This window comes from Liolophura sinensis, chromosome 6 (genome assembly GCF_032854445.1).
Source record: "Liolophura sinensis isolate JHLJ2023 chromosome 6, CUHK_Ljap_v2, whole genome shotgun sequence".
Taxonomy (NCBI): domain Eukaryota; kingdom Metazoa; phylum Mollusca; class Polyplacophora; order Chitonida; family Chitonidae; genus Liolophura; species Liolophura sinensis.
The window spans coordinates 57,543,474-57,786,536 of record NC_088300.1 but is presented as its reverse complement, the minus strand read 5'-3'; the positions used below and the strand labels follow the sequence as shown (position 1 = coordinate 57,786,536).

Here is a 243,063-nt window from a genome sequence, read left to right as displayed (position 1 = left end):
ATTGTCAAGTAGATTCTGTCAGGAACCTGCAGATGATCCTGGGTATACCCCTGGCTCTGCCTGGTTTCCTCCCACCATAATGCTGGCCACTATCTTATAAGTGAAATATTCTTCAGCACGGTGTAAAACACCAAATAAATACATTAAATTGTGAACAACTGATAAGTGTTTTGTGTAAACAAATCTGTCAGACATTGACATTTTGACTCAAATGTATATTTAATATGTAGAATGAGTTTGAACTTTATATTTAACTTTAATATTTTTTTGACAACAACCATATTGTTAGATTTGAGCCAGGTTGCAGTCAATTATTTCCTGCATTTATACCATGTTTAGAGTTAACATTATAATGTTGAAAGGGTCTATACTTTGTGTTAATATATTTACTCATTTGATTTTTGCTTGATAATTTTTCACGTATTACCTCAGACTTGTATCTTGAAAATTTGAATTTGTCAGTTTTTAATCTATGTTCCTTGTCTGTTTTCAGACTTCAACTCTAGCCGAGAGTTTTCTGTATTTCCTGCAAGGTGTTGGAGCAAGTAAGTCTTCTTGGCAGTGGCTGGCTGTGTGAATAATGAATAATGCATCCTATAGCTATGGCTCCTTACAGGCTAGGCGGGTACCTCACTCACCCATTCACTCACAAATGTGACTAATGTTACTCAAGGTTTGATCTCACTTAAGTTGTGTTTGTACGGCGCGATTGTCGAGTCGACCAATCTGATTCGACTAGCCCATTGAAAAAAGAACGTGGGCTATTTTATGTTATTGTAACATTCAACAGATTGTGTTGTCTAAACACGGCTTATCAGATGGACATCGTATTTTATTGCACTTATTGAATGTTGTAAATCAACACAACAAATCTCACTGATGCTATGCTGCAACTCCAGATAACATTTGAACACACTGACCGTGAAATGTTTTCTGCATCTTCAACCTACTATAAATTTTAAACCTTCTGAATTAAAGTCATATGTTCCTCAAAAAATGCAAAACAAATTTAATATTGTATAAATACACTGTATTTCTTACAATATAAATGTAAGAAATTTTGGTCCATCACCTGTCAGTGAGTAAGAAAAGTCAGTAAGATAAGGCAGGAAAGTCCTTTTTGTTCAGTAATTATATTTGTGATGGTCATCCGGCCATTTTGTTGTTCATTTAATGATAATATTGCTGATGTCATATAACTGAAATATGGCATAAAACAATTAAATAAATAAATAAATATATGTAAACTTTGTTGACTATTGGTTACAGTTGGAGGTGTACCCATGCCACGCATGGTACGACAATCTTCATTGGATGGAGTTGGTCGCTCACGCAGCAAATCGATGGAGGAGGCCGACCAACCGAGGGGGATTTACTCAACAAGTCCAACAAAGGGCGGTTTCCTGTCTAGCAGCCTGCCCAAAACTGTCCCGCAAGAGGATCAGGAGACCAATAACATGGAGACCTCAGAGACCGAGAAGACAGGAGAGGAAGGCAAAGAACCCATGGACGTGAAAAACTGAACTGGAGCTCTGACATGGTGGTAGAAGATGTTGACATAAGAATCAGAAAATAACTATTACAAAAGGAAAATAATAATGTGACAAAAGTTCAATAATGAATTCATATTGTTTGTGGGAGTTGACTGCAGATTTTTAACTACAAATGAAATTCTGTTGTGTAGAAATCAGGGTTTACTCAGGCGGTTTTCTTCAGTTGTACCATGCCAGCAGTAGAGTTGTTGTTCTTGTTAATGGTGAAGGATGTACATGTACTTTGTTTATACAGAGATAACTGTAAGGATGGAAGTAGGCTGTGATCAATGACTCAAGATAAACCATGGCATATTGTCTAAATTTTCACATTTCAGGTTGTTAAAACTCTCACGGTTTCCTATCCAGGAAAAATAAAATGAAATAGAAAATACATGTGTTTTAAACTTCTATACATGTATATACTTGGAGTGAATTACTACTTTATTAGTGTTTTTGTTATTGAAATAAGAGACTTGTATGTTTATTTTGAGCCTGAAGAGTTCACACCCTGGTACTGACCAAACAAAACCCTTTATATCATACCCATTTTATGATAAATATTTACATTTACTTGGATCACATAACATTTTATGTATTTGTTTTAATTTTTTTGGTTTTTTCTTAACCCATTTCAAATAGATAACCACAGTAAATGTAGTGCACATATACTCAGCACATATAGTGCTGAGTATGTCATACTAGAGGTAGAAATGGTGTGTTGACATTAAGATGTTTAATTTTGTTTTTGATTTTTTTAGCTTTTATGCTAAGGGTTATTTGCTGGCCCCAAACATTTCATGATAAGCTCAAAATACCTACTTTGACCTATACGCAGTATTGGTATGTGTGCATGTATTGCTCTTTTTGTATTTTTGAGCGAAGGCAGTTAGTCACCTTTAGTCAGGTGTTCACCGTATATCTGTTGGACAGCTCTCCAGATACGCACCAGGATTCCCAATTTGGAACCATTCCCAACATCTACATTCATAAAGTAAGAAAATGTAGAATTCTTGTTTTTATTGTAAAAAAAAAAAAAAAATACAGCTGATAAGATTAATAATATATGTGACTTTTGCTTTGAAACTACAGTTTCACTATGATGTGAGGTTTTTGAACCTCAGTTTCACGCCAAGTTTCAACTTTGCCAATCCATAGATTAGTTTGGTTGATAAAACTTGTAACTGTATTAAATCTGTTAGTGTTGATCGCTAGTTTCCTCAGTAGGAATCTAAAGTTTCCTTGTTGAATTTTCACCTACTAGAGTTGGCTGCATTTTATTCCTCCATCATTTGGAATGTGGAAATGAAGTTGCATTTATTGGGTTGGCTCACCAGAAAGCGAACATGTGGGTTTTGTTTTTTAAAGAATGTAAGGGCGAATTTGTAAAGATAGAATTCTGTCTGAAGAAAACTATATTGTGTGAACTAGCACCTCCAGTGAAAAAGTTCTTAATATCAAACTAGTCTTGTCAGAATATGAACTGACCATATTGCATAGTGATACATGTACTTCTGAAAATGTCTGCCACTTTTTGGACATTTAAATTTTCCTGCGCACAGCCCCACCCACAAAAAGATTGCATTGCTAGAACACGGTGCAGTGTATTATTATTATATATACTGTCAAAACAGATTTTATTGCTTTTCTATAACATAGTTCATAATTTTTTTTTTAAATATTAGAGTATTTTTCCACAGTTTGTGTATTAACTGGCCATTTCAAAAGCTCGTAGTTGTTTGTGTGTTACTGATGTATATGTTTGGAAGAGGATGTATAGATATATATATTCAGTGCTGCACTGTACACCTCAATTATGCAGCAAGAAATTTTTGCTTTATGGATTATTGTAATACCGCCAAGCTTTTTATTAATGGTTAGTCACATGTGTTAACAACATCATGTACATGTTAATTGGTTTGTGACCACAGGTACTCATAAAGGTAGCCAAGATGGTGTTTATAGCTGGAGCTATGTGTGTGCAAATTTTTAAATTCCCTAATTAAGTCACAGTTATGTTTTGTTTTGTTTTTGTTTTTACTTTGTTTAAGGGTTTAACTACTATGCAAGTCAGATTCCAAATAAAAGACCAAGTGAGTATATCATAAATCGACAGCCTGTGGGGGAACTGCATACTGTGATGGGTGGGGATTCCCCCCGGTCAGCCACTAGGTTCATTCAAGTTAGCAATTAACCGCTCTCTAGAGATCCGTCAAGTTCTACTCAAGTCAGCGTTATACAATAGTTCTTACTTATTTGTCCATGTTTTGGTTTAGGCACTCAGTTGAGGCCAGCTAACTAGCTGACCAGGTGTGTACATAGTTAATAGGTGTCTTTGTACAATGGATGAATGATCACACAAGCTGTTCCCACAGCTTACTCACATATACATGAAGATTGTGTCAGTTGACAAAAACCAGTTTTACCAGCAATGCTATTTCCCAATTTACAGAAATAAAGAGACATTTTTCATGGTAATTCTGTTGTTTTTATTGTTGTGTTGGTTTTCTGCCTTAATTTTTATGTCAGTTGATTTAAGAGTTTCCCCGGCTAGATGCAGCCTTTCACCTATGAAGTAGCAGGTTCAAATCTAGCTGTCGTGTTCATCAGATAAAGAGTTTCCACCTTGGCCAAGCACAGTCTTTGGCGAATTGGGTGGCATGTTGAAATCAAGCTCTCATATTCTGCAGATAAATGGTCTTTGTGTCTCAGCACAGCCGTTGTGCAATAACATTATCGGCTTAAATCCAACTTCCCAAATGAGGGGTGTCCTCCCTGGCAAAGTACAAATATGGGGGTGTCAAGTTATGACATTACAACATCATGGTAGCATGCCAAGGTGTTGTGACATGATTGCTTTACGGTTCAGTGGGGTAAACCATAGCTCTGAAATCGGTTGGCCATGTTCCCAGCTTAGCTTCAACATTAACCTATTGCTGAAAGTGAAGCTGGGAAGAATGAAACAGATCTGAGATCTAGGTAAACCACTGCATTTTAACATGGGAAAGTATACACAATAATGACTATTATCCACAAAACATGACTGTAATTATAGTATACATGCAGCCATGTTAAAATGCACTGATTGGCCTAACCATGCTGCAAAGTGACGAGGTTAAGCACAAAGTGATGTCACATCACTCCTCAAAAGCTCCATATTAGGTACCAGGATCAAATCCTCCTCTCGTTTTCCTCAGATGAAGGGGCAAGGCCTTTCACTTACAATGTAGCATGTTCAAATCCAACTCTCATTGGTTCAGCTACAGTTTTAGATCATGGGGTTCGTTTGTTAAAGCAGTTCTCCTGCTATTAAGCATTTGGTGTCAAAAAGCCTGTCATTGTTACAAGAAGTCTGCCTCTAATCTGGTGACTGCATCACCTACATGGCTGAACATTCCTGCTGAAACAAACACACTATTCAACTGCATGGCTATAAAATTAAAATTGACTTTGAATAAGAAAACTTAAGGCCTGTGAATACAAGAATGTGTCACAACCATTTGTTTTATATGAATAGGTCTGCCAGCTGGGAAGAAGCACATAATGTTAGTATAGAATCTCACCGGCCCGGATAGCACAGTTGGTAGAGCGTCCGCTTCGGGATCGGTAGATCCAGGATCAATCCTTGATCGAGTCACACCTAAGACTTTAAAAGAGGACGTTGTAACTTCCTCGCTTGGCGTTCAGCATGAAGGGGATAGTGCAACGACTGGTTGACCCGTATCAGTATAATGGCTCGGGCGGGGAGGCTTACTTGCCTTCGGTAAGTCATCTCAGTGAAGCAGCACTAAATAAAAGAGCAGTGGAAATCCGTCCTGCAACAAGGAGGCACATTACACGTACATGCACCCTAATGATTCCTTCGTCGTCATATGACTGAAAAATTGTTGAGTACGACGTTAAATCCCAAGCACTCACTCACTCACTCTCAAATAATCTCTGAGTTGATGTCAATAAAATGGCTATGGTTTAGGAAGGACTGAGAGCAAGACTGTTAAATATTATTTTTTATTCCATTATGTTACATATAATCAAGTACATTTATACAGTCATGTAAATATTACAAGGTTCAATTTTATATAAAACAGATTTGAAACAAATACACTATTTTATCAACATTGTTCACAATTCTAAATAGAGCTGTAGGAAGAAATATTTATTGCCTCCTGCGATTACCTCCCTTAAGTTACACAGCTAGGAGGATGCTCACAGGGTTGATTTTCATAAATCTGTACATAAGACTTACATCAGCTCAAAAAATACAACAGTATAAACAGCAATGGCACATGGAAATCGCAACTATTCTGTACTGCAGCAATCAATATTTGAAACTAAACCATGGGCTCTCTGCAACAGAAAAAACTGTTTTCAGACATGTACAAACTTGCTGGGCCTCAAATAGGCTGAACTATCAGTCCAGATTCTTGCATACTTCGACACAGCAGAATCAAGTTTATGTGTGAAGGACTCTAGGCTAGAAGAGACCTGTACTAGATAAGGAATCTTCCACAGTGAAAAATCTGCCCAAAACATTTTTACAAAAGTTTTGGCTACATGTATCAATTATGTTGAAACTAAATAACTTCTTGAATATGACAGTGTGTGTGTGTTTATTCCATGTGCTTACCTAAACACACAAACATGACTATGAAAGTCTGTCCCACTTCCATTTACAACAGCACCAAGTCCAATCCATGTCAAAAAGCTGTTACAGCCAACAAAAAAAGCACTGGTAACGCACAAACAAGTTGCTACATTCTCAATTCTCAATGATAAAACATTTATGTACACAGATGAGCACAGTAAGAACACCTTTGTTTCTGCCATACAAGCAAGAGTTACATCCCTTGGTAAAAGAGTACGCATAGTAGAAAAAAAAAAAAAACAGTAGGCCTACATATGGTTTGAGCTAAGTAATTTACGTTTGTCACTGAATGTGTGATACATGGACCGAACCAGGAAAACTCTGCCTGTTGCATCATAAAATATAGCCACTATGCTTATTTCCAGGACTAGTCAATTATAATATTGAGATGTGATTATTTCAGAAGTATTATACATGTACAGTGACTAACAATACTGAGATGTAATAATTTCACATGCAATACCCATGTGTCCCAAACAATGTTCTTCAAGACTGAGATCTTCCATTCCTTCGACTGTTTCAATTAACTACATCACTCAAATAAGCTTGAGAAAGATAAATAAGGTTCAGTTTACATCAAACTCCACCACCAGAGTGTATAAATATCAAAATCTTATTTTACACAATTGCCATGTACATGTAACTATGAAACCTTCAATTTCATATTAAATATTAACAGTCCTGTGTTTCTCACTTACTGTTGGGTCTGTTAATTTAATACTGAGCTACCCTGTGATTATATCTGCTGTCACAACAAATATGGATTTTAAAAAACAACCCAAAGATGACTAACAAAATGAACAGACATCAAACTTATCAAAATAATCGCTTCTGGCACCATAGTGTTACGTGTAATATTCGTTTTGTCACAGTGACAAAACTATAAAGCCAAACATCACAGTAGTTATGAATAAATGATACATGTTAAATGTAGCATCACAACATAATTTATGATAGAATAAATCATAATGCCTGGCCTTACCACTAGCTGGTGATGATGCCAATGTCCGAGGAGAATTCAAGAAGAAACGTCATCTAACCTGCTGACATGTTCTGCTTTGCTAAAGAGGCCAAATTGGGTGTTTTTACACGTGGGATGTACTGCAGCGTGTCTTTACACGTGGGATGTACTGCAGTGTGTCTTTACACGTGGGATGTACTGCAGCGTGTCTTTACATGTGGGATGTACTGCAGTGCATGTTTACATATGGACGTACTTCAGTGTGTCTTTACATGTGGGACATACTGCAGTGCCCGTTACATGTGGGACGTACTTCAGTGTGTCTTTACATGTGGGACGTTCTGCAGTGTGTCTTTGCATGTGGGACATACTGCAGTATCTTACCAAAAGTGACATACTGCAGTGTGTGTTTTTACACGTGGGCCGTACTGCAGTGTGTCTTAACATGTGCTACATACTGCAGTGTCTTTTACATGTGAGACATACTGCAGTATCTTTACAAGTGACATACTGCAGTGTGTGTCTTACATCTGAGACGTACTGCAGCGTGTCCTTATTTGTGGGACATACTGTAGCGTGTCTTTACATGTAAGACCTACTGCAGTGAGTCTTTACATGTGGGATGTACTGTAGTGTGTCTTTGCATGTGGACATACTGCAGTGTCTTTTACAAATGGGACAAACTGCAGTGTCTTTTACATGCGGGACAAACTTCAGTGTCTTTTACATGTGGGACGTACTGCAGTGTGTATTTACGTGGGACATACTGCAGTGTGTCTTTACATGTGTGACATACTGCTGTCTCTCTTTACATGTGGGACACACTGCAGTGTGTCTTTACATGTGGGACGTACCGCAGTATGTCTACTGTGGGGTGTACTGCAGTGCATCTTTACATGTGGGACATACTGCAGTGTCTTTTACAAATGGGACAAACTGCAGTGTCTTTTACATGTGGGACAAACTTCAGTGTCTTTTACATGTGGGACGTACTGCAGTGTGTATTTACGTGGGACATACTGCAGTGTGTCTTTACATGTGGGACGTACCACAGTATGTCTACTGTAGGGTGTACTGCAGTGCATCTTTACATGTGGGACGTACTGCAGTGTGTCTCAAACATGTAGAACGTACTGCAGAATGTCTTTTACATGTGGGACATACCGCTGTGTGTCTTTACGTGGTACACACCATATGTGTCTTTACATGTAGTTCGTACTGCAGTGTCTTTACATGTGGTACGTACTGCAGTGTCTTTACATGTGGGACATACTGCAGTGTCTTTTACAAATGGGACAAACTGCAGTGTCTTTTACATGTGGGACAAACTTCAGTGTCTTTTACATGTGGGACGTACTGCCGTGTGTATTTACGTGGGACATACTGCAGTGTGTCTTTACATGTGTGACATACTGCTGTCTCTCTTTACATGTGGGACACACTGCAGTGTGTCTTTACATGTGGGACGTACCACAGTATGTCTACTGTGGGGTGTACTGCAGTGCATCTTTACATGTGGGACGTACTGCAGTGTGTCTCACATGTAGAACGTACTGCAGAATGTCTTTTACATGTGGGACATACCTCTGTGTGTCTTTACGTGGTACACACCATTATGTGTCTTTACATGTAGTTCGTACTGCAGTGTCTTTATATGTGTTACGTACTGCAGTGTCTTTACATGTGGGACAGACTGCTTTGTGTCTTACATGTGGGACATACTGATGTGTGTCTTACATGTGGGACATACTGCAGTGTCTTTACATGTGAAACATACTGCACTTTTGTTTTTTCATGTGAGACGAACTGCAGTGTGTCTTTTACCTGTGGGACATGCTGTGTCTTCACAAAAAACTACAATACACTCAAGGGTAAACACTGGTACTCTGTGAAAGGATGTTATGTGTACATCAGTAGTGACAGTGTCCAACACTGGTGACATCTGCACAGTTCAGTGTCATGTAGCTGCCATTATGGTGATAGCATAGGTAACTGTAAACATGTACACAAAAGGGTTTTGTGTATAAACTCTAAACAACTGTACAGTTGTGAAGGTGTGTGGGTGAGGGAATGGTGAGTGCTCAGCTCAGTGTCATGTCTATATTGTCAGGTGAGAAATCATGATGTGTAGGTGTGAATGTATGCTTAGGACTTTATGTTGTACTTAATTGTTTTTCAGTCATATGACACCAAGAGTCATTAGGTGCGTGTACTGTGTCTTCTTGTGGCAGGGCGATTCCAGACCGTGAGGTGAAGACTGTCTTATGTATGTATATCCATGCTACAATGTATATCCATGAACAGTCCTTATAGCTACAGTTGAAGGTATGTAGATGATAAAGATGATTTTATGTTACAGTCAGCGGCAAAATTTAAGAGGCGTACATACATACACATATACATGTACGTACATACTTACACAGGCTAAAGCAGAAACTGTTCATACAGTTACTAAAGAGAGGCATACTGAAGTATAGATCACACAATGAAAGACATGTCTTAATCATACTGGTGTAAAAAAAAACAAAAGACTATTTACTATTTTATTTCATTGGTGTTTTACGCCATACTCCAAAATATTTCACTTATGCAATGGCGGCCAGCATTATGGTGGGAGAAAAACGGCCAGAGCCAAGGGGAAACCCACGACCATCCACAGGCTGCTGACAAGCCTTCCCATGTACGGCTGGAGAGGAAGCCAGCCTGAGCTGGACTTAAACTGAGCCACGGAGGCCCCAAAGGATTCTTTAACCCTGGAGGTGTGCTTGTATTACAGCATATCCTTCACCGTTTTGCCTCACAAAAATTACTCATAAATTAGCTGATCACAAAATGCAGAGAAAACTGCCAAGAAAAATACCTTACCACCCCAAAAACAACTAATTCTCAGAATTACTGTTTCCATCAACAAAACTTGACTCAGCCTTGGAACACACTCAGTAATAGAAATTCCTTAGTCATAAAAGCACTATCCACCTTACAAGAGTTAGAATCATCCCGGCCACAGAAACACTACAGCCTTAGAACTGTCCAGCCACAGAAACACTCCCAGCCTTAGAACTGCCCTAGGCACAGAAACCCTCCCAGCAGAAACCTTTTAGCCACAGAATAGTTCCAGCCATAGAAACACTCAGCGCTGAAAATGTCCCAGTCTGAGAAACTCAGTCTTAGACCGCTCAGCTTTAGAAAGGTTCCAGTCATAGAGACACACTTAACAAATACATGTATCATACCCACCGAACCCATCTTCCCATCAGCAAGGTTGATACTTGCTATAGGCTTCATAATTACCCTTGCTGTACATATCCAAGTCTTCAGAAACCTACTCTTTCAACAGCCAGTGGCATTGCTGCTTGTGCAATTCCCCTACGACATTTTCAGCCAATCAATATAAGTGTGTATTTCTTTGTTTCAAAGCAAATGCATGTATGTTCGGATTCAATATATTCCTTGGCACAACATTATACAAAGCAATAAGCAGTGCTTTGAATGTTGCTTTTATTGACACGAACAGACACGGAAAGTTACTGTGCTATCAGGTAATATTGGTGATAGCGAAAGAGGTCAAACAGAGGAATGACGTAGCCTATGATGTGGTTGTTTCGTCACTAATTTCTATCATCCCCACCAATAACTCTTAACACATTGATGTGCAGGGAGTTATTTTTTGCGCTAGCACTTCTATTTATTCAAAGTACCCCATACTTTTCACATCAGCCACAACCCATGTTGTTTTGAACTCCTGTCAGTGTCAATAAATAAAGGAATCTGATTGGACCATGAAACGTGCATATTTATGAAGGAAAGTTCAGGGCTTTGAAGAGTTAATATGGCTCAGTAAATCATGGCCAATGATGTCGGACATCACTAGCTTGGTTAAATGAAAATAAAAGAACCACATTCAGCTACAGTTAAAAGTGGGCTGTGTTGTTGCATGCATGGAGATAAGGGTTGTACTACAGGGTGGTTTTAGATGTGGGATGTACCACAGTGTGTCTTCAGGTGTGGGCTCCACTGCAGTGTAGCATTACATGCGGGATGCATAGCAGTGTGCCGTAAGGCCTGGACTGCACTGTAGTCTGCATTTATATGTGAGATGTACTGCCTTGTGACTTTACATGTGAAGATGTACTGCAGTGTGCCTTTAGAAGTTGGATCTATTGGAGTTTTCTTTAAATGTGGGATGTCCTACAGTGTACCTTTAGATCTGGGCGGTACTACAGTGTACCTACAGATCTCAGCTGTACTGCAGTGTGCCTTTAGATCTGGGCTAGGCTGCTGTTTGCCTTTACATGTTGGCTGTACTACAATGTGCCTATAGATGTGGCCTGTATTGCAGTGTGCCTTTAGATGTGGCCTGTACTGCAGTGTGTCTTTATCTGGGCTGCACTGCAGGTTACATGTAAATGTGGGCTGTGTGTAATGCAATGTGCATGGAGATGTGAAATGTGTAGCTGGATGAATAAGGGATGGACAACAGTGTGGATGTGAAACCCATAATAAAGTAGGCATCCCTCCTGTGAGTCTGTTCTGGCCATCACTCTGTTCCAGTGGACATGTTCTCCAGGATCCATTTCTCAATGATCAGATGACATGATCAGAAACAAATCCGCTTGACCAGATGACACGATCAGAAACAAATCCGCTTGACCAGATGACATGATCAGAAACAAATCCGCTTGACCAGATGACATGATCAGAAACAAATCCGTTTGGCCTCCTCGGGATTCTGTTCCACCGGGCAATAAGGACATTTTACCCTGAGTAAAGCAGAAACAAAAAAACAAAAATCCGGATCACACTGGACAAAATCAAATTACATGCACATGAGGTTGAAAAATTTATCCTCTTTGTGTTGAGGCCACTTTTCTGACAGAGTGAAAAGAACAAAAACTAATCATTTACAATGACCACTTGGCCTTCATAAGTACTGTAACACTGCTGGCTTTTTTAATTAACCACATTTTTTTCTCCTTAATATCTTGAGTTCTCAATATATATCAAATTACTCAACAGATCAAAACAGAGCAAAAAGCATCTCTATGTATTCATAAAAGTCATGGAAATGTTACATGACAAAACAAATGAGGAAGTCTGGAACACCTTAAGGGTATCAAGGCACATTTCACAGCAAAAGTAACAAAGTAAACATGGTGCTGCACAAAATCAATTTTCATATGTCAATACTTCCAGATCATCTTATCCAGAATAATTCATCTGCTTATGAATTAAGATGTAATATTTACCCACAAATGCACAAATTCTACAAGTTATTCATACTGATTCAATCTTTGGTTGTGTAAATATTTTAAAGTGTAAGTCTTCAACAATGCATGGAGAAACTGTCCAAAACAAAAGAAAACGTCCAACTGGGATAGTGTGTATTTACAGATAAGCAAAAAATGACTTTCTACATGCACAAACATAGCAAGTTAGCTTTACTTTCAAGAGAAAATGATAATGAAAAAAGCAAACAATCCACTGATTGCCAAACAACGTACACATACTTGCTGCCATTGGCCAGCTTAGTGAGGGCATCCTGAGAAATGACATGACCACACATGAGGCGCACAGGTGGGTTGTTCTCACTGCTCTGTTGACGGAGGATCGGACAGGCAAATATAGAGTGGAAGCGGTACTCAGAGCCTAGGTCTATCTCCACCTGGTCAACACAAATCAAATCAGGATTACAGATCACTGTTGATACGTTGGGTAGGTCAAGGTTTTGGATACATCTAAGCTAAGGTTTTGGATATGCCGAGGAGTTGAGCAAGATTGAGAGTTTGGGTATGCTGAAGTGTTGAGCATTTTGAAGTGTTGGGTATGTTGAGGTGCTGAGCATTCTGAAGTGTTGGATATGCTGTGGAGTTGAGCATTCTGAAGTGTTGGATATGCTGAGGTGTTGAGCATTTTGAAGTGTTGGATATGCTGTGGAGTTGAGCATTCTGAGGTGTTGGATATGCTGAAGTGTTGAGCATGCTGAAGTGTAGGATATGCTGAGGTGTTGAGCATTCTGAAGTGTTGGATATGCTGTGGAGTTGAGCATTCTGAAGTGTTGAATATGCTGAGGTGTTGACCATGTTGAAGTGTTCGATATGCTGAAGTGTTGAGCATTCTGAAGTGTTTGATATGCTGAGGTGTTGAGCATTCTGAAGTGTTGGATATGCTGAAGTGTTGAGCATGTTGAAGTGTTGGATGTGCTGTGGAGTTGAGCATTCTGAAGTGTTGAATATGCTGAGGTGTTCGATATGCTGAAGTGTTGAGCATGTTGAAGTGTTGGATATGCTGTGGAGTTGAGCATGTTGAAGTGTTGAGCATTCTGAAGTGTTGGATATGCTGTGGAATTGAGCATTCTGAAGTGTTGAATATGCTGAGGTGTTGACCATGTTGAAGTGTTCGATATGCTGAAGTGTTGAGCATTCTGAAGTGTTGGATATGCTGAGGTTTGAGCATCCTGAATTGTTGGATATGCTGTGGAGTTGAGCATCCTGAATTGTTGGATATGCTGTGGAGTTGAGCATCCTGAATAGTTGGATATGCTGTGGAGTTGAGCATTCTGAAGTGTTGGATATGCTGTGGAGTTGAGCATTCTGAAGTGTTGAATATGCTGAGGTGTTGAGCATGATTGAGATTTTGGGTATGCTGAGGTGTGCTTTATGTACTAGTGTTGGATATGCTGAAGTGTGGGGGTATGCAGGGGTATGGGGTATGGTGAGGTATAGGGTATGCTGGAACGTTGATATATTGAAGTGTTGGGTATGCCGAGGTGCATGGTTTGCCCTGGTATTTTGGCATTCTAAGTGTTCGGTAATGTTTAGTAACATTAATATGATGGAAAGTAGACATTAGAGGTCTGAAATAGTTAGAGGTATTTGCATGGTACATGTAATACATGGTATAGACATTCTGAGAACATTACAGCATGATGGCTATCCACTATACAATCTTACATCAAGAAACAACCTATTAGGAATTAAAGAAAAGAGTAAGTTACTGGGATGCTTGACATATGTGACTGTGTTTAATAATCCTATAAATAATAATAATAATAATAATACTATAAATATAACAGCGGTCAAGTTTATTGGTGGAGGAAACCAGTTTGTGAAATTAGGTGCCTTACCAACATCCTGACTGCAGTAGAACGTATCCCAAACTGGTCAAAGGTGCATGTAAGAACACTTTTAAAGCCCCCTCAGCCATTTGTCTTCAGGGTGTTAGGACATGTAACCAGCTGTCAGTACTTACAGGTAATTCATCCTTAGCTGACCACACATTCGAGCACTGGCGAGCCTGCATCACTTGACGAATATTTAATAAAGGAGGAAGAGCTATACAACCAGCCCGTATACTGGAAAAGTAGAGACACAAACCTATGATTACTACATTGTTACATTAGAAAAAATAAAAATAAATATTTACAATTGGTATATATTATACATGTATTTATTTTTTATGAATTGCTCACATAAGTTAGTGACCAAGCTTCCTGTCCAATATAAAGGAGATTGGATGAGCATTCATCACTTTCCTCAACCAAAGAAATATTTATGGAGGAGATGGTTTCACTTGTTTCTTCAAGAGTGGTATCCAAACAGATGCGGGGCACAAACAGTTACATCGTGAAAATTAGCTAAATCTTGATGCAGCTTGCTACAAAAATATAAACAATGACACCCATTTGTAACAGCTGTCCAGTATGACAGCCCTGATTCCCAAATAGCAGGTCCATTTCTCTATGCAGAGGTACTAAATATAAGAAAACAGATGCAGTCAGGTACAGAGGTGCTTCAAACTCTATTCATTTGATTTGGGTTTTACGATGCAATCAAGAATTTTTCACTTAAACCGCAGCAGCCAGAATTATAGTACGAGAAAACCGAGCAGAGCCCTGGGTGAAACCCATGACGGTCTGCCAGCTGCTGGTAGACCTCTCATACAGATGTCAATATACACGTAATACGTATACTGATAGAGTTGAGAAGCAAAAGGGATACTAGAAAACCTTTAGTGATGCAAAAAAATTATTTTAGCGTAATAATAATTGTATGCATAAATTCCACTAAAAAAAGTGCATGCAAGGTCAAAAGGGTTGAAGATTTACAGTAGTCGCAGACTAGATAACTAAGACATTTCTGTACTGTGCAAGTAAAATTTAAGTGTTAGATTAAGGCAATAAATATAGATGTCTGGAGTGATAAGACTTTCCATGGGTAGTCACAAGGTGTATACCTGACACTAAGGGGACTCTCTACAGACAGACCCATAAGGGCACAGGCATCACGAGTAAACACGTCACAGATCTCATCCCAGTACAGCGGGTCCAAGAGGTATGCATAGGGAGAGTTCTGTATCCCCTGTCTCAGGTACAGAAGGCTGCCCATCAATGCCTGCAGGTCTAATGGACAACAATATTTATAATATATAAGCATTACAAAAATGAACAGATGAACACATCAAAAGAGTCAACAAAATGCGTTTACTTTCATCACACAGCTCATTTTAAATGGCTATTCTTTCACCGTTTTACTCATAAATGTAACAGGTTATTTAAGCTTTTCTTTTATAACATTTCAATCTATCATCAACTGGGAGAATATGCATCATGTTTATCTTGAAATTCAATTTATATCCAATTAGAGATATTATTAATACCAAATACTGGCATTTGTGGACGGAAAGGATAACAGACACAGGTAACAGTAACAGTTGTTCATGCTGGCCATTGTAATATGCTGCTATGGATGCAAAGATAAAACTACACAGGCATTAACATGGGCGGTTGTATGATGAGAAATACTACTTAACTGGACAAAGTTATGATAATTCACAAATGATTTGAAACTGACCTTTGTCATGGCTGGTAAAGAGGGAAAAATTGCGGGCATACATAAGGGCTTCTCTCTGCCTACTTGGGCCTTGTTTGATCAGATCAATGAAGTATAACCTGTGAAGTTTGAACTCTAAAGAGCTTCCATGAGCCAGAAGCTGATTGCGATTCAACTGTGCCCATCTGCAAACACAGAAATTTGTGTGAATAAAAATTGTATCATACTGCATAGGCACAGTACTAAGAGCATCACACATTCTTTCATGTATGGTATTTAGTGTGATAATAAAATATCAAGTATATTAGTAACATGACAGCACATTTATGTCAAACTTACTTTTTACCATGTCAGGTTATAACCAGGCGACCTATTTGTACTCATAAACAAAACACAGTGCCTCTCCAAGATGATCGATATATCCTTATCAACACATACCTTAATGCTGGTTGCATGTCCCGCTGCTTTAAAGCCCCTAATATACGATGAAGCTCTAAGAACGGCTCTTTCTGATCTCCAGACATATTCAACTGGGCTTCCTGAAAGATAAACAGGATAAAAGCAAATTATTGTAGGAAAAATTCTTGAAACCAGCTGTTAGAAAGATGCACACAAATTTATGCATTGCTAACAATGTGCTTGTGAAACATCATCACTAAAAAGGTCAAGACAGCTCATTTGCTCAGCAGCCTAACCAATAAATAAGCCCAATGTTAATTCTGGCTCTTTGCATTAGTTTTACCATTCAAAAGTTTAAAGTTAAAGTTCTCACTTATTTTATAGAGTTAAACAAAGTTAAGTGGGCATTTCAAGGCACAGATTTCTGACACAACACCTATAATGCTATTTAAAAGCACATCCCACTTCACGATATACAATACATGTATGTTATCCTATGTATTTCCTTTGTGAACCTCATTAAGCTGGTCAGCAATGTCCAACATTCCCTGCCTCACTTTACCATACACAGTACATGTAAGTTATCTGCATGTATTTACTTTCGTACCTCGTTAAGTTGCTCAGCAATGTCCAACATTCCCTGTCGTAGAAAGTGCTCACAAACCACTTCATTTAACTGTCGGCTTTTATCTTCTCCCTCAAACACCCCAGCTGTTGTCACTGAATGGAACTCTGCCACAAAATTCTGAAAACACAAACACAACAACACACATGTAAATTCCCTAGAAACCTCAGCTACCTCATGTCTGTTTATGTAAATTATTTGATTGTGGTTTGACATCAAACTCATACATGTTTCCCGTAAGCGATGATCATATTAGGTTTTACAGATGAAGGATGCCAAAGAGGGAAAAGGGCAGGAATCATTCTTTAATAGGTATTTGACAATTTATCTCTTTTAGCAAAGTTGATTACTTGCCTTTAATTGATATCTTCAGTAAATCATTGTCATGCTGGCTTGCTTACACCTTTCTTACATGAACACATCAAAAAAAAAAAAAAAAAAGGTATTCCTCTGGATTGCTGTGCCCATACAACTGCTGTCATGTAAAAGAAATTTTACTGAATATGTCTTTAAATATATGTGAACAAATATATCAGGATGTTAAATTCAATTCTATAAATGACTTTATTCAGCATGCTGAATGATTTAAGTAAATCAACGGGGTACATGAAAAAAACTGATGCACTGTGTCTAGTATACTGAATAGTATCCTGTCTGACACCAGTATCACATGAAGAACTATCTGAAAGCTACACTAACCCTGTCAATGGCCTTGCCCACTTTGGAGACGGAGCTGTGGAGGTCACGGTGTTCTGATCCCACTCTGGTTATCGTGTCCCTGACCTTTCTTAGACATTGTGTCAGGATGAGCTTGTGAGGGGCAGACAGCTCCTGGTCACTTGGCACTGTAAAATATATACCTATTGCAGCGGTAACAACAACATGTGGTGGGTTAGTACATGTTCTGGTGTTAGAAATATTAATGTGTTCAAACAGCAAGATGAGGAAAACATGTGGAATTGTGGATGTTGGTAGATTACACACATCTTGTAACTGACTTTATCCTTATAACAAAATAGTTTACAAAAGAACATTCTATCCTTTTGTGTGTTTTATAAGCCTTCAATATGTTACAATGATGGACTGAATATGTTATTGTCACATCAGACAGAAATTTAGTGTGGCAAGATGAGTGTGGTAAAATTATTCAAAACACTATTGAGAAGCAAACGTTACTGTACCTTAATTACTAAAGATACTGTATGAAATCAAAATCATCTGTACAAAAGGACTAAAACCATGAAGGTCAGCGGAACGATAATTTTAATGGAAGGTACCTCAATGTGAGGATTTAACTCACTGGAGAGGTACATGGCTCTCAGGCTTGATCAGTGACTAACATCTGCCGCCCACCCCTCTCATCCCACTACCAATTAATGTATATCTGTGAGACAAAGGTTCACACCACCAGTCTGCCTATTACATAACATTACCTGTGTGACCCAGGTTTCATGCAGATTAGTCCACAATACTTTTTTGATGATGGCGGGCATTATTAATGTCTGAAAGCATTCCTACATAAAAAAAGTCTGTTGGGTGCAACTTCGTGAGATAGTGATGGGCCTTCCCCTTTGAACGATGAAAGTCCAAATGTACACGTACATCTAATTATGGTATCACAATAAAACACAAAACATTACAGCCATGAACAATTTTCCTTCAAGTTTGTACCAGTGCCCACACGTCAACTGTTCACCAGATCAATCCTTACTATCATGTGAATTTATGAAGGTCCCTTGTGGCAGAGATAAGATTCCACAAAGATATTACTAAACAATAATGACTGTTCAAGTGGATGCCTGACTTTGGAAAGAGCATTTCCTGATAAAGAAATTATCAACAGATGTAACATGTTTTATGTTTTAAATTAGCCAAAGGATATCCCATATTGAGTGTTTTTTATCCTTCGAAGAAGACTATCCAACTGCTACATACAAGAGACAGTTCCTTGTATTTATAGTTTCAAGCATTGGGTTTCTTGCAACAAGCAGGTGGTGATAAATAACATGGAACTAATGATCGAAATGCAGATTTTTGCGACTGCTAAAATTTGAAGAACTAAAGGGCATTCAAACTATCATACCTGAAGGAAAGATACATCTTGATTACTTTTCCAAAAACAAATTCTCACCTAAAAGCTATATTTGTCAATTTTTATGCGAAAATCTCCTTTAGTACCTATCTCACTTGGGTTTCACCTCCAGTACCCTAGTCAAGTGACCAAAGATTGTGCTGCTGATTGGCTCAGAGCAGCCATGACATCACTGCAAAACCACAAATCGGAGTGTATTTTGCTGCTAATGACATCTTTCATCAAAAGAGTTGCCTTGGCATCTCTATTTCGGACTAGACGCAAATAACCTTTATATCAACCAACACTTCCATAGCATAAGGTAAAGGATGTCACTGGATGTAGTACCTCATTGTACTACAATTTGGTTCAACAAGACAATTAGCCAGTAAAACAATTTCTTTGAAATCATCACTGATTTACTGTATATGTAATGGAGCAAGCTAAGTGGTCTCCCTCCTTATTCAACATTCGGACATTTACTTTGTCAGTCAACAAACCGAAAGAATGTAAATATAAAATATGGAAATACAGTAGTACATTTCATGCTGTTGAATAACTGTATAATGTATATAGGTTTCTGTTTTTGTGAATTAGAATGAATAATAATATATTCCCAACATGGTCCAGTTGTCAAATCATCTGCTAAAAACTCCTGATAGACGCGGGTCATACCTCTTACTTAGGCCTACTTTCATAAACTGACAGAATTTAGAATTTGGAAATGTTTCGAGATGTTTGGTTTGTTTGTTTTTTTGTGAAAGAGTCAAATTTCACAGTAAACTTTATAATAACCACTCAAACGCGAATGTCAAAGTTACATCTATTAACACATCTAAATGTTATCTATTACGTTTACTTGGTAGTAACCAGTAGTGGCACCTCACAAAAGTATAGATTGAGGTACTCTAGAGCGAGGTTCGAATACCTACCATCAACCAATTCTCTCGGATGTTTTGTACATACTGTGCGATATCATCTAGGGTTTTTCGATCGTGTTCCTGTAAACCAGAGAACTTTGACAAAACTCTGTCCAGTTCTCTTTCAACTGCGATACACGCATCCATCTTTGTTTGATACAATCCCTGCACGAGCGCCCTCTCATAACATGTTCAAAGGGCTGGTAACTCTGTGTGGAGAATTAACGTCAAATGTGACTTGGGTAATTTTGTGCCACTTCCCACCTTGGTTACATGCTGCATAATGAACCTGTGGTTCATTACTATTCAAGCGGCTATTAATGACTCAGAAAAGCTAAACAATAAAATTTTTATTTCCGTTATGGAGAACACGCACAGAAGTGTAAAACAAAATATTCAGTGTTACTATTCCCCTGGGGCTCTGCCGGTTTCCTCCTTCAATATTGCTTGCTGCCGTCATATAGGCCTATGCGAAATATTCCTGAGTACGGCGTAAATCATCAATGAAACAAACAAACAAATAAATAAATAAGTGTTTTGGACCTCATTTTGTTTATTTTGAGGATATTCAACCACTACATGCAGGGCTTCCACTGAACAAATTCCCTTTGACCCATTTTATTATTTATCTGTTTATTTCGTGAAGTTCACCTTATACGTATTATATATACGTATTTGTCCTTGGGGCTTTTGAGAAACATATACAGATACATTACATACATATGTATATATAATTATATACTTGAGTATTGTACGTTATTCATAACCGAGTATAATAGAGTTTCAGTGTGTAATGTCATTGAAAACATACAATACTTATAAAGATATAATAAAAAGATGTCTTGAAATGGTGTATACCAGTCTGCCACAGTTTGCTCAGCTGAGGGCTTCTTTTTCGTTTATTTTAATGTATATTACGGATTTGTCAACCTGTAAGGCCTGAAGTCTGAAATGTTAAAATATAAGAAAGCAACTTTCTTATATGCTGATACCATAATGCATGCATATACGATATATATACTACACCCTTTCAATGACTATTCCTGGCACATAACGCTGGAAGAGGAGAGGAAACTACGTGTATAGGCCTTATACATGCATTGATGATCAAAGGGTTTACAATGGTTAAATTGTAAATATAAGCTTAATGGGGGGCCTGAATTAATCTAAGAGCCATATATGCTTCATTGTACTTCTATACAGTTATACTTGTATCAGGATGTAGGATTTTTGCTTCAAATATTTCCATCGATGTGCTGATACAATGCTATATCCCTATTTAGCATGCATATAGCATGTTATAAAATATTCTTGCACACGCCGACTTATAATGTAGTCTGTATGGTTTTACTACATGAAATGAATATAGCAATCATATTGTTGTTCACAAAATTACTATACAAATTATTTCCCAAAGTACATATATGTGCATATTTCATTTTATTGCAAATTGGTTTTAGCCTATACAAGGTTGCCGCATGCGACAAGTGCGACCAATAAAATGTTGTATATGCTTTTTGCCCAGGTCTGCATTGACATCGATTTCTTCCATATATACACACCGTGGCGACAAAACGCAAGTTATATTCTAAATCGTAGTTATATATACATAGTATAATGTCTAATACAGACGTGACAAATTTCACTTTCTGCTTTCGTATAACACACGAAGAAGCAGTACGCTTTCCAGTTTCGCTCTATATACACTATAGATATTCGTTATTTACTGACCTCTTCCAGTGCAGTATATATGGTTTGCATCCGAGGTGAAATTACACATACAAGCGTTGCAGTGCGAAACCCATATAATTCTTTTAGCTATGCATTTCGTACGGGTGAAAGTCTTTCAGCAACATGCGGGTGATCGTGGGTTTTCTTTTCACCATAATTCTCTCCGTCCTCGAATATATAAGTGAAATATTCTTGAGTATACGGCGTAAAACATCAACAAAATAAATAAATAAATAATCAAATATTCTTTTGATGCGTTTTCCTTACATAAAAACGTTGACTGTACGAAAAACTCCATGAACACCCATGAACTGCGTTTGATCTATCCCTATAAGTGTCAATACAAACACACGTAGCGCCATCGCAACTGCTTGGCATATATAGACAGCAGGGCCAGTGTCGAGTTTGATAAACAGAAAAGTTAACCTTCTACTTTTCAAAAGAAACGCTTAATAACTCTGCAGTATTGTTAGGTGTGGTTTCTTGAAGTAACACATGCGGCCGGAAGTAAACCACGTTAATTTACAGTATGAGATCTATTCAAAGCACTGGCTATGCCTGGCTTCTCTCCCTACAATTTTCGATCGTCGTGGTGTCACAGCAATCTTGTTTCATTCGCCGTAGCAGATGATGTAGCATAAACCATCACATTTTATTTCACTTTATGAAGTCTTTGATAAAAACGTTTTTCGTGGAATGAATTTGTCGTGCTCAAATAAGAGTGTTGTTGGTACTGGGTGAGTCAGGGATATTCTTACACAACGAAATATTTACACAGTTACTCTTTAAAAGTGACTTTTCAGTGAAGGCCGCGTTTTTCCTTTTGGAGAAGGCGAAAAACGTTGCTGTTGGCCTATGTATGCCTGATACCAACCCTAGAAACTTTAATGTCGGCGGACCCTTCTTGTTCTGAGTTCTTGGATATTAAAGTTTATAAAATCCGAGCACGTGTTTTAAACTGAAACAAGGAGGTATGTTTTAATGCGCTTAACTGAGTGTTTCATATGGATGAAAAAGAATGGTTTCTATACGCTATATCTTTTGATAAACATGACAAATTTCACCCTTATATTTGCGTTTAATTGAACAAAAAGAGAAATGTTACCTTTATTATAAGCAACATTGTTGAATTTCAAAGTCAATTACCAAAACAAATTTGTTCAAAGCGGCCCTCGTACTGGCAAAAATGAGTAAATTCCCAGCAAAACAGACTGTGTAACACATTTGGGCCTAGCCTATACTGATAGCACTGCGTGCATTCTTGCAGGAACTGTATGTCTTGTCTGTCTCCGATTCCACATTGTATAGGCTTTTACGGTATATTTCTTGCATGTTAGTATATACTATATGACGAACCATTGAACATAGGTGATAACCGAAAGACCAATTTATTTACCTTTCAATTGCAGTAGATATCAGAACAGGCTATACACCTGTATATGCCGGGAAGACATATAGTGTCGGCCACATGCCGGCCGATGACTCGGCTGATTCTGTACTGCCTCAGTCATGTAAATTTGCATGCAAGATCTACACTTGATTTTCCAAGCAAGTAAACAAACGCAAAAGACGAATGTATTTTAAGTTATCTGCGTGTTGAGAAGGGTATATGGGTATTTAAACCCTGGGTGTGAAATTTTAACCCAGTACCCGCCTATACCATATACTGGCTTCGTCTCTGGCCGTAGGTGAGAAGGTCTGCAGCAAGCTGCGGTTGGTCGTGTGTTTCCTTTTCACCGAAATCGTACAGCGGAAAACAATAATAAAATAAACAAATAAAATAAATGAACCGCTTGGCTAAGAGCTCATTCATCGCTGGAAGGGCCGCAACTCTTACTGTACTTAGCTCTGGCATATATATATATATATATATGTATATGTTTGCCAGAGCTGAGTATGTATATGTAACATGGATAGTGTGAGGGTTACAAATGTAAAATCGCGTTCAATAGCCGAATAAATGAACAGTGGCATGTCTAGGACTAAACAAAAAATATAATACAAAAAAAATGTATATATGTAAAACAAAGACCAAAAGCGATATTATGTTTTTCCTATGTCTCATATACTTCACTCCAAGATATTTAGCGCATCGGTTTGTGTTGAACCCGTCTGTGTTATGTTTGAACTGGGACTACTTTAGCATATAAGTCCTAGGTATGAAGCTGCAGCGAATTCAGTCTCGTGTGGGGTGAGTGAGATGATCATTCAGCTGGCTTCCGATTCAAGATAGAATGGGATGCCAGCCTGTGTACCAATGACCCGAGAATGACCTACATTACCCATAATTCATTACGCTGGTCGAGAATTTCTGAGCTGAATGTTACTAGTTGCGAACCGCTATTTTTTGTTTGTTTATTTCTTGTTTTTAGCGTAAAGTTGGCATCAAATTAAGACGAAAGCTGATCAGATATCACACTGACCGGTAAGTAAATCGAAAGTAAGAGTGAATATTTGTTTTGTTTGTTTGTATCGAGAAAACGAGATGGTCGACCTCGGATGGTCAGTTGACTGAGTGGCCGGAGAGAATGCTGGCCACACTAGGGTCAGCTTGACCGTATGACCGAGTATGGCCGTGGTGTATCAGTAGGTCGTTACAGACTGTAGGCACTATACAACAGTATCCGATTTACTCGCTCGTGACAGTATATTTGTCCCTAGAGTTAAAGAGAAACTGGACACATGTTGCCGTCAGAAGACAGGGATTCGAATCTCGCAACTGTCACACTTTTATAAATTCAGTAATCTATGGGAAATATTTTACTGTTGAAAGAATTTGTCAGCCTTACGCTGTATAAAAATCTGTCAAAATAAAGTTTCAAAAAACCTTTCAGATATCTTTGATCGAACATCAAATTTAAGTGACTAAATAATTCCTCCGTCTAAATAATCTCCGTCTTTATTTAAGATTGACATTTAATTACCTAATCAGTCGACAGACTGAATGAATGTCAGAAATATAAAATATGGAGGTAGTACATTTAACGTTGTTGAATTAGTAACTAAAGGAGACACAAACTATAAATCTATAAAATAAGCTAGTCTCATGAATAATTAACAAAAAAAGATGGACGAGATATGGACAAGAATGAGAAATTTGTGGATAAAAAGTTGTGTTTTACTATTAATTGTGACCAGTAAGATGAATACAGCCAGTTAACTCATACGTAAATACCATGAGGGCCATGGTTAAGTTGCATGCTTTTCGGTCACAAGGCACATGAATGTGATGAGGAGCGAGTTCATTCACAGCCTTGGACATTGAATTTGTGGATTCCCCAGTCTCAATGTTTCTGGGGTTTTCATGACAGGATGTAGTGCATATGGTGTGCATACTTGTTTGTCACACATTAGAAAGTTTGACAGTAATTTATCAATGGCCTGCGGTACTCTGGTTTCCTCCACTTACAAGATGATTGCATGACCACCACTGTATTAATGAAAAATGAGTGTTATGTTAAACAACTATGAAACAAATACATGAAGAAACCAGAATTGTTCACTCACTGTAATTGGGGAAAATGGAGAAATAGTGAGTATTTGGAGCATAGTTCGTAGACGGAGGAAAATAGAACAGATAGCCCAATGTTGCCATTAAAATAAGTGGCTGAGACAATGGTCTATATTTGTAACTTTGACTTGAGATTAACATATACATATCAGAAGTCAGCTTTTTATTTTATGTCTTTTTTTATTAATATTAGACACTGTCACACTCATACATTTTCAGCAAAAGGGTTCGAATTCAGCTGTATGACTTTTGAAGGTTACATGAAAATGTGCTTAAATTTGGAGAGAGATATATTGGCAGTAAACAAAAATACTACATACACTTAAAAGCATATGTTACTTGAAACAAAATTATCATTTAAAGATAATTTTTGTTGTTTTGAAGTCAGTGTATAGTTGCTTGTCTGTTCTTTCTACTATGATAGAATTCTTTAAAACAAGAAGATTAAAATTAGAATAAACACCTACTTAACTGCATACTTAATAACTTCAAGGTCTTTAAAATATATTATTCTTTCACTGTATTTCCTGATACACCTCACAGCTTTGTTATCGCTCCTCATTACCGTTCAGTTTAATTAAGAATATCCTTTTTAAAGGTGAACTGCAAAGGCCTATCAGTGTGTGTATGTATTAATCCTCAGGTAGTGGGCAGATGTATGTGTGTGTTCTCAAATACCATATACAGTAAATGCCCTAAAATTTTCCTCACTAAAGTGCATTTTTAAAGGCATATAAAAAGTAAATTTATATTATGTTTGGTTCTGAAACCTATGTTTTCAGAGTAAGATGGCATTCTACTTTCCAAGCCAACTTCAAAGAGCTTTCTACTTAAGATGATTAGATTTAAGATGATCGGAATCCTGTAAAATGTGCAAATTATTCATGGGTGAAATTTTAGCTCATTTAATGTAATTACATATGTACATGTACCATTTGACTACTCCCACGAAGGTATATGTTTGAGACCACGGACCGCTGCTCACTTCACTCTTATGAGGCAGCAGCAAGCAGACTATTGGGAAATGGGAAATGAACAACATTGGACGATACTCAGAGAAGTAAATAACCGGAAATTATAGTATAGAAGGCAACAAAAGAATGTGCACAGCATGTGTAAATTGCAAATGTCAGCAGAACCTGATTTTGAACCTATAAGGTACCTATAAGGAACCTTACGCCGTACTCAAGAATGTTTCACTCATACGACGGCGGCCAGCATTATGGCCGGACAGAGCCCGGGGGAAACCCATGACCATCGGCAGGTTGCTGACAGACCTTCCCACATACGGCCGGAGAGGAAGCCAGCATGAGCTGGACTTGAACTCACAGCGACCGCATTGGTGAGAGACTCCTGGGTCATTACGCTGCGCTAGCGCGCTAACCAACTGAGCCACGGAGTCCCCCATACCCTAAGAATGAACAGTACCTGTATGTTTCACACATGTACAGGTAGATGTTTCACACATGTACAGGTAGATGTACACACATGTACAGGTAGATGTGCAGACATGTACAGGTAGATGTGCAGACATGTACAGGTAGATGTACACGCGTGTACAGGTAAATGTACAGACATGTACAGGTAGATATACAGACATATACAGTAAATGTGCAGACATGTACAGGTAGATGTACACACATGTACAGGTAGATGTACAGACGTACAGGTAAATGTGCAGACATGTACAGGTAGATGTACACACATATACAAGTAGATGTGCAAATATGTACAGGTAGATGTACAGACAGGTTCAGGTAGATGTACAGACATGTACAGGTAGATGTGCAGGACATGTACAGATAGATGTACACACATGTACAGGTAGATGTGCAAACATGCACAGGTAGATGTACATACATTTTTTTGCCCTATAAACAAATTACATGTACCACATGTACAAGTACCAGAAAATGCTATAATTATGTGCATAGCACTAGTAAGACAGTCCAGGTATCATGTATTGTCCAGGGCTGTCTGCTATCTACGATAAGATAAGAGCACAGTATGTGCATGTTTGACCCAGCTATTTTACCTAGTTTGCTAGTCACATTTAATAGGCCAGCCAATCAGAATCTGTCCTGGACCCAGATTATTTTGTCGTGATCAGCTTATGTGTGTTCTGTAGAGTCCTGCAAATTTGTGGGGAACTTGAGGCTTCAATTGTAACCTTTTTTTTGTTCGCTTTTGGAATATATCCACCTGGCAGAGTTAAAGTGTTACTAATATACAAGCACAAGTCCCTCATTGCATTTAGGACTGGCACATGTATATGAATTTTTGATGATGAATACCCATTATCATATTTCTGAGGAAGAATGTTCATGTAAGAAAAAAAAACCCTTTCAATAACACTCCATATAAAATTTGTAGAAGCATGCCACTGAAAAAATATATTTTACATGTGTGTGTATACATGTACTTTGATTTTAATTTTAATCGAAGTCATTCATCCTGTTAAAACCAAAATATTCAGAATTCTTTGTTAAACTAAAGTTTTTTGATTTTTGCAATGATTAATATTGTCAACTTTATGACACATACATAAGAAAATTGTGTATATTGTGTAAGTGAAATTATTTTGTGAAAACACTTCATTCTAAGATTTTGTGAAATTGTGGTAAAATTATCTCGGTGTGTATTTAATTACATGGAGATAATTTATATCTGGAATAAAATGGAAAAATTATTATTAATATTTGAACTACTTCTTCTCTAAAAGAACATCTCACCCATATTGAACCAGCACACTGCTTTAGTGACACATCAGTAAATGATTCTGAGATGTATTGAGGGATCCAATTGTCAGTATTGATTACTTTATAATTAAAGTCTGGGAAATGTTTGTACACCTGCAGTTCTGGGACTGTGCATGTCATTAGTTCCAGTGAAACAGTTATCTTTTTGCGGTGAATGGAAAGATAAATATCAAATCTACATCAGCTCATCAACTAACATGTATAGAGATTATTATGAACAAAATGGAATTGATTGATATCAAAAAAATAGGTATACATGCAACATTTTTTGTTTCATTTTTTTTCTTCCAGATAATGTAGTTAACACCTGGAGAATAGCTTGGTGTTATATACTCATACAATCAGATCATGTAGACTTTTTTGTCTCCGAAATACTTCAAATTTTATCTACAATGTAGCCGGCAGAAGGCAATTGTTTACTCCATGCTGTCTGCTTCCTTTAACCTTTCCATTATAAAGCGTGACCAACCAAATAAATAAAAAAAACAGTCTCTAGATGTGTAGAGCTTTATTATCCGATGCTGCTTTTGGCCTACTTGATGGCTCCACTACACAACATGTAAACTTGGTGAAGTTTCAATCAACATTCAGCAACTTATAACTACACATGTACAAGGGGGTGGGGTGCGTGTGTGTGTATGTATATTTATATATATATATATATATATATATATATATATATATATATATATATATATATATATATATATATATATACTGTATGTGACAGCCCCATAGTTATTCTGGTCAGTTAAATGTACATATAGCTCATGAGAATTGTTAACCTCCCAAAAATGAGATAAAACAATTAATCTTGACACATACATGTATTCCATCATTTATTTTGCCATCAGCAGAAGAGTGAGGAACAGATAACAAATATACATGTAAACATACAGTGGTGAAATATCATATATCACTGGTTACACACATGTGTGAAGATTATTAAAAGAGCTATTGAATGAATTAAACAACGTAAATCTGTACGTCTAATTAATGATTCAATTAACTCAGGCTAACACCTACATACACTGTATGCATACTACGTACATGTATGTTTGTGTTTTTGAGCTAATACTACTTGTGTAATGTCAACAGGTTCATTGCATGTTTGGCTACCAAGGTTTACTGGTTTCAGAAATCTTATCATTATTAATAAAAATAAAGTTTCGGCTGTATATCTATCAGTGTTGAAAATTTGTGATATACAGGTATCAGTACAGTATTTTATTTGTGACAAGCTTCAAAGTCCCCAAACATGCTGATATAAATGAACATCATGTATACTAATACCAAGGGCCAGCGCCTGATTTCTCTTGTTTGAATCAAAGCATTTCTCAGTGCTCTCAGCAGGACATCAATTACCATCTTTGAGATCAATTTGTTTTGTTAGGGTCGTCAAACATTCTTTTGATATTTATTTTGTACTACTATGGATCTGTTCTCTATCTTTGTGTACAGATCAATACTTTGTTGGACATCTTCTGCTAATGGTTGCTAACCCACTTGATGGGGTTTACTGGAACTCTGCCATTTTTCTCCACGGAGCAATGATGTCAGCTGTATTTGAAACTCTCCCATGGCTGCTCTCCGTCCATTGGTTGTCAAAGGCGACAGAAGATACTGTTCATCTCCAATCGTTGAGGATGTAAAGATTTTTCTTGAGGTACGTGTGTTTATGCATACAATCTCCAGCTTGCTCTCAGATCATCGTCTTTAACATGGGCCACCTTTGTGCACCTGTTTCAACATTACAAGGAAGTGGTGGCCATTTTTCATTAAGGTTTCTTTACTAGCTCCTTGAGAACGGAGAACTTCCTTCAACCTTGGCACCACACCCTGTTTCCTGGAAATATTGAATGTAGCTTCATTTACGTAAGCTTTTAGCTCAAAACTACACATTTTTAGAACTATACCTTTGTTATCTGTATCGTATGGATTACAAGTAATATTGTAAAGACATATTGTAAAGTTGTAACAGAAAGAAGTCGAAAGACACCTAAACTGACGGACATCTAAACCACTGAGTACATGTACATTTCGTGAAAAAAAATGGGTCATTTGTGGTAAAGTACTACACGTTTTTTTTTTTTAATGTTATTTATTTTATGTATATATTATATTTTATGTATTTATTATATTAAGTTGTGTCATGTTACGGAGATCAACACTAATGGCAGTCTCATCCTAATACAAAACTATTGGGACTAAAGACCAAAATGGATGTAGGTGATTAAATGCTTAAATAGTGAAAATGTGATCTTCCTGATTTATCCAGCTATAGATCTGACTGCTACGGTGGCCCATATACGAATTTTCCTTTTTCCTTAAATTTTGGAACTTTTTCTTAGGTTTCCACCTGGATGAAAACGTTTTCACCCAGGTGGAAACTCAGGTGAAACCAAATGCCTTGTTCTGGTCCAAGAATGGGGGAAAATGGAAGATGAAATCATTTTGACTAGAGATAAAAGTTTCGGGACACTCTACAGGGAGGTCATGTGGAATTCAGTGTGACTTGCCTCATCCACGCCTTTCTTCGTCATGCTGAAGTTTTTACATGTTGTAGTTCATCGTCATTCTGCTGTCGGAAACAAGAATGAGGCTTCTTGCATCACGTAAGTTTTCACCCAAGTGAGAACGGTTTCCACCTAGGTGAAAACGTTTCCATCCAGGTGGAAACCTAAGAAAAAGTTACAAAAGTTAAGGAAAAAAGGAAAATGTTGTATATGGGCCACTGTAGACTGCTCCTTTAGCTGCATGAGTGAAGCTGACAGCAGATTTAACAATGTACAACTGTACCGACTGTATTACCACAACAGCCTCCTTAAATCTTAAGTTTTAAACCCTGACCTTGTAGATTTATGCATCGATGAACAGATAAATCATGTCAGAACATGACCAACACATCGAAGTGGAGGCAACTTGTGCACTGAAATCATTTGATTTTGTCGTACATATTGAAGTAGGGGCCGTGCCTGTTTATTTTTGAAGCATCCCTCTATGTGTTGTGTCTTTACAGAAACCAATTTTATGCACGTTAGGACAAAATAACATCGTTAAAAACCTAATGTTCTGCTGCCAATGCTCACAGATCTGTTGGACATCCTGTGTGATACAAGAAGTCATTGTGGCTCTGTCTACTGGGCACATCAGTGCATCGTTAGATCAGTTGAGCCACATTCGTGCGGTTATCTGCTCCTTAACTTACTTGTACGTGTGAACATGAAAATATTCTTTAAGTGCAATATCAAACACCAATCAGATGAATAGATTAAATAAAGACGAACTCTGTATAAGTACATGTAAGTGCATGCACTTCTTTACAAGTTGTTCTTTTCTGTAAGCAGGAGTCAGTAACACCATTAAAAACTCACTAGATTGAATGAGCCTAGTTACCTAGTGGGAAATCTAAATTTGAACAACGCAACTCACCAGAATATACTCACTTCCTCATTCAAGCTGAATTCTGAATCTGTTTCGAGTTTTATTTTAGACTGCCTTTCATGTCCTGCATACATGCATGTATACACTGTGACACGCTTTGTTAGTATGTACTGAATTTCTTACAAATTACGACCAGGTATGAAGGGGGAAAATTATCATCAATGGAGTTCTACACAGGCGCACTTCCTACAAATTTAGCATTCTCCTTGAAAAGGAAAAAGAAATATTAAAGGAAACAAGGTTAATTTTCTGGAGTGGAGAGGATGTATATGTATGATGAGTTGTTAATTACAGCTATCTGATTCAAACCCTCTTCAGAGTGCAAGCGGGTGTGTAGCCCTTAACGTATGGATAATCATTGCTTCTGGTAATGAAGTTGGTCAAAGACATCAAAGAATCTTCCTGACCCAAGTTTATTGATTGGAATAAGTTTGCAGAATGAAGATCAAATCACGAATGCGGTTGACCAGAAAGAGTGACCTAATGGCAGACAGTAGAGCATGTGTCTTTGCAGAGACACATGTACTTATATTCACAGAAAAATGGAAACTGGAATAACCCATACAAAGTTTATGATCTGCTCTTGAGGAATGCTTCTGAATCTTTTGGCTTCATCCTCCAGCTGGAATTTTCCAGGATATTAAGAGAGTTGCTTATTTTCAAAGTCAAATTGTTTGAGTTTAGGTAACACCAAATGGGTGTGTTTTATTCTTGCTGAATTTGTATGGAACTAAATCTTATTCTGATGAAGTTGATGAATATTTTGGCCTGAAGTTCCTTTGATCTTGTTTCAGCTTGATATTGATGGTTTTCACTAAACTGCTGTTTATGAGACTGACATACATGTATATTGTACGTTGGATAAAATGATGCGCTGTAGCAAAGGGAGCAGTGTGTCAACTAAATCTGACCGCATTGTGTAATCTCTTTTGATCTTGAACTTACCTGCCATGATCCTGAGCATGGCCTATCAGTAAATCTCAAAATATGGTCGAAGCAAAATTTTACAGTAGGCTATATTCTGTTAATCCTTAACTGATGGTGATTACATGTAAATGCAAGGAAGCTCTCCTGATGAAACTGTATACATGTACGGGTATGTGATGCAGGGTTTGGGAACGGAATGTGTATTTTGTATAATTCAGGAAAAGCTTTTCCTTTGAACCTTGCGTCATTCATGATCTCAGTGTGAGTGTGCATGTGGAGTGTTAGTTTTCAGGCTTCTTACCTGGGATCATTCTTCGGTAAAGGCAGCAGTAGAAATACATAAGTGTTCAGACAATCTGCTTTTGGGGTAATTACTCTGTATCTACATGTTATTTGTGTAGAAAGGTACCTGTAACCAGCCATGTACATGAACATATCTATTTTTGAAACATTTCCATTATCTTGATTCTCTTTTGTTTAGCCTTGAGGGTGTGTAAAAATATGTGAACAAGTCGTATAAATTTATACATATAGTTAGACAAAACAAGAGGATAGAATAGATTTCTCTTGGGTCGTCCTGATAATTGTGCCAGTCTAGCAGAGAATATAATGGCCGTCTTTGTAATTGGCCACGTGGAATTACAGGGCATAGCTGCAGACTGTCCAGAATTTATTTGAAGTGTTATACCACAGCTACGCCTCTCTTTTTACGCCTCTGGCAAAATGTATTATGAATCAGCTTCTTTGTTCTGGAACAGTATTGCCAAAGATTTACTAACCTATGTGCTGCATTGGTTTGTGTGTGAATTTTCTGGATTCTTTAATGTCAGATTCTTCTACAGGTACTTGTACATGTATGTACCTCTGGAGTTAATGATACCTTTGCTGGAATATTTTTATTATTATTATTATTATTAAAGTGTGAGTAGTGTTGAGTCTAGGTATTAAAATGCTTCAAGGCGTACTGCAAGGGCTGTGTACATCCTGTGTATAAACATGTATCTGACCTTAGTCATACTAGCCCCTACCTGTCTCTAACTTTACAACAAGCAGAGGTCAGCCTTTTATTGGTCAGCAAAGGGTCAGACTAGGGTCAATTTGCCCAGTGCACCTACACGATGCAGGTCAGAGCACAGAGCCTGTTTTATACTGTAGACCAAACCTGGTCTTACTGGTCAGTCTGCATGACCTGGCCTTGACCGATGGCTCGCTAAGCATAAAGGTGTAGTGTGCGTTCGGTTATATATAATATATCGTGTATTTGCCAGCCTGTGGGGAAATATAGGACCATTTGATCTCCACATGTAATTTTATGTTTGACACTAATATGATACATCTGCTAGTGAAGTGAATGTGAAATTGAATGGGGAGAAGGAAACAAGAGACTGGAGAATAAAGATGATACATTAAATAGACCTGAATGTTGTGTTTAATGTGGTGAATCTTGAATTATAAAGGGGTGATGAAGATAGATAGGATATATTATTAGAGGAAGTTGAGCGTGATTAGTTTAATCTTTACAGGACGCTTCAATGTTCTGTTGACCTTTTAGACTATGAAAGGGACAGAGGAGACTGTCGACCATGTACAAAGAGTTAAATATGTACAGTGTTGTCATTTTAAAGGCTGTACATAAGGACGGGCATTTGTAATCTAGCTGGCTTCTATGCCAGCAGTAGCCTTTTCATATCTTGTAACCTACGAAAGAAGAAGGAAGCAAGTCTTGTATAAAATAAGGCAGTTCACTTTCATCAGATTGTGTCAGGATTCTATTTCAAAAAACAGATTAGTGGGAGCCTGGCACACTGACCTGTGACCATTTCCCTGTATTGTCAGTTATTTTAGTTACATGAGGTTCATTGGTATTATTTGATCACGTCTGTATTCTGTGTGTGTACATGTCCCATACTAGCCTACCTCTTAACCTCTAGCTGTATACACTGATGTACATGTATATGTATGTACTTGTAAGCCTTGATCCAGTGTTAACCTTCTCTTTATCTGCAGTCTTGTACATCATTTAGGGGTTAATCCATCTATAATATGCTGTTTATTCCATAATCTGCCTGTGTCAGTGATATAACAACAGTGATGTAAATTTTCATTATTCCGCACGCTATATAAATAAATGGCAATTTTGATTGGTCACCTGAACTTTCATTGACAAGCTTATCCAATCAAAAAATACAAACAAAAAATGCCAGACTGCCGATCACTTACTACACTGTTTCCACTGGTTTCTTGGTACCAAACCATTTTTGGACACTGGATATTCATAAAAATTTATCTTCATGAAATGTGAAAAACACCAAAGGTTGATGAAAGATAACGAAGTGCTTGACGCTGTACACCTAAACAAGGTACTCACAAACATGAGTTCAACCGTCAAGGACAGCAGCATGCCTGAGTATCAGATTTTCACGACATTAAAGACCTACAAACTTGCCTTACTATATTTTGAAGAGCACCAAAGAGTTGTCTCGTGTGTATGAACTGGTCTGGAACTGATGTACCTGAAGATTATTCTTAAATCTAGTCCATTGTATTTGCCATATGACTGGTCCCACTGTGACCTTTAACATCCCATCTATCATCACACGGAAGGTCCAATACAGAACCAAAATCAAGCCCTTTGAAACATCGTAGACACTGTTTGTTGCATTCTCCAAGTTCCACGATGGTTAGTAAGACCAGCAAATAAATTTTGAGCTGAATTATGCACGTTAAAAGCCTAAATCTGAATTTCGTTCAGACTGATGTTCAAAATCACCGCTCCTCGCAATCTGTAAGTCATCGTGTGACGTCAGTTGTCATAGAGATACAATCTAGATTTAGGTCACAATTTTAGAGCCAAATGTTTCAATAAGTGAAAAGTTTTGAATGCTGATATTTTGTGATGTACTAATGAACGGCGTTTTGTTTCCTGATCGCAGATTTCCTTAATATTTTCTGGAACCATATTTAGTGAAATGTGTGGTCAGTTCGAACCATTTCACATATATCGAAAACTAACAGACATTGTTCTCACTATTAACCACCTAAAACCGTTCAAAATATATTACGGGATAAATAGGATATGCAATTCATGACCCATTATACCAAATTTATTAAACTCGTGATGTAATTTTCATTTGAGGGTCCTCCGTGGCTCAGTTGGTTAGCATGCTAACGCAGCGTAATAACCCAGGAGCCTCTCATCAATGCGGTCGCTCAGCTTATGCTGGCTTCCTCTCTTGCCATTGAATAAACTTATAATAGCTTCCCCAAAGTCTAACACATTAGTGTTGCCAAAAAGGCGGGAAGCCAAATCCTAACTACAGCCTTACTACAATAAGTCATCTGGGAGTGACTCTTGATCTTAGAGACATCTGTGTAAAGCTTAGCTTAAGATACATCTGTGTCTGTTATTCAGGCAGATAATACAAAAATCTGTTAGAGAGACAGAGTGGGGTGGGGCAGTGTTTAACATACAGGAGTTATGTACTATCAGACTAATACTAAGAAATACCTACAGGTGTACAACCCATGACAGCAGACTTCCAGTTAAAACAGGTGAAGTGTAACCTGACTTACCAAAACATGTTCAACTTCGTAAAAGACAGGAAATTGATATATTGATTGATCGCCTGAGGGTTAATTTGCATGTACAGTGTGTACATCCCAGCAAACTTCAGCAGCATGATTTTACTTGGAATTCTGTCCTCATTTCATTTCTGGAGGGAATCAAATAAATGTGCATTTGCCAGTGACTATTTTATTATCAGATGTTCCTGTTGCTTCCTTTAGTCGACAAAAAAAAAATGCAAAAATGGTATACCATAATTCTTCAACCTTTTTTAATATGAAACAGCAACTTTCAGTGCAATTTATGCACAGTTTAATTTGATTTTGGAGACTAAACAATACTGGTTGGATTGGCCCTTTTCAGGGATACACAAAAAATGTAATTTTATCAGTTAACACAGAATAATGCGTTCAGATTATGTTTACAGATATGCAGAAAGGTTGAAGAATTACAGAACATTTTATTTGCAATCTTGCCACCCTGAAGTGTCAGTAGAAAATCAAGTAAATGTACCTGGATCAGTTGCCAGGATAACGACAATGCCAATTCCCCTATATCTACTATACAAATACATGTGGGTATTTCTCCTATTCCTGTATTATATGTGTCACAGGCTAACAAACTTCATCCAACACATCTAACATACTAGTAATAGGCAGATTTATACTTCAACAACAGTGTTGTAATGAGGGAAATGTGTGTTGGACAAACTGCCTGCCTTATTGTATTAAAGCCAGTTACATGCAAAGCCAAAGTTGAATCAGAGCTAGATATACATGTAGGGGTTGTATCATAAGCTACATGCACATGTAGGGCATCACCATCTAAAGTGTACATGTGAGAGTAGTGGTCAATTAACTTGACCATACATAATGCATGTATTCCAATAGCCACAACTACTGTATCTACTGTTGGATGTTCACATGCTTTCATTCTTGTGTGGAGAAAAGTTGATCTTGTGAAAGATACCAATAACTATAGTGTAGTCCCCAAATAAACCTGAAAACCTAAAGGTCTCGTACCCCCCCCCCCCCCCCCCCCCCCCGCCCGCCGCAACCTCGCTACCACCTAATCCCCCAGATACCATTTAGTACGACAGGGTGTTAATGGAATTTATGTCGTCTTTCTCTCTTTTGTTCTGGATTGTGAGTGTGGGTAACAGAAGTGATATACTGACCCAAGCTGGACGAGAGGTCATCTACTACGCCTCATTGGTTTTTCTCATAGTACTCCCTGTTAATGCATGTGCTTTTTTCTCCATCAGTTAAGGTTTGAACATATTCTGTTTCTTAATTGTGTACTCTCCATTATTTATTGAAACTGATCTGTTTTTGTTTATACACTCTGTGAATTCCATTATTATAGACTTCATTTATAAAGTGGAAAAGAAATTGCACTTTATATTATTTATTTATTTATTTGCATTGTATAATGAGCTCACATCTATCCAATGCATGTATGACACCTAACACAATGTGACTTGTCAGTCTTGATCATTGAGGTGCAAAAAACATAATGTTAACTTAATTTAGTCTTGCACTGTTGGTAACTTGATCCGGTATGCCTGTACAACAAAGATAGGCAATGTGGTATGCTCTAAGGCAACAAGCCTTAGGGCAACTTAGCAAGGTAAGTAAAGTATGTCATGCTATTCTTGCTATTAGTTGATGTCATAATGCTGACTGTGGTCAGAGCGATGGAGGGGGAGGACGGGGTGCAACGGATTGGTGGGGTGGGGTACTTGTGCTTTTCCTGAGGTCCTATTTAGCTCTGCTCCTTTAATCTTCTCTCCTATGCATGTACTAGGTCAGGCTAGTACATAGCAGCCCCAAAAGTGGATCAGGCTAGAGAGTTACTTGTACTAGCTAAATCCAGCATGGCTTGCCTGCCATGTACATGTGTGTATCTTACTAGGCTCTACAACTGAATTGAGAGTTCTGGAGTCCATGTCTTTTGTGCTACCTGTACCTGGAAGATTGTCTTAAGGTAAGCATCAGTCTCAAACCTTGGTGTAATTTGTGGTATTACTCGATGGGATCTGCAGCAATAATTATCATCTGTCACTAAATTTAAGGCACAGTTTTTCCAGTGCAGGGCAGCCTTACCAGACTTCATCCTTCAGTTTCACTCAAATGTGGACATCTTATGCTATAATAAGCATAATCCATACTTGGGGCTGGCCTGCCTAGAAAGGAATATTTATTGAATATCTCAGAGGCACAGTTATACAGTAGCTGCTCATATTGAACAGTTAGAAAAGTAGACTAGAGTTACGTGTTATTCCAGGTCAAGGTCGTGTGTTGTTGGCCCGGCATGTGTGTAAATCTGAGGACAGGCCCACTGTGTCAGTCTCCCTGAGGAGAGGTCAGTGGGGCTGGACATGGGTGCAGAGTGCAGACCAATGGTCAGGCAACATAGTGTACACCCTGAGATAAAATATTAACTGCTCATTTTTTGCGGTGTCATGTCAGTTCAGGTGTAAAGGTCACCAAATTGGGCTGCACAGTTGTGGTGTAGGTGTACACCAAATACTTTGCTCCCGTCGTGCACTACATTTGGTCACAGGTAAATACAGCCAGGTAAGATTAGACGTACACTCTTTCTTACCCCACATACATTTACATTAATTTGTAGGAGTGCATGCTCATCTGTATTGATGATGGATGTTATATAAATTCATACTTATGATCCAAGTGTAGATAGAACTGTGTCTGTAGGTAGCAAACTGCTCCGTGCCCCCCACAAACTAGCTTATGACAGGGGATAACCATGTTGCAGGGTGGTCTTTCACTCGAGAAACTGGTTAAAACTGGTGTGCTCACCCATTGTTGGCAAAGCATTAGGCAAATGTATGATATTAGAATAAGGTTTTGTCACTGTAAGCCTGATACACCTTGTATATAATACCATATCAAGATACAGTGTACTTATGCACTGGTTTTCTGCCTTTACCATGTTGTCGTAGGATACATTTGAACAACATGTGTATTTGTATTTTAAATTTTATACTGTTATTACATGAGTTCACGCATTAAGAATAAATATATACATGTACTGATATTTTTACTTATCACCAATTTGCTGAATTTCCCATCACTACAAAATTATTACACTATTTTGATTTAAAAAATATATTGCATTACTGTAATCGGGATAATTTGCAGTTTACAGATACATGTACATGTATATATTTTCAAAATTGCAGAAAAAATAGAGTAACTTGATATGGTTGATATCTCCTTGTTAAGGCCAAGGGGTTTAAGGCCAACTACTGACCTACTTCTGCACGTGACTCTGATACCCTAGCTCAGTCATTCTATGTCACAAGTGCATGAACATTGGATCAAACATAACTGGTACTACCAAAGATAAGAATTATATACTTAGGATAATACTGTTAGTTGACAGATACATTTGTACATGTATGTGGGTAAAAACTTTTTTGGTCGTGCTCATTTGAGAAATGGAAATGAACATTTAATACCAGTAGTACATAAAGTTTGTCATAAAGATCTGATAATAGTGTAGTCTGTCAGGGACAATGTAGCCAGTCTTCAGAGTTCCCATTTGGTGTACTCAAGTATTTTTCAAATCTAACATTTAATTTGACATATGGAGGTGTCACACATATGTATGCTGACTTTGCCTTACTTCTTCATGGATTGTCTTTCCTATCTCTGTAGGTTTAACAGATAATGTAGTATTGCTAACAGTAAGAGTATTCTGCTGTCTATAGTACTACTATTGTGACAGATTGTGTTGGTGATGTAAAATACGCAGTGTGCATTTGTTAAGAACATAGTGCCCATGTGCACCTTTGTTACGGTGAACTATTGTATTTGACCTATAAATTACATGCAAATAAATGTACATGCATAAATAATGTTGATTTTAGCATCAAAACTTACATTTACAGTACGTCATTTAGTGTAGCAGGTATCTTCAATGCTGGTATGGGTATGTACAAGCTTTCAAAGTGCATTAAAGGTTGCACTGGATTTCAGTAAATATGTGCATTTACATATTTTACATAAGCACATTTTTTGTTAATGTTATAGCACTGTGACGAAATTACCTGTCAGGTTTATAGCTATAAAAAGTAATGATCCCTTAGCAGTCAGAGGACTCTGATATAATTGTTCTGCTATTCAGTGGCACAGGCTGCTGATTGACAATAAGAACAGCATAATTTAGACAGTGGGTTAAATTATGAAAAAATCCTAATATCGGAGAGAAACTCATTTGCAGATGTGTGTAAATAAACCTAGATCCATGCAGGTGTGTGGACTGAATTTACATGAGAATGTAATTTACACCTCTGCATATGATTTAACACTTTCGCAGTAATATAATGTACACATATTTATTTCAAAAGCATAAAGTGGCCTTTAATCGGATACTTTCGGTGTGAAACACGAATCAAGTACGTAAGTCAAGTAATCAGTCACTGAAAAAGTAGTTCATGCATGTTGTTAAGACATACATGTGCAGCTGAACTAACCAGAGTTCCAACCATCTCCTAGGCTATGCAAGATAAGAAAGCTTGATACAAGTAGCTCAGAGCATCATGGTGTCTGTAAGGAGCACTGAGGTGAGAGGGGCAGGGTGTGTGGGGCAGATATGTTAAATGTACCGGGTTGTATACCTATATGTGTAGTTCCAGGATAGAGGTCTGTGGTGTCTTACATATAAGTTGCCAATGAAAGACCAAGAGACTAAGCTTTCTCTCAGTGTATCCAACCTTATAACAACTGACCACTGTGACTCAGGTAGATTTCACAGTGACAAATATTTAACTGTTATAAATAAGTGTTGTAGGACCACCTGAATAGCTGGGTGGAGTAACAGCATCATAGGGCCTCTATGTACCTTTCAGGTACAGGCACATTTAAGGGTCAGAGTGTTCACCTGGCAAGTGTTTGATCACAGTGTTTGGTTTTAACTGCCACACGAAAGAATAAACAAATCTAATGACATCCAAGCATGTGAGAATACGGCAATGTTTCCTGCTACGTTCTCTGTCGTTTTTGTCGTTGTATTTGAATACACTGCTAATGCTTAAAAATGTTGTAGAAGGAGGTCCTGTGTTAATGTATATGTATTTAAACGAGTTAATCTCTCACACCATAAGTAGATCATGGGCATTTGTGCCCGGGTGTCCCAGGTACAATAATTCTAAGCTTGACCAAGAATCATGGGCATTGTTAGCCTTTGTTGTCTTAGCATGGGTTGTATATTCTCCGTACAGTCGATGTTTTCCGGAGAGACTCACTAGTTAGGCATACTGTACACATGTACTGTACCAGACTGTGGGTGAGGTACATGTAGAGATCACAAGACCTCCCAGCACCCATTTGTGTACCATGCAGTTTATTAGGATTCAGAATCAATTCACGTGTTTATTTTAGTGTAGTATTTCATGAGAAGAACACAGAAGGCCTGTATGTACATGTATATATAGATTACTTGTGAGTGTAAAATCGGCTACGTTGAGATTTTTGTTGTACACAAGGATTGCTCATTAAACAAATGTCCATTTCCAATTTTGTTGCAATTCACAATGTACCTGTAAATTGACTTGTGAATGAAAATTCATGAGAAATATTACTATATTGTAGTAGCTTTGTACATCGTTTTTTTATGTATATTATACACCTCTAAATCCAATGTTCATTGTGGAGATACTTTAAAAAAAAAAAGGGTATAAAGAGTATAATGTAAATTAATTTAACCTTGTTCAACTTATTTTTAAATTGATCTGGGAAAACATTTGAAACATTTATAGACCATTCAGCCTTATTTTGTAAGTAGACTAAAAAACTAAAAAACTGAAAAAGAAGGAAATTAACATTTAGATTATTATGATGTAAGTGCTTACAGTGATTTACACTGACCTGTCTGTTTGCTTGAACCATAACATGTAGAGCATATGTTATCTGGGATGAAGGATGCAGTACTCTAATGCATCAGACCTTTCAAGGCCTAACAGTTGACAGTATCGGATAGACTTCACAGACTGACTTTGGATGTTTTATAATCCTCTAGAAATCTATTTTAATTATGTGGCACATGTTGAAAAAGGTCAGTGGTTTCGGCATTGACAGAGAAATATGTTGAATATGTTGAGTTGAATTCAGGCTAACAAGCAATAAAATCACATGTTGTTTTGTGAATGCACGGTAGCAAAGAAGGACAATTATTTCACCCCACCCACACATACAATCTGCAATTTCTAGCAGAAAAGTCGGTTTTGGTTGACTTTCTGTGAGGTCATTGAAGCACCTCATGTTTCCCAGCTCTTATTCCTGGAACGTGAAAGAGTTCACCAGTGTATGGTAAAGAATCTAATTGAATTGGTTTGCTTGATTGTGTTGGTGAGGGGAATGATGAGCCTAACATTACAGGCTACCTTACCTGGCTTCCTGGACTGGCCAGAAGACTGCAGAGAAGTTGAAATCACATCCTAATTGTGTGCAGATTCGTTCAGCAGACTATGACTTTGTCTATACTCACCTACATTGAGTGCCTACTCTATTCAGAAGATACTACACTACGTGCACATAATCTACTCACCTACATGTACATGCACCCATGGGTTTGACAATCACAGTGTATAGCAATGTCTGACCCCTCTTCCATCTATCTTCCAGTAGATGAGGTTATCACTGTCAGACCTCTCACAGAGGTACCATACAATTACTGTCTGATTTCTCACACAGTAATCTTCCAGTAAATCAGGTTATCACTGTCTGACCTCTCACACAATTGTCCTCCAGTAGATCAGATTATCACTGTCTGGCCTCTCACACAGTTACCCTTCAGTAGATCAGGTTATCACTGTTTGACTTCTCACACAGTTACCCTCCAGTAGATAAGGTTATCACTGTCTGGCCTCTCACACAGTTACCCTCCAGTAAATGAGGTTATCACTGTCCTGGCCTCTCACACAGTTACCCTCCAGTAGATCAGGTTATCACTGTCTGGCCTCTCACACAGTTACCCTCCAGTAAATGAGGTTATCACTGTCTGGCCTCTCACACAGTTATCCTCCAGTAGATCAGGTTATGACTGTTTGACTTCTCACACAGTTACCCTCCAGTAGATAAGGTTATCACTGTCTGACCTCTTGCACAGTTACCCTCCAGTAAATGAGGTTATCACTGTCTGATCTCTCACACAGTTATCCTCCAGTAGACGAGGCTATCACTGTCTGACCTCTCACACAATTACCCTCCAGTAGATGAGGTTGTCACTATCTGACCTTGCGCATAGTTATCTTTCAGTAGGTAACATTATCACTGACCTGCCATACAGTTACCCTCCACTAGATGAGGGCTATCTCTCTCTGACCTCGCACACTGTTACCAGTAGATTACATTATGACTGATTTCTCATGCATGCAGTAACCCTCCAGTAGATGAGGTTGTCACTGTCTGACCTCACACACAGTTACAAGTAGATTACACTATAACTGTCTGATTTCTCATGCATACAGTAACCCTCAAGTAGATGAGGTTGTCACTGTCTGACCTCGCACACAGTTACCAGTAGATTACATTATAACTGTCTGATTTCTCATGCATACAGTAACCCTCCAGTAGATGAGGTTGTCACTGTCTGACCTCGCACACAGTTATAAGTAGATTACATTATAACTCTCTGCTTTCTCATGCATCCAATAACCTGGAAGTAAATGACATATTTATACTCCTTGAAATGAGATTTTTGCTGCCTTGCCTCTCATAGCTATTATCATCATATTAACTCTTTCTTATAATTTGAATAATTGCTAAATCTGTTCTTTGTTACAGTTTCCCTTGATGTAGGAGTGTAGACTTCACTTCACGCCCAGCTAACAACGCCCAGTCAGGATGCCAGCGGGGGCCATACCCTTCCCATTTGGAGAGTGTCGCATCTGTAATGACAAGGCTACAGGAGTGCATTATGGGGTAGCCACATGTGAGGGATGCAAGGTTGGAAAAAACTTGGTTTTGTCAAAATTATGTTATTGTTAAATCTTATTCTTTCAATCCATTATGCTGTTATATTGAAATCATTAACATAATTTACACATGGAGGGTTTGACATGACTGTATCAATCCAGCAGAACAATGGCTTGTTGTTGGCTATTTCGGGCTGAGGTTGCAGCTGCACTCTGGTGGCTCTGAAATACTGGTCATGCAAACCTGTTATTGCTAAGCAATACAGAACAGTGCTGTAACTGAAGATGGTTAAAGCCAAGTTTATTTGGTCTAATTAATAAATTTTTTGCGCACTGTAAATCTTGCACCTTTTCAACCTCTAAAGCAGTTTTTTCCAGTGGAATTTATGCATTCAAGTATTATGAAAATGAGGCTAAAATGATTCATTTTTGCCAGTGAAGATGCAAGCTTGTTAAAATAATGCAAATTGATACAATATTTATAGATATACACTAAATATTATTTATTTGTTTATTTATTTATTTATTTGGTGTTTGGTGTTTTATGCTGCACTCAACAGTATTTCAAGTATATGACAGAAGCCAGCATTATGGTGGAAGGAAATTGGGAAGAGTCCGGTGGAATGCCACAACCAATTGAATGTTTTTTTTGTATAAGATGTGTTCATATCTTCCTTAATGATATTCAGGTGATAAACTGGACTTATGTTATCTTATGACATTAATGATATTTTAGTTTGGTTACTGTATCACCAAAATAAATTTATTTCATTGTTTTTTTCCCAGGGTTTCTTCAAACGAAGCACAACGAAAGCTGAAAAATACAAATGCTTCTTTGGCAGCCAGTGTGTAATAACACCACAAAACCGTAATCGTTGCAAATATTGTAGATACAAACGATGTCTTGAAAAAGGAATGGCCATAGATGCGTAAGGATTGGATGAAAAAAAATATTCCAGTTTTGTTTATTGCTCTCTTAATCTCTTACTCCACCTGCAATGGATACAAATCTACTGTGTGTACATACATGTATATACCCTAGTCAAGAAGCCGCTTAGAGAGCTCCTCCAGTGTCAAAACTTATGTTTTAAAAGTAAGGTGAAATGATAAACTGATATTTTCTGAATTGCCTTCCGAAATTGTAAACAAAATACAGTGCATTAAAACCACTCTTGTACGTTGCGTGAGCGTGAGCACAATGCATCACTCATCGCTAACGTTAAGTCACAAATGACGCTGTGCCTTCAAATGCTCTTGATGTCATTCCAGCACAGTTAACATATTCCATGTCCTACCTAATTCAATGTCACGAAAGGAATATGATCAAGTCAGACCAATATTTTATGGAAATTGTCGAAGATTCTGTTTTGAAGACTATTCAGTTATAGGGGGTTTAAATTGTGTCATTCGTCTTAAATTTTGTTTAACCCTTATGTTAGCTCTGTTCTTTAAGAATTCCTTCATACAAAGTTTCTCTTGGTAACTGGAGTAGCACTTTGAAATTATGGGGAAACATTGAAGCCAGGTTTTATCTTCATTGGATTGTTCCTGTGACGTGATTTGAGGTTTACTCTGAACATGTTGTTTAAGGTGTAAAATAAGTTCTTACATTTCAATGAAAAAATGTTTTTCATAATATTGTTTTTACTTTTAGTGTAACAAAGTGAAAAAATGTTTGAAAAGTCTATTAATGTCTTTCAGCTGTCAAGATGGGTCGCATCCCTAAGATTGACAAGGAGCGTGCATTGGAAGCAGCACGGTCAACTCAGAGTGCTGGCCCTCAGGGTAATGTGGACGAGGGGCACCTGTCCTCATCCGACAGTGGCATCAGCGACAGTACTTGTCAGCAGATTGCAGAGAGAATCTTTCCCATCCTGCCAAACGGGGACTGTCCCCTGCCAGGACTAACACCCTCCTCAGATTGTGGCTCCATGGATCTGCCCATGAGGAACAGTGGAACACCTTGCAGCGTCACCAGTGCCACCAGTGATACCTTTACAGTGCAGAGCTCTTCTGGGAAACGCTGGCACTACAGCAGTGAGATGATCAAGGAATTACTTAACCAAGTGATGGGGTCTGGGAGTAGCATGGACCCCCAACATACTCAGGAAGTTCATGCGTAGTCTGGGACAGCAACAGGACAGCACAGACAAAAAGGCAGCTCTGCATGACTCTGGTCTCGATTCGCCAAACAGTGTAGACTTTCAGAGTATATGTAAAAAACTAGTTAGATCCAGCCATACATATGATAAACATTCTAGGATAAAGTCTGCATTGACTCACAGTGGCCAACATAAGTTGGGTGATGTTAAAGTGGAAAAGTCCAGTATACCAAATGTAGGTCAGATTCTGCCCATTGTGCCTTTCCAAGAACCCACGCATTTCCCTGGGCAGAACGGAAGCTCCATACAGTTTCACCCTCCAAACTCGTCCCTAAAAAGACCTGGGGACAATGATATGGAAGGGCAACCAGCCCCCAAGGTTAGTACCCTTGAGACATTATTACGCAACCAGTTTCTGCCCCCGTCTAAGATGGAGGACATTGATAGGTTTTTGAGTGACGCTTTGCGACACAGCGGCAATCAGGGTGAAGAGAACTATGAAGATTTATTGGAGAGTTCCATAGTGGTCACGACACAGACAACTGATGCTTTGTCTCCAGACATTCTGCAGAGCAGCTTAGCCTCTCAAGTAGAGCCATTTTTAGTGCCTTCTGATGGCAGCACAAATCCGCGTAACCCTGGTCAGCTGCCTAACCTCGGGTGCGGTAATCCTGCGATCACTTTCAGTCAAGTGCCCAACACCTTCCACATGTCCCCCCATAGTCCCTTGTCATCCCCTGTGAATCCCCATTATTATCCAAATCACAGCGTGGTCAGTCCATCCATCCCCCCCTCAATGGCTGCAACCAGCACGCACACAACCTACCCCAATTTCATGTCCACAGGACATGCCTGTAACTCTATGCCCCACTCAGAGATACCAGGTATATCACCCAAATCGGAGTTCCCCTGTAGCAATATGCCCTTTGACGGGTCAACAGAGACGTTTGATTATCTCAGTGACAATAAGACTGAAACTCAATCCTTCGGAATGGACGATAATTTCCACGAGCACTCTGTGAGACTACACTCCAGTTTCCACTCTTCCAACGCAAGTAAGCAGTTTGGAGAGCAGCATAACCAGTACTCCTTGGATAGCAGGTACCCGCCCATGACGTCACCCGCAGTCACTTCCCCTCCCCCTAACCTGTATCAGCCTGGCGTACCTCACGGAACTGTTAGCGGGACCACTGAGGCTAAGGCCAAGCTGACCCCCATGACCGATCCCAACTCAGGCCTGTGTCCATACGGCACAAAAACAGAGGACTACCTGTGTTATGATAAAGACTTAATGTTTGATGACATTGAACCTCCATCCAGCTCCTTGATCCCCACACCCTCAGAAGACCTGTTCCTGTCCCCAGCAGAGCTAGGGAAAGAGGGGCAGGGGAAGAATGAGGCACTAATGGAGAGGACTTTACAGAGTTGGCTGAGGCATGTCACAAACACAACAAGCCCCTAAGAGACAACAAAGAGTGGATGAGAATGTGTATTTCTCAGGTAAGCCCTGACTGTTTGTATTTCAGTGTTTCATCACTTCATCAAACAGTATACAGAGATATGCATATCTGAAAAGTGTATAGTTTGGGAAGCCCATTCCCCAATGGGGACATTTGTGACTGCAAATCGGTAATCTCCTCCTGGAGCATGGGTTCATCGAATAAACTGAATGCTGTGCAGATGATCAAAAGTGAAAATGTAGCATCGTTTGAAAACAAAGTGGGAAAAAAAACTGTTAGCTTTTTACATGTATGTCATAAGCAGACATGTATACTAGCATGTGCATTATAACCTTTCTTGCTTGGAAAATGAAATGTGACCAGATTTTTACACGTATAGTTTTTTTTCTCTGTAAGATGGTGGTACAAAATCTTTGGCTCGATCATGATTTATTAAAAATGACTGTTTAAAACTCGGTGATAAAGCCGCTTATTTTGCTTTGTAAGGCTTTCAAAATCTGGGAAACAAAGAGAAAAGGACGGATACATGTACATACCTATGAGATGAACTACTGTAAATCTTCAACCTTTTCCAGCTCTGTTTAAAGCAATTTTTTTGAGTGAAATTTATGCATACAATTATTATAAAAATGACACCAAAAATGATTTGTTTGTCACTAATGTGCAAGTTATCCTTCAAAAACTGTGCAAAATTATTTCTCTCCACCCCACAGTTATCTCAGAATGTTTCAAATATTGTCGCAGTCGTCATTGAAGCATATGCAATGAAAAAGTGATCAAATAACATAGATCGACAGTAGGTGCATAGATCAGAATGAACTTGATCTTAGTATTAAATGTAATAAGGAATTAACCAATAACTATCTTATGGTATTGTGTTGTCATTCTTCATGACTGGTGTGCAAGATTTGGATTTGGAGAAGTCTGTGACATATTCACACAAACAGCTGGCATGGCTGTTTTGGTTTTGGGTCTCTGATGCCTCATTAGTGGCTATACTCATCCAATGTTTTCTGGATTACATGAACCTGATATGGATTACTGTAATTCTTCCATCTTTTCGCATGTTTTGGCAAGGATGCTTCAAGCATATTCTGAAGGCATTATTCTGTGTAGACTGTAAATATTATATGTTTTATGTAGCCCTGAAATTGACCAATCCAACCAGTGTAGTTTTGTCACCAGAAACAAATCATAAATGTGCATAAATTGCACTGAAAGTTGCTCTTTCATACGCGAAAAGGTTGAGGCATAAGGGCACACACACACGGAAAATGTGATGAGTTGCTAAGATACATGTAGATAACCTTATATTCTGTTTGTTGTATGATTTAATATGAGAAGCTGTGAAACATCAGTCCTCCACTGATGACAGAGAGGTTTTGTTAATGTATACCTGTACATTAATCATTAGAGCTCCTCCCTATCCTAATTAAGATCATTGTACACACAAAGCCTGGTTTCTAGTTACTCAGCAGCCTTGGCTACTTGCTTAAGTACCCTAGTTCTTCTGATTTTGGGGAGCAAATATTAGGAGTGTTGAAAGTAGAATATTACATTTCTTTACCAGCCTTTTGGAAAAGTAAAGATATGAGCATGTTGTTCATCAGATGGTCTAACCTTTTGAGAAAAAAAACGACATGCCAACATTTCTGCTATAATTACATATATATTGGCTAAAATGAGCAGACCAGAAAATTAGAAGAACTAGGGTACTTTACATTTATCAGTACATGTTTAATATGATGCTGTGTGTAATACATGTACCAGTGAAAATGTCTTGGAATTCTTTAGTAAATAAGCAACAAATGCATCTGCTCTAAACTCAATCCTTTAGATGTAATCGTTGAAACACATTGTGGTTAGTGTGCAGTACACCAGTTTCCTCTACTATTTTTATTAGCAAGAAAAACAAATACAGGGGTGAACAACCTCTAATAGTTTCTGTCACACAGGAAGCATTGTCATCAAGTACACGTCTTTGGCTAGTTGGGGAATAATCTGCACATATATTTGGCTAAGTGTCATAGCTGGGGAATAATCTGCACATATATTTGGCTAGGTGTCATAGTTGGGGAATAATCTGCACATATATTTGGCTAGGTGTCATAGCTGGGGAATAATCTGCACATATATTTGGCTAAGTGTCATAGCTGGGAATAATCTGCACATACATTTGGCTAAGTGTCATAGCTGGGAATAATCTGCACGTATATTTGGCTAGGTGTCATAGTTGGGGAATAATCTGCACGTATATTTGGCTAAGTGTCATAGCTGGGGAATAATCTGCACGTATATTTGGCTAGGTGTCATAGCTGGGGAATAATCTGCACGTATATTTGGCTAAGTGTCATAGCTGGGGAATAATCTGCACATACATTTGGCTAAGTGTCATAGCTGGGGAATAATCTGCACATACATTTGGCTAAGTGTCATAGCTGGGGAATAATCTGCACATACATTTGGCTAAGTGTCATAGCTGGGGAATAATCTGCACATACATTTGGCTAAGTGTCATAGCTGGGGAATAATCTGCACGTATATTTGGTTAGGTGTCATAGCTGGGGAATAATCTGCACGTATATTTGGCTAAGTGTCATAGCTGGGGAATAATCTGCACATACATTTGGCTAAGTGTCATAGCTGGGGAATAATCTGCACGTATATTTGGTTAGGTGTCATAGCTGGGGAATAATCTGCACATATATGTGGCTAGATGTCATAGGTACCAAGTATTTAACTCTTTCCTACTCTTTCCTAGGTGGGAATAATATGTACATACATTTATGTATTAGTATTTATTTATAAATGGTGCAAGTGTGGATTAATGTGTACCCATGTTCAGCTAATGTTAAAGGTGTGGAGTAATATGTGTATATATGTCTTGAGCTAAGCTGCAAGTGTGGATTAATGTGTACCCATGTTCAGCTAATGTTAAAGGTGTGGAGTAATATGTGTTTATATGTCTTGAGCTAAAGCTGCAAGTGTGGATTAATGTGTACCCTTGTTCAGCTAATGTTAAAGGTGGGTAATAATTTGTACCTACATTTTCATATTCAACTAATGTTGAAGGTAAGGCATTATAACAGTGTACATGAATTCAAAACAGTTGCTGCAGTACTAAAGGAATAATATGTACATGTACATGTATAATATATTTACTGTACTGGGGCCACTTTCACAAAGCGGTGTGCGACTTTTATTTGTCGTACAATTGTCGTACGACATTTTATATGTCACTATTAAACGTACCATTGTCCTATATGTGCGATATCTTACAAGTACGACATCTTTGTGAAAGTGGCCCCTGGTCACATGGAGAATAATACGTTCATAGCTTGATACATGCATTTGTATAAGTGGAAGTTCAGCAATTAGTGCTTAAAATCTGATAACAGTTTAACTCTTTGGTTGCCATTTGTTACTCACTGAAACTAGGTGTAGTTGTTTGGTTGAATTCTTCCAAATGTGGTAGAAGTACATGTACATGTAGTTATGGTACAAATTAAGCTGATAAAGAACACAATGTGACTCTCAGCATCTCTAAGAAATGTGAAATGTATTGAGTTTGAATTTTTAAGAAATAGAGGTATATGTATGCACCTGTATGATATTGAAACTATCAATCAGTCTTATTTATATTGAGGTAAATTTCTCTGAACTTTCACTGATGAAACCAAGTCAGGCAGGAAGGAAAGTCCTGAGACTTGACTGACTGCTACTGAATTGTGATGATTATGAACAGGTCTGTGATTATCAGGATTCAGAAATATCACTGAAGCATGTAGGCCATGTTTTCTTTCTATCCTACGTCCATTTTTTAGCTCACCTGTTTATAGTACAGACGTAGCTACATGTATGTCATATCATGAGCGTCTGCAATAATAGAGAAAGTAATGTTAAACAAAGTGTTAGGGATGGTAACTCAAAAAGTACTCCATGTACTGATCAGAATAGATCAGAATAGCATGGGGTGTATTCCTTCGTTGATTCGATGTGTACATACTAAGTACTGTAAATTACTGAATTCCTCGCTTGGTGTATAATGTTGTGGAATCAATGATAAACAAAATGTTAGGTGTGGTATCTCAAGTACTGTGTATATTGAGCTCAGGGTTTGCTCATATGTAGAGGCACAACAGCATGAAGGGGATATTCCTTTGATTGGGTGTGTGTATACTAAATACCATAAATTATGGAATTCCTTCCTTAGTGTATTGTGTATAAGTGTATTGTGTATTAGAATCACAGTTAATCAAAATGTTAGGGTTGGTGTCTTAAAAAGGTATTGTATATATTGACCTGGAGGTTAACATGTATATAAAGCACAATGGCACAAGGGAGATGTTCCATTGCTGATGCTCTGTGAGCATACTAATTACCGTAAATTACCAAATTCACGACTTGAATTCTTGATGTATTGAGCTAAAGTTTTGCATTCATGTTTCTCATACAGGAGAGCTCTTTGGTAGCCTTGCAACCAATTCTAATTTCCGGCCATTTTGGTGATAATTACTGTTAGGGTGTTTATACACTTGTCCTTGTAGCCAAGGACGAAAGGTTAGTTGCTTTTACATGTATATATATCTCAAACTTTTCAAAATAAATGTTGATTATATTTTCAGGGATTACATCGACATCCACCTGGGGACAAAAGCCAGTCAGGTATTGAGAGAACGTGGAACCAGCTGATTGGCTCAGTGGAACCGATTAATGCCAGAATAATAGGTAAGCTGGTCAGCTGTCATACTGCCTTTTTGTGGGAAGTGAGTGAGTGCTTGGGGTTTAACGTCGTACTCAACAATTTTTCAGTCATATGACGACGAAGGAATCATTAGGGTGCATGCACGTGTAATGTGCCTCCTTGTTGCAGGATGGATTTCCACCGCTCTTTTATTTAGTGCTGCATCACTGAGACGACTTACCGAAGGCAAGTAAGCCGCCCCGCCCGAGTCATTATACTGATACGGGTCAACCAGTCGTTGCACTATCCCCTTCATGCTGAACGCCAAGCGAGGAAGTTACAACTTCCTCTTTTAAAGTCTTAGGTGTGACTCGACCAAGGATTGATCCTGGATCTACCGGTCCCGAAGCGGACGCTCTACCAACTGTGCTATCCGGGCCGGTCCTGTGGGAAGTGAAAAGGGAGAGCTATTTTTGCTAGTAATATGTGTGTGGAACTGAAAATGTATATGTTGTAATTTTCGAGTGTTTAGTATGTACATGTGTCTGCAGAGAAAAGAAGGACTTGAGGAGTACGTGAACATAGTTCTATAGTTTGTTGTCATTTACAACACATGGAGATGGAGCTGTATTTACACAAGGTTTCTTTCACAAGTAATGCATCTTTTAAGAAGGAATACATCATTATGTCCCAAGATACAATATGAGTGAAATAGAAAGCGCCTTTTGTATTCAGACAACACACTTCTGGAAACTTGTACTTTCCATATTGTTCTTGCTAGAACATTGAAAACTCAGTCAGACATATCATTATTGATTATGTAGAAACTGATAATTGATTCCTTATTACCCTGTCTGCAAATTTACATGCAGCATGTTGATCTGAGCTTTCAGAAGCATCTGTTCTCTGGCTTTGAAATTTTTATATTTAATAAACAGCATCATATGTAAATTTGTCCATAATTTTGGCAAGAAACATATTTTGTATCCTTACTGAAGGACTTCTGTAACATAAATGGATGTACACACAATGTTGTTCACTTTGTCTGCAGGATTTTGTAATGATGTACCAGGTTTTAACAAACTTGAGGAGGATGACAGGAAACTGATGACTGAAAAAGCATATTACGACATTTGGATGGTAATTTTACATTTTTTGCTAAAAATGTCTAAGTATGGCTTATAATCACTAATAATATCATTTAAAAAAAAAAAACAAAAAAAAAACATAACATGCATAGGATATATATATATATATATATATATATATATATATAGATATAGATATATATATATATTTTTTTTTTGCAAGTTGCCAGTGGTTTTGAAAGTCTTGAATTGATAATATGCTGTTCTAGTTTTCCTGCCTTAACCTAATCTTGGCTTTGTCTTAGGTGACTGCTGCTCCCTTTTTTATTGGTGGAGAGAGCTATCTTCAGTTCCCTAGCGGCGAGCCGTACACCAGAGAATGGATGACGCATTTTCTCAAGGAAGGTTTTGTGGATATGATGTTTGACTTTGCTGACAGACTCAATTCCTGCAAACTGACAGATCTGGAAATGTCAATACTGTGTGCTATACAACTTACCTACCCAGGTAAAAACAACTGTAGTTTCAGTTGACCTGAAATATTACCAAGGCAACATCATTTTGTTACCTCGCCAGCACAATGCACAGGTGCAGCTTGTGTGTATTGCAGTCATGTATTGGTTGGTAGCTCAATAGCACTGCATGTAATTACCTGTTTTGCATGTGTATAAAGCACAATAATAATTGGGGGATATTCCATCGGTCTGTGTGCATGTTAGTTACCATAAATTACCAAATTCATGACTATACAACTTTATGTATTCTGCTGAAGTTTTGCATTCATCTGGAGCCTACAAGCTTGCAAGGTACCTTTTCATGTCAACAGATTGGTTGTCATGGTATCTTTTCATGTCAGCAAATTGGTTGTCAGGGTACTTCTTCATGTCAACAGATTGGTTGTCAGGGTACCTTTTCGTGTCAGCAGATTGGTTGTCAGGGTACCTTTTCATGTCAACAAATTGGTTGTCAGGGTACCTTTTCATGTCAACAGATTGGTTTTCAGGTACCTTTTCATGTCAACAGATTGGTTGTCAGGGTACCTTTTCATGTCAGCAGATTGGTTGTCAGGGTACCTTTTCATGTCAACAGATTGGTTGTCAGGGTACCTTCTCTTGTCAGCAGATTGGTTGTCAGGGTACCTTTTCATGTCAGCAGATTGGTGTCAGGGTACCTCTTCTTGTCAGCAGATTGGTTGTCAGGGTACCTTTTCATGTCAGCAGATTGGTTGTCAGGGTACCCTTTCATGTCAACATATTGGTTGTCAGAGTACCTTTTCATGTCAACATATTGGTTGTCAGAGTACCTTTTCATGTCAACATATTGGTTGTCAGTGTACCTTTTCATGTATCCTTCTCAAGATTAATGCGCCATTAAATGTGTTAATGAGAAGCGTTAAGCCTAGGTTAAGTGTACCTTTTTCTGAAAAGCAAGGGATATTAATTATGTCAGTCTGTCTGTCTACCCATCATGATTGGGAGTGAAATAACTCCTCTAAACTTTGTCGAGTTTAGATCAGATTTTGTGTGCAGATTCATTTTGTGGCCCAGCTTTATCTGTGGATAAATGTATTACATTAGCACTGGATATAAATTTGCTTGTTTTCTGTGATTTTCAGATCGAGAAGGGATAAAAAGGCTGGAGGAGGCGAGAAGCCTACACAATCACTCCTAGATGTGCTGGACTACTCCATGTCTAAATCCCACCCAAACAACCACAGCCGTCTGCTCATTGACATTTCAAGTTGCTTCCACAGCTGACGAAAATCAACCAACTGCAGCAAGAAATCATTGCCAACTTTTCCATCGATGGCCCTCCAGGTATTGGCAAGAAGACTGGGACGACTGTTTCTGTAATAGAGACGTCAGCCCCAGTGTGTTGTTAGCTGGCACCATATCCCCCTCTCATTTCGCACACCTGCTCCTGTCAGTGCTGTTTGTATCAATCTCATGATAATTGCACTCTACTGTCAGACCATAACAACATTGATGCAACACCATAGCCCACCAGGGGCAGTTTTTTTCAGCCATTTCTGGTTTTGTTTTTTACAGGAATGTCAAAAATCACAAATGACCGTGAACAAGTTGCTACAATCAATGATTTACAAAACCGATTCGGGAAGAGATGAGCCTTAATGGCAAAGGCAATGAAGCGGTTATAGGAGATGGATCAGTGTCCAGCACTCAGACCTGACCAGTGCATCAGTCATCTCTGCGCTGACCTCTGAAGACATCACAAAACTGTTGGATTTCTGGCTCTCACAAAGACTGAACAGAGTGCTCTCCCTTTTTGCACTCTTCAGTATGATAATGTGAATTATCAGGGGACCATGTCACAAAGTAGAGGGTAGTATTGGAGTTGAAGCTCCACTCGAACCATTCAGTGCTTTTCTTGCTTAAAGCTGCAAACTAGGACTAGCTTGCATCTGCCAATTCTGTAGTGCTGTTCTTTTTTTTTGTTTTGTATTTTTTTTGTTACAAGTGCTTTAGCCATGCTGTGACATACGGGAAAGATTCTGGTGCATTTCTTGGCTAGTGTGATGTGTTGCCATGGTGACAGTTTATGAATGTCTCTGTTAACTCCTCACCTTATACTGTCTAATGTCCCATACTCTCTTTCTGCTTTGCGCTGCTTTCTATTGCATGGAACATCATTACATTGGGCAGGTCTCAAGATGTTGTGTTATATAAGAAAAATGATTATCATGTTTATGTTTTATGTTCACCAGATATGAATTCTTAATATGGGTGGTGATTCACACTGCACATGCACAAACATTTATAGTATGGTTCTAAAGGCATTTTAATTGCTATTGGTGCTTGTCATAGTTTACTATTATCAGACTTTTTACACAGCTATTCACCTGTGCTAGGTTAGCATCTAGTATGTTGCACAACATTTTGTTGTGGGTATATTTTATGTTAGTTTGTTTTTTAAACCACTTGATTTTTTATCAGATGTTAAGACTATACATGCACATGTATATTCAGATATACACAGAGTTATTATAATTATGGCATAAAACTTTTTAAACGTTAAACCTTTTTAAAAATGATCTCTATAGTTATTTGAACTAATTGCTTTTACTTTGTGTTAATGAAGAACCTAAGATTTCATAATAATTAGTGCTAATTTATTACAGGACTTTCATTGTGCTGCCTGTATGTTGATAAGAATTATGATTGCATGATTCAGTTCATCCATACACCAACTGCTCAGATTGATATAGTGATTCTCATGCTGTAGCGTGTGATTCCCATGCTGTAACACGTGATTCTCATGCTGTACTATGTGATTCCCATGCTGTAACACGTGATTCGCATACTGTAGCCTGTAATTCTCATGCTGTAGCATGTGATTCTCATGCTGTAGCGTGAGATTCTCATGCTGTACTATGTGATTCCCATGTTATAACACGTGATTCGCGTACTGTAGCCTGTAATTCTCATGCTGTAACATGTGATTCTCATGCTGTAGCGTGAGATTCTCATGCTGTACTGTGTGATTCCCATGCTGTAGCCTGTAATTCTCATGCTGTAACACATGATTCGCGTACTGTAGCCGGTAATTCTCATGCTGTTGCATGTGATTCTCATGCTGTAGCATGAGATTCTCATGTTGTTGCACATGGTTCTCATGTGGTAGCTTGCGATTCTCATGTTGTACTTGTGATTCTCATGGTGTAGCATGTGACTTTCATGTTGTTGCACATGGTTCTCATGTGGTAGCCTGTGATTCTCATGGTGTAGTATGTGATTCTCATGCTGTTGTGCACGATTCTCATGCTGTAGCCTCATGCTGGAGCATGAGATCTTGTGCTGTAGCATGGGATTCTCATATTGGAGCGTGAGATTCTCATGCTGCAAGTTTGTGTGCTCTAGCATGGGATTCCCATGGTGTAGTCACAGTAGTGTCCAGATTTCAAACTGTACATGTAGCATACATTAATGGCTGGATCCATTCAGCACTGCTAAGTTCCCTTGTCTCCATTGCTGCTTCATTACAGCCACAGGTCACAGTGTAGTTCATGTTTTGTGGTACATTTTTATGCATTGTAGTGGTACATTATTTTTGTCCTTTTAATTAGTTCATGTATATGCGGTATAATTGCTCAAATTAAGTTATCTAGTAGAGAAAACATTTGTGTGCTCAGGGCAACATAATGGGTGTAATTTAAGAGTAATAAATACTATAGACTTGTGGGTATCACAATAAGCCCATTACCGTGCTCCAGAAAGAATACTATTTTTCCTGAAAGGTAATGGTTATGAAATAATAATGAACAGTAAACCACATCTGAATGTCTGAATTTTTGTCAGTTCCCTACTCAGTCATTCAAATACCTGTATGACACGAGGTAACCAGTCTAAAGCCTGGGTCTTATGGCTGTATTACTGCTGATTATAATCATTATCTGAGTTTGATGTTAATCTTCAGGGAAACACAGGGATAGTGCATCATATAGCCTTTATATATTACCAGTTTGCCTTGTATTCACATCTTAAGCCTAACAAAAACAAAAGAAAATTTTTGATTCCACCACGGTTCCCTGTAGTTGTTATTAAAACGTTTTTACTTAAGTCTGTATTAAAATGAACTAAAATGACTGGTCTTGGTCATTTTCTCATTTGACACGTTAAGCTCTGACTAGCAGCTCCCTAAGTCGTTCTGTCTGTTGGGCAAATTTTTACTTAACACGGTGCCTGGGTGCCAAGCAAAATAAAAACATATACACTCCTCTAAGAGAGCTTGTTAAACAATGTTTTGCTAGGCCCATATTTCAGGTGTTAAATTTTTCATGGATGTAACATTTGTGAATTTGTACTTGCTTCTTCTTGTAAAGCCAGTGTCTATAAAATCAAAATATTTGATGGAATACATTGCAAGTTCTGTTAGCCAAAAGATTCAGGAGTTCAGACACTATTTAACTGTACTCATGAACCATCTTTATCTGGTACGTATTTTACTTAGTTAAGATAGAGATCAGTTTTTTACACCATGACACCATGATTAAATTCTAATTGAAACATATTACATGTATCTAAGTTTTGTATGGATGATAGTTGAATGTTTGACTTCATGTACATGTGAAAAAGTCTGCTGGCAGTTGTATATTATCTTAGTTTATTAGTCATGTAAAGTTCCACTGGGTGTTAAATGTTTAATTATGAAATGTGCTCAATCTGTGTATGTGTTGCTCTGTGTAGGCTTTTCATGGTCTCAGACATACAGATGAACTCATTGTACAATGTATGAAAACAGTAAAACACCATTTCACAGCATAAGCAGAATCTGCAAACTTCATTCTACATGTACGTACGTATGGATGACCTTGTGACCTGTGATGTATTTTTCTATTTGCCACTGTCTGATACTAGTGTTGCCAGGGTTTAGGCGCAAGTGAACCATGGTTCACAAAGCACATGTAGCACTAAGTTCACGTAACTGCCATGCCGACGTAATACCTATAATACTGGTCGCCAAGGAAGTTACATGCGCTTTGTGAAACGAGCCCCAGAATGCAATAGCTCCTTCAAGTGCTCATAGCTCATTCGACATCACTTCTGGAACAGTAAGTCCTCCAGTAACCACAGAAATCGCCTACAAAAGGGGCCGTTTGACTACCCTGAGAGATAATGGATCATATGGAGATTGGACCAGAATGTCCTATATATATTGTATCATTTCATGTTATAGTATGTATGGACAGACCCATCCACATAGTTTTAATCAAGACAACATCTGTTCCTATCATCATCTCAGTCAGTTATTAAACTCCAGCATGTATATGTGATAAAGTACATGTTCTGAATAAATTGTTATTTAAAATAAAATACATGTACAAAGTAGTTTGTATGTGAAAGTCTCAGGCAACCCATAATGTTTTTACCTTATATCTAACGGTGATGTGTGATTGTGAAATGTAAGAAGAAAGAGAGAAAAAATCCACTGATGTTATACTGTTGATTGTGTACTGCTGGTGTATTGTGATACCAAGGCCTTGGATACAGACGTGCTGTAACCAGCACACAGCTGCGTACAGAGTTAGCTCAGGGGAATTGATCTGTCTACCCACTATGGTGTGAAGGAGGTCTGGGGCTCAGTACATTGCTTGCCTCTCACCAGTTATACTTGGCAGCAACATGGTGTAAGACTGTCATCATCATTCACTAATGTGATAAGTGATTTTCCAGACGAAGCCAACCAAGAAGGCAATAAACCAATTATCCATTGTACTTATATGTTCATATCCATTGAGATTGCAAAATTCAGTATTATGTCTTATAAAAAGACCCATGTGGATCACATTCAGGAGAGATGAATACTGGACTGTTGTGTGTCTGATATTTCGTAAGGTATTCCTGAATATCTAATTTCACTATTACATAGTCACTTGTGGACACAGGTTTCTCATCCAAGTTGTTAGCTATTGACGAACGTTAGAAAATGTTGTTTATTCTTAGTTTATCATGATCCTGCTTATGAAAGCAGAGATATGAAGTGTGATAATTTAAAACCAAAGTATGAGAATTTTTCTGTTTTGAAAATACCAAACCCATATTATTTTGCCAGAAATCATGAGGGTCATGAGAAACAAACAATTAATTAAATGACATTAACTTATCATTTCCTTGTGGTAAATGCTGAGTTTATCTCAGGGGTTACTGCACACGTGAGAACTGTGCCTTACATCCATGTACCAGTTGTAGGACGTAACATGACAGCTATTGCCATAAAAACTTGAGATGAAGACTGTGTCTGCTGTAATGGAACAGGTAGATGTATGTAGAAATCTGCCTGTTGTACTGGTGACTTTTCAGTGTATTCAGTTTTGTTTTGTCATTGTTTTCTTAGAAGGCCTCATAATGTATAGTAATGATTTGAATGAGAAATTTATAATTGTTCTTGGCCAGTGTGTATGTCTGTCCCTCGATATATATATATATATATATGTATGTGTACATTTTGAGAAAGCTGTATATTTCGAATTAAGCCTGCATATATGTAGATAACATCCAGATGTAAATAGCTAATGTTTATCCAGAGAGTGTTTATGAGATCTATAAATTAAAACAGTCAGGAGTTACATGTGGTTTAATTTCTCATCGATGTCCAAAATCACCTGTAGCAAGTTGACAAATATATGGCATTATCTTGAACTGTTCTGTTTTTTAATTCTTTGCTTTCAGCCATATTCACACAGTGCGACTGTCCAGTCGACCCATTGAAATGACCAGTGGAATGAAATTAGAACACACAGTATTTCAAGTGATTGTCGCATTTGACAAAACACCTCCCCTGAATGAGGCTTATGAAATAGACCTGTCCAAATTGCATTCGACATATCGCACCATGTGAATGTGGCTTTACCAATTTACATTTTGTAGTCATCGTATACATACATTTATCAAGAAGGCAACTCCTATGCTTATAGGATTGGAGAACTTCAACCCATCATTGTGAAATTCACGTACAACAAATTCGCACTTAGAGAGACTTTCAGGTTATCAGAAAGGACTGACAGTGGCAGTGAAAAGTGTGATTTCTCATTGCATGGAACTATATCACTTATTTGGTTGGTGTTTTACGCCTTATTCAAGAATATTTCACTTTACGACACTGACCAACATTATGGTAGGAGATCCGGCAGAGCCCGGGTGGAAACCCACAACCAACAGCAGGTTGCAGTAGACCTTCCCACATACTCCCGAACAGGATGAGCATGAGGAACTGCATCATATCCCACCCTTCCAAAGATGGCCTTGAATGGATTGTCTCCCCTTAAAGAGTAAATGACCTAAAATTCCACACTTTACCCGATTCCAAAAGTTCACGATCTTAGATAGGTGTTTGAGAAATTTGTTTTGAAGAATGCTATCCTTCCAGGAAAGTCAGTTTCAGCATCAAAATTGGTAATTTACTGGTCTAAAAAGGCCATTTTTAAGAATAAATTTTAGGTCATTTAATGTAGATCTGTTTTGCAATCCTTTCCTGTCCACCCAGTGCCACGGCCGTAAACCTAATCCTTGTACTAATTCTTATTACATGTGCTATCGGCATAGGAAAGCGTGACAATGGAAGCAATAAACGTGCTTGCACAGCAAACTCATTTCCAAGAGTTTTCGAGCCGTATGTAAGAACCGACCCAATAGTTCAGGAGGTTATATCCTACATTCTTCAAGTGTATCAGAAGACTCCTAGAAACCAAACAGTAGTTTCTATTGTATTTGCCTACTACTACATAACATTTTTGACACCACATTCAAGTTGACAGACATGACGTCCTGTAAGGCACTTTTTTGACACCAACAAAGTGTCAAAAATGTTTGAGAGTACAAGGTCATTTGAGGCTGTGCGTCACGGATTGGTGATGCGATGTATTCTTGTGAAACATAACTTCTGGCAAAAGTGGAAGGGATATTTTTTGTCTGCAACGCCTTCGAAACTTGAAAACAAAAGAGATACGGTACATGTACATGATACCCCTGACCAAGTTGGTCATCATGAAGGATTTTGACAGCTCAACAGATCTTAGAAAGATTGACGTTTGAAGTTCTTTTGGAAGATGGGAAGGTATCCTACTGGACAATGCAAGTTTTAGTACCAAAAGTAATCCTTTAAGACATTTATTTACCTCTAAAATGCGCTTTTGCAGTGAAACATTAGGTCCTATACAGTAGGCCCATTGATACTGTGCCAATCGATTACATGTATTATTTAGGGAAACAATCCAGATTATCTTGGACTCTTTCATTTAACATTGATGGTTTCAACTTCCTTGTGAGTGAGTGAGTGCTTGGGGTTTAACGTCGTACTCAACAATTTTTCAGTCATATAACGACGAAGGAATCATTAGGGTGCATGCACGTGTAATGTGCCTCCTTGTTGCAGGACGGATTTCCACCGCTCTTTTATTTAGTGCTGCATCACTGAGACAACTTACCGAAGGCAAGTAAGCCGCCCCGCCCGAGCCATTATACTGATACGGGTCAACCAGTCGTTGCACTATCCCCTTCATGCTGAACGCCAAGCGAGGAAGTTACAACTTCCTCTTTTAAAGTCTTAGGTGTGACTCGACCAAGGATTGATCCTGGATCTACCGGTCCCGAAGCGGACGCTCTACAACTTCCTTGTGGGTTAGCTCTGTAAACCTTTTTAACTACCAAGGGCACCAATATTTTGAAACATTCTGAGAGAAATGTGGGATGTAGATAAATAATCTGCACAGTTCTGTGAAGTTTGTATCACAAACAAATCACTTTTGGTGTCATTTTCATAAAATTGTATGTATAAATGGTTCTGAAGAAAGTGTTGTAGAGGTCGAAAAGGTTGACGATTTAATGTTTCCCAGTGCAATGAGAAAAGAAGAAAACCAACAGACATTTTAAAACATTTTATTCATTGCTCTGTTATGTCAGATGCTTTGTAATTTTGAGTCAGGATATGTTGATATACTATCAACTAATACCAGTCTGTAATGGTTTATATGATGTAGCAGAAATTCAGTCAATTTTCCCCTTTTTGAATCTTATTGTACCCATAAAAACTCAGACCACCTCCTCGCCACGGAATGTGCAGACATGGATCACTCAAGGGTAGGCAACCTTTGTTTAAAATTCATTGTTACATGGGTTATGTCCCTTCTATTCATAATGTTATTGACACTCGTTTTACAACAGACCCATCTATTGCTTATAACAATATATTTCTAATACACTTTCCTGTGACCTAACTACACAATTGTACTTGCCATGTGGTAAGCATTTGCACAGTAGTTAGTGGTATTAACCATTGTGTAAAAATTACCTGCATGGCTACTGTAATCCAAATACAAAATCAACATCAAGTTTATCTCTTTCGGCAGACTGCAAATCGTGACACCAGAAAAATCACAGGTGGCCACATAAAATGATCAGTAACAGAACAAAAAAAAAAAAAAAAAATAGGTTCATAACAGTGAATAAAGCACTTCTATCAAACAAATGTTGCGCAGGTACATTTTACACACTGACTCGGCACTGCAAGCTGACTGAAGTGAAGAGTGTCAAGACATTCACCTACGAACAAACCTAGTCAGTCGCCACAACTCCATGCGTTAGGCAATCACTATATGTACATTCATAATACATGTGTGTATATATATATATATATATATATACGTCTTATATATAGAACCTATTACTACATAATTTCTTAAAGTGAATTACAATACACAAAATGTACAGAGAGAATTATATTTGGCAATGCCTTGATGAGTATAAGCTAGTATTATGTCACCTGGGGTTACCTCCAGCTCATTTCCTGTTTCTACCTGTAGATATATTTCTCAACACACGGAAGAGGACTGTTATCCATGTAGGTGTATTTATAGCTATCTACACCTGTAAACACGGCCATGGACTCCACAGTGGTAAGGCTGAACAAGCAGTGTCTATAGTCAAGCTTACCACAAATGCTACTTGGTGTAGTCTCTAATCTGATAATATCCCTTACTTTCTGAGGCCTTCACCTGTCATTTACACCACGTCATTATCTCCCTTTATCTCCACCTCTTGAAGAGCTATTCAAATACTCTAATTGTCTGTGCTGATAATTACTGCTATTTCCTTGTACTGAACAGAATCAAGTGTTACAGATGCAGACAAAATACCAGCATTCATCGTTTTGACAGTGTGTTGTGAGGTTATAGTCAATTATGTTTGATAGCCATCTTCAGGTGAAATCAATAAACAATGAAAACCGAAAAATGAACAAAGGAAAAGTAATGGAGGCGACATGAAGACATTGTACACAAAATGATATGATGTCTATTCTCATTATAACGAATGACATTTGGAATAGTAACAGAAAGTGTTTATGATGTAATGTTTGGTGATACTATTAAATTTGTTACCAAAACCATAAGATGAAGTAATAATAAAAATGTGCTATCATATGCCATCACTCAATTTCCCAACCCGTTAAGGGATCATATGGTTATCTCCCCTTTGCATTGTACGGGATGTGTTGACACCTGAACACAGTAGACAAAGGTTACAGTTATATGTGTAGTCTAACATGTGTTTGATGAGCTTTCCCAATATGTTCTGTTGCCTACATTAAAAGATCTACCTGATTTTTTATCATCTGCTCTTCTTCTCCATAACTACCTTCACTATTCACACAGGAATCACAACAGATTGTTTAGGCTTTTGATATCATTCAAGTGATATATACTTGTATCATATCTGATCTAGACAATAACACAAAAAAGTAATCTCTATATAACCCTTTTCACTGTACAGAACATAATGCTGCATGATCAACAAGATCAAACACAAAATTCTTTTTCCTATAGCTGTATATATAAAGTGTCATTATGTGAGTAATCCCCAAAAACAGAATATGTTTACTGGCTGCCTGAAGGTCAACCAGCTTAAAAGACTATATGTACAAAATACAGTATGTACAGTATACCTTAACACAAGCAGTAAATCAAACGGGTTTCTACTATACCACAGCTTTACCCTCCTTAATTACCATCCTCCCCCACCCTCTCCCTCCCTCTCTCCATCTCTACCATCATCTCTATCCCCAACTAATCAGAGTTACTAAGGTAGACAGCTCCAGATTTCTTCATGATTGACGTGTGTCAGTTCTAAGGCCTGTAGCTTCACAATGCCTGCATGCAGGATCAGCTTTTCCCCAGGGCAATGTGAGCTTGCTAAATACTGTCAGAACTGGGGGTGGGGTCCACATCAGAACTGAGTGGCCAGTAATTCACACAGAATCCTAGACAGGTCTTCCTTGTTGGTTCGTATCGTAAGTCTGTACATCTGCAGAATTAAGAAAATTTGGTCAAATGTGGAACACATACTTGTAGTATTTATTTATTTATTTGTTTGATTGGTGTTTTATGTCATACTCAAGAATATTTCACTTATACCACGGCAGCCAGCATTAAAAACCATCACCATTCGCAGGTTGCGGACAGGCCTTCCCACATACGCACAGAGAGGAAGCCAGCATGAGCTGGACTTGAACTCATAGCGACCGCATTGATGAGAGGTTTCTGGGTCATTACGCTGCGCAAGCGCGCTAACCAACTAAGCCACGGAGACCCCCATACATGTAGTAATAAGAGAATCAATGGGATGCATATTTGAATTTGAACACCACTGATGCAATTAAGGCCAGCTCTTATATAATAGATCTATTTCTGTTTTAATTTTGCAAAAAATCAGTGAGTCATGCAGTTCTCTTTCAACCTGTTGGAAAATCATTCTATGCGGAATGAACAACTTCGGCCCAATTTATACATATTATACTGAAATGATGTCACCCTTAAGGCAACATCCTTCAACATTTTCTTCGCCACTAATTCACTTTGCTCAAGGCATTACATTGATTTGGAAAGGCTGGTCTTGCTGGCACTGATAAACAAATCATGACAGGAAAATGCAGAACTCTTCTGATCAGGCTGACTGGCAATCTTTCCAAATTATCGTAAACAGCTAAGCTCACTTCCATATCACACTTGTGTTGCAATGTAAAAGGACAGTACCAATGACGATCTCCAGTTCTAGTACTGAAGTATCATGCTGAAGGGTGGAAGAAACAGGGGAAACTTGTAAACCACGTGTAGCATAAAATGGTTCAAGGCAAGCAGTCTCCAGCCAATAAACATGTTCATTTATTCATTTGGTTGGTGTCACAAGCCATACTCAAGAAAATGTCACTAATCTGATGGTACTCAGGCTTGTACAGAGCAACAGATTGTATTCTGACAGGTACCTGAGCAGGGATATTTGGCTCCAATCTCAAGAGACAGCCCACTTGTTGATTGCGCATATGAAGAATTCCAGCTGACACAAAGTTGTTGGGGTTGGGATCAATCCCTTCCAATGCACTCATTCCGAATCCTAGAATCTGCTCAGAAGGGGGAAAATAAACGGATACTTCATTAGAAATTCAGTAGTGAAAGGGCTTAAAGTCTCTGGGTAAACAGATTATTTCTTACGGTTATAGGACTTGGGTCACTTGCATGAAGGGATCATAAACATAACTTGATTGTAAATCATTATGATCACAATTATAACCCACACATGCCTACCCCTAGTGAATGTAATGTGTACAATCACTTATGTTTTATATAAACACTCAGGCATATATTTTTAACCCTTCTAAAAATTACTTCAAATAAAAAGACCAATGCACAAAAGTTTTAATTACGGTAACCTTTAGCTGTGTCACTATGGCTAAAATACAGATGTCAGGAATTTCCAAAAAAGGTTAAGGTGCCCCAGGGGGGAACAAAAGACATGTTTGGTGCGTTGGTTTGGGTCATTATGAGGAAAAAAATGTTTAGCTGGTATACAATCTTTGATATGTTGTATTTATTTTCTGTGATCAACCTTTTTTTTTTTTTATGATTTTTTGGGCTGTAATCGCTGTAATGTGAATACTAAAATAATGGATCTGATACTAAAAATGGACTTGTATAAAAATAAAAAACGAAAGCAGACTTTGGATCATAATTTCTTCCGTGCATGGCGTCTAAGAGTATTTTATACTTCTTTGGCGTATGGTCATATTTTCTACATGTTTGGAGTACAAAATACGCCAAAATCGTACAAGTAGGCTGGTCTGACTTACAATGGAAACCCTTTTGATTGAAGGGACTGTAAGCTACGATCATCATAACTTGCAGTTCAAAATTAAAATTTGCAAGACCCTGTTGTAAATATTTACTTCCCATAAGTTGACTAATACATGGTAATTTTCCACACAATTTGCAAAGACATGCAGTTTAATTGTCTCAAAAAGTTGTTGAAAATTTTTCCCTAACTCATTGTTATTAGTTGCTCAATCATTATGATGTAGAACTCTTTTGAATAAACAAATGAATGAGGTTTTAACATTGTATTTAACAATGTTTCAGTCATATGGGTACAAAGGGTCATTAGGTGTGTGTACATATACTGTGTGTATAACTCTTTTGAAAATGAACATGAGAAATAGTGATTCACTAGTACACTTTACCTAAGATCGCAATTGTAACTTCAAAATATCACTATCACCAGACAAACCCTTTGTACAAGCAGCTTAACATATTTTTACAATCAATTACAAAGTCAACTTACTTTAGCTTTGCTCTGTTCAGTTTCCATTCCAAATTTAGCCTTGAAGATTTTCTGACATTCTTGAGCTGGACTGTTAAACAGAGCGAAAAAAAAAAAAGAGTCCAGATTATAACAATACAAGATCACACTTGTAAAGGATGCTGGACTCCAAGATTTGTGGAAGGAGATAAAAAACATTCCAACAAAACGTCTTAAAGCATAAAGGGAACTTTTGACATGATAATATTTCAAGGCACAAAATTTGAAGTTATCAACGACTTGATTTTCTACAACTTTGTCTTGACTAATTGCATCTGTTTTTTTGTTTTTTTGAGGCCAATAAAACTACAATTCTGGTCGAATGGTTTTTCAGATATATACAAAGTGAAGCAAATCATATGAATGAACAATGGATATGTCAGAAAGGTTTTTTGCAATAAAATTATTCATGGGTGTGTTTTAGCCTTTAATCTTTACCTGGAGAATAATTACTATAGAAAAGAGTATCATTACTTGGTATGATCTGAAACGGATTATAACTGCAGAAAAATCCTTAGTTCAACTGATAATCTACTTATCTTTAATACAAGAGACATTTAATGGTGTTTAATAGTAATAGCTGAACTTTTTAGATACTTACACACTTAAAGCTTTCCATCGTGAGAAGAACTGATTCTCATTCATCTCAATTGGCTCAATAAATTTGTTGATTAGACAGGGAAGTTTTACAGAAATTTTTTGTTGGGCTCCACTATATCTGAAACCAAACAATGGAAATATAATTAAAAGTGATAGAACTATCTGAAGAAGTGATAAGAAAATGAGATCTTCAATTGTTCAATACATGTGTGTATATATACTAATTCAACACAATATCAAGACCATTTCTGTCATCTTAGAACTGGTTTATTCTTTTTTAGCACATACTGTAATTCTTAAACCTTTTAGCATGTTCGCAAAGTTTTTATTCAAGCATATTCTGAAAGCCCATTCTGTGTTGGCTGATAGCAATATATTTTTCTGTAAAGCCCTGAACTGGCCAATCCAACCAATGTAGTTTTTTCTCCAAAATCAATTGAAAATGTGTCTAAATTGCACTGAAAGTTGCTTTTTCATATGCGAAAAGGTTGAGGAATTTTGGTATCTATGAAGTCCTAAGACAAGGTAATCTCTTCTAAGCCAGATTTATAAATTTACAACAAATTTACTGCAGACCAAAACAGCCACTGAGAGGATGAGACCGGGCACAGCAGGCTACTAACTACACACCTTGGGTATAAATACTTGAGCAACATCACCCCACACAAAATGATTACTTACAAGAATTTCACATTAAGCAGTGGTTGCTCTTCAAAGACCTCTGTACACTCTATATTGATGAGTTGTTGAACTTGAGCTCCTCCTTCAATAACAGTGTCCACAGGCTTGGGATGACAGATTACACCTTTTAACCATTAAGGAGGACTAACCACACCATGTGCAAAAACTAATACATGTACTGCAATTAGTAACATGTTGCAATTATCTTAGTTGACAAGCCTTCTTCATTCTCATTTAAATGGCATTTTCAGCCTGTGTGAAAAACATCTCATTTCAATTAAATAAAGATGCGAGATATATGGATGAAGGATAGAAGAGAGAGTCTGAAAGAGATTGCCTAGATCTTCCACCTCCAAATATGCTTTGTTATCAGTCCCCTACCTGAAAAGGGACTGGGGGTGGGGGATGAAGAAAGACACCTCACTGTCAGTCCATCTCAAGAGTTTTCCACACATTTCCCCCCCTATCAACTCAGTGTATCCAAAACTTGTTATGGGCTTACCCATAAGTTACAGATCATGTTAGGTTTAAAGTTATCCACAAAATTATGCCTTGTTTTTGGTTCTGCTTAGGACATAGCTATTATTCTAGCTGCTCAAATCAGTACTGAGCATGTAGACTTCAAGAATGCTTCTTTATTTAATTATTTATGTATTTATTTATTCAACCGTTACATGTAATACATATCGTTCACAAGGATACTGTTACAGAGTTTTCCTGGTAATGACAAATCACAGGAAAAGGCTGTAAACTGGAATGAGGTCTTGTTGCCAAAGAAAACCCCTATCCTGGCCAGATTCTGTAGGTATTCAGACTTGATTCCTATCTGCAGCAGGTCATTCTCAAACACAACACCATTGTTCTTACAAACAAATCTGAAAAGAATGAAATATATATTTCTCTGAAACACAATCACAAAGTTCAGTTCTTCTAAGGCTTTACTTTTCTAAATCGCAGAGCTACGTCATTTAAGATGAGAAAGTGATATACCATTGCAAAATGTTCCACTTTATGGCACAGAGCAACGTCAGTATATTTTAACATAGCTGTATTAATTTTGCAATAGTCATCCAAAAACGTAATTTAGAATATTTCTCTAATCCTGTTTAATTATTTTTATATATTCTATATACCACCCCATGGCAAAAAATGATCAATGGATGTCCGGCACTCATAACATCAGATTTTGAGTCAGGCACATTCAAATAAAGTTGAATTTTGGCAAATAATATCTTCAGTCTTCAGCCCCTACTATAGTAAAGATTATTACTGAAGAATATCCCCCATGCATTGGATCAGACCAAAAACACAGGAGAATTTGACTGCTTAAGCATGGACACGAATGTACTAGAGGCTACCAGCTCTCACCTGCTAAAGTTGTCGTCTGATGTGACATTAAGACCATTTGATTCCACAGGTACTGAGTTACTGGCTGCTGCACTGCCACCACTGCCACCCCCACCTGCTAGACCCTCAAACACATCCACCAACAGTCCGCTAGCCGCACCCCCTGAGGGTGCCGCTGTTTGGGGTGGTGACCCGAGTCCCAGCAGGTCAGCAGATCCACTGCTGCTAGGCGAGGACACAGGCTGCAACACATGCATTGTTTGCTGTCAGTTTTTAATCTATCTAATACATAATGCTGCCTGCTGTCGTATAAGTGAAATATCCTGGAGTATGACATAAAACACCAATTAATTAAATCATACTTACAGGCAGAGTCTGTTTAACTAATACATTATGCCATACTGCAGACTGGTTTATGTGATGGCAGTCACATTTACAGGCAGAGTCAGTTTGACTAATACATTATGCCATGTTTTGGACTGGTTTATGTGATGGCAGTCACATTTACAGGCAGAGTCAGTTTGACTAATACATTATGCCATGTTTTGGACTGGTTTATTGTGATGGCAGTCACATTTACAGGCAGAGTCAGTTTGACTAATACATTATGCCATGCTGTGGACTGGTTTATGTGATGGCAGTCACGTTTACAGGCAAAGTCTGTTTGACTAATACATTATGCCACGCTGTGGACTGGTTTATGTGATGGCAGTCAGTTTTATTGGTAGAACATCTCACTGGAGACTTACATGTATAAACATGCAGACATAACGTCACGGTCAAGCAAATGCAAGCTGGATTCAAACAATCTCACAGAAATCTAAAAATGTTTGGTTAGAAGTGTCAATTCTATACTGAATTTACTCAAGTAATCCATGTCTGCCGATCCTATCTCCCCTATCAAAACTGTTGGAATTATGTGGATGGAATCACAAAAGAATCAGAAAAGCTTTTCTGAAGCATCAGTTATGAATGTATGCTGAACTGCAGAGAGACTGACCTTGTCTCCAATACTGACAGCTGGAGGAATGCTGGTGGGCGTGGTTTGATCCACAGAATTGTTGATCTGAGTCGCTGGCATCCGGTGCTCTTTAGGCTCCACATTCTCTGTTACTCCTGTTGGTTTTTTCTTCTTCAGTTTGGCCAGGATCGAGGATTCTCGTTCAGGGAATGGGGGCATTTCTTCTAGGACAGTCGCCTGTAATTGTTATCAGTGTTAAAATTGAACTTGTTAACATGTGAATTGTTAACAAGTTCAATTACGAAACTTGAAACTGCAAGAATCTCAGAAAGGTGGGCAAAATCTTTTCCTCTCAACAAAACTGTTCTGATTTTACTAAGGTGTTTATCTAAAGTAAAATCACAATTATACATTTCAATTACCAACCACCCACATCATCTCAATGGCCTTTTTAAGTGACAATTAAATGTCAAATGCAAATCACAATAACGAGACAAAACCCACTTATAGATATGTGGAGAAATTGGATCAATTTGTTTATCCATAAGTTAGCTTGTCATGCTATTATGAGCTACTACTAGTCTACATGACAAATTGAACTGTGCTGTAGGCACATTAACAGGCAGTTTCTGTTCCTAATGGTCACACACAGCTTACCAGGACATCTGCTGAGGCCACAGTACTGAGTTGGAGATACTCTATAGCTCTCTGCTGTAACTCCACATCAGAGTTCCTCAGCTGGTTGTCACTGCGGAACACTTGCTGTAAGCAGACACCATAGACAGGGTTAGCTTCATGACAAGAAGGCGAACTCGATGGATGCACAATGTGACCTTACGACCTGCAGGTCTAGCTACCAGGGTCAAAAATGATTGCAGTAGATGCTAGTATGTAATAGTTTCTGCTACTGACAAAAAGACCAGGACGTCAAGATATTATTGACTAAACGTTATCATTTACATTTTTCGGAAAAACAAAGACTGAAACTGTATGCTATTTACATACAAATAAATAAACTGCCCCAAATTCTGCTTGTATTTCAGTGGATCTATCTAAGCCATAATATCTCAAACCACTGGAGCATATTGAACAAATAAAGATGAATGTGCTCAACTTGATGGGCAAAAAGGATAACTTACTTCCTGTATTTGTTGTTTGATCTCTGGGAAAAGATTGATAAACTTAATATAGGTTGACAAGAGTTGGCCTCTAGTTGATGGTCCACACAGGTGAAACTTGGAGTTCAGAAGCTGAAACTGCACTGCTGGGCTGCAAGATAGAATGGATGATGTAAACAGTGCTGACAACAAGATAAAAAAAGATGATCAGCCAACATAAACTTATTACTTATTGAACAGTCACACTAGTGCATTTGCTTACTGCACCCTAGGCTGGAGCCTGGAGAGAGTTCAATGCATCCCTCGTCCCAGACTGGGATTAAACCTGCCAAGTACACTCTGTCCAGCAATAACCCAACTCTTGTGGACTATAATATATAAACACATTTTTGGGACTTTAAAGTAAGAATACATCTCCTTAGCTTGACAGCTCACCTTGACCTGGGGTCTCCTGCTATGAGGTTACCAAACTCCCCCAAGATGTACCCGCCCACTTTCACCATGTTCTCATGACAGGCTGGAGCTTGAAGAGCCTGGAGGCAAGGTACAAAATAAAAATGATACTGTATCATAAACTAATATACCATACACAATCATACATGCCATGTATAAATGAAGTTTATTGGAAATGTGTTGCAGTTGTAGATGTAATCATCTTGTAATGAGAAAGAGGTTTTTTTTTTGGTGGGGTGAGGTGAACTCCTAATGCATTAATAAGAAAGCACAAAGGAAGAAAGGAGAATTACTGAACAGTGAAAAGTTTCTGTAATACTTTGTTTCCTTAAGGCTTGGTGTTACAAGTTCCTGGGTAACAAACCTCAAACACAGTCTTGGCAGCATAACCCTGGACATCGTCTCGGTTGATGACAATCTGGATCACCCTGTACCATACCTGACAAGAATGGAAGTATCAATTATCAGTATGTAAAGGGGGCAGTAATACATACTTTTAGGGAGTCACTTTGATTAAAAGTGACCACTTTAAACTTTACAACAATGGTCACAGGCATTATAATACAGTGTGCTTAATGAGTCTAGCCTTTGACTATTCAGAAAAACTACTTAATTTAGTTCATATACTACATACATGTTAAAATTAAGAAAAACCAAGGCATTACATTACTCCCCTAAACTGAACAGTTATATGTACTCATATGTACTATGACGCATATACAATTCACTGAGATTTGGTTACCCTCATACTGGCAGATTTGCCACTTAATTGTAGAGCCTTGGCTACAGAAAAACGAACAGTTGACAACACTCACATTCAAACTGTCTAACACTTGTTTTTACCACTAGCTTTCCCCCAAAATAATGTGCATACCTGTACGTCACATGTAGGAAAATTTGTCACTAACATGTCAAAGGTCGGTGGTTTACTCTGGGCCCTCTCATTTCACCACCCAGAAAGCTGACAACCATAGTGTAAGTGAAAATTCTAGAATATGGTGGGGTTATGTATCAGTCAAATAAATAAACCTGGCACAGACAAGGCAATCCTCTCTGGTGTGTACTAGTTGGTTGTTCTCACCTCCTCACTGACATAGTCTCCAGCTATCCGAATCAAGTTCAGAATGACATCCACATACCAGGTGTAGTCCACAGCATACTTCTCAGCTAGGATTGCTACCTTCAACACCTTTTAATACAACAGCGAATAAATTATTATTCAGGTAATGTAACAGCATAATCTAAGATTTATCAGTTCCTTAATAACAGACACATGCTATTTAGTAGTGCTTCACAATTCCTCATTGGCGAAAATAAATCCAGAAAAATTCTTGAATGTAGGATCAAAACCAAAATATTGTTTAGTAGGTAGGTTGTTTTTATTTTCCATCAGAAAACAGAAAGAATAATTGTAGAATCCTGTTCAAATGGTTGATCACAGTTAAAGTTCCTCAACATTCATCAGAATGCAGTAGTCAATTATGTCACTCAATATTTGGCAATTCTCAAAATATTCTTTGATCTTTATAATAAAACTAATGACTAACCACTTGTTAAACATGTGTATGAGCACTACAGCACAATTTAAGTCAAGAGCATGTGAAAATATAACCAAACTCCTGTACAGCTGATTCTTTAGATGAAGTCAAGTGGAACCGCATGATCTAGAAAAATAAAGTCTATACTGATAAATTTCCATTTTCCCAAATTTCCTAATTTTAATTAAACTTTGTCAGATTTAGGGGATTCTTCATTCACATGAAGAATGAAATGGGGAAGAGGAGACCAAAATTCTGTTATGTTGCATGAAGGGTAAAGGATGGAACATATCAGCTTTGCCTTTGTATATGGACTTTCCTGCATCTACAATGCCCTTTCTATTGTCACTACAATTGTTTCCACTTCACAACAATGTATCAGTAAGCAGATACAGTTTGTACCCACCCAAGCATCTGGCCCTGGTGACATCAATGACAGTTCAGGAAATTATACCAATACATTCCCTGCTACATACTCCCATCCATACAGTTTTGACAGAGAAAAGCTACCCCCACACCTAGCTAACCGTTTTTTTTTAAATTTTGGGATCTCCCAAAAAAGATATTTTCCCCATGCCAACAGAAGGAGCTCATGTGAGGGCCTCTGATAGGTGTGCAATGGGATTAACACAGTGGTGGATGCAAGTATCAAAGGAGCTATGTAGAGGATTCTTTGATAATGTAGGTTTAAAATGAAAATCTCTGTTTTGATCATGTTATAACAGGAGTTATGATGTAGTAACGTCTTAATCTGTCACCGTGATCATACCAGTCCATGTCTAAATGAATTTAAACCAAAAATAATAAACTGAGGCATCTACGTAACTGGACTACAGGCAGAAGCTCAGCTATAGTTTGAGGGGCTTGTCCTTGGAGGTATAGGCCTGTGTCCATGTTTTGTCAGTGTCTGTAAACATTTCATGCCGGTTATAACCAGATCCACACAATTCTCACAAATTCAATTTTGTGAAATTAAGTGTGTTTTTAAGGCATACTGTGGCGAAAAGAATTGGATCACAGAGAATGCTGTATTTTGCCGACACAAAACGCTGACAGCTGTGATGTTTACAAGATTCCCTTGAACATTTTACAATAATTATCTCACAAAATGAGTAATTAATCTGAAATCTCCACTCCCTATGGAAACACAAGGACATTGGTCATCTATTCATTATTGTATACCTCTCCCAAAAAATATGGAAACGCTATTTTACTGGTATCTAAATGCATAGGGGGGAAAAAACAGGTATCTCGATCTACGGATATCGGATATGATATACCCGCTGAAAGGCTACAAGGCTGGCTTGACTCAACAGCAGGAGAAAAAATTTTATTTCTTGAAAGAGCGACTGTTACTTGTAAACAAGGTGACATTTCAAATGATTGGTGAAAAAAAAAAACCATTAAAAGGCATTAAAAAAAATTTGGCATCTGTAAAAGCATGAAAAAAGAATTTCAGTTGTTGTCTTTTTGAAGGATCGGTTGCATAACATCAAAAATATGTTGCTTTAATTTTCGCCTAATACAATCTTGCTACAAGTGATAAAATGTGCTTCCTATAAAAGTGATCACCACAAACTGACACAGGTATACATGTACTTACCATTTCTTCTCGAATTGAGTAATCTGCTGACTCCAAATATTCCAGCATTTCTCCCACAATCTCCTCAGCATTTGTCCGGTCACACATGGCATACAGCAAGTCCACTGCTCTCTGACGAACGCTCACATCACGCTCCGTCTGCAGAAAACACACAGAGTATAACTTAATGAGTACTTTATATTTCATTGATAAGTTTCAAAAGGCTCAACTGTGCATTGTCTAGATAAAATATTAATAATAAGCATGTAACTTTCCATGTCAATTTCATTCATTTACCCATTCTCTCACTGACAGTTAACGTCCTATGCCTTCTTGTTTAGTTAACAGCCCAACAGGAAAACCTCCAGTCTATACAAAAGGAAAACTTCCTACACATGCACTGTGCAAGAACTTGTACATGTACATAAAACATAGTATACATTACCTTCAGAGCTGTAATAACTGTTTCCTGGTGTTTTTTCACAGCTTCATGTGAGAATTCCGATGTCGCCAATAAGCACATGCTCTCTAGTGCCAAATACCTGAAGTGTAGAAATTACAATAACAATTAACAGTAACTCAATACTTACTCGCACTATGAAGAACTGGTGCCAAGGATTTTGACATTTCTTTTATACATCAATGAAAATATGTCAATTTAGACAATTTATATCCCATGTTAAAGCGCAAAAATGTACAGATGAAGAAACTGGGTTTTGAGGTTGTCAGCCACAAAATTAATCAGCACACAATTTTTTTTTCAAAATTAGATAATATTTGAAATACTTATTGCACGGGCACAATGGGGTTACAGACAGCTATATGGACCTCACATTTTTTTTTCTGGCAAAAGCCTCACATAATAATATAATTACTGAAATTCCAAAACCTGTAAGAAAAGAGCTATGCCATACTCCTTACAGCACATGTGCCACTCTCTGCGCTCGCCTTACACCACTGTCACCACTAGACAAGTTTAAACTTTGGAGCCCATCTGCTTGTTTAGGCTTAGCCTCACTGCTTGTCCTCCCGTGTAACTATTTAACAACAGCTTTCATAAATAAAACTGTTTACAGTCTTGTGTAGAATCATGCTGTACATACTTTGGGTAAAGAGAATGCACCTGTATAAAGTATTATTAGAAATAAAGGTTCAAAGAGGGAGTTCACTTCCTGTCTCATCACAGTGACCCTTCTGACCTCAGCGTTGTTCAAGATTTCTGTACAAAATTTGCTTGTAGTGGCAGTGATGTTAAGCGAACATAGGGAGCAACGCATGTGCTTGTAAGGAGTACGGAGCTATGCCACAACACACAACTGTTTGTGTAGCACAGAAGGTAACTGCCACAACTCACCTAAGATTGGTTTCTCTGTGTTGTAAGAACTGTCCCAACTGATTGCATGCTCTGACTAGAAGGTTTGGATCACTGTCCATGTGAATGATAAGGTTGATAGCTTCAAACAGTACAGCGTTTTTAGCATTGGAATGCTGGACTTTCTTTGATTTGGGTGGCTCTTGAGCCTTGTTCAGGATTGTTTCTAGACATTCCGTGAGCCTAGCACGCACTGCTGGGTCCTCTGTTGGAAAAATTGGTAATTTATTTAGAGCCCTTGAATTGCAGCCATATGAAGACATCAGTTGTTTTTGTTACATGTACGAAGACAGGTGCATGAGCATCACATTCTAATAATTACATCAAAGAAAACCGAAAATTTTATTGTCAAGACTCAAAGCTTGTATCCCTATGGTTACATTAAAACAATCGCTAGAATTAGCACCCCCCCCCCCCCACAAAAACATTCTAACTTATTTATTTGACTGGTGTTTTACGCCGTACTCAAGAATATTTCACTTATACAACAGCTGTCAGCATTATGGTGGCACGAAACCGGGCACAGCCCAGAGAAACCCACAACCATCCGCAGGTTGCTGACAGACCTTCCCACTTACGGCCCGTTCTAACTTATGAATGGTTATTCTAATTTAGTGAGTTCAAATAACTGGCGCGACAATTTACTGTGTGGCAGCTAAATTGACATCATGTTACTCCGAATACAGGCATAAATCTGTTCCAAAGTTTTCGCTAACATATTCTAACTTATTTATTTATTTGACTGGTGTTTTACGCCGTACTCAAGAATATTTCACTTATACGACAGTGGTCAGCATTATGGTGGGAGAAAACCAGGCAAAGCCAAAAGAAACCCACGCCCATCCGCAGGTTGATGACAGATATTCCCACTTACGGCCAGTTCTAACTTATGAATGGTTATTCTAATTTAACGAGTTCAAATAACTGGCGTGACAATTTACTGTATGGCAACCAAACTGACATCAGTTACTCTCAATACAGATGACAAAAACTCCATACCTGGAGGAGGGTAGTTTTGTAAGAGCCTGAGCAACTTGACAGAAAGCCAGGGAGCAGGAACAAAGTAATAAGTGTAGTCCTGCAGGTCTGTGTATGAGGATGTCACAATCTGAAAATAATCAAATTGTCAGAAATTTTAAATCAAATCAAATCAAATGAGTAACTAAGCACAAAGTGTGCGATATCAAAAAGCAAATAAATCACTCAACAATTTGCCCAGAAGCTTTCCAATTCATATCAAAAAATCTATTGGTGCTCTTATCTGGAGATGACCAAAAAAGGATGAATACACCTTAATAGAGGAGTCATAAAAACTTAGTCATGAAAAATAACAACACAAGTAAGCGCTGAATTACAATCACAACTCAGTTTTAAATTTGAAGGAGTGCCTATCCTCTTCCCTTACAATTTTCCTTTGTGTAGTTGTGAAATTTTCGGTAATAACATATTAGAGGGTTTATTTTGCTTAACAAAAACTGCAAGTTGTCCACTAAATCAATGATTATAACACTTTACTGGACACAAGAATTATTCATTTATTAGACACGTATTCATGTTTGTCACTATCAATAGTGTTGAGTTGCTTGGAAAATGAGTTCAAAACCTTGAACATGTCAAGGCCAACTTTACCCTACTGAGTCTGGATACAGCCAGTGACACACAGCCCTTGTACTCTTCTGGGTTCTTCTTCACCAGACTTTCAATTAGACTGGCTGCTGAGGTCACCACGCCCTGAAACATCACATACACACTCTCTTAAACACAAAGCCAACCATGTGATACACAAAATCAATGTCAATTTCACAATAATTACATTTTGCAGGTCCACTTCATCAGGGTGAACACAGATTTGTTAATAAGGGTTAAGATAGATCTGTTGACAAGGAGAGTTAACACAGAGTTGTTGACGAGGACGGTTAAGACAGATTTGTTGATGAATAGAGTGAAGACAGATTTGTTGATGAGGAGGGTGAAGACAGATTTGTTGACAAGGAGGGTTAAGAAAGATCTGTTGATGAGGAGGGTGAAGATAGATTTGTTGACGATGAGGGTTAAGACAGATTTGTTGACAATGAAGGTGAAGACAAGATTTGTTGACAATGAGGGTTAAGACAGATTTGTTGATGAGGAGGGTGAAGACAAAATAATAGACATTTTATTCTGATTTGTTGATGAGGGTCTAGGAAGTACTATTATTGAACTATTTAATATACCCCTTTTTCTGCTGGATTTGCCAGTTCTAGGATTCCTTAATGGTAACTGTTCAACAGTAATAGTGAATATTCAGTATTCAAGCCAATAATATGAAAAACAACAAAGCTGAAACAGTTATGTTTCATTTTAGAGCTTATTTGCTGTTTTGTAATTGGAAAGAATTTGAAATTGCCAGATAGCTGAACTCACCAAGTGTTGGTCATTGAGGAGGTGTATCACCCTTGATGTCCACTCGCCCATAGGCAGTATATCAGGTGAGGTGCGCAGTAGTCGTAAAAGTGTCAGCGCAGAACTCTGCTTCACTGCATCTATCGTATCCCTATCGTACAAAAAAAAAAATCAAAACCATGACCCTTCCACTCTTTGCTAAGTATAAAATGCAAATTGTAGATTAATGAATTCATACTTAAACCAGACAGGACACTTTCACAGAACGGCAGTACTCTTTTTTTATCCTCTGGACCGTACCTGGATAAGTCTGTATTACTCCGTCCCATTAATATATACACAAATCAAGCAAAAAAATTCTTCACTAAATATATATCTTCATTATATTTTAAATTGAATCCTTCTTCAAACTCTGAACAAGTGAGCCACAGAAAGATTTTAGAGGTCCATACATCAAAGGTAAGTGCGAGGGACAAGTTTTTGTTTGCTTTCCCCACCGTTTTAAGGGTGGAGAAAATAAAGAGTAAAACCAGATTTTAGGCAAGTTACTGATCTGTTCTTTGACATAGATATGCTCAACATACTGCTGGAAGATGCGATCTTCATCGAAAGTTAGACTGCACAAATAGCCACATAAGCTTAGTCAACCACTTATTCACACCAAGACCTCATGAAGAGTGACAGAAGTGGAATCTACAAATTTTCTGTCCAAGGCCAAGTCTGAGATACATGAGTTATAGAAAGTTTTACCCAGAGACGAGCAGTTTGGGGATTTCCAGTCCCAGTCCATCTGCCATCTCATGACTGCCAATGTTAGCCACACACTGTAAGGCCAGGTTAACGTGAACTGGGTTACGACTGACCAGGTCATTCTTAATACACTGTATCACCAGCTTCATCAGGTCACTGCTGGCTCCCACAAGTACAGATATGAACAGGTAGCCCTGGAAAAAAAGTGATATACCTCAATACACCTACTGTTTTAAAGCGCTTAGTTTTGGCAGCTTGGTTTTTCAGGTATCAAACTGGGGACTAATACATATAAAATAATCTGAGAGAAATAAAGCTTAACCCCTTTATAGATTCAAGAATGTATTTCGAGGAAATTTTGATAAGCCAAGTTGCAACAAATATAGCTTTATCCACAAATTCACAATACAGAGTATGTACATGTTTTACAAAAAAAAAAACTACAATTTCATTTGAGCATATTCTGCTTCCGAGTTGATTTATGATTTGTAACATAACCACAAATCTCTTACGATTTGCTTCTCCGTGTACTTGTTAGAGCTGAGCAAGTTGACAGCTTCCATATGACCAAAGTCAATGTCGTGTCCCAGGAGGAAGATGAACAGGAGCTTACACACATACTTCTTCTTTTGATAGCCATCAAGTGTCTTATCACCTGGTCAGAAAAATTTTAATTTGATTTGTAAAGTCAATTAAATCACACAGAGAATTATTTTCAATAAGAAACTAAATGAAACTTACCATCCATACAGATTTATTTTTAAGTTTTTTACAGCGTGAAATATCCACATCACATATACCCTTTTGAATTTATTGAAAGACTGATGACTCGACAATAATACTTAAATACCTTTAATACACATACCTTTAAACTTGGATCTTATGTTTGCCAACTCTTTGTTTATCCTCTTGATTTCAGCCTCTTTACTTTTGCCTAAAAAGAGAAGTTTTAATTAAGTCTTTGCATGTACCACATTTTTCTTTTCTGCTGCTGCATTTGTAACAATACATTAGAAGGGTCATATGATCCGTATTCAGCTAAGAGTCCACTTGACAACTTCCTATTCTAGTTACAGTGTATCAAATCAGTTCCCAGATCTAGACATGTCAGCACAGTCAGTGAATACATATACATGTATAAGACACATTCATCACAGTGAGAAGCGAGCTCTTCCCTCGATATGGCTGAAAAACTGCCAATGTGGCATAAAGCTATAATCATTCATTCACACTGACCATTCCATGGTGATGCTCCAAACTGTCAACCTTACATGTAACTGCTATTGATACTTGCTCTGTTTAATAATACAAAGAACTCAAAACCGTTAATACCATAAAGGCCCTGAAATTTTCCCACTGAATAAGTTGCATATTACTGCCTCATAATGAGACATCAGTATATGTTAGAAAGATCTTCTGCTTGTTCAGAATGTAGAATGATATCCTACTGGAAATGTGTCGCTGTGAGTTCAAGTCCAGCTCATGCTGGCTTCCTCTCCGGCAGTAAGTGGGAAGGCCAGCCAGCAGCCTGCGGATGGTCGTGGGTTTCAACCCACCATAATGCTGGCCGCCGTCGTATAAGTGAAATATTCTTGAGTACGGCGTAAAACACCAATCAAATAAAATACTGGAAATGTGTATGATTCAACCCCAAACTAATATTTCATCACATTTATTTTACAACTTAATCTACCCTAATGCATTCTTAACATACATACATGTACAAATTTACTCATAATTACTTGAAAGTAACGACAGCTACACAGCCTATTATCAAGGAATCAGATAGGACACAAAATTAAAATGTAAATCAAAGTTTTATTAGAAGCAAGGTTATTTTTCAAATGGTTATTTAATGTGAAAGTTTCTTCAAATATTATGACATTTCCATGTATATTCTATATTGATTCAACTGAGGAGCAATACTTCCAGACAAGGCATGTAATTACTGAGCTTTCAAGTGGCTAGTGTTAGTCAAGCCACAAAGCTGTAATCACAGTATTGATGTTGCTAATCAGCGCTTTATCGGAAGTACATGTACATGTAAACTCAAATGTGCAGTTTATGAGAGGTTTGCCTGTGGCTTGCTGACTCTTCCAGAGCTGCCTCCTTGTCTGCCTGCCTGCACAGCCCATGGATACCCCAGAAAACTTCCACTTCCACTGTTACTGCCTACTCTCACAGAAATCAATAATTCTGATGCCTAGGACAAGCAGTCCAGTGGGCTACAGATTTCTGACTTAGCCCTGCTGGAGGCAACACCAATGCAACTTGCTGCAGCTTCAAAGCATTACTACAAGATCCACCTCATCAAGAAAGAAGCTTTATATTCACACAGATTTATCAGACATGACTCTTCAGTTTGTGTCTAAACTGACTGCCTGCTAACATGGTTAATCCAATAAACTTGAGATATAACCTAGACCAAGGGTTATTGTGAGTCAGAGTGCTATTTACACCTTTACAACATCCGTCAATAAGAGGCTCTATGAATTGTGTATCTACCATGCTCAGAGACACATGATCCAGCCAAATGTGTGATATATTACAAGCATAGTAGCTTCACCCCCATACAGCCTGCACTAAATGCACGCTTACAAATGCACATCAAATCAGTTGGTGTCCGAGAACAGATTAGCTAGCTGTGAGGCAAACGCTGACAGTGTCAGCACCCCGGCCTCTCCCAGGAGCTAGCAGATCAGTCTCCATGTATGTTTATGTATACAAATCAGCCTATGGAGGATGAGCCAGGTGGTCCAGGACACATTATACGAAGTCATTCCACTGGCATTTGCCACGTGCCAAAACAATCACATCAATATACCATTGTGCATGTACATAATTTCTACTGCTGGTACATAAGCTAGAAAAGGTCAATCATCACTATCTGTGCTATCAGCATCAAGGTTAACACTCCATATGTACACATATGCATGATACCTATTAGTGGTCAGTTCATACCAGCCCATAGCATACTGAATTTAAAAAAAACCCAGATATGATGGGGAAATCTGGTTTTTTACCAAACTCTGAAACCTACATGAATATAACCCTGCTAACGCAGTCTGTCCATGTTTATCATGATACAAAAGCCATCAGTAGAATTTATTTTCCTATCCTATACTTCACCATACAACAGTAGCCAGCACATTACAATGAGAAGAAACCAGACAGAGCCCCTGGAGAAAAGACCATCCGCAGGCTGCTGGCTTCCTCTCCGTTCGTAAATAGGAAGGTCCAGACTTTAAATCACTGTGACCACATTGGTGCCAACATGCTGACTCAGCCACTTAGGTTCATTATTACCTTTAAGTCTGTAAATGTATATCTACCCTGAGAAAATTGTAAATACCCCACATTACTCGCTGATATATGTAAATGAGCTATAGTCGGAGCTTCGCCATTTACTTCAGTGTTTAAAAAGCTACAAGAGTGACAACAGGCATACTGAATAAGTGCATAAGTGCATACTGTATAAGTGCAATATTCTTGAGTACGGCGTAAAACACCAATCAAATAAATAAATAAATAAATCTGAAAGTTACACGAGGAATACAGCTAGCTGGACTTGAAACATTTATCTACTATGGAGCAGCAGTCGACTAAAACCTTAAACTTAACTGAGACTCAGACAGATAGAAAGTGAATCTCTCCAGATTCAGCGAAGGACTGAAAAAACCTTTCAGACTAGCAGATTCGATTCATTGCCAAGTACTGGAAAAAAAAAGTAATAACTAAATCAACGCTGCAGTAAAATGTTTTTATTTTGGTTTATCAGGACACATTTACTACATAATTTTTGATAAAGTATACAAGAATTAATCAAAATGTAAGCAGAAAATTAATATCAGTTTGCGAATATAATAAATGTGAGATTGATGTTAACTTTGTCAGACCGAAGAACAAGATACTCTGGGCAGTCCTTGTCTCAATTCTTACAGAAATGCAGGTCTGAAACAAAATCCCTGACAGAATAGATAAATATCCCAATGGGTACCCAGACTTTTCAGCTAGATCAGCCCCTGGCTTACCAGCCTGTATTACCAGTGCAGTCGGAAATACCCTAACAAACATCAAATCAACGTCTTAAAAACTCAGAATCTGAAGTCTGGACAGAGATGCCAGTGTTATAAATTGAAACTTCAACATCATCCATGATGAGTTCAAATTGATACAGTAGTATATTTGATTCTGTGTAGTTAGAATCCATGTCGAAAATGACACTGTTTTGACAGGAATTCCCAGGTTTTTTATGCCAGCTAAATTTGGTTGGGCCATCTATGACGTCACAAGCTGAGCTGTACTGGGAGGACACCTGGAGATCAGGTAGGGCAGTAAATCTGTTGTTTTTAAAGTCATTATTACGTTTCTCAAATGCCCTATCTGTTTAATCTTTATAAGTAGGACCACTAGCTAAATCTGGACACTACTCCTTTAAGCACAGTTTGATGGTATCTAACAAGGCTGAAGAACACAATTTCATGGTAATATTGTACCTTGTTTACAATTAGTCTACAATTTCTGTTCACATAATACAGTCAAACATTTCAATTCTAAAATCGTATTTATGGGCTAGATTTAAACCGCTCAATCCCAATGACGCTGCACAAAATATTTTCTATTTTTACCTCTCCACAGGATCTTTACTTATGCTTTTGTCAAGGTTTATTTGTCCGTCTGTCTGCAGCTTTAAGGTAAACATTTTGGACAGAACTGAATGAAATTGTGAGAACAGTATGACCTTGGGCTACAGACCAATCTATTAAATTTGGTGGTGATCTGGACTGGTTTTTTCAGCATTTACAGATAGGTCAGAAATACAAGGCAGCATTTTCATTTAGAATTGGAGGAGGTGATCAAGCTGAAAAGTAGGGGGCTGAACTGAAAGTAATTATGTCACAATTACTATTGATTTAAATAGTAAGAATATCCAAAGTAGGCGGCTAAGGACACAGCAGTAGACAGCTCTCTGCAGCCTGTTACTTATCCTTTTAGAAAACCCTGCAAGGTACTGTGTGCAGTTTGGAAATTTGTACATTTTTTGCTATAACAGAGGTCTGTGCTTGCAGATTTTTAATCTTCTAGTAATTGTATTTCTTATTCTTTTAAAGTTTACTCATGTATTTCTTTTTTTACTCACTAAACACCAGGCTCAAAATACAAAACAAGCTTACATGCACATGTGCTGGTACATGTATGATATTATTACATCTTAAGTAGCAGCTATGTATCTTTGCACACTGGATAATACAGTGAAATGTCCACATGAGAGCTAAACGTACACTTCACACGATAAAATTAAATCTAATACATGACCTCCTTGGTCATGGATTAACGTGTCCTTGGAGCACCACTAAGATACATGGAATATTAGCAGAAATAAAGACAAGGCAAGACTCCCCAGAAATTACCCTATGAACTAACCCTTTTAACAATATTGTAGTTTTAATGTTCACAAAGTCATATGACAGCATTATTGATTTATTTATTTATTTATTTCATTGGTGTTTTACGTCGTACTCAAGAATATTTCACTTATACGACGGCGGCCAGCATTATGGTGGGTGGAAACTGGGCACAGCCCGGGGGAAATCCACGACCATCCGCAGGTTGCTAAGAGACCTTCCCACTTACGGCCGGAGAGGAAGCCAGCCTGAGCTGGACTTGAACTCACAGCGACCGCTTTGGTGAAAGGCTTCTGGGTCATTACGCTGCACTAGCGCGCTAACCGACTGAGCCACGGAGGCCCCCAGCATTATCGAAATACACATCTTTATGGCACTGACACACTTAAACCCTAATTTACAGGCTGTCATAGTTGTGAAGCATCTAGCAGAGTTCACCAGTAGACTCAAGTTACTGAGAAAAACCCCACCCACACTGTGGGTCAAAGATCACAATGAACAGCTACTGGCACTGATAGAAGTGAATTCACTTCCACAGTCTAAGTAAAACCGTGTACAGTTTCATTCATCAGCCTGGCCTCAGTTTATGATTATGTACAACTGGAGTTGTTATAGCAGTACCTTGAGTCAACTGTAGCAAACCAAGTTTGAACTTACAGTTTCTGATGTCAGAAATGAAGACAGCCAGACCACGCATCCCATCTCCTTTCACAGCTGGCATCTTGCCTAATTACGTTTCAACCTGAGGAAGATATAAAGATAGGGATGATGCCCAACTTTAACAATGAATCAAGAAATGGATCTACACATACATTACTTCTATCTTCATGTATTTAATACTAAGTATTTATAGCACTTTTCCCTAAACTAAGTTTGTAGCCAATTTTTGTTATGTGCAACATATACACTGTTTTCTGGTCTGCCATAGTTCAATTTTATTCCTTCTTAAGACAAAATCTTGTGATTACTTAGTCTTTATTATATTTCTACCAGATTTATTTTACTCCATATGTATTCATGTACCAGTCTTGGTTATGTTTTTTTTCTTCTAATTTAATATAGCCCACACATTCTGAGATTTAGATGCAACACGTGTACAATATTTGATTTCAAACATTTCAGATGGCAGATGTTCACTTTATAAATCAATAATCACTGTTAATAGGCAGAGACACCAAGGCCAATAATCAATAGCTCTGAAAGACATGTATCCGTAGTAAATCCATTATCGTAACATAAACTTGTTAAAAGAACGAGTGATAAAATACCTAACACTGCATATACATTTATTTTTATCTCAGCCACTGACAATTTATATGGGTGTTTTCTATGACCATGTAAAGTCTATAAAATATGGCTAAGATGTAGCTTTTCATCAAACATACTGGAAGGTAAGTATGGTTTCCTCTCATTAAACTTCTTCACTCTCTGTGTGCCTGTGTTCGTGTGCAGGGAAAAATAGTACAACTCATAAAGCCTGCTTACAATTCTGTCAACGAGAATTCATATAGAATCTTGCAGGGAAGAGAATCTTTTCCTTCAAAATTTGCTGAAATATTTTCTACTGACTGACCTCCATTAGCGAAACGATATGTTTTGGACATTTTGGTCAAAGGTCAGACAAATGAAAATCCGAATTTCCCTTGAAATCAGCTGAAATTCTCATTCCTGACTTTCAAAATTTAGATATATATATGAATCTTTCTTCATTATGATTTACATGGGTGGATTTCAAGGATTTCTTCTCACACCATCTTTAAAATCAGCCCCACCCCACCCAACCTACACAAAAAAAAATACACACTGACTGCATCTATGTATCAAAAACCTCTCAATAAACTTTCTCAGCAAACTTTAACTATCAAACCTAACTCTTATCCTGTGACATTCCCTTTTTCTTGCAATGATGTACATGTATATAACTGAATGTATTAATTTATTAATATTAACACATAAAACACATTAATCCAGTTAATTTACTTGCATGAAACGGTCTTTCTTGTTTATGATAATGACTATATTTATGATACGTTTATACAGTAAAAGTTTCGTTTACACTGAGAAAATACTGTAATTTGGATTTGAAATTCCACACAAAGACAAAGTGACGTGATGTCCTTTTCAGCACTATCAATCTGCCAAATTTAAGATGGGGCGGTATACAGAATATAGAAAACTGATCACACTGGACCTGATTCTTCGTAAGAATAAAGCACTTTGGTGGGTTTGGCTGTCACACATTGCAAAAATAATATTCTACCAGCAGTTTGATCTGAACACGATTACTACCATCTTAGAAGACAGACAAGCAGCCATACCATGTGTAAAGTGACAACATCATTTAGCAGTGGGATGTCACTCATCATGACGTAAATCGAAAATTGTGTATTCCACACACATCTTGAGCGGGAAACAACTTGATTCAGCATCTTGTGAACTTGTAACATAAAATATCTGTGAATGATTGTTGAAATGGAATGATTTTCAATGCACTGCTGTTCAAACCACATGAAACTTAAAGTACCATCTAAATTCAACAAGTTAAAAGTGCGTGCATGCTTTAAACCTAAGTTGTGAGAAGGAAGTGGTGTGACAGTCACTGTGTGACCTTGAGAACATTGGGCATTAAAGTAACTTAAAGTGTGCAGAGTTCAGTATCACGGATCAGCCATAATGAGTTCAAAGAAACGGCTCCTTTTCAGTACTTAATCACTGGATTCCCATGACCAGCTTGCATGTCATTTCTTCCCCCACTGACACACACATTCCACCTAGAAGCCATTATTTCATTTTTCTTTCCAGAAACTGCGATGTTTAGCATAAATTGTTCAGTCGCCGAAATATGGCACACAAGGAATCAAATGTCATTTAGCCATATCCATTTGGCTTCACTCTTCGATCATTTCACTGAAGTGGGAGGGATACTCTGGGCATGTGGAGAGTCACAGAAATGAGAAAACCTTTGATTGGCTGTAGATGCTTTGGGGTGTAATTGTGACAATCTTGAACTGTATTCAAATTATTTCTCTCTCTGTATTGCATCACACATTATTTCTGATAGTTTAGATCGAAACTTACAAGACAGTAACTCTACATGCACAGTAACATTCTTTTATTTTATTGGCACATAATTATGACAGTGGTTAAGTACATGATATACAAAGAGCTTTGAAATTATTATCTTCATGTCTAAATTCCACACGCAGCAGCCCTGTGCCTAAGAGAACATAACTAAGACAGTATGACTAAGTTATGGTATCAGAACCAGACGACTGAAAGTGACTACCAGTATCCGTCATGAAGTAATGTCTGAAACATAGCCTTGATCCCTCCTCGTGAATCTACATTCTGAAGTCACTCTGACAGATCTAGCCGTTCCATTTTCACGGCAAGAAAAACTGTTGGGGGCAAAAACAGCCAGCACTGCCATGTAGAGTGCATTGTAAGATGACACTTGACTAATACATTTGACATAAAAATTATGCTTGCGTTCAATCAAGATGATTTTCATGGACGAGACCGGCGAATGGTTCGTGCGGATGCATACGACCAAGGCAAAATAATATCCCTCTTAATCTTCACATATTATCTGTTAAAGTTTGGCGTAACTGCTCACCTTTCTCCAGAAGTAAATACTCGAGTAACAGCTGCTTAAATGACCTCCGAGGCGCTTTCAAAGCAGGGAGGTGTTTCCCACACCGAACATATCCGCCATTTGCACGGCAAAGCGACACCCACTTGTTGGTCACGTGACCATAATTATGTTTCTAAAAATTATTTTCTGATCGACACTCCATAAATATTTATCATTTAATTATACCCAAAAATTTATGAATGAATTATACACTTTAGAAATATTTAGCCCGTACCATGTGACGTCATCTCCAAGGTGATCCATCAAAATATTTCAAAATGGAGGAAATGTCTGCAGACGTCAAGACAGCCTAAGTTCACGGTTTTAATCAGTATTTATCAGTTTATGTGTTTTTAATTCAGTTTTAAGGTGAGTACGATAGCACACAAATGTCTGTGAGGTGTATGTTTTGGGTTTTTTTTTTTGCTTAGATCACTTATTTCTGGACGCGAGATTAGTGTTCGTCCGGGAGTGACACACACAGGTGCTCGATTGAGCGGTAGTGAAATTTTGTTGTTCACACTAATGAAGTTACGATCTGCTGTAACAGTTAATGTTTGCTCTCCTGTCCATCGTTTCTTATACGCATTTCTCAGTTTCAGGATAATTACAAAGGTCTATCTGCTTTTGTGCATGTATCCATTGAGTCCTTCAGTCACACAATTACAAAGGCCTATAAACATTCAAAAAAGGCATCCATAATTTTTTTTTTTTTTAGGGACACTGACGAATGTCAAAATAAATAAATATTTTATTCTAATACAACGGCCCTTGCATCTCATACATTTTACCACTGGCTGTGTGGCGTGATAGCCACGATGGTTGTTCACTCCCGGCCTGAAACATGGAATTTGTAGATTTCGCCCACTCATAGAAGCCTTGGTAACAAAAGCAGTGGTTAATGCTTATTTGTCTGTCTGTAGTAATCATACAGAAAGTTTGTGGTTTACTCTGGTTTCCTGCACCCTTAAAATAGATCGACATCTTATAAGTGAAGCATTCAAAAGTGTGGTATTAAGCAATGGTCAATCTCTGCAGTAGTCGGTGTCATGCCCCCTTGAGCCTCATTTGACTTGTTTGAATTCAGCTAAGCCTGGTTTGGCAGCTATTTTAAATTAGGAGGATTGTCAAGGTTGTGATTTACTGGAGCCTTCTTGTTTTACTTATACTATAACTAAATACGTGACTACCATCAAACATAATGTCAAGGAAAAATTCTTCATTTAGGCATTAATCACCAATCGAATATATGTGAAAAAATAAATATTCATCAGTATACTCAATAATAGGTGTAGTAACTCTTTTTGAATTTGCTCAGTACTGAGTAGTACCTTTGCTTTAAGGTGCTGAATCCACTCAACCTCTTATTTTGTTGATCTTGAGCGAAGAAGAAAGGAGCTACTGGACTTTTTATAAAAACACATTTGTACATGTATATTTAGCAGATTTTAAGTTTTGTTTTCATGAAAGCATAAATGATTATTTTAGGTTAATTGTATATTGTATTATGTCAACACACTGCATAGGACTGTTATCTAAGGCAGTAACTGTATTGAGGGATTATACAGCACATGCATGTAACTCCTTAAACTTATGTTTTGTTTTTCCTACATATGTGTGCAGTCAGATTGTTATTTGTACTGAAATAGCCCCGAAAGACTCCCACTCCTTTTCTTATAGTGGCCTGGCATCATTGGAGTCTCGACACTTACAATTTATATATTTAATTGATTGTTTTTTTACGCCATACTCAAGAATATTTCACTTTTACTACGGTGCCCAGCATTATGGTGGGAGGAAACTGGGAAACCAACGACCATCCGCAGGTTGCTGTCAGACCTTCCCGTGTACGTCCAGAGAGGAAGCCAGCATGCGACACTTACAATGTTAATTTCGTACTCAACGATGGTTCAGGCCGATTTTGTTTTTATTGAAGCCTTGCACAAATGAAAGACGGCAACCTAAAGACCTGCTTTTAGCACCTACCGCACTGCCACCATACGTCCCTACTCGATTTAGAATAGATTTATTACAGCCATGAAAACAATGTAATCAAGACAATACAGTGCATGTTTTTTTTTGTTTTGTTTTTTTAAAATTTATATATGAATGTTTTGTTGCAGTGACCACATTGGTATAAAGATAATTCATGAGCACATGTTTTCCCACTCAAAGTTTTTTAATGATATACCTGCAGATCTACATGTAAAGATGCTTTTTCTTAAATAATCATGTAAACAGATATGTGTTACTAGTACTTTCGTTGATTTATAGTTCATATTCACAATGACATCAAGTAATTATCGAGTGACGGGGCGGCCACCACAGGCTGTGAGAATAGATTCCACCCAGGATGCTTCATTCCGCTATAACCGAGCAGCATCAGATATGGTGTCCTACGAGGACTTACTTGTGGCCCAGTACCTGGAGGAACTCAGGAGAACAAAAACAGAATCTCCTCGTCGAGAGTAAGCTTTAATAAGCACCATCGCATAAGACTATCATTAAAATTGTCTTTCTGTAGTATAAAACCTAACCAACCTTTCAAAATAGCACCATGCTGTAAAATTATGGAGCTTTTGATGGAATTTCCTTTTTTTCATCTCATGTTAATTTCTTAAACATCTTTATTTTTTCATCAGCCATGAAAAAAACTTTCCCTACTGACTGACTCTATTTTTTCTTATATCACAAATTAGGAATGATGTTCCGTTGTCATAATTATTATGGTGTAATGTAATAGTGTGACTTTGTTCATAGCACAAACAGCAGTTTCCATTTGGAGCTATGGATATGTATTGTATCAAACATTTACACTTTAACACATTGGCACTTGAGACAAATTTTTTAAACTGTTCTGTTAATAGATAATTGTTTCTCCAACAGACATGATCCATCTCCCTACTCATTAAGAGTTGTTCCAACAAATAATCAACAGTTCAACAATAGCAGAAAGGGAAGGAGACAGCGACCTCGGTCTGCTCAAGTACACACACGTCCACAAACAGCCATGAGAGTCAAACCTAAGATAGATGCCAAGTTTATAGCAGACCCTAACTTATGGGACCCAGCCACACCCCGTGAGGAGCCCATCAAGAAGATCAGAATGAGACCAGCAAGTGCTCCTGTACACCGGGTCAGGTAAGAAATGTACACCCTCAGCGGCGTACATTAAATATTCATCTCTGATTTACATTTGTTTTATAGGATCGTTTATTTTGCTATTTTTGTTGGTTGTGGTTGAGACATCAGCTGTTGAGATACATCCACACCCCTTGTCAACTTGGTGTGCATATTGGATATTTAATGGGGGAAATCTGCATGGACATATACAGTAGTACGTATGAAAATTGTAACTGATGTGCTGACCACTTATGTGCCACTGTCATGATATTTTGTAGACCCTGGTCAGGGAATTCCTGGGCAAAGTTATCTCTTAGGCCAGAATCTGGTAAGTCTATAATTGGCTAACAGTTTGTTTTGGAAAATCTTTTTTCTTAGTTTCGGACTTCAGTTGGTGTTCTGATTGCAGTGACTCATATACATGTTGATGTTAGATCATAAAAATATGTGAAGACTGATTGATTGTTGTTTAACACCATACTCAGTCAAGAGTGTTTCATGTCTGTGTTGGCATTCAGAGGACATCAGAGGGCCCATTAACCTTTTGCAAGCTATTAACAAACTTTTCCACATGTAATGTACCAGCTTGTACACCAAAGACAGTGTTCAGGAAAAATAGTTTTGCAAAGACTTACTGCTAATTGTAAGAGTTTGACCAAAAGTTTAAGTAAACTTTGAGTCAGGTGTTGTATTTTTCGATCACAGGTAGGAGATCCAAAGCTCTTTACAAACAACAGCCTCACACAATAGTTGTGACAGCGTATAAAAATGGCTCCAGGGATAGTCCAGTCAAGGTTGCTGCAGCAAACATGAAAATGGTGGGTACTTTTGTTATGTTTATAAAGAATTCACTTTGGTTAGCATTTCATTTGATGGGCAGATTTTCTTCAATGTAATGGTAGATCATAAAAATATGTAAAGACTGATTGATTGTTGTTTAACACCATACTCAGTCAAGAGTGTTTCACGTCTGTGTTGGCATTCAGAGGACATCAGAGCTGATCAGAACCAAAGTAGTTCTCAAAACGTCCAGTGCGTCCTAAAACAATTTGTAAAACGGGATGTGGTTGACGCAGAACGTGACATTGGGCAAACGATGTCTAAAATATGATGCACATCAACACATCAAGTCGATTACCTGGGACAAGTTGGGTCTGTCTGCGAACGGGATGAATGAGGTACAAATGGATCCCTTGGGTGTGCACAAGTACTACACTTGATGCCTGACTGCACCATGTCATAACACACCCCTAACAGGTTCAAAGTATGGCAATTCCGTGCATAGTACTTCCATCTCATTTTAAGTATGTTGTCACTCTGTCTCAAAATCAGAATGGGATGACCACAAGAAAAATTTCAAGCAGGGTTGAAGTTCTAGAGCACCCTTCCAATCCGAACATCCCTAAGAAAGTTTGTAAGAAAGACCATAAAAAGTTGCTAAGATGTCCACACTGTTTGTACGCAGTTTGAGCCCGTCCGGCAGTAATTTTAAGAACGTAATGAGAACTTCTTTGGTGGGATAGAGGTATAAGGTTAAATATTCTGTGTGTTTTTTGCGAATCCCCTTCTTTAGGAGTTTAAAAAATGAATATTCTTACTTGGAAGATTTGCTACTCCAAGATTTCACAAGATGTGTCCTTATTACTTACAATGATGTTACATTTGTAAATTCTACGATCAAGAGTGTGTAACATAATCAGTGATTCATTGAGTTGGTAAAGCCATAGAAGAGCATAAGGACAGATTAAGGAGACAGATTTGTTAGTCTTGACTGAAATAAGGCTATGCTTAGCCTGATGTAATCAGTGAAATTTTCTTACTACTTTTCAGCTGTTGGAAATCTGCACAGATAAGCTTCGTTTGGGATTTGCTGCCAGGCGTGTGTTTCTGGAGGATGGTATAGAGATCTTCACGGCTTCTGATATACCACGGGGAGGAGAGATCTATATATCTACTGGGGAAAATTACAAGTGCCCATACACAACTGCCAGGCGTGAGTTTAGACAGTGCTTACTCTATCAGTCTGCTTATATGGGGGGTAAAGGCATAAATACGCTTGCAAAAATTAGATCATATGCTTCTAAAATTAAAGCAGAGCATACTGTATGTGCCCAAAGATTTGTGTGTATGCTTAAGTTCCCGAAAGCTAGTGTACATGGGAGATTTAAAGCAGACATCCCTACCAAAATCTAAATTAAATCTCCAATAAAATCATGACACAAAAATCATGTTGAGTATTGAGAAAAAAAAAAATGTGTTCTGAGGTATAGCCTACTTGGAAAGGCAAAAATAATGTATTCCCTCTCTTTCAAAGCCTCTTACAAAAAATTACCTGTAGCACTGTGTATTTATTGTTTGGTTGGTATTTTATGCCATACTCAAGAATATTTCACTACATACAACAGCAGTCAGCATTATGGATGGAGGAAACTGATCACAGTGGGGAGCAAACGCACGACCATCTGCAGGTTGCTACAGACCTTCCCACGGAGGCCTAAGTGCATATTTTAAAAATGTAGAGGGTCATCGTTTTGAAGGACAATATCATTGCTTGACTGCTTTGTGAAATGCACTTGGCTGTAGTATATAATATTATTCTCTAAAAAACGACCTTGAATGTTAACTCTATACTCAAAAGTATAAATAAATTTCAGAATATTCTTCTAAAACTGTAGCTTTGTTAGATAATGTATTTAGCGCACACTGACTTATGGATTTATATCTGGAGGCTTGTCAAATGTGTGATAGTGTGTAGCTCTCTGATGTATATACAGTTCCTTGTTCATAAACCTGATATCATATACAAATGTAAGTTAAATACTCATAGGTACAGCATAGAAAGTCAGCGTAATAAATTAATAGGTCCTTTTGATTATAATGTTGAAAGTGACAATTTTAGTGAAATTAAAATTTTATTTATTGCTGATTTTTGAATTTCAGGCAACACAATATTAAAACATGGAGCTGCCTGGACAATGTCTGGTGTTGTATTACCTGATTATGGGAAAAAGAAGAAAACTAGAACATGCCTGTCAAAGAGGATGAGGTATGGGAAATCTTTGTGGTACATTATGAGATGAAACCAGTGTAATTTGATCCAAAAAATGCCTGGAAACAGATTCTTTTTTCTAGGTGGAGTTTCTTAGCTTTAAACTCTGTATTTCAGCATTATATTATACCATCATCATCTTCTTAGTCATCATATTGAGTCAAAATAAAGTTTTCGTTTTGCGGAGTTACACTACTTGTGTATTACGTGAAACTTATCCGTGGATCAACTGAATTTCTTATAAAATTTGTAGAAATTTTTGTTGTGAATAATGTACCATTGTATTGTTGCTTTATATATGAGACACTATTTGTTTGTTTTTTAGAGCTTTACTAGATAACAAGAAAGTGAGAGTGATGGTATTTAGAAATGGAAAGAGTACAGAAGCAGTGGAAGTTGTGACTGACCTTACCAACATGACTGAGGTACTAGTCGTTTTACTAAGAGTTGAGGTAATATATGTATGACTTGAATGATCTATAGTGAAACAAATCCTTTCAAACTGAAATAGTATATAATCAGTTGTCATTCTCATTTACAGGTGTGTTAAAAATCCCTACTAACTGAATTTTGAAATGATGTTAGCAAGTATCGTGTAGACAGGGTGTGAAATTCTCTCCTCACAGTGATTTACTCACATTAACTTTTATTGACAGTTTTTGACTGGATGTACCCAAAGACTTGATTTGCGAAGCCATGCCAGAATTCTGTATGACTGGACAGGAACAAAGATTACAGAGTTGACAGAAAGTGAGTACAGCGCATTTTGTGTGTAGTTTACATATGATTGAAAATGTGGTCTCCTTTTTGCCTCCTAACCTGAAACTTCAGTGAATATTGTCAAGGCCCATTTGTTAGTCTGCCTATATTTTAAGTCAAATACTTGAAGAAAGAAAACTGATGTGGAGTCACCGGTTTAAAATTCACATGCAGGATGCATTTAGATGCGTACAATGGTTATGTCTGCAGATTAGAACATGTGGAGTTGTTCCCCCTTCCCTCCCCCCCCCCCCCCCCCCTAACTATAACATGGACTGAAGCTTGCAGCTTTAACACTGTGTTTCCCTTTATTAGAAGTTTTGGGGTAACGTTCCACTATGGAACTAGTAAATGTGCCAGTGGTACAATGGATCAGATATTACATGATGTTGGATGACAAACTTTTCAGCCCCAGTAGTGGACTCTTGCCTACAGCCAGGAGGAGCCCCTATCTTTGGACCAGTGTGGGTGTCAACGGGGGAAGGCTTTGACCCCAAAGGGGCATATGATTACAGCATCTATCTGAAGAAATATGTGAAAAAGAAAGTTAAGGAAACCAAAACTTATAAGTCCAATGTGAGTAAATTTTTCTTCTCCATCTTAGAGAATGAAAATGTATTAAGTAATATTTTTTGTTTGTTTTTGATATGTAAACCTGTACCAAGTATCTCATGATGCTAGTTTGTGTAGATTGACTATACAGAGTCATGGTTGATTTTGATTGAGAAGTACTGGTAAGATTGTCATTGACTTGTATGTTGTGGTTAATTTAGTTAATTAAAACTATTCTAACCCAGGACCTCACAAACTTGCTTATTTTGTAGCTGGTGTATGCTAAGGATGGTGAGAAGGAACGAGTGACCATTCCATCTATCCTGACATTATCAGAGGAGGAAGTCTATGAGGCTTTAGAAATGGTCAGTTGAATTTTGTTGACAGCTTTATACCAAACATCATACGATTTTTATTTTAATAGCATGCTCTGGTTTTGGTTCTGTTTGGAATATAGATGAAGCACAGAGGAATCCCAGACAAAGAAAGTAGCTACAAAAACATAATATGTTAAAGGGAATGCTTTACAATGGAGTAGATTTTCAGGCACTCAAGTGATACTTGATTGAACTCTTGATTTCAGGCTGATGGGGAAGTTGAAGAGCTTGAGGTTGTGCTAGAGACGCTGGATGCAAACATTGAACAACTGGAGCCAAGGATTAGGGAACAGGAGGTGCATACATCTAAACTACTCAACTCATACATGTAATAAGATAAAGTTTTAAACAAGTTGACCATGTCTTCTTTGGAGATGAGATGAAAAAGAATATTATGGAATGCTCAAAGATACATATTGCATAGTTGGACAGCTTGATTGTAGTAATGCTTTTTCCATGTATTTTAACTATATGAGTTTTATTTTTTCTTTTTGTAGGATATTGGGAACGAGTATACGATGAAGCATATTAAAGAACTGAAAGCAAATGATCGCCTTGTAGGAAGTCAGGGATTGAAACTGAAGGTAAAAGTGGAATGTTTGTTTGTTTGTTTTTTGAATCTCAAAATAAGTTCTTAAAGGGATAAATAAGGTTCACTGATTGGCTGGCATGAGAGATACACCAGTCCAGGTTGTGGTTTTTAGGTATGGTAGATGAATTCATGTGTGCAATGACCAAGGCTTCAGGCTTTAACCGAAGAAATTCCATCTCCACTGTCAGTCAGTCAGTGGCCATTCTGTATCCTGTTTTAGATTTTTCTCACTGGTTTTGACAACATCTTTCAGTTGTTATAAAGTTGATTTTGAATGAAAATGTGTGATTGATTTCCACGTACAAATTTTGTGCAGGTGTATGAAAATGGCCAGAGTGAAAACCCACAGGTATTCTACTTCAATCTCCGTGAAGCTGTCAAAGGCATAAAAAATGACATTGACAAGATACTTGAGAGGGTGAGTACAAGGGTGCATGCCTCCACAACATTTAAATGTACCAATCCCCAACTACAGACAAAGAGACCCAATTACCTAGATCCAAACCAGATTACCAGCAAAATGTAGTGGATCATCTGATTTGTGTCTGTATCAAGGCCATGCTGTGCAGAAAGTTTTATTCAAATCCTTGTCAAACTTTTCTGTAAAGACACTTCTGACGGAGAAGCTTTTGGCAACTGATTGTGAACTGAAGAATTATTTAATAAATTTGTGCACTTGGGTATGGCAACAAAATTAATGCCAAGATTTGCACAAAATTTCGCTAAAATCTGCTATGGTGAAGAATGGTTTTAAACATTCATAGATCCAGATCACCATCAAAGTGAAATAAATTGATGCTTGTGGCACTGAAGAAGTACATAAGTGCCATCAAAATCTGTGCATGATTCTTCCTTTATTTCCTTTATATTTGCTGAAAGACTTCAACATCTGGATCATGCCCAAAATGTAATGGATTGGTGCTTGGCCCCAGGTTAAGTTGTGCTCCAAATTTAATAGAAATCCATCCATAACTTGTGAAATGGCAGACTGAGAGTTAGACCCTGCTGTGAGGATATAACTATCCATGCAACACAATCCATGTTCGAATTTGATCAGACTATGATGTAACTTTATAATTATCATTTCAACACATCACATAGTCCCAGTTTAATCAGATGAGTGTATGGCTCCAAAACCACTCCATGTCTCAATATGCTTGCCTTTGCAGTTGTTGGATGAGCTGTCTGCCTCTCATCGTACCATGAACCCACAGAATCCTAAGATCAAGACATTGGCACGGGCATTGTATGATGAACAGGGGAATGAGATCACTGATGTGAGGAAGCTGGAATATGGTCAGGAAGTGTGGCTCTCCTTTGGGGAACCATTCATCATTCCATTCAGTAAGTGCTTTACTCTCTTACCACCCTGCAAGAACAATCCACCATAAGGATCCCGTTCTACGAAACAGTCGGAAACTGTGCCTGGCACATTTTCCCTAGTGACATATCTTCACTGTATGTTGTCATGGAAATTGAGCCAGGCACAGTTTGCGACTGCTTTGTAAAAAGGAGATGATGACAAGGAAATGGTTTATGAGACTTGTTATTTAAAGTGTTGATATGATTTGTCTTCAGATATATCACATCAATATTAATTTGAGGTTACCTTTGAAAACTTTAATTCACACATAGACTTCAGTTGTATAAGTTTACTTTCCAATACATATTTTTTCTCTTGTATTCCTTTCTTTGTTTTGGTAATTAGCCTTCAGCTGGATATAAACCAATGCTACTTTCTATTAAAATGTTCATTTACTCCATATTTGTGCAGTGTTTCTGTATGGTTCTTGTGTCTTGCAGCCTACTGTCTCCAGGTTCAGTTTGGTTTGGTGGAGGGTTACGAGCTTGATGATGGTAGACAGGTGGTTATGGCAAAGTTTGTGGATAGGAATGACCGACCTTTGGCAGGAAAAGAGAAGTAAGAAATCGTTTGATACAGAATGAGATTTAATCATTTTCTGAAACAGCAAACTAATTCTTCCGTCAACTGAAATATATTAAAGAGTTCGGTATGGGAGCCTTCAAAAAGTTTCAAGCGGAGTCAATAACATTCAGTGTAACAAAATGATAATCTCACTATAACCTGACATCTGGCTTGTCAGTTGATGGTTTTCATTGAGTTTAGTTTGTCTTATGTAAAGTAGAGAACGTGCCAAACGATAACATGCGTCTTTTTAATTTTAGCCCAGCTGAGTGGGAGACTTGTGAGCATTTCCCGGCTGAGTATGATTATAAAGAGGCCAAATCTCCAGCAGAAACCTCCTATATCCAGACCCTGCTGGAGGATCAGGAGCTGGATCCAGGCACCCAGTTCCTCAGGCACAAGGTCGGTTCCAGGGCACTGGCCCGTGTGATAACAGAGTGTGACCCACCCTAAACAGTTTAAAGTCTTAGTAAATATATAACTGTGTAGTCAGTGTCTAATAAGGTATCCTTAATACCTGGTTGCCGCTGAGTGTCGGTAGTTGTTTCCATTAAAATCATTTAAACTCATTTACAGCTGTTAATTTGTAATAAAGGCTAGTTACAATTTTGTTCACAAATTTGGATAGACTTGTACATGCTTAAAAATAATAGGGGGCCTTCATGGCAGAGTGGCTAACATTCAAGGGCAGCACAGTGGCTCGAGATCCTTTCACCACTGTGGTCACAGTGAGTTTGTCCAGCTCACGTTGGCTTCCTCTTTCGCTGTACGTGGAAAGGTCTATAGGCAACCTGCGGATGGTTGAGGGGTTTCCCCCATTTTCTCAAACCATATGCTGATTGGTGTTGTATAAGTGAAATAGTCTTGAGTGTGGTGTAAAACACTAATCATATAAATAAATGAAATGTCTTTAATACTTGTAATATTTGACATATGTCAAAAGTCATTTGTCATTAATCTTTATGGAATATATGTATCTTGAAAATATATTTTGATCAATGTGCTATCAGTGTATATTCACCACACCAGATTAATCTTACCTGGTGTGCATATCTGGTTTCAGAAGGATCAGAAGCTGGTGGTATTTCCAGAGCTGGCTGCCTCTCGTAAAGTTCCAGGGGAGAGAAGTGATAAGAATGGCTTCATGCTGGACTGTTCCTGGCAGGCAGAGTCACAGATATTTATGGTCTCCAAGGTTAGTTTTTCTTCGTCGAAAAAATTGTGCTGTTATTTTAGACCTCATCTACGTAAAGTTGAGACCTTCAGATGTCTACTGACACATATCTGAATGATCAAATGTTTTGTTTTATCCGGGGTTTTTCTTCGATCATGAACTCTCTCAAATCATTGCACATAGTAAATCTTATTTTTTTAGTCAGTTACATCCTCTTGTTGTCTAGATGATGGGAAATGTTCAGTGAAGTTGAAAATTCAGACATGGCACTGTGTTGTAATTATGCGGTCTACCGCAATTGGCAATTACGAGCACTTAATAAAACATTATCATTAGAAAGGAAGATCGTATTTGATTTACCAGACTTCTAATTGCTTTCAGTCTATCGTATTGTTTGCATGTGGGGTCCACGAACAAACGTTGCATTGTCAGAATCTTTGCACTGCCTCATTTGCCTCATTTCCCCTTATAATTCTCTTAATTGACATTTTGTGGAAATTATAGGCCAAGGAGGTTTATTTAGAAGTCAAATGCAACTCATTTTTGTGTTTAGTTAAACAGCTCAAAAATTCTGAATTTCTTTCGGTGGTATGTCCCTTTAAAGATCTAAGTAAATAAATCTTACCGCTAAGTGAATCTGTATATTCCCCTCAAGGAAAGACATGTCAACTTTATCTTCACTCTGTTTTTCTTCCATCAGGATGTATGTAACTTTGTTGTGTTTATATCCAGTGATAGATGGCTCTATACTATCTCCACTATCTTTGACTGCACCAGCCAGGTTACATTTACTGTAACTTACACATACATTTATTTGTATCCAGTAAGGGAAGACATTACAAGTATATCTAATGTAACCTTCACTGTCATCTACATGTATTGTCTGTAGTCAACATATGTCTGCTGCAACTTTCACATATTTGCCTTTATGAATGAAAGGCGCTGCATGTACATACATTTATCTATATATCTATGGTAGCCTCCACTCTCACCTAGATGTATTGTCATTTCACGCTATATCTGCTGCAACTTTCATATGTTGCGTCTAGGAAGGAAAGGCACAATTTGCACATATCTGTATGTGATAACCTCCACTGTCATCTACATGTATTGTCTCCAGTCAGGGTATATCTACTGTAAGAGTGTCCCTAAGCTGTGCCTGGGTGTGTCTGAGTTTCGAGTGGAGGTAAAGCAGGGTGAGGAAGGGGAGTCCAGTGGGGAGACCCCAGCAGATGCAGAGGAGTCCCACTTGGAGGGAATCCCAGTCCTTATCCAAGGCAAACTGGCAGACAGATCTTCACAGCAGTGGATATTCCACACAGATGGTACCATATCTTCAGCTGTGAGTATTCATGTCTGCATAGTGAAATCTATATTGATCAGAAAAAGGATTCATATTGTTTCATTAAAATGTATCTTGTAATTGTAAGATTTTATTTGCTGAACTAAATACTTGAAGCATGATTTCAGTATAAGGCTGAAGCAAACTTTATGTGATTTAATTGGCAACAAATATGGTCCATAAAGCTCATTCCAAGCAATTCATCATGTTTAGTTTAAGGAACACAATTTTAAAAAACAAAAGTATTTTCAGACACAGTCTTTAATGGTCTATCTACTGATGCTTGCTTCATTTTTATAGTTTCTGTGCCTTTAAGCAAATTTACATGTGGACAACATGGGCCTGCTATACACTCTCAGATTTCAACTATTTTTGAACAACATTTGTAGGCTTACCCTGACCTATGCCTGACTTACCTTGGTGGGAAGTCACAAGCTCACATGGATTACATGTCAGGAAACAGGAGGATCCAGGGTATGAAACCAGGCAACAAGGTTGTCCTTATCCTGACGGACAGGATGCCAGCCAAAGACAACGAATGTCAGAGGTATGACCTTAGTGGTCTACTCAGCAGTTAGCTCTGTCATTGTGTGTCCTTGTATTTTAACCAGGGTTTTTGCTTATTTTGATTCCTCTCCCGAAGTTCTTCATACATGTAGTGATGTTGATTTGCCATGAAGTGATCAAAATTATTTGTCACAATAAATTGTGCCCATTACTCCAGGTTTGAAACAAAAGGCTCCTGCATATGTTGTATGAAAATTCCTGTGCATTAGGAGAATTATATGACATGTGTTGTATCATAATTGAACAATGAGCCAATAACTGACAGAATGACATGCTTGGCTGTTGTAAGCTGTCATATTCTATTTCCACCATGCAGGTTTGCTTTGAAGCAGGAAAGGTTTGAGACAATTGGCCAGTGGAAACATACTGATGTTGCCAATCCTGAGTGGAAGAAACTAGCCTACTCTTGGCCTGTCAGACAAGATGGCCAAATAAATGAGGTAAGGCTGGCAGCAAGGAGTGTTTCTAAGATAGATTTCATAGTATTCATTACAAAAAAACCCGGTAAAGTAAATAGTAACTGACTACTTTACAGTGATGTTATTTATTTTCCACTTTTTTGTGTTAAATGTTTGTTTATAAATTTCCTCCAGTAACTAACAGGCATAAGGCTTTGATCTACAAGCACTTACTAGCACAAATTTTGCATTTATCAAGGTGTAGCATGGTACATCTCTTCCAGTGATGCCAGAATGAAGTGCCAAAATATTGAGTCACAGTGGCTCATTACAAAGTCTTTGTCTTTCTGATGTAGCACTACTTGTGTGTTACATAAAATTTATCAGTGATACTTTAGGGCTTATAAGCTTGCCACACCTAAAATACTCTAGTGTTCAAGAAATTCAAAATCCTCTGTTTGTGTTTATACTAGGAATACCTGTGGCCCATGGAATCCTTCTTGATGGTTAGTGCTCCAAACCCTTCCAAAAAGGTGGAGAAGAAGACAAACCTGTCAGGAGGTATGTGCTACAAGTGTTCATACATACATGTACATGCTGGCCTGGTCCTTTGAATGGGTCCATGTGTGTACAACCAGGTATGCAACGTGTATGTGTGAATGTGTGAAAACATATTTCCAAGCTTGATTTCCATGTGTTTATGCAAGATAATGAATGGAAGTTTTATGAGATATTCCATCCAAAAAGAAATGAATGGATGAAATTTTTAGAGATAATCTTTAAATATGAATCCTGAAATTTGTTGTTGGTCACCATTACGTAATATTTTGTTTCAGCAACACCATTGCGCCTTGCTGTGCTTCGTAATGGTGAAAGAGACAAACAGAAGGCAGTGTTGGTTGTGGGACCAAATGTGTCTAATGTGAGTGGCCTGGATGAGCAAGTACCTATTCTGCCTGTGTTTTTTTGTACTTTATCAAAACCTTTCCTAGTTCATGCCTGTCTGAAGTAAGTCAGAAAAATAACATGATTTGAATATATTAGGTGTTCTACAGGACTCATAATTACCACATACATACCTTATTAAATGTGTTATTGATCAATGTGATATTCTGTCTTGTTGTTAAGAAAGAGGTAATAATTTAGAGATCTGTATCTGCTGTTATTTCTCAGTGGGTGAGTTCCCCTAGCAACCGCAGAAAGAGTCTCACAAACACAGTGTGAAGGGATCTGTCAGAGATGGATTAGGGGCTGAGGTGGACCTGGATATGTCTCTACACTGTCAGAACTTGTCTGTCAGGGAACTCGAGTTCTACATGGTAAGACTCTTTTCTGCTCCTGGTTTGCATGTCAGGCAGTATAGTGATAATAAAATTATGAGATGCACAAACAAAACTAAAGTAACATTTTTAAATAGGGTTATGGCATTGTTACCCTCTGCTTGGTTTGACGGTTTGCTCAGTAGTAATATTAGCATGTGACTTAGAGAGTACATGTATATCTTCATGTGGACGCTTTACGTTTTCAGTTTTGGACAACTGCACGGAATTGCTAGACTTACCATTTGCCGCTCGTCGGCTGTTTGACGAGAAGGGCAAGGAGCATTTTAACCTGCAAGATCTGAGTCGAGATCAGTTTGTCCATGTGACATGTGGGGAGGCATGGAGCGACCCGACTGTCACCAAGGCTGAGCAGCAGAGACGGTTCCTTCTGTCCCAGCTGTCACAGGACGTTTCACAGATAAGGCAGTTCTGTGCTCTCAGGAACCCAGAGGGTACGTTCTCACTACTTCTGTTATTGTACACAGTTTCTTCTATAATTATGTTGTGCACTCTTTTTCAGTGAACCAGTCGTCATAGCCTATTTCCTTTGATTTTACATAAAGTTATTAATATATAGTGGATTCACATAAATATTATGCATTCTCTTTTCAGTGGACCAGTGACCATAGCTTGTTGCCTGCATTTGATTTTTCCTGAAGCTATTGAAAGGTAGTTGAGTGGTGATTGATGTGTCATTGAAGGATGTGATTCAACTTAGCATTGTCTGGGTGGCTTGCCAAAACTGACTTGTGCTCAGTATTGTTTCTGCAGAACCATATGGTTAAGCTACTGCTGCTAATGTATTCCCCACTGTCTATTGCAGGTTTCAGCCTTGAGGTAGAATCCCTTAATGTGCATGCTCAGGTGATCATCAATAAGCAATGGCACCATGACCTGGAGAAGACCGAGTCAGACCCAGAGGCTGTCATGGAGAGCTTCAACAACAGACATGAACTGCAACTGGACCTGGATTCTGAGGAGTAAGGAGACTAACATCCTGAATGGGAGAATAAATGCAGGGCAATCATCACTAGCACTACTGTTAACCCTCTATCTGTTCTAGCCATATGTGCTATAGATTAGTGTCTCTGTGTTGACAACTTATCAAAGTTTATTTCCTACCTAACTGACAGTAAGTTGTAATGTAAATCTGGGAAGGATTTTATATTGAGATTTTTGACTTCTGCTCCCGGTACTGGATGACGATTTGATGTTCTTTAATGCTGTCACAGAAGTTGATACTTTGATAAATCATTAAATTTGCCACACAAATTCAACATGGATTCACCATTATACATAATTACAGTAAAAGTAATAGATAAATTGGCCATATCAGCCTAAAACAAGTAATTTTACCAGTGATCCTTCAATTAAGTGGCTGGCCATGACATTGCTGAGATATTGCCGATGTGGCATTCAGCCATAATCATTTATTCTTTCAATTTAGTGTTAGTGTGGTTGAGTGGTCTGCCAAAGCAACAAGGTCAGCAGGTGCTCTAACCTTCAGCAGACACTGTGTGTGTATGGCCAGAACAGATGGATGATAAACAGACTGTAGCCAGTACTGTTAGAGAAATTTCTTTGTAATTGTAATGATTTCTCTTTATTTGTGACCTTTGCATTATGGCTGTCTAACGAGTCATTTGTATTTTGTGTCATTTTGTATGTTACTGTAATGTTTTTATCTCAGTCAGTTGTACTTCATCTGTATGGTTGTTTATATATTTTCTGACTAAAAGATAATGAATTGAATAATATCAAATAGTGGAATTTGTTGGTAAGTCACTGTTGTTGATAAGCAGCTGAAAAAGAGCCTATCCTTCTGATGTTCTGCCTGTCCTTATTTCTGTTGTGATTTTCTTTTGGAGTAATATGACAGCTCACGAACGAGCCCACAAAAGGTCCGAGGACCGTCTGAACCAGCTCAAGTGGCCATGGGAGCGTCTGATTAATGCTGGGGGTGACTTTGAGTCTGATGATCCTGTGGCAGAGCAGTACACTGACAAACAGATGTATGAGAAGTTCAAGTAAGTGCACAAACCATGTCAAATATTTGCCCACACTAGATAGAAAAACAATGTGACAGAAGTCAGTAGCACCGTGAGTGAATCCGGCACATCCATAGTCAGACAGGATTTGTGTCAGCCAGGATGGTTGACATAATAGAAGTTCGCACAACACTGTTTGGCTATATATTAAAATATGTGCATGTTTTATGATTACCATTATGCAAATATGCCCACGTGTCACCAGCGACAGGTAAGATTATATTTCGGCCTTTCATCGGCAAAAATCCTGCCATTAACAGGTATAATAGCCACACGTGGAGATTTCGAGCCCTGTGATTGTAATTTGTCACTTTAAACGCAGTTTGATTCATTATTTGCTGGTAATGTGCAAAATCAGGATTTGTAGGGTGCTAAGTTCTGTTATAAACTTTGTACGTGAAGAGCTCTGCATGAATATTAACACATATTTGACATGCCACAAATGTGTAATGGTACTGGGTGGTTACGCCCACACTCAGCAATCTCCAGAGAATTTTCTCTCGAATTCCTTTCATCATAAAATGGCGATCATAAAACAATCAAGGTGCATCAGCTGTGAAGTAAGCCATTATGTACTAAATTCATTAAGATCAAAACAGGAGCATAGACAGACTACTCAGTTAAGCATGAGCTTGTTTATTACATTCTGGAACTATCCATATAATCACCTGACCACCACAGATGCTCTTTTATGGCGCCCAGTCGGTAAGAACCACAATCAGTGCAATGAATTGTGGGATACACTTGCTAAGCCTGAGGGCGAAACAAAGGTCATTTACCATATATGGTAATCAAGACTAACAGTAAAGATTAAATATTAGATTTGTGCATTGTTCAAAATGCTTCACTTCACTTACAGACCAAAGTTGTCCCCGCGTCAGCCACGAAGCACCCTGCAGAAGTTTGATTTCCAGGATGGCTTTATATCCTGTGCGTCCAATCCTGATCTGGTGGTGGGTGTGGCAGACCTTGATGGCCAAACCAATCAGGTAGTGCTGGTGAAGAGACGGCCTGATGACGTCCATCAGCGCTGGGTCATCAAAGATGATGGGTGAGATCTACAGTCCCTCATTGAGGATGCTTTGTTGTGTATGTCAAATATGGCTCATATTTCACACTCACCACTACCAAAAACAAAGCAGCTGCAATATATTTTTGTATTCGACCTCCTGTGTGGAGCGTGAGCACTTCTGCATGGAATAAATGTATATATTCATTCTAATGCTGGTTTGGCTGAATTGTAAACTTGATTTGGAAAGGTCCAATAGTTGGTGAGGATTGACTGCCCTTCTAAACTCCTAAACCTATTTATCCCAAATTGACCTTAAACAACTGTGAAAGATGGTGGCTTTAAATATTTCAATTTCAATTTTTTTTTATGTGGCTGTGATTACTGTGTTGTTGCAGTATAATCCACTCCAAGTATAACCAACAGCTGGTATTGACAGTGTCGCTGCCCCACTGCTCACCCTCAGACAGTGATGGCACATCCCCCATTTCCCTAGTGGGCAGTCAGGTCACATTACAGAGACGACAGACCAGTCAATATGGACGAGCCAATCAGCTGTGGAGATATGATGCCGAGTCAGGATTTATTTCAGCATTTGCTGCAAATGAATTAGACAAGGGTGAGTTTAGGTTGACTTGGTAAGAGAGTTATTTCTCTGGCTCAGATTGGGAGATGTAATCATATAATTTGAATATTTATGAAGTTTCACTTACATAATATGTCCTGTGATGGTCCATCAGGATTCTGGCCTCTATATGGATGTACATATAAATGCACTACATGTATTAAAATGTAGAAATGTTTTCTTTCCTTTTTGAGTTTGTAGAGATAAACCACCTTAGCTTTTACTTGTGATCATTTGTTTAATGGCATTATTACATCTTGTGTATGTTTATATTACAGAGATAACAGCTGCTAATAAGGTGGATGTGTGTACTTACACTGTGGCAGGCTTCTCCTCGCTCAATCAGCCTGTAAGTGCACCTGCTCCATTCTGCATTTCATAAAGGAAACTTTTAAATACAGAGATCATTTGTGGATTGTCAAGTACATTTTCAACTTTGATGTTGTTATTCTGTAATATAGATTGTAGAAATTTTATTTTCCCTCAGCATTCTGCCTAGAATATAATTTTTTCTTTTTTTGACTAATTACACATAAATAATTGTAATGTTAATGCTTAAAGTACTAAAGTATAATTACATGAGAATAATGTCTGAGATTCCTAATGAATGATTGTAACTTAAAGGTGACCTGTTTTTGTTCTTCAGGGCTATGTGGTTCTTGTTCCTGCTCCGGTGAACTCAGACAAGGAGACCCAGGCGATACGAGTGTGTACCTCCTGTGCTCGAGCCATGAGAGGGCGCTGTAAGGTGGAGAAACTGACTGCTCAGTCTAGCTTCAGCTGTGCTATGGGCCAAGGTGAGATCCTCACAATCAGTCAAATGGCCACAATATAGCTGAAATACTCCCAGTGTGGTGTTAAACCCTGTGTTTAACAAGGATCATTTCCTTGTTCATTCAACAAGCAAAATCTTCCATCCTTTTGAAATGGTCAAACCTGCTGCGTGCTCAGACTTGTCTATTCTAATGGTTTCTTGATCAACAGACAGGTTTTGCATATATCTGATCTGCCAAGGCACATTTCTATAATTGTTTTGTTTGCAAATAAACAGCATTGAGGTATATGTTGGTCCCCATCACACAAGGGCTTACTGCTTTCTGGTCCTAATGGTTTCCCAGCCCTTGACCAACAAAGTTCAAAGACATCACTTGCTAAAACTGCTGTAGCTAGGGTTTTATATAGGATATTTAGGTTTAGCAAATAGCGGTTTCTTGTGGGCTCTGCCTGGTTTCCCACATTTTGTGAACCATAATACAGGTGAATAATTTTCATATATGGTGTTAATCACCAATCAAACAACAAAATACACATTCCATTCACCAGTGTACATGTTAACTATTCATTATGTTTTATTTCTACAGCCAAAAAGATGAAATTGAAGCAGATTGGAAGCTTTAAGGTGCTGAATGGAAAAGTAGATCTGTCTCGTCATGAGGCAGAAAGAACACTGCAAATCTGGGAAGAAGTGCTTGAGAATCTGAAAAATGAAATGAACGTGAAAAGGATAGCTAGGGAGATCTCAGCGGCCAAAACAGTCCGTCCTGTCAGGATTCTGGCCTACAAGAATGGGGAAGGGCGTCTTAATAGTGGCGAGGTCATCATTGGCTCCAGCATTGATGGGGTATGTACACACGTAAATACCCAAGGAAATTACTATTATTACAGACAAAACATTGATGGATTTGACAGATTATATGAAAAGACGCAAATTGTGTTTGTTGTTGTTCACCATTAATGTTAACTGCAAAGAACTTTGCATTTTACCAATCCATGAGGAAATTACAGATGAAGATGTCATCTGTATATACATACTTGGTATACATTACAAAGTTCCATCTCCATTGTATATCAGTAGCTTATATGTATACAGTGCGTCTCTTTTTAACCATGTCCTGAAGTGAAATTCTGCATTTGAAAAATCATCTCATCATATTGGTGTACATTTGTGTCTCTATCATGACAGTGCTACTACAGCTACATGTATCTGTATCAGCCTATCACACTGTTATTGATGGTTTAGCTCATTAACTCACTTTGCAGTACATCTATAACATACCAGCACTGCAGCTACATTAAGAAGTATAGGCCCATGTTAAAAACACTGAAATGATTATTGGTGCTGTAGATGTTGAATCAGTGCACTCAGCGGCTGGGCATGTGCAATGCTGCCACTCGTCTCTACACAGAGGACGGGACCCTGATCCTGGATATGGAGGACCTTGTAGGCTGGGCGGTGGAGAACTACAAGTCTGCCATGCTCACTCAGGTGGACCGATTGTTACACAAACAGGAGGGTTCTGCAAGCCAGGGGCAGGCTGATGTGAAGGAAGAGAAGGCTATCAGGGCTTGGGGTGATGGACATGCTAACAGCACACTAGAAGGTAGCTAAGTTTTTGTCCTCTTTACAGAATATTGTCTTAGGATTTTTATGATCAAAATGGCGTTTATTATTTATATATAGGTGAAATATTAGGATTTCCTTCACTGAGAAAGTGATACCTCACTGGCTAGAGTTTGATATCACTTTTGTTATCACATACCCCGACACCACAACATCAAAAAGAAATGTTTTGTTAGATGACGTTCCAGTCCAAGCTTAGCAGAATGACGTCATAATACAAGTTTAATCAACCTCAACATTTCTTACGTCATGCAAGAAGACACGATGTCATAGAAGGCGTCATGTGCAACGTCACGCTATATACACAAGTCTGTGAAGGCCTACAGCTAAAACATTGCTTAAACTTGTTCAAATACACAAAACTACGATATTGTCGAAATATAAATAATAAATAGAATATTGCACAGTAAATGTTGAATATCATTCAACCTTCATTGTGCAATATCCTGTATTTATTAACCTCCATACTGTGCAGTATTTGACTTGATAGTAAACTATTATTCACTGCCCTGTATAAATGACTTAGAAGGATCGTGCTGTACGTCGCCAATCCAGTTGTAGTAATGTCTTCAAAATATGCCATTTTGGTCACATGGAGCATTGGCTCCCAGTATTAAAGCATGTTGAAGAGGAATATACTGTGCAACTTCCTGAGCCCGGCTCTGTCTCCTCACGCCATAATGCTAGCAGCTGTCATATAAGTATAATGTTCTTGAATATAATGTAAAACACCCATCAAATAAATAAATACATTGTGTTATATGTATCCTTGAAAGTGGAGATGAAACATATTTAATGTTTGCAAGTAAGTTGTCATGATAAAATGTGATAACCCATTGTGTTTCGCCCTGTCCCTTGACATTAACTGCATGCAAGCATCAAATGGCTTAATTAATTACTGCCACCATAATGCTGGCCACCGTCGTATAAGTGAAATATTCTTGAGTATGGAGTAAAACACCAATCAAATAAATAAATAAATAAATTGCTGACTTGACTAAGATTGAATATTTAAATTGAATTCTTATTATTGCAAGTACCCTGGCTATGTGTTTAAAATGGGTTGAGCACGCAGCTGCATTACTTTACCAGTGTTAGTAGATCACCATTTACTCCTGACCCCTACATGGATCTTTGGTGTCTGATTGTTGTATACAGGTGAGACGGAAAAGGACAACTTGATGACAGATGCAGGTGATGGGGACAAGACAGACACTGATGGACAAACACAAGAAAAACAGACCAAGAGTGAATTGAGTAAGTTTTAAACAGTACACAAATATTTTCAGAAGTCTCTGGTATGCTGAGTTGTACGCTGAACAACAGAGTTTGCATACATGTAAACTGTACATCAAGTGTGGCTCTCGGTGTAAAGTATAAATTGTCTGTCAATTCCTTTTACTGTCTATAATCTTCCATACAACTAACATTTTTCTTATTACTTACCCTTTCAGATGTTGATACTGATGCTTTACTCAGTCAAGTACCCCTTCCCTCACTAGATGTTATCTTGAGGTACCCTATAGAGGTTTGGGCTTCCTCAGGAAAGCCATTTGTATCCCCAGATGGTAAGACCTCTTTTATGAAACTTTAGTAAATTTTGGAAAATAATAAGTATGTCTTGTTTGCTGACCAGTATTGAATTTGTCCATAGATTATTAGTGTCCCTGTCAAAATGTAATAGTATTGGTAGAGGTTGTCATATTAAAGAAACTTTTTTCTACAAAGTGATGTTAAACATACTACTACAAGTACTACTTTTAAACATAGTGCAAACTACAGGCAGTATTTAACATGGTACAAACTACAGGCACTATTAAACATGGTACAAACTACCGGCAGTATTTAACATGGTAAAAACTACAGGTACTATTAAACACGGTACAATCTAAACTACAGGTACAATGAAACATGGTACAAACTAAACAACAGGCACTATGAAACATGGTACAAACTACAGGAAGTATTTAACATGGTACAAACTACAGGCACTATTATACATGGTACAAGCTACAGGCACTATTAAGCATGGTACAAACTACATGCAGTATTTAACATGGTACAAACTACAGGCACTATTAAACATGGTACAAACTACCGGCAGTATTTAACATGGTAAAAACTACAGGTACTATTAAACAAGGTACAAACTAAACTACAGGTACAATGAAACATGGTACAAACTAAACTACAGGCACTATGAAACATGGTACAAACTACAGGCAGTAGTTAACATTGTACAAACTACAGGTACTATGAAACATGGTACAAACTACATGCAGTATTTAACATGGTACAAACTACAGGTACTATGAAACATGGTACAAACTACAGGCACTGTTAAACATGGTACAAACTACATGTGCTACTAAACATACTACAGAGTACATGAACTACATGTGCTAAACATGACTACAAAAATAAATACACTAAAACATACTTTATGTATAAACTGCCGTCAAACATGCCACAAACACCTACTAATCTTGTATAAAATGCTACCAAATATACTAAAAACTGCAACTGCTTTTATACATTTTTAACAATCAATGCTAATAATGTAAAATGTCGGAGGAAAAAGATCCAATCAGTGTAGATCACTAGTGGATTTATGCACAAATAAACTATCCAAAGCAAAAGCTGTGTCATTGCCATTTGATGGTTTGTAACGGGCTGTTTGTGTTGATGCAGTTTTAGAGTCCCAAGCTGAGACCCGCAAGAAGCAGAGACAGTTCCGATCAGCTGTGTCCCTGGAGTTGGACATAGAGAAACATATTCTCCGGCAGATGAAAGGCAAGTTATCTCCCCCTTATTCACTTTTGTCATGCCAACTTTTTTGTGATTCATATGAATTTATCTGTTGGTGATTTTGCACAATGAAATTGACTTAAAAAGATTTTGATCGCAGAGATTAAGAGTATTTGCCTAAGTGTGAGCTACTAAAATAACGCAACCTTAATCAGACTGGCCAGACACAACTTGGGAGAAACAAGACTGATTTTTGTTTTTATATTTCAGTTTAATGAAGCATCTTCTTGACCTGTTCCGTGGGAATCATAGGAATCAGGCTGACTCTGTGCCTCATTTATTTTCTAAATTCAAGATATTTCTTAACAGTCCAATACTAAGCTAAGCCATGAGCTTGTACTTATGAATGAAATCCTGGTGCTATTAGAGTTGTGTGGTTTGTGAGTGGTTATTTTATGTTGACAGGTCGGCGGTTTGGTGAGCAGAAGCCTGGTCAGTACAAAGGTACACGTGACAGCCAGAAACCTGTGGTGCTGGAGGGTCACTGGCAGGAAGCTGATGTGGAGGAACAGGTGAAACATGACACCGTCAACAAGTTAGAGGTGAGCAGAGCTACACATTGTTTCATCAGAGTCACCACAGCTATAATGAAACAAAAATTCATGACTTTCCCTGACCAAATGAGACAATGATTCAGGACATATGAAATGACGAAATCAGACAGCTGGTAATGCACAGTTAAATGATGTGGCTCAGGTGTCTCATAATAAGATTGGAATGTTTATAATAAAGGAATAATCCTCCAATGATCTTTCATGCAGTGAACAGGGCGTAATACTGATTTTAGCACATATCTAAGATAAAAATGCTCATGTTCATAAGAAAGAATGGTCAAAATTTACAACTTTTTTTGACAGTTCAAACACTGGGACATTTATTCATGACTATTTTGGTTTTGAAATGCCTCATTTTGTTTTACCAGAGACAGTTACTCACAACCATGGATTGAACAGAGCATTATATTTATATTACTTGGTTAAACCATTTCTAACACAATGTGTTTCTTGTAGAGCCATCTGGCAGAAGTGAGGGCCAATCAAAAGGGAGGTAACACCAGGGTGGTCAATGTGAACACCTCCCGGCGTTTGTACAAACAACCCAACATGGTAAGTTTATAAAAGTTCATATTATATCTAATTACAGCGTGAAGTTGCCTAACTCAATAAAAATTTATGTACATGACACTGTGAGGTTGCTTGTTATAAATTAGTGTGCAGAGATTAAGAGGTGATTGAGAGTTAGACTTTCTAATCACATAGACTGAGTAAAGCAGTAATCACACTAAATCTCGAAACTGCTTTATTTGCTTTTTTAAATGCTTATCCAGGACAGCAGTTCTATCTCCTAAATGGCATCTGCAATCAATGAGCAGTTTATTGGGACATAATTCTTGTTATGCGTGATCCCGCTTCAGAGTGTGAATTTAATTCAGATTGATAGTGCTGACACATCAGATGTCTATCTGATTACCTGCAAATCTTACTCTAAAGTGTGATTTCACCGTACCCTTATTCCCCAACCTTTTCACATATGAAAGAGCAATTTTCAGTGCAATTTATACACATTTTTAAGTTCATTTTGGAGACAAAATTGGATTGGCCAATTTCCAGGCTTCACAAAAAGTGTAATTTCATCAGTTTACACAGAATAATGTCTTCAGAATAAAACTTTACAAACATGCGAAGCGTTGAAAAAATACAGTACATGACTGATACACCAGTTTATTGCACGCCTGAACACTTGCATCATGAATCCTGACCTTTTCAATTTTGTTCCCCCAGAAACGTGTGCTCGTGTTCCCCAATGGTGAGACCGTTGACAAGGGGGTGTTTGTCAGGGGAGAAGACCTAGAACAGCTTCTAGAGCAAGCAAAACTGAAACTGAGCCCATGGAAAAAGTTCAGGTGTTTCTTCACTGTGGAAGGGAAACTAGTGAGTCAAGATTTTGTAAATTATTATTGGTTTATTGCATATGTGAAGACCTTTTAGAGTACTACAAAGAACTTGTAGTATACCATGCTTTTTGGCATGATACTATGCTTTTAAAAATGAAATGCTTCCAAGCCATTTGTTGTTTCACATAGCTGTTATTTTACTGCTTACATTTCGGACTTCCTTTGCCTATGGCCATAAAGTAAGATACTGAAAATAATTAAGCATTATTATTTTTTATTTATTTTTTTTTAATGATATCTGTAAACTGTCACCAGCAAGGCCCCCATAAACAAGATTTAGCTGAACTGTACACTTACAAACATTTACACAAACATATGTACAATACCAATTAATGATTAGAAATGACACAGCTCCCTAACTGAACGTATTAGATGAGCTTTGTTGCTAACATTTGGCATGTTTGTCTTGTAGGTAAAGTCCTTTGAAGAGGTTGAGAAGGACCAGGTGTTGTGCGTGTCCACAGGACGTACCTTCAAACAGCCTCCTGTGACAAGACAGGACGTGGAGGTCAAGGCCAACTGGTCAAGGGCCAGAAAACAGTATGGTCCTTCAGCTACTGACTACAAGGTGGACACTGCTCAGAACCCACAGGTCAATGTAAGTTACCACTTCTTCATCGCTTTACCAGAAACAGAAGGGTAGGAAAAATGGAGGAGGGTGGGGGAGGATACTATCCTCTTTGTATATTGCAGCCAAACCCAGTTCTGTTTTGTACAAGAATGCTGCTAGGTGAAATTAACTTCACATGTGGAGCTATGGAAGATTCAGCCGAATGGCAAATCATATTGAATTTCTTCATAGATCTTTGAATATGATTTACACTTTCACATGCAAGATAACCTGACCTTTTTTTTGCTCGCAGGTGGATCCGTTTGGTCCCCCAGAGTTGGCCTTGCAAGGACCAATCCAGACCCCAGGCCCTGCCCTGATGGCCAGGCCTCCAAGGACGGCCACCCCTGTCTCCTAAAGCAGTCCGTTTTCAGACCCGACAGGATGTGTCCACTATGAATGTCAGTCTCAAGGCAGCCGTCTTGCTTTTGTCTCTGGGAGACTTTCGGTTCTGTTTAAACCCGACTACTCTAGTATACTTTATCACCTGAGTGAGGAAGTGCTTTATACAGCTAGAGTAGGTCTTGTATCTATGGTCTTCTGTCACATGTTGACAACCCACAACTTGCCATATTGGCAGTTGTTTTGACATGACACATGCACAAGGATGTAGCTTTGGTGTGTTCCCTTGCTTTGGAATTTTGTTGCCTTCTGCCATGTCTGCTTGTTAATAGACACTATTATCAGGTGCTTTGTCTAGGTTTGTTGTAGGTTTAAAATGTAGTTGAGGTGGTTTGTTTTGGCAACTCATTCCTTAAGAGACATGTGCATTATGTTTGTGTGTTCTGGTAAGACCAGAAGATCTCATGTCTTTCTAAACCATTAAATCTGTAAGTACAGAAGTTCGTCAAGTGCAGTGGACCATAATGGTACACAAGTACCTTTGTTTTGTCATCCATGATTTATGGTTTGCTTGAATCAGTAATTGAAGGACAATGGATTTATGGTTATAACAGGTAAGAGAAGAATGTATGGTCCTTGTGTCATACGTTACGCAAAAACAGAGATGTATGAAGACGTAAAACCATGTCGCTTTGGCAAAGAGCAGGATTCATTTTATAGCGCACATTGTTGACAAAGATCTACTAAAATACCATAGTGAATTTATTTTATCATTCCATGGATTTTTACAGAATAAAGACTTATCTTAATACTTTTACTAACTTATGAAATATTTGTTTCTGTTTAATTCCATATCTTATATCATAAATGTTTGTTTATTGATATGTTTACATTATTTAAGTAAATATTATACATTGCTTATTATTTACACTTTTATTTGACTAGCTCAATAGAAGGGGATTGATTCCGTCCATATTTTACACCTGGATAGCTAGTCCCCTGTACATGGTCAACACTGATTCTTGTTTGTGATCTGTTTGTCTGTGATAGTGTGCGACATGTCAAGGTACACACGTGTTTCCCTATTTGTACTGACTCTTGTAGTCAGATGTGAAACAAGGCTGCATTTTACATCAGATATTTTTAAATCTCAATATGCATGTAAGAGATTCGATTTCTTTAATACATGCTGTGAAACTGTATATTTGTCGTTATAGATAGCATTCCATATTTATGAAATGTTGTAAATATACATCTATGAATTCTTTGTCTAAAGTATAATAATAAGAACTTAAGGGTTTTTTTTTTCATTGAAATTGTGCCCATGGATACAAGTTGACACAGTTATATGACAGAACACCGAGATGAACCAATGTGATTCATGATAACGCACTTGCCGCAGCTAGTGAGGCACTTGAAACTGTTAGAAGTAACTCTCAATGCTTTGATCCTGTTTTCCTGTATCTTGCCCAAAGAACTTACTACTAAAATATGTGATATGACAATAGATGTACAGTGCATATGTTTGTGGTTCATGTAAATTCATGCTTTGTGTGTATTTTTATAGGGGCATCTGTCATGTAGCATGCTGTGCACAGTTGTATATGTTATACACCATTTCCTCTTTCATAGGGCTATAATACATTGTGCACACTTTAATAGGGAAGGGATGTAACTATTGTGCACACTTTTATAGGAATGTCACTGTTGTGTACACACACAACTAAAACCATATGGTACAATCTGATTTAATATACAGATGAAATTATTCTTGTTTGACACGTGAAGAAAACAAACACCTGCTGTGTTCAAAATGCGTGTATGTCGCTTTTAAGCAGAAATAGTCAGCTTGTAGACGTAATCAAGGACAACAACCAGACTGTTAACTGAACATGGTCATTGTGCTTGCTTTCAGCAGGGTATGCACATTGCAATCCAAAACTTTGTGATACAATTATTTCATGGTTCTTTGTTAAGCTGTTCATGCTTTATGGTAAAGTACTGTTTTCACATGCTTTTATATGGCAAGGATGTAATGGCAGCCAGTTAAAATGTCACCTCGGTTAACATGTAACAAGCATTATCTAGACTGAATAAACATAACTTTCACGCGACATGTACATGTTTGTGGTCAAATTGGTTCTTTTACTTTTTATTCATTTTATTTGAAATGCAATCTTAAAGCTTATTTTTCAGCTTTGGAAAAACCTTATCAATGTTAAGACAAATTTGTCTAAATTTCAACTTCGAGTTTAAAAAAAAAGCTGAGCATTGTGAAGAGGTGTTGAAATTTTAACTTAATCATCAGAGGGGTAATGCATGTTCGATGTAAATTCTAACAGTCAACTACCTTCTATTTTTGTGGAACGCCCCTTAGTTGAGTGGTCTAGACAGGTGACCTGTATTGCTGGCGATTTGGTGTCTGACCCTGAGGTCGCTGGTTCGAAACCTGCAGTGGTCTCTTTCTTTCAGCACTATAATTTGTGCTATATTCAGAAAGTGTAGTCTCTATTAACAATAATACTGTTACCTAATCCACTTTCTAAATGACATCTATACCCATATACAATCTACTTGCCTTGTTTCGATCTTCCATAGGGCAGATCAAACGACCGTTGAGTTCATATTTTGAGAAACAATGCCAATACTGCATTTCCTTTGTGATACATATGTCCAGTCTCATGTCAAAACTAAATCCTCAGGTGAAACTTCCAATTGGTAGTCTGGGATGGGAAATAAAAATCTAACAAGACATAGACATGTCCCCAACTGGATTTCTAGCTTACAAAGTGTTATCGGTACCTGTACAATGATGAAGCTTTTACAGTCTTCACCAACAGAGAACAATAACATTTATGGTACATTCCATGCCCTGGTAAAAATTGCTGATATTAGCACCATTTAGTAGTGGATCCTTGGTTTGCTGGGTTTCATGCCAGTGGCAGGTAAACCAGCATGCCCGCATATTTCTGTCACATATTGGTCCCTTTATGGGCAGACAATGTGCCGTATCAACCTATGCTCTATTTCAATGCCTGCACTCGGTGCAGCCTTGTTCAAAACCCATGGCTGGACGCTTTTTATTGCAGTTATCACAGAGTATGTGTAGTGAATGGAGCAGAGCCTTTATTTTGTCAACACAAGATATCCAAAGGCGGCATTCCTCTCAAACACAACACACCTGACCCATTCCTGCATTTATCCCAAACACTAATTAGTCCACAAGTACCATTGTTTTTTAACCTGGGCTTTCTGCTGTAACCATTCATCAGATGTACATGAAGTATACTCGGTCCAGCTGCCTGTATGAGGTACTCTCAACTACCCCCAAAAGGTTTAGTATGTCTGCAATAACTCATCACTTCATTTATTGACAACAACTACACGTGCAAGGGAGATTCACCATGCAATATCTTGCCACATCAAAAATTGGTTAATATCAAAACAAACTCTGATTTCTAAAACACACACACACATATATATACATCTATTACTTGTCTCAGTCACAAATTGGCTTTTAACCACCACTTGTAAACTTGTTGAAAGCCAAGTGAACAGCACTGACTAATTTCTGCATTATGTCACAAATAACAAGTACTGTGAGAGGTGAATGAACTCATTTTAATAGCCATAATCAGACTCAGAGTTTATACACACTGTGTATGAGTCACTAGTTTATATATTTGCTTGTCTCTTACAGCTGTTATCAGATATCATATCATTTGTCCTAGTTTACATGTGGTTATCTGCCCTTGCTAATGGCGTGTAGAAGTTTGAGTTGTTCAGATAAAATGATGTTGCGGTATTTCTTCAGTGGATAATGTCCCCCTCCTTCCAGCATCACAGCCTTAGGGTAACCCAGCACACCTGAAACCATACATCATTATGTACATCATGAAACCTTTCAAAATGATTTAGTGTTTTCTCCATATGCTGGAATATGGACTCCACTGGCGCCATTCATTGATGTATATCTCAAATCTTGCTATATAAGCACACATTAGTGCGCATTCTTGCTGTCAATGCGTGTACATCAGTACACTACTGCTATAGCCATGAGTATATTAGTGTAGGCCTACATTCTTGCTATACAGGTGTATAATTTAGTGTGCATTCTTGCTATACAGGTGCGAACATCAGAGTACATTCTTGCTATATCAGTCTTTACATTAGGGTACATCAGTACATTCTTGCTATACAGGTGTGTACATTAGTGTACATTCTTGCTCTACAGGTGTGTACATTAGTGTACATTCTTGCTCCACAGATGTCAACATCACTTTACATTCTTACTATACCAGTCTTTACATTAGGGAACATTCTTGCTGTACACGTTACCTCTGGAGGTATCTGGTGCATCACTTGTGTAGGTCTCTGTTTCCTCATCTGTGATCCCCAGTAGTTCTATGTACTCCTTCATCAGATGCAGCTGTATTTTTTTGTCATTGTCAGAAAACATGACACATGCAGGAAACTTCTTCTGATCCATGGCCATTGCATTATGGATAACCTAATCATATAAATACTGTCAGATTGACTTATAAAATACAAAAATATAGTTACGTACCAATATTGTTAACCCTGTTCAATGCTGGCGAGTACAGTTTGAAATGGATTTTTGATTTGTCTTTAAATTTTATTCATTTATTTATTTGATTGGTTTTTATGGTTTTTACTTAAGAATATTTCAGTTATACAACGGAAACCAACAGAGCCCGGAGGAAGATTTTGTTCAAGCTAAGATTTTTCTACAAGAAAAAAATGACAAAAATCAACAGACAACTGAACAAACTCATTTCTTTGTTTGACTGGTGTTTCATGTGTACTGAAGAGTATTTGACTTATACAACGGCAGCCAGCATTATAGTGAAACGGACAGAGCCAGGGAAGATTTTGTCTTTTCCAAAAAAATCTGACAAGAATGAACAGACTAAAATAACACATTCATTTATTTATTAATTGGTGTTTTATGCCGCACTGAAGAATATTTCAATTATACGATGGCGGCCAGCATTATAGTGCGAGGAAAATCTGCCCCCGGGAAAACCGTGACCATCCCCAGGTCGCTGACAGGCCTTTTCACTTACACCTCGAGAGGAAGCCTGCATGTAATGGACTATCACTCACTGTGTGCATTAGCACACTAACCACTAAGCTACTGAGGCCCCAGGCAACAGATTCAGTCTGTCAATTCATTTGATAGACGATTAATGGCACACTGACGAATGTACAACTTTTATAATGGCAATGATGTCTTTGGATGGAAAGATTAAGATCTAGCAAGGTTCCTGGTAAGTCTTCAGATTTCATGGGCAAGTGAGAGCTGGATCTGAACATCTAACCTCACCGCTCGGGTGACAATGGAGTTTAAGATGAAGCTTTACTTTAAAACTACTGAATGCTAAAGCCATATTGATAGCCCATGAATAACCCACTGTATTTCACTTACAGTTTGAAATGTTAATACGCTCTTTCAGAAGCACATGAAGGCCTTGGTACTTTTGATGCCCAATGTTTTTCCAATAAGAAATTAATAAAACACAATTCTTAAGTGACCTTATAAGGTGGACGAATCAAAGAAAATGTGTTAACGGAAAAATGCTAAACTTCAGGTGAAATATATGTAGATGATTTCATAATATAATAGTTTGTTTACCAAAAGTGTTTTTCTCACTTAAATGACACATCTTTTCCCCATTCACTTTTGAGATCAGAGAACCAAGCTCACTTACATTTTCAAAGTTGACATTGAGGGTGGTCCTAATGGCAGTCATTATATGGGAGACAGGTATGCCTTTATACTCTCCCCCACTACTGGCCAGGTACACAGCTGCATTAAGAGCAGGTCTACACATAGGCACCTCCCACCAATCACTGATCAGCTTCAGTACCTTGTGTGGCCTGATGCCCCTGAATGTAAACAAAAATGTTCATTCTTTTAGATTTGTCCACATGTTAACAGTGTGCTGACTGTTTATAGAGTGATATACCAATCCAGATACAAAAAGAAGAAGTGTTAATTTGATACTTACATGTAGTTTACACAAATGAAAGTCAGAAAAACAAACAAGCAAAATAATCAAGATTCTTTGAACCATTTGAAGAAATTAAGCATCATGGCCATTTTGATATAGTAATTTCTTACTGCTTTTAAAACAATTTACTTCACTTACATGACAGTAGAGATGGCTAACATATACAGAAAATAAAGGAGGTAGTTAGAAGAACATGATATTGACTATTTTTCTAGTTGACTATAGCTTCCCTAATTCTTCAACCTTTTCATCTGCCTCTGTAACCAATATTTTTAGATATTCTCAGAGAACTATGCAGTGCAGAGAAGTAATTTGCACAGTTTTATGAAGCTTGCATTTTTAATGACACAAATCATTTCAGCATCACTTTCAGAATAATTCTAAGTGCTAAACATGGATGCAAGAAGTGCTGCTGAGAAGTGAGTTGGAGGCAAAATGTCAAAATTTGGGCCAAAGGGGAGGAGCTGTAAATTCCTTACATTGGTTATTTGTCTTGTTGTGGTAAATTCTTGTTAAATTCAAAACACCCTTAATAACTCTAACCTGTAAGAAGTATGGATAGCTGGGCATATCAGCATGGCAGACTGGATGCCGCTTCGGTCTGCACACATGTGGGTTAGTGGGTAGCATCCAGCACTGTGTCCCACCAACAGGTCCACCCTAAAGCATCCAAACAGTGTAATCATATTTAATCTTCAGTGACGTTTTCACTTTCCAAAATTCCAAGAACATCCCCCAATGTTTACAGCTACATTGATAACTTGTACCTGTCTATACGCCAATGTTTACAATTACACGTACAGTCTGTGCCTGGGTCTCTTCCACTTTTTACAGCTACACGTATAGCTTGTATCTGGATACCTCCCAGTGTTTACAGCTACCTATAGTAAGCCATGTTTACAGCTACATGTACAGCTTGTACCTGGGCATCCACCAATGTTTGCAGCTACATATATATCTTGTACCTTGGTATCCACTAATGTTTACAGCTACATGTACATGTATAGCTTGTACCTGGGTATCCCCAAATGTTCACAACCACATGTATAGGTTGCACCTGCGCACTCACCAATATTTACAGCTACATGTAAAGCTTGTACCTGGGTGTCCCCCAGTGGGTATAGTTACATGTATAGCTTGTACATCGGCATCCACCAATTTTTACAGCTACAGGTATAGCTTGTACACGGGTATCCCTTAATGTTTACAGCTACATGTATAACTTGTAGCTCGGTATCCACCAATTTTTACAGCTACAGGTATAGCTTGTACCTATGCATCCACCAATATTTACAGCTACTGTCCATGTATAGCTTGTGCCTGGGTATCCGCAATGTTTACAGCTACATGTATAATTTATACCTGGGCACCCACCAATGTTTACAGTTACTGTACATGTATAGCTTGTACCTGTCAATTCCCAAATGTTTACAATTACACATACAACATGTGCCTGGGTCTCTTCCAATTCTTACAGCTACATGTATAGCTTGTTTCTGGATACCTCCCAGTGTTTACAGCTACCTATAGTAAGCCTCTGTCTGGGTACCCACTAATGTTCACAACTACATGTACAGTTTGTACCTGGGTATCTGTTAATGTTTACAGCTACATGTATAACTTGTAGCTCGGTATCCCCCAATGTTTACAGCTACATGTATAGCTTGTACCTGAGTATCCACCAATGTTCCCAGCTGCATGTATGGCTTGTACCTCAGTATTCACTAATGTTTACAGCTATATGTATAGCTTGTACCTGGGTATGCCGATGACCGTGAGAAAGTCCACCAGGAACTGTGTTTTCTCCTCGGGCGAATGAGTGAAGCAGTCATCGTGTCCCGGCCCAATACCTCGTGTGTAACCATATCCTGAGACAAACAATGGAATGAATGAATGAACGAATGAATGCTTGGTGTTTAACGTCATACTAAACAATTTTTTAGTCGTATAACGACGCGGATTCATTAGGTCTGTGTACACATATACTGTGTCTTCATGTGGCAGGGTGAGTCCACGTCCAAGTGCTGCCGCCAATGAAGTATCATGCCGCAGACACCAGACATGACACCCACCCAATCACATTATACTGACACCGGGGCCAACCAGTCCTGTTTCCTCTCAGTGCTGAACGCCAAGAAAGGCAGCAGCAAGTACCATTTTTAAAGTCTTTGGTATGACCTGAACCGAGTTTGATCTCGGGTCTGTCGACTTTGAGGCTGACCTTTTAACCATTAGGCCACTGAAGTGGTCTCAACCAATGGAAATGTACAGTCACTGTTTTCTTTCTAAATAAATACATGCCACACATAACATTCAACAATTATTCATTATCAGCATTAAGAAAGCATAACTCAATCTGATATTCATTAACAACATATATACCAGTTTCCACCAACATCAACATAAAAGTACTACATATACATGTGCCAGTATAATATACAAGTAGAATTTTAGTCGTTACATACATGTTTTGTATCTTTGACATATTATTCACAGTACATGTATTTTAATTGCATAATTACTTCAATAACAATCCTATACATCACTGCATTTAAATGGATTCTTACTTTCACATACACACATAAATACGTACATACATACGTACATGCACACATACATGCATGTATACAACCATGACAACAGTATAGCCACAGGTGTCTTCCATCATGATAATCTCTTAAGATACACCTGGGCTGCTTCTATAGCATCAGCACTTTGGTAAGTTCATGTAACTATCATAGATGGGGTCCATAACTATATCTGCACTACAGTAAACCATGAGAGACTTCCATAATGGCAACATTATACTGGTAAAGACTAGGATAAATGACTATTCATACAATTCACACCAAGCTAATGTACATGGCTAATCCAACTCTTCCCAGAATCCATGATTGCAGTCTTGAAAGGTGAATGCCAAGATCACAAAGTCTTTACTTTAATGTACAATATTTCAGTACAATTAAGCTTTATGTCATTTTCATGATAATTATTCATAATATACCTGGGAAATTGGGAATAACAACTCTGCATCCTTGGGCCACCATAGGTTCCAGGATGGGCAGGAGATCCTGGTGGGATCCCGGCGTTCCATGGAGACCCACAACCACAGGTGTTTTGATGTTGTACGGGGCCTCTGGGTGAGAGTCTACATAAGACACATCGAACTTCACCCCCACGGGGACATCTTCCCACATGTTAGTACAAGTCGTCAGGTAAACATATCGCGCTTTCAGTGCAGATTCACTGTCATCTATATCTATGGGTTGCACCTGTTTCTTAAATATCCCATGGTTCGCAAGTCTTGTTAGAAATTTACTGACAGCCTTTTTCACCACAAACTGGGAATAGCCTTGTTCTGAGGATTTCGAATTTGTTGATAGAAGTGTGGCACTTTGCACAGTTTTAGACAGATTTGGTGAAGTATAACGTTGGCCAAGCTGACAGAACGAGACACCCTTTTGTGTTTGTTTAACCGTCTTGCTGAAATAACTGAGACATCTTGCCAGTTTGAGATATGTGCGAATTCTAACAAACGATGAAGAATGGTGTGATGCGATGGAGTCCGACCTCTCCCACCATCTCGTTACAGCCGACACCACACTTTGGCGAGAATTCATCCGACACCTACAAAACATATTGCATACGCCTAGCCAACGTTAAAATGTTGTTAATAACAAATACAAGTACAAAAGATTAGATGTGTTTATCAACCCATGGCTATCAACCATCTTACGGCTACAGTAGCCTGAGCTCCAACATGTCGATAAAGTTCAACGTATACTGGGAATCAGCACAAACTACGAGCGTTAAAGACAAGTAAACTGAATTATAAATAGCTATAGAGATCCTCTGAACGCTCTTCGCCTCACGTCAATGTGCCCCATGCACATTTTAGCTTGATTTTCACTCGACTACTGCAGCTTCAAGCAGACGACACATGCCGGCAAGGGCACCGCCATCTTGAATCTCCAGGCTTAGAGACATTTCGTGTGTTAGGCGAAGTGTTAACAAGAGTATCTGCTGGGAGAGCATTTCAACATCAATGCTCTGTGTTGACGAACTGAGCAAGGGATTTGATAAATTACGTGTACGTCCAAAAGAATATGACGGAAAATGTCTATCTTCAAAGACAAATCGTCATATTTGGATGTTTATATATCGGCTACTTTCTTTACATTTGTACACGAAAATCATTTAGCTTTACCACAGCCGTCATATCAGAAGAGGAAGGACTGGCGAAGAGTGACTTAGGTTGGCATGAATACGTCTTTACTGGCAGTGTCACAGTTGTTAGTTATCATATATACAGTAGATAAATATAGTTTTTGCGCGCAATAACCAGCTCAGACTGAGATGCCTTAACCCATCAGAACGTTCAAACTTGTGTAAAAGTCTGACCTAGCTTACACGAATTTGTTTTTTTAACAGCTCATTATAACTGAAAAAAAAAATGTATACCAGTAGATGAAGAAAGAAATTAAATTGCAACCCCCATTTCTTTTAATGAAGTGAATTGTTAATTTTTGTCATAATTCACATATATATAAAGTAGTTATTTGTGGGTATCCTCGTAAGTAACAGGCACTTAAAATACCTTGTGATTCACAGATTTGATTGTGTCCTGTCTGTTATATAAGTTTGCATGTACTACAGGACTGATTGCCAGCAGTCAAGCAATTGCATACACCTTAGGGAAGTTCCTGAGTGGCTTACTGGTGGACAGGGTCAGCCCTAAACTGCTGTTTTCTCTGGGACTTCTACTCTGTGGTTTATCCACGCTAACATTTACAGGTAAGGTTACAACGCTGCTTTGATAATACACTCAGTAAATCACCTTAACATTTTTTCACCAACTTATCAACCTGCTGTGCAGACTGTTGTGCAGAAAGGTGAAAAGCTGGTGAAAATAAAATGTGACATTGTGTGCGAATTACTATTAATCACATAAAATGTTCACATGTTTTTCACCTTCTTACACTTCAGTAAAGTAAGGGATGTTTATAGTGGGTAAAAAATTCCATGAAGTTATATGTGATTTACTGTAATGTAACAACACTCTTTTGTCATGAAAAGACCAAGTACCATGTCTTTAAACTGGAGCACAACCCATTAAACCGGAGCACAACCCATTAATCCAGAGCACAAATCATTAAACTGGAGCAAAACCCATGAAACTGGAGCACAACCCATTAAACCAGAGCACAACTCTTTAAACTGGAGCATAACACATTAAACCAGTGCAGAACTCATTAAACTGGAACATAACCCATTAAACCGGAGCACAACTCAATAAAATGGAGCACAACCCATTAAATCAGAGCACAACTCAATAAATTGGAGCACAACCCATTAAACCAGAGCACAATTCATTAAACTGGAGCACAACCCATTAAACCGGAGTACAACTCAATAAACTGGAGCACAACCCATTAAACCAGAGCACATCTCATTAAACTGGAGCACAACCCATTAAACCAGAGTACACCACAATAAACTGCACAACCCAGTAAAATGGAGCACAAATTAAACTGGAGGACAACCCATTAAACTGGAGGACAACCCATTAATCTGAATGATAAAGAAAGCACACATCCAGGTGTTTCATGAGAGAGCGGTAACTAGTTACCTGCATTCTGCTGCTTTTTGAAAAACTTTGTTCAAAGTGGCTGGCTACTTTTTCATGGTAGCTTTGTATCAAAACAGATAATGAATGCTCTGCAAATCCTATTATTTATTTTTGTATCTGCCTGGTTCACTATCATTGTTAACAAGTTGTTGTTCTCAGTATATGTATTATTATGATTCTGTTCCAAATAGATTTTCCTGCTTTTGCTCGTTTCAGTTTGTCACAGTGTCTGGTTTTTTGGTTTACTCTGGTTTATCAATGGCCTAAGCAATGGCCCTGGTTGGCCTGCCTGTGCTAAATTCATGAAGAGAGTAAGTATTGTGGACAAGTTCAGTTTGAAACAAAACATACCCAAAATGAGGGTAAATCTCATCCATGACTAACTGGCCAATCTTTTGCTGATTCTCAGAATTCGGTTGATTTTAGGAAGGTGTTTGGAGGTTTGCTTGGAACATGATATCTAATGAAAAATTGTAAGTTTCAGCTCCCAAAAGAATATTTTGTGACATTTATTTGCTTTTAAAAATGCACGTTTGTGGGTGAAATTAGAGGTCATTTAGGATAATTTTATTCAACTATATAATGGATTTCAATGTTATTGCCCAGCAAGATGTATAACGCATTTTTAGTTTACAACAACTCTAATTATTGAAATAAAAGGTATAAAACAAATTTAGCTCATTAAACTATTTTGAACAAAGACTGTGATTTGATCCGGTCTGCACTAGTATCCATATAGTGTGACTTGGCAACATGTCTGGTGTTTTTGGCGCTGTATTACATTAAGGTAGCTCTTAAATATGTCAGCAGTGGAATGGCCTTTAACAAGAAGACACCATGTTAATGTGGTAAAGATGATCATTGATGGATTAAGAGGTAAACCACTATCAAAGAAACAAACAAAATCAGCTGTAAGTCATATTACCATATCTCGCTTTACTGGTTGCCAAGTCAGTCAGGTATGATTACAGAATTATCCCCCTTCATCCGCTTTGTATCCACTTCATCTGCAGACGAGTTCTTTGCATACCTTATATACTTGCGACATCTACTAATGACCTTGGGTAACTTTTTTCATATGATGTCCTTTATGTTTTACATACTCTTTGAAGTGATTTTAAAAATGCTCTTCATAGCTGGCCTACCAGTTTTGAATGTACATATTGTACACTCCTCCACAGCCAGTCTGGATCTCTGACCTACACCTGCCCTGTTAAAGCCACATTTGTTCATGTGACTTGTACATCTAATAATTTACTGTGACAAAAAAATATTTAAAAATGTGTATGAGTTCAAATGAAGCAGATATTGTGTATAGTTTGTATGGGTGGTGGCCTTTCAATCAGCCTAAGCCTAAACAATAAATGTTTTTAGTGGTCTTTTGCATGAGATCAATTTTTTCAGTTATCATCTGTATTTTCATTTGATGTATTTTAGTGGTATCCTGCTGGTCAGCTGGGAACACTATGGAGTGGCCTGTCCACCTCTATGAACGTAGCTGGTAGTGTGGGGCCTTTGCTGGGCATGTACCTTGCCAGGCAGTATGGCTGGAGAACAGGCATGCAAGTACCAGGTATGAATAGTTCTCTGGGTGTTCAATCATTTGTTTGTTGAGTTGATTTTTGTTTAATGCAATACACAAGAATATTCCACTTAAACAATGGCGGTCAGTTTTATGGGTGAAAGAAACAAGAGTGCCCCAGTTAAACCATGGACATTTGGCATGTTAGTGACAATCTTTCCCCTGGGGAGACAAGTCCTCAACCAATTTCGGATGGCGCGAACTCCAATGTCCCCACCAACAATTGGAGCAGTTCCTCCCTCTGTATTGGCTAATAGATTATCAGAAAGATATCAGTTTTAATAGAGAAGTCTTTGGATCAAGTATGGAAGTAAAGAGTTTCCTGCAGCAGGAGCATTAACATGTTTGTGTAATTGTAACTTGTCTCAGTTGTACATTCAATCATACTCTTGTGACTGTTTGATAATAATGTTTTCAAAAAAAGTTTTCACATTTATATTTATCCTAGTGTAAATTATATATGTAATGGGTGTCATTTATTTCATACTGTTATGTCTTATGTCCATTTGTCTCTGTGTTATAGGCATAATGGCCATGCTGTTCGCAGTTGTTTCCCAACTACTCCTTTGTGACAAACCAACAGATGTGGGACTACCTGAGCAAATCAAAGATGATAGAGAAAAGAAAAGAGGCAATAATAGGACATCTGGAAAAGTGACGCTTTTGGACGTAGTAACGCCTTTTTTTCTCAAGCTCTGTGTAGGATACCTGTTAACATCATGTATTCGCTCGGCCTCACTGGATTGGGGTCAGCTATACTTAATACAAGACCGGGGTCATAGTCATATAGTAGGTGAGCAGAAGCTATTCACACATGAATGCTTGTAGTCTTAATATAGCCCTGATCCTGGGTTTTTCTAAATTTATTTCGATATAAAACATTTTTTGTAAATGGTATTGTCTGGGCTATGATGCCATGTGGTATTTATAAGAATTTGCGAAACTGATATATAACATTTATAAGAGATCCCAAACGGTTCAAATTTTCTGGAATCTTTCTTTAATTATTATATAATAATAATATCTAATATATATAATAATAGGTAACTCAGTCAATTTATAATGAAACTGTTCTTCCCTAAGGCCTTCAGAGAGAAAACAAATATAGAGGAAACCTGTACTTCAGAGTGCAATCAAAATATACATCAGTATATATAAAACAAAATAAAGCACCATGTAGTTTGAAAAGAGAAGCTATATACATTCATACATACAAAGAGCAAGAACGCAACCAGCAGTGCTGTCCCTGCAACTGTCCCAACCAGCAGGAGAAGTAAGGTAGGGTGAGACGGCCCATTATCGACCCCCTTCCCCCTTCCCCCCCCCTCCCCTCACCCTGCTGGCTGGAACTCCCTACACGTATGTAGAGAGAAAAAAACCAAGTGAGTGGGAGATCCCCTGTTTCGTTTGAGTAATGCACATGTGTGCAACAGTGTTACAGGGGCATAGCCTTATGAAAAGATTTTCTATAATAATAATACATCTGAGTATAAAAGGAGAAAACAAACAAAAAATTGGATTTTGTGTTTTAATATATAGTATGTAGATTCTGAACAAGAAAAGTTAAGAGACGGGATTTTATCCAGATGGTTGATACAGTGAAACACATTCATACATGTACGTAGATTTCATTTGTTATCTGACTATAACTGTGATTTTAAGTAGCATAATTGAAAACTTGATAGAGAAGGGGCTTCTTTTATGTGGATAGGGAGGCATTTCCATAGTTTGATGCCTGTATGTTTAAAACTTTCTGGCAGGTAATTTGTCCTTGCTTTAGGGAGATAGATATTATGTTGTGTTGATCTGAGAACAATATTGTGCAGCTATTTGTTTGGAAGGAAAAGCTGTTTAATATAGTTTGGACAGAGATTATGCACTGCTTTATAGATGATCCAAAGAATTTTGTACTTTACCCTTTTATTAAAATGCATCCATTTTAGTCTTTTAGTCTTCCAGATGTGTTTATGCTTTCTTGTAGAACTAAACAAGGAGCTCTTTTCTGTAACTTGACTATCCTTTTTCTATGTTTAATTGAATAGTTTGCCCATACTGCACAGCAATAATTAAAGTGAGGAAGGACATAAGACTTATAGAAAATATCACCACAGTTAAGTATTAGAAGAATCCCTAGCAATTTAGAAACTTTTTACACACATTTTTGATTTGTGTGTTCCAGGAAAGATGTTGATCACTATAAATACTAATTAGTTTAGCATTACTGACTCGGTCGAGTTTACTTCCATCAAGTATAACAAGTATAAGTAAGTAAGTATATAAGTATATAACAAGAGAAAGGAACATGTTTGATTAACTGCAGCCTTTGCTTGGAGCAAAGTATCATGTATTTAGATTTTTAGGAATTAATGAACATGAGGTTTTTGTCGCACCAGTCTTTAATGCAGTCCATGACCGCTATTTATATGGGGCTCAATGACTCCGGCCTTAATATCCATTGCTCAGACATTTCTCTTCCAGCAGCAACTTTCTGTTGTCTGTTAGATCGATAGGATAGGAAAAAGGTAAGAGCACTTGAGTGAAATTTGAATACTTTAAGTTTTTCAAGTAATATATCATGATTTACAGTATTGTATGCTTTCTTGAAGTCTATAAGTACGGCTCCATAACTTCCCCATTATTTACTGAATTATGCCAGTGTTCAACCATTTTCAGCAATGCAGTTTCACAAGAGTGTATGGAGAGGAAACCAGATTGATTTTCATACAATAATTTAAAATTTGAGAGATACTCGTATAAACTGTTATGTACATGTCATTCAGTGAATTTTGAAACAACGGGTAGAAGATATTGGACAATAGTTTCAACTTTATCCTTTGTATTGCCTTTGTGAAGAGGGATAATTTTAGCAATTTTCCACCTATCTGGAAAAGAATTGGTCAGAAGATGCAGTATTTGTTCATTAGCATGGTCAAAGATTTTGCAATAATTGGGGCTGCTGATGAAAGAAATCTAGCATCGACATTGTCTGGACCATTGGCCTTAGTTTTATCAAGGTTTAAAGGGTATTGCAATACAGAAACATACAAGATATTTGTTATCGAGTAAAAGTTTTCATGAGGAACTTTTCCCTCGACTTGTTCCCTGAGTTTTTCAAGACTCTGGACAAAATTGTCCTTGTTTATATTATTAATATCCATCAAATGTTGGGCTACATTTGAGAAAAAGGTATTAAAAATATGGCTAATTTAATCTGGATCATTTATTACATTGCCATCCTCATCAGTGATAGCATCAGGCTGTAGACTGTTTTGCTTAGAATTACATCTTCTCAACATTTCCAAGATTCTGTTGGAGAAGATGCATTTTCTTTCAAGTCATTTGCAAATTGCTGCTTCTTTGCACAAGCAATTTTATTCACTTTATTTTTCCAGTGTTTATTATTTGCCTCATCTTCCTTTCGTTTGTACATATATTGTTGATGCATTGAATTTAGAATATCTTGTGTAACCCATGATGGTTTTGAAAGGTACTTGACTCATCTTGTTTTCAAGGGGCCATGTTTATTTTGAACATATTGGACTAGGTTTGACCATTCATTCACAGCCTCTTCGGGATTTATTATGTGATCTATAGTTTTCCATGGCACATCCATTAGGTCATGGTGGAAAAGATTTTCGTTGAAAACCATGCCCTGTACTGAATTGTAAAACGTTTATGCTTCTTACTGTAGTAAATCTTTGATTTGAGAATGACACAGACCGGAAAATGATCATGTAGGGCTAGAACAGGGATTTGAACAGGTACAACTTTCTAAGTTGAGGTCACATACATATGATGAGAGTTGAAGGGGATGAAGTGATTCGAGTGTGAGACCAGAGTTGAATCAGGTTTAAAGAGCCTGTCATACTACTCCACCTATCATTAGGAGTGTTTTTACTCAAGTCTATGTTAAAATCACCCAGGAGAACCATTTTTTTTTTAGTTGTTGAAAATGTATGTTTTCTAAGATTTTTTTAAATTCTTGCATCCATATTGAAAGAGAGTTTGGAGGTCTATGTACATAGCCAAGAATGGCTTTCACTTTGCTGGCTTGATTTCAAGCCATAGTACTTCTAAATTACTGTTTTCAAGATCATATCGACGGTTATAAGGCAGGCAGTCTGATACATATGCTGTTATTCCACCACCCTCTTTATTGTTCCTATCTTTACGTTCACAGTTATATCCATTGGTGCTAATTTCAGCATCAAAAATGTCTCCTTTAAGAAAAGTCTTAGCGAATCCTATTATTTCTATTTCTCTTTTTGATTTAGATAGCAAAATTTTAATTTCACCGAGTTTGGACATTGAGGTGGGCGAGATGAATTCCGTTGGTTGGTAGATTTAAGGATAGGCCAGGAATTGGAGAACAAATAGGAGATTTCTTGTCGGGCTTAAGGGGAACATTGTGCTGACATTAGCTTTGTGGCAAGAGAAATGTCTGATCAGAGGTAAAGCTGTCCTCAGTAAATGATAGAAGGTTAAAATAATGGAAAATATTCACCTTCAAGTAACTTGATTAGTATAAATATGACAGACATGATGGGAGTAATAGATCAGAATAACTTTAGCAAAGTACTACTGCATTATTAAAGCCTTGGGCAGAACATGAGAATAACCTAACATTTGAAGACATTACAAGAATATTTGAAATAGAGTTGGTTAGCACTGTGAGTGTATGTGGTTGAGGAGGCGGGTAGTCCTTTGTATTTTGTGGTGTTCTCTGCCTCGGCACTGTCCTAGTAGAATTCATAGAATTTCATCTTGTGTCCATAGCACTGACACCTCCAGCACAGCACTGGTTGTCCATGGCTGCATTTATTTTCTGAGTGACTTGCCTCTCCACGAACTTTGCAGTAGTTCACATCAGATTTATCACTGTAGTCAGGGTGGCAGGATTCCTTGACTTTCAGTATTCTATGGATAGTGTTGACTCGTCGCTTTGGCACTTAGGTGAAGACCCTCACCACAAAGCATGTCTCGATTTACATGTCCAGTCTGAAGATAGAAGATGACATGTTCCAGAAATGGCCAGATCCTTAAGTTCTTCATTCAACAGGTATAAGCGGGTTGCCTTGACACCCGGGTTGATCCTCGGGGTGAGTTCAAATATTATAATTCTAATCAGTGGGCCTCTGAAGCTGATTGTATCAAAATCAAATTTGCATAATCATTTATAGACACCTCCTATGGCCGACTGATATCATTTGTTGCATCCTGCATAATGACTCTGTCTGTGTTTGGAAGCATACCTGGTTCATTCATTAGCAGGTTGATGAAGTCCCGTACGCATGTTCTCCTGCACGTGCACAATCTTGTCTGTTAAGTCCTCTGGGTTTAATGCCCTGGAGAATTGAAGAACCAATTTATTATCAGAGTGGATTTCTTGTTATTTCCATCTTCATTAGGTGATGAAAACCCTCCAATTAGTGGAGGTATTGTGTTACACACAACAGTACAGGGACAGGATGTTCAAGTACATCTTCATGATCATCTGTGGGTGAAGCAGCATTATTAGCTGACTTGTTGATTACAACACTGAAGCCACAGTCATTTCCAGGGTTGTTGGCATGCTGTGTACTTGTGTCAGTTGACATGAATGTTGACTGTGTGGTAACTGACCATGATCTTTTGGCTGGTATTGGCTTTGTCTGCATTCCTGGGGGTCATTTCTGGTTTCATTTTTCTTGACCTGAGAAGCTCAGAATATGATTCAGCCTGATGTTCGTGTAAGACTGACAATCAATGATAATCTAAGGCAAGTTCATACTGCAGTTCTTGATTAACCTTTTTAAGGTGATCAAAGCAAATCTTGCATGAGCAGTCTGATACACCTGGTAGGTGAGAAAAACTGGTAGAGCTCTCTAGTAAAAGGGGTGAAGAGTCCATTCTTTCTCAGATGTGATAGCCAAGTCCTGGTGAGTTTTACCTGTTCGGGGAGTTGAAGCTCTAATCTCTACATTGTTTTCCACACTGCTGCCTTATTGCTCTTTCTGCAAGGGTACTCTACGTGCTGATCCACGTGGTTTCCAATTGTATTTTCACTCTAGTTGTGAATCTTTGCTCAGAGTTAACAGATTTCTCAGTCCACTCATGATGTTTTGTGCACTTCAGTAGGTCTTCTGGGAGAAATCCTGAAAGGGTGTTTTGCAAGTCCAGGTCAGAGGTCATAGCTGCCTCTGTTGTGTCAGCCATCTTGAAATTCAGCTAGGTTGGGCCAGACAAGTTGTACTTTTATATTTATTTGATTGGTGTTTTATGCTGTACTCAAGAATATTTCACTTATACAACGGTGGCCAGTATCATGGTGGGAGGAAACCGGGCAGAGCCTGGGGAAAACCCATGACCATCCACAGGTTGCTGGCAGGCCTTCCCACGTACAGCAAGCTGAAGTTGAATTTCAGCAGTCTTGATGTACAGAAGGGATCCTCATGTCTTAAATAGTCATACAGTCTACTTTTCAAGCCTGAAATACACTTTAAGACATCAGAATATTAGCAAAGGTATGGAGTTGACTGAAACCCTGACTTCAGTTGGTGGCCGTCTTCTTGCATGATGGCACAAGATTTCCAACCTACACAAGTCATTTAAAACAGTACAAAAACCCATTATTCTCTGCTGTTATACTGTAGTGCATGTGAACTACATGTGCTATACACAAGCAAGAACAAGAAAAAAGAAGTCAAGTGCACTTCTTGGACTGATTTGTTTTGGATTGGATATTCCCCATTAGTTCAGTGAAAGTTATATCTTTTTTGTTAATCTTTTTTTTCTTTTGTTATTTGACCCTGTTATAGGTAGTAGTTTTACCAGTAGTCAGGAAATAGGGGGTGTGGTGGGATCTCTAATTGCTGGTTATGCGTCAGATAAGATTGTCAAGGTAAGTAACAGCAGAATGTATCTGTTATTGTCCAAAATTCATTTTAAATATTTTGTTGTTTTTTGTTGTTTTTCTTTTCAGTCAGAAATGTTAAATCTTAATTCTTTAACTGTGTTAATAAAATGTTATTAACCACTCTAAAATACAAAGTGTAACAGTAACCAGTAACACAAATTATCATTTTGAAATGTAACAAATATAAGATGTATGTAAGAGCAAAAGATTGCATTTATAGAACAAAAGTTAACACATCTTTTCTTCAAAACCGTCCTAAAATGTATACTTTCTCTTTTTTTGCTGCGACAGTTTCAGTCTCTTCAGCAAACAGGAAGTGGAAGGATTATTGTGGTTTTGATCAACTCAGTCATTATCACTATTTCTCTTGTTATTTTGGTTACTGTGGTAACTGAAACAACTAGTCAGGTGAGAATTACCTCAGTGGATTTCATAACTTCATTCCTTATTATGATATTCATCAATTTTTTTCACGTTAATCTGAGTACAAATTTTCCCAGTCCACATTGAAAATATATCTTGACCACTATCAGAATATTTAATAATAAGTTTCTTTAACCGTGTACATTTTATTTTAGGTATTATTTGTCATACAAAATCATTGTGTTTTGAATTACCAGCGATCCTGAAATACTATATAGTACTAGGTTTAAGACATGACTTCCTAATGTTGTTCTCACCTCTCCTTCCTGCAGCTGGTGATCAGCGGGGTGGGTTTCTGCCTGGGCTTCAGTCTCTATGGCTCCATAGCCCTATATGGGGTGATGGCCGTGGAGTCTGCACCTCTACACGTCTCTGGATCAGCTTACTCCATTGTAGCAGCATCAGCTAATGGTGAGTATAGCTTTAAGTCAAAGTTGTGTGTTATTTGAGGTACTCCTAAAAGGAAATACAGGCCACAAAGTTATCTGATTCACTCTGCTTTAGTGCCGTAATATTTCAAATAGATATGTAATAAGGAGGTCATGTTTGTGGGTGATGGAAACCCGGCAGTGAGGTTCTTTTTTTTTGTTTTGTTTTCAGTTGTTAATTTAGTTGTTGTTATGTTTTCACTTTTCAGTTTTTTGGTATTTTTTTAGTTCTCCATGTACTTCTTGGTATGTTTTCAGTTGGTATGATATTAGCGGGCCTGCCACTAAGTTGGGTGGCTAGCCTATATCAGTGGGAGGGAGCATTTGCACTACTACTCCTGGGGGCTGCTCTACAGGTGTTACTTTGTCTTACCTGTGTTTATCAACCCAGTGGAGACACGGATAAGAAGATCCAGTGAGAGGCTGAAGAACAACTTTTCAATTCACATTCCAGTGTTTATCTGACACTTTGTTTTGTTATCTGTCTAGTGCTAAATTCACATCTTGATAATGTCAAGGTTTGTACAACATGTCTGTTTCAGTACAATGTTTGATAGTGCATTAAGTGGTGATATCAAAGTTTGTACATTAAGTGGTGATATCAAAGTTTGTACATTAAGTGGTGATATCAAAGTTTGTACATGAAGGGGCGATATTGAAGTTTGTATATTAAGAGATGATATCAAAGTTTATACATCAAGCGGGGATTTCAAAGTTTGTACATTATGGGATGATATCAGAGTTTGTACATTAAGTTGTGATATCGAAGTTTGATGTATAAATAATAATGAATTCTCACCTCTGATGCCATCAAGGCATATTCTGAATCTATGATGTGTTTAAAGCATGGTAATGATGTTATTGAAATCATGGGTAATCTGCCTTTAAAACTAACGGTTATTGACAATTCATACATGGCAGTCTGAGTATTTTAATCAAATGCTTGATCTATTTGCATATTCTGCTGAAGGGATTATGTTGTCATGGTATTTCTGTACAGATGTTATGCTTGCAATGGAAGCCATGATAGATGGGATAGGAATTTAAGGATTGGTATATGTGTTGAGTTGAGGTTGAACTAGATTCCTATCATATCCTATGTAAACTGAGGTCATTTTGATTAATTTATGATTTCTGTTGTAGCAAGCTCTGATGTGTTACTTCATGTGACATCTTCATCACCATAAAAACTACACTGTATGAAGTAGTATACATGGTCACATGGTCACGGTATTATAGGAGAGGTGTGAAGCCATTCATTATGTGCACTGATTTAATGTGCCTTATTATGTACAGTTTCAGGTAACAGTGGAATCTGATGCAAGACCTTATTGTAATGTTTAGGTAGCTTTGGGGTGGGGATGTTTGAGGGAAAATATGAGGGTGGAGTGGTGAGTGATTTGAACATGACCTAAAGTCATTTATCCATTTTTACTTTTTGATATTTCTTAGTTAAAGCCGGTGTATATTTGATGTATATTTTACGATATGGATGTATTAAAAGTGACAAAACATGTTGGTGTTTTACACTGGGCATACCAGCTCCTCCACCTATAAACTGACATAGTGTGAATGAAAAATGTGTGAGCATGGCATTAAGCAACAATATAATAACTAATTATACATTAACCTAGGGAGACAGAGAGGATGGACAAGAAATCTGTCAACACAGGGAAGACAGAGAAGATCCAGACAGAGCGCAGGGAAACCCACCATCATCCGCAGGTTGCTCGACGACCTTCCAGTATTTTAACCTGGGGAAAATAGAAAACATCAACGAGGGGGCTGTTAGAATGAAAAAACTAAGGTAAACAAGAAAACTATTATACTAGAGGAAAGAGACAAGAAAGTTTACTTTTAACCAAGAGAAAACAGAGAAAATCAGCAAGAAAGCTGTTAACCTAGGGAAGACTGGGATGGTACAAAAGATAATATTAATCTAGCCAGGGAAGGCTGAGAAGATAAGAAAGCTATTGACCAAGGGAAGATGGAGAAAATGAATAAGGTAACTATTAATAAGGGAAAATTTAGAACATAGACAAGGAAGTCAACATAGGGTACACTGAGAATGAACATACATAAGAAAAAAATACCGTGGAGATAGACAAGAAAGCGGTGAACCTAGGAAAACAAAGAAGACAGACAAGAGAGTCTACCTTTAGCACTGGAAAGACCTAGAAGACAGACAAGAAAGTCTACCTTTCGAGTAGGAAAGACCTAGGAAACGAGAAAGTCTACCTTTAGCATAGGAAAAACAAAGAAAACACAAAAGTCTACCTTTAGCATAGGAAAAACAAAGAAGACAGACAAGAAGTCTACCTTTAGGATAGAAAAGACATAGAAGACAGACGAGAGAGTCTACTTTTAGGACAGAGAAGACAGACACGAAAGTCTACTTTTAGCATAGTAAAAACAAAGAAGACAAGAGAGTCTACCTTTAGCATAGAAAAAACAACACAGGCAAGAAAGTCCACCTTTAGCACAGGAAGGACAGACAAGAAAGTCTAGAAGAGGAAATATCTGAAAAGGTAAACCTAGAGGAGATAAAGATCTATGTTCAGACCATGGAAAATACATGTAGACAGTATAAACCAAATTTTATTTTCAAACAATGAAAGACAAAAAGACAGATAAAAAAGACATTGACTAATTAAAGAAGATTAAGATCCAGAAGAGTAGGCGAAAAAAATAGTGAAAACAGACACAATGAGTACGTCCGTATAACATGGGGACGAGATATCAACCTATACGGAACCCAGACTGGGAGACATGCATACTACAAGAGAAGTTATACTGCCAAGAAACTTTTTAGCCTATATCTTGAACAGACTGAAAGATGAGCATACTACAAGAGGGGTTTTACACACAATAAAGGTTTTAGCCTCGAGAACAGACTGGAAGATGAACATACTACAAGAGAAGTTTTACAGACAAGAAAGGTGTTAGTCTCGGGAACAGACAGAAAGATGAGTATACTACAAGAGAAGTTATACAGCCAACCAACTTTTCAGCCTATAGGGAACAGATTGGGAGATGAACATACTACAAGAGAAGTTACACAGACAAGAAAGGTGTTAAGTGTAGGGAACATAGACTGAGATATGAGCATACTACACTAGAAGTTATACATCCAAGAAAGGTTTTAGCGTTGGAACAGACTAAGATGTAAGCATACTACAGGAGAAATTATATAGACAAGATAGCATTAATCTAGGGAACACAGAGAAGATACAGAAAAACCTACAAAGTAAAATACTAGTGTACAATAAAAGCATTATGCTATAATGAAATCGGAGAAGATGAACAAGCTACTAGAGGAGATAGACATGAAAAAACATCATCCTAGGAGATCGACAAGAACGGCATTACCACAGGGAACAAGGGCAATGAACAAGCTGAAAGAGGAGACAGACACAAAAACATTTACCTAGCATATCGACAAGGACGGCATTACCACAGGGAACACGGGCAATGAACAAGCTGCAAGAGGAGATATACACGGAAAACATTTACCTAGCAGATCGACAAAAACGGCATTACCACAGGGAGCACGGGCAATGAACAAGCTGCAAGAGGAGATAGACACGAAACACGTTTACCTAGCAGATCGACAAGAACGGCATTACCACAGGGAGCACGGGCAATGAACAAGCTGCAAGAGGAGATAGACACGAAAAACGCTTACCTAGCAGATCGACAAGAACGGCATTACCATAGGGAGCACGGGCAATGAACAAGCTGCAAGAGGAGGTAGACACGAAAAACATTTACCTAGCAGATCGACAAGAACGGCATTACAACAGGGAGCACGGGCAATGAACAAGCTGCAAGAGGAGATAGACACGAAAAACGTTTACCTAGCAGATCGACAAGAACGGCATTACCACAGGGAGCACGGGCAATGAACAAGCTGCAAGAGGAGATAGACACGAAAAACGTTAACCTAGCAGATCGACAAGAACGGCGTTACCACAGGGAGCACGGGCAATGAACAAGCTGCAAGAGGAGATAGACACGAAAAACGTTTACCTAGCAGATCGACAAGAACGGCATTACCACAGGGAGCACGGGCAATGAACAAGCTGCAATAGGAGATAGACACGAAACACGTTTACCTAGCAGATCGACAAGAACGGCATTACCACAGGGAGCACGGGCAATGAACAAGCTGCAAGAGGAGATAGACACGAAAAACATTTACCTAGCAGATCGACCAGAACGGCGTTACCACAGGGAACACGGGCAATGAACAAGCTGCAAGAGGAGATAGACACGAAAAACGTTAACCTAGCAGATCAACAAGAACGGCATTACCACAGGGAGCACGGGCAATGAACAAGCTGCAAGAGGAGATAGACACGAAACACGTTCACCTAGCAGATCAACAAGAACGGCATTACCACAGGGAGCACGGGCAGTGAACAAGCTGCAAGAGGAGATAGACACGGAAAACATTTACCTAGCAGATCGACAAGAACGGCGTTACCACAGGGAGCACGGGCAGTGAACAAGCTGCAAGAGGAGATAGACACGAAAAACGTTAACCTAGTAGATCGACAAGAACGGCATTACCACAGGGAGCACGGGGACGTTTAACGCGCTACAAGAGTAATGGACAAGAAAGGTAATAGCCTAAGTACCGGAGAAGATCTACAAGTCACAAGCGGATATACATACGACAAACATTAAGCTAGGGGAAACAGAGATGGACATGTTGCATGCTAGAAGAGAGACAAGAAATATATTAACTGAGGGAACAAGACAGGATAAACATGTTGCATACTAAAAGTGAATGTAGCAAAGAAAGACATTAACCTAGGGAACAAGACTTAATAAACACGTCTCACACTAGAAGTGATGATAAACAAGAAAGACATTAACCGAGAAAACAAGACAGGATAAACATGTTGCATGCTAGAAGTATGAAATTGACAAGAGAGACATTAGCCGAGGGAACAAGACAGGATAAACATGTTGCATTTTAAAAGTGAAGATAGACGAGAAAGACATTAACCTAGGAAACAGGAAAAGATAAACATTTTGCATGCTACAAGTGAAGAAAGACATTAACCCAGAGAACAAGACAGGATAAACATGTTGCATGCTAAAAGTGAAGATAGACGAGAAAGACATTAACCTAGGAAACAGGAAAAGATAAACATTTTGCATGCTACAAGTGAAGAAAGACATTAACCCAGAGAACAAGACAGGATAAACATGTTGCATGCTAAAAGTGAAGATTGACAAGAGAGGCATTAACGTAGGGAACACGACAGGATAAACATGTTGCAAGCTAGAAGATAAGGTAGACAAGAAGAACGTTGGTCTACATGTATAGTTGGGAATACATTAACGATAAACACATTAAACACATTAAGTCGAAACACCTAGACATTCATATACCAGTCATCATCCAGTAAGGACGCTCCGGATCAATATATGCAAGGCCAATTCCCAAAACGACATTTAACACAAACTGTCAGAGAAAGTAAGAAAGTATAAAGTGTACGAAAGTAGGACGGAATCATACAAAGAGAAGTGGTCAACAGTTTTCAGTGATGTAGGAAAGACGCATGTTCTAGGTGACTGAATGAAATCAGTATTCAAATCGTGTATCACGCTAGAATATAAGATGTCGATAAATAAAATATGTATCTCAGCTGCGATTTGATTGCAACTGTTCATGTATCCAAAGTGACGATGAATATATAGCCTCTAGCCCCGGGTTAAGCGAAACTAGACAATCATGAAGCAGAGCGCCAGAGATTCTGGAATGAATGTTGTTTAACGCAACATCGGCAATTTTGCAGTCATATTGTGGCGACAGAGATTTTGGACGCTCTGTCCATATTCACTTACAAAAGAATGATATGAATGGTAAAACTTGGAGTGAAGGCGTTTGATGGAATAACCTTGACGCACTAGCTTTTGCAGTAATAACTTGTGACGTTGATTGAAATCGTCACACAACACGCAGGATCTAAAAAATGCTACAAGGGGAGATATGTACAGGCCATATGCAGGACCCTTCAGTATATCGCTGTCCAAGTAAGGATAATTTACAATGTCAGAATTGAAACTATTCCACTTGTACTGTCTGCGAGAGAGAAAACCGTTTTGCTGTGTGTACAAATATAGGTCAACATAAGATGTACTATTTGGACAGTCACTGGTTTCCTTTAAATCCAGCGAAGGTGGGTAAATATCTTTCTCAGCATTTGTTATATATGAATTGTATAAAGCTATCATCAACATACCATTCAGTCAATGAGAAAGATCGGGACGGGTGAAGATTGCTCCTTTATAGTTTATGCAGATAGTCGTATTCATATGAGAACAAGTATGGGTCAGCTAAAATGGGCCACAGTAGGTACCCATTGGAATACCTGTACACTGTTGGTATATGCTTTCCCTGAATTTCACATAGGTGTTGTTACCGAGAAACTCAAGCAACTCGATGAGCGACGAAGCATACCATGAATGGTACGCAGCAGAACTGAAGAAGGCTTTGTTGCCTTTGACGTTAAAGTAGCTGTGACCAGTTTTATTAAACACCGATACAGTTAATGAGGAAATTCCAATCAATTAAATATGTGTGAGAAATTGTAGTATAGGGTGGAGAAAACCCAAGTAGAGATGTCCTTACACTGTGCGCACTCGTATCTCGGCGTCTAGTTCTTCAGTGAGATGTTTTGAGTTTTTAAGAATCCACATACCATTAAGGCCAGAGTTTTTTTCAATTACACAAGAGTACTTTTTCCAAAATGACTGTACTTCTTTTAGTGATTTGGATGCAAGCTTGGTGGCACAGCTTCTCGATTCCGAATAAAGCAATCTTTATACCCGTATGGAGATTTATGTATTTTGGAATCCAGTAAAGTTGTGGTATATCGGTGTGACGGGAAGGTACGGATACACTCCACTTTTCGAGAAAGAACTGATCCCACAGTAATGGTCGTTCTAGAATACGTTGATGTTGCGCCAGTTGTTGTAGTGATATTAAGCTCTTTTGCAACGAACTGGTAGTAATAATTCTTGCAGACAAATATTATATTAATAGGAGCTTTGTCCGCGGGATCAGTAACGTATTTTCTCTGAAGGTCATGACATATTAATATGGTGGATTGCATACACGATCTTTTTCTCTACTAGCTCATGCCTGTTGTCAAGGACTGAAAGTTCTACCTTCCCCCGTTTACACCATTTTTTTGCAAAGTTTTCAAGCGCCGAAAGGACAACTTTCTTATTAGCTCCCATATTTATCTTTCTCGGCTCGTTATACTTGGGACCCCTTACTACCAGACTTCGTAAATCAAGGTGGGACACACGTGTGCCTGAGAAAATTAAAATTAATAGACCTAACTGTACTGTCAGAGACGGAAAAACAACAGTTGATATTATACCATTTAACGGTCGTGCATTCCTGATGTGTACTCACCTCTGCTCATAGGGTGGTTTGGGCTCTCCATTCATCGAGTGAACACGTGTAAAACCTTTGAGTATTCATGGGTGACTTGTATGCTATAGTTTGGGGAGAAGGTATGCAGCAACCTGCGGATGGGTGTGGGTCTGCCTAGGACTGTGCCCAGTTTCTTCAAACCATAGTGTTGCCGCTGACGTATAGGTGCACTGTTTTTGAGTACAGCGTAAAACTCCAATCAAATAAATAAGTAAATAAATAAATTCAACGCCCGATTGAAGCCCGTGATGTGGGCTACGTAAATGTGAAATACAGAGGTGCCGGGGAATTCGTCGGGTTCGTTTTTCAGTTTGTCAGCTCTTCGTTAAGATGTAACGGACGTTGAAACAATGAGCTGATACTGCTGCATGGCTAGATCGAAACATAGGGGTGCGAGAAGTGGGACAGTGGAAAGATGTTCGGCTCCAACCACGAAGTGCTGGTTCAGTTCCGACCTTGGATAGGGAATATATAGACCCCCGTCAGCTCTCATTGCTGGTAACGGTTAAGTGGTCTATGGGGCTGGTATGGTCGTTTGCTCAGTCTTTATACGCCGGTTTTCTGCACGTGAGAACCTTCGTATAATGGTGACCTCACGAGCTGCGATGACCGCTTGTTGCATGACACCAAGGGCATGCCTTGGCTGGCATGTAACATAGAAGAGGAATTCCCTGTCCAAACCGACGTTGAAACCGCACCTCTTGTGGTTAAGAGACGCGCACCTACTCACTGACTCACGTACCGCACCCTTCAGACAAAGTGTAAAATCGGTTTAAATTCATGTGGCGTTTTTGTGGTGCAGTTACGCTGTTGGCTATATACATTTGACTTCCGTGGCCCTGTTACTTTCCGCAGAGTTGTTATTTCATAGACATTTATTGAAGTGATTAATTATATACCATATATTAATACAATATATACAGTGTAGCTGCTCTCAATTTGTCACGGCTTGCCACTGCGACCACCGCTACGATCCTCACCGCCAAGCGCCCTGGCAGAGGCGGGCTGACGCGTACAATCGGGTTTTATAGCCAGTCAGTTCCGCCGATATAAGCTCTTTTTTGTCGAAGCGGCTGTCAATGTCACTGCCACCGCTGAATGATAAATGCTGCCTGGCGGCAGTAGACAGTTAAAGTGTCACTTTCTTATAGTGAGATCATGTAAACTAGTCCGCGCGATTTGTGTACCGTTAGTTGCAAACAGCTATTTACTCTGATAAGATTTGCGCCTCGTACCCATTCCTCGTTTGAAGTGGGTGTGAACTGAAGCGCCGTCCCAGGTGGAAGTCAGTTTACAGTGCCTCTAAGCTTGCCCTACGATCGCTGCAGATTATAACAGAAATGGAGATATATGTCAGCATATGTACTGAGTAAAGTTGAAAAGATGACGACTTAGAGTGGGCGACGGAAGTCATGAAGCCTAATATCTAGTAATCTTACATCAGCGGAATATTACCACGGTATTCGGTCAAACTTAGATTCTTGTCAGTATGCATGGCGAATCGCAAGTAAAAACGGCTATATTATGTGTATAAAGTTTTTGATCTTCCGTCCGATTTCTACAACACAATTTATACTGAGACAATACGGTTTTTGCATATACCAAGATACGAACACGAAAAAAAACAGTTTATAAAAGATGGTCAGCTCTTATTAAATGGCATCACAGAAGAAAACAATACAGGTAGTATAAAATCGACTGAAACAGAGGGATCAAACTAAAATGGCTTTTACGATCGCGTACAAAAATAGTTTCAAACCACAGTGAAATGTCAAATTATCACCAGGAAATAACCCGGAGAAACCGGAGCACACAAGGAAAAATCCAAACCACCTTTGGAGAAAACCGAAGGACACCTGCAAAACACTAGGCCACACCCGAATAAAATCTGAACCACATGTGAAGACGGTCAGACCAAGCCCTGAACCATACTTGGAGGAAACCGAAGCAGAGTAGTAAGGAAATAACTTGACGAAACTTTGGGGGAAACCAAGAGGAAACCGGGTCATGCAAACCCTGAACAACCTAATATATATATATATATATATATATATATATATATATATATACAAACCTTACTACAATGCATCTGCGTAACTAGAAAGAAACCGTACTCAAATCTACCCGTAGGAAAAGCGCGGGGTGTGATAAGGTAGTTACATAGGAAAGGCCTGGAGGGAAATTAACTGTCTTGAAACGGTTGAAAGTGGACCGAATCAGACATGACCCGGCCTTGACGTGTGTCAAAACTTGTCTATAGTGCATGTCATGCGCCATAGAGACATGTCAAAAAATATACGTCAGTATATAAAAGAACTTAGACCCTCAGGACGACAGATAAGATTTCCCAAGAATCTGACAGTTGCTACAGCTTTTGTAATTAATTAAAACTAATGAGAGCCGAGAAATTAATAAAACAATTACATTACAGTTGTCTATTTCTTATGACAGATTGAGTGTCAGTCGACAATTATGTAAGTATGTCTCCTTGCCTGTCAGTGTCGTCCACTGACGTAGCCATCTCACTTGTCAATGTCAGTCTGCCAACACAACTACTCAACAGACGTTAATTCAGGCTTTTGCACCTTATCTATGCGGCCGACCTGAATGACATCTGCGTCTTTTATAAACGCTGTGTATATCTGACGTTGCTATTCTAAAAATGCCGGGCGTCTAATTGATCAATTTACAGCTGTATATGGTCGCAAGTAAATAACAACGGGTCGTCAGTTTCAAGTGCAGTGGCTACAGTGGCTCTATAATGTTCTCGTCCAGTTTGGCATTAAGTTCAAGTCTTAAATTTTTGTGACATGAGATTTATTGTGTCACTGTGAACGCCACAAGAATCCTTGTGTATGCATGTCGGGAATGTGTAATGTCTGTATGTATATATTTATGTACCTACTTATCGCCAGGGATAGCGACAGCCATAAAGCTTCCAGAAGTAAAGGTGAGATATCAAAGAGCGTCTGCGCGTGGAACAGCCTCGATATGGTGTAGCCTGATTGGATAACTCGACACACTGGGCGGTTCTTTTGGCCAGCTGATGTAGTTTATGAGCTATTATAAATATATCTCCACTGATTCACTTGATCCTAAAAAGCACTTTATCTTGTTGAAGTCTTTTGTAGCGTCTATCGCCGAGATGAAAAGACGTTTGTTTTGCAGATCGCGGGTATCTTTCCGGCGCTCGTGGGTTGGCTCATAGCAGACTGATTTCTGGCTGCTAGCCCTCAATCCTCGGCCCCTTATACAGCGAGAAAGCCCTGAAATTTGTGCACCTGCTCTGAAGATTTACGCAAGCTGAATTGTTCTAATGTTCACCATGGTTAACTTTCCATAATCCCCCCAACTCCGAGAACTGTCGTTTTTGGCAGTCGGTTATTACGAAAGAGGAGCAGAAAAGATGCCAGCATATCGGTTAACTCTGTGTTTGACAAGTAAAACTCCCCGCCGTGCCGTCTCCACACCAACCCCCTCCACCCGTCTCCACGCTGATCCTCGAGGGCGTCACATACTACTATGTGCTATTTACATCAAAGATGAAACAGTTTAAGTTGTTTGTGTTGAGTGTGTTGCTGGCAGTGCCGTGTCTGAGTACGGTCTGTTCGGCGTGTGAAGTCGTCCGGATCCCGATGTGCAAGCGTATGCCTTACAACATGACCAGGATGCCCAATTTGCTACATCACAGCACTCAGGAAAACGCAATCCTGGCTATTGAACAGTTCGAGGAATTGGTAGATCAAAACTGTAGCGATGTTCTGTTGTTTTTTCTTTGTGCCATGTACGCACCGATTTGTACATACGAATTTCTGTCGGACGCCATCCCGCCGTGTAAAGGTGTGTGTGAAAACGCACGTGTTGGTTGTGAACCGATTATGAACGAATACAACGTTTCCTGGCCCGAAGGGTTAGACTGCAAAGACCTGCCCCTCTACGACAGGGGGGTTTGTGTGTCGCCAGAAGCCATCGTATCCACCCTGCCTGACGGTAAGTGAACCCCACAAACTGTGCGATGAAGTCCTATCCTGCCGATAAAGTTAACGATGTGATTGATACAAAGCACAAATACGAATCAGGTAACGCGACCCACAGGTATGTCGTCTGCGTCAGTTCCAATTAACATCTCCTCTGGAATGTAATTTTAGAAATGACCATGTTGATCGCAATCAGGGGCTCTTATACACGAACCTGTTAAGATGTCATTGCTACGCTACTTAACTTCTTACCACTATACTTTGCTGTCACATTTATTGTGTGTTCATATCACTTCTGATAACGTTGATAGACTTCCAAGGTTGATGGATGGCAAGTCAGACTGTTCTGGAATTGCGAGAGTCCTAGCTTGAAAATATTTGCTTTGTACGTGCAGTATGGTTCACAGGGAATCAGTTGAAGAACGAAGTGAAGTACCGGTAGGTGACAAATTTTAACAAGACTGTAATGCGAAAAGAAAGGTCCATTCATTTGAATTGAACTCCCACTGACTATCATCACTTGTCAGACTCACCATTTTCGCACATGCTTTTACATGAAAGAACACGTTTTAAGAACTTTGCATTTATGCTAGATAGTTTATTAACCACGAAAATGTCAGGATAGAAAAAAAAAATCTGCACGAAATGAAATCCCAATGTCCGCTTCCTTGTATTTCCGACTTTGTCGTCACCTTTTCTATCGATTTCCAATGGAAATGACGTCCTCACGTGATTGGATAGGCTAATGGAGTAGCGCCAAACTGAACTAAAGTAGCCATTTCTGGAATATAGCAGTGATAATTTTTGAAGGATCATAGGCAATATACACAATTGCGATGTAGTTAACTATATGGAGGTTAATATTTTAGACGGTTTTGGTTTTCATACAGTTTATTGACCATTTTTTCTGCCTATGACTAAGCAGACATGAAAATATCTAGTGTTACAAATTCGGTGCTGTCTGATAGACAACAAGATCTGTTTTACTTTATGGGCTTCACCAGTGGGGGTCAATTTTATCTCTGGAATAGCTTTTGTCCACTAAGATTGTTCAACGAACAAATAGACGTACGCTCGGACAAATTGGAACTGTTAATACGATCACGCGATTGTGTTGAATGGTTTACTTAGAGCAACAGGGTTATTAAAGCGCTTCTGAACTGACAGAGATAGACTAGCTAGAGCTTCCTTGAAACATCCTACCTCATTGGTTATGAGTTAAAGGGGAACATGTTAAATACCTCTTGATCTATCAAAATTTGCCCACGATGAAAAATAATACTGAGATTTAGCTGCTTGTTGGATATTGTGAATTTTACCACACTTCCAAACATATTGGAGTAAAAATAAGCAAAGCAAGTTCTTCTTTTGGTGTGTGGCCCATCACTGCCGTTGTAAGAGCCACACTTTAACCATCTAATTGTCATTTAAGTTAGTGATGGCAGGGTGAGCGACTATTATATGTGGGTCAAGTAAACACAATGTGAAAGTAAATAACGAAGGTACCGCAGTCATATACAGTGATTCCAGCCTAGTCTTATCCAGTCTTGTCCCCACAGTCTTTGTAGTTCTATTATGTTACGTCGTACCTTCCCTTGTAATATTTTCATATTGGTGATCCTTACCTCTTAGTTATGGTATCATACAGAAAATTGCATAACGACATAATATCATACGGCCATGTTTTAGTTTACATCTGCTCCAGTTTTGCCCCAATCAGCAAAATCTGTTATTTATTATGCCGCTATGTTCTATGCGGAAAATGTGTCGGTTGATCACAGTGTAGCGATATGCATGTATACAGTCTAGGGTAGGGGAACCACAGACTGTAGATTTGGGTTACTGCGCTGGCCGTTATGTAAGTGCCAGGGATTGAGTGCAGCCAGAAGAACTATGTGTCTCAGTTCACTCGTTGCTAACACCTATTTAGTCTACAGGCGATTTTTTCGGAACTTCAAAGAGATGCATTGAGATAGCTTACTGTTTTGCTACCCTCCTCTGCGCTTACCTTATTCATCAGATCAAAGTAAGTTGCACAGAGGAAGTCTCTCAGACATGCTTTCATGTGGTTTGGAAAGAAATTCAGGAAATAGTTTATGTTATACAATACACCTTAACTAGTGAGGGGGCGGTGTGGAATGAGGCGGGGTAGTGCTAAAAGGTACACATAAATCCGTGAATGAATGTATGGAGAAAGACAGAGAACAAGCAGACCCGCCAGTCTTGCTGGGCCAACTACTAGTTGGGACATCATAGTGGCTAATCGTGACTCCATGATACATTTCACAGTACAAAATTAGGATGCTTTGTGGCAAAAATGATACGTTATAGTCACAGAAGCGGGATGTCTTGATTGCAATCAAGAATGGTGAAAACGGTGGGATGGAATGGTGACAGAAGGGAGATGAAGTTATGAAAAAAAACATGCGTTAATCATGCAAGTTGTTTGAGTTGATTGAACAAAATGGTATGTACGTATTTTTGAAAGAAATGAAATCGTGACAAAAGAATGATGAGTTTTGTGGAGAACATGTAATGCATTATTGACAATGACTGCCCGTTTGAGGCAAGGATTGTGTAGTCCCAGAAACGGTATCAGATGATGACAGAAATGAAACTGACATGTACTGGTGACAGAATCTATGGGTAAGGCCCGACGGTTGGAGATGTTTGAAAGGTTGCTGACAGATAAGTTTAATGTACTGATGAGAATTGGACGAACTGCATGGTTTTAGGGCAGAAACATGTTTGGTTTGCCATTGTCATGTGTTTGGATCAGTTTTATATCAGAAATGAAAAGAGGGTAAAGAAGAGAGGTGGTGCGTTCAGGCTAGAAGTAATAGAAACGAGTTGGATTGATGAGAAAAGTAAGCTGACTGATGGCCGTGGAGATAATTGTAGATTTGTAAGAGAGCTAGAACATGTGATGTTAGTTGGTGTAGAAGTGGCATTGTTTGGTACCAGTAGTAGGATGGTTGATGGCGCAAAGTAGAAGGTAGATTTATTTATTTATTTGATTGGTGTTTTACGCCGTACTCAAGAATATTTCACTCATGCGACGGCGGCCAGCATTATGGTGGGTGAAAACGGGCACAGCCCGGGGGAACCCACGACCCTCAGCAGGTTGCTGACAGACCTTCCCACGTACGGCCGGAGAGGAAGCCAGCATGAGCTGGACTTGAACTCACAGCGACCGCATTGGTGAGAGACTCTGGGTTATTACGCTGCGCTAGCGGGCTAACCAACTGAACCACGGAGGCCCCTAAGTAGAACGTGGAAGTTAGATGGGTAGGTGGCAGAATTGTATATATCACATAAGTGGTGTTGTTTGGTGGTTGGACTGGGACTGGTTGGTTTCAGAAGTGTGAAGAGCTGATGGTAGAATTACAATGTGTTGAGCGCAGAATGAGGATGATGGCTTGCTGTGGGTCGTTTTCCACACAAATCGTTCATGTTTGTCACAGCCAAGACGTATCATAGCGTATCTTAACTCTGTTGCTGTACAAATTTAAACACACACACACATAGTGACTGATTGACACATATATTTCAGGGTAACACTAAGTTCAGCTTTTATTGCCAAAGGTAAAGCAATGTGGCCAATTCATTTTCGCGGCCTAGCTCGTCGACCCACGTTTTCCCCCCATGGTTAACTTTCAGTGGGTTGTCGTAAGCCGTTTTATTTTTGGAAGTGATACTGAGACATTATAGGACTTTGAAAACATCACATGTTTTTAAGTTCATTAATATTTACTTTGCTTACTTCTTTGAGATTCTTCACTGACTACTTTACAATCTATTGGGGGCATTTCATCATTGATAAACACTCATGTGATTTGCTCAAGTGGGAGATGGTCAGTGGTAACAAGGTATCCTGTTAAACCTTGAAAGTATTGCAAGTACCATCGATGAGTATGCTCTAAATCTAATTCCTGACTTTGTAACATGTTGCCAACTATCACACTGTCGTCGCTGCTCTGGTTTTACTCTGTATGCTCTATTGTTTCTTTATACCGTCGATAATATTCTGGTTGTCTACTCCGCACAATTGTTTCAATGTCACGCCTGTGTAACTGTCGTGTAATAAGTGGCCATTTCACCCCAAATGAGTAGATAATCTAACCTCGGCCACTTTTTGTGCCAAAGCTGATGTGTGTAGGTATACATGTATGTCATGACATAATAGCTCTGTGACTCAGAGTTATGAATGTGTACCAGATTAGTAAGTTTTTCCTATCATTATCAAAACGGTGTTTAAAGTTTATAGTAAGTTTATTATCTATGTATCAAAACTGACGTTCAGATAAAAGCTCTCATCCAGCCATCGACATTCCAGGTCAATAATTGCAAGAACTCTTTATTGCTTGACAGAAGCGTATATAACTTGTCTGTTTTATGATGCTCATGTGGTTGGTCGGTGCGTATATGATGTGTCTGTAGCAGTTGTCGTAAGGCGTGTAGCAGGCCTGTGGTTGGCGTATAGACTTGGAACCGGAAACATGCTACATGGTGGAAGTGGGTGCTTATGGTGTTCTATATTCTATAGTATATAGTGGCTGTGGGTTCCTAAGACGTTCCATAGTATACACTTCATGGTGAAAGTGGGTGCTAGAGATAATCCATTATTTACCTCGCCCAACACTGGTATTAAATTGATCAAATTTCGCAATAAATTCAATTACCACTGAAATGTTGTTTTAATGCCCAAAATGCCTAGTGAATTTCTTAGTTGAAATAGATCAAGGTCACAATTAATTGAATGTTTCAATGCATGTATAAGTATTTAAATTTAATACATACAAATGGTGGTTTTATTTATTAGCTGCAATCAAAGGGTGACTAAGATATCTATATTTGTCTTAGACCTGGAAAATATTCACGGACTACGAATTTGAAATTTTAATGTTCAAACCTAAAATATCGAAAGTCCTCTCTGCACCGTTGATTTATTTGTTTATTTTATTTAAGACTTCACGCCGTACTCAAGAATATTTCACTTATGCGAGAGCGGTTGCGTCATTGAAAAATGACTGTTTCTGTTTTACATGTTACGAGCTTTATTTTTAAACTATTTCTTACGTATTCATTTGGGAACTAGTTTTATAGGCACTTTTGGAAAGGGGATCTGGAAATTATCCTCGAACTATGAGTTTGAAATCTGAATTGGACGTCACGCCTAGCATGACGATTGTCTTCCATGCATGACTGAGAATTGTTGACTGCTTCTCTCTTACATGTTACCAGCTTTATTCTTATTTATATATTATTTAATACATATTCCACTGGGAACTGGTGTTTTGGGTTGTTTAGGAAATTGGCCGTGTGATAATCGACTTAGAACGCACTGTAAGATTTACGAATGGAGTGTGAATGTCGATCGGACTTAGATAAAATTTATAATTATTTAATTTACAGTTCATGCATGACAAATCCATATAATCTGATGAGATCTGTCTCACCTCTGTGAAATAGTGGAAATAATCCACATCGTTATTTACCTGTAATCAAGGTAAATGTACTTACAGAGAATGGAGGGAAAGGATTAACACCAGGCAAGTCGCCCGGGAATCAGGACGAATGGACGAACCGTGGACGAAGCCCTGGTAAGTACATACACTATACACTTGACAGGTTGGGTCGAGTGGGTATAGCAGAAGAAACGTAGATGAAGCAACGTGAAGGATTGAGCTTCTGAGAGCTGTAGAATGAAGTGTACCATTCCGTAATGAGATTCCCTCCTTGACTGCTCATGACTTATGTGACAATCTACTCAGTCGTGTGGAAACCTGATAGGGTTTGTCTGTAGTGTGGCGCAGTAGGATTGACTTTAGTTCTTTCACTTGTAATTGTATAAACAAGCATGAAAACTTTGCCGACCTTTTCAGGGCAAACGAGCGCGCGAAGAAACAAGTGTACCGCACTCGGTCCGTGTGAGATCGTGATAGAGTTACACTCGTCTCGACAAGTTCCTTTGACTTCGACGGCAAAATTGCAATTCACTTTAGAGGGGTGATTTATTTTCCCTTTCTGTCTGAAGTATGTTTGTTTGAGTTGTGGGAAAACAGACATACTGGGTTTCCTTCACGGCATACACAAAAAGAAAGTCACTAACCGACTGTTATGTAACAAGGCTTTGAAGTACAGGCAAACCGTCCCCTGCATTAGCACGCAGCATAAAACCTTATCAGTGTTCCCATCCAAAAGACATGCCACTATCGTTTACTTTTCAGCTCCTTTTAAATCAATTTGTCGTTGCTAAAAAGCGGCCACTAAGGTCTTTTACTGATTTGAAGCGCCTCGGGATGTAAATTACACCCAGCATTTCGCTATAATAACCCACTTGATAAGCATAATGATCCTACCCTGTGACGTACGTGGTTATTGCCCAAGTCTCACAGCACGATTCAACTGGATGCGTATACAGCTAATTATCGTGTCTATAACGTAAACCCCGACAAATACTATAGCCAACTCAGTCTCTAAAATACAATATTTTATAATATTTGATATTTTTGGGGTATTTTTACAAATATCAACAAAATATAAAATCAGATTTTAAGTCCTGTGTTGGGCCATAGTATTTGTTGGGGTTTACTTGATTTTAGACACGATAGACCCAGTATCGTATACTGGATAGATTCTTTATAATCTTCCTAGATAAGCACATCATGCAGTGTGCCATGTTCAAACTGTATGTATGTATTTCTCATTTGGCTCACGATTCAGCATTGCCTTTAGAGATTCCCACGACATAGCCATATGGGTTAGTAATTTGGTTTTATACGTAGTAAATGCTCTTCCAATACAAGCTTTTGTAATTTTCGGTTCAGAAAGTGACATGTCTTCAAAACGTACAAGGTGCCTCCGTGGCTCAGTTGGTTAGCGCGCTAGCACAGTGTAATGACGCAGGAGTCTGTCACCAATGCCGTCGCTGTGAGTTCAGGTCCATGCTGGCTTCCTCTCTGGCCGTACGTGGGAAGGTCTATCAGCAACCTGCTGATGGCCGTGGGTTCCCCCGGGCTGTGCCCGGTTTCCACCCACCATAATGCTGCTAAAACACCAATCAAATAAATAAATAAATAAACCAAAACGTACATATGGAAAATGTTGTAAATATACCATACTGGGTCATTACGCAAATAGAATCTTCGACTATATGTGTTCTATATACTGTAGTATTAGTTACTACACATCGACGTTTGTAACAGTTCTGAATGTTCGTCCTTAAAGCACATTTTAATATTATTCTGTTTTAAGATTGTAAGTGTCCAAAGCAGGCTCGTCCAAACAGAAACCTCTACAGAAAAAATGGTTATAATTTTGGTAAGTTCCGTAAAATTCATGAAAGTTTATTAAATATTTAAAATAATTGTCATGTGTAATTTTTTTTTTGCAAATGGATCAGACGGAATGATAACATTGATTCCAATACATAATTCCCGATACCGTCCAAGGCTTATATTCCATAATACCAACTTCATTACTTTAGTAATATATGTACATTGTTTTGAGAGCAAAAATGAAAAAAAATTCCAGTTTAAAACATTTTCAGTGTCCTTGACATTAATATTGTCTTGACTCATATCTACCTTTATACAGCAATGCAGGCTAAGCCAATCCACAGTTTGCGAACCGGAAATAGGGCAGTAACCAGAGTTCAGGTTCTATCCGCACCTGTGGTCGGAAAAGTACCCATCAAAATCGGAAGTAGTGTGGAATTATGGTCCAACTTTACCTGTATTTGTCCAGAACTGGTTCTGAACAAAGAATACTTAATTCTTGGCTTCGAGGATGGGGATCAAGCTAAGTTGCTGTATCTGGAAAACTCCATTGCTGTTCCGTGGAGGAAAAAGTGGGAATCTCGAGTGAAGGTAAGAATGTAAGAATTAGGGGAAACCAAAATTAAATTATGGTTGCGCAATGCTTTCACCAGTTTGGTAGATTCTCAGTGCGTTCCTTCAACCGGAAGTGTTTTGCAGAGAAATTTTAGGGCAAAATTAAAGCTATGTTCTTATTTCCTTTCTCCGCAGTCTAGGTTGTATATTGCAAACCGCGAGGCGATTCAAACAAGGGAATACCTTTGGTCTTCAGTATAGTGAAAAACCCATTTAGCTTTGTTTTGATTCCATTTGATTACAACACAGTTAGGCAAGAAAGATATTTTAAGTCACAGTCCAGTACTAATCTCCATATCGTAAACTTTAAAGATGGGGTCTCCGTTGCCGAGGTGGTTAGCGTGCCAAAAAGTCTCACCAATGTGGTCACTGTGAGTTCAAGTCCAGCTCAAGCTGGCTTCCTCTCTTCCTTTCTACGTGGGAAGGTCTATCAGCAACCTGCCGCTGCGGGTGGTCTTGCTTTCCACCGTTGTGTAAGTGACGTATTCTTGAGTACGGTGTGAAAACATCAGTCCAATAAACAAATAAATAAAAATTTTTTAAAAAATGCAGGGGGTCTGTGTTATTTGCTGCAGTCCTGGTTTCACAAGTTGTATTGGCCTAGGTACAAAGTGGAGTTCATACTGCACGTTTTGTCGTACCGGCACCTCGAATTCGACTAGTAAAACGAAAAAAGAACTAATGCTGTTTTATAAGACGCGTTAACACCGTGTGATTGTATAAAATGAAGTTATTCTTGTTTTTGGTCGATTAATTCGACGAGTCGATACGACCAAATGGCACCGTGTGAACATGGCATAGCGCGTTCTCTGGCAATTGTTCGCTCGGGGATCTGAATGGCGAAATTGGCATTTCGTAACCGAAATGAACCTATTACAAGAGGCTAATTTAAAACAAAGTGTATTCTGTTAATTTTAATTTTTAACATTTAATGTTATTTTGGTATTCCAAGAGGTTTAATGCATCTTCACAGTGTCAAACTACATGTAGATTTATGCCACGTTTTCTCAGATCATACTGGCTTGAGGGCAGCTTAATGTTCACAACTGGCATTTGAATTAAGCCAATGAAATTTGCGTCTTTGTCTCCGATTGGACACTAGTCAGTGCCCTGTTATCCCCAGTTCTTCCGGCAAATTACAAGACGGGAGTAAATTGGCTTGGAAAAGGTAGGAATTCTGGCTGGATCACTTGAAACAGAGACCAAACCGCATGTCTAATCTTGTTGGAATCAAGGCAACCTTTTCCACTAGCTTTAGTTGTATCGGTTGCCTAAAAGACATAATATCGTTACACACGAGCGACCTGCATCGTTGATAGTGTTAGTTTTAGAAGTTTGTCCTGTAGCCTTTTTATCTGAAAAATACAGTGTGTACAAAATATGTTTCACCCTAAAATTAACACACGTTCAAGGGTAAAGCAATTCTAATCACTCAGTACAAAATGATAAATGATTAATTGGTTCCTGTTCTGTTTGATGCAAGAAGTGGGCGAAGCGAAGGAAAGGTCGACGCAGCCGGAAGGGCAGACGTAACGGCCGGAAGCGTGGAGGAAAGCGATCGAGGCGGCGAGGCAGAAAGACTGACAAGAAAATCGATGACGGGAAATCTGGCAAGGGGAAAAACAGAAAAAGTCGACGGCAATCTGGGCAAGTAATCTTAAAGATGCGTTAGTTATCGCATCTTTGTCAATGAGAAAAAAAATTGAAAAGAAATTTAAGTTGAAACTGTTTCAACACATAGATACTCAAGAACAGAATACACTGATTGTAGGTCAGGACTACATATGTCGCAAGCGTGGCGTGGAGGTAGTAATGTAAAACAAGCATTGTGACCATGCTTCTCATTTTATAGGACCCGCTTTGCCTTGTTCAAAAAATTTGCACAAGGGTTAATTTCCTGAGATGAAAGCGGTAATGGAAATAAGTTAATATGCTTTGTATCATTTTCTAGGCGGTCTTCCCGACGTAAAAAACCGCGGAGGGTCTGCCACGCCGCCTGCATCTTCTGGATAAACTGGGTCATCGGTGTTTGCATGGTATCGCGTATTATCTCCCTTTGAAGGCGAACAGTGCAGTCCAGTGAACACTTTTTCCTGTAACATGCCGGTGATGGATGCCCTTATGGATGGCAACAGTCGCTATGGGACATGCATGTAAGAAGTAAGATCTATCACAGATACTGCTTTGGACGTTGTACATTTGCATTCAGAAAAGCCTTTTGTAGTTACTGGCCTAATGATTTTACTTTGTTGCTTTTGAGAACAGTTAGCAGTCTCTCCATTGATATATGTCGCTATAGGCACTACTCTATCGGTGACAATATACAATTGGTTATAAAGACAGTTACCTGCCACCAACCATTGGATGTTCATAAAATTTATAAATTTGGCAAAGGTGATGCAGTTATCATTTAAGCAACGCGAGGAGAGTTTGTCTAATTTCGGTGGGAGCAGAAAAGTCTGAGAGTTTTAGTCATGGTTTTGGATTTGATAGTCGGTAGAGAAGCATATGGATGAACAAACACCGACCCGGTTTGAAGCAGTACTGGTCATGCAATGCAGGATTGTGCCAGGCAAATCTTGCTGGAATAAAACAGTGCTGAGCCAAGTGATGTTTGGCCGATTATGGGTACAAATGCAAAACTGAATGTTGTGAGAGTATAATACTGGTGTATCGTTTGGAGAGTATAATACTGGACCGGGCCAGGCAATGCTGAAGGGTGTAAGAGTATTGCTGGACTTTGTGAAGCTTGCGGAATGTTTGGAGAGTATAATGCTGGACTGAACAAAGCAAAGCTGAACGTTGTGAGAGTAATGCTGGACTGGGTAAGGCAAAGCTGAATGTTGTAAGAGTAATGCTGGGCCGGGTAATGCAGAGTTGAACGTTGGAAGAGTAATGATGGGCCGGGTAATGCAGAGTTGAACGTTGGAAGAGTAATGCTGGGCCGGGTAATGCAGAGTTGAACGTTGGAAGAGTAATACTGGGCCGGGTAATGCAGAGTTGAACGTTGGAAGAGTAATGCTGGACCGGGTAATGCAGAGTTGAACGTTGGAAGAGTAATGCTGGGCCAGGTAATGCAGAGTTGAACGTTGGAAGAGTAATGCTGGGCCGGATAATGCAGAGTTGAACGTTGGAAGAGTAATACTGGGCCGGGTAATGCAGAGTTGAACGTTGGAAGAGTAATACTGGGCCGGGTAATGCAGAGTTGAACGTTGGAAGAGTAATGCTGGACCGGGTAATGCAGAGTTGAACATTGGAAGAGTAATGCTGGGCCAGGTAATGCAGAGTTGAACGTTGGAAGAGTAATGCTGGGCCGGGTAATGCAGAGTTGAACGTTGGAAGAGTAATGCTGGACCGGGTAATGCAGAGTTGAACGTTGGAAGAGTAATGCTGGGCCAGGTAATGCAGAGTTGAACGTTGGAAGAGTAATGCTGAACTGCGTAAGGAATAGCTGGACCTTGGACAGGTAAATCGTAGCCTAACATTACGAGAAAACGAAAGCTAATGCTGAATTTACATTGTGAAAATAATGCTTAAGCAGCTATACTGCATTGTTGAACGTTGTGAGAATAATGCACCAAGTACGACAAAGCTGATTCACGGAGACTTAATAACTGCAGTCTCTTACCATAGTAGCCAATGAGGTGATGTCTTTGTATTATAATAACAGACACAATGTATATCTGTCCTGGACTGTTTTCAAGAATGACATTTTGATCATGGAGAGTGAAACCTGACACCATGCCAATAAAGGTAAATTTAATTCTAACGTTTGATAACATACATGTGTGATGATGATTAAATAATGAGTGAGGATGTTTATATTTTCATGAGAAAGACATATATAGAAATGAGGATCTTCTGTCGGTGTAAATAGTTCGCCTACCAGGTTGACGTGTCTTGGTGACGTTAGACTGGAATGTGCTTTGTACTTACTATACACTATATAATAACCAGTCATATCTTAAAATATCTAAAATGTTGTTATAGGATAATGAATAAATCCTGAATAATCAAAGAAAGATATATTAAAATGACTCAAGTTTCTTTTTGTTAAACAGTATACCGGTGTTTTTCATTTTCGATATGTATTTTCTACTCCTATATTTCTTCCTGGCTTAGATACGGTTTTCTGCTGAAAACAAAACGCACACACACCAGAATGTGGGTACTATATACTATTTAGTTAAACAAGCGCTCGTATCCTTCTGTCCTCTATGAGCACGAGAAGAACAGTTGTGACTTCGTCAGCTTCTAACACAGGAGCGAAAGAGTTAAATCTCCAGCCGGATCATATACCAAATAGTTTTCTTAATGATAACTGGATTTTCTGCACGTAATAACCTGGGGATCAGAAAAAGGATGAGCTAATCTTTCCTAAGTATAACCATGCCTTCGCTGAAGCCCTGACATTTAAAATTAACCCGATGATCAATCTTGTTTCAGCCTAACTCTTAAATATGTATTCTACGGTAAGAAAGGCTAATGTTAAAGTTACGATGTTTTTTCTTTATACGAGTTTAATTTGTATTGCAGTTTTAGATTAAACCCCAGAATCCATACACGTCATAAATGAAACCGTAGCTCGTACCCTCCTTGTAAAATGTTTGACGTCAAGTAACAAACAACGACTTCTGACGCCCTATAAGTCCTAATCCAGTGCAGTTCCTCCTGTTGGGAGGAAGTGTGGAGACCGTTGTTCATACATGGCTCTGTGATAACGATCCCTGAACTAACTGGTAACGCAGTACTCCTGTATTACAAGACACCAATGGTCCAGTGTTGCCCCTGTGAGGGAAAATCTGCTTTCCATTTCACACCACTATAATTCTCTCAACAAACTTGGATTCGGACTGCATCAGCGACTGTCGGAAGGTGAAAGCCAGAATGGAGAGATGAGACTAACGCTATACAAATAACATATAAAAAATCATAGTTAGCTATGTCATGTGACCAATTCACAGATCTGATCATCCATCAATAACCAATCAGTAGTAGGCCTACGTGCCTTCATTTGCTCAGTGTTCGCTGTCGGTTTATCACTCAGTGAACACTGTTAGAAGGATCTGGTCACTGAGAACAAACCAACCTGGGTTAACAGGTGTATGAGGAAAGATTTTTTTTTTTTTTTTTTTTTTTTTTTTTGATTGGTGTTTTACGCCGTACTCAAGAATATTTCACTTATACGACGGCGGCCAGCATTATGGTGGGTGGAAACCGGGCAGAGCCCGGGGGAAACCAACGACCATCCGCAGGTAGCTGGAAAACCTTCCCACTTACGGCCGGAGAGGAAGGCAGCATGAGCTGGTCTTGAACTCACAGCGACCGCATTGGTGAGAGGCTTCTGGGTCATTACGCTGCGCTAGCGCGCTAGCCGACTGAGCCACGGAGGCCCCGTATGAGGAAAGAAATGATAGTCGGAATTTTTTTCGAAGGGTATACATAGGACCAAAATGTATGAATTATTTACTCGTTCACTCATATAATTAAGTGTTAAGGACTCTCTCAGAATAACCACAATCAAACCTCCAGCGAAGATTTCTATGTATCGGTGCGTATACATAAGGGTATTTAATATTTCGATTAAAATATCTAAAATTAGAATAGAGAACAAAATCCCATTTTTATTATTAAATGACAACACTTTGAATAAGTTGTTTTGTAACACTCATTTCAATATTGTTCAGTTCAAAATATTAAGGAACCAACTTTGCATAAAATGGACTACATAATTGTAGTTAGAATGTCAATACTGACGGTCACCGGATTGCAGGCACGAGAGTTGTCACCCTTGGTATAGTTGTTCTCATCTGGCTAGTCCATCGCAGCAATCCTTGTACGTTTGAAAGGTGGGATCAAAGAGACACTGGTAGGTGAAGGACGGCCCAAACACTTCTCCACAGTACTCACAGGTTTGAGCGAAGCTCTCCATACTGCGACCAGGGGGAGGGGACCTGAGGGACAGAAAAAAAGTTCTATACATCTGAGAAAACCAGCTTCCCGTTACGCTACTGCCCGTTCGTTGTCCGTAAAATTTTATCGACCTGAATATCACTTAAAGAGTAGGGAATGCCGATTAAAAATTTATTTATTTATATCATTGGTGTTTTATGCTGTACTCAAGATTATTTCAAGGATAGGACGGCGGCCAGTATTATGGTGGGAGGAAACTGGTCAAAGCCCGGGGAAAACCCACGACCACCCACAGGTTTATATCGAAATCAAAGAATGATGAGAAAAAAATCCCATTTTCCTTTTTCGCTTCAACAAGGTAAGACGTGTAACAGTAAGCCTTAGAACGCCTTTTAAAATTTTAAAATAAGTTAGACCTGCTTGTTGTACAAACCAGGTTTATAGGTTCTGATTTTGAAAAGATCTCAGCTATTAACAGTGAAAAATAAAACTTAAAGCATCAGTGATAATAAGTAAGTCCTTACATTGGAAACGTGCCAAATTGATCAATTTCGTAACATGCCAGTAGTCATCTGGAGAAGAATGGCGGCATCTTAGTGAACCTCGGGTTAAATAATAAATTGAAATGTGCGTTGACCAACAAATGGTCAAACACAATAGTTAAGGCGGAAAAGAACGTATGAAATATTTCCAAATAGCGTACCATGTCGTTTTTTATCGCTTAAAAAAAACACCTAAATGACAACACGTCTATTTTGTTGGCTGATGCATGTATATTCATTTGTGTGGGGGATTCACCAGGATGTTTCCGACTCGTCTGTTTCAGTAATCACGTGTTCTATTGTACGGAACCAGCAAGCTCCCTGCGTTTTTGTCGATCTTGTTCTTCTGTGGAATATTCCCATTATTCTTTGAGGGTTTCAGTATTCGGTTTGATGATACTCACTCACCGGACATAATCTGATAATACTAATCCGTACCCGTCTTATTAACACCATTGACTTTAAACAAAAAAAAATATTTCACTTTGTTAAAACTAAACTTATTGTGCTTCCGGTGGGGGAATTTCACGGAGACCTACCTGATATGCCTGTGGAGGAACTTTGAGGCGTCGACCTGGGATAAGAGCACGATGCACAGGGCAGTGGTCAGGAGGCGAGCTTTAGACACCATGTTAGACTGTACACGATGACCCACGTCGTCCCGCTGGGGATGATAACTGCTGCAACACACGTGATATGATTGACACTACACTTATGTGGAGGATGCACTGCTTGTGTACTCTTCCCTTGACCAATAACTATATGAGCCAATAATGTGAGATGCGACAGTCAAGAGTTGTGACTGAAAAGTTATCGACGAATAAACGCTTCAGTCATCTATCTCTCTTTCCCATTTTATATTTTTCCCATATAATTATCATAAAACTGGCGTGCCGATGCCTAATCCATAACGAGGACAACTTCGATGGCAATAGGGGCGCTGATTGATGGACTTCCGCGTTACGAGACCGATTTTCAATGTCCGTCCCAAGGGCAGCGGAGATCAACTTCCTTTACCTGAACTGTGATCTGCAAAATGTTATGCACGCCTTCTAAGTCGAAGTTTGAGTTATACTGAAGGTTTGAGATATTATTATGTATGGATGAGAAAGCTCGATCTTTGTAAACGCCTATGACGTCACTCGTATTTCCGTTATACGACTGAAATGTGACTAGTGAGCTGCTATATATACGGTGAACTTCAGTGGGAGTGGAAATGTTTGATTGCTCTAACATTGTCACATCATGAGGCTATTTGTTTGTGCCATGATGTCGTGTGACTAAACACTGGAGTAATAAATCAGTAATATATCATAGAACCTACCCAGTTTTCAGTCAAAACCATTCATTTCTTATTGCCATATTTCCGCCATAATCCTTCATTCATTCCACACCACAATAAAGAATGGTGCGCATTTGACACACATGTCTTAATCACATGCCCAACTTCGTGCAGGACGATTCCAGATTCCCGTTTGGCGGCTTTTTTGTCAATAATCGATCGAAAATACTTTTAAGGCTCCTAGGTCTTCTTACATAAAGTTTATTAGATGTTCCTAATAGCCCCCCGCTAATAGTCATACTCGGGAATACCTGTTAATTAACAGATCAATGAAATGTGTGTAAAGAAGTAATTAACACTACCGCGTCAAAGGTAAAAATAGGTCATATACTGTTCATTATCTCAAAACAAGACATAAGGACCTCAAAACAAGACACTGCCAGTAATCAGATACACCCTTATACATGAATGTTTCGTTGTGTTCTTTACATATGGAAGCATTGGCGAAGTATACCATTGCCGTCTGTGAGGATATGACGAATAAGGAGTTTTCCTCCGCCGCACTTAACATGCATTGTATTAAATTAGTAATTATTGGATGACTAGGATCCGGTATGGTCGAGGGGGTTAGCACGCCAGTGCGCCGCAATGACCCAGGAGCCTCTCACCAATGCGGCCGCTGTGAGTTCAAGTCCAGTTCATGTCGGGTTCCCCTCCATACGTAGGGAGGCCTTCCAGAAAACTGCGGAGTGCCGTGGGTTTCTGCCGGGCTGTTTCCTCCCGCCATAAAGCTTGCCGCCGTCGTATAAGTGAAATATTCTTGAGTACGATGTAAACATTTAATAAAAGATATAAATAAAATTGGATGATTACTTGTATGCACAGTGCTACAAATGAACAGTCGACGGTGATGGTCCATGCTGGATCGACCATTCTTCTCTCGCAATGAATAAGTAATACCCTACTAGCTAAAATGTCGCAAAAACAGGAGTGTGCAATAAGCTATATGCCTACATCAACTTAGGCCGGAATTACTGTCAGCGGGAACGGTTCCTCATTCATTGAAAAGAAAAAAAAATAACAAATAATATTACTTCTTTTATTCGGGAGAGGGAGTGAAAGACTGGAACTAGTGACATACAGGGCATAACACTAGACACGCCACCATGCTGACATGACACTCCACGCACCCACTCACAATATTCTGACACCTGCCGAGCCGGTACTTGGAATGTGCCCTTCTGCTGAGCGCCAAGTTTGACAGTTACCAACCTGGCTAAGCGAACAGAGTTTAGAAACCTTGGCGCATTAACGTGGACATGGCAGGTTTAGGACACTATTTGTCAGTCGTTGCTGCGAGTTCAAGTCAGCTCATGCTGATTGCCTCTGCGGTCGTGGGAAAGTCTAGCAGCAACCTGCGGATGAGCGTGACTTTCCCGCCAGCTCTGTAAAGTTTCCTCACACCGTAATGCTGGCCGCCGTGGCATAGGTGATGTATTCTTAAGTACGGCGAAAAACTCCAGCCAAATAAATAAATAAATATTTGTCTGTTGTTAAACACCCGTCATTTTGGTGTCTCATCCGGAGTTTATCAGATTGACTCGCATTAAGTATGAACAGATGAACTATAGTTTGATTATATTAATCCGGCGGCTGAAGGCAAAAGAAAATTAACAGACGTCCGGCAGACAAAAATAGAATTTATGGACGGCATATCCATCTTTTGTGTATAAACCCGATTACCTTTAATTCAGTCTCATCGACACGGTAGCTAATAATCTGATTGCACTCCCTAATAAGTTAAAACTGAGCTAGAACAAGACCTAATCATTCCCCTGTAAAGCTCCGTAATCTCTCTGGTAAACAGATTACGTTGCGGATTACAACTGAGGTGCATACCGTGTAGTTAATACAGCCACTGTACTTCTCGCTATCCTGTTAAACATAGCGGTACTCTCAAACCGTATTGGTCTTCGCCCACACGCGGGTCTTCACACGGATATACAATCTGTTGGTTGGCACTTCTGATTTGTCATTTTTCAAAGGCTGCGTCGGACAAATGTCTCGAATACAGTTTAAGAGCACATTCTCGAGAAATCTAGTAAATTAAGACACTGATCTCTACTCAAGGAAAAGTCGATATTCGAAATGAGTGATAGACGGTCTCCAGCCTAAAGGTCATAACAGTCGTATTTATATAGTCACAATGAATAGTTGATGACTGACTTGTCCGCAAGACTGTCATCACATCTTGTGGTCAGTAATGACGGTTTGGCCCTGGGTACAAAAAAAAAAAACACTTGCATGTCATATCAGCCCTGAAAAAGGACTGACAGATGAAGGGGTATATATCCAGCCTTGCACCGAGGTTCCAAGCAGCAGAACTAGGCGGTGTTAAATCCAGCATAGCAATTACAGTACTACACAATACCCATGTATCAGGCTAATTCCAGCTGAAATAAGCGACATAAAACAAGCTTTCTTTATATATACACGTAATGCTGGTGATTCCCTCAGATATAGCCATCATGTTAATTAAAAACTCCTGTGCAAGAGCTATGCTTTCTTAATTAGTACATTTCTCCGTAGAGTATTTGTGTTAATTTCCTGTTAGTGCACGGACATGTCAGTTAGTGAGTACCCAGGTAGCTGTTATACCGGGAATTACCGGTCAATTACCCACTTGGAAGACAGTACTAATTTTATACATGTACTAAAATAAAGGCCAGGTGCTGAAAATTGCTTCTGTTTAACATACTAAAGACAAAATCAGGTTAAGACCATGCGATTTTTTTGTTTGCGCATATTTCTATGTACATGTAGAAAATGGGGTTACATCAGAAATTTTGATTACAGATACTAATCAATTTGCAAACAAAATATGAAGCATTGCATGGGTACGTGTGAATTTGTTCGACATGTCATTTCACCTAGTTTTAAGCTATTTCAAAGATCACGGAAGTAATTATTGTGTCGAGTACAAGCTTGGACAGCCAATTTATATACTGGAATTATAATACAGCTGGATGTTTTACTCGATAATCCTACTTGATTAAAGATTATCATCGCCCAAATATTAGCTATTTTTACAGAATGACATGAGTATCGTGCATTTTTCTCAAGAAGGAAAAGTTTTTCGTTAATCCCACCCCAGCACTGTACGTTAAGTGAATGTTTAAAAATAACAAAAAAAAAAAAATGAAAACTGAAAATTCTGCCGGAATATTTAAATGAGGCGCGTTGTCAATTCAGTGGAAATGGAGAATGCGCTTAGTGCTCGGTAAACTTCATATGTCAACATAGTTGATTACACACGTGAAAGAAGGCCTTACGGCTCGCTCGCGACAGGATCGGCCAAAAAGACGAATAAAAAAGATCTCGACGAGATGACAAACAAGTCTAGAGTTGTAACTGATGGTCAGGATGAACGGTGAAATACACTGATTTTGTCTTTAGGTGGGTACAAATGTTGTTGTTGTTGTAGACAGGAGGTGTTAAACTTCGAACAGGCACACGTTTCTGACTCATAGTTTAATGAGAAGATTATTCATAACATTTTCTCAATACTGTTTAACCTGCTGTACTCTGCATGCACCTATGTGTACATCGACTGATCGAACGTCGGTATCATAGGGAACTTTCCGAACGCTGCGCATATGCTTTGGGCCCTTCCGGTTGAATATTAATGAAACGAACTGGCCCGCCCTCTTTGTGTTGAATTCGAATAACGGCAGGACTTCTTCCGGGCTACATACTCAACGAATATTTTTTATTTCAGCGTGATGATTTAGTTTATGGACGAATTTTAAAACTTCGTTAAGACGCGCGTTTATAAAAATCCAAATTTTGAGCGACCATATCACTTTAATGCACTTGTCATATCCCAAGAAAGTCCTAAACTTGTTTTGTAAGATGAGAACAGATGATGTGCAGCCATCTGTTTTCGTTTTTTTGTGAAGCATTGTCATAAGTATTCAAGCTACTTCTAGAGAATTTTACAAAATCCAAATTTGTGACGTGTATAAAGTGTAACATTTGTTATTTTTTTCTACTTTCATGCGACTTTTCCCATTCCATGTGTTGGTAAGATAAATTACAGATTGCGCTAGATGACCCCTGATTACAATATCATCCCGGTGAGATGTTACATTGGTTTAGTTAAACCAGCCCTTCCCCTGCAGACCCCGCAAACCTCCTTCATTTCTGTTACATATACAAGGGATGTGTGTTGTGCATTGACTTGCTTGAATTTCTTCTCAATAACGTTTATGTGAAATTTGAGGAAACCAAACGCCAACGGTGTATAGGTATTCCGACCCGTATAAAAATCGCCCCCCATCCGGCAGACATGAACCTACTCTCTTATGGATACGACTAAACGTAAAAGTTATTAAAGAAGCTGAACCCTTCTCATTTACCACGTACCAGATCTTCCTATCCATATATAGCAAAGGCTGTTAAAGAAATGTATCTAGTTTCACGGGTTTTAAAGTACATTGCAGATGGTACAGCCTACTTAGTCTTATACTTTTACAAAGAGGGCAAGCGTTTTCCGTCACTTCGTATTTATAAAGGGATAGTTTAAATTTTTACACATTGCTAATCTTATACAGATAAAAAAATATGCCGAATGCGCTTATGACAAGTAGGCCTACACATTTCGCTTTGCGTAGAATATTTTAGATCCTGTATGTTGTGAGACGATTTCTATCAACGCCACAAGTTATTGCTACAAAATATATAGCTTGTCAAGGATATTCCCTCAAATGCCTTTATTCCAAGTTTCTTATGTTTTACAAAAAATATTATTCTGTTATGAGTATAATGTGGGCGGAGAGTATGCTTTAGAAGGTTTTGGAGCTTAGTATCCTTAGTGTTGAATAAAACCACCGACGTTGAAATATGATACATATTTTGAATAAGAACACCTTAGACATGTATGGTACATGTACCGGATTATGTTACTGAATGTATTTATACTCCTGGAACATTTGTTGCGTCTGTTAGATATCATGGACACCTGTTGACTGATCCTCTTTGCACGGCTTTGTCCTGACTTATTTTTTTACAGAAATTTCTTATTTTTGGGTGGTTTGGGTTGAACGTTGTTGTGGAAATTGGTTTTGCGATTATTGACCAGGGTCGCCCATTGTGGTTGACGGCTGGTATGCCCATGTCTGTGTTTGAAATTGTCTGGGTCTGACATCAATATAAGTGAAAAATTTCAAAATTTGCAGCCGATTTGCAGACGCTGGTCTTGACCGCAAACAGCCGGATCAGACTTTCTAAGTTTTGAACTGTTCTCCCAGGTCAACCACAACCAAACTGTGACCATACGACACTAATTTTCAACAAGCCTGTCAAGAGTCAATTCTGAGCAAGGAAAGACCAATGCAAAAGTCTGTCAGTCAGACTTTCACTTAAATGGCTGTTTTGCACCAAGGCGCATCTTTCCTGCAGAACCAACTGTTAAGTATTGTTATTCCAATCATGATGGGCCTAATGTTTGCGTCACTGGAGATCATGCAGTTCTGAATAAAACCAGTTTCGGTGCATGCACGCAAAAGCGCCATAGTTTGCAACATAGTTTATGAACTTGTGAGAGAATTTTACTGGATGTTGATTTGTCTTTGGTTACATTGCAAAGTAACCAGAAGTAACTGCACCATAAAGCGTGGCATTTGGTTAATTTCCAGTCTGTCTTTATCGGTGACCACGATCTCTGAAATCTGACAAGCACGATCACATCGTTTTGAGGACAAACTGTCGTGGTCGTTTACACAATAAACCACGACTTTAAACGATACTTCATGTCATGAATGCCCATACAAAGCGATACGGTGGAAGCTTTAATATCATTTTCGCCATTTTTCTGTTAAGGTGCTTGCGAGAGAAGCTAGCTGTTTCTAGTTTATGACAGTTGTGATGTGTAATCCAGGACGTCCCGGAACATGGGTTGTTATTGTACCTAGGAAGGGACGGGCAAACTTCTAAAGAGATAGGATGAGCTAATGGCTTAGTGGAGGAAATTGGAAAATATGAAGCAAATGCCTTAGGCTTGGGTACTGTTACGGAGAAATACAAGGCGTACATTAAAGAGATGATGTGATGTCCACGCTGATGGGTCAGAGGAAGGTATATAACGTCGAGTCTTGACCATTTCTTCCGTATGCTCTTACCTGCCGACTCTAACGCGTGCATTCGGATCCTACACCTGACGAACGGTAAGCTTTCCAATGTGTCTTCAGCAGTCTTGAGATTTATTCCTTGAAAGTAAGGGGTTTTAAAAAGTTCTTTCTATTGTTTTTTTAATCATTTTTAAGGCAAAGAGTTCAGTCTATGTGGATTTTATTTCCGTTCCTGTATCAAATAGAATGATATGAGAAATAAAAAGTTAGAACTTAGAGGCAACAAAGTGGGCTGTTCTTCAAAGCAATTGCAGGCTAACTCAACTGTAAATACCATGGTTGCATATGTCTTACACAAGTTACAAACAACTTAGCTTACAACCGTTTTGTGAAACAGAATCCTAAAGAATATGTCTTAGTCCTTCTGCAAGGAGATATCTAAATGCCATCCTTATCTAGGTCTTCTATGACTTTCAAAATGCAAAGGTTACTATTCCATGGATGATTTGCGTTTTAGATGAAAATGTACGGCGTTGCGGCTAGTCTGGTGGTCATCGTCTGTGCGCTTCACACCACACTGGGATACAAGCTCATCCGCACAACTCCAAGGTAGGTCAAAGAGAATGAGATAGTTTTGTTGCAGAAACGATACCTGGATTATCTGCGAAACTTCAGCATGCCTGCGTAAAGCAAAAACTCTCTGCTAGCTCAGAATCTTTCCGAAGCTCTCTTAACGGACCAACTTCTTTTTTTAATTGGGGTCTTCTCAAGGCGCGATTTTATCTTGATATAACTGATGTTATCCCAATGCGTCCGGTCAAATTCTCACTGATGCCTTTTTATAGACGTTCTCCAGGTCCAAAAGAAGGTTTTTATAATAAGGAGCAACATAAACCGGATTGCTTTTCTAAATTATAGCCAACATGCAGGGCATGAATACGTCTTTTGCAAGCTTTTTTTCTTGCTTGCCATGTAGCCGTCACATAAGCAACACTTTTACGTCAAATCCAGCAAATTGTACAAGATGTACGAGTATTTTGATTTTGAATATGGCGTTATATGTGGACAGGAAGGATGTTGGTTTAATACCAACCTAGGACAAGGACTATTGCCGATTGTCCTTGTTGTGCTTATTAAATCGTCATTCAAGTCGTCTTACATGAAGTCATTTGGAAATAATTTGCCTTTCACCAACATGACATACACTTTGGGCTCACATGGTGTACCTCTAGATCTCTGTTTTACCCACCCAGTAATTTCACCGCATTCGTACAAAGAAAATTTGCGTAAGTACCCTGTCAGATAAGGAAATAGGGTCAATTCAATTTTTTAACTCTGGTATCATTGGTATTCCTTAAAGCTCCCGTCTTATAAAAACATTAAGTCCAGGTTCTCTCTGAATCTGAGTAATTCTGTAAAGCGAAAACTGTCTTCGGGTATCCACATTATTCGACTAGATACATTTGTCATCATTACTCGCTGAGTCACCCCTGCTTCCTCGCTTCTGGTATAACTGTTTGATGGGCCGTTGGCACTTCTGGATCAACGGAGATATCACAAATGGAATGGTCCATAGGTCGTGATCAGCTTTGTTCTATATGTCTTCACGTGCTCCTTCGCTTTTAGGGAGGGAATTATTGTGGAAAGGTTCTTACTGAACTCTGATAATGTAACAATCAAGCTGACTGACGCTCCCGGATTCTGTGCGTGCATATGATTTGTGAAACAATCAGGAAGAATAGGATCTTTTAGTGGGAACGTGTGCAAAACACATCTGACATACTTTTCTGGAACTCCTCGATTGCGCGAATTTCCTGTAAAAGTTTCACCGGCACCAGCTTTGCTTGACTCGGCATTTCAGACCGTAGAATCGTCCAGACGATGTAATAACTGGACAAATTTCAGCGTGTGACTAACACCCGGCATTCTGAAGTACATTCTGCAAACCTAAATCCACAGGCCTGTCACATACTACATGTGGGCTCGATCTAACCTCGTCGGTTGAGAGCAGATCTCTCGACAAATCTGATACCATTATCAAGAACATCAGCCCCTATACCACCATCTTTATAAAAGCACAGCGGCTGATTGATACCGACCGTCTGTGCCATGTATTGCTTGAAACATGAACACAATATTTATTTTGTTGAAAACTTTTTAGGAATATGAATAGTTTAATAACAAACTCAAAGTTCCATTGTAGACTGCTACACGTGTAGATTCATTGAATTTGGCGATTTTTCCGATGCACATATTAAGTTATCGTGGCTGTGTATACATTTCTACAATATCATTTTTACAACCTTTCTTACTTTTTCTCTTTAGTTTTTATGATAATTGTTATTTTCTTAGGCTATGTTTTGTCCTTTTCTTAGGCTATGCTTTGCCCTTTTCTTAAATATTTTGACTACATTAATAAATGGGTATTAAATTAATGAAAATATCTTGGACACATTGGTTAAGCACTGTTTATGGGAACATTGTTTTAGTTGTACTGAGATGTAGGACTAGCAGTACAAGTAAAGACTTTTCATCAACGCAGTTGGCGTTAGAATTCAAAACTGTACTCTTATCAAACTTATTGGATACATGAAACGCTTGGTTGTCATTCTTTACTACGGAGTGTATGAGGTGGCATAACATATAAACTGCTGTCTCAGCTTTCTTCTTGTGGCGTAAAAGGGAATTTAAACTACGATTTTCTTAAGGCCACTCCTGCCAATCAGGAAATTAAGTAGCCTGCTGTGTTGACATCAACGGTGATAGCTGTCAAAGCAACTTTGTTCGGGGGAGGCCTCAAATGTTCCCAGTATGTTCATCGATGACGTCAAAACGGAATATTTCCGACCACTGACGGAAAATATGCATAAAATAGAAACGGTATTAAGAAATCTGAAACTTTCCACAAAGTGAAAATTGTTTTTTTGCATATTTTTTTATATCTTTTCTTAAAATCATACCTTTCGCTTTAGTATCGTTTCATGTAACCTTTAATAAAACATTATATACGTTTGTACTTACATAGCCGAAACATCTTTAACTGACAAGCGAAGTCGATACTTGAAATACTTTCATTTATTTCCATGCATATTTACACTAACTGTTATACCTATTTTTCTGGATCGACGAGCTGGGATTAGGCCCATGAGTTTGGTTTCATGCGGTTTTCTCATTTTTGAGCTCCTCTATACAGGCCATGAGTTAAAAGGTAAAATTGGATATGTTTTTCCGGTCAGTTCTTTTCTAAAGGCTGCTGAATAACGAAGTTTAATTGGTACTCGAAGAACAGTCAGTGTTAAAGGCAAGATATCCCACAAACCACAATACATAGATACATTTATACGTAGCAGTGTAGACCTGTATATGATTTTAAAACGGCTGTTTAAAATAATATATCTTGATACGCAGTCAGTCCAAGAAAGTAGCCTATTTATGTTATAATAGGCATATTTATTTATTTAAAGTCTTTTTTCATTGTTGTCACGCAAGAATTTTTCTTGTATTCATTGGTAGTCATGTTATATGTAAAAGATACTGGGGAGCCCGGCATAAACCACCAACAATTGGCAAAATCTCAGTGAACTTTTTTATTTATTTATTTGTTTATTTATTTGATTGGTGTTTTAAGCAATACTCAACAATATTTTACTTATACGACGGTGGCCAGCATTATGGTTGGTGGAAACCGGGCAGAGCCCGGGAGAAATCCACAACCATCCGCAGTTTGCTGGCAGACCTTCCGTCGTTATATGCATCCTTAATAAATGTTAAATTCAACGTTTTATCAGTGGTGGGAGGAGGGAAAGTATATCTAATGTTAGATTAACACTTTCAAAAGCATCTCAAATTTAACACTTCACATAATGCTTAAAAAGGTTGTGATCTAAGACAATCTTGACACTTTTAAGTGCATTATAAATATTAAAAATCTTGTTACAACCTACAAAGAATCATTACGCAGAGTAACATTCTAAAATGCTGGCACTTACATGTTGTATCACTTTAACGCATTGAAAATGTTGACAAATTATCTATGAGAGTATCTACGTCGAGAACATCACCGTCTCTACATGGGTATATGCTAATCAGTCAGTCAACCACTCCATCAGAGATGCTTCTCTTCCAGAATCCCGCCTCCGGAACTTCCACCTGGCGAGAGTCTGGAGAAGTTTGCGAAGACCTGCGAATACTGTGGCGATGTGTTTGGTTTTGACTACACCTATAAGTGCCTGTATGATCCCACCTATCAGACGTACAAGAAGTGTTTGCTGGGGGTTGGCAGGTAGATGGGCAGGTCTAGGGTCTCTTGGGTCGTCAACGGCTTGACTGACCCAAAATAATCTCACCTTACATTGTTGACTGCCGGATTGGAATCGTCCATATACACGACTGTAAAATACTGCGGGATTTGGCGTGATGACTATGACGTCACGGAGCATCAGTGTGAACATGACCATGTTGTTTACTGCGTTCTTCCATTGTTTCTAGTTTACTTTGACACCGACTCTCATACATGTATCTCTAGAAGCTTAGAGGATTTTACCACACACCGAGATCTAGTTTCAGTGGTTTTTAAACTCGCTATCTTCATTGGTAATGCTCCCATATTGTTCATTGTGTTTAATATTGGTGACAGCAACAAGGAAATGAGAAGATGGTTTTACTTGAGGAAAACTTGGCTGCAGATTTATGATTTGATTGATTAAGGGACATTGGCAGAGATGAGTTTCATGAGTTCTCTTCACACAAATAATGTCTTTATGTAACATGAACTAAAATATGAAAATGAGGGCCTGGTTACTGATGCTCTATTTGTGGTGCTCCTCATAAATAGTTAACAAACCAATCGTGTTATGACGAAATAGGCGTAAATTCGGAAAACCATTTTGGTTTCGATATATAAGGATAAAAACCACAAGTTAGAGTTTAATGGCAAAAAACGACATATTAGTTAAAATAACGTTTTCTGGTTTACGACAATGAGGTAGGGTTATTAAGAAAAGAATTGCGAGGGCGACATTGTGTTTCCTCTTTTACCTTCTGGATGTCCTGGTTGATATGTAACCGAAAAATGGGAGATCAAGTCCGTAGCACGGTATGGTGGAGTGCAATAAATGTGTATCCCAAATTATGTAATACTCAGTCAGCTATGTGTGGAGTGCGACATGGGCAATAAATGTGTAACAGCTGATCCGCAATAAATGTACGACACATAACAGGTAATAAATGTTCAACACGCATGCGCAATAAATTCATATCACAGACTGTTAAATAGGTGCAACAAGTACAATTAATAAACTGTCAATAAGTGAGTAGTAGGTAGGGGTGGGTGGTGTTAAGCATAGTAAACACACTTAAAAATATACTTTTTTGCTTTTTAACGTAAAGCACTGTGTTAATCATATATTAAGCATCATCGGCTGTAAGTATTGAGTAGTGCGTGGTTTATAAATATGTATATTACAAAATGTGGCTATATTGTTCAGACCCATATCGTGCAGTGTGTGAATTATGTTATGGATGAAAACTGTTAATGCATTGCTGAGATATCTGGGAGTGACTCAACAATGTGTACCGTTACGTAATACCGTCTTCGTCAGCAAAAAGTTTTAATAAATGCAACATGATAGCATACAATCTGTCACGAAAACTTCTTCATCTTTTTTGTGACTGTGTAGATGTATTTTCCGAAGAGAAATCGTGTATCCGTATATTTATGGGCTGAAGATTGATCGTTATTTTTTTAGACTACTTTAAGCGAACTTTACGGGTGCGGAAATGTAGGAGAAGACGTAATACAGACAGAAATCCTCCACAAGTCGTGGCTGTCATACAGGGTTAAGGCGGTTTACAAATCACCAGATCGTGGATAAGGCAAGTGACAGAGGAATAATGCCAGATCAGGTTCTTCTCTGACGTTATTCACAGCGTACCCTCCATCGGCCTGAGGACGTCAATAGTTTTATCTGGTGTCAAATAGATAGCAGTCATTATCGGGATAAGATGTCGTGTATGGTAAACAGGTGACAGATGGCGGCTTGTGACAAAGAGCGTTATTTTGAGCATCGCTTACAACGCCGTCTATAAACAAGCCAAAATCTTACACATTTTCTCTTTATTTGATTTCGTCCAGTCTTGATTCGATTTCAGTGCATTTATTTGCTCTCTAAAAACGATTGTTTACAAATTTTCACATCCACAGTGACTTGTGTATCATCAGTATACACATATATACCCAACTAACTGTGAATGTGTGACATGAATTACATAATTTGTGTACTGCTGGTACACAAAATTATGTGGATGTGCATTTTTTGCCACAACATTGTGTACCACTAGTACGCAGTAGTTTTTAGAGAGTGCGAAGATAATTTGTGGGCTGCTGTATTGTATGATACGAACTTTTCGCTGCATAAGTGGGTTCAGAAATGCTTATCGAGAATTTCTGCCCACTCTACTGGCACTCGGTGTTGTCCATGACAATATTAGCGAAAAACCGTCACAGGTTCATTGGCCCAATTATGAAAGTGGCATCTGGGTTATACGGACAAGATTCCCCCTAAAAAGTGGCCGAATGAAGAAATCTATTTGAAAATTACCCATTTCCCCCATTTCATACCGAAAATGAATTTTTTATGACGGTGAGAAACACGAAGTTGCCCTGACCAACAACGTGGACTAATTGGACGCCTTGACACGCGCGGAGAGGGAAATGTAAATCTAATGATTTTCTTTTCAATCTGTAACAGTATTTCCTCCTCTGTCAATCTTGTTCGCCCACCGTTTAGGAAATGAATTCTACCTGTGTGACAAGGTTTATGAATTAAACAGCCCCCGGCCTGACAAATATCCTTGTCCACTGCCCCGCCCGGATCGATACACAGGCCCTGTGTACTCGTGCCCGCAGCCGCTATACACATTATGTTACCGAGCTGCACAAACTTTCCGGTTACATCAGACAATCCACAGGTCTATTGATGTCAGTTCAATCAACTTATGCCCTATTGGAGCATCCTTAAACAGAATCACCCTTGCGTGTTTTCTTTGTAGTAGCTACTCTAACATTTTACATCGCCATCCTATATGTCAGTATTACGAATTATGGTGAAAGTCACGTGATATGATCAGCGATTTGACATTTGAATCGCACGACCTGCTTTATACTGGTTAGTTTGGATCGCACACACAGCTTATCCAATGATATGGTTGCTCCCTTTTTAATTATCGTGAATTCCATTCCACCTGCAACATACTAAAACAAGATGATGAATTTGAAATCCTCCTGACTGTATAGGTTTGCGGTCTAGCAAGTTCTTTACAAACAAGAACGTGTGGAAGCTTCACCAAGCTAGTTATTGAAATTGCACAAACCGGCCTAGCAACACCGGGCTCTCACCCGCAGTTACAGGCAGGTCTCAGTGACTTCTCTGAGATATCGCACCTAAAATGAGACCACTTTTAATTACCGGTGTCACAACAATATGAAATGTTCCATGGTCATACAGTGAGAATCACATAATACATATACAGCAGGTCATTATACGCATATACACTGTTTAATACAACGACAGTGTGATACTAGTAGTTGGCAAATGGTCACGCGTAACTGGTGAAAAACGGCCTCTGATCAATTTACCTCAGTTAACGTTTTATTTTAACTGTTCATGTAAATTTAAAATAGCAGCAAATTGTACGCCCCCTTACACCATAGATTAAGCAGGATTAGGTAAAAATGATTAGACTTCACTTAGAATTCCTCTAAGTGCTGTTTTGGGCACCGTTAACAACCAATGTTTGTCTTCTAAAGAAAAAAAATGGTTAGAAAGCCTATATTACTTGGTTACTGGCAAACAGGCCACCCTGTATTAGATTAATAATATATCGAAATAGCAAGACGCGGCGAAAGTAACTACGTAACAACTTGAATGGGTACTATTACAAAGTAAGCTGACCAAATATAGATTCCGCTTTATTCCATGCAGAATTGAAGAGATCTTGTCACAACAAAAAGTCATTTGTTTCTTGTTAGCTGACATTTACTCGCGACTTCATTACTCTAACATTCCTAATACTGATAAGCTCATCGGCACAGCATGAAACAGAGGACGACTGGAAATGATCTCTATTTCCACAGACTGGAACATGAAGTGTTTCCGTCCGATGGATCTGTCTAATATTGCTCATCCCACACTGGATTTCAAGGTCGTAGGCATCGGCATAAATCTTCCATCTAGAATGTCGTATACGACTGATAAATGCTGTTCACTCAGTCAGGCTGCCATCCACATTCAATCAGCCCCTTGCAAACTGAATGAATGCGATACTTTCTTAGTATGTCATTTTACATCCTCTTAGGATGTAATTTTTGCCTATCTCGACATATGCCCCTCCCCCATCAGCCCACCCCCACCCCACCACCTCACAGTGTGATTTCTACAGGAGAAATGTGACGATAATTCAGGTATTGAATTACAACTTAACAATCGACAGAAGATTTTATTGCTTGAATTGCTTGATCCTCGCGAGCAGTCGATGTACGGTTTAAGGCTCCATTGCGTCGATGATGGCAATACACAAAGCACATGCTTCGGTAGTGATATTGTGCTATGGATGGCCTAGAATGTTATTTTAATGGCAGGGTCTCGTCGTGAGGCAAAGGTGCCCGTCACGTCACCGTCAAGACATTGGCTTTGACACCAGGGGTTGAATCAAGAAAGCGATTTTTGACCTTAAGTGAAAAGTTAGAATGTTTAAGACGTCAAAAAGATATCAGGCTCACAAATGGACATGTTTAGGCGATTCCTGTTTGGCGCGACACTATAAGAAACATTTTTACTACATCCACTACTTGGTACATAAAGCCCATATTGGGTTGCAATGTGGGCTCAAAGACTAAATATTGTCATATTTTGGGCATATTCTGTGTTGTCACTGCTTCCACAGACAGATGCGGACTTCCTCATGTGCGTCATCTTGATCATATATCAATTCATCCTGAAACTCAGCCCACAGTTTGTTCTACTTGTTCGCGTAGTTAGGGAATTGTGTCGTCATTTATCGTCATTTCTGTTCATTTGTCACCTACTCACTAATGACTTCTAATGCAGAGATATTTATCGCCCCTACCTGTACCAGCTCGTAACATCGGACCACGTGTTCTAATGATTAAAGGCATTTACCTTTCAATTGTTGGGACACTTGAAGTGCGGGTTTGAATCCGACTTTGAACAGGGAATTAGCAGATTTTTCCATTTGCTGACAATCTGCGGTCGTGTGTCCGTTTGCCGTTTCAAATTTTGCCTAAATTGAGTGGTTAAATTTTGCCTAAATTGAGTGGTTAGACTCATAGGGACTTTTCAAGATTTCCCCGCCTTCACTGTTTTCGGGGTCTTAGTGGTAATAAGTGGTCAGCAATAATGTAAAAGTTTTAATGGAATCCTGTATGCAAAGATAGCCCTGTAATATACTGTTCTTCAAGAGCGAATTCCCCGTGGATAACTGGGAAGGTCGTTTAGCATGCGCGAAATGCCGGAGATGACAAATTGGTTTTTCAAGCTTATTATAGTATCATTTTGCACGTCTAATTGTAAGAGTGGAAATTCGAGAGAGGATTGCAATGTTCACTGGCAGTAAGATGCTCTACATTGTTAATTATTCAACAGTGCATCCAGTTTAAGAAAAAAACAGTGAGCCGTATTTAAAATCATCTTGTCGTTTCAAATTTTGCCTAAATTCCACTGATGGTGCTTCGGACTCGAGGGATCTTTCAGCCGAAGGTCAATAAAAGCTGTTATCTAAGGGACTGCGAAGTCTGGAAGTTTGGCCGAAACCTGAGAAGAAACGGATCTACAGAAATGTGAACGAAGCGGGAACGTTGATGTTACGGAGACTAGTATAGATGGCAGTACTTAGGTGAGGAAAGAGGAGAAGTGATGGACTGACGTTGTCTGTTGACTCCACAATGAGTAGCTAGCGTGGACCATTTCTCCGTGTGCGCGCAAACATATATCGTCTGTATTACACGTAAAAAGCAATGCGATTACTGGCGGAAGCTGCTCGTCTTCGAGTCGTACCGGAATGGAGGCCGATAACGCAGTAATTAATCATTCTGCCCCCAATCCCTGGGGAATGGAGGGCAAGGCAAAGCCCCTATATAACTGACAGTTTATACCTGGTTCCAAGCCTACTACCGTCCTAATCGCTGTCACCACCACTTTACACGGTAAGGCCCTACGATGTTTCCAGACGTCTTTATGATTCAACCCGATGATTTGTCACCGGCCAGCATACTTTCTGTATAATATTAAGATGAAGAGCATGGAAGTGTGTTATTTCGTATCCTGTTTTGCTTCTCAAACTTTTTCCTCGATTTATTCCTTAACTTTGACGCTTCCTGACAAACTGTTTGATAGATTTTGTAAAGTGCCATTCTGTAACATCCAGGTGTATAATGCCTTGATATTGATTTATTTCTGTCAGCGTCGTCGATCTCAATATAAGCCCAGTAAGCAGGATCACCTAGCAAGACTCGGACCTCGGTGATACAAGCTCCCGCAATCAAGGTAAGCCCCTCTCTACCTGTTAGCAATATTGACAAAGCAATTACATATTCTTTGTCCAGTGGCATTGGTCTCTTGGTTCTTGCTGTCCGAACCATTAATGATAATGATGACAGTAATGGCAATATTTTTATGGAGCAATACCATGTATATTGGAATCATGGTGAATAGCAAACGACAGTAAGTCATTGTGGCTTCAGTTATACTTTCACTGCAAACAATTCCGAAACGTATGTTATGAGTTCAACTATTTTACACAGTTCCACAGATTAACGTCTGTAGATATGCTCTGTTACGTTACATATAGATAGAACTGTGGTGGGTGTATAGTTTTCCAACTTTGTTTTCTGTATACATATTGCCATTAACGCAGTTCATCATTACCTAAAGCTACGACACTTTGATGTACTATGATTTCTTGTACTGCATTACTGTGTTTTTTTTTAAATTTTAAGCTTTGATGTAAAAAAAGCTCTTTTAACACTTATAACACTTATAACATGTAAACGAGATTAGGAATATGTAATGAGCTATCTTTGAACATTCTCAGTTAACTCACAGATTTATATCTGATTGGAACATAGACGGCAGTGTATATTTGCATTATACGGTATGAAACATATGGACTGTATGGACGTCGATATTCGACCAAGATTTTACAAAGCACACCTATTTGCATCATTCAATATATTAAGGCCTCCCGCCTCTATCACTAGATCTATTCTTCTCTAGATATTAGTTGTACATATTTCTTCTACGATATTTGTTTTGAAAATATCCGTCACTTTTTTATTTTGGGTTCGAGTGTTGGCATGTTCACATCGAAAACCATACTGTTATTTGGGTCTAAATTGCTCTCTCCACGATATAGCTTTGATATTGCGAATGTGCATGGCATTAAGCCATAATCATTCATTCATAATTACCAAGGTAATAACTGCAGCTGCCATTGCAAATTGGTACAGGCAAAACTACAGGTGAATGGCAGCGTTGATCATGGACTTCAAAACTGCCTAATGACACGTGCAATGCCAAATTTTCGAGATTTCTGATATACCAAGAGTTTCTTTATACTATAAGGAGTTGAATAGAATGTGTTTCATTCCATATTGCTTTACATTTGCTTTGGCTGATATTTTATTGTCAGAAATTGATGACTACGGCCGATAAGAACGTAGTCGATAAACTTCAATCTTACTGCAATCCTATATTTATGACTTTCTTCACGTAGTTTTAGATCGATTTTTTCCCTGCGGGATCTGACCAGCCGATGATTACAGGGTGACGGGTATATATGGACCCGATAGCCACTGATTAATATTTGAGCGATGACCATACCTGTGAGATCTTGATCCTATCTACCTGTCGTCTTAAGGGCTTTACAACGATCACTCCAGTCACCTTTCCCCTCGTACCGCCAAGTCGCTCCCAATTTAATTCGTTCACCTCAATGGATATGAAGCGGATTTTCCGAGTTTAGAGAAAATCATATAGCTGCTTATTTTCAGGCTGAACGAAATCAGCTGACCTTGACTGCGGAGTAGCCAGTGGAGTTCAGCTAGGTGTTTTGTTACGGCGCTAGAATCCCCAAACACCTCTGACCGACACTGTCGGAACACAAATCTTACATGGAACCCAATCAGTTTCGGATGGAAGCTTGATACACGGTACATACCGTTGTCATTATTGTACATTACAGATTATAATGCGGATGAGTTAGAATCACGACACAACGTATGTTATGGGGGTTTAAGTGAACGGGTCAGTGCGGTCAACAGAGTATGAAATCAAACTACATTTCATGCGCTAATGACGTCTGTGGTCTTGTACTCAAACACTATGTAAAGGGGAGAATTTTCTTCTTAAGTTTTGCAACATTGCTGGAATTGCAGCGCTGACTGAATATTTTGGATTAGGATGTTTGTTTTTCCCATTTGTTCATAAGCGTGGGTTACAACGTGTAACATTCATAGTACCACATATGCATCAGTCAGTGTTGTGAAAGGGGTATTTATGACATTTTGTTAACAGTAAAGAAGCGTATTTAGTGTTTATTTATTTTCTTGAAGTTTTGCACTTGATTACAACCATGTGCAAAATGTACTTATGGCACTGAGTTGGTGTTTTAAAAGAAAAGACAACGCCAGACCAAATGTATATATGCATCGGTGAAGTGTACCACATGAAGTTTAAAAAGCATTAAAACTGTAAAAAAGACTTTTTATTATTGTGATGTTGCATATGTGAGATATCGCAGTTCAAAGTAAGTAAATTCGCGCACATTGAGACAATCAAAAACGCCGCCATGTTATCAATTTTGACCAATCACATTTGTATAATCCGATCGCGCGGCTGCTTTCGCTTTCGTCACCCGAAGCCAGTTTAAACCATATTTGCGTGATGTAGGCCCTACGAGTGACGGCTCGTCGTGTTTCCGGTTGCTCTGCAATTGTGCCGCTCATGACCTCGTAAAAACTCCTGGTTAAAGCTCGATTTACATAGTTGCCAAGCACGTCAGAAAAAAGTGCCTATACCCGTGAAGGTCTATTTTATTCTCTCTTAAAATACAACTTCCTAAACCCTAGTATTTGTTGTCTTCTTTTAAGAAAATTGGAGTTATCAGTCATATTGTTCATGTATGTGGTTGACTTCCTGAAACACTGACTACTGTCGAGTCATCCAGCATGGTTTACCGTGGTTTATGGCTCAACGCGATTTCCTTTTTGCTTTCTTATCGCTTTTTATTTAACTCTGCATACATCCTATACTTTCTAAATTCTGTCACCTCCAAAGTATATTTGTCGCTTTAGACCATTATTGCGGATTCTCGTCTGGGTACTTTGAGTCATACGTCACGTAATAAGCCTCGCTGTCAGCCCTATCCTAGGCGGTCAATTTATTCAGGATGTCAACCAAACCAGCTACGTACAAATAACAGCCTTTTAACTTAGCTATAGGTTAACCATCACCCAGATCACGTGGAGAATCTCTACACGGCAATTGTCTACACTGCCTTCTCGAAGGAGTCTACTCAAGAACACGAGTTAACATCAATGTCTATTGAATGTGTTTCGTTTTCATTTCATTTGTAGCTGATAAATGAGTTTTCTCGACATCTTGCTCATCCGATTCGTGTTCATTTCCGGTTAGACTAGCGTGCTATAGTCGCATGTTGCTGGCATTTCCACCTAAAATCACAGTGGTGTCTTATAGTTTGACCAAGTAATTCCAAAGATTCGATGGGCTCAGGGAAGGTCGGGGCATCACTGATCTATTGTCACAGGTTTAATGGACTACGAACGTACTTACTTGTTTGATCATGAATAATGAATACAGTCTGAGAGCGCAGAGTTTCTGTCAAAGGGCCAGTAAGCATGCATGTTTTACTCTGAGGTATAATGACATTAAGCAACCATCCCAAATATTCTTAAATATGTAATAAGTAGGTTAGCAGGGTTAGCTGATGCGGGCAGAAATCTTCCTTGTGTACCATCTGCCTTCCCAGGGGTTTATAAGCCCGATACCGACAGGTGTAATTCGGTTACCTGTAATTGGATATCACAAACGGGATCCATCAAAAGGGTGGGTCGGGTACCAAAGTCTGAGGGATATAACCCCGGAGGTAAAGAGATATATAGGATTTTGAGAGCGAGACTTCCCATGGCTCGTAAGTGGATATTTCATTCCAATGCCAACCACCATGCAAAAACTACACAGGCTTATGACAGATAGGCTACTCACAATTAATCCTGTTTGTAATCGTGTTGTTTTGGGCGTATTAAGATTCAAATGATCGCGTAATCAATGACGAAGTCCGTATTGTATCACATCAGTCAACACTAGTTGGATGAGTGAATACAAACATCATCTGTATGCTCAAAAATTGTTCATATTACATTTAATCCATCATAACCAAGCAAGCAAATTTGTCAACCGAACTTTGACTCCTGTTTTTCAGGATTGGAATTACCTGACATAGAACACTGCCACAGTTATAATAACATACATATTTCAACTCTTCAGTTAACATAAAAGACATAAAAAAACAGAATGAGCAGAGAAAGACATGGTGGAATGATAGTTTCATCTCGGCTTTTTAAAAGCTATATTTAAGTCTTCAAAACGTGTAACCTTCAAGTTTTTGTTTTCTCAGAGCTCTTACGAGGACGTTGACATACCTTTTAGAGTTATGATATTTATAGTTATTGTGCATTTATTCACCCTGGCTATTCAGTATTTACCGAATACATCTATAGCAGGATTTTAGTTTGTATAGTACAATATTGCAAGCTATGCAAAGGTTAGTTGGATACCATCATAAAGAGATGGAAAAATACTGCTTCATAAATGATAATGTATTTGATTAAGGATTTAATGGAAAGCTCGACGGCACGGGATGTATATATTGTGTTAATTGTAGTATTTGTAAGGCTTTAATATTTCCTGTCCGTGTAAATCACGACGATAACTATTGGTGTGCATATATTGACCAAGCAATTTACTTCATGTGTATGGCGTATGCTTGGAGTACACGCACAGAGACGTTTACCAAATCAAGCTGCATTATTTAGACCTTGTGATAAATCTAGAGCCATACAGGAAGTGGGGAAATATACAAAAACTATTTACTGTACACTTGAGTCATTTTACATGCTAATTTTTCATACTTTTCTTATCATTATTAGGCAGTGTGCACTTACACAAAAATCTAAGCGTGTCGCACCGCGAAAACAGCCAACCTTTGTTTTTTCCAAACCACTTTATGCTGTCCACTACTTGTGACTTTTTTCACAACGCATCTGAAATTTTTCTTACAGCTTTCCATCGCCATTTACTCTTTTAGCAGCCGATATATGCTATCTCATCACTTTTTTCAACGACTTCTGAAGGTCTTGCTAGCTGGCTTGGACCTCAGGCATGGTCTTAGCTGTTCTCTGTACGGGTAGCCATATTCCTGGTACGGCAAAAACATTAGTAAAGGAACGTTAGACGTTATTCACACTGTTCTCATTGCGGGCTATCACGATCTTGTGAGTTCCCTTTGACGTCAGCCAGATTATTTGTAGTTCTCATTACAAAGTGTTACTATCTTGCTAGTTCTCCTTGACCTCAGCCACGTTTTCTACATTTTTGATTATGGGCTTTCGCGATCTTGCTAGTTCCTATTGACGCCAATAATGTTTCCTGCAATTCTCATTATGGGCGGCCACGATCTTGCTAGTTCCCCTTGATGTCTCAGTCTCTTCAGTTCGGGTTCTCTGCAATATTCAATACTGGCTGTCATGATCTTGCTAGTTCCCATTGACGTCAACCACGTTCTTTGCAGTCCTTATTTTCGGCTATCATGATCTTGCTGTTTTTGACGTCAATCATTTTTAGCTCAGTTCTCATTATTTTCGGCCGCTTTAAATGTCTTTTACGGCAGCCGCTTCCTTTGTAATACTGACAAATGAACCTATAGCGGGCTGTCATCACCTTGTAAGTTCCTCACGAAGTCTTTCACGATGTTTCTAGATGTCTCTGTTTCTAGATGTCTCTGCCTCTTATGTTCTTTGAGGTTTCCTAAGCCACCTGTCAGATGCTCGCATAAACTTTTATGCGCTCTCTCTCTCCCTCTCCCAAAATGCCTGTCACGTTGAGTCGTTTTTCTACAATCTTTTATTCCCACCCACGTTCTCTTCTGTCTCTCAACGGGCCGCTTGTCCATGTCTGTTGTGTTTGTGCAACCCATTTTGTGCTCTCCACGTCTCTCAGTAGGTATGCGAAGTTCTCTATCTCCAGTCAATTCTGCGGCCTTGTTACTGTATCAGGTAGCTGTCTCATGTGTCCCAACCACTCTTTTGCGACAGTCTGTATGCTTTTATTATTTGGCTGTTATTATCCTCCCATTACCAGATAATTTGCATCGCCTGTCGTTTGTTGTAGAGACATAATTATATACTTTAGCCACACAGGGCTATCTCATTGATCTGCTGTCCGGGTCAACGCTCAGTGGTCTCATGTCCAATGGATATGTCAGTGAGGTGATTCCAACGGGTTGTTTTATATATCGGGTGTACTTACCAAACCGTCTGTTTTTACCAGGTTCAGCTCATCAACCCGCCTGTTCTTACCTGATTCAGCTCATCAAGCCGCCTGTACTTACCTGATTAAGGTCATCAAGCCGTATGTTCTTACCTGATTCAGCTCATCAAGCCGTATGTTCTTACCTGATTCAGCTCATCAAGCCGCCTGTACTTACCTGATTAAGGTCATCAAGCCGTATGTTCTTACTGATTCAGCTCATCAAGCCGCCTGTACTTACCTGATTAAGGTCATCAAGCCGTATGTTCTTACTGATTCAGCTGATCAAAACCGCCTGTTCTCATCTGATTCAGCGCATCAAACCGTCTGATCTTACTGACTGAGCTCATCAAGCGGCCTGTTCTTACCTGACTGAGCTAATGGTGTCGGCTGTTCTTACCTGATTCAGCTAACAAGTTGCCTGTTCTTACCTGATTCAGCTCACAAGTCGCCTGTTCTTACCTGATTGGGCTAATGATGTCGCCTGTTTTTACCTGATTGAGCTAATCAGCAACCTGCGGATGGTCATGGGTTTCCCCCGGGCTGTACCCGGTTTCCACCCACCATAATGCTGGCCGCCGTCATATAAGTGAAATATTCTTGAGTACGGCGTAAAACACCAATTAAATAAATAAATAAATAAATTATTGTCTATGTAAATATATCATAGCCGTACCGAAAATGCATTTTTCATTCACCCGCTTGTTCTTAGCGTGTATGTTGTAAAACCTCTTTAGCCAGCTCATCAAAGTCGTGCTGTACTACCTTGTTCATTCAGTTGCCTATCCCTATGCTGTATGTGTGAATATATCACACTAACAACCAACTAATTCACCTCATCAAAGCCGTGTTGTAAGTTATTTTGTTCATTTAGACATATTTTGTATTTTATACAGCTGACATTCGTAACTACATATGGCATTCACATTATCTTGCATTCATACTTCATCGGTTCATACACCTGGAAAATCCTACCGCCAATACACACCTTGTCGGCCATCTGTGTCATCTGGTTTCTCACACTTCTAATGATCGCCTCATCTTTGTTGTAGATGAAGTCCCACATAGTGTTAATCGTCAGTGTGGTCTGTGCCCTATTTGTACTCCAGACTTCAGCTGGCAAACTTTTAGAAAGACATATCAGGTAAGTGGAGATAGCCTCTATAGACACAGGACAGATTTGTGAGGTGTGAGGTACTGTACATATCGGGTGAGTGGAGACAGCCTCTAAAGACAAAGGACAGATCTGTGAGGTGTGAGGCACTGTACATATCTGGTGAGTGGAGACAGCCTCAATAGACAAAGGACAGATTTGTGAGGTGTGAGGTACTGTACATATCAGGTGAGTGGAGGCAGCCTCTGTAGACAAAGGACAGATTTGTGAGGTGTGAGGCACTGTACATATCTGGTGAGTGGAGACAGCCTCTGTAGACAAAGGACAGATTTGTGAGGTGTCAGGTACTGTACATATCTGGTGAGTGGAGACAGCCTCTGTAGACAAAGGACAGATTTGTGAGGTGTGAGGCACTGTACATATTAAGTTAGTGGAGACAGCCTCTGTAGACAAAGGACAGATTTGTGAGGTGTGAGGCACTGTACATATCAGGTGAGTGGAGACAGCCTCTGTAGACAAAGGACAGATCTGTGAAGTGTGAGGCACTGTACCTATCAGGTGAGTGGAGATAGCGTCTATAGACAAATGAATGATTTGTGAGGTGTGAGGTAATCAGACTTGGAAATTTAAAGGCTCCATTCTCCTGTTTGATATGCCCTTTAATAAGAGACCCACTTTGCACATTTTGGGTGAGACGATATATCGTATTTATTTATTTTATTTATTATTTGATTGGTCTTTTACACCTTACTCAAGATTATTTCATTTTTTTTAGATTACTTCTATGTCATGGCACTAAGGCGCGAGTATGAGCTAAACAGACTTCGAAAAACAGGATTCGCGATTTTTTTCATTTATTTTGACTCATGGTAAATAAGAATGTCTGCGTGCATGATTGGGACATATATCCTTCTTTTCCGATTCAAGTGAAAACTATTGACATCCTCTTTACATATTTCATCTATTCCATAACACAAATAATTCTTCGGGGATTTGCAGAAACAGTATTTTGAATAAGTCATGTTATTATTGATTTGGAGAGGGGGTACCCTGTAAGTGCAGGAGATGTGACACGAGGATATCAACAATATTTGTAAAGGGAATTTTTTTCGTAAATAGCTTGAGTGTTATTTGCATTATGTCAGTATACAATCGTCAAGATCTCCCCCCTCCTTTGATTGAAACGCAGCAAATGTGGATATATATATAACTGACCCGTATTGGGACAGTTAAAAACTAATCCTCTTTACAAATCATGACGTTTGAAGCTGGATGCTCAAACTTGGTTGAAATTGTTTTCTCTCGAGAGCGACGGGATTTTGCGAGTATGGATAGCCTAACAGCGCGAAGGCCTTTTATCCTGGGATGGCAGGGGCCTTTGGAATTTTTTGTTTCCACGCTTATCTGTCAACACATTCCAGAATAGAAATGCGTCGGGTATGTTGGAGACATATACGGAAGGAAAACGTATGATTTGTCTTCTCATATCCTCTCATAAGTGGTTAGTTTACTCGTTTCAAACAGAAATACAGAGTAAATTAGTAAGCCTTGCTACAACCTCTAACATAGCGAAATTCCATCGCTCTCGCTCTCTTTCCGCGGGTCGAATATCGTTTATTGGGACCGACCTATTGCATGGAACCAGAATTGAAAACGATGTTAAAGCTCAGACAACACACTGAACCAAGTCGTCAACACAACACGTTGTAAGTACACATATTAACTGATGCATCAAGGAAGGCAATAATGCATGTTTCCGACCTGTACACGATTCCGTTTTTCGTCGAAGAAGGGATGTCATCATAACATGACGAGTTGCAAAATACTGAAGTTCCTGTAGTAGACATTTATTTTTCATTATTTGTTTATTAAAGTTTTAATTTACAGTTGAATAATGCATATACGTATGTATGTATGTCGAACATCTGCATACGTCTTTCTTGTATATACCTGTGATATTAAGACAAACAGCAAAGAGTGTGTTCTACTTTAATAATACGTAGTCGAAATATGCGAGTGTTTTTTTCTTAAGCTTACTTAACAGGTACACAATTTGAAACCCCTGGATGTCTTGTCCATATTGTGTAGGTCTCCTCCGCCCGGTCAGACCATGGAGAAGTTCTCAAAGACGTGTGAGTACTGCGGCGAGGTGTTCGGACCAGAACTCACTTACAAGTGTCTGTTTGACCCAACATTCAGCACCTACAAGGACTGTGTAGTGGGCCTGGCCAGGAGATAGGCCCACCGAGGAGTACAGCGCACTGTTGTATACCAGTGGACTATAGTACTATACAGATTTTCTCCTCTAGAGAGGAGATATGAAGAAGGTAACCATCTGCCACACAGCCAAGTTCCTACGTGTATGTGCGGTCGTCAATGTCCCTCCGGGTGTCAACAGGCCAGCAAAACGCCTTCGGCTGATGGGCCGGATCGAAGACTCTCTCAACCATCACGCTTGTTTATGAACATCTAACTTTTGTTTATCTCTTTATGGCTTTGTTCTAAACGACTATAGATAACAGCTAATCCGTCTTAAAACTCTCCGAAAAATCCAATCAGGCTATCGCCTCGGTATCCTTACCTTCCGTGAGAGGAGACTGATCCAGTAATATCGTGCCTCAAGGTGTCGATTTATGTAAATACATCTATTATTTCTGATTCTTCAACCATTGACTACAGATCCTGTTAAATATACACAGAATATCGTCCTATATCAGTATCTTATTGTTTTTAGTATCCTGAAGGGCATGAGCTATTAACAGTTACAAACAGTGAATGAACGACATTTATTAGTCTCATCCCTTATTATGTTATACAGAGACGAAACATAAAGCAGAGAATGGTCTTTTATGATTTTATGATTTAGTTTGAAGTAGATCAATTTTATGGCTGGGATCAAATATATAGTGGCTCAATAATTCACAAGTTAACGTTATCTCATACTTTGTTTTACTTACCTAGCAGTTCTTGGTTTAATAGAATATGTGATATCAGCACGTGTTTTACAAACCCTTTCTCTTGAATATCTATTTAAATTTGAGCTGTTATAAAATTTTGGTGTCAGTGTAATGTGTTGAATGGAGCTTTGCTACCTTTTCTATGGAACATAATGAATATCTCTTTAAATTTAACTGTTATAAAACTTTAAAATAGGGAGACAGTCGCGGAGCAGACTTGGTGCTCGTCTCGCAAGAGGGCCAATTTCGTAACGTCCATATTGCACGTAAGTCCATAAGACATACATCCGTGCCACAATTTGTAATTGACTTAACGTTACGAAAGCTTCGCAGAACGCTACCCAGGTAACTAAACAAGCGAATGTATAATTTGTAATAGGGTGTACTGTCACAATTTTAACCACTGACCTCTGGCGAGTTACTGGCGAACTCTCCCACATCCGACAAATGTCATATTGGCAGAAGGCAAGTAGTGCCTGGAGAACTATATGCAAGATAACACAAGCATTGTCAACAAGGCTCCGGGAACTACGAATGGCATAGCTTATTTCAACAGAATAATATATCTACGTCAGTCATGCTGGAACCGGACTGTGACTACCGTCTAATCAGTGCGAAACAACAAGATTCAAATCGGTAACACGTTTCTCACTGGCTGATCATGTCACGCCCTCTGAAGGTGCCATTTGTTACTAGTATTGTACATACATAGCCTGGCTGTTACGCAATAAGATTGTTGGTAGACCATCTCTTGTGGTTCCATGTACACCTATTAGAAAGAAAGTCGGCAACGAAGCGATAATAAACGGCTGATAGATTGGGCACTGAATATTTAATCAAATGAGGAACTGGGGTTATCTTTCACTGAAATTCGTAACCTAATTTCGTGACAAAAAAATTACGCTGTCTAGGTTATAACACTAGGTCAGTTATTAGAAAGGCTAAAAAAGGGGAAAAAAAACAAAAAAAAAACGATTTACATAATGGTGATATATATATTATAAATTTTATAGGCAGAATAATTTTATCCTTCCAAAAAAAAAATGACAAACGTGATGCCGATTGATGGTGTCCACTTTGAAATTAGAGCAGCTTACAAATGACGAAGATCATCCGTCTTGAGCGATAGCTCGAGAGGTAGGACACTGGCTGATGTGATAATATTTCGGCAAAATGGAGCACACTACACTATACTGGTGGTTAGCAAAATACGACTGACAAAGATTTTACTTCAAAATTATTGGAATGGTATCTGGATATCGCCAGAGTGTATGGGCTAAGGTTCTACTGCGGTCTCTTTCATCCAGTGACTTCAGTCCCACTCTGCAATAGTCCAGCTTAGAAAGACACAGGAAATCCATTTGCCGATGTTACCGAGGCTATTGACCTGACACATGAGGTTGTCCGACAGCCGGACACCTAATCATGCACGTTTAAGTCGCTCTGTCAATTTACAGTTAACAGTTATAGTGTACACTAAATACTGTTGTCGTTTGTCCACATAGTTATAATATATGGCTCTAGATGAGGGTCAATGTTTTATGCACCACTCGCAAAATATAACCCTTCCCTAATACGCAAAAGGCTCTAATTAACTTTCTAAAAAGCCAGGCCGATTTCCAGCTGTCAGTCATGGGATCGGCTTAAAGCTGTTGATGGTATATCTGTGAGGACAAACTGAGGTGGATAGAGGCGAGTGGTGAGCAAGGGTAAAACGTAGTATCGACACCATTTTGTCCCTGCTGCATGGATTAAAACCTGGCCGGTAGATGGGAATTGGAAGGCTACAAGTCGTAGGTGTTGCTGGTGGTGGATATGTAGTCACCAGGTGAGTTTAGCTAATATTTTGTGGGCGAGCTATACAGGTGCTCTCTATGATAGTTATATGAATGGACTTGCTGTACAAAAATGGATTTGCCTTGTTATAATACCAGTAACAGAGATTCATAAATTAGAAAAACAGGTCAGGCAAAGGCGAACTTCGGTTGTTATTATAATAAAGATTTCCGTTGTTATAATAACCGATATTCGTGGAGTAGAAGTGTGCATCCCAAACAGGTCAGGCAAAGGCGGGGTTCAGTTGTCATAATAACAAAGATTCCTGTTGTTATAACAACAAAGATCTATGGATTAGAAGTGTAGAACTCAAACAGGTCAGGCAAAGGCGGGGTTGGGTTGCTATAAAAGCACATGTTTCTTTTGTTATAAGAACAGATGTTCGTGGATTAGAAGTGTGCAACTCTAAAGGCAGATTTCGGTTGTTATGATAGCAGAGATTTCCGTTGTGATGATAATAGAGATTTCTGTTGTTATAATAGCAGATGTTTGCGGTTTAGAAGTGTGCAACTCATAGCAAGTATTGTCGTGCAAAGGCTGATTTCGGTTGTTATATGGACACACAGGTTCGTAATTTAGAAATGTACAACTCAGACGGAGGCCTCTCTGGCTCAGTTGGTTAGCGCGCTAGCGCAGCATAATGACCCAGATGCCTCCCACCAATGCGGTTGCTGTGAGTTCAAGTCCAGCTCATGCTGGCGTCCTCTCCGGCCGTACGTGGGAAGGTGTGCCAGCCACTTGCGGATGGTCGTGGGTTTCCACCGGGCTCTGCCTGGTTTCCTCCCACCACAATGCTGGCCGCCGTCGTATAAGTGAAATATTCTCGAGTACGGCGTTAAACACCAATCAAATAAATAAATAAATAAATACAACTCAGATCATGGCAGCTGAATGGCATACTAGGCTAAGGTACTGAGTGACATAATTTCGGTTTCTTCGTTCAAGATGATGCAAAGCGCTTTTTACGCAGTCTGGTAAAATGATTTGGGATACTCAACAAATGTCACTCAATTCTTCCATCGATTTTATACCTATTTGTAAGATTTTATGGCATGTACTTTCGTACCTCGAAAGGCAGGTGCACTTTTTGCCACTTATAATCTGGCATTATTATACCTCATCGGGTAATTCTCGGTTTCCATTGGTCGAGAGATGGTCACATGATAGTCCGTGAAACATGATGTACAACCATCACGCGCGACAATGAATGCAACATCACGCTCACAAAGTAATATCCCACGTTCACTAGGCAATATCCAACGATCTCGTGCTAATATCCAACGATTACGTGCGTTTATTCCACAGCATTTATCCCCCTTTGAGAGCTCTCTGGCGACTGCTTGCTCGTAAACAACCTACTACTGGTCCTATTATTTTGGAAATGCTCTCTACGTTGCCTGTCCGAGACGAAACCTTCAAGTGTATCTGCATGGTCTCTCTTTGTCTCAAGTGTCATGCGCATGCTGAAACGAATGAAAGGTGCACATGCACTTCTACACATACTGAACGTGTGGTAATGTTAGGTGGGTGAAAATCATGACTTTGTGATGTTGATGTGTATGAAGAACATTGCATTAAAACTATTAGTGGGTGATCTTTTCGGCAATTTTTGATATCTAGATATACGGCCTATGGATATCTGAATTCTTGAATATCTTGGTTAGACATTTTTGGGGGTCTAATCAGTTCGTTGTCAGTCACGCATGTAAATGTCATTGTGTTTGAAGCCGAAGCAGCGAAAACTCGATTCGTAGGCCCTACATACGACCTCATGGATTACGTTTCTAGAATTGTTAAGCATCTAATTTTGATGCCTCTATATATCCACCGACATTGTTTTTCCCGTTCTCTCTCAGGTGATATTTAGATGTAGGATGTCCCGAGGCAAGTTTACATACTCAGTATCACATCTTTATATTTTACAGCAAGTTATGTAACGCAGAAAAAAATACATTGGATGTCTTGGAATTATGTGTTTATCCAGTATTCTGATATATGTACATCGGTCCTTTTGAACAGGAAAGCTTATCTGGTTAAATACCGCAACAGGCCTATATTAAGTGCATGTCAATTTGCACAAAAATTTCTCGTTGATCCTTGTTTAACACCGTACTGAAGAGATTTTTTGAAGGTGACGAACTACAGGTCTGAATGAACTGACCGCACTATTCTTAAAGTTCAACATATGAAGACAAACGGGCTCATTGATTTCTCTCCACCTATACGTGCTTATAATATGAATTGATATATGGTAATTCCTTGCTAAGAGATTTGAATGTTGGCTTGGCTGATTGATAGTGGTCTTGATGTCGACCTTCAAAGACGCAGCATGCGACAAGAGTAGTTAGAAAATAAGATACCTTGCTAAATGACGGTTTGTCTCTTGGGGTCGGTGGGTTTTAACCTGGCTGCCTTCACCGGGCTATTCAGACCAGAAAGTCTTGTTTCTGCGCGCGTTGGGGGCGTGTCGAAGATCACTGGTTTACTGGTGACATCATATTGAGAGGTGAGTGCGCCATCTGGATGTCAGTGGTTCAACATATGAAGAAAGCTAGCCTCTTCTCCCTTGACAATCACCTTTTCTCAAATTTTGTAATCGGATTTCTAACCTCATGGATAATTTAGTAGACTATACAGCATAACGAAAGAATAAACTAATATAATTTTAAACTGTGTTCAGCATCTCGAACTTGAAGAATACGAGAAATTGGGTATTTCTTATTACCGTAATCAAAACTGGAGTCTTGGCTAATTTCCATCTCAGCTCCCACGGTGAAATGACATGTGACCACTGTAGTCATTTATTCACGGAATGTTTAACGGGGCATTATCATTACACATGACGGTAGTGATGTATAGACCTACATGGCAAATCTGCCGACCTGTAGTACCGCAGTGGTGGCAGGTTAACTGGATTCATTGCATGCGTGCCTATGCTGGCTTAATCGGTTGTCGACACTGGTATATAACAACAGCCACCAAGTCCATGGTTTTCGCCCTGTGCATTGCCCGATTACGACGTTATTATGGCATTGAGAAGTTTACCTGCGGCAAATATGAGTAAGGTGTACAGTTTTTGTGGCGTATTGTCAATTCATTGGTCAAACTTACAGGGGGTGAAAGGGGGGGGGGGAGATGTTAGACTGATCAGTGACTCCCCAAAGACTTGTAAAGACGGATTTCCTTATAGTTGTAGTCCTTGTAATTGGCAAATTTTGTGCCAACGGGTTGTTAATACATCTGATGAAGCAGCCCCACCCCCCACCCCCAACACCCGCTCCAACACCTCAATGCCTTTATACCAATCGATTATTCCATTTCGACCTTAAACGTTGAAAAATTCACCAAACAATTCCCAACAGTCATCAGAAATAATTCGACAAAAGCCACGGCCATGTCAGTCTCTCCAGGGATCCAAGAGTCCCAGTTTCCACCTAGATTGAATATTAAATCTATTCGGATGTAGTAAGTACTACAGATTAAAATTCAATATTTTCGTTTATACAGGCTACAAGGCAGCCATGAGCCCAATTTTTTTCCTTGTATAAAAAAAAAGAGTCGCCGAATTCTGTAAGACGAGTCGGAAGTTGGGGTTTGCGTGACCACCTTTTCGTGTCTAAAACAGAATAGCCGATAAATGTTATAGCATTGGGGAAAAAGTCATTTTTGCCACTTCACTAGCGACCAGCCTAGTTGTACAAAAATAGCGTCACGAAAGCTCTGCCGAAAAATACTCAAAAATAAGTATTTTCCAATGCAATAAGGTTGGGAGGACCGTTTTCTTCATCCACGCCGTTTGTTACTAAAGAGATCACGTGGTCTCTAGCTTCCGATCTGTCTTACAGAATAACAGGAAAGGTGCAAATTGGCAATACGTGCTTGTAACATTCCGCAACTTAAGACTTGGTAGAATGTTTACCAAAGAGCTCACCTGTAGGACACACATGCTGAACTCAAGACAAGACAAACAGGAGTTATACATTTACCTTAGCATGCATTCAAATACACACAAGAGACGTAAAGGTCATGAATTTGGTATTTGCGGGAATTTTCACTCATGTACGACATCAATGATGTTTTACTTTTTCGAGATACCATCCCTAACATTTACCTGATCACATTTTAATAGACAACTCGTAATTTCGCAATTTACATTAATTCGTATGCACACAGGACATCAACGATGGAACAACTCACTCGTGTTGCCGTACGTTACATGTACTTCATCATGGCCTCTCCTTATTTGTGAAAGTTCAAAGTTCAAAGACAGGATGTCAAACATTTGACCGACCTACAGACCGACCGGCCTACCTGGCGACTAAAGCTACTTGTCACAGGCAAGAAAGGATTTATTAAGTTTCTGAAGGTGGACCAGAATGTAGGGCATCAGGACTGTTAACAGCAAGCTGATCACAATCACACGAAGGCTACATGGATACACGTAGAAAACACAATAGACACGGTGTTTGATTTCTTTATTCGATATAAGTATGTTTCACTACATTTCCTGGCGTATCAATCAGACCGAGCTAGACGGGGCTGGATTCGAACGTGATAGCGGTCCAATGTGAAGAACTCGTCGAAACAGTTCAAAAAATAATAACACAATCAAAACAGAGAACAAAAACGACGATGAACATAATTCTTATCAACATTACATATGAAATGAGCAGATTACGGACGGAGACTCATTCAAAGCAGATGGACAGTGAAGATTTGACCCCATGGATGGTTCGACCAAGATTCAAAGAAGACTTATTCTTGAAAGAATATGATTCTTTTGTTTTCAAGCAGACTTTCCATTTGACCAACACCAAAAATACATATTTAAATGGACAGATGAATAAATATTGTTATAAAAATAGTTGTTAAATGCATTCAAATTGCAGTCATCCGTAGAAGCAGTTGTCATCCATATACCAGGTTACGTTGCCATGTTTTGGTTGAACACCTAATATTGGGAAATTATTTTTATCGGCTTCAGAACTTTGAATCACCTGAATGATGTCGTGTTTCCCTTCTCCTGTGACAAGAATGAAAACGTTCCAAGCAGAGTTAATTGTGGTGTACGTCATGGTGATTCTATGTGTGACGTCAGAGTGTGGCGCCGTGGATCTCACTGCAAGTCTGCTCCTCTCCCCAAGAGAGGCTTGGCCTGGGAAAAGAGACGCCGTGTGACCATCCGTCCCGACCCCTAATACGATCAAATCAAACTGTAGATTGGGCAACCAATGGCGTAGCGAAGCTTCGTACAGCTGGTCAGCCCTATCCCCTATCTCACAAATACGCCCTGCCGTCTCTACCCACATGGGGTGGACGTTTAAATACGGAATGTTTACAAATGACAACAAATTTTGCTGCAGACTGTCAAAGTTGGACTGATGGTCACTCATAGCCACACAGCGTTCATCCACTAACCAGATATGTACATATGCCCAGGGGAGATCAGAGCCCTGCTGAGCCAGGTATCGGAATAACCCTTGGGCAGTGCGGCCACCAGAGAAGGCTACGTGGGCCATGCCCCTCTCCTCCACAGCTCTCTCAACTAAGGTCCTAATATCACCAGACATGGAAGATATTACATCATCCGTATCGCTCACAACCAGTTTTCCATCTAAAAATTCAGACGGCTTTACTTTAATTTTGAGGTGATTATCATTGTCTATTGCATTTATGACATTTTTTGTTAATTTCACGTTATATGTCAAAGTATCAGCCTTGAGTGAGAAAGCCAGCTGGCTGTCACTCTGACTGGGGTTATACAGTCTAGGTGCAGCCATGGACTCTGTGGACAGGACGCCGGACCAGACATCCCACAACGACAAAAGGTGATCCGAGCCAACAAAATGTTCATGTCGCCCATCCAGTATGTTCACTATAACAGCTGTATAAGCATCCACATTGTTGGTCAGACAAAATGACAGTATATCATCGGCAGGCTGTTGGTAAATTGTCTTTGATAAAGTTTTGGCGTGGAATGTTAAACTGTTAGGAATGTTGAGGGTGGCTAGAGATCTGCTCGCAAAGATCGCTGGTTCTGATTCCGATCCATGCTCTATATGAAACACCAGTTGCTGGAGCATCGTTCTCTCATCAGCAAACGGCCGACTATTAGCCAAATTAAATACACTATTTTTAAAAATGATTCTGATGTAACTGACCCTCTCCTTAAGTTTTTTACCCGACACGAGAATGAAGGGTATACCCTGCCATCTGGGGCTGTTTATGTTCAAGACTGCCGCGGCGAATGTGGCCGTCTCACTGGAGAAATTAGAGTTCCCAGATTCCTGAGCGCCGTCCACTTGATAGTTATCATACTGAGCTGTCAAGAGTGATCTCCCCTGAACCTTGACAATCTGCTTGATCAAGCGTAATTTGTTGTCTTTAATCTGGTCAGAATCAGAAATATTGACTGGCAAATCCATAGCTATTAGAGTCATCATCTCTAACATGTGATTCTGCATTACATCACAAATGACCCCATATTGGTCATAGAAGTCCACACGGCCTTGAAAGAAAAAAAATACGTTTAATTAAAGTAAAAAGCTAAGCATAGAAATCTATAACTACCCTTTCGATTGGTTTATGAACAAAACCCTTAAAATATCTGCCTTTGAACAAAACAAACTACAATTAATGCAAACATGCAAATTAACATAAATGTACACTGTGCACTTACAAAGATGTCTCATCACATACCAACACTTTAATTCCTGACCCAACTCATCACAATAATCCTAGCTAAAAATGGTTAACATCAGTTCATTTAGTGCTGCCTCACTGGAATATCAAGCTGAAGACACAACACAAGATAAGTACTTATTAAGAGAATTTTAATTCATTTAAGTCGATCTTTGTCATGACATGATTGGAAAGTGTTCTGTAATTTTGATGAAGAGCTATGTACAGCAATACTGATGTTATATATTATCTCAGTATATTGGTCAATAACAGTACCTTTCAGTCCAACAGTCTCAAGCATGGAAATTTCCACTCTCTCCACATGATTTCTGTTTAGCAGTTCATCCAGATTTTCTCTGTTCATCGCCCTGTAGAAAACCACTTAGATATTAATTCTAAAGATATTAAAAAATCACGACATTCCAAACATGAACTATTTAAGATTTCGGTACAATGTAACACTATTTCTTTTATTCTATTCACTGTGTTTCAGTTTGTATTTGTTGTCAGAAGAAAACCTTTAACTACATATTAAATACATCATCAGTCATGTAAATTTTTTTGTCTGCAGAAACGCAATCTAATACAAATATAGCACGGATGACCAGAATTGTATTAATACTTCACCTGAGAGGTAAAATGTGTTTTACAACACCTTTGCCCAGATAATGGTCCACTCTGTATATCTCATCTTCCTGAAACTGGCTAGTCAGAACTTTTGTCATATTCAAAGCAGTCTCCTTATTATGACCAAATGGTTTTTCTAACACCAGTCTAATCCAGGTGGAGTCATTCTCCGGACGACAATGCTGATGAATTAAATTTGATACGCGCAAGTATGCTCTGGGTGGTAAGGACAAATAAAACACACGCCCTATTTCTTTGCCATACTTGTCTCGAGCACTTTCATGAAGATGTTTAGCCAGTTGTTGGTAGTCATGTTCGGTTTTCAGTTGGAAGTACTGAGTTTGGTTTATAAATTTGCTCTTTTGTTCCTCACATGTTCTGCTGTCTACACAGGTCAGCTTAGTATTGAGAATGGTCAGTAACTTTGGGGCCTCCTCATCCGAGGAACCACGAGAACTTCCATAAAACTTGTACCACACATCCTTGCCATGTCTCTCCTGGAACAGCTCAAAAAACCCTCGCCATAAATACTTCTGAGCCAAATCCCCAGTCCCTCCAATGATAACCACGTGGATGACACTATTCGGGCCTGCCCCTGGAGCGGCGGGCTGAGTTACTACAGGGGGGAGTAGAACAAGGCATGTGAAAAGCAACAGTAACGATGCAGAGGTCATGTTATAAGTCAAAAAGCCCGTAATGCACACAGCTTGTTCGAAAAAGGTGTCAAACTACGACAGCGGTTGCGGTTGAGTTATTTGCTGTTGTGGGAGCGCTTGACATATTAACTGACTGTGCCAGTTTAAACCACCACATTTCCATGCGTCACACAAATACTCAGAAGAATGACAGCGATAATTATTTCCTGTACAGGTGACAGACACGTGAAAAAATGTCACTTGAACGTCGAGAGCCGATGCTATCCAACTCAATAGTTTAAAAAGAGTTTAAGTTCCTGCAGGACGCCTGCCAGATCATGCCCCTCTCTCCTGTCAGTGCCTCTTTCCCTTTCTGCAAGTCTGCATTTTCACCTGTTTGCGGGCACTTGCCACTGTTTCGTATTTAAGACACAAATTACTTTTCAACTCTTGTCTCAAGAATTGCTAAGAGGCTAACATTTCTGAAAATGACATTAAAGCAATTAATCACATACCCGAGATTTACACAATCATCCAGTAATTAGGCAAAATTTAGATTATATTATGAATACGAAACTTCGGCTAAGCTGACAGTATTTGAAATCGTCTGCTCATATCGGTCAGAAGAACTTCGACCCCTGGTCAGAGATGGTGCACTTGTACTAAAGCGCAGTATATCTGAGTGAAAATGGCTTCTCGGCGTCTTGGCAAAGTTGCCCTGGATAGCTCGAGTTTGTTTCTTTGTGACATGCAGGAAAAGTTTCGACCAACTATTCAGTTTTATCCGCAGGTTGTAGCGACAGCAAAACGTATGCTCGATGCATCCAATATCTTAAACCTGCCTGTTGTTGTCACGGAGCAGTATCCTAAAGGTACCTATTATTTCATAAGCTCAGTGACATGCAGAATCTGCAAACTAGCAAAAACTAGTTGAAAATTAAATAATATTTTGATTTTGATATTTTGATGTATTCTTACATGCATGTACAAATGTTATTGTCTTTATGTATGTGTGCATGTGTGTGTAATTTTATACCAATTGGTATAAAATTACATATATATTATTAACTTAATTGTCAACAGACTGGTTGTACATAGCGAATGTACTTGATTTTAAACTACACTGGCTTTTCTTAAGGCAACAAAGTTGTTGGAGTTAAATACTTACACTAGAACCTTCACAAGACAAAGGTGTCAGAACCACGGAGATCATTCTCACAGCAACAAGATGATTGCAAAAAAATTTGTCTGCTGTTCTTATAAAGCGTATATTTGACTTTGAGAACTTGTGCGCATTCTTGACACTTTCTAGACATTTTGCAATTCAAGTGGTAGACCACTTTAGATGAAAACTAAGCCTTCGTATATGGGAGCAGTGAATGTTCCTCACTATAATTCTAGCACATTGGAGAAGGTTCTTTTGATAATGCTCTTCTCTGTGTTATGTGACTAGAATATATAAAATACATTTACATATCAATGGTAAACAGGTGTATGAGCATGGAATACATGACTTTACAGTTTATATCATATCATATATATATATATGTATGTGGGATTATTGTGCAGCATTCATTGCAGGTCTGGGTCCAACTGTGACTGAGCTGGATGTCAGTCAGCTAAAGGTGTTCCCCAAAACCAGATTTTCTATGTTAGTTCCAGATGTCAAGGAACACATCAAAAAGCTTGGTAGTAAGTAGGCCTACATATACTATGCATATATATGACTTTCATATACAGAGGTATAATGTTATTGTGCTTTTTAGTAACATATCTGAACAAAGCATTAATTACTATTTTTATACACCTCAACCACATGGTGGAGCGTATTATGTTGTAGCAATTTTGCTTGTCTGTTCATTTGTCTTTTCGTCCGTATTCATGTCCAGGCTGTATCTCCAACAATTTTCCAACAGTTTTCCAGTTTTAATTTTTGTGGATACATACATCCGCAATTGACGATGTGTCGCGACTCACATTTGTCCATTTCTGCAGTTGTCATGGTTACCAGATTGCCATTTCCCTATGTATTCTATATAAATAGATATGATATTGTGTCTGGGCTATAACTCCAGCAGTTTTCCACATAGAGTTTTAATATTTGGTGGATACATAGATACACAGATGATGATGTGTCGCAACTCACACTTGTCCATTTTCGCAGTTGACATGGTAACCAGATAGCCATTTGCCTTATATATACTATATAGATAGATATGATTTCATGTCTGGGCTATAGCTCCAACTGTTTCCTGTGTAGAGTTTTAATATTTGGTGGATACAAACATACACAGATGAAGATGTGTCACTTCTAACATTTGTTCATTTCTTCCGTTGTCATGGTTACCAGATCACTAGTTTCCCCATATATACTGTACAAATAGATATGATTGTGTCTCAGGCCTATGACTCCAACAGTTTTCCACATAGAGTTTTAATTTTTGGTGGACACATAGATGCACAGATGACGATATGTTGCGACTCACATTTGTCCATTCTCGCAGTTGTCATGGTAACTAGATAGCCATTTTCCTTATATATACTATATATTAAAATAGATTTGATTTTCATGTCTGGGAAATACTTTTCCTCTGTTTTCCACATAGAGTTTGAATTTTTGGTGGATACATAGATACACAGATGACGACGTCTCCATTTTTGTGGTTGTCATGGTAATGAGAAGGCGATTTTCCTTATATATACTACATAAATAGAAATGTTTTCACGTCCGGGCTACAACTCCAACTGTTTTCCGCATAAAGTTTGGATTTGAGGTGGAAACCTTTGTCAACTTGCAATGAAGATTCCCCTCAGAGGCTATACTCACCACCATGCTGCTGGTATTCTTTTATGCATTTCAAACAAATGTATTTGTTGGGGCATATGTCGTGATCACCTAGACTCTTTTGTATCCCTTGTGTGAAAGTAGGTAAGGCATAGACTTGGAAATCATTGAGCATCTGTCCGTCTGCTCGTCTGACTGTCTAACACTAGCTGTGCAACGTGTATTTGTGTAACTACTTTAGAAACAAAATGTCGTGAAAGTTCTTCCAATATGTGCACAAAATTTTGCTTTTTGCCAAATAAGTTAATTTTATGCTAATTAACAGACGTTGGACTTGTGAAAATGTGGTTCACCTACAGTATTGTTATACCTGAAGGCAAGATACTGGTTTTCTGTTACAGTTTGCTTCCATGTTAAGATTTGAGAATGTTCAGTACTTTATATTGTGGTAGGGCTGTCTGAATATTATATTAATATCCAGATTTCTTATGTGATTGGCCCAAGCAATTTTTGCTTGTAAACATTACCTTTTCTCTCTTTTATACAGACATAAAATCTGTAATCCTTTGTGGAATTGAGGCACATGTGTGTGTGTCTCAAACAGTCTTGGACCTGATCGAGGAGAACTATGATGTCCATGTTATTGTGGATGCTTGCTCTTCTCGCAGCATGGTTGATAGGTAAGTGCACTATACCTGCACATATGTTGTATCATACATTTGATGTTCCAGGAGGATGAAGGCTTTTATGAGTGGTTGTTTTAAGAAAATGCAGTGGAAATCAATTTGTTACTTGTTAATGTGTTTCAGGTGTTCGTATCATAGAATACATTATTGTGAGGAAAATAAAACCAATGCACAATCCCTATAAATGGCAGAATGTCACAGAACAAAATCCTGTAGCATTTTATCACAATTTGACCATGCTCTGACAAAAAGTGATAAAATGCAAATTAAGCTTCACAGTATTTGTCCTCCTTTCGGAAATATTTAAGTAATTGATTGTTTACTTGAAATAGTAACTTGCTTCAGCATTAATAAAATGCTTTGGAATAAATTTAATATAATTATTCTTCTCATAATTAAAGTTTATGTTGAAGCACTGAATATATCACCAATACATGCATTTTGACCTTGTATGTTTTGTGACAAGATAGAACCATTTTTTTTCCAGTATGTTGTGATTGTAGGTGTCACTCTTTGATAAAGTTAAATTTCACTTTTGTAGAATGTATGCCTTTCAAAGATTAAAAGAAGTTGGAGCGTTTTTGACCACCAGTGAAAGTATGTTGTTGTGCCTGTGCCAGGATGCAAGTCATCCTAAATTCAGAGAAATACAGAAGATAATCTGGGACCCTGCACCAGACAGTGGGTTGCTCTACCATACACTGAAGGGGGAGACAACTGTGTGATTACAGTAATCTCTCTTCACCTAAGTCCAACTACCTTTCATGTGGCAACAGCGTAGGACATACTGGAGAATCTTTAATGATATATTTGTGATGGCTAAACTGGTTTATGATGCCCACCAAGCCTAAGATTTAGTGGAGGAATCATGCGAAATAGTGAAGAACCCACTTAACCCCACCCAAAACTGCCCCCCTATGATTCAGCTAATGGAATTAATACATTACTTCTTCAGATACATTTGTCAGATCTATGGGAGAATCTGCCATTTTGTGATAATTCCGTTTTCAGACAACATTGTTTTGTATTCTAAGAAAGTATTTTAGAGCCAGTGCATGCAGATAAGGGCTCAAACAGGATAAAGAAAATTTGTAAAGCCAAAATCAATCAAAAGCTTCATACTTTCAAAGACTGAAGTAAAAATAACTCCGAGAATTGAAGTCATAGTTGTTAATGTATATTTCTGCTACTATGTTTGTGCCATGATGGGGAAGTGTGTTCAGTAAAGAACACACAGGTATTTTCATTAAATCAAGCTAATGATGTTAAAACATGTAGGAAGCCTACAGCGCAGTATCAAGCTTGTGGTAGCAGAATGACATAATACAAGTAGCTAGGTTAAAAATTCATGCAGGTATTTAAGATGCACTGTAGCTGACTGACGACTAGGATTTTGCGTGTAATTTATGCAGAACTGATCTGTGGAACCACTGGATCAAAGACTAAATGACTAAAACACATTTCCACGTGTTCTTTTAGAATAGCATCTCATCTTTACGATGACCTAATCACACTATAAGGCCTGTGATATTGGGAAATCGATGTGCTTCACAGTTATGGGCTGTATTACTCGGTGATCTATTTTGTTAACAAAATGGGCTTACCAGTTGACATTACCAGCAATTTTTAGAGAGAAAAGTTGCCGCTGTGGATGAGAAGAAATTCACTTTTGTCAGCTATGATGTTTAAATAGAGTGCAAATAACATTGTGTTTCCTATCTTTCTTCTCGGCGTAGTACGAATATTATTGCCCCAAATTTTCCTCCTGCTGCAAAGAAATGAACTACTTAACAGGGGCCAAATAGCTCATTTTTCTTAGGTGAAGGTCATTAAAAAATGGAGAAGGAAGTCAGTCGTAACACAAGTCAAAAGAATGACTTTAAGAATAGACGTTTTTGATTTTGCATTTGTAGTGAATATTTATAAATCTTTTAAAATTTTCATATATTTCTATTGAGTGGCAGTTGAAAATTTAGCAAGCTTCCGCTATAGCCACCGTAAATATTGCCATCGTAATATGAAAAAAACATCCCAATAAAACCTTATTTATTTATTCCTGGAGCCTCCGTGACCTTGGAGTCTCTCACACATACAGTCGCAGTGAGTTCAAGTCCAACTCAGCTGGCTTCCTCTCCGGCCGTACGTGGGTAATAGTGGGTGGTCGTGGGTTTCCCACGATCTTGCCCAGTAGTCCTGACACCGTAATGCTGGCCGCCTTGGTATAGGTGAAATATACTCGAGTAAGGCGTAAAACACCAATCATATAAAATAAATAAATAAATACAATAACTTACTCCTGTAGTCTACTACGCGCGTGTTATATGGATATCTAAATGAGGACTGAGTGTTGTACGGAGACTTAAAGGACCCGTGAAGTTCGGATGACAACACTCTCTCTCAAATAAAAGGAGAAGTATATGTACCCCATTTGACAGTCTTGGTCATTGTTTCAAGGTAACGGTGTATGAACTAACAACTTTCAGTCAAGTATATATACTGATCGGCTTTAAAAACACACCAAGATGAAGCTATGAAAATATCTATATATACCTATAATATGATAGTTTTAGAATACAACGGAAATATCCATGATTAGGAGTTAAGGAAACCCTAAAGATGTTGTCAGGTTTGATAGCCTTTACGTGAGTCGGGACCAAAACGCAAAAGGGCACATTACTGGGAAACACGTTTTACACCTGCAAAGTATGAACAATTCAAAGAGTTATTACTTTTGGGTGCGTAAATGGCGTATAAAGGGAAGGCATTCAAAGGTTATCCGCATGATCGCTGTAGTATCGGAATAGTACTGGGGACGCAATGTGGCGATTGACACCTGAGGAACGGAAGCGCGCCAATACCTCGACTAAGTTGGCCTAACTGCAAGTGCCATAGTAGCAAGGTTTGGATGTCACCAGTGCCATCACAAGATTGAACCAGCTATTTCAGCAGAAGGGACGTAACATAGACGTGTACATTGGTTGCTGAGACACAGACAATGATTACTTGGACGCTGGCATGGTATTCCCTTTTCTGACAAATTTAGATTTCTCCCCAGGAATGCCGACGGACGTTTACGTGTCTGGCGACGCCGTGGTAAACCTTATCACGATGATTGTGTTGTGCAGACAGGTCGTTTGGGGCGGTATCACCTTTCATCACAGAACAGCGCTCCATGTATGCACTCGTCGTGATAATGCAGTTTCTACAGGGACGTCATTTTAAGACGTCACCTTATCCCCTGTTTCCGTCAACAGCATGAGCTGCGTACTTTCCAACGAGAGAATGGCAGAGCACCTATAGCACGTGCTTCTATGAACTTCCTGGCACAGAACATGCACTTGATGTCGTGGACTGGCTTATCTCCCAATCTATCACCCATTGAGCATTTGTGCGACTACCTGCGACAGCGCAGTGCATGTCGACTTCAAATCGCCAACGTTAGAGATCTCACACTTGTCCTACAACGTGAGTGGCGTAGGATGCCACAAGCCGTTGTCCAGAGACTAAATAGTGTCCATGAGAAGGCATTTAGGGGTGCTCAAACACGGTACGGACTTTGTCTTTGGACCTTTGTGTTCCATTTCCTCTACATTAAAATTATATACTTTCCAGTGACACTTGTCATTACTAATTCGCAACTGACATATCTGAGTGTGACTGTAATACACAGCCAACACCAAAAAAAAATTTACCGGCCCGGTTAGCACAGTTGGTAGAGCGTAGATCCAGGATCAATCGTGGGTCGAGTCACACCTAAGACTTTAAAAGAGGAAGTTGTAACTTCATCGCTTTGCGTAAAGCATGAAGGGGATAGTGCAACGACTGGTTGCCCCGTATCAGTATAATGTTTCGGGCGGGGCGGCTTATTTGCCTTCGGTAAGTCGTCTCAGTGAAGCAGCACTAGATAAAAGAGCGGTGGAAATCCGTCCTGCAGCAAGGAGGTACATTACATACACCCTAAGGATTCCTTGGTCGTCATATGACTGAAAAACTGTTGAGCACAACGTTAAACCTCAAGCACTCACACACTCACTCACCCACCCAAATAAAGTTTACAGGCCCCGATAGCTCAGTTGGTAGAGCGTCCGCTTCGGGAGCGGTAGATCCAGGATAAGTGCTGGGTCGGGTCACTCCTAATACCTTAGAACGAGGAAGTTGTAGCTCGACTCAGCTCGACGTTAAACCCTAAGGACTTACTCACTCACCAAATAAAATTTGGTTTAGAGTCAGTTCCACTTTTTAACCACTGGTGCCTTTCTAATGGGTATTGTTCTGTAAGTGTGTTAAACAAGGCATCCGATAAGAAGTCGTCGGTCTACATCATTGTTTTTCATCTGCAGCCTGGCCCGCAGCCAATGTACCGTATTTCTTGAAACAGACACATCAGCAACCCCAAAACAGACAACGAGCCTGGGGAACGGTAATCAGGTACGGAATACATACCACTCACAACACATAGGCCTACATGCGCAAACTCCATATTCTCGCTTTCACATCAGTGCCATTCACCACTGGACAGGTATGATCTTTTGACCCAGTGCGACACATTACTAGGCCTATTATTCTTGTGCGACTCAACTTCGACAAAAGTGGTGAATGCGTCCATTGGAATCATTTTGATTGACATATATGCACTCCACTTCCTCCAAAGCATGTACAAACATTAAAAAAAAGAAACAAGGGTAGAGAGAGTGTTCTTGATTTTTCTAGAATCACTTCCATCCACATTAACGTGACCACAGTGACCTTGACGTTCTTTAAGATTTGTGCACAAAATTGCATATGGCACGGAGTAAAGCGAACGTTAGGGGCTTTGAAGGGTATTTCGGGAGTAGTGATACATAAAGCTGAAACACTCGCCAAATCGAGCTTAGGCTCTAGACAAGCCTGTATACACACATCAAGATAGTTCAGCTAAAATGTGTTGGCTGCGATGAGAAGAAGTGTCACAATGTTGGGAATTCTGCTTATGATGTTAATTTGTAACTCATGTAACATATAAAATTCTAGAGCTGGAAAGCAGATTTGTTCGAGAACACACAAAAATCGCAATGTTGGAGAGACAGCTAAGGGAGATTCGGCAACACTTGGCTTCTCTTGGTGGATCTTCCCCTGCATTGACAGTTCTGAAGCCCACCAAGTCCGACAAAAATACACCAACTTTGAACCGCATGAAGACAGATATTGACAATATTAAAGCCAGCCTTGGACAAGAGAAACTCAGGAGAACTCGATTGGAAGAAATGACGGAGAGGCTTGAACACGCGCTGGAAAAACAGGGTAGCGGTGTAGACGTAAATGGACTGCATAACACTACACAATGGTTAAAAGACAGAATCACTGCTCTTGAAGAAAAATATCTTGCTATTACCAATTCTAGTGAAGACAATGCTGGGCCCATCCTTGAAAACCGGGAAATGGCGAACATGATTGGGGTTCAGTTTAACGGCGAACCACTGAACAGCAGAAGTCCTGAAGTTTTTCATGGTATGTTTCTTCCTCTATCTCTCTCTAAAATTTACACGTGCGTTTAATGCTAGAACATATATTCACAAATCCTTCACGTAACCTGTACATATATGCCCAGTTAAGGCTTTAAATCTAGGACTTTCTAAATATACCCACTCTCATTGTAAACAGGTGTCTTTGATAAGAATAAACCGTCGTCGGCAATAGATAGCAGATTGCCTCCAGGGATCAAGTCGGTGCTCTGTCTCTAATCATCGTGTAGCCCTCGGAAAATTCAAGAAAAAGCAGTTGAGTGAAAAGTATGTTCAAGTACACTGGTGAAAGGAGATAACGTCTCGTGAAAAACCTGACATTATAGTGAAACCCACCATATCATTCACCCACCCACTAATCTTAATATAATGTTTGGTGAAATAGTTTTTCACATCGACTGATATTGGCATAAATTATACCCAAGAAAGTGATTCGCTGGATAAAGGAATACTCCACGTATGGATCCGTTTTTTAAAATTAAAATCGACAGCAAATCATATATGTATGTATCCAACACGTGTATATTTTAACTAGGTGCAAAATAGAGCAGAAACTTGAAGTTATATACAAACTTACATAGGTATATCCAATCAGTGTTCCTTCGCTGTTCATTTCGAAGACAAACTGCACGAATTGCGCACATGTAAACTCAAGATCTTCTACATTATGGTTTGTCCAAGTGAATTGTCCGTCAGTGCCATGTACTCAGATCTGAACTCCATAGTCTCTAGTTTAAAAACTATATCGAATTTTTTTAAATATTTGTCTGTGATGTTTTCTTTTTTGTTCTATGTATTCATACTGGCAGACTTTATGAACACTTTAAAAGTGAAAGACATCACCTGACTAATGTTTATGTTCACTGTAAGGCTAACATTCAAAGCATCGTAAACCGGCATTAAATATTTTTTTAGATTTTTTTTCCACTCAGTAAAAGTTTAGTGAAACGTCGTTTTGACACAGCTTCAGCATGTCTCCATTACCGAGAGCAAGGTGACATCACGTTTACTTTGGCTCTCTAACGTCGAAGGTATTTTCCACATAACAGTCTAAGCAGTAGCCTACAGCAGATAGAGGTTGTGGACTGGCGATGAAGGCCCAGGTGATAAATATAGTTTTCTCGGAAACTTTTACATACTGGAAGAATATGTCTTTCACTGCTTGAACTATTGATACAGTAGGCCCACGTCATCATTTACACGGAACTCCAGCGACCCTGTTTAAAAAGCCTAGCTGCACATGCATGGTCGGGGTGCTCCTGGTTAAGGCCTTAGCCTGTGGAGGGGTTGTGCTGGTGGCACAACAACGGGATTGTTGCACAACTTGATTCATGCTCAATTCTGAAACAAATGGAAATAAATCTAAGCACCTCAGAGGCTGATCTAGGCCTTTTATGCTTCGATTTTTAGAGGAGGCTTCTAAGATGATAGCAGTGCTGACCTAGTTATCCCGGACGTAAAAGAAAGCACCCCGGCTTGAATACGGCGTTTCAACAGTTTGACTGTATTTTATAAAAGAAAATAGGAAAATATCCCTCTATGATTGAAAGACAAAGGAACAAAATTTAAATTCTTCAGTTGAAATAAATTCAGAGAAAACTTATATCACAAGATTTAACCACTTTTAATCGATTTCCGGTGAGATGCCGTCTTCTCATTTCCACAAACCTTCAGCAACTCTCATGGATTTTGCGCTGACTCTTGTATTTGTTATTTACAAACTGCTGATTAATCGCTAAAATGAACGACAAAAGATGTACTTGGAGAGATGAATGCGGTTTCGGCCGAGACGTCATATGGTACTGTCTGACATATTCTGTGATACCGTCATTGAATATTACAAGGCTTGTAAATTGATTTTACGTCTGTGATGGTCCGTAAATGATACAGACTTCCCCAACAACACTATGTGGAATGGCCCTTTTGCAACACGAAACTATGTCGTTGTAAATGATCTCAAAATGATGCCTGATGCAGTAGTTCTGTGTTATCATATGTCACTCCATGCAGCGAATAGGCAAAGGCTACATCACAGCATAGGCTGCGCAATCTGTAGCACCCTGTTTGATTGGATAAAATTCTCAACATGGCTGCCTCCACTCACACCAGTCATTATGCAGCGTTGTCATTTTGTTCTACAAGTTATTCGGTGAAATCTCATTAAAATAATAAAATATGATACTTTTTAGAAAGCGTGAGTATTCTCTTCCATTGAAATATGAATTTAATGAGGATTATTTCCTTTATAATCATGAGCATAAATTTTCTCTTTCCACAAACTGTGCAGCTCTATACACGGAGGGGTATCGGGAGAATGGAGTCTACAGAGTTCTGCTGCCTGGTAAAAAACTTGGACTAGTGTGGTGTGATTTTGAATACAGTGATGATAGCAGTGGGAGGGGCTGGATGGTCGTCCAACGGCGGATCAATGGAGAATTGGATTTTAACAAAACCTGGGAAGAATACAGACAGGGGTTTGGGGACTTGTCCTCAGAATTTTGGCTGGGCAATGAATACATATGGCCGTTGCTCAACTCGAGTAAGTTTAGCATCTATGTGAAGATTTTTCTCGGCGGTAACCAGACATCAAACTTCTCCCTTTCTGACAATGCTAATAATTATTTATGCTCTGAAGCAGAAGATTATCAGTTATATTATGACGACGTTACTTATCGTCCTTTCGCCAGCAGCCAGTATCCATTGAGTGGTTCAACGTTTATGACCTGGGACAGAAAACAATTACGACCGGGTTGTCCTCCTTTGGACGGGGGCTGGTGGTACAGTGAAAGGGAGTGTCATAGGCGCAAGACAAATCCTAACAGCTCTTACAAGCTGAACAGATCTCCGAAGGATGGTGAGCTCTACCGTGGATATTTCAACGTTTTCACCCTGGACAATTTTTGGCAGGAAAGAGTACTTATACAACTGGTCAGAGGATCTGAGGTTCTCATTTATGTTTGAACTCTGACACGATGACCTGTACTTCATGTCTAAAACAGAGTGGACAATGAAAGTTCTATACTTAACAGACCGCGGACTCACCTGAAATGACGTTTTTTTTAATGATAGAAGGAAACTATTTCATCCTTTATTTGAGCAATGTTACAGCGAAAAGAGATTAAGGGGCATTCATAAACTAGCAAAATATCTTTGTAATTAATAAAAGTTATGTAAGTATAATGTGAACCAATGCATAAAATGAGTATGTGATCTAATACATGGGTTGCTCTCACCATGTGGGGGAGTTAAATTTATTTGATTATTTATTTATTTATTTGATTTGTGTTTTACGCCGTTCTCAAGAATATTTCACTTATACGACGGCAGCCAGCATTACGGTGGGAGGAAACCGGGCACAGCCCGAGGAAAACCCACGGCCATCCGCAGGTTGCTGCCAGACCTGCCCACTTACGGCCGGAGAGGAAGCCAGCATGAGCTGGACTTGAACTCACAGCGACCGCATTGGTGAGAGGCTCCTGGGTCATTACGCTGCGCTAGCCTTTAGCTTTTTAGCCTTTACCCTTTACCTTGTTATTATCATGGTGTTCTTTTCTGAAGAATCGCTAATGCTTTTTTGGTGAAGGGATGGAAAACAAGCAAAAAATAAAAGAAAAAGAAAAGAGAAATAAACGTAAGAGTTGTCATCCATTCCTATAGGCCAGGATACATTAAGAATTAAGCAGCTTGCACGTGAATACCCGACTTCACCATTTATATACACCACGCATGTTCTTTACTTATGATTCGATTAATTTACGGAGAACTTAAATGAGAATTGAAATTTTGCGAGCAAAGCCTTCATCCCGTCCTTATATATATATCCCCTGATTTAATACAAAACTTTTCCTGTGCGCCGGAGGTGACTACATGTAGCAGCCTCATTGCCTCGAGATCACGATAAAGTGAACTACGCACAAAATAACAACAACAAAACAACACTTGTGTTGTATGAACACAAACTTGTGTTCTTTTCAACAAAAGCCTTGTCGTATTTGAACAACTCTGTCTTGTGGTGAATTAACACAAGATCTTATGTTGAAATAATTGAACACGAGATGTATTGGATCTTGTACTGCCAACTGCACAAGTTTTCGTTGTATTGCATAAATTACCTTATTTTGATTCAACACAAGTTTGTGTTTTATTATTTTGTAACACAAACATGTGTATGTATGTATGCTTAGGGTTTAACCTTGTACTTAACAATTTTTCAGTCATATGACGACGAGGAGTCATTAGGTGTGTGTACATATACTGTGTCTTCTCGTGGCAGGGCGAGTCCATGCCGCAAAAGTGTTGCCGCCACTGAAGAATCATGCTGAAGGCACCAGACATGACACTCCACCCAGTCACATTATATATTGACACCGGGCCACATTATATATTGACTTCCTTGCTCTAGCGTCTCAGTGCTAAGCGCCAAGCGAGGCAGCAACAATATCAGAAAAGCTAACCACATAAAATTCCTTATGTAAGCTTATATCATTCTTGAGGTCATGTAAGGGATATGGCCCGAAGATGTAGACGCTGATTAAATTACTGAGCAACTTTTCGACCTTTTCCGTATGTATTGAACAAAGCATCCGCTAAGAAGTCGTAAACGTCAATGGCTTTCATCTGCAGGATCGGGTTAGAGCAAAATGCACCCTCGTACTTTCAAGTACATGTGACACTGAGTGCCAACTTCGACTACCTTACGTATCCATGTCATGTCAGAATAATACGGTATATATGACAGAATAATACGGTATAAATGACAGAATAATACGGTTTAAGGCATACTCAGCACCTCACGAACATAAGGATTGGACATTCGCAATCCAGTAGTACGTGTGTATGTACACATGCAGTTCAGCGGAAAATTTATACCAGCTGCGATGGGAAAGAGTGCCACTGTGTTTGAAATCCGTCTGATGACGTGTACTAGTATTTGTAACTCAGTGATTGGCAATAACGTGTTAGAACGCATCGAAAAGCCGATGGACAGGGGACGGATGACATGTTATTTGACATAATGAAAGCAGATAGAAAACTTCGGGCAGATATTGACAATATCAAAGTCAGCCTTGGACACGAGAAACTCCAGAGAATTCCATTGCAAGAAATAGTGGAGAGAATCAAAGACACGCCCAAACGACAGGGCAGCGGCAAAAACTTATGTGAACTGTACAACACTACAAGATGGCTGATAGAAAAGATCTCAGCTGATGTCAAAGAGCATAGTCACAGTGACAGCGGCTGCATGTCCAAGATCAACAATATAGGCGCTCAGTTTACTGGCAAACCACTGAACAGCGGAGACGGGTGTTGTGCCTGTTATGTTTCTTTCCTACTCCGCATGTTTCTTTCTCTAAAACATTTAATGGAAATATGCATGGACAGCAACCACTTATTTTGAAGTTTCTCTTCCACAGGAGGCAAAATGCATAAAAAAAGTCCTATCGAATTGCCAGCGAGACGTGGTTCGGTCATCAAATGCGCCATACTCAATTGCTGGCACACGGCGTACTGGTTTAATCCCGGCTTTGGGCAGGAAATTTTTAGATTCATGCACTTTGGTAATTTGAAGACAACAAAAATCGTCTTCTTGCGCGCAAGTCTAAGCGAGACCTGTGGAAAAGATTTTCGTAAATTGCCAAAGATCGGTGGTTTACCCCAAGTATTCTAGTTTTGCAATATTTTTAATATGTGGTATTGCAGAACAGTTTATTGAGGTAAATCTCTTTGCAAACAATAAAATTAATTCTCTGTTTCCAAACAGACTGCGCAACTCCATACAAGAGAGGATGCCGGAAGGAAGATGTCTACAGAATTCTCTAATGCCAAACAACAACCACAAACTTGTTCGGTGTGATTTTCAGTATAGCCATGACCGCCCAAGGGGCTGGTTGGTCATCTAATGGCGGATTAACGGAGAATTGGATTTTAACAAAACCTGGGAAGAATACAGACACGGCTTTGGGGACCTGTCATGGGAATTTTGGTTAGAAAATGATTTGGTATGGCCACTGTTTAACTCAAGCGAACCCACTATTTGTTGGAAGATTCTTTTCGTGGGTAAAGAGAAATCATGCTTTAACATTTCTGGAAAGATTCACTTTTACTCTGAGGAAGAAGGTTATAAGTTATATTTTGACAAACTTAGTTTAGATGGAGAAAACAGGTGGCAGCATCCACCCAAAGCTGCAAAGTTGATGACTTGAGATAGACAAGAGATACGATAGAGCTGTTCTCCATGGGCGGGGGCTGGTGGTACGTCTGTGATAGGCGCCCGAAAAACCTAGAAGCGCTTACAAGCTCAGGAGATCTACACAGGATGGTAAGCTCTACCCGGGATATAGACAATTAATCCTAGTTTCTGGGACGGTCACAACAAGGTTATCACAGGATCAGAGATTCTCATTTATCTTTGATATAGACACCTAAAGTGAGTGAATTTATTTTTATTACGAGCCGACTTGAATAAAATATTGTTTGATGTTGTACTGTTATTTTCAACTCTTAATTACATGTAAGTGGTGCTATGGTGAACCCTATATCTTGTTAAAGAGGCGAGTGAATTAAGACGAAGAGGTTTGTGTAAATATAGAGATGAAAAGCTGATTTCCTGTAATGTTAGTTGCATTGTAAATATCAAACTTTGCATTAAGCAAGCAAATGTCTGGTCCCGTTATTAGTTTAGATATTTGACTTCAAAAACATTTAACTTCCTTGTTATTTCTTTCGATTTCAGATTAATAGGTCGACTCCTGTTTTTGTGTTAGTTACAAGAACATTAATTAATACATGCACATCTCCACATCGACAGGTCAAAGTCTATACCCTTTCACCGAGGCTGTCGGCACGTTCATTGGCTGATTACACAAATTATACGTCATCACTAGCTGTTCTATCATTTCTGAGAACCGGATGCTTTTCGACAGTATACAAGCACAGATGGACTTGTACCTAGACTGCAAAATCGTCCCTCGCTACGGCAGTAGTCAGATATCATTTTTTAATTATGCAGAAAACAGGGAAAACTTACTTGAATGTGAGGTACAATGTAGGCCTATCATACAACATACATGTGAAAATTGAAGAGTTGCGACTGAACTTTTTTGTTTTATCGGGGTTCAAAAGTAGTCAAAATTTCCCTATTTCAAGGTCAGGTGGAATTCTCGTATATCATCATTACGTGAACTAAAACTATTTTGCACATTTGACAGAGAGCATAGTATGTTATTCCAAAGTATCATGTTGGTTTGTGCAATTATATTTTAACAAACTGCAAGAAAAAATGGAGTATTTGCCAAGGCCATTGGAGTTGTACATTTATCTTAACATATAGTTCCAGCGCCTTTTACAGGTTATGTCCTTTAGCCCACAGCAAAGTGCTCGGCTTATAATCTAGCTGGCAAATAAAAGCAGAAGTTCGATTCCCAGCATGGAATGTATAGTTTTATACTGATCTTTTCGTTTGTATTTCTTAACAGTCTAACGCTGTCAAAATATATTCCAGTTTCCTTCGTTGTGCTAAAATGAGCTGTGAAAACAGAAACTACCAAAATATGGCCTTTAGGTTTAAGGTTGTTTTAAGTTTAAGCTTTCTCAATATACTGTAAATGTTAAGGAAAAGAATAGATCAATTGTCCATAAGATGAAACTATATTCTTATTTTTTTTTAAAAAAAGGTTTTCGAAATGTGTGTTTATTATGGTAGTAAAGAAGTGCACCAGACCTGCTAAACTTAATTCTCACCTGGTGACACCATTTGGGGACAGGGTAAAGCTAATACAATCATTCCATGTCAGTTAACTTAGGCAAGTCATACCAGACCTCTGGTTGCAATCCGCTCCCAATATGACGAAGAATCCGGATATGAACTCTAGTGAAGACATATCTCTCTTGAATGAAAGCCTGAACATTTCAGAAAGATATCGCAGAGTCAACAATACGAGTTTACGAGCTATATACAGACGACTATGTGCAGTCCCTCAATATATGTACAGTTTTGCACTTTAGACGGCATTAATTCAAGATAAGATACTTTGCCATTCAAAATAAAATAAAAAAACGCCAAAAATCTTATTGTGTTCTTGTTTATATAATGCATATGTGGCAATTACTCCATCATTTTCAAGTCGACTGATCGACTAACTGATAGTTAGGATATGAGAAAGCAACGAACGGTAAAATCTGGTTTACTTATGACTCGTGCGTGTTAGACTGAATGTTGCCCTTCATAGCTAATCCCCGCATTGCAATTCGAAATAAAGCAACTTTTCCTCATACAAACAGATGGTGGCTATATCACAACAGATGTAGCCGCGGATCACAATAGTATAACTTTTGTCGCGCCAAGTAATTGCCGGACTAATGTCATCTTGTAGTTCAAAAAGGAATTGGGAAGATGTCAGAAGTTCGAAGTGTTTCATGTTCGTACCATCAAACTGAAGTTTGAAAGCCGATAGTCGACCTTTCGCTTCATCGCCACGTCGCAGCGAAAAGTCCTCTAACGGCCATACTGAAGTCCCAAATCGCCGACACCAAACATGAAACCGAACGCAGCTACAGTACACTGGCGAAGACTGGATAAATTGATGAGCGATTGGGGTATTCCACATACCTGACAACTATAGTATTTATTTTGAATATAGTTAAACTCTGCCGAAAGTATTACAAGCCTAGTTCTGTGGTGTCAGCGATACAAATTTCACGGATATATAGGCTACCATATGGCATACTGTTTTGTTTCTGCTTTGAAGAAACATTCTCGCGATGCGATATAGCAAGGGCTCGTGCTGTTTTGCATTAATATAGCACCAAAAACTGTGATGAGGTCCATTGAATCAGGTTTGTACAAAGTATGCCATATCGCATGTTATCCACATGTTAACGGTTAACTGAATGACACAGCGATTTATGTTTGTGGTGTTTAGTTTGACACGACAGTCAGCAATATTTCACTTATATGATATATAAGGATGGTTAGGTTTAAGGCAGGTGGGAAACTAGTGCTGAGCGTTGGATTCGAAACCGCGACCTCAGTGTTATATAGACTAGGGAACTTCCGGCGGTTGTCATTAGTCTATTACACTCGGTCAGCGAGGATCCCAAATCTCATTATGGGAGGACGGCTTATACAGATTGAACATTTAATATTCAACTGTCTCTTCCTTTAGCATGAAAAAAAAATCACATTAATGAATTTTATTCATGCAAAATGCCAGCAGGTAGCGGTAAAATGCTGAACTAAGCGATTTTCCTCCAGTGTATAATGAATAGTATTCAGGAATAGGGCCTACATTTAGTTGACGAGGAGAAGAGGCATTTTAGTTTTCTGTCAAAGGATAGGTTTTTTTTTTTCAAATTTAAGTACAGATCCTGTCATTTCAGATGAAAAAGCTGTTCAATTTGGTAAAATTATTGGACATGGCGCTCTGCCAAGGTACGAGCCTGTTTAGCTCCAAGTTAAAGCAATGTTCCAGTGTAATCGAGCTGTGACAAACCCGATGCTACGATGAAATCCATGCATACACGCAGGCACAAAGTCTGTGGAAACCGTTTTCAACCTTTCCGAAAATAGACTAGAAGTTCGCTTTTGATAATGAACTTAGTCACGTCCTCTTTGCTGCGATGCTGCTGGTAAACGTTACGATATCCCTTGGAAATCTTACCGTCGTGTGTTGCGGGTAGTTTGATGTACTGGGAATTCGGATTGGTGGTGCGGCGAAGGCAGTCGGCCCGGTAGCCATGCCACCAACCCCCGTCCAAGGGGGGACAACCCGGTCGTGACGGCTGCCTATCCCAGGTCACAAACTCTCCCTTACCTGGACCCTGATACTTTGTGTCTTGGCCGTACGAGTAACTATTATATTCAATTCTGTACATTTCCTTCTCGCCTTGTAAAGTTAACCCAGAAGTGATGAAAAATCTATGATAGTAGTAATAACCAACTGAATAAAGTCGGAGAAACAAGAGTGGGTTGACAGTACTAGAGTTCAGAAACTGCCAAAGGTACTCGTTTCCCAGCCAAAATTCCGAAGATAAATTCCCAAAGCCCACTTTGTACTCCTGCCATGTTTTGTTAAAGTCCTGTTGTCCGCTATTCCTGAACTGGACGACCATCCAGCCTTTCAGCTTGGAAAGTTTTTGGCCGCCCATATTCCAGTTCCTAGGACTTTCAAGAAGGTTACATCGAGCTAATATAGACGCGCCATTAGGGAGTTGGATTCTGTACACTCCGTCGCTATGGTATTCATACTCCAGTAGATCAGCACAGTCTGTGAGGAAAGAAAAGAGGCAAAGGTGAAAGATAACACAATAGCACACTCTCTTAAAATTGAAACGTTACATATACCTTAAAAAATGATAATGAAGAGTTCGAGCCATCACAACGTACTTTTTTTCTTCATAGATTTACGTGGTGATGACTACTCTGTATTATCACCGAACCTAAGTGCGGCTGTATGGATCTAAACCAGTAGGCTATATGATTTATGTAGGTATATGACTAACATTTTGTGGAAGAGAGAAAGCATCTATAATGTTAGGCTAACGCTTTCTAAGGTGTTACAAACTCAATTACGCATTACAAACTGCTGAGAAAATGTTGTAAATCATTTCACTTTAGCCGTGGTACATTCGACATTACTAATGTTAAAGAGTACGACGTTAAATCCCAAGCATACATCCTAATGTTAAAGATCTTGTAACCTAGCTGCATGTTGCCACTTACCAGCAATCATTACTCGATGTAGCATTATAAAATGATGGCACTCCCATTTTACGCCATTTAACCCCTTGGGTCATTGCAACACACAGGAAATGTTTCAAGTACAACTTAACATCTGCGTTTCAGGAAAGCACGCGAATAAAAGCACAAATGTGACATGAACAATATATACAAATCATGAAATGAAATCTGTACACGATCTGCAAGTAATCTTAGCCACCCGTCAGTTTCACAGAAGACATTGGATAGGCCTGAATCATGCTTGTGTTTGTAGAACATTTATAAACCGATCTGACTGATACAACTGCACGGAATGCTTTCAAGTTTATTACATATATCAGTGTTTTGGCATTATATTTAAAATTTTATATTTTGTTAAAATTTGTTTCCTTTAGAGTGTATGTAATGTGCCACCTTCTTGCAGTGTGGACTTCCACCACTCTTTTATCTAGTGCTGTTTCAATGAGACGACTTACCGAAGGCAAGTAAGCTGCCCCGCCCGAGCCATTATACTGATACGGGTCAACCATTCGCTGCACTACCCTCTTAATGCTAAACGCTGAGCAAGAAAGTTACAACTTGCTCTTTTTTAAGGTCTTAGATGTGACCCAACCCAGGATTGACCCTGGATCTACCACCCTCGATGTACTTTATTATGATTTTGTTACAAAGTCTGCCACCCTGTTCTAGGTGATGTCACTTACATCGACAGACTGTATCTAGAGAGATATAGGAAGACTTTAACCCAACACATACCGTTTGCAACACGTTTGTCTTCATCATTCAGCGGTTTTCCGTCAAACTGAAGTCCAGTCGCCTTGGTGTTTACAGGTGCTTTGGGTACAGGCTTTGAGTCAGCGGCACCTTGACTACCATTGGCCTTCGTCACAACCAGACATCTGTCTTCTATGACGTCAATCTTTGCTGTCAGCCATCGTGTAGTGTTTCGCAGTTCACTCAGGCCGTCATCGTTAACCTTTTTTTTCAGACTTCCCTTGATTTCCTCCACCGTTTCCTCCAGACGAATTCTCTGACGTTTCTCTAGCACAAGACTCTCCTTGATATTATCAACGTCTGCACGGATGACGTTCCAGGCCGGTGTATTTTGAGCCTTTAAGACGGGTATTATTGGTGTGGCGATGGATGGAGAAAGAGAAGACAACTCCTGACGGACCTCAGCTAGCTGGGCCTCCAGTTGAGAGACTTTGGATTGTTCACGAAACAGTCTTCTCTCTAAATCCAATACTTTGAAAGACAGGAAATCCAAACCTTGTCCACTGGCTTGGCGAGGCCTTCTGGGAAGGATTTCTCCTTTAGATATGTTGCAAACACACAGTAAGATAAGGATTGTTGACAGCATGATTTCAGTATATAACTGTGAAAGTATCGGTCACTGTATATCCATTCAGCGTATCACGGTAGTTTGGACCCCGTCATCAGCTTCCAGAACTAAGGTCACGTGGTCAGTGTCACCAGAGACCCAATCTCGTAGTCCTATTTTGATAACAATATGGTTGTTTCTTCGGTGTCAAAGTGTGAAGGCCAGTCTCAGGAATAGCCTCTAGAATAGGTACGGTAGGGATGTAAACTCCTATATGTCAGTGTAAACGACACTGTACATGACTGATTGAGCCAAATCACGTGACTGGTTCCGGGAACTCGATACACGGGTAAAAGTATACAAGGGTTTCTGCATAACATAGTATTTGCAGATTGAATAAGTGCCGCCATGTTGAGAATCCTTCTGATGTGTATTTGTAACTCGATAAATGGGCAGATGGGTCAGAAAGTCTCAACAAGCCGATTGAGAGAGAACGGAAGCTCAGTCATATAAAATATTTGATCCAGAAAAACGATTATTTCGCGAAGAAACTAAAATCGCTAAACACGAAAGACAGCTAACTGAGGTCCGTCAACACTTGGCTTCTTACATTATCAGTCCTGAACGATAAGCCTCACCTAAGTATAACCTGTAACCCGCATGAGAGCAGATGTTGACAATACTAAAGCCAATCTTTGACAAGAGAAACTTGAGAAGAATTCGTTTGGAAGAAATGGCGGAGAGAATTAAAGACACGCTCAAATTACAGGGTATATGTGAAAAGATATCGGTATATGAACTGTAGGCCTATAACACTACATGATGGCTGACAGAAAAGTTCACTGCTGCTGTGGAAGACACGTCCTGCTTTTACAAAGTCCAGTTATAGTGATGAAGGCAACACCACGACCATGTTATTGTGATGAAGGCAACACCACGACCATGTTATAGTGATGAAGGCAACACCACGACCCTATTATAGTGATGAAGGCAACACCACGACCCTTTTATAGTGATGAAGGCAACACCACGACCATGTTATACTGATGAAGGCAAAACCACGACCATGCTGTAGTGATGAAGGCAGCACCACGACCATACTATAGTGATGAAGGCAACACCACGACCATGTTATAGTGATGAAGGCAACACCACGACCGTGTGATATGCCGACGAAGCCAACACCACGACCATGTTATATATTGATGAAGGCAACACCACGACCATGTTATAGTGATGAAGGCAACACCACGACCATGTTACATAGTGATGAAGGCAACACCACGACCCTATTATAGTCATGAAGGCAACACCACGACCCTTTTATAGTGATGAAGGCAACACCACGACCATGTTATAGTGGTGAAGACAACACCACGACCATGTTATATGGTGATGAAGGCAACACCACAACTTTGTTATATAGTGATGAAGGCAACACCACGACCATGCTATAGTGATGAAAGCAACAATCACGACCATGTTATATTGATAAAGGTAACACCACGACCATGTTATAGTGATGAAGGCAACACCACGACCATGTTATATATTGATGAAGGCAACACCACGACCATATTATAGTGATGAAGGCAACATCACGACCATGTTATAGGGTGATGAAGGCAACACCACGACCATGTTATATAGTGATGAAGGCAACACTACGACCATGTCATAGTGATAAAGGCAACACCACGACCATGTTACATAGTGATGAAGGCAACACCACGACCATGAACAAACAAGAAAACATGGTCGGCACTTAGTTTGACGGCGAACCATTGAACAACGGAGACGCGCGAGTTGTGGAAGGTATGCTTCTTTTCTTTATATCCAATATAGTTCCTCGGAAAAATGCATTAGCAAAAGTGAATCTAAATACATATCAAGGTGGATTCAGCTCTTGTACTAGTTTGTACTAGTGAGCAAACTAAAATTACTCCCATTGCCAATAGGGCAGCTTTGTAGATTTGTTTTGTATTTAAGTTCAGAATTGTGTCATGTTTAAACTACTGGTTCACTTGGACGTAATGCCAAAGATTCTTGACTTGCATGAGGCGCCACTCTGTCTGACCATTTTCAACCAAGATCGGGCCCTCGCCAAACAAAGCCCCCCCCCCCCCCCCCCCGCCCAATCCTCCGCGAACACCACATATGCGAGCTATAAAACCTACCAGTATTATTCATGGGGTACTTTCAGTTTTCCCCGCGTAATGACGACATGGGCCAAAGCTGAGTCGATCGTACTTTTCCTCTCAATTCATGTCATACGAAAACTTTATCGCACAGGCATGTCTGAGCAAGAGACATGTATCACAGCACAAGCCCGAATAATACTTTGGGTATAGGAACGGTCCCTATGTCACTATCTACTTATCTCCTACGTTTCTTATTATTTATAGTGATACTCATTCCTTGGTAAGCAACAGAACAAATTCTCTTTGTTATAGATTGTGCTGATCTGCAAGACTTTGGGTGCAGGGATGAAGGTGTATACAAAGTCAAGCTGCTGTGCCTCTGTGGAGGCATGAAACAGGAACCTTTGACTCCGTAGGCTGAGCCTCTACAAAATCGGCATATATGGTTGTAGACGTAATGCATAACGTCAAACTCTGACACCCAAGTTTTCATCAATTGTTGACACAACACGCCAACTCGAACACATCCTAATAACAAATGTAAATAAACGAAAGATATTTACTGATATCTACATTTATTTATTTGATTATACTGTTTAAAATGATTTTATTTCCGAAGGAAGATTAGAACTTCGCTTCCTACAACCAGTTTCTCTGCGTTTTCCTTGCTTGCATAATCCTGAAATTTGTGAAGATATCTTTTGTAGACATTACCGACTCTGGGAGATGAAAGATGCTTATATTTGGTGTTGGAAAGGTGTTTCAAGGTAGATACAGCCAGGCCTGTATCCGTACCACCATTCCTAGTCCACGGGAGGACAGCCCGGCCCAGACTGTCTGTTCCAGGTTCTTTTACAATCCAATTTTCCGTTGACCCGCCTTGGATAACCATCCAGCCCCTCGATCGCTCTTCTGTAGTTACGGCGAAAATCACAGCGCACATACAAGGTGTGGACCTGCAGACTGACTTGTTTAACTTCACTCTCAGTGCAGATCCGGGATCAAACCCTGGTTACCAAACCCCACTAAAAATGATACTTGTTGCTGCCTCGCTTGGCGCTCAGCACTGAGACGTTAGAGCAAGGAAACGGGACTGGTTGGCCCGGTGTCAGTATAACTGGGTGGGGTGTCATGTCTGGTGTCTTAGACATGACATTTCAGTGGAGGCAGCACTTTGGCGGCATGGGCCCACCCTGTCAGAAGAAGACACAGTACATGTACACACACCTAATGACTCCTTATCGTCATATGACTGGAAAAGTACGACCAGACGTAAAACCCTAAGCATACATTCGTATATAATTACTGTACGCCTACATATATAGGGATCATATTTAGTAAGATTGGTTTGATTAGGATCAGCAGTTAGCCATAACAGTGCACAAAGGAAGCAAACACGGTCTTATCAAACTTACCGTTGCGTCGTTCAAGTACGAATATACAGTAATTTATAACTTTGGGGTATGAGATGGAATCCTCTGCCTGTATATGAATACTGCTTCCATCACGCAGCTCGCCTTATGGGGAGGACACCTGTCTAATCCGTGGCAATATGCGATGATATCCTTTGTTTGTACGAATACTGCTTCATCACGCAGCTCGCCTTATGGGGAGGACACCTGTCTAATCCGTGGCAATATGTGATGATATCCTTTGTTTGTACGAATACTGTTTCCGTCGCGTAGCACGCTTTGTGGAGATTAAAGTTATGTAGTACATGGCAATATGCGATGATATCCTCCGCTTTTACGAACAGAGCTTCCCTCATGCAGCACGCTTTTTGGAGAATTAATTTAGGTAGCACTTGGCAATATGCGATGATATTCTCTGTTTCTAGGAATACTGTGTCTCCATGTAACACGTTCCATGCATAACTCACATACCTAATTGGCTTTTCCTTTCTAGTATAGGCTCAGATGAGGCAGGATGTGCATATATAGTTACAGCCTGAGTTCTTGACTGTTTTCACCCCTGTTGAAAAACAACAGACATGCTCATGCAGTTATCTCATGATTTGAAAGCATAACTTTATTCCGAATGTTGTATGGATTAACTTCAGTTGCGAACAAAATATATGAATTAGCGTCTATAATCTAGGGTGAATTAAGACACAGAATCCTACTTTTGTACAATGATACGGATGTATAAGAAACGGATATGTGGATGTCATGTGAACAGAAATACTTAAATTTCCATGAGTCAAAACAGTTTAAGAAACTCTGTGATATGGACAGTTGGTTAGCGCGCTAGCGCAGCGTAATGACCCAGTAGTCTCTCACCAATCGGTCGCTGTGAGTTCAAGTCCAGCTCATGCTGGCTTCCTCTCCGGCCGTATGAGGGAAGGTCTTTCAGAAACCTGCGGATGGTCGTGGGTTTCCCCCGGGCTTTGCCTGGTTTCCTCCCACCATAATGCTGGCCGCCGTTGTATAAGTGAAATATTCTTGAGTACGGCGTAAAACACCAATCAAATAAATAAATGTGTGATATGCATCCGGGAAAATGTGACACAAAATTAAACGGCCTGTCATCTGAAGGATTTGCTCACTGAAAACTGGGTGTCCAAAGGGCATTTTCCACAGATACGGCATGGGATTATCCTGTTAACTGTTAAGTTGACTCTGTGGCACTAATCGTTTTGACCTGCATATTGTAAATCGAAAACACAAAACATTATATCTATTTTACCATACCAGTTCATTCAAGAATAATTACAAGCATCTGTTTATTGCCTTAAATAAGATCATCAATATTACAAGGAAAGAGACTTGGAAGTGTCCTCCCTAACATATTGTTTTTCATGTGTTTTGTGAAATGATGTTAAATTGTTCTTCTCTTCATTACTCTAAAAAGCGGCCGGATTTGGATCGCTCCATTTTAGTCTACATTTACATTATCCATAATAAGGCTTCCTGCAGTTTGGAAGATGGAAATGACCTTCTTAGCGTTGATGGTAACTATACAAATACATATACCTTCAGTTCATTATAAGATATACCTTAATTCAGTTCATTATATACAGAGTGTTTTGTGCTGATAACATAATAGAAGTGAATATATTCCTCAACTCCCTAGCAATATCGTACATGGAACGGCCTAAAGATGAGGGGCCATAACCCTGCACTGAAGGTTTTATAAGGTCAATCTGACATTGGTTTCATTCTTCTCAGCTTAAATAGGTTAAGAAGTAATAATAATAGGTTAATGTGAAAGCATGACTTGGAACATGGCCAACTGATCTCAGGGCCAGGTACCCATCATTGTGATGGCGGGCAGGACCCAGGGCCCAGTTTCTCAAGATGTCGTACATGTACAACAATAATACAATGATACGGTCACAGTGACGTACAAAATATCGTACGACAAATGTAGGATAAAAAAAAATGCCACACGTCGCTTTGTGAAACCGTAAATCTTCCAAAAAAGTAACATTCCCTTTGTCAACAATGTGAAGGTTTTTACTTGTCTGCTCGCCCTATAATGTTGCTGTCAGCTTTTTTTGTCATATCACGATGGTGTCTTCCGGTTAATCTAAGCAATAATTTTGAGGGCTTTTATTATTATTATTATTGTTTTTTTGGTTAGGTTTTTATGCATTTTTGGGAGTGTCATTTTGTAGGGCAGACTTTGAAGTTAACTGCCACAGGCCTCATGCTCCGTGTAACAGGCTCGTCATCAATAAACATACTTTGTCAACGGTTCGCTTTGCTACAGGCTAATCGTGAAGGGTTGTCCTCTTAGATTGCGGCGACCGCGGTTCAGCCGGTATTAGAATGATATTCTGGAGTGCATGGTCAATGGCAATGGATGTTCGCCATGCTAGTAAGTAAATAGGGAATCCATTGCAGTCTCAGGGTATAGTAAACCTGGACTAACGAGCTCTTGGCGTATTGAGTGCCTTTCATGCTTCTCAGTTGAACAAGGGATGACCAAGATAGCTTATTCTATGGTCTAATGAATTCATGACGACTCAAGCTAAGGAAGCCAACGTTAAAACCGACCGACAGGAGTATTTGGTAACGGTGGCTCCTAATTTCCTTGTTGTATAACTTGAGATTACTCAAGTATTTACCACTTATTTACGATGACGGGCAGTTTAATTGCTGGAGAAAACCGATCGCGTAAACCACAAGGAACTGGAAGTGTTTTTCGAGTCATAGGGGTACTATTCTAAAGTCAGTCTATTAGTGGAAGGCAAGCGGTCTCCAGCAAACTTCATGTTAGACCACACAAGACAGCGCGGCCGACCGCGGCTTAAAGAACAATGGAAGCATTGGTGTCTTGAAAATTAGCTTTCCTAGAATTGGATTGAATCCACAACTCGTGCAGTCTAGTGACTGAAAGACAGGAACCTTATCCAGGTGACCAAGACGAGGGCCCTAGTGGAAAAGTATCTTGTGAAATCCAATCCAATTGTTGCCAGAGAACAGGTGTTAAGGGGCATGTGTAACTAGCACAGCCGAAGTATTGACGATAAACAAAGTGCTTGGTGTGAAAAATTTATTAAACAAGAGAAATACAATGACATGTACACTTTCGCTTTAGCACTGAGCGGTACAAACTGATACTTTCACTGCTTTTTTGTGCGTTACTCTTGGGAAACCGTTTTCACTTGGCAGTCTATCAGCCTGTCATTTCAACACACATTTCTTTCAACAAAATTATGTACATGTAAACTATTTCAAGGGCAAAACGTCTTTTATACAGCAGAACATAATAGTCCACAAGTAACTGGACTGCTATAAAAATGTATTTCTGACTCAGACAACAATGTGGGCAGTATTCCAAAGGTGTCTGAAGACTAAAGCCTGTGACAAACAGCTATAAAGGTCGTCACTGCTTGTGAATGGCACACAATATGGCACACCATTAATCTTCAGGGAAAGCCAGGAACGTCCACATTCTACCACATCTGGCACACAGCACTGTATAATCATCCAACATTATCTATGCGCACTCTCATCCTAAACATTCGCAGATTCATTGAGAACATAGCACATATACAGCAAATATCACAAAGTGTAAAATTTTCCATCCTATCATGAGATTATTCGAAGACATGTACATGTATCATATAACAGCTAGTATAGCTGTGAGGAAAGTCAACCATATGCCACGTATTCAACATACAATGTCATGTGTTCCACTACTTGTATGTTTTACACCAACAATCCATTCATTTGCAACCATAAACCTTAGCATTCTTATCAACTTCTTCAGCCAGTTAACATGAACTAGCTTAAGATCAAATTAAGTACAAAATCTGTAAACATAGATACAATGTTCCATTGAGATGACCTATGTTGTGGTGTCAAACCGGCCACATGGTGAAAACCCCATGTTTTGTGGTGGTAAAAAAATGTAAGACGTCGAAACACAATTATACTGGCGCTCCACTAAAAAAGTTCTAATTACATGTAGCACACTTATTTCCACATACCCAGTATTTCAAACATCATTCAATACGAATTTCACTGGCCAGTGTCTGTCCTTTTTTTAGATGGTATAAAGATTAAAAATTTCACTTCACAACAAAGAAGGTTGCCAGTTGTAGTTGAAAACATGGTGAAAAAAAAAAATAATAAAAATTAAGGACAATTTAATGTCACAGAAAACAGACAGGAGGCTACACAAAGTAGATGTGACATGACAAAGCGATATGACAGGAACTGAAAGTGTTGACATAAAACAAAGCAGGGTAGCTGTATACACACTCTCTTTTCAACTCACTTTAGCACCTTTGGACATGATGACTATGTACAATGTATGACAATCATTGCCTTAATATTGTAATGAGGACATGTCTAGCTGTAGCAGAGACAGTACCACTGACTATAGACTCGCACAGCCTTCCAAACTAGCCTCACTGTAGTAGTTATGTCCTAGCGACTCTACCGGAGATTTCGCCCTACTGACCACCAGTGAGTAAGGATTCTTACCACCAAATGCAATTCTCAGGTTATCTCCCATACCTGATGATATAATGCCCACGTAGAACTCAGCAAAGCTCACAGTTCATTGTTCATGAATGATCAGCTGATCAAGGTCATCACACATGTATTTTCTCCTCTGACAGCCTCTTGTGCATTTCACTTCCGTGAAGCATGGAGAACTCCTGAGAATGTACTGAGTCGAGGCCTTGGAAGCTCTCCAAATAAGTTGGTGACGTCGTTGTTGTGAACACTTCGCGCCAAAGCCTGCATACTGGCAGCCATCTGATCTGGGGCCGGAGCTCGAATCTGTCAATAGAAATCAGAAGTAAAGATAAGCTAAACCATGAATCCAGTGGTTTCACAGATCAGTAATGCACAAAATAGAAAGGAAGTAAGTTTGAATACTGAAGTCATAGTTGTTGATCTATAGTCAACGAAAACCAACATACAAATTGACAACTATGACTTCAATACTAGGAGTTGCTTTCTTTCTACTTTATGCAGAACGATGCGTCACACAGGTATCTTAAGCCTGAGCATAGATGCTTGACATTTTTGAAATCACTACTTTACAGAAAGTGTTGTCCTGTTGTTCAGTTTATGTAGCATCTGAATATCTATCAGATGTAACACAAAGCAAAAAGCTTCAACCTACTACTAAGGCATATGAAAACTATCTTGCTTGAACACAAAAAACTGATCATTTATTCTTCTGTTTCCATATCAGCTGAAAAAATAAACTCAGCAGACAACTTTATGAATCTAAAGGTCAAATACAACAATCATATACCACTCAAAACTATCTTTTTTTTTTTTTTGTAATCACACACTGAAAATTTATTCTTTTTCTTTATCAGATAAAAAAATAAACTCAGCTGATAAATAAATAAATGACTACTTCATCAATGTAAGCATCGAGTCCTACATGCATATACCACTTGCAAACCATGCAGGGGAATTCCTAATTGTTAAATGGCATGACACCAGTGAGCTGACAGAATGACTTATTCAGTACATGTAGTGGTAAGTACTACTTACATCTTTATCATCCAGGTCCGTCCTGCGAGGAGATCGGGGTTTCCACACAGGCACAGAGATTGGCACTGATGTGGAGAAAACAGAGTTGAGGTTTCCGGAGGAGGAGGAGGAGCGCCTGGCATCATCCATCTGTATGCTATCTATAATCAAGAGGTCACACTAAGAATATTGCAGTTCTTGTTTTTTTATTTTCTTGAATTGGGGGTGAGGAAGGGGAGTAATCTATAGGAGACTGTTTCTCAACACACAATATGTTTAAGTACTGAACACCTGATTTTGTCATTTCTCTGTGTCAGTTATACATTTTGATGGACAGCATGGCAATTTATTTATTTGACAGGTGTTTTACACTGTAGTTAAAAATATTTCAATTTACATTACGCTGGGAGGGAAACCAGGCAGAACCTGTGGGGCACATGACCATTTAAACGTTTCATCATGTAACATAATATGCACACACTAACTGTTATTTTCACAGCAGTTACAAAATGTTTTCCCACTCTACAATGATTAGAGGATATTTCTATCTTGTAAATCAAAGGGAGGTAATTCAAAAGGGTGATCTCCCTTGACTGCAGATTAGTATGGCTTCAATGACTTGATATCTTGATAGTCTTATTTTATACATGACCCACAGACACAAAACACATGCATGGCTTTGTGCCTGAATCAGTATTTTCCCCTTGAACTCCAAATGCTTTCAAGACTCAGCTGATACTGAAGCATGGTCCCCCCTATGCTATGTCTTACCATCAGTATCTTCTTCGTCTGAGATAGAGAAAGGAGTATCTTCATCATCATCATCATCATCATCCAACATGAACATAGCTGTAGATATAAATGTAAAACGATATAACTCCAGGTTACTATTTACAGTTATTCTGAGAAAACATACGGCTTTATCTTCTGTCATTAAATCAGAGTTGACAGGCACATTGAGAGAATATATGGCTTTATTTTCTGTCATTAAATCAGAGTTGACAGGCACACTGAGAGAATATATGGCTATATTTTCTGTCATTACGTCAGAGTTTACAGGCACACTGGGGGAATATATGGCTATATTTTCTGTCATTAAATCAGAGTTTACAGGCACAATGAGAGAATATATGGCTATATTTTCTGTCATGAGGTCAGAGTTCACAGGCACACTGGGAGAATATATGGCTATATTTTCTGTCATTACGTCAGAGTTTACAGGCACACTGGGAGAATATATGGCTATATTTTCTGTCATTAAGTCAGAGTTTACAGGCACACTGGAAGAATATATGGCTATATTTTCTGGGACCATCATGATGCGTCATATTAAAATCTTATGGTTCACTAGAATGATGCTGATTGTAATCCCCATGCTGAAGAATGGAGAAGTATTCTCTATCTTAACTATGGCAATGTGGTAACATAGTCTAGAATCACTGTTACAAAATGTAACCTTTGAGAACTGAAAAATGATAAAGCTAAATCTGAACAAAACAGATAATCAATCTACTTTTCATGTGTAATATGAAAATAAAGGTGAGATAACAACAATGAGTTCATTACATCCCCAAAACTACAGTACAGAGATAACCTGTTCCAGCATTTAGTATGTTTGAATTGCTAACAGTAGTTATATAGTCGACATACGTTCACTGTCTGGACTGTGGTCGTACGGTCGCAGAGATCGTGGTCGACTCGCTGCATTTTCAGATCTCCGGTCTGGGCCCTGGAAACAGACTTACTATTTAGCACAAACATGTACATAAGAAAGTGCCAGATTTGCTTATACTGAAGCTGTACACCACCAACTACAAGTACATAATGCTACAACGACATGGTTTACCCTAATTCTTTTAAATTTAAGATAATAGTAGTGTTGAAAGTAGAATATTACAATTCTTTACCAGCCTATTGGAAAGTGAAGATACGAGTATGTTGTTCAGTGGCTTACTCACGCAAGAAAAAAGAAACTCAATATTTCTGCTACAATTACATATATATTGGCAAAAATGAGCAGACCGAGTGTCCCAAAAATTGTAAGGAATAGCATATTCAGAAAATCTGACTACATGTCACTATACATGTATTTACTACAGTAACATCCAGAAATGAAGGTCATGAGAAGTCAGGAAAGAGAATTACCAGTGCCCTAATTTCTAAACCTATTTGCATATGGAAGAGCAATTTCCAGTGCAATTTATGCACATTTTTGATTATATTTTAGAGACAAAACAACAATCGTTGGATTGGCAAGTTTCAGGCTTTCACAAAATGTATAATTTTATCAGTCAACACAGAATAATGTCTTCAGAAGATACTTGAATAAATGCCAGACACGAAAAGGTCTGAAGAACTGCAATACAGTGATTCGTCTGCTAGGACGGTTCAAAACACCTGTTTTATTTGAAAGTCTAAATAACCCAAAGTCATGAAAAAATAAAATTCTGATCTGGGTAAAAAGTGCTTCTCTTAAATCAACACGAGTCAATCAATGTTAATATAGAAAGTTACCTTATGGCGAGAACTGTTTGTTGATGATGCCATGGGTACAGATTTTGTCGGGCGCAATACTGGTCTGTTGCCTGCAAAATAACAACATAAAGTGACTTCACACAAATGTTTATAGCTACTTCCAATGAATGGCTTACAGTTAGATAAAAAAATATACTATAAAACATTTAATCCATTTATCTCTTTATTTGGACTTTAATATAATTTTCTTATTATTTCATTCCTTAACATAGATGCCTCTATCCGTTAAGGTAAAAACTATGTTAACCTACCATTCATAGAGACAGTAGACTCTTCTGATGATGTCTGCATATTATTAAAGAGAATGCTGAAAACAAGAAGAGCTCAAGGTTTAGACTTGCAATGAAATGAAAGTTTCTTAATTCTCATCTTTATATAATTTTTTGAGGTGATAAACCAGCTTTTTTTTTTACCTGACAATTAATGCAAAAACCCACCTCCAAAACTTCCTGACCAATTTCCCCCCTCCCCCCCCAAAAAAGGGAAAAAAGGGGGTGGCGGAGAAAAGAAGAAAAAAAGGAGAGAAAGAGACGATTAAATTTCCATAACAAATGATACAAATCAAAGAAAAATTACAAAGGTATTAAATGACAAGCAAGTACTACATTTGTGAAAGTCTTACCTGATCATCTTCTTCTTGTCATTTTTCACTCTCTCTTCAAGTTCTGAGAAAATATCTCTTTGCTCATCTTGATAGACTCTACATCAGAAACAGGAAAACTAAAATCAGAATGTCTATTTGCTTTCAAATCTGGAATATGTAGTATAAATCTCTAATTTCATCATGACTGAATATCTGAACTAATACACATGTAAAAGGGAAACCCAATGTCAAGAACACAACAGAATATACACGGTATATGAGTGCTATTTTCAAATCTTTATAGTAATTTATAATAACTTACCGAACCCGCTCTTCCATTTGGGCCTCCTCCTGCAACAGGAAGGTGTTCAAATCCTGCTGGATATGGGATATGCAAGACTGCAGTGAATGAAACGCACTGTTGGAATCTCCTGAAAAATAAATACATATACAGCCCAGTTTATTTATCCATTTCAGGTATTGTTTTATACAATGTAACTGTTTTTTTTACCCCTGCTTTCATTGGGTAGCTTTGTGGACAATTATACTCCAGTTTCAAATCTTTACAATAGGTAGAAAACACTTTGGGTTACATGTATCTATTTGATAGTGTTCTACAAAATTTAAATCAATGTTTGATTTCTTAGAACAGGAGTAGCTCTATAAGTACATGTGGATCAAGTTAAGCATGCCTCATAAGAATACTCTGGGGTCAGTTTCATGAAATCCTCTTACCTAAATAAGCCCTCAACTACCATGACAACATATGTTGTAGAGATATAAAGTGAACTTTGCTAAGGGCTACTTAACACTAAGTACGATTCATGAAACCAACCCCTGACACCACACTAATCTAACTTTTTAATGAAAAAGTAAACATGATTCCAGAAGGTAACCTGAAATATCCCAAGAGATAAAATGGTCCCCATGACACTGCTGTACTAATAACCTCATTGGTAGTTTGCTCACCTGTGACTGGAAGAGAGGGAGACATATTTGGGTCCTGCCCCCGAAGGACCACTCTGAATAAGGGGGAGTAATCCGAGGACCTAGTCAACCTTTCCTGGGCATCAGGGTCACTCTGTCAGCATAAAGCATACACATGGCAGCAATTCAGATTTATGAACCAATTAAAGATATGAATGGGCCTACAGCAAAGATTTTTCTACTGACATTGAATCCCGTATGTAAACAGTCACCCATGAAAGAAACATTCTTTTAGATGGTGCAAAACATCAATTTGCAACACTTGCCACAGGTGTTGAAATAAAGCCTGTCTACTTGTCGGTGACAGGCAATTTTTCTTGGCGACAGGTCACAAAAAAATTCACCTGTCACAGTGACAGGCAGGCCCAGTAAGTTTACAATCATGTTTAAGTCAATACCCATGCATGTCTATGTTTGTGAAGTCTGTATATTTACTTGGCGTTCCCATGATCAAAATGTTATAACAAGACTGCCGTCATTTTCGGCCTGAATAGGTCAACACTGTCAGGACCTCATTTACTGGACAAGGCCATTGTCAATGAACCTATCATATCTGTGCTTTCAATTCCGAGACCAAATGCACCTTCAAAGTTGAAGAACACAATTCGGTCATCATAGCAACAGCAAAATTAGATTCGCAAGAAGCCATGCTTTTCCTAACACTTTTTCGCAAGAGTCCACCACATCTATGACGAAATGAACGGCGTGAACAAGTGCCAGTCAAAACTGAACTAGAGGACAGTCAATGTAGAGCAGTGAATCAATCAAAAATTGAAGTGTCATGCACGACTCATTAGTCTCTCATCATTGCAGTCAGTGCAAGTTGCTGGTCATCGTCATATAAATGAAATCTTTTTGAGTACAACGTGAAACACCAGTGAAATAAATAAATAATAAAATATGAAGTTAATATATATAGCCCCGGCCTCTTCCTATCGTTCAAAGGTGTACAGCTTTAGGGCCGCATTGCTAACTTTTCCCACTCGAGAAGTACGCATGGTGTTGCAAAAGTGAAGGGGAGCAACTCAAGACACACATGTAAGTCTAAATGCACACAGAACAGATGCTTTTCCTCGATTGTTTCACTTGAATGGAAAGCGCATGCGTACACAAGTACAGGCTAAACTTCTACAAGTCAGTTCTGTTTTGACGATTGTTTGCGCAGAAGTATTGGTCCCGGCAGAATATTGAATACAAATTTCGCCAAACTGAAATAACACTCGGAAAATGCGATAATGGCGATCAGTAGTGCTAACACAGAAGAGGCTTCCTAAAAGCCAAACTGATGGGGACCAAGGAAAAGTCTACCTGTCTCTGTGACAGGCGTTTTTAAAACAACATTTCTACCCCTGTCACTAGCATAGTGCAAGTGAAATATTCTTGGCTGTGGCATTAAAAATGAATAAATAAGTAAATGTAATTGGTACATGACAAGAAAGAAAAAAAAATGTATCCAGGGACACATGCATAACATTGTCAGGGACTGGATGAATTGACTGATTAATTGATACCTGGGAAATGCTGTAGTGAAGAATTTTTTCACTAGTATGACTGTGGTGAGGTTTACGGGTTCAGGAGACCAGAGTGCCTGGAGTAACCCGCTTCCCTTTTGCCACATACATGTACCTGACAAAGCTCTTGATTTAAAGTCACAGCCAAACCAGTGAGAGCAGGATTTTAACCGTTTGAACCAGGGAGGGTCCAGCCAGGAAAATGGAAACCAGGATATTGTCTACAGATGGATCCTCAATGGCCTGGCTCACAAGTGCACCAGAGAAAACAGGGCACAGGGCAAACTGCCAAATGTAACTCACATATGTTTATTTACCTCCACAGTACATCAACACCTGACCCAATAAATGTAAACCAAAGGGATAGACTTACAAGCTTCCAGCCTAGCAATGTACACAATACTGATGACCAGTTTTTGGTACTAATACCTGTATGATTGAACTAGGATTGATCCTGTGGGCAATGAGAAATAAAGAGGCTCTTACCAGTAGTGTTTTGGAGACAAGAACACCTTTCCGACTAGGCAGTGATGGGACGGCATGGGTATACAACCCACAATTCACACATCTGTGAACCAACCAGTCTTTTACCTGGGCTTTATGGACGAGATAAGAATGCTCCTGAAGTAAAAGCATAACAAACTTACCTAAGCATGAACACTGGGTTTATCAAAAGTTTACACATGAAAATGTTCTCTTAATAAAGACCCCATATCAAAAGAAAAGAAGAGCATATCAAAAGAACATTTATTTATTCATTTATTTGATTGGTGTTTTGTACTCAAGAATATTTCACTTATACGACGACGGCCACCATTATGGTGGGAGGAAACCGGGCAGAGCCCGGGGGAAACCCACGACCATCCACAGGTTTCTGAAAGATCTTCCCACATACAGCCGGAGAGGGAGCATGTCCAGCATGAGCTGGACTTGAACTCACAGCGACCGCATTGATGAGGGACTCCTGGGTCATTACGCTGCGCTAGCGCGCTAACCAACTGAGCCACAGATGCTCCCAAAAGCACATTAAAATACTCTGCTTAAACTAACCCATCACATATCAAAAGATGCATGTGATGCACCACAACATAACCTTCTAACTGAGCACTGAACTTCCTAACCGTTTCCACCACCTTCATTTCTGAACGTCAGCCACCTTAGTTATACCCATATGCTCTCGTTCAGTATCAGGTAAAGGACAATATGTTTGTTTCGGAGGTTGCAGTGACTGTATTTTAGCATAATTATGTCACAGATGTAATCCAGGTGTATATTCTGAACAATTTTGAAAACCCATCTTAATGGTAATAACTTCTGACTTAGCAAATAATGTACTATAATCTGAAAAAAAGGGTTGATTACTCACTGAGTTTTGAAGTTGGTCAGAGCAACTTTTAGAGCCACACATCCAAATAGATGTACAGTAACTAAAATTTGACAGGATATGACATTTGTACCCCAACCTCTAAACATAAAGACAAACAGAGATCTCAATACTATAAGTGTACATGTAACAGCTCACTGAGTTAATGTACACATAGTATGTGCTGCAGAATAAGGTTACCTGGTGGATGGCAGACGGAGATATCTTTGCCTCCATTAAATCTGAGCGGAAGAAATCACAGTCTTCATAACCTGATGGAATATCTGAAACATATATAAATATGAGAACATTCAACTGTGCAAAATTTCACACCACTGTCTGAGTACAGGTAATGTCACTGTACTCATGGAACAGGTAGTATCTGCCACATTACAATATGCTATGCTATGAAGTGTGAATGACCATCACTGTTAAAACTTCTAAGCGAAATCACCCTGCACAATGCAACAAATGAAAATGTAGAGAGGCCTTGACACTACTGTACATTACAGTAAAAAATCTTACGGTGTCAACGAGTTGCACTGTATCATCAAGGATGTAAACTTGTATCAATGCCAACATTCAGATTTACATGTCTTGTATGTCCTACATGTACATTATCACAATACACAAAATTGTCAAAAGTTCATCTGATACTATAAATGTGCTACAAAGCTACATGTACACATACATTTCCTACTGAAAATTCACATTCTGATGCCTTCAGACCAAAGACACTTATAGGTAGTAACGGTATCTGTTATTACTGATGTCAGGAGTATTTAATCATACCATTCCCTTTATACACTAGATCAACCATTCCTCAATTAAGATCTAGGTTAAAATGGCACCATTATGGAGCATTTGGAAAAGGCCTTTACAATGTGGTGACATGACTGAAGAGTTAAATACAAGCAATCTATGTTAGGGGGCAAGGTTGTTAATTTTTTGCTGTCTGAGCACATGTGTGAACTTACCTGGACAACTGGAGTTCAGATCTGTCTCTCCCACATCAATCTTCACATTTAAACAGTCACACGTCAGCAGAACCATGTTTCCTGTAACACGAACAGGTCACAAATTACACAATCTGCACATTACAACTGTGTAGACCGCTCTTTGAAACAATGGAGGTACATATGTACATGTATTTGACATACCTCTAGAGTAAGTAACTACTGGAATACAGAGGTTAATCCACCCTCCTTGAATCAGCATTGCCAGATCCTTGATATTCATGACGTTCATGTTAAACACTAATGACGCCAAATGCTGCAAGGCTACCTATGTAAGGCTTATATATTTAACAGACTCCCACATGGCACAGCTGCTACAGGTAACCAGTAAGGAGATAACTGTGTAGTATCACCTGCCTCAAGACTGTATCACATGACAGAAAGACATTTCCGTCTAGGTAAACCTGATGAGGTCTCCAAGGTAATTCATCACATGTAATCTAGAGGTCTTAGGACGGCAGCTGACAATCTTGAATATAAAGGACTGTTGGTGCACATGACAAAGGAGATTTTTATAAATGTTGTAACACGTTACTCAGCTAATAACCTGACTGATGCAATCATAGTAACCACAAGCACACCTTGTTACCATGCAGTCTTGTCTGACGACACATGAACCCACTTAACTGAAGTGGGTATTTCCCTCCTGTCCTGCTGACGTACATTGTACTTTGAGCTGACATTACATGTAAATTCATCTATAGACTAAGTGTAAAAACAGGCCCATTCAGCAAGAGATGAAATGGAAAGTAAGTCTTCATGATTTTAAAATAGCTTAAAAGTTAATAATAGTGCAGGGAGCCAGGAAGTAGTGTGATTTCATAAACAAGGTTCCTGGCTGGCCTAGGACTTGTTACATGCTAATCACATGTTGGTTCTATGTATTTCTAAAACTATCAATAGCCACTTTTTGTCCACATCTTCATCATCCCTCTATACATATACATACAATATACAAAAAGATCAAGCACTGAACACATTCACCTGTCTAGGAGCTTTTGATTTAAACCTCTGAATCACTGTGTATGCTTTTGACCATGACAATGAGTAAGCAGACAATACAATCCCTGAAAAGACTCCCCCCACCCCCGCCACCAAAAAAAAAAAATTAATTAATTACCTCATGCCACAGCAACTCCAGAATCACTAAAACGAGGCCTTGCCATTAAAACATTTCAGTGTTAAGGTGAGAAGCAAAATGATGCAACTATAGTATTACTATGTTAACATGGCATTTCATAAAGCCAAACTTGTTGCCTGCATTGGAATAAAGCTTAGCACATGCTTAGAAATTTTGACTAAGAGGTACCAGTATTTATTATATACACTTTGACAGGGACTCCAAGGTAGGGTGTGCAGGAGTGTATGTTTCGGGGTTGGGGATGGGGGTGCATTGTCAGAAAAGTAATCCTCAGCCAGGGTACTTCACCAATCTACACAGTATGAATATTTCCACCATGTGTATTTAAGCATTGTTTGGAGACCAACTATGTTTCTGAAGCCCTAAGGCTAGACAAATCTGCTGTCTCCAACATCAAAGAGTAACATATCAAATTAGGTCAATATTACAACAGCATTTTTATTGGAACTGCTTGTTCTAAAATAATCTGAAATTATAATTACCTGGCCCAACCTCTACTGCATAAAATTAAATTTTTTGAATTATACACGTACTGAAATATAACAGGATACAAGTCATGGATCTAGGGATTCAACTAGTATTAATATGTATAAATACCAATTGAATAATTCAGGCACTGTTTAGTACCAATGATACATAATCAATGAAATTTAGATTTAATATCTGTGGAACACAATATATACCCATGTAAAAAAAAAAGAAAAAAAAAAGCTCCCCGCGCACCCCCCCCCCATAAAAAAACACTTAGTTAAAAACAAAATCATGAACTTGATTCTTAATTCTGATCTACTACATTTCACACCTGCAGTACTTCTAAAAGCTATGGAGAAGTACACATGGTACAGTACACTACATGTATCTTGCTTAAAACTCTATGAATAAATCTACCTTTTAAAGCTTACCAGTTCTTCAGAGAACTAGGACAAGTGCAGGCTAAGTCTTATTAAAATGACAGTATATACAATGGCTGACCTGTCTCTCCTCCAATCAAATACATGTATAGATACAGGCTTGAAAGCTAAGTGACATCAGCTGATAATCCCTTCGCTATTGAGTCACACCGACACAGAGTCCAGCAGCTAATTGAACATCCTGTTGTTGACAAGGTTTCTTTAAGTCAAATCTATGACACACCTTGGGAGTTGAATACAGCTCCTTTGTTTATGAAAATTCTGCAGCTAGGGCAAATCTTTAACAGGGCCCAGCTAGAGCTCATGTTTATGCATACTGCCAATTACATTGACCTAGAAACAGAGGGACACGGGTATCTTTCTGTGGAGCACTGCTTTACTGCATGAGCCAGTGCCTGGCAAAACACATATGTAGATCTGGGTGACCCACATTAAATCCTGGCAACACATCTCTTGTTTATTAATAGAAGAAAGTGCACCTTGTTGTTACCTGACTGTATCCCTCACCTATATGTCTACAGACATCTATGTCACTTTGGATGAACAATATGAGAACAGTCATTACCATATAAAGAAATGAAAAACTGTTTTAACAAAGAATCAGAACATTCAATCTCTGTAGGGGGTACATGCAAACACTGCACAACCTTCACACAGAAACAGTTCTTAACACTGCATTATTAAGAAGCTTGCAAATTTCATTTTACGACTACTGAAGCATTAATAAATGAACTTCTATGAAAACAGTAATCTGAGTTGAATATCCATATTGATATTGGCTGATATTGCACTTTGTTGTCTTGAATAAATTTTACATGCAATACTCAAAGATTTCTACAAAGCCTTAACTACTTTTATGGACTTTTAAAACAACATGCAAAATCAAGATAATAACATATAAAATACACCTCCACATTTGCCAGTATTAGGCACAAAATTTAGGACTGTATTTTACTCACTTTCACTTCAGCTCAATGACTGCATGAGAAAACTACTCTACACTGGTTTGCAACAATCAATCAAGACCCAACAGAATATTAGGGCAACTAAGGTGTATAGGAACAAAGCCATTTCAAACTTAGGCTTTATCTCTCAACAAAATTGAGGGCCAATTTCTGGTAACCAGTACATTCTGCCCTGTTACCCTGATCCATCTGATATCATCTTCCATGTCATGACAAGATGACAATGGCAAGCCAAGGTCTCTTCAAATCATCAAGATGAATGACATTGCAGTGAACGGTACTTAGTTCACTCTGCTAGCAATGCCAAATATAACAGGGTGACCCTGCAGGAGTGTGCAGCAAAGACTCTCGAGAATGTAGTGTATGTTTCTACTATAGATCAATGGGAAATTTCCCACTCGCTGGTTGTAGCAAGTTAGTATATACCAGTTCATCTGACTGGTAACTCCAAAAGAAAACATTTTAAGCCTTTCACTACAGCATTCTTACTGCATGTGCAAAATACGCTGCTATACCAATCAAATCTCTGTTTATTCTGGTCACTGTACCCATAAACCTAGCCGACATGTGACTTATAAGAATTCTTGAACACGAATTACCAACCAATGAAATAAATAAATTAGTGCCCTCACCAAAAATGTATGAGAACTTAATGAATGCTTGTTGTTATCTGATAGATAGAAACAATTTATATTTAGTTATTACCATATTTATAAATTTGTTTACCAATGTGATTAAGAATGAGAGTAAAATTATATTAAGAGCGCTTAGAAGAAAGGTCAAAGATGTATGTCCTGCACTTGATCCAAGCTGAAACTTGCAAAACTATGCATACTTACAAAAAATGTAAAATTACACAGCATTGCAAGTGTGCTAATAACACCACATACAGATGTGCCACCAATGTATATTTCTGACAAGTGGCAAATGTCATCAATTGGTATTTTCCAACAAATATTTGATCAATAACAGTAGGCCACAAACGGTTGCATTTTACACACTAAGTCTGAAGTAGGTTAATGTATTACAGCTGTGAAAAATGCATCAGAATGGTTTTAGGTAAACACATACATAGCACCTGACTGAGCTCTGTTAACCAAATCCACACTACCTAAAACTAAGCAACTTGTTTTAATCACGTCTCCTTCCACTCACTCAT

The 243,063-nt window shown here is 38.9% G+C and overlaps 13 protein-coding genes and 2 long non-coding RNA genes across 17 annotated transcripts in view; 9 read left to right on the top strand and 6 right to left on the bottom strand.

The window, feature by feature from the left end:
- The window catches only part of LOC135469323 (uncharacterized protein ZK1073.1-like), a 39,027-nt gene extending 35,025 nt beyond the window's left edge, over window positions 1-4,002 (top strand). Inside the window, 2 exon segments of the mRNA XM_064747944.1 lie at window positions 494-545; window positions 1,270-4,002. Of these exon segments, the coding sequence (XP_064604014.1) occupies window positions 494-545; window positions 1,270-1,523 (306 nt within the window). The 3' untranslated portion in view covers window positions 1,524-4,002.
- A 5,708-nt stretch (window positions 4,003-9,710) lies between these two features.
- On the bottom strand, window positions 9,711-20,130 carry LOC135468065 (E3 ubiquitin-protein ligase RMND5A-like). The gene is made up of 9 exons (XM_064746095.1): window positions 19,990-20,130; window positions 17,690-17,835; window positions 16,973-17,110; window positions 16,405-16,505; window positions 15,988-16,151; window positions 15,371-15,536; window positions 14,387-14,489; window positions 12,646-12,800; window positions 9,711-11,898 (listed from the first exon to the last, which is right to left on the bottom strand). Exons 1-9 carry the CDS (start codon window positions 20,126-20,128, stop codon window positions 11,835-11,837), a joined length of 1,176 nt encoding a protein of 391 aa, XP_064602165.1. The 5' UTR covers window positions 20,129-20,130; the 3' UTR covers window positions 9,711-11,834.
- A 9,107-nt stretch (window positions 20,131-29,237) lies between these two features.
- Window positions 29,238-44,771, top strand: LOC135466547 (uncharacterized). The gene is made up of 3 exons (XR_010444133.1): window positions 29,238-29,648; window positions 43,730-43,891; window positions 44,647-44,771. It is a non-coding gene; the product is annotated as an uncharacterized LOC135466547 (long non-coding RNA).
- A 1,001-nt stretch (window positions 44,772-45,772) lies between these two features.
- Window positions 45,773-55,913, top strand: LOC135469017 (uncharacterized). The gene is made up of 6 exons (XM_064747535.1): window positions 45,773-47,462; window positions 52,048-52,150; window positions 53,158-53,246; window positions 53,500-53,701; window positions 54,810-55,011; window positions 55,243-55,913. Exon 1 carries the CDS (start codon window positions 45,976-45,978, stop codon window positions 47,422-47,424), a length of 1,449 nt encoding a protein of 482 aa, XP_064603605.1. The 5' UTR covers window positions 45,773-45,975; the 3' UTR covers window positions 47,425-47,462; window positions 52,048-52,150; window positions 53,158-53,246; window positions 53,500-53,701; window positions 54,810-55,011; window positions 55,243-55,913.
- An 8,829-nt stretch (window positions 55,914-64,742) lies between these two features.
- LOC135469228 (AP-2 complex subunit alpha-2-like) lies at window positions 64,743-89,239 on the bottom strand. The gene is made up of 24 exons (XM_064747811.1): window positions 89,138-89,239; window positions 86,179-86,263; window positions 80,982-81,050; window positions 80,629-80,771; window positions 80,117-80,310; window positions 79,388-79,517; window positions 78,614-78,715; window positions 77,984-78,092; window positions 76,967-77,189; window positions 76,058-76,154; window positions 75,634-75,771; window positions 73,574-73,681; window positions 72,857-72,931; window positions 72,475-72,572; window positions 72,061-72,190; window positions 71,579-71,683; window positions 70,961-71,158; window positions 69,982-70,202; window positions 69,316-69,488; window positions 68,614-68,737; window positions 67,934-68,050; window positions 67,315-67,384; window positions 65,966-66,100; window positions 64,743-65,007 (listed from the first exon to the last, which is right to left on the bottom strand). Exons 2-24 carry the CDS (start codon window positions 86,240-86,242, stop codon window positions 64,930-64,932), a joined length of 2,901 nt encoding a protein of 966 aa, XP_064603881.1. The 5' UTR covers window positions 86,243-86,263; window positions 89,138-89,239; the 3' UTR covers window positions 64,743-64,929.
- Window positions 89,240-90,111: 872 nt separating this feature from the next.
- On the top strand, window positions 90,112-118,299 carry LOC135467386 (doublecortin domain-containing protein 1-like). The gene is made up of 41 exons (XM_064745160.1): window positions 90,112-91,623; window positions 92,042-92,296; window positions 92,557-92,606; window positions 92,984-93,096; window positions 94,109-94,271; window positions 95,219-95,324; window positions 95,653-95,752; window positions 95,984-96,077; window positions 96,496-96,662; window positions 96,911-97,003; window positions 97,222-97,311; window positions 97,513-97,599; window positions 97,924-98,025; window positions 98,777-98,951; window positions 99,411-99,528; window positions 99,795-99,936; window positions 100,598-100,729; window positions 101,829-102,050; window positions 102,440-102,597; window positions 102,934-103,057; window positions 103,489-103,576; window positions 103,852-103,937; window positions 104,189-104,233; window positions 104,272-104,356; window positions 104,544-104,789; window positions 105,161-105,317; window positions 106,206-106,364; window positions 107,245-107,436; window positions 107,793-108,013; window positions 108,298-108,368; window positions 108,666-108,816; window positions 109,381-109,640; window positions 110,145-110,400; window positions 111,579-111,677; window positions 111,875-111,988; window positions 113,112-113,213; window positions 113,634-113,770; window positions 114,239-114,334; window positions 115,010-115,159; window positions 115,595-115,780; window positions 116,046-118,299. Exons 1-41 carry the CDS (start codon window positions 91,442-91,444, stop codon window positions 116,148-116,150), a joined length of 5,679 nt encoding a protein of 1,892 aa, XP_064601230.1. The 5' UTR covers window positions 90,112-91,441; the 3' UTR covers window positions 116,151-118,299.
- Window positions 118,300-118,615: 316 nt separating this feature from the next.
- LOC135468359 (uncharacterized) lies at window positions 118,616-126,106 on the bottom strand. 2 transcript variants are annotated; one of them, XM_064746568.1, is made up of 7 exons: window positions 125,906-126,106; window positions 125,174-125,796; window positions 123,926-124,037; window positions 122,713-122,829; window positions 121,867-122,044; window positions 120,473-120,644; window positions 118,616-120,001 (listed from the first exon to the last, which is right to left on the bottom strand). In XM_064746568.1, exons 2-7 carry the CDS (start codon window positions 125,787-125,789, stop codon window positions 119,877-119,879), a joined length of 1,320 nt encoding a protein of 439 aa, XP_064602638.1. In that variant the 5' UTR covers window positions 125,790-125,796; window positions 125,906-126,106; the 3' UTR covers window positions 118,616-119,876. The 2 variants fall into 2 exon arrangements, with proteins under 2 accessions (XP_064602638.1, XP_064602636.1); XM_064746566.1 differs by having other exon boundaries at window positions 118,951-120,001; window positions 125,174-126,106.
- Window positions 126,107-126,232: 126 nt separating this feature from the next.
- LOC135468537 (glucose-6-phosphate exchanger SLC37A4-like) lies at window positions 126,233-138,628 on the top strand. Its single transcript, XM_064746841.1, has 9 exons — window positions 126,233-126,423; window positions 126,826-126,963; window positions 128,015-128,109; window positions 129,236-129,371; window positions 129,904-130,173; window positions 136,178-136,260; window positions 136,567-136,683; window positions 136,971-137,109; window positions 137,385-138,628. The coding sequence occupies exons 1-9, from the start codon at window positions 126,276-126,278 to the stop codon at window positions 137,543-137,545; spliced, it is 1,287 nt and encodes a 428-aa protein (XP_064602911.1). The 5' UTR covers window positions 126,233-126,275; the 3' UTR covers window positions 137,546-138,628.
- Window positions 138,629-147,587: 8,959 nt separating this feature from the next.
- LOC135467646 (secreted frizzled-related protein 3-like) lies at window positions 147,588-160,491 on the top strand. 2 transcript variants are annotated; one of them, XM_064745438.1, is made up of 6 exons: window positions 147,588-148,575; window positions 154,088-154,165; window positions 155,820-155,885; window positions 156,162-156,433; window positions 157,944-158,104; window positions 158,409-160,491. In XM_064745438.1, the coding sequence occupies exons 1-6, from the start codon at window positions 148,128-148,130 to the stop codon at window positions 158,515-158,517; spliced, it is 1,134 nt and encodes a 377-aa protein (XP_064601508.1). In that variant the 5' UTR covers window positions 147,588-148,127; the 3' UTR covers window positions 158,518-160,491. The 2 variants fall into 2 exon arrangements, with proteins under 2 accessions (XP_064601508.1, XP_064601507.1); XM_064745437.1 differs by having other exon boundaries at window positions 147,590-148,575; window positions 157,941-158,104.
- A 36,824-nt stretch (window positions 160,492-197,315) lies between these two features.
- LOC135468183 (GDH/6PGL endoplasmic bifunctional protein-like) lies at window positions 197,316-201,157 on the bottom strand. Its single transcript, XM_064746277.1, has 3 exons — window positions 200,160-201,157; window positions 199,809-199,900; window positions 197,316-199,359 (listed from the first exon to the last, which is right to left on the bottom strand). Exons 1-3 carry the CDS (start codon window positions 200,831-200,833, stop codon window positions 197,741-197,743), a joined length of 2,385 nt encoding a protein of 794 aa, XP_064602347.1. The 5' UTR covers window positions 200,834-201,157; the 3' UTR covers window positions 197,316-197,740.
- Window positions 201,158-201,401: 244 nt separating this feature from the next.
- LOC135468122 (isochorismatase domain-containing protein 2-like) lies at window positions 201,402-206,140 on the top strand. Its single transcript, XM_064746194.1, has 4 exons — window positions 201,402-201,666; window positions 202,376-202,486; window positions 204,127-204,259; window positions 204,807-206,140. The coding sequence occupies exons 1-4, from the start codon at window positions 201,483-201,485 to the stop codon at window positions 204,988-204,990; spliced, it is 612 nt and encodes a 203-aa protein (XP_064602264.1). The 5' UTR covers window positions 201,402-201,482; the 3' UTR covers window positions 204,991-206,140.
- A 3,176-nt stretch (window positions 206,141-209,316) lies between these two features.
- On the top strand, window positions 209,317-212,727 carry LOC135467385 (ficolin-3-like). The gene is made up of 2 exons (XM_064745159.1): window positions 209,317-209,752; window positions 212,054-212,727. Exons 1-2 carry the CDS (start codon window positions 209,317-209,319, stop codon window positions 212,725-212,727), a joined length of 1,110 nt encoding a protein of 369 aa, XP_064601229.1.
- Window positions 212,728-219,160: 6,433 nt separating this feature from the next.
- Window positions 219,161-222,268, bottom strand: LOC135467807 (ficolin-3-like). The gene is made up of 2 exons (XM_064745670.1): window positions 221,240-222,268; window positions 219,161-220,031 (listed from the first exon to the last, which is right to left on the bottom strand). Exons 1-2 carry the CDS (start codon window positions 221,841-221,843, stop codon window positions 219,316-219,318), a joined length of 1,320 nt encoding a protein of 439 aa, XP_064601740.1. The 5' UTR covers window positions 221,844-222,268; the 3' UTR covers window positions 219,161-219,315.
- A 42-nt stretch (window positions 222,269-222,310) lies between these two features.
- Window positions 222,311-224,593, top strand: LOC135468822 (uncharacterized). The gene is made up of 2 exons (XR_010444258.1): window positions 222,311-223,619; window positions 224,258-224,593. It is a non-coding gene; the product is annotated as an uncharacterized LOC135468822 (long non-coding RNA).
- A 3,837-nt stretch (window positions 224,594-228,430) lies between these two features.
- LOC135466652 (uncharacterized) overlaps window positions 228,431-243,063 on the bottom strand; it is a 15,559-nt gene continuing 926 nt past the window's right edge. Inside the window, exons 2-13 of the mRNA XM_064744262.1 lie at window positions 238,849-238,929; window positions 238,073-238,155; window positions 236,995-237,129; window positions 234,980-235,091; window positions 234,333-234,441; window positions 234,050-234,127; window positions 233,679-233,734; window positions 233,407-233,477; window positions 232,543-232,621; window positions 231,664-231,741; window positions 230,914-231,053; window positions 228,431-230,181 (exon numbers count right to left, since the gene is read on the bottom strand). Coding sequence (XP_064600332.1) covers window positions 230,032-230,181; window positions 230,914-231,053; window positions 231,664-231,741; window positions 232,543-232,621; window positions 233,407-233,477; window positions 233,679-233,734; window positions 234,050-234,127; window positions 234,333-234,441; window positions 234,980-235,091; window positions 236,995-237,129; window positions 238,073-238,155; window positions 238,849-238,924 — 1,167 coding nt within the window. The 5' untranslated portion in view covers window positions 238,925-238,929 and the 3' untranslated portion in view covers window positions 228,431-230,031. The remainder of the gene's footprint in view (window positions 230,182-230,913; window positions 231,054-231,663; window positions 231,742-232,542; window positions 232,622-233,406; window positions 233,478-233,678; window positions 233,735-234,049; window positions 234,128-234,332; window positions 234,442-234,979; window positions 235,092-236,994; window positions 237,130-238,072; window positions 238,156-238,848; window positions 238,930-243,063) is intronic.

Excerpts from the sequence above, each read along its gene's own strand:
- LOC135468537 (XM_064746841.1), top strand. The coding sequence starts at position 126,276 with ATGACGGAAAATGTCTATCTTCAAAGACAAATCGTCATATTTGGATGT. Across the intron at positions 126,424-126,825 it reads ACTGGCGAAGAGTGACTTAG|GACTGATTGCCAGCAGTCAA; the intron begins GTTGGCATGAAT and ends CATGTACTACAG. Across the intron at positions 137,110-137,384 it reads TGTAGCAGCATCAGCTAATG|TTGGTATGATATTAGCGGGC; the intron begins GTGAGTATAGCT and ends GTATGTTTTCAG.
- LOC135469228 (XM_064747811.1), bottom strand. The coding sequence starts at position 86,242 with ATGCCAGCTGTGAAAGGAGATGGGATGCGTGGTCTGGCTGTCTTCATT. Across the intron at positions 80,772-80,981 it reads CATAAGATCCAAGTTTAAAG|GTGATAAGACACTTGATGGC; the intron begins GTATGTGTATTA and ends TTTTCTGACCAG. Across the intron at positions 73,682-75,633 it reads ACTCAATTCGAGAAGAAATG|GTGTTGAAGGTAGCAATCCT; the intron begins GTAAGTACATGT and ends TTGTATTAAAAG.
- LOC135467386 (XM_064745160.1), top strand. The coding sequence starts at position 91,442 with ATGACATCAAGTAATTATCGAGTGACGGGGCGGCCACCACAGGCTGTG. Across the intron at positions 110,401-111,578 it reads TGCTAACAGCACACTAGAAG|GTGAGACGGAAAAGGACAAC; the intron begins GTAGCTAAGTTT and ends TGTTGTATACAG. Across the intron at positions 115,781-116,045 it reads CTCAGAACCCACAGGTCAAT|GTGGATCCGTTTGGTCCCCC; the intron begins GTAAGTTACCAC and ends TTTTGCTCGCAG.
- LOC135468122 (XM_064746194.1), top strand. The coding sequence starts at position 201,483 with ATGGCTTCTCGGCGTCTTGGCAAAGTTGCCCTGGATAGCTCGAGTTTG. Across the intron at positions 202,487-204,126 it reads ACACATCAAAAAGCTTGGTA|ACATAAAATCTGTAATCCTT; the intron begins GTAAGTAGGCCT and ends TCTTTTATACAG. Across the intron at positions 204,260-204,806 it reads TCTCGCAGCATGGTTGATAG|AATGTATGCCTTTCAAAGAT; the intron begins GTAAGTGCACTA and ends TCACTTTTGTAG.
- LOC135469017 (XM_064747535.1), top strand. The coding sequence starts at position 45,976 with ATGCGTAGTCTGGGACAGCAACAGGACAGCACAGACAAAAAGGCAGCT.
- LOC135468183 (XM_064746277.1), bottom strand. The coding sequence starts at position 200,833 with ATGACCTCTGCATCGTTACTGTTGCTTTTCACATGCCTTGTTCTACTC. Across the intron at positions 199,901-200,159 it reads AAACACATTTTACCTCTCAG|GGCGATGAACAGAGAAAATC; the intron begins GTGAAGTATTAA and ends GGTTTTCTACAG. Across the intron at positions 199,360-199,808 it reads TGAGACTGTTGGACTGAAAG|GCCGTGTGGACTTCTATGAC; the intron begins GTACTGTTATTG and ends TTTTCTTTCAAG.
- LOC135468065 (XM_064746095.1), bottom strand. The coding sequence starts at position 20,128 with ATGGATGCGTGTATCGCAGTTGAAAGAGAACTGGACAGAGTTTTGTCA. Across the intron at positions 16,506-16,972 it reads TTGCTGAGCAACTTAACGAG|GAAGCCCAGTTGAATATGTC; the intron begins GTACGAAAGTAA and ends TTTATCTTTCAG. Across the intron at positions 14,490-15,370 it reads GAGAGTCCCCTTAGTGTCAG|TATACGGGCTGGTTGTATAG; the intron begins GTATACACCTTG and ends CTACTTTTCCAG.
- LOC135467385 (XM_064745159.1), top strand. The coding sequence starts at position 209,317 with ATGTTGGAGAGACAGCTAAGGGAGATTCGGCAACACTTGGCTTCTCTT. Across the intron at positions 209,753-212,053 it reads AAGTCCTGAAGTTTTTCATG|CTCTATACACGGAGGGGTAT; the intron begins GTATGTTTCTTC and ends CAAACTGTGCAG.
- LOC135467807 (XM_064745670.1), bottom strand. The coding sequence starts at position 221,843 with ATGCTGTCAACAATCCTTATCTTACTGTGTGTTTGCAACATATCTAAA. Across the intron at positions 220,032-221,239 it reads AGACAAACGTGTTGCAAACG|ACTGTGCTGATCTACTGGAG; the intron begins GTATGTGTTGGG and ends CTTTCCTCACAG.
- LOC135468359 (XM_064746566.1), bottom strand. The coding sequence starts at position 125,807 with ATGTTTTGTAGGTGTCGGATGAATTCTCGCCAAAGTGTGGTGTCGGCT. Across the intron at positions 122,045-122,712 it reads GCTATCCATACTTCTTACAG|GGGCATCAGGCCACACAAGG; the intron begins GTTAGAGTTATT and ends GTTTACATTCAG. Across the intron at positions 120,645-121,866 it reads TCAATGTCAACTTTGAAAAT|GTTATCCATAATGCAATGGC; the intron begins GTAAGTGAGCTT and ends TTATATGATTAG.
- LOC135467646 (XM_064745437.1), top strand. The coding sequence starts at position 148,128 with ATGAAACAGTTTAAGTTGTTTGTGTTGAGTGTGTTGCTGGCAGTGCCG. Across the intron at positions 155,886-156,161 it reads AAAAAATGGTTATAATTTTG|CAATGCAGGCTAAGCCAATC; the intron begins GTAAGTTCCGTA and ends ACCTTTATACAG. Across the intron at positions 158,105-158,408 it reads AAAAGTCGACGGCAATCTGG|GCGGTCTTCCCGACGTAAAA; the intron begins GCAAGTAATCTT and ends ATCATTTTCTAG.